General features: G+C 42.7%; 21 protein-coding genes and 2 non-coding genes across 36 annotated transcripts; 14 read left to right on the forward strand and 9 right to left on the reverse strand.

The window, feature by feature from the left end:
* Positions 1–47,404: 47,404 nt before the first annotated feature.
* Positions 47,405–48,578, forward strand: LOC117894164. Of its 2 annotated transcripts, XM_034801066.1 has the most exons (3): positions 47,406–47,713; positions 47,773–48,155; positions 48,219–48,578. In XM_034801066.1, the coding sequence occupies exons 1-3, from the start codon at positions 47,686–47,688 to the stop codon at positions 48,438–48,440; spliced, it is 633 nt and encodes a 210-aa protein (XP_034656957.1). In that variant the 5' UTR covers positions 47,406–47,685; the 3' UTR covers positions 48,441–48,578. The 2 variants fall into 2 exon arrangements, with proteins under 2 accessions (XP_034656956.1, XP_034656957.1); XM_034801065.1 differs by having other exon boundaries at positions 47,405–47,713; positions 47,773–48,578.
* A 445-nt stretch (positions 48,579–49,023) lies between these two features.
* LOC117894160 (probable helicase with zinc finger domain) lies at positions 49,024–60,175 on the forward strand. 5 transcript variants are annotated; one of them, XM_034801059.1, is made up of 7 exons: positions 49,025–49,156; positions 50,375–50,455; positions 50,511–50,945; positions 51,015–51,630; positions 53,706–58,309; positions 58,349–58,517; positions 58,928–60,175. In XM_034801059.1, the coding sequence occupies exons 3-7, from the start codon at positions 50,631–50,633 to the stop codon at positions 59,548–59,550; spliced, it is 6,327 nt and encodes a 2,108-aa protein (XP_034656950.1). In that variant the 5' UTR covers positions 49,025–49,156; positions 50,375–50,455; positions 50,511–50,630; the 3' UTR covers positions 59,551–60,175. The 5 variants fall into 5 exon arrangements, with proteins under 5 accessions (XP_034656948.1, XP_034656950.1, XP_034656951.1 ...); XM_034801060.1 differs by having other exon boundaries at positions 53,706–57,925; positions 58,343–58,517; XM_034801061.1 differs by having other exon boundaries at positions 53,706–57,308; positions 58,434–58,517.
* Positions 60,176–61,216: 1,041 nt separating this feature from the next.
* LOC117894166 (H/ACA ribonucleoprotein complex subunit 2-like protein) lies at positions 61,217–61,969 on the reverse strand. Its single transcript, XM_034801067.1, has 2 exons — positions 61,637–61,969; positions 61,217–61,562 (listed from the first exon to the last, which is right to left on the reverse strand). Exons 1-2 carry the CDS (start codon positions 61,885–61,887, stop codon positions 61,331–61,333), a joined length of 483 nt encoding a protein of 160 aa, XP_034656958.1. The 5' UTR covers positions 61,888–61,969; the 3' UTR covers positions 61,217–61,330.
* A 2,260-nt stretch (positions 61,970–64,229) lies between these two features.
* LOC117894162 (tudor domain-containing protein 3) lies at positions 64,230–67,106 on the reverse strand. Its single transcript, XM_034801063.1, has 4 exons — positions 66,946–67,106; positions 66,809–66,893; positions 64,654–66,750; positions 64,230–64,577 (listed from the first exon to the last, which is right to left on the reverse strand). Exons 1-4 carry the CDS (start codon positions 66,978–66,980, stop codon positions 64,302–64,304), a joined length of 2,493 nt encoding a protein of 830 aa, XP_034656954.1. The 5' UTR covers positions 66,981–67,106; the 3' UTR covers positions 64,230–64,301.
* Positions 67,107–69,378: 2,272 nt separating this feature from the next.
* On the forward strand, positions 69,379–82,474 carry LOC117894163 (1-acylglycerol-3-phosphate O-acyltransferase Pnpla3). Of its 2 annotated transcripts, none has more exons than XR_004648850.1 (8): positions 69,379–69,819; positions 79,910–80,592; positions 80,657–80,823; positions 80,896–81,004; positions 81,084–81,172; positions 81,237–81,505; positions 81,623–81,756; positions 81,908–82,030. XR_004648850.1 is itself a non-coding variant. In XM_034801064.1 (8 exons), exons 1-7 carry the CDS (start codon positions 69,660–69,662, stop codon positions 82,087–82,089), a joined length of 1,659 nt encoding a protein of 552 aa, XP_034656955.1. In that variant the 5' UTR covers positions 69,380–69,659; the 3' UTR covers positions 82,090–82,108; positions 82,139–82,474. The 2 variants fall into 2 exon arrangements, 1 of the variants encoding a protein (XP_034656955.1); XM_034801064.1 differs by lacking the exon at positions 81,623–81,756 and adding an exon at positions 82,139–82,474 and having other exon boundaries at positions 69,380–69,819; positions 81,908–82,108.
* Positions 82,475–84,125: 1,651 nt separating this feature from the next.
* On the forward strand, positions 84,126–90,778 carry LOC117894161 (tyrosine-protein phosphatase non-receptor type 23). Its single transcript, XM_034801062.1, has 10 exons — positions 84,126–84,291; positions 84,577–85,326; positions 85,386–88,160; positions 88,218–88,709; positions 88,766–89,302; positions 89,368–89,496; positions 89,565–89,743; positions 89,798–89,985; positions 90,046–90,165; positions 90,237–90,778. The coding sequence occupies exons 1-10, from the start codon at positions 84,208–84,210 to the stop codon at positions 90,347–90,349; spliced, it is 5,367 nt and encodes a 1,788-aa protein (XP_034656953.1). The 5' UTR covers positions 84,126–84,207; the 3' UTR covers positions 90,350–90,778.
* A 1,078-nt stretch (positions 90,779–91,856) lies between these two features.
* Positions 91,857–95,493, reverse strand: LOC117894025 (alpha-1,3-mannosyl-glycoprotein 4-beta-N-acetylglucosaminyltransferase A). 3 transcript variants are annotated; one of them, XM_034800864.1, is made up of 3 exons: positions 95,312–95,493; positions 94,871–94,931; positions 91,857–94,797 (listed from the first exon to the last, which is right to left on the reverse strand). In XM_034800864.1, the coding sequence occupies exon 3, from the start codon at positions 94,429–94,431 to the stop codon at positions 92,677–92,679; it is 1,755 nt and encodes a 584-aa protein (XP_034656755.1). In that variant the 5' UTR covers positions 94,432–94,797; positions 94,871–94,931; positions 95,312–95,493; the 3' UTR covers positions 91,857–92,676. The 3 variants fall into 3 exon arrangements, with proteins under 3 accessions (XP_034656755.1, XP_034656754.1, XP_034656753.1); XM_034800863.1 differs by having other exon boundaries at positions 95,295–95,493; XM_034800862.1 differs by having other exon boundaries at positions 95,174–95,493.
* Positions 95,494–96,619: 1,126 nt separating this feature from the next.
* LOC117895084 (tRNA-splicing endonuclease subunit Sen34) lies at positions 96,620–100,614 on the forward strand. 2 transcript variants are annotated; one of them, XM_034802480.1, is made up of 6 exons: positions 96,620–96,737; positions 96,797–96,883; positions 96,940–97,200; positions 97,259–97,366; positions 97,421–97,741; positions 100,530–100,614. In XM_034802480.1, exons 1-5 carry the CDS (start codon positions 96,689–96,691, stop codon positions 97,738–97,740), a joined length of 825 nt encoding a protein of 274 aa, XP_034658371.1. In that variant the 5' UTR covers positions 96,620–96,688; the 3' UTR covers position 97,741; positions 100,530–100,614. The 2 variants fall into 2 exon arrangements, with proteins under 2 accessions (XP_034658371.1, XP_034658372.1); XM_034802481.1 differs by lacking the exon at positions 100,530–100,614 and adding an exon at positions 97,853–98,308.
* Positions 100,615–100,686: 72 nt separating this feature from the next.
* LOC117895081 (transcription factor GAGA) lies at positions 100,687–107,315 on the forward strand. 4 transcript variants are annotated; one of them, XM_034802475.1, is made up of 6 exons: positions 100,687–100,913; positions 102,800–103,265; positions 103,326–103,670; positions 103,735–103,968; positions 105,341–105,867; positions 107,202–107,315. In XM_034802475.1, exons 1-6 carry the CDS (start codon positions 100,722–100,724, stop codon positions 107,262–107,264), a joined length of 1,827 nt encoding a protein of 608 aa, XP_034658366.1. In that variant the 5' UTR covers positions 100,687–100,721; the 3' UTR covers positions 107,265–107,315. The 4 variants fall into 4 exon arrangements, with proteins under 4 accessions (XP_034658366.1, XP_034658365.1, XP_034658367.1 ...); XM_034802474.1 differs by having other exon boundaries at positions 103,735–103,872; XM_034802476.1 differs by lacking the exon at positions 107,202–107,315 and having other exon boundaries at positions 105,341–106,141.
* Positions 107,256–108,266, forward strand: LOC117895083 (mucin-5AC). The gene has a single exon (XM_034802479.1). It carries the CDS (start codon positions 107,280–107,282, stop codon positions 108,165–108,167), a length of 888 nt encoding a protein of 295 aa, XP_034658370.1. The 5' UTR covers positions 107,256–107,279; the 3' UTR covers positions 108,168–108,266.
* A 1,831-nt stretch (positions 108,267–110,097) lies between these two features.
* LOC117895080 (venom dipeptidyl peptidase 4) lies at positions 110,098–156,612 on the reverse strand. 2 transcript variants are annotated; one of them, XM_034802470.1, is made up of 11 exons: positions 156,483–156,612; positions 122,996–123,104; positions 119,549–120,199; positions 112,731–112,985; positions 111,888–112,664; positions 111,350–111,803; positions 111,045–111,265; positions 110,808–110,977; positions 110,574–110,734; positions 110,304–110,509; positions 110,098–110,221 (listed from the first exon to the last, which is right to left on the reverse strand). In XM_034802470.1, exons 2-11 carry the CDS (start codon positions 123,041–123,043, stop codon positions 110,105–110,107), a joined length of 3,060 nt encoding a protein of 1,019 aa, XP_034658361.1. In that variant the 5' UTR covers positions 123,044–123,104; positions 156,483–156,612; the 3' UTR covers positions 110,098–110,104. The 2 variants fall into 2 exon arrangements, with proteins under 2 accessions (XP_034658361.1, XP_034658362.1); XM_034802471.1 differs by lacking the exon at positions 119,549–120,199 and having other exon boundaries at positions 156,483–156,608.
* LOC117895087 (thioredoxin-2) lies at positions 129,430–130,056 on the reverse strand. The gene has a single exon (XM_034802484.1). The coding sequence runs from the start codon at positions 129,952–129,954 to the stop codon at positions 129,478–129,480; it is 477 nt and encodes a 158-aa protein (XP_034658375.1). The 5' UTR covers positions 129,955–130,056; the 3' UTR covers positions 129,430–129,477.
* Positions 156,613–157,432: 820 nt separating the features above from the next.
* LOC117895086 lies at positions 157,433–157,977 on the reverse strand. Its single transcript, XM_034802483.1, has one exon. The coding sequence runs from the start codon at positions 157,946–157,948 to the stop codon at positions 157,448–157,450; it is 501 nt and encodes a 166-aa protein (XP_034658374.1). The 5' UTR covers positions 157,949–157,977; the 3' UTR covers positions 157,433–157,447.
* A 10,932-nt stretch (positions 157,978–168,909) lies between these two features.
* On the forward strand, positions 168,910–171,025 carry LOC117893192 (myosin heavy chain, muscle). Its single transcript, XM_034799701.1, has 2 exons — positions 168,910–168,975; positions 169,055–171,025. Exons 1-2 carry the CDS (start codon positions 168,964–168,966, stop codon positions 171,023–171,025), a joined length of 1,983 nt encoding a protein of 660 aa, XP_034655592.1. The 5' UTR covers positions 168,910–168,963.
* Positions 171,026–171,115: 90 nt separating this feature from the next.
* Positions 171,116–176,124, forward strand: LOC117895088. The gene is made up of 2 exons (XM_034802485.1): positions 171,116–171,611; positions 176,106–176,124. The coding sequence occupies exon 1, from the start codon at positions 171,140–171,142 to the stop codon at positions 171,608–171,610; it is 471 nt and encodes a 156-aa protein (XP_034658376.1). The 5' UTR covers positions 171,116–171,139; the 3' UTR covers position 171,611; positions 176,106–176,124.
* A 6,351-nt stretch (positions 176,125–182,475) lies between these two features.
* LOC117895085 (protein PIH1D3) lies at positions 182,476–197,275 on the reverse strand. The gene is made up of 5 exons (XM_034802482.1): positions 197,269–197,275; positions 195,881–195,885; positions 183,139–183,271; positions 182,825–183,075; positions 182,476–182,760 (listed from the first exon to the last, which is right to left on the reverse strand). Exons 3-5 carry the CDS (start codon positions 183,266–183,268, stop codon positions 182,497–182,499), a joined length of 645 nt encoding a protein of 214 aa, XP_034658373.1. The 5' UTR covers positions 183,269–183,271; positions 195,881–195,885; positions 197,269–197,275; the 3' UTR covers positions 182,476–182,496.
* Positions 190,560–193,959, forward strand: LOC117895082 (venom protease). Its single transcript, XM_034802477.1, has 2 exons — positions 190,560–191,371; positions 193,062–193,959. The coding sequence occupies exons 1-2, from the start codon at positions 191,040–191,042 to the stop codon at positions 193,831–193,833; spliced, it is 1,104 nt and encodes a 367-aa protein (XP_034658368.1). The 5' UTR covers positions 190,560–191,039; the 3' UTR covers positions 193,834–193,959.
* Trnam-cau lies at positions 195,201–195,272 on the reverse strand. Its single transcript has one exon. It is a non-coding gene; the product is annotated as a tRNA-Met (tRNA).
* Trnam-cau lies at positions 195,572–195,643 on the forward strand. The gene has a single exon. It is a non-coding gene; the product is annotated as a tRNA-Met (tRNA).
* Positions 196,724–197,289, forward strand: LOC117895089. Its single transcript, XM_034802486.1, has 2 exons — positions 196,724–196,979; positions 197,034–197,289. The coding sequence occupies exons 1-2, from the start codon at positions 196,777–196,779 to the stop codon at positions 197,137–197,139; spliced, it is 309 nt and encodes a 102-aa protein (XP_034658377.1). The 5' UTR covers positions 196,724–196,776; the 3' UTR covers positions 197,140–197,289.
* Positions 197,290–199,521: 2,232 nt separating this feature from the next.
* LOC117893896 (glypican-6) lies at positions 199,522–241,920 on the reverse strand. Its single transcript, XM_034800673.1, has 8 exons — positions 241,067–241,920; positions 205,794–205,958; positions 205,054–205,288; positions 203,111–203,267; positions 202,779–203,045; positions 200,976–201,544; positions 200,740–200,909; positions 199,522–200,672 (listed from the first exon to the last, which is right to left on the reverse strand). Exons 1-8 carry the CDS (start codon positions 241,554–241,556, stop codon positions 200,233–200,235), a joined length of 2,493 nt encoding a protein of 830 aa, XP_034656564.1. The 5' UTR covers positions 241,557–241,920; the 3' UTR covers positions 199,522–200,232.
* Positions 241,921–251,351: 9,431 nt separating this feature from the next.
* On the forward strand, positions 251,352–251,954 carry LOC117893193 (putative uncharacterized transmembrane protein DDB_G0290641). Its single transcript, XM_034799702.1, has one exon. The coding sequence runs from the start codon at positions 251,352–251,354 to the stop codon at positions 251,952–251,954; it is 603 nt and encodes a 200-aa protein (XP_034655593.1).
* Positions 251,955–259,134: 7,180 nt separating this feature from the next.
* On the forward strand, positions 259,135–259,974 carry LOC117893194 (homeotic protein female sterile-like). Its single transcript, XM_034799703.1, has one exon. The coding sequence runs from the start codon at positions 259,135–259,137 to the stop codon at positions 259,972–259,974; it is 840 nt and encodes a 279-aa protein (XP_034655594.1).
* The last annotated feature ends 660 nt before the right edge of the window (positions 259,975–260,634 follow it).

The raw sequence follows: 260,634 nt of genomic DNA on the forward strand, positions 1-260,634 counted from the left end.
TTGTTTGTCGGCTAGTTCTCAGAGACTATAAGAGCTAGCGCCACCGAATATTGCCTCCAGACTGCTGTGATATTTCACAGCTTTTACAGTCTCCGATTCTAATTCATCCCAAAGAACGCTGCCCAAAATGTGGTAAGTAAGCCTTAAACGATACCCTGAGAAAACTCTCAAACAAAAACGAAAACTCTTCAAATAGGACTCGGATCATTCAAACAAAAGTTATCCATAGTTCACATAAAATCCTAAATTGGGAAAGGCGGGGGTATCTATATCTGCTTCTTGCTGCACATTATCTATCCACGTCCCCTGGCCGCAACCGCAAGAAACTTTCAATTGCCAACGCGGCGAAAAGTTAAAAAGCGGCGCTGAAATTTTCTTTATTTTTTTTTGTTTTTTTTTTGTGGATTTTCCTGCAATTTATCAACAACAGCAAACTGCTAAACTGTAAAGTACCCAAGCTCCAAACAACTTTATCCACAGTCCCACTCCTACTCTCAAAGCCACTCTTAGCTTTCCCCCACTCACAGCTGAGAAGCTACTTCCAATGGCAGCAGCCATTAAATGAAACTTAATTAGCCCTAAATAAGCAACAGAGCCAATGAGTAAAATGTGGCTCAAATGGCGGGGAAGTTTGGGTTAAGGGGGAAACAAAAAGTGCGGACGGGTAGAGGACAGGGATTTTGCATTTTAATGCAAAAGAGGAAAAATCATTGATTACTTTAGATGCCGATGGGGTTGCTGTTGGAGTTGCGTTCGGCGAGGGGAATGGACGGTAGCTGGGGGGAAAACTACTAAAAAAAAACGCTTTGTGCATTTAACGCGATAAGTTGATTAAATTGCATAGAACTGGGACGAACTCGAACAACAGAGCTCGGGAGTGGTTTGTGAGAGAGTGTTCTGGTGGTGGGTGCCTCTACAAAGTGGGCATCATAAAACGCATTAGACGACGGTTGAGTGGGCGGGCCGAACTATGTAGATTGAGATTGAGTGCCGCTAATTTGAATTCGTAATTTCGCTGAAACGCCTTCTCTTCTATCATGCCGCAGCTCCCGTAAAACCGTAAAACGGCTTAGAACATGTTTACAATTTTGTTGCAACTTTCCAACAGTCAGTTTACGTCCGTATTATATGCTCCTTGAAGGTTCCTCTCTGCCAGTTTTTCATCTAGTTGTACTTCATCGAGTGGAGGCGGCACAGAAAATGTTGCAACTTTTACGATGCAGCCCCAGACTCGTAACTGTCGAACGAGCACCCGAGTACAGTTATGCCCGGTGGAGTAACACACCGGACTTCACTGAGCAAATTTTTAAAAATCAACAAACAGAACAGATCAGTGAAAATTGTATTGTTTGTTTGAAAGATTGTTTATCTGAAGTTTTCAGAAACGTTTTTCCATGACGCAGACATGGAAAGCCCACTTCATCGAAGACTATTAAAACAGTTTGTGATTCCCATACAAAATTAATTCCTTTGGGCATTTTTCCCCAGTGCACTATAGCTAGCTGTTAACTAACTAGACAGATGGAGTGGATGAACCTTCCCTGCAACTAACGCGGCTCGCAATGCGCTCTGTCAGAGGTCTTCGCCAGGATGCGGTGGGACATGCTTGTGTTAGTGGCTTGGAGCCTGGAACTCAACCCCAATAAATGTAGTTCAAAGTCATCGTAAATCCATCGTCTAACTATAAAAAACCGTCTTACTGTAATTCGTATCTCTTTTGCCAGGGAAAGAATGATTTCGAGGGTTAAGGGCTTTGGTGTTTGCGTTTGCATTTGTTTCTGCCTGGCTTTGGCTTTGGTCTTTTGCTCGGTTGCTCAACCCGTGAGCACTTTTTAATCCGATTTGGTTGCATTTTTTACCATGTTCGCTATGTGTCTGTCTGCATCTCTCTGTGTGTTGCATGGCGATTACGCTAGATATGGCCGGTTCCTGCTGCTCTTCGCGCACTTCCACCTACATTGTCCGTATTTTTGTTGTGATTATTTTAGTTGCATTTACCCCGTCCGTCCTCTCAGATCACGTTCTTGCACTTTTAGTTTAATATATGCGGCGTTCCCTCTTCTTCTCACACTCCCTCAACCTATCTGCTGTTGAGGCCCCTGTTTTTGTTTAGCCTTGTTTGACTATTTTAAGTCTTAAAGCCCTTAACCGTGGCTTAGCCATGCAGGCCATAAGTTCACCCCGAATGAGAGTGCACAGTGAGAAATGGGAATACGGACTTGACACTCTTACACTCTGACAGGGCTTCAAGCTGTTGAACTACACTTTAGACATGATAGAATTGCCCTGACACGAAAACTCTTTAATGAGCCATTTTCTTTGATGATGTTTAAGTTTTATACTTATTTGAGAACTCAGCATATTCAATAATGAATATCTCACTTCAAATTTCTAGGGTATAACAATATATTAATTTTCATTCATATCTTTGTTTGGGTTAATGGTAAGTAATGGTTTGCTAACATTTATAATATTTTCTGTCAGTGCCTGAAGCGATATTTTGACATTTTTTGTATTTTTTTACTTTCCCCAAAGAATCCCTCATTAGGGGGCAATGCCAACCATTCTGGGAATACCTGATTCGTTTGATAATCCTTTCGGCTGAAAACTGCTTATGTACACAGGACCAGCCCAGATTGCCTACCAGTCCTGGACGGATACATGTGGTTTAGGGTGGCGGGGTCTGGCATTAGGTGAAGTGGATAAGTCCGATTCTAAGTCAGAGCCGGGTTGGGACTAGGGCTGAGTCAGAGCTCGGTTGCAATGGTGCCTCAGGCTCTTATTTTCTCGTTACCTTGGCATTCGGTTTTTGTGTGTATTTTGGCCTATTTGCATTATGAATTATTTATTTTGTTTATTTCTTCTCTGCCACCAAAACACAGAGAGAGCGAGTGCTGGCGCGGCAAGGAGCAGACGCAAAAGAAAACCGAACCAAACCCGAAAAATGTTGCAAAAAATGGAATACTTGACGCTGTCCCAGTGATAAACGGGCAGAAATAAGAGAAAGAACGAAACCAAGAATAGCCAAATAGAAAGCCCACGAAATACGCGAAAAGTGTTTGTTCGGATTAAATTTATGAATATTATATTCAGGCAAAAGTTCGGCCACCCAATCCCCGCCTTACGCTGTAGTTGCATAATTTTGTCTATAAAATATAGCCCACATTGACTTTACGGACTATCAGCCCAAAAAAAAAACGAGAAGGGACGTGTGAGACGCTTCTTACGCGTCACAACTTTTATACCCGGTACTCAGTACTACATATGTATGTATGTACATATGTACCTTAGCGGTTTTTTGTCAAATTTTACCTTTCTCTTCATCTGTCATCTACATCTACAACACTTCTCACGCCATCACGCTCTTTTAGCTTGCCACCCTCCCCTAGGGCCACACACTGCAGAGTCACGGCAGAGGCAGAGGACGCTCACTACAGACGCAGAGTGTGAATGAGAGAATGTCCAAAAATCAAATATACATATGCTGCGGGACGGGGTGGGTTTAGCCAATGGAAATTAATGTCTTTATTCTGTCTATAATAATGATCCAATTCGGTGATCTGATAGATCATGGCGCTTTTACGGAATGGCGCTTTTAGTTTATCTTCAAAATTGTAGCTTTGGGTGGTTTTCGCCCAGAAGTCTGGATGCAAAATTTGGTGGCTCTAGCTTTTATGGTCTCTGAGATCCAGGCGCTCAACAAGACGGACGGACAGAGGACAGAGGACAGACAGACATGGCTTTCTAGACTCGTCTATTGATGCTGATCAAGAATATATATACTTTATGGGGTCGGAAACGTATTTGTATTTGTAGGGAATAACGGATGTATGTAACTCACAGAAGGAAACGTTTCCGACCCCATAAAGTATATATATTCTTGATCAGCATCAATAGCCGAGTCGATTGAACCATGTCTGTCTGTCCGACCGTCTGTCCGTCCTGATGAGCGCCAAGTACTCAGAGACTATAAGAGCTAGAGCCACCAAATTTTGCATCCAGACTTCTGTATGCTCACACTGTTACAAGTGTATTTCAAAAATGAGCCACGCCCCTTCCGCCCAAGCAAAAGGGCGAAAACCTCCCAAATCTACAATTTTTAAGATAAAAGAAAACTAAAAGCCATTCCGTAGGGAATGACCATATCTATCAGATCACCAAATTGGGATCCGATTTGATCATTATTATGGCCACAATGAAGAAATTAATTTTCAGTGGCCAAACCCACCCCGTCCCGCAGCATTCACACTCTGCATCGCGCTGTTTATGGCCTCTGCCCCTACACGTCTCTGCCGCTGCCTCTGCCGCGACTCTGCCCTGACTCTGCAAAGTGTGTCTCTAGGGGAGGGTGGCGAGCCAAAGGAGCGTGTTGGCGTGAGTAGTGTTGTTGATGTAGATGACAGATGAAGAAAAAATGTAAAATTTGACAAATAACCGCTAAGGTGCAGATGTCGTACTGAGTGCCGGGTATAAAAGTTGTGACGCGTAAGAAGCGTCTCACACGTCCCTTCTCGTTTTATTTGTTTTTAAGGTTGGTTAAACATTTTTGCTCATCCATCTTTCCATAGATTTTGACGAGTAATACATATGTATGTACATACATACATACAAGAATAGTGGACACAGGAATCACAATCACAAAAATCAACATTTTTGCATTAAAAATCTGAATATTTATCAAACGGTATGCTAAAACCATACAGTGTTTGGGTTAGGTGCCTTTATCAGCTTTATAGAATGGCTAAGTTCACTACTTACAACCCTATTTAAGATACTTAAATTATGTGAAAAGTGTTCCCCTCTAAAAAAAATACCAGACTTTAAAAGTTCTTTAAAAAAAGGTCTGCAAAAAAAAAAAAAATTTTTCTCTAAAAAGTTTTAAAGCTCTCAGTCTATCAGAAAGAGTTTGGTTGTAAGCGGAACAACAAGGTCGATTTTGTCGAGTATTAAAATAAATTGCTTCTAATAGAAACACATTTTTATATATTGCTTGTGTTTTTAATTGTATATAATTATATTAAAGTATATTCACAAATGGGTATAATCTTATCTACATATATAAATATTTAATGCTTTATATTTAATTTGCTATTAAATAAATGGTGGCTTTGAACACCCTTAGCGAAATTGTAACACATATGTATGTATAAAGAACAAGCTATTGTAATTTTAATCTTAATATTTTTCTCAATTCTAAAACTTTCTCAGGAAAATCTGAGACATGTCCATAGCATTTTCTCACCCCTACCCCCCAATTATCTAGGCCGAGATGCTCACAGTGTATACGCCTTTTGTTCATAAAGGAAATTAACTTCTTTCATGGCAGGAACGGTCGAATAGTGTTTGCAAATTTGTGATAGCATTCAAAATGTTATAAATTTTCAGGTAAACGTTTCAGATGGAGCTAAGCGCAAAGAACTCTACCCTTAGACCTCTTAGTAGCAGGCGATGTCCAATTCTCAGTCAACTGCAGGACAGGCCTTAACAGACAGAGGAGGAAGTGATTGTACCTCCTTTGGAAGCATTGGAGGAGGAGGTGTGTGGGGCAGGTTGGTTTTGTGGGTGGGTATAAGTGCGATGAATTTGGAATGAATGCAATCTTGCTTAAATATGCAAGGAACGCACGCTGAGAGATAAAGACACACCCAATTCTATTTTCACGCCCACCTCCACAGACACACACACAGCGTAGCCATTAAACATTGAAGCGACAAACGAAATGAAAAACGGCTGTGCAAATTAATTTTGCGTAGTACAAACAACAACAACAGAAACAGTAGCAACAAAAGAAAGTGCGACTGTGACTGTGACTACAGCAGAACCTCCCCAGCAGCGACGATGAATAACAGACAGCAACAGCAACAACAACAGCAACTATGCAAGGCACGCCCATAACTCCAACATCTACATGGCCTTAGTGGGGCAGGAGAATCCACCCCAACCCTACCTCCCAGCAAGGAGAAGGATGACTTTCAAATAGCTAGACAAACATTTAAAGGATTACCAGCAGGCTGCTACCCCATTTCACATCTCCAGGATCAACGCATAACTCCCACTCACCCACACTTTATTTCGCTTTAATTGCCACGAACTCAGAAGAGGTAGCTAAGGGGAAGTTTAAGGAGTTAACGGTATTTGTGTAGTAATTCAAGGACTCAGTAGAAAACGGTGCACGGCCGCACGCTGTCTGTTTTGGGGAAAGGCACGAAAATAGTATTTATTACGGGTGGCAATGATCGCAGGTGTGGCTGTGCTTTTATTATGAAGGAAGCACTCAATAAATCTCAAACTCAAATAAATCAGCAGCTAAGCTCGTGCATCTTTGTTTTAAATAAAAGACACTTTCTAAAAATTAAAAAATATTAAAAAACTAAAAACTTAAATTAAAACCCCCACAAAATGTGCGCGATAGCAAGCAACTTCCTCCAGAGTCAGCATTCCCTGTACAGTGTAGACAAATTGCTTGAAACCCCCATTAGGGTCAACAGGAATATCCAACTGACCAACACAGTTGAAACAAAAGGAGCAGAGTCCTAGCAAAACTATTTTACAATTAAGCATTTAAGGCCATAGTTAAACATTGTCTCGGTGATAGCCGCCAGGACACCTGCACAGCAGTCAGAAGTTAGCTTTTTATTTAACCCATCACTCTGGCATTCAGTCCTCAGTCCTCAGACTGTGCGCTGCAGTTAAAAAGTGCCGGCACTAAAATATTGCCAAACCGGTGCTAACAAAGCTACCACGTCTTCCATAGAAACGCGGCATCGCTGCAGCGCAGTAATAAATAAATTCTCCAACTCCAACTCCCAGCATCCCATCCAGTCAGCAAGAGTAGTATAAACTCGAGACCAACTTTGACTTTAACCACAACACAGTCTTTGGATAGAAGTGGATACGGTACGGATACTAAACCAACTTATCCCATCTATTTACCCGGTATTCGAGGAGTAAATGTAGTACCTTTCTTTATTATTTGTGCTCGAAATTGGATGTATGTAACGCAAAAGGTGTAAAGTAGTGGCATCCGCGTACGGCGCTGTAATTATCTTCTCTGGGAAAGCCTTTAGGTAACAGTGTGATATCTCTACCAACTCATTGCAAAATTTGGTGGCTCTAGATTTTATAGTCTTTGATATCCAGGCGCTCATCAAGTCAAACGGACGGACAGACATACACGCCTATATCTACTCGGCTTTTGATTCTGATCAAGAATATATATAATTTATGTAGTCCTCATGTGCGTTACATACATTCACTTTTCACCACAAATACAATATACCCTAATACTCTTTGAGTACCGGATATAAAAAGTACGAATCATTCTTTTGTAAATCTATAGTCATTTTAATGAGACATTCATGGACCAGGCTTACCAGAAATTTGCATTAATGTATGGCATATGCTTTTGCTGAAATCTGAAATCTGCTGAATATTTCGCCGCGAAAACCACTTACATACGTATGTATATGTCCCGTGCTGGTTTTTCTTTTTAATCTTTTTTGTATATGGCAGAACTTTTATTTAACATTAAGCCAAAGAAACTGGTATTTTTTGATAATCCTTTTTTCAGAGGTAGCGGTTCGTTTTGTAAATACATAAAGTTAGTATCTTACATTAAGTTGTAAAGAACATTTTCAATCTGAAAAGCTATTTGATGCAGCTAAAAATTAGTCAAGCTCGTGGTTGTTATACCCGGTACTCGAAGAGTAAATACGGTGTATTGTAATTGTGCACAAAGGGGATGTATGTAACGCACAGAAGGATACACACATAAAGTATATATATTCTTGATCAGCATCAATAGCCGATTCGATATAGCCATAACTATCTGTCCTTCTGTCCTTCTGTCCGTCCGTTTTGTTGAGCGCCTAGATCTCAGAGACTATAAAAGGTAGAGCAAAATTTTGCATCCAGATGGCTGTATGCTCACACTTTTACAAGTGTATATCTAAATTTCGCCACGCCCCCTCTACGCAAGCAAAAGGGCGAAAACCTCCCAAATCTACAATTAAAAAAAAAAAAAAAACTAAAAACGCCATTCCGCACTATTTCAAAGTTAAAACCACAAAGTGTTTGGGTACACTGTATAGATGCATTTATCAGTTCTTTGGAATGGCAACCAGATGTAAAATACTTAAGATATGTACCAAAAAAGAAGAGCTACTTCTAAGAAAAAGCCTTACAAAACAAATAACAGTTTTTAAAAATTGTCATCAGACCGGTTTTAAGCTTTTTTCAGAAAAACTTGGCTTGGTTCCTTGAGTCAAAATCGTGTCGGGTAGTGTTATCAATGCAAAGGAATAAAATCTTTAAATATGAAATGTAATAAGTCAGATAGAAATCTCCAATTAAATGTACATTTTATTTAACTTTATTAAACTTGCAATGCAGCTGAGAATCTATTAAGGTTCTTTAGGAGCAACCACAACCCTCGAGTTTTTAATTAACCCGAACTCTTGGCTGATTGAATTTCCACATCTTCGCTTTTTTTGTAGTGGCGCAACTTGGTCGTGGCAGAAAATCGGTTCCGGTCCCCATTTCTTATCCTTAAATTTCACTTTTATGCAGACAGACTACTCGAACTCCTCGTACGGGTAGTTAAGCCGCACCACACACACGCACTGGAGCACAGGCAGACAGACAGACGAGAAAGATTATTTTCGTACTTTTTATCTCCATGCGTCCAGGGTGCGCACTTGGCGCTTAAAAAGGTCAACGGAGCAAACTAGGAAGGCAGCCTGCCAATTTGTGACTGTATTCTTCCAACCCTACCCCTATCTCCCACTTCCGATCCTACCATATTCTTCATCTCGTCTTGGCTATGGCTCATGCTCTGGGTATGTCTCCATCTCCGGGTCGTGGTCGGGGAGGGCTGTGGCTGTACCAAAGCGCGACGGTGCAAAGCTGACAGCTGCTTAAATAATTTCCAGTCATGTGCGCCGCCCACAAAACACAACTAAAGCTAACGTACAGAATGGCGAAAAAAGAAAAGCAGAAAAGAAAAGCCAAAGCCAAAGTTGCCTTCTTATGCCTTGTCTTTCCTCCACTTCCTCTGACATCCGGCTGGATTTTGGGGTGGAGTTCTCGTGTAGCCTAAGTCGACTTTACGTCGTCGTCTGCGTATCAATATGGAGGTCAGTATTTATCTGGAATGAGGGAGGATCCGCAAGAAGGCTTTTTTGTACCGTATACATTTTATCTATTTATTTATATTTCATTATAAATTAAAGTGTAAGGACTCATCAATAAAATCTCTAAGGAAACTATATTTAAGAATTAACTGGATATGTAATCCCCTCACGAAGTGTAAAGATTCAGCAATAAAATCTCTAAAGAAACTATATATACAGAATAACTGGAATGTACACTCCTGAAGTGTAAAGATTCATCAATAAAATCTCAAAAGAAACTATATGTAAGAATTAACTGGATAGGTAATCCCCTCGATACATCAGGCCAACTTTTTTAGAGTATCTTTTCTGCGTCTATCGCAAATTTCCAATGCATTTTTCACTAGAGTATAAGAAAGCATTTGTGCCGAGGGAAATATATGTATGTATGTGTCTGCTACATGCTTAATTGTTGCTGCGTGAAGATGTTAATCTATTTTCAGCAGCAGCTAAACAAAATCGCTTGTCCTACAACTACGGCTGACAGGGAACATTGTACTATGGCTGTCTCAAAGGAAGAGATGGATAGACGGAAAGATAAATATACAGAGGGAGAGAGAGCAGAGAGGGAGAAGGAGAAGGAGGGCACAGCTGAAAGCGTTCTGTGGGAAACTAATTCAGGCTACTTCTCTAAAAGCTTACTTTGGCAGGGCAGGGCGATGTGCAAGCATCGGATCGCGGAAATGACGAGGAAATTGTGTAAATTGATTATAGATAGCCCGGTTGCTATACCAGGGTGGACTCTCCTCCCTTAACCCCCGCAAGCGTCTTCTACTCAGTGGAAAAGTCAATCATAGCTATATAAATTTAACAATTTTTCCTCGTCGCGTTACATCTCTGTTATGTTGTCTGGGCAAGGACAAAATGCCTAAAAAAAAAAAAAAAGAATTTATTGAAAATTAATTAAGTTAAAAGTACTGCGAAAAATGTTCGCCCAATATTTTAAGCTTTCTCCGTTTTATTTCTGTGTCTACCTTTTATTTTACCAAAATATTAATATAAAAGTTTTCGCTTGAGCTACTGTAGTAATTAGTAAAGCGGATGACAGACAGACAGAGAGAGAGAAAGCGAGAGAGAAAATAATGGAAGAGAATGAAATTCTTATGTAAATAAAAATATTCTTTATGGTGTGGTTACACTACTCGACACGATTTAGATGAGAATTTTTTTTTTCTATGGCAGAACGTTTTGTCAAAGAATTTTTAAGTCTGATATTTTTTTTTAAAGCGGACGGATGAGCTAAAACCCTAAAAACATAAAAAAACCAGTTTTCCCCGTTAAACACCGATATGGATTGAGAATTTTTTTAATCTTAGTATTTTTTCAGTATTTTTCGTCCATATTTTCAGGTACATATTTTGGATTTTTTCATCTTTTTAGGGTTGGTTGAACAATTTAGCTCATCCGTCTCTCCATAGAACTTGACGAATTATACCTTAAACGACGCCCAAATAATGCACCTCGTCATTAAAAAATAGTGGACACATGATTATTTTTTTTCCACTTTTTCCGAGTTTTTGAAGTCAAAATTTCGTAAGAAATACCTCACAAAAATCAACGTTTTTGCATTTTAAAGCTTAATATTTTTCAAAAGGTAAGCTAAAACCACACTACACTTTTTAGACGCATTCATCAGCTTTATAGAATGGCTAATGGAAAAAAGTTTGATTTTGTCGAGTAGTTTTATTTTTGTATAAAAAAAACTGTTTAGACATGTGCGAGTATGGTTAGGCAAATAAATATATCATATAAAAATGATGTACTCGCAAAATATTAAATTCACGTATTTAAAAAGATTCACTAATTAACCGTCCACTTACATTTTCATATTTCGCATAATGTAACACATTCAAGCCACTTGAAGAGAAGCTTTATAATCTTTTATCTGCTCCGTACACATGCGGCTAGAGTCAGACGGGGCCAGGGGATGGTGCAGGGACAGACTCAGCGCCAGAGACCGGAATAGAAAGGGAGTCACTTAGAGAACAGGCGTACAGTATAAATGCGCCATAAATATGGATCTTATTAACCTGTTGACATCAATTTCCACGCACATTACGATTACCACACAAGTGTGGGTGGATACGCCCTCCCCTCTCCACCAGCTTTTGCCATCACAAAAAAAGCAAATGCTCGAAATGCCATCGACATGTAATTTAATGGGTATCCCCACCATTTCTGGCTGTCGCCTGCCATGCCTAAAGAGGGATCCAAGGGAATTAAAGGGCGCATTCGCAGGACTCACAGAGACGAAGCAGCTTCAACGACAGTCGTCCTTGTAGTCGCTGATAAGCTTTGATTTCCTGTAACAGGCAGCGATGGCGTCGACAAAAACGTCTCTTCAGACCCTGCACTATGGTCCCAATGACCACTTTTCTTGTCCTTAATTAATAATCAAGATTTTTGGATTTAGTCTTTTGATATTAGTTAAGAATAGGAAGAGGAAAGGTTTTTTTGAAAAAAGGATGGGAATATGTTTAGCAGATCAAGATTCTATAAAAAAAAAGTCGTAGCACGAATTAAAACGAGAAGGGACGTGTGAGACGCTTCTTACGCGTCAAAACTTTTATACCCGGCACTCAGTACTACATCTGCAACATAGCGGTTATTTGTCAAATTTTACATTTTTTCTTCATCTGCCATCTATGTACATCAACAACACTACTCACGCCAACACGCTCCTTTAGCTCGCCACCCTCCCCTAGAGCAGAAGCAGAGACGTGTCAGGGGCAGAGGCCATAAACTGCGCGAAGTAGAGTGTGAATGAGAGAATGTGTAAAAAACAAGCAGCGGGACGGGGTGGGTTTGGCCACTACAAATTAATTTCTTCATTGTGGCTATAATAATGATCCAATCGTATCCCAATTTGGTGATAGATGTGTTCATCCCTACGGAATGGCGTTTTTAGTTTTCTTTTATCTTCAAAATTGTAGCTTAGGAGGTTTTCGCCCTTTTGCGGGGGCAGAAGAGGGCGTGGCTCATTTTTGAAATACACTTGTAACAGTGTGAGCATACAGAAGTCTGGATGCAATATTTGGTGGCTCCAGCTTTTATGGTCTCTCAGTACTAGGCGCTCATCAGGACGGACGGACGGACGGACGGACGGACAGACAGACTTGGCTCTATCGACTCGTCTATTGATGCTGATCAAGAATATATATACTTTATGGGGTCGGAAATGTTTCCTTCTGTGCGTTACATACAACCGTTATTCGCACAAATTCAATATACCCTATTTACTCTTCGAGTACCTGGTATAACAACTTAATAATCTAAGTAATCTAAATCTAAATAATCTAGTTAATGGCACACTTTCTCCCACAGAGCATGCTCTTCAGCAGTTTCCATTATAAAACAATATTACACTGGCTACACTCAAGCCCTCCAAAATAGCTAGTGACTAATACTGTGGGTGGTAAATGCAATGCAAAATGGTACCCTACTTCACAATTTTCTTCTTTATTGTGTTCCAAACGGCAAAAAACATTGATATTTCTCATTTGAGTTTATGATCTATAAATGCAAATTTTAAGAGTTGTGGTCAAATGTGGCTTTTCTGACTATAGACATTTTAACAACCATTTAATGGTCTACTACACACAATAGGTTTCAAGGTAGGACTAGGTGGCACTCTATTAAAAGAAATGTTTCAAAATTAGTTTTTACTACGAACTGATACATATTGTAGGCCTCACTTTAACATACAATTACGAAGACATCGCCAACTACTAGATACCGTTCACATTACAAAACACGTAGTAAAAAGCGTACTGAATAAAATGCATAAAAAAAAAGTATTGTATTTTTCAATTTAAGATATATTTAAAACAGCAATAAAATTGATACTTTTTCACTGCACATGCTGTTCAATAATGACCGCTAGGTTTCACAGCAGATTTTTCGAAGGTGGCGCCATCTATTAAAATTTCTGGTTCGCGGCTTTGATGGTCAATCTTTTTCTAATACAGAGCGCCAAAAACCGCGTCTTGGTTTTAACTTTTAAAAATTAGCTTTTGGCCACCAAAAGTGGTCATTGGGACCATAGTGCACTGGCACATACACACACACACAGACTCACAATGAGCAACGAGCGAAAGTGGGCGGAATCCTCTTAGACTCTCTACATTTTTAATACCCAATAGAACTCTCTGGAGGGGAATGTACATAACCAGCAAGCAGCGGCGGCCTTAAGCGGGAGGCTAGGTTAGGTTAGGTTGAGGCGGCTGTCGGGGATTGTCAGAGACCCGACACACTTAGGCCGGTTTCGGCCCATTGTGATACCGCATGTTTCGCTCCCTTCTCTCCCGTGAGACCCTATTTTATCCATTATCCCATCCGGATGCCCTTATGAAGCCTGCGATCCGTCTGGGACTTATTGTAGACATGTCCGAAATGTCATTTAGAAAAGGAGCGCCCAAGTATTGGAGTCTCCTTCTACTGAGAGCCGGGCAGGAGCAGAAAAGGTGTTCCACAGTCTCCTCCTCGTCCTCATCTCTACAGCTTCGACAGAAATCGTTATAAGGGGCTCCCAGCCTGTTTGCATGTGTGCCTATTAGCCAGTGTCCCGTAAGGGAGCGTATGACTGAGCTGCACCTACTCCTACTGAGTTTGCAGAGCTCATCGGTGCGCTTCCTATTTATGTTAGGCCATGTTTGCCGAGTTATGCGACATAGTGGCACAGTTTGCCATCTGTCATTTGTAAGTTTCTTAAAATGTTCTTTTATTCTGAGCTTGCAGGTGGCCATTGGCATACGAATATCCTCCTTATCATTGAGAAGGGGGATTGTTGTTCCAGCTCTGGCCAGCTCATCTGCTATACAGTTGCCTTCAATGTCCTGGTGGCCCGGGACCCATATTAGGCTGATGACGAACTGATAAGCCATCTCGTGAAGAGATTTGCGACAGTTCGCAACTGTGGCCGAGCTTGTCGTTATCGCATTCAATGATTTGATTGCAGCTTGGCTATCACTGTAGATGTTTATGTGAGTCGCTTCAGGGGTTAGTTCCTGAAGACAGCTCAGAGCTTCCTTGATCGCTATGACCTCCGCTTGGAAGACACTGCAGTGATCCGGGAGCCTGAAGGAGTAGCTTATGTTCAGCAGTTCGGAGTATATTCCTCCTCCGACCTTGTTGTCCAGCTTTGAGCCATCAGTAAAAATTTGAATGGCTTCCTTTGGACCAGGTGGTCCCTCAAGCCAGTCGTTTCTGTGAGGGATGATTGTCTCAAAGGGGGTATCTGTATACTCCCTCGGAACGCAGTAGTCCGTTTTTGCAGGGACGATGTTGTTTCGGGAGGCTAACTGAAGCTTAATATATAAAACTGTCAGTTGTTGTCGTATTCTACACCACTTTAGAACGAATCTATACAGCCAAAACTATCTTTCAAAACTCGCACAGATGATTTAATCTACCGCGTTTACCTTTTCACTATTATAGATTAACTTGGCATTGAAAATCGGTTCGTTGTGAGCACTGGGTTCTATTCTTCACTTAATAAATATTTCATTTTTCTTTGTGCTGATTCTCTATCTAAGGATTAAGGTCTGATAACAATTTTTTTTCTATTACAGACACTTTTTTTAAGAATTTTTAAATTTGGAATTTCTTTAAAGCTTTTTCTATAGGTAGAGGTTTGTTTTTTCACATAACTTAAGTATCTTAGATCTGACTGTAAAGCAGATAAAAAGTGGACTCACACATTTTGTGGGTTTAGAGTTCCGTCTGGGAAACATTAAGATTTGAAATGCAAAAATGTGGATTTTTGTGCGGTATTTTTTAAAAAAAGTTGACTTTTGAAAACTCGGGAAAAGTCGAAAAAAATATTAAGTACTCTATTTTTATGTATGTATGTACAGGTGCATTAATTGGGCGTCCTAAAAGCAATTGCTCATAAAAATCTTTAGAGAGACGGCTGAGCTTCATTTTCTGTTATATATATATTTTTATTTTTTTTTTATATTTAATCGCTACAGCGAAATTGGTTGGTCGCAAAGATGAGTCCGCATTGACCAGGTACGTTAGTTTTGTGTTGAATATTATAAAAAGTTACTGAACATTTTTAACTCAAAAAGGAGTTGTTTGCCGAACGAACACTAGAAATAGAATGTGTTATATATTTATATTTTAGGCATATAGGAATTTAAGGAATTTGTTGAATTTCAGTATTTTTTTCAGTATTTTTCGAGTACTGATACTAGAAATACTGAGCGCGCAACCCTCCTAATCGTACTTTTTTTATACCCGGTACTCGAAGAGTAAATAGGGTATATTGTATTTGTGCACATAACGGTTGTATGTAACGCACAGAAGGAAACGTTTCCGACCCCATAAAGTATATATATTCTTGATCAGCATCAATAGCCGAGTCGATTGAGCCATGTCTGTCTGTCCGTCTGTCAGTCCGTCCGTCCGTCTGTCCGTCCGTCTTGTTGAGCGCCTGGATCTCAGAGACCATAAAAGCTAGAGCCACCAAATTTTGCATCCATACTTCTGTGTGCTCACACTGTTACAAGTGTATTTCAAAAAAAAGAGCCACGCCCCCTTCCGCCTCCGCAAAAGGGCGAAAACCTCCCAAATCTACAATTTTGAAGAAAGCAGAAAACTAAAAACGCCATTCCGTAGCGTCTCACACGTCCCTTCTCGTTTTAGTTTTGGGTAACCACCGATATCTATGAGAACGAGAAGGGACGTGTGTGACTCTTCTTACGCGTCACAACTTTTATACCCGGCACTCAGTACTACATCTGCACCTTAGCGGTTATTTGTCAAATTTTACATTTTTTCTTCATCTGTCATCTACATAAACAACACTACTCACTCCAACACGCTCCTTTAGCTCGCCACCCTCCCCTAGAGCCTCCCACTGCAGAGGCAGAGGCAGAGACGTGTCAGAGGCAGACGCCGCTCACTGCGCGAAGCAGAGTGTGAATGAGAGAATGTGCAAAAAACAAATATAAGTTACATACAACCGTTATTCGCACAAATACAATATACCCTATTTAAGGAAGGATTTGAGGAAAAAAATTCGATTTTGTCGAGTATTGTAATAGTACATGCGAGTCCCACAATTATAGTTTAATGAGTTGCGCGATCTGCTTAGAAGAGTTGCCAGAAACAATCATAGCGGAACGGCAATTTCTTTGAGTTCAAAGCACATTTAGTAAGTAATTCCATGTCGAAGACCTGTTAAAAGAGTCTTTATCTTTATTTTTGTTTTTTGCCATGTCTGAAGTTTTATTTTCTTTTCGCTGCGTTATGATTATTTTTGTGTCTTTGTCGTAATATATTTTCAATTTGGTTGTTTTATTTTTGCTAACGACGTTATTGACTTTTACAGGTTTGTAAGTGAATGGTAGTGCGTGTGCCATTCTGTGGGATTTCTTGTAATTTAATAGGAATCTAGTACTTTTTTCCGTCTACTCGCTTTTTGCTGGTGCTCTTTATTGGAGGCGACACGAAGCGTGCGATGCGGTGCGTAAAAAGCGTGAAGGAGACAACCGCAGGCGTTTGCCGGATTGCTGGATTGCCATGCCAGCGGAAACGGAAATCACAACACAACGCGCGGACTAAACATGACAGCCAAAAGCTGTCATGTCCCAGAGCTGAGTATGGCCGTGTGTGTGTGTCTGCATAAGCGACGCCATTGGGAAAAATTGTCATGAAAGGGAGAAGAAAGAAAGATAACCTCAACTGAAATGAAATGAAATTGCAAGCCGCCCCAACTGCAGACTTAATACGATTGTGGTCTAATGAATTAAAGGCTGAACCGGCTCCCACTCACGGGCCAAGGCAAATCAACGCAGAAAAATCTGTCAGGAACGGATATTCAAACAAAAAGAGCACTGGAGAATACTGTGCCACACCATGACCAAAACCCCGTCGGAAATGAAAAAAAGGGGGCTGTAATGGAGAGTGCCAGAATCCCAGGCTAAAGCCAAAGCCAAACAAGTGTAAAATTGTAAAAACAAAAGTGAGACGATGCCGTCAGATAGGAGCAGGAAGTAAAAGATTGAATTTGTATCTATATATGTCCATGTATCTCTTGCTCTCTTTCGTATGTGTGGCTTCTGTATGGGTCAACTGATTGTGTGTGCCTGCCAACAGCGGCAGCATGGATAGCAGGAAGGCTGCAATCTGAGACCAATGTGGACATTGGGCGTTTAACCACGTAATAGTCTCAGCGGCTATGCGGATTTACGGTTACAGAGGACTAAGCACAGTGGGGCAAAGCCGCACAGCAAAGGGTAGCCATATAATTGTGGAATACAGCGATCCAAAGTCATTGTATCCTGCCTCTCACAGCCAGGATTTCACCCCAACTTTAACAAACCACATCTCCCCACCTCCTTCAGATATTCATTTGGTTATCGTTCTATCTGGGGGTTCTCCGGTTTTCATTTCATCTTCCAGATTTCAGTGAATATCCCTTCAGGTGCACACTGCCTTGACACAGCTTTCCATGTCCTGTTTCATCTGACTTCCTGTTCCTGTCCTTGTCCCTATCTCCTACTCTCCGATACATTTCCATCTTCCTTTTTAATAGCAAGGAGTAGGAACGGGAGACGCTTCGCACGCGTTACAACTTTTATACCCGGTACTCATTCAGTATACACATACATATCTATGTATTTATATTTATATGTATGTACGTATTTAACATAGTGTTCGAGCGAGAAAGAATGATAACAACAAGCAAGCATAAACAAGGTTGTCGAAAGGCGTATGAAGCCACTGAAAATAATTTTTTTCATTCTGGCTATAATAATGATCTGAGCCGATCTAAATACAAGGATATAACAGATATGGCAATTCACTACGGAATTGCGTTATTAGTTTGCTCCTCTCTTCAACATTGTGGATATGAGATATTTTCACCCTTTATGGTGGCGGAAGGGGACGGAGCGAAATAATCTTGAATTAGTGTGATATTACATGAGTCTTCACAAAAAATTTGGTGACTAGCTGTGCTAGTCTCTGAGAACGAGGCGTCAAACAAGACGGACAGACGGACAGACAGACAGACAGATACAGACTCGGCTATTGATGCTGATCAAGAATATACATATATACTTTGTAGGGTGGGAAACGTTTCCTTCACACAAATACAATATACCCTGTTTACCCTTCGTTGCCGGGTATAAAAACACTTCCCCAGCTAGTCTAGCTCTCTCCCAGTCTATCCGTGTTTGGCCAGCTTTGTTTTCGCATGTGAAAGTATTTAATTCAATTTGCTCTTAATTGAGATGGGCTGACTGTACTCACCAATCCATCCAATCTCCCATCCAATCGCACACACCCCGACCAGTAGGCAGCTGTCAAGGCAACCCAAACGAAGCGTAGCGCTACACAGCAGCCCACCCCCACGCCACAGCCCTAGTCGTAGCCGCAATCGACCCCCACTCTCCCACTCATTTCATAAAGCATCAAAAGAAATGTACAGCCAAGTGTTGTTTCGTTCGTTGTCTTAACAATTTATAAATTAATTATGTATGCACTGTGTATGAGCTGTAAGCCAAAAGCAGAAGCAGAAACAGCAACACGACTACGATATGTTTGCATATAGACTCCAGCATATCGTAGAGATACTTATACAGTTACGTACTTAGCCAGACACCATATGCGTATGCATACATTTTAAATATAAGCGCGTTAAGTGTTTCAATGCCACTTGTTATACCCCATCCATTCCTTACGCACCCCTCCGCAGACAGTTCCATTTGTCGTATAGAGATGGACGTGAAACTGATTTTTTTTGTATTTGGCCCTGTCGTCCACAGAATACTGAGTATTTTGCCTAATAATTCATTACATTTGTTCCGTTGCACTATGGGGAATTTTAACAATTTTTCAGGCCAAAGCTCAATTTTTAAAAGTCGATAAATTAATATCATAATCGATATATGTATGTACGTAATAATAACACCAGTCTTTGAAGTTACGTACCCAAAAAACTGTGAGCACCACTGTGAAGACAGCAGATGTTAAAGTAAGCTGTTTAAAAATAACGGAGCAAGATTTTTTTTAAATCAAGTTAAAAGTGCAAAAAAGTGGTAAATTGTGTTTGTGAGTTGGAAATGAAAAAATTGAACTCATAATATGTTTAATTGCTAGTTTTTAAAAAACTCTATATATGTATCCTTTGAAGATGCTTACAAAGTGTCTAATAGCCATCGTAAGCATTCAACTGAATGGATATTGTAGAGTACTAAATTCTTGATCAAATGTATGTCATCTTTTTAATCGCATCTGTGCGTCTTCGCAGATTTTTAAATATTCGTAAACTTACCTTAGGTTTGAAAATTCTGAGTAGCTTGCAAGGTGAAACGCAATGACCAAGTTAATTGCAAAAGAGGATTCCAATTTGCATTGCAATTGAGCGGTAATACCTGTCACTAGTTTTGAGAACGATAAGAGTTATTTAAACACCCTTTCAAGAAATTTGTTTAACAGTTTTTCGTTTAAAGCGAACAATTGCACTGAAAACTTTAAACAAATCGAAAGAAAATGTGCAGATTGGGTAAATTCGTGTACAATCGTACAATTATAATAAAGTTGAGACTTTTCCAGGGTCTCTTCGCTGACGTGCAGTGCTATTGTGTCCAACATTTCAAAAACTCAAAGAAAATAAGCTGCTTGCAGTATACAAAGAAGTCAATGTAAAAATCCATTTAACTTATAATTATAATTTTTTTGGAAATCCGGGCATGGCTTTTTTAATATAATATGGCATTGCTTAACATATTTACATCATTTTTTGTTTGATACAATTTAAAAATAAAACAAAAATTCGATTTTACACTAAAGAAAAGGTGTTTTCCATTTTTTTGGTTAACCTTCCTCCTATTAACATAAACTCACATAAAACGAGAAGGGACGTGTGAGACGCTTCTTACGCGTCACAACTTTTATACCCGGCACTCAGTACTACATCTGTACATTAGCGGTTATTTGTCAAATTTTACATTTTTTCTTCATCTGTCATCTACATCTACAACACTACTCACGCCAACGCCTCTTTAGCTCGCCACACTCCCCTAGAGCAACACACTGCAGACTCACGGCAGAGGCAGAGCCAGCGGCCGGCGGTCAGTGTGCGGCCACTGCGCGAAGCAGAGTATGAATGGGAGAATATGCAAAAAACAAATATAAGCTGCGGAACGGGGTGGGTTTGGCCACTGCTAATTAATTTCTTCGTTGTGGCTATACTAATGATCCATTCGGATCCCAATTTGGTGATCTGATAGATATGGTCATTCCCTACGGAATGGCGTTTTTACGTCTCCGACCCCATAAAGTATATATATTCTTGATCAGCATCAATAGCCGAGTCGATTGAGCCATGTCTGTCTGTCCGTCCGTCCGTCTGTCCGTCTTGTTGGTCGGCTAGTTCTCAGAGACTATAAGAGCTGGAGCCACCAAATTTTGGCTCCAGACTGCTGTATGCTCAAAAGGTATGTATGCTCAAAAGTGCGAAAACCTCCCAAATCTACAATTTTAAAGATAAAAGAAATTATGGCCACAATGAAGAAATTTGCAGAGGCTAAACCCACCCCGTCCCGCAGCTTATATTTGTTTCTTGCACATTCTCTAATTCACACTCTGCTTCGCGAAGTGGCAGAGGCCTCCGCCTCTGACACGTCTCTGCCTCTGCCACGACTCTGCAGTGTGTGTCTTTAGGGAAGGGTGGCGAGCTAAAGGAGCGTGTTGGCGTGAGCAGTGTTGTTAATGTAGATGACAGATGAAGAAAAATGTAAAATTTGACAAATAGCCGCTAGAGTGCAGATGTAGTACTGAGTGCCGGGTATAAAAATTGTGACGCGTAGGAAGCGTCTCACACGTCCCTTCTCGTTATTTTTATATATGTAAAAAAAATTTAAAAAAATAACCAGATTTTAAAAATTATTTAAAAAAATTTCTGCCATAGAAAACATTATTATCAGACCATTTCTAAGATAAAATATTTTTCACAAAAAGTTGCTTTGGTTCCTTGAGGTAAAATCGTGTCGGGTAGTGTTATTTAAACTAGCCTTCCCACATCTATTTGCTTAATTTATATTTCATTTATAGTTCTATTCATTTTGTTGTTTGAATCATTTGAATCTAATCATACACGTGCTCTCAATATTTGAAAAAAGTGAAATCTGTCTTTTGACATTATAAATCTCATTCCGTTATCATACCCGTAGTTCCATCCATCCATATATGTACATACATACATGTAATTTGCTGAAATCCCATTAAAAATGATCATTTTGGTGTACGGAGCCAGCCTGCCTGCCACGTGTGTAGCACGGTACACATCCCGACTTAAGTCACCAAACCCCCAGCTGGTGGATGAACTTTCCGTTGGGTCTCGCATTTCAAAAACTGTGTCGCATTACACACTTTTGGCACATTATACTGCTCATTCCTCATTCGAAATTGTTTTGCTTTGCCCCTGCTGTTGTCTCACTAATTGTCACCAAATATGGCTTCAGCTAATTCCAGTTTCCAGTTTAGCAGCTTACGAAGAGATGCACAAGGGACAATAAAAGCTACAACTACAGTGTAGTCAGCTCGTCATTTGATAAGGCGTCCGTAAGTCCGTCAGTTAGTCATAGAGGCGTTCAAGCCTCTCTTATTTTTTAGCACCTTTGTCAGCTTCTACAGCTCGTGTCAATTTCGATTGTTCGCTCGTCGGGTGTGCGAGACACATTGCAATACTCTCTCTATCGCTGTCTGACAGGTTGAGAACGCCTTTGGGGCCGGAACCATACGAAATAGTTTTGAACTTTTGCCCAGACTGTTCTTGTCGCGCATTTAACCGCCCTTCTATGGTCTTCAACTGCTCTATTCCTGTCACTCTTGCAGAACAGCCGATTAGAGCCTTATAACTTTCGAAACCATGATGTTTGAGCATCGAATGAACTTGAGATTCGAGTCCGCCTCCCAACAATAAGTTTGTAAGCGATTTGGCTTACACATGTTGGAACCATAACGAGAAGGAAAGTGTGAGACGCTTCTTACGCGTTCCAACTTTTATACCCGGTACTCAGTAGTGCATCCGGGACCTTAGTGGTTTTTTTTTCAAATTTTACATTTGACCATATTTTCTACATATGTTATCTACATGTACATTACTTCTCACGCCAACACGTGAGTTGAAGTGGAAGGGTGGTGGTGGAAGGTGTAACTTGTAACTGTGTGAGCATACAGAAGTCTGGATGCAAAATTTGGTTGATCTATCTCTTATGGTATCTGAGTCCTAGGCGCTCATAAGGACGGACAGCAAACACACGGACGGACGGACGGCCTGACAGACATGGCTCAATCGACTCGGCTATTGATGCAGATCAAGAGTATATATACTTTATGGGGTCGAAAACGTTTTCTTCTGTGCGTTACATACAACCACTTCTCCCCACAAATACAATATACCCTATTTACTCTTCGAGTACCGTGTATAAAAAAACCACTAAGTTACATACATACATATGTATATACATACTGACTGAGTACCGGGTATAAAAGTTGTGACGCGTACGAAGCGTCTAACACATTCCTACTCGTTGATATAATTGTTTATGTTATTTTCAACGCTGTGAATTCAATACGATAGATATACTCATGACCTTGAGGGACATCACCCAGCGATGCAAGTTTTTTTTCGTTTCGTTTGCGGTTTACTCTTTTTTGCTGTTGCTTTACGCGCTCGTGCTTCTCTGCTCTTCGCAGATAACTATGTATCTTCATCATCTTTGCCTACTTCTCTCCTCCCCTATATCCTACCGCTTGTTCCAGTTGTGCCTGAGAATATTACTACTTATTGTACATATGTAATCACGGGAAGCAGCAACCAGCAGCGATTTAAATTATTGATCTTGGGCTTAGTTGGTTTTGAGTTTTGCTGTTTGTTACAATCATTGCGAGATTTGTTCGACTTTCATTAGACTCATGCTTGGATATCTGTGAATTCTGTTCGCTTTGGAAGGTGGCTTGAGTGGGGGCTGGGAACGGGCCCAACCCACATGGTCACATCTATAACTGGCTGGGAGTCAACCGATTGTGTGCATTTGAAAAAGGGTACAGAATATGCCCGATATGATGACCCTCTTGAACTTGGTTCTAGACTCCTTACATTCCATACCTAAAACCCTCATTTGCATTATTCTCAGGGCTCGGCATAGCCAGTTCGCACTGTGGTTGCATGTGCCTGCCCCGACCGCTTAACCACTCAACTGCCGCAGCTTCATCATAAGCATCACTCAAAGCAATCGCCGGTGCTACTTTGCTTATTTGCATCAAGTCGAGTGGGTTTCTGTTTCTTCTTTTTATACCCGGTACTCGAAGAGTAAATAGGGTATACTGTATTTGTGCACAAAGTAAATGTATGTAACGCACAGAAGGAAACGTCTCCGACTCCATAAAGTATATATGCATGTATATTCTTGATCAGCATCAATAGCCGAGTCGATTGAGCCATGTCTGTCTGTCCGTGTGTCCGTCCGTCTGTCCGTGATGATGAGCGCAAAGTACTCAGAGACTATAAAAGCTAGAGCCACCAAATTGCATCCAGACTTCTGTATACTCACACTGTTACAAGTGTATTTCAAAAATGAGCCACGCCCCCTTCCGCCTCCGCAAAAGGGCGAAATCCACCCCGTCCCGCAGCATATGTATATTTGTTTTTTGCACATTCTCTCATTCACACTCTGCTTCGCGTAGTGTTTGCGGCCGCTGGCCGCAGGTGGCGAGCTAAAGGAGCGTGTTGGCGTGAGTAGTGTTGTTGATGTAGATGACAGATGAAGAACAAATCTAAAATTTGACAAATAACCGCTAAGAGTGCCGGGTATAAACGTTGTGACGCGTAAGAAGCGTCTCACACGTCCCTTCTCGTTTTTTTAATGATTTCTGTTGGAATTATAAGCAGTCGTCGGAGCAGCAAAAAAAAATAAGAGAACAAAAATGCTAAAATACAAAATAATTGTTATAAGTTTGTTTAAATCAAGGTCAGGCAAAGCTCTCTCTTCTCATGTAACTTTGGCTGCCCTCTCCCACGGCTGGGGGAAACCTAGTTCCGTTCTCCCATTTTTTTATATTATGTTTTTTGTTTTAAATGCTAGTTGCTGTCTTCATTAAAGTACTTCGTATTGGTATACATATATACATTTGTATGTATGTATGTATGAATATGCGACATCTGTAGTGTTGGTGAATAGTTTGTGCATGAAATATTGAATTTTTGTTTAAGTACAGCCAGGCCCAAGTGGTCCAAGAGCATTGAAGTATGAAGTATGTATGCGAGGATACATATACATGAATATTTGATGCAAGTATAAAGCACGGGTATAAAACCCGGTGCTCGAAGATTAAATAGGGTATATAGTACTTGTGTACGACCCTACAAAGTATATATATGCTCCATCAGCATCAATAGGCTAGTCGATATAGCCATGACTGTCTGTGCGGCATCCGTTCGTCCGAGACTATAAGATCTAGGGCCTTCGAATTTTGCCTCCTGTCTGCTGTGACTGCTGCTGATACAAGTTATTTGCAGAATATGAATTCGCACTTTTGTTTAAAGCAGATTCTACTTTTTGTAAATTTAAATATAAAATAAATACATTTGTTGCATTGACAAAAAATATAGTCAAATATGTTTGTTTTCTTTTAATAGTTGGTCTTGGCTCACTGATGAAGAATAAATATAACTATTGCATTTATCACGTAAGAATAAATCAAAATTGAAAATTGAGTTTTATTTTTGAGCAAAACAAATAATGATTATGCGTTGAGGTTTATTTTTTTTTCTCAAAAATAAAACTCAACGCACAATCATTATTTCTTGAGTTTTATATTTTTGCTTAACAATAATAATTATTGATCAATCGTATCATTTTTTTAATTAAACTTATAATGATTACCGTCCCTGCATCAAACAACGTTCTCGATTTGTTTTTTTTTTTTGTTAGTCGTTTTCTTGGCACAATTAGAATTGTTGCCAGATTTTATCTCCGGCTGACAGTTTTATGATGAAAATCTATTATTTGATTTTCGGTTTTCAAATCGTCGTGGATATGGCTTCTTGGAGTTGGTTTTGAAATTTTTCTTGCTTGTATCGTTAATATTTGGGAAAAAAACAAAATGTGCATAAAAACATTAATTTTTCTATATATTTCCACTAGATCCCCAAAAGTAACTAATGAACCAAAATAGCACCAAAAGTATTTTTAAAAGACTTAAGATTAGCTAAATATCAAGAATGCAGCCATTAAATAAAGGAGCCATAAAAACGAGCCCATTATACGTACCTGAACTATTTAACATAGTTACATACATTAGTATGTACAATCATTAGTAAGCTACCATAAATTATCCAATTAATTAAACATCCCGAGCAAGGTGCCGCACCCAACTATAGCCTGTTGAAAATATAACTTTTATTATGCTGAACCCTTAAATTTCTGAAAATATTCCAGATAGATATTCTAAAAACTACCATGGAGGGAGCAATAAATATTTAGTGCTATTAAATATCTACAATTTAATGGATTGATCGCTTTTCTAGTAGCCCTTGATAGAGTTTAATTAGCACTAAAACAAAAATAGAAAAGAGCAGACCAATTTACCTAACGAAAAAACACACCCAGCTATAGACGAACCAACCCCAAAATAGTCTTGATGAAGAAATTATAAAAATGTTTTCCACTTGCGCGAGCCGAGCCGAAAGCCAATTTAAGTATAATTTCCTTTAAGTAATTAAATTTGATTCAAAAATCTATAGGCAAACGAACGACAAAGCGGAAGACAAAATGCTTTTGCTGTTGTTTGGACAGCACTTGGAGCCCGTAACCAGCTTATTAATATTTCTTTGCATGGGAGAGGCTCTTCGAGCCGTCTCGCCTTGCAAAGGGTTGATTGGGTTGTGGGGCTGTGCGTGTCTGTGTAATTAAGACAAAAGGTCATTGCGAAGTCCAAAGTGTTGAGGGGGGCCCCAAAGTCGTCAACCACCTGTGGTGGTTACAAAACTTACACCTATGTAAATACAAAACCCAACAAGCGTGTTTGGCATTAGAGAAATACACATAACTGAAATCTGAATGAGTTAAATTTATTTATCATTGTCTGAAACAATGAAAACCATGAAGTCTGAAAAGAAAATTAGTGAGCAAACAAAACGGGTTTCTATACTTTGGAACGGGATATTTGTTTTATAAATACTTTTAAAATATTAGTATGAGTGGGAGTCTCTAAAATCTACAAATAGGAGAACACGACAGCGATTTTAAAAAGGAAGCCAGATCGAATACTGAATACTTATATATATTATATACGAATATTACCATACTTTAATAATTCGCAATGAAAAAACTCCACGAGCAATCCTAGTGAAATAATGTACAGCTTTTTCCTTTTCTGTTTCCAAATATTAAACATACTCCCAACTAGCTAGCTGCTTTAATGGGTCTGGTCTATGAAGTGGTTACAATCGTAGATCCCTGTTCACTGACAATTTATATTTATTTTATGAACTTATATGGCTGACGAAGACACACTTCCCTCCCTCCAAATCGATTAAATTCAGTTAACAATTTACATAAATTCAAACAAAATATAAAACGAAAATAATAAATGTATTTGCAAGTGATAGATGGAGAATAATCTCTACAAGCACCGAGTATCCGAATGCAATACAAAGCCAAACCTTTTGATCACGTTCTCAGAATTTTTAGAGCTCAAGCACGGCAAAAGGAGGAAAAACGAACGTTTGTGTGAAGTTTCGTACGTGTCGCAACATCTACATGACTCGTAGTTAAATCCTTAAAATTTGGGCTTGAAGGACTTGCGATGCATTACATGAATGGTATTCGCTCAAGGATCAAGAATATGCATACATTCATTATAACACTCCAAGTTCAAACGATATTAAATTTAATTGCAATTTTTACTTAAAAACTTATAACAATTACGCTCTCTGATTTAAATACAGTTTAGTGTAAAAAGTTGTGTTTTTTTATTAATTTATTTTTATTTCTTATCTGCTGTAATCGTAAAGTTTATGGGTTTAAGACATTCTTTCAAAAAAAATGTCCCTCTTTATTTCGTATATTAAATTACTCATTTTAATCCGACTCTTGGGAACCAGCGCCAACATGTCTTTAACAGTACAGGGTATGGAAAAGCCGATATCCTTGTGGAGCGTGCGACCAATCCGAACTAAAGATGCAGAGAGCATCTTGTGCTGCATTATGGAAATGGTCGCGTCTTACGCGCGTATTCGCTGTCATTAAAAATGCTAGATGATGGTGTCTGGGATGGAGCTTGTAGGGGAAAGTAGTAGTCCAACTGCAGTGCTGAAGCTTCAAGTGGATTCTTTGCCACCACCGCTACCATCGCCACCGCTACCTCCTCGTTCACCATCGGCTTCTTCCAAGCACGTGGTGTGAATGACAAATTACACACGGCAACCAGCAGGCAGCACAAGGACAGCAGTAGCAGCAGGGGATAAAAGTGGCGAGAGCAGCAGCAACTTTTCCTTCTTTTTTATGTGTAAACGATTTATGCAACAAAAGGCCATAAAGACAAACAATGGCCACAAGTGTAATGGCTGCTCGGACGGACTCACACATTCCGACTGCACAAAAGGCCAAAATTGCAGCATTTAAATAGTTGACAATAAGCTGGCCAACGCCATAGCGGCAACGATCTCGGGTTTTCGACGCGTAGGTGGATTGTACATACAATCTTGTATGTATGTAAATACACATGTACTTTCGCGCTCTTTTTGCTAGTCACCAGTAGTTTTTTGCCGAGAACATGGCCAAAAAAAAGGTGAAGGCTACTTAAGCGGAGCTCCCAATTGACTTGAAGGGGGACTGCTCATGCGGAGGTCGACAATTGTGGATTTACAATGCGAAAATTACTAGCGACATGCTATTCTTTGTCTTCACTACATGATATATTGACATTCCAATGCGGTTCTTAACTGGTATGATCCATAATCAACTAATAATAATAAATTGCAAGAAATTTAAAATCATGTTTTCCAAATATTTCAGACTGACGTGGCTATATCGACTCGGCGATTGATGCAGACCAAGAATAAGTATACAAATAGAAAATTCTTTTCCCCACAAATACGATATACCCTATTTACTCTTCGAGTACAGGGTATAACAACCCCACAACACAAAACCAGCATCAATCCTAACCCGTATCGTAGGGGCAACGTCCACTATGCATATTAAAATTAAAAATATTCCACAACGAGAAACATAAAAAATGTATTAAGACTTCGCTGCAGTTTAACATGGATGTCATACGGAAGCCAACAACTTCCACAGACTTCCAGTATCCCCTTTGAGTGCCCCAAAATGTGCCACTTCTCCCACTGAAGGAATGAGTGGGTGAGGGAGCGAGAGCACTGTTAGCATTTTCATGCATACTACATGCTGTTTGTTTTGGCAAGTTTTCTTTTGTATTTTTGTTTATTAAGTACATTCGGATATTCATATTTTAGCCGTACTCCATTCCTTCCGCACTCACTGCCCGGGTACTTTCAACCGGGTGCTGTCAACCGCGTGCTGTCTAAGCAAGATCTGGCTCTGGCTCTCACTTACTCCGGACACGACTCGTTGCCGCTCATTTCTCATTCAGCTTTGGGGGCACAATTACGCAAATTGCAATTATGTTGTATTCCTCGGCTTTTCCCCAAATTGTTCCCTTCTTCAACCCTACACCGTCAGTCTCGTCTCTTTATTTCTTTTCCTCACATTTTCCGCTGTTTTTTTGATGAAGGGAGAGCGGCGAAGTTTTACGGAATAGAACCTTAGTTGCCTTGATGTCAACGACGTGACCACAGGACAAGAACAAAATTAAAAGGTACATACATAAGGCACTGCGCACAAAATTATTAGTTATGTGTGAACAACAGTTTTGCCTTCTGAAATTCTCTAAATTTATTTGCTATTCATTAAATAAAATTGAACTCAACCTATTATACCCGGTACTCGAAGATTAAATAGGGTATATTGTATTTGTGCTCGATAGTGGTTGAATGCAACGCACAGAAGGACACATTTCCAACCCCGCGAAGTTTCAATAGCTGAGTCGATATACATATGTATGTACATAGGCATGACTGTCTGTCATAGAGAATGGCCATATCTATCAGATCCCTGAATTAAGATCTGGTCATATCATTATTATAGCCAGAATGAATACATTTTTTTCCAGCGACTTCCCCCACCCCTTTCCAGCTTGACATTCTTTCTCGCCCGAACACTCTGCCTCATGCAGTGTGTGGTTTCGGGGAAGGGTGGCGATCTGAAAGGGCGTCTTGGTGTGAGAAGTGATGTAGAACAAGATGAAATTTGTAGATAAAGATTTAAAATTCAAAATATTTCAGGTTACATACAGGTTACAACCGAAATGTTAATTAACTTACATTCGCGACTCGTACAGGTAACCATCATATACGTATTTCCCTTCTGTCTGTTTCAGCCGTTGCAACCAACGCGTTGGTTAATAATATCCAAACACAAACACCCACGTATGTATGGGGTAAAAAATTTACCAGTAGAGAGGGTATTTCGTTGAAATAAAAGGTACCTTCGCCCAGCTTTGGATTTCGTTAGCTTTGAAGTTTTTGTTTCGTTTGTCCAATAACGGACCCACAGAGCCTCACAGCCAAATCCCTTTATAGAGGATTCCGGTTCGGCTATCAACTTATAACCATAAACAAGTCAAAGAGTGTGCCACAAAAGAAGCCACACCAACCAGCACAAACAGAAACACGGACAAGCACACTAAGAAAATGATATGAAAGGGGAGGGGGTTTGCAGGGAAGCAGTACCGTTAGAAGCGGTTATTTTGTGATGAAGCCGTTGCAATACGCCGCTCTGCCGTTGCGCCTAAGCGCAAGATAAACTTTGCGTCTTGAAGCGAAACGAAACGAACAGCGGCAGCGGCAGCTAAACCAAGACGTCGTCCTCGGCCACCGCGAAAAGTTCAAAATCTTCAATCCCGTACCGCACACACACACACACACTCTATCCTGCACAGCACCCCCTTTGGTCCTAACGTTCCTCGCCATTTTGCACTTCAATATTCTGGGGAACTGTCGCCATTTTCCCCCTACGTACATATGTATATATTTATGTACATATGTACATACATACATAAGTAAGTATGTATTTTTGAGGGTGTGTATGAATGTAGGCTTTGTGTTTTTTTTCACTGGGGCATTTTTGCATGTTTGTCTCGGAAATTATGCGCTGCGCACAAACAAAAGAGGAAACGACGTCGTAGTCGCAATCGCAGTGCTATGTACGGGACTTTTTTGTTGCTGTCCGGAATGCAGCTGAGGATAACCGACAGAGAAACCCTTTCGCCCCTGAGAGAGTCGCGTGATGCACGTCAATGTAAGCACGATCAGAGGAAGAATGGATTCTTGTACGAATGCGAATTTACATACGCCGAAAGGACTACCAAAACCTTGAAAAATATTTTAAATACTTGCATTTTTTATAATAATTACCAATAATTTTCGCAGAGTTTGGAAAAAGTTTGCCCTTGCCTTTACTATTATACTGAGAAAATGTCACACCACCGCATGTCCTACTCTGAGTGTTTAGTTAAGATCCGGTAATAGCGGTATCACAGACAAAAGCACGTGATGCACACAAATGCAAGAAGATTCTTCGGGCCTGTGCTGTTTGAGCGCGTGATAAAGATGAACATAAGCTTTCCATGCGAATGACGTGAATGACGTGAGTTAATAGTCGGGCTGAGTATCCTTCCTCACGCTCTCATTTCTAGCACGCTTAGAGGTTGACCAACACTGCGGCCGCGAGAAAGTGTGTGTCTGTTAGCAGGCCTCATTTTTTCACAGACCACACCTCCTCCTGTGTGCTGCTTCCTGCTCATTGCATATCCAACTTTATGTTGCTTCCAGCCGGAAATAATAATTGCTCCATGGCGGCTCTGGATCTGGATCCCCAGTGTACCAAATGCCGCTTCTGCCTGCAGCCTGCAACAGCGAGCATTAGCAAATTTCTACAGTGGCAACACCAGAAAATAGTGTCACTTCTGTCACACAAGGCACTCGCTCCCCAGCTTCAGTTGCAGCAGTGCGCACTTCCCCACCCACTGCCGCCCGTTACTTTTTGCCGTTTCGGTAGAATTTTTTGCTCATTTCTCCAGCAGCGAGCAAGGAAAAAGCATTCTTCGCGTATATGTACATACATATGTAGCTAAAACAAAAAATACATACTCGTACATATGTATGTATGTATGTACATACATTTGTTGTTCACTTGTTTAAGATTTTATTATGTCTATATGGATGAAAACAAGGTCTTGTGATTTCTTTTTCTATTTAATGTGAAAGTGTGTTTGATGAGACTTTTTCTAAATTTTTAAAGCCAACAATTTGTTAAAAATACCTCACAAAAATCAACATTTTACATTTACATTTTACAATTCCTTGCTACATCTGTCATCTACATCACTTCTCACATATGTACATATACATACAACGTTAGAAAGCTGTCGTTGAGTTGCTGGAGGATAGCCAGGAGGTGGCATAGCCACTGAAATAGCCACAAACTTGATTCAGTGTGATATCACAGCAGCCTGGACTCAAAATGTAGTTTCTCCAGATCTATAGTCTCTGAGAACTAGGCGTCAAACAAGACTGACATGCGAAAAGACATGGCCATATCGACTCGGCTATTGATGCTTATCAATAACATATATACTTTATAGGGTCTATAACATTTCCTTCTGTGCGTTACGCACATTGCGTCAACCACAAATCTAATATACCCCATTAACTCTTCGAGTACCGTGTGTAAAAATATCCAAGCACTCACCCTCGATGGCAGTGAAAAACGTAACAAACGAGCACATGAAAGTAACGATTGACGGGGTAATACTTACGAACGAACTCTGTCTACAGACAGTCGTCTGTTGGCTGGGCTCCCCGCTATCAGTCACTAGACACAAGTACATATTAGCCTGATATCTGTATAGGGTAAATGTACGTGTACGCATACGTAAGTATGGATGTATGTACATATGTATGTATGTACATATACTTATGTATGTCTGGCATATAAACAGTTCTAAGCTGTCAGACCAACAGACGTACCGTACAAAAAGGAAGAAAACACGACAAAAAAAACTCCGCAAACAATAGAGAATTTGCGAGCAACACAACGCGTTCCGAGTTAATACAAGTTCATAATAAAAAAGCGACAAGAACATCAGTCGCTGTGACAGCGGCAGCGGCATCACTACGATCTGACATTTCTCAGTCCCTGTCCCCTGTCAGGCCGCATCTTTTAGCCAGTCAGCCAGCCGTATTTCCTTTAGTTTTTCCGTTTCGGGAATGTATTTCGTACGCTTAAACTATGTATATTTCGACGACTTCAACTTCTTCCTAGGCTGGTGGTTATTTCCCTTCCATCACAGCCAAAATACGTCACTCTGGTGGAGTGAGCCTCATTATAGTCTCAGTCCGTCTCAATTATTGTTTCTACTTTTACTGATACTGTAACAGTTATTTTGGGACCACTTATACTCTTTTATAGAATGCTCCCACATGTATTGTTGTTTACCAGCTCGAGCAGACTCTAACGCAGACATTTGTTAACTGATTTTAAGAGTAAATAGCACAGTAAGTGGTATACTAACGTCGTTTAACAAGTACCCCAACTGCCCAAAATGTACTTCCCAGCCAATCAACCAAAAAAAAACTCTCGATAGTTTCGATGTATCCCTTTTTGTTTTAATCACGGAGTCAAGTAGTATAAGTATCCAGTAGTATTTATTTCGATCAAATACGTGATGATATTTTGATTAAAGCCCAGTACTCAGACGCGAAAAATGTTCTTGCGACAGAAAGTGCCATATAGTATTTACATATGTGTGTATATGCAATATATTTTAGGGATCTTAATATAAAGGATGATATTCCCATACGAACGATACAAAATCTACCCTGTTTTTTCTCGCCAAAATTTTTAACGGATTTTATTTTGTAAACACTTTTGTCATTCTGGGCACTGAGCGAAAGATGAATTTTCTGTGACAATACAATTTTACGAGTTTGAGTACAGGGCTTTATCATAAGCATGCTAATTCAATCATGAGATAAAAAAATAAAAACAAACAAAAATATATAAGAAATGTTTAAAAAATAAAAAAAAATTTTAAAAAATTAACTTCTGTTGATCATTTAAATGATTCACTTTGTCTTTACAATATTGAAAACCAATTCGCATCGAAAAAAAAAAATCATCGATAGCATCAACTCGATTCTAGCATTAACATTCTCCTGCCGGTTTCAGTTTCTCTATTCGATTTAGTGGGCACAAGTTATAAGGGCTAAGGCGCTTCGTTTAATAGCACCAGATGAGGCGATTCACTTGCTTGATGGGTTCTTAATCTTAAAATTAAAGAAATTTGTAATAAAGGACGAGAGTAAAAATTTGTTAACAATTTCGAAATTTCAACTCGAAAGAGGAATTCCAAGCTCAAAGGCACAAAGAAATGTTCGAGACGACCTCGTCCTAGCCCCTTGAATGTTAGCTCTAAGGCAAACAAGAGCAAGGTTTTCTCCAACACAACTGCCACCAGGAAAGAGAAACTCGGAACTCAAAGCTCACTTCCAGGGCGAAATCCAATTGACAGACATGCAAGCGGGGCATCGATAAATGAAAGCCCACAAGAAAAACGCTTGGACCTGAGCACAGGACGTCCGGACCGAACCGGACCGGACCGGGACAAAGTCACGACCTAATGCTCAACTTCAGTTCAATTTTCGATTGCAGATGTACAGTGGTAGAGGAGAAGATGAGGTGAGATGCAGATGGAATTTGAAAAATCAGACTTCGAATCGAGCTACACAATCAGGCAGGCGGAAAGAGGTTAACAATTTCTTGCATCCCTAAATCCTTAAAATTTCCTGCATCTGCATGAAAATTTATTGCTTTCCGCAAAACGATTGCCGATTGCAACAGACTTAAATTAGTCAAAGTAACCAGGGCAAAGGCAATCGGAAGAACTTGCAAAAAATAACTTCCCCCAAAAATGTCCAAATTAAAATCAATTTCTTCTTTGACCTAACCTCACATCCAAGTAAATGACATTCTGTTGCGCTATTCGAACCAGGTACCCAAGCACCCAAAGACCAAATCACCAAGGAGGTTCAACTGCTTCCCAACATTGCAGCTCCTTTTGGCTCCATTGGCTTGTCTTTCCGTGCCGGGAATTTATTGCAGCCTCAGTTGTTTGCCATCGTCATCTGCTTCTTGCTCGACTTTCACCACTTCGGTTCCAGTTCTTTTTATTTTGTCTTAGACGTTCGTATGCTGCCATCTAAGACGTCATTTTAGAAAATGACGCCCATTGCAATAGCGTCGAGATTTGATCAGTTGTTTGCCTTGCTTTATATTTTACTGTTTTAAAAGTGCACTCATGTGACTTTGGCTCAGTTCAACTCTCGACCCCACTCCTGTCCCATGACTTCTGTCCTGTCTGTTATACAATGGGTATACGTTGAGATGGAAGGTTTCAAAAGGAATATAATCCATGCTGCACACTTGCAGATACGCAGTGCCCTTTAATGAGTTACATTCCCTAGATACATTATATTTTTTAGTACAATTCTATTCTAAAGGTCCTCTTGTCTATTCTCAGAGAATGAACAGGAAACTTTGATTATAATATTAATATTGATATTGAAATGGATATTAATAAAACGTTCTTATATTTTGCTTATCTCTGAAGATTTTAGTCTTTGATCATAAAATATTAAACTTGCGAAGTTTTATAGTTATTATTCACTTTAGGGTATTTTGAAAAGCTTAAGTCGCCAGTATTCAAGTTTTAAAAACAAATCTTGAACAGGGCCCATGGTGACTGTAGTTCTTTAGCTATTTTTTTCAACATCTGCTCGTTTGTATCTGTATTTGTATGGGTTTTATCCCTGCTTTTTTGTTAGTCCTTTCTGGCTGCTCTGCTCTATTTTAAAGCGTCAACAGAATATATTTTGGTTGAACAATTTTTGTGTTCTTCGTTTTTTTTTTGTTTGTAGGTTTGTTTGGTAACTTCCCAATGCTGGCGACTCAAGTTACCAAAATACGCGATGCACATTTATATTCGTTCTCGTTCTCAGAGTGGAAACATATCCTTGGGGAGTTAATGGAGCGAAACGGATATCTTGATACGAGCATGTATGTACATACATACATACATATAACAATACACACATTTCTGCCCCTTTTTGTTTGATTTAAATGTTCTTATTGCGACAATTATTATACATTTGTTTGTCATCAGAACTCTGCCGTGTTAAGAGGATAATTATGCCCGGTACTCGAAGAGTTAATAGGGTATATGGTATTTGTGCTCGAGAGTGGATGACATACTATATTAACTATTTTAAGTTTAATATTAAAAACGAGAAGGGACGTGTGAGACGCTTCTTACGCGTCACAACTTTTATACCCGGCACTCAGTACTACATCTGCACCTTATCGGTTATTTGTCAAATTTTAAATTTTTTCTTCATCTGTCATCAACAACACTACTCTACAATGAGAGAATGTGCAAAAAACAAATATAAGCTGCGGGACGAGGTGGGTTTAGCCACTGCAAATTAATTTCTTCATTGTGGCCATAATAATGATCTGATAGATATGGTCATTCCCTACGGAATGTCGTTTTTAGTTTTCTTTTATCTTCAAAGTTGTAGGATTGGGAGGTTTTCGCCTTTTTTCGGGGGCGGAAGGGGGCGGGGCTAATTTTTTAAATACACTGGTTTCAGTGTGAGCATACAGCAGTCTGGATACAAAATGTGGTGGCTCTAGCTCTTATAGTGTCTGAGAACTAGCAAAACGCTATTTTAAAATTTTTTTTGGTTCATTTTCCTTATACAACTTTCCTCCGTTCTGTTGAATTTTTCAAAAATATATTCAAAAACAAATTTGTGTGTTCTAGACTTACAATTTTATAATGTACTTGTATTTTGTTAAATGGGGTTAAGACTTCGAAAAAAACAAGACGGACAGACGAACAGACAGGCATGGCTCTATCGACCTATATATGTATATACTTTATGGGGTCGGAAACGTTTCCTTCTGTACGTTACATACAACCGTTATTCGCACAAAAACAATATACCCTATTTACTCTTCGAATACCGGGTATGGGAATGGCATTTTTAGTTTTCTCTTATCTTTAAAAGTGTGGCTGTTGGAGATTTTCGACCTTTTAGGTGGCGGAGGGGGGCGGTGCGAAAGTTTGAAATACACTTGTAACAGTGTGAACATACAGCCATCTGAATGCAAAATTTGGTGGCTCTAGCTTTTATAGCCTTTGAGATCCAGGCGCTCAACAAGACGGGCGGACAGACGGACAGACAGACAGACATAGCTAAATTGACTCGGCTATTGATGCTGATCGAAAATATATATACTTTGTGGTGTCGAAATAAAAATTTGTTTATATTAACTTCTTCTGGATGAAATGGGATATCTTTTAAATGGCCATAATTATGTGGAGGTGTGAATATCTGAAGAACTTTAAAAAACTCACACAATCTTCTACTTTTAACAACACTTTCACACAGATAAAAGGTTTGGTTTCACTTTATGTTTTAGAGGAATAGATACATAGAGGAAAAGAGAGTTTATTTTAAAATTTTTTTTGGTTCATTTTCCTTATACAACTTTCCTCCGTTCTGTTGAATTTTTCAAAAATATATTCAAAAACAAATTTGTGTGTTCTAGACTTACAATTTTATAATGTACTTGTATTTTGTTAAATGGGGTTAAGACTTCGAAAAAAAGTTGGCTGATTTAATTTCGGTTCGGTTCATTTTCAGTTTTTTCATGGCACTTGTTCTAGCTGGTAGTTATAGTCTGTGTTTCCATTGTACATCGTTTGAGCGAGGAGCAACAACAACAAACCACTTTGCAGTGGGTGCCTATGATTGTTTGGCTCTCTTTTTGTTGTTCAATTAAATATACGAGTATTCCAGTGCAGCGTACCCTGGCCCCTGTCCCCCCCCGGCACACTTCTCTTTTACTTTTGTTATTATTAAAAAAGTTTTTTGAGTTTTTATTTGAATTTCAAAGCGCAGCGCACAAAGTAAAAGTAAAACCAACAAAAAGAACGTGTACGAGCGAAGGAGTTAATATTCCGACTATAGAATACCCGATACACAACAGAATTCTCGTTTATAAAAAACAATAAATAATCATCTGATCGGACTGACGGACATATGTAAATATATAAGTAGTACTTTTGTATATTTTTCTTAAAACTAATAGAATTCTTACAAATTAAGGGTGGTGTTAGGGAATAGCTAATATAGCCTTCCAACTCTGGTACTTCTAAAGGGTATGGCAATGTGGTATTCATACTCCTCTTACAGTGGGATCCAAACCGGTGCAGAACTGCCATCAGCTCTGCCAATAACTGACCGATTGTAAAAATTGTGTAATAATTGCCAATACCGAAGAAACGAAACGCAAAAAATGTATAACAAAGCGAATTGCAATCCGCTCCCCTCAACTCTTTAAAGGCATGAGGTAATCCAATCGCAAAGAAATAAAGAATTAAGCTTGGCCAAACAAAAAATACGATTTTTGTGTGTGTTCGTTTAATTGCCTAATTAAATTTGCATGGAATACAACAACAGAAGAAACTGCGGAGCAAAAGCAAAGCTCCAAGAAAAAACAAACATACCCAAAGTTCTTTTGTTGAGCAGTGCAGCACCGACGAAGGCAGCGCAGCGGTAGCAAACACTTGGAAAAAACTGTTTCGTTTTGCAAGTTACCGTTCCGTTGTTGTAGGTTTTGTTATGATTTTTTTAACACTCTGTTGGCCACTTTTGCATGTCTCAAAAACACTGGACTGGCCAAATGGTATATCAATTGAGGGAGGATTTTTGTTGCTTATTGATTGCAATTTCGGTCGGATTTATTGCTTATTTTTAATCTAGGCAACACTTGCTTGCTGCTTCTATGCCATACGACTATTCTCTCCACAACATCACAACACAACGAAGCGCAGGTTGTATTTTATTTTACAGAGCAAGTGCTTGGGACCTGTGCGAAATTTTTATTTGTTTTTTGTTTTGTTTTTTACTTTGACTGTGGCAACAATTTTCGACAATGCTTTCAGCGGCTAGCACCAGAACTTTTCTCGCGCTCAGCTTGGGTTCAACTCTGTTAGACGACTCAAGCCCCAAGCAGCAAAGTGGGGCTTTTTATATGGTTCTCCAGCGGCGAGCTGGAGCTCGCTTCGGCAGCGGCTTCGTTTCTGGTGTGATGGATGGTCGTGCAGCGGGGAGCGGAGGCGCGGACCATTGGCTGACGGTGCGCAGACGTGAAAAAAATATAAACACAAAGCAGCTGGTTCGCTGTGCCAACGATTGTGGTGGATGAGTGGGGGGGGTGGCAGGTCTCAGCTGTTTTCGATAAAAAGCCGGCAACAACAAACAAGCCTCACATGTGAATAGGAGACAGTCGGCAGGAACGCAGAGAGTGGGAAACAGGGAACGGAAGCTTACCGAATTTCGAATGGCGAAGCGAAAGCGCAAAGCGCAATGGCAAACAAAATAAAAGCTATAGGATAAAACAGAAGCAGCAAACAACAAAAGGTGTCGTATCTATTCTTAACAGGTGGCAGTAGTGCGAGGGTTTTTGTGCGCTGCTTCGGCGGCTGTCATGATTTCACGGCAAACTTACCATGATACTGGTACTAAGAGAATAAGACCCACACAAATTGTGCATTTTCATCATACATTTTGATGAAATAAATTGATTTTTATACCCGGTACTCGAAGAGTAAATAGGGTATATTGTATTTGTGCGGAAAAAATGTAAGACACAGAAGGAAGCGTTTCCGACCCCACAGAGTATATACATACATTCATACATACATATATTCTTAATAAGCATCAATAGCCGAGTCGAAATAGAAATGCCTGGATATCAGAGACTGCAACCAAATTGCAATTTTGCTCTGATATGACACTGTTACAAGCATATTTCAAAATTTCGCCACACCCCCCACAAAAGGGCGAAAATCTTCTGTATCCACAACTTTGAAGATAAGAGAAAACTAAAAATGCCATTCCGTGGGCAATGGCCACATCTTTGAGATCACCGAATTGGGATTAGAATGGATCATTACACTACTCGACAAAATCGAACTTTTTTTTCGCTTGGAAGAAACCTAACTTTTTCTGATAGACTGAGACTTAAAATTTGTTAAAGAACTATGTCTTTTTTTCTATGGCAGAACTTTTTCTTGAAGAATTTTAAAAGTCTGGTATTTTTTTGTAATGGTTTTTTGAGAGGTAGAACTTTCTTTTTTCCCATAATTTAAGTATCTTACATCTGGTTGTAGTGAACTTAGAAATTCTATAAAGCTGATAAATACATCAAAAATGTATACCCAATCACGTTGGACTGAACAATTTTAGCTCAGCCGTCGCTCCACATATTTTGACGAGCAATACCTTAAACGGTTAATGCACCTATTCAGTCGCAGTGGACACAGTTTTTTATTTTTTTTCCCCAATGTTTTTGAAGTTAACATTTTGTAAAAAATACCTCATAAAAATCACGTTTTTGTTTCATTTCAAAGCTTAAAGCTCTTTAACGTCAAGCTAAAATCACAATCTGTTTAGGTAATCTTTATAGATGCATTTATTAGCTTTAAAAAATGACTAAATTTATTACACCCAGATGTAAGATACTTGAGATGTGTACGAAAAAAAAGCACTACCTCTAAAAAAAAGCGTTAAAAAAATACCAGATTTTAAAAATACTTTTAAAAATGTTCTGGCATAGAAAAAAACCTATTATTATCAAACCATTTCTAAGCCCCATATCTGTCATAAAAAGTAGGTCTGGATCGAAGCGGCAAAATCGTGTCGAGTAGTGTTAATATAGATATATATATATTAATATATTATATTTTGCAGTGGTTACCCCAGCAGCTTTACTTATTTTTTGCACATTATCTTATTCCACACTCTTTCGTGAAGTGTGCGGATCTTGGATAGTAAAATGTAAAATTTGAAGAAGAAAAAACGTGTAGGGACGTGTGAGACGCTTCTTACGCGTCACAACTTTTATAGCCCTCCTTCCGAATGCGTGTGTGGCTCTGGGGAAGGGTGGCGAGCTAAAAGGGCGTGCTGGTGTGAGAAGTAATGTAGATGTAGGTGACAGATGTAGAGAAAACGTGCAATGAAAAATGTAAAAGTCGATCAAAAACATAAGGTTACATACAAATTTACATATTTATCACACTTACGTTATACTTATATTCTTCTTATACTTATATATTCTGACTGATTAATGGGTAATCCGCGTACGAAGCGTCTCACACGTCCCTTCACGTTTTATATCATTTTATTTTAATTTCAGGTTTGTTTTCGTTTTGAAATTGTTTTTTTTTTATAGATTCACTTTATTTGTTGTTCTCAAAAATTTCGTCGCAAAAATCGAGTCACGGTGCAGGGTTAAAACAACAATAACAACTGTAACGAGTGTGGGACGTGTGAGACGCTTCGTGCGCATCACAACTTTTATACCCGGTACTCAGTCAGTATATCTGTACCGTAGGGGTTCTAATTCGAGTTTTACATTTTACATTTTTTCTACATCTGTCATTTACATCTACATACACTCTCCTACCAACCCGCCTTTTTAGCACGCCACCTCCCACAGAGCCGCACACTGCATGGGGCAGAGGGAGAAAGAATAAGCAACAAAAAACAATAACAAGCAAAGCTGCTGGACGGGGTGGAGTAACTACTGCAAATTAATTCTTTCATTCTAACTATAATAATTATCCAATCTAATCCCAATACGGTGATCTGAAAGATATAGCCATTCCCTACGGAATGGCATTTTTAGTTTTCTCTTATTTTCAAAACTGTGGATACAGAAGATTTTCGCCCTTTGTGTTGCCGGGAGCAGGCGGGGCTAGTTTTTTAAATACACTTGCATCAGCGTGATATCACAGCAGAATGGAGGGACAAAATTCGGTGGCTCCAGCTTCTATAGTCCCTGAGATCCAGGCGCTCAACAAAACGGACGGACGGACAGACAGACAGATATAGACTCGGCTATTGATGGTGATCATTTCCTTCTGTGCGTTACATATGTACATCCACTTACGCGCACAAATACAATATACCCTATTTACTCTTCGAGTACCGGGTATAAAACTGGCCAAACACGCTTTAATTAGAAGCCAAATAAAATAATGTCAAGATATATACGAGTATAATGGAACTTAGACATGTTAAATGCTAAATACTGTGGCGCCTTTTGTGCCTTGAACTTTTATTATTGATTCCGACTAAACCAATTTGAAATGTTTCGAAAACCAAATTTAAATTCCCGTGGGCGTAAAATTATTTGAAATCCTAATTTGGAATATTTTCTGGATTAGTTGGTACTGCAAGGTTATACATCACTGGCGATTGCCATAACTGCATATGGGCGATTCTCTGACATAAACAGAACCTTTGCAAGCGTGAGAAATAATTTTTCCGCTATGATACACCTTTGGACGAACCCTATAACTAAGAGAAACTAACTAAGAACTAACTCTGCTAATGTCGATTATGGGCAACTGTTCGTTTTCGAGATTTAAAACGAGTAGGAACGTGTGAAACGCCTCTAACGCGTCACAACTTTTATACCCGGTACTCAGTTAGTATATCTGTACCTTATTGTTTTTTTTCTTAGAATTTTACATTATTGCTACATACATATGTCATTTACATCTAATCGTTACACGAAGCAGAGCGTGGAATGAGAAAATTTAAGAAAGGGAAATACGAGGAAGGACGTGTGAAGGTACTTAGGCAGTATATCTGTACCTTATTGTTTTTTATACCCGGTACTCGAAGAGTAAATAGGGTATATTGTATTTGTGCACAAAGTGGATGTATGTAACGCAGACAATGAAACGGTTCCAACCATAAAAAGTATATATATTATTGATCAACATCAATACCCGAGTCGATACAGCCATGTCTGTCTGTCCGTCCGTCCGTCTTGTTGAGCGCCTGGATCTCAGAGACTATAAAAGCTAGAGCCACCAAATTTTGCATCCAGATGGCTGTATACTCACACTGTTACAGGTGTATTTCAAAAATGAAGGTATTTCAATACCTTCTGCCCACACAAAGAGCGAAAATCTCCCATAGCCACAATTTTGAAGACGGAGAAAACTAAAAACGCCATTTTGTAGGGAAGGATCATATCTATCAGATCACCGAATTGGGATCAGACTGGATCATTATTTTAGCCAGAATAAAGAAATCAATTTGCAGTGGCTAAACAGTCCAGCAGTTTTTTTTATTTTTTTACATTCTCTCTCACTCTGCTTCGTATAGTGTGCGGCTCTAGGCGATAGAACAAATGTAAAATTTGAAAAAAACTACAAGGTACAGATGTCCTACTGAGTACCGGGTATAAAAGTTGTGATGCGTAAGAAGCGTCTCACACGTCCCTTCTCGTTTTTTAAGAATTTTTAAAAACGGTTTTAACGCTTTTTTCAGAGTTAGCGGTTTTGTTTTTGTTTTTATACCCGGTACTTGAAGAGTAAATAGGGTATATTGTATTTCTGCCTTCCGGCAGTTAATACACGCAACACTCCAAAGCGGTTTTTTTTCGACTTTTCCCAAATTTTTTTTAAGTCAAAATGTCGTCAAAAATACCTTACGAACATCAACATTTTAGACTTTCCATATTTCCCAGTCGCGAAGCTTAAACCACAAAGGATTTGAGTACACTTTTTGGATTCATAATCTGCTTTTCTGATAAACTAAGTTTTAATAACTATCTAAGATACTTAAGTTATTTAAAAACACAAGCCGCTGCCTCTGAAAAAACCTAACAAATTATATGCAAAAAAAATTCTAACATAGAAAAAAAAGTATTTCTAAGCCCCATATCTTTCATAAAAAGTGGGTTTGGTTCCTTGACGAAAAATCGTGTCGGGTAGTGTTATCTATCTAGAAAATGCTAATATATATTTGAAAAATAAAACCATTATTTATTCTCATTGAAAAGTACTAACTGCAAAGCCGTTTGTCCTAGCATGGAGGCACAAGGCAAGTGTTGGTTAAGCATTTTCCGGGCAGTCATTTTCCTTAAGATCGCGGCGCAAAAGGCATTGGTTGGCACCTTTTTAGTTAAAACCAATTTAACAAACGTAACTAAAACACCCGAAACAGTTAGACTACTATATAATAGTAGTTCAAATCAGTAGTACTATATACATATGTTTAGTTTTAAAAGGGTTCTGATGGAATCTCCAAAATGAATTAAGATTCTACCTAAATTTCCTTGTATATGTACATATGTACATATGTACATATATACTAGCTGACCCGGCGAACTTCGCACCGCCTAACAGTCAATGAAAGTCGTGTTACTTTTTAGCTGAACTAATTTAGGCTTTGATGAACGTTAAACAATGATACAAAATAATATGTTTATATAGATAGAAACAAAAAAGTACCAACTTGATAGCGCGCGATTTCATCGTTGGTATTGGATGTTTGGATACCAAAAACCGACATGTCGCTCCCTTTCGTGACATATTTGCAAATGTATTTAATTGACTTGACCGAATTGCAATCACTTGGCATGCACTCTAAAGCAGTCTTGAACAGCCTGACCAATGCATGATGTTCATGAAGCATTTGCTGCAGATCTTGGAGAATTGCTCTCTTCGTAGCTGTGTTGATCCCTTGACGCCTGTCAAGTTGTTCTTCCATATTGCCCATGAAGTATATTTGCAAGAATTTATGCTGTGCATCTTCTATAGGTTGCAATGATCCAATGCGATGGTAATAGGATTTTCATTCAAGCACTTTGTAATAAACGACATTCTTTGTTTTTTGGTCAGGCGCAAGAACAAATAAAGCGGATGGCGGATGTCGGATTATATCTGTGTTCTTCGATAATTTCCGCCCCAAATGAGGTCATTTGGAAACAGACATTGTATTTTTGAGTGTTCGCTAGAAAAGGTCGTGATTCTCGCCATAAAGCAGGGAGCACAATGGCTCTGGTGGCGGGACCAATAATGGCAATTTCCCTTTACCACTAAGGCAGCACAAACCAGGCGTTTCACCAGCAAACTTCAATGCTCCACAATGCTGGCAAACAACGTCCATTGGACCAATGCAAGCTAAACGATGCAAGCTGTAGTCAATGGTGCAATCATACAGAAACGCTGCTCGATTCAAATCAATACTTGAACCATTTCTTCTTGCACTTCGAAGCTTATTCCTCTGTTCTTCTGTACGATAAGCTCGACGATTTCTCTCTCTTTGCTCTTGTGTTTGAGAAGCACGAATTAAGGCCCTTCTTTGCTCCATATTAACGCTGCGCTGTTCTCGTGCAATTTCAGATAATTGACTCGCGATATTCCGTTGCCTAATTGCATTACGGCTTCGCTGGGAAAGATTAGATCTTCTAGGACGCGGCATTGTTATTAAAATGATTAATACAAAATAAACAAATAAATAAAACAAATATTAAATATGATTAAACAAATACAAATGAACAACAAATGAACAAATGAACTTTTTAGACAAAGTTCTGAACACACACATGATGTCTTCAGAAAAAAATAAAGTTTTGGCTTTAAGGCCGCAACAAACAGGCCATAAGTTGTTTTTAAGATGTATTCTGTTACTCGCGACGGAAGCAAATCCAACAAATCAAAAACCATGGCAATCGGTCCAGCCGTTCTCGAGTTATAAGTGTTGCACAAAAAACGACTTTCTTTTATATATATAGATTGAACTAGAATAGTGTTCAGTATTCACTTTTCGAATAGCAACATGAATGTGAGCACACTGAGGACGATCTTCCTTGATCTGGACATCAACCAGACGTTCAATCAGGTTAACCGGCCATCGCAAAAACGGGAATAGGAGCGAGGCAAAATCAAACGATTTGGAGACCTAGAGGAATACAGGCAGCCGTTTTTTTATCATTCACGAGTACCACTTCCCCTCAATTGGCAGAGAGGATCAGCTCAGCGTGTAGAAGGCGGTGGCAATAGCTCTATGCCAGAGATATCCCGTGCTGTACGACCTTCATCATTTCAGGGGCAGAATGTGGGAAAAATATCGCCAATTAGGACCTCCCAACCATTGAGGAGGTCTATCCACCGGCCAATGTGCATTCGGTCCACGTTCAGTAGCTGACGGAAATTCAGGCTGTGGTCGCCCTGGATGGAAACCCATTCAGCCTGAGACATATGTATGTATACATAAATAGTGGAAGGCTGGAAGTGTTCGGACAATCCCTTCGTATAAATATTCTGGAGGTATTCCGGATAATTAATAGAAATCATCCTGACATATTGTCAAACACGTTGGCCTCCATTCAAACTTTCAGCTGGGTGCTGAGCATGATGGTGAGCTTGACGGACCCCAGGGACTAGCACCTAATAAACATTAGCATTTAAGTTAAGTTAGTGGTTTCTTCCTATTCACATTCCTGTACTTTGAAATAAATACTCAAAAATAAATCCTTTTAATACTTTTTCGGACTTTTTACGCGTTTTCAACTTTCAACCTTGACAACAAATGTATCTTGACAATATCAATGTACTGTACGAATTTTTTGCTCGAATGCATGTGTACAAGTATGTTCAATCACATTCTATTTCTAGTGTTCGTTCGGCAAACAACTCTTTTTTGAGTTCAAAATTTTCAGTAACTTTTTTATAATATTCAACACAAAACTGAAGTACCTGGTCAATGCGGACTCATCTCTGCGACCAACCAATTTCGCAGTAGCGATTAAATATAAAAAAAAAAAAAAAAAGTATGTTCAATGAAATAGTAGTTTCAATTTTCAAAAACAAAAGTACCACCATATTCAAACATTTCTTTCATAAAAATATTCACTAAGCAAATTAAGCTTACATTTGGTGACATGATGGTGACATTTTTGAATTGATTTGATTTGTTTTTAATATTTTTGTTTTAATAATTGCACCTAGAACTACTATTTCATTTAAGTAATGAAAAACTAGAAGATGTTTCAGGAGTACTTCTGCCTTATAATGTGTACATTTCAGGCTTTTTAAACAGGTATTACTTGTTCAATTCGGAAAAATTTTGAGGCGCGGAACTACTATTTCATTGAACACAACTGTGTGTGTATTCTAGATCTGCTTTGCACGTACATGTGTATATGTTTTTTTTACAAGTGCTGTCGAAACATTATGGTCTATGCACTTTCGGAAGACGTCAATACTAGAAACCCCCTTATTAAGTATATCCTTGATATGAATGTAGTAAATATACGTAAAACATTTAATTTGACTGAGAGGAAATGCATTAGGGTATTCAGGTCTGTCATATTGTTGTTGTTGAAGCCATCATGATGTTGATGACCACTTATTCACCACGCACAAAAAGACAAGATCTCAAAGTTCCGCAGCAACAAAATACGACACACTACGGCTTGCAAACTTACTCAAAAGCGCAGAGACTCCAAAAAAATGTCAGGACATCAAAAATGCCAGGAAGTTTGTTTGACAAACACTCGCCTAGTGCCTCTATGCAAGGACAAACGGCTGTGCAGCTTGTACTATTCAATAACAGATAACTAAATACAATTCAAAAATTCAAATCAGTATCGATTATTTTCCCTCTCAATTTTATTGGTAGAAATCAAGTTCGTACATTGCCATTTGCCTTGAAGATCTTAATATTAAGATTCCTATTTACTTCCTATTTTATTCCATTCCCGCCAAGTACTTTGAAATTCTATATCAATTTTCAATATTTTCAACTTTCAATCAATGAAAAACGTCGAGATTGTTCGAAAAACTACATCATGCCCTATTTTTTTCGAAGAAAAGGTGAGCACAGAAATCCCAAAGAATTATACCACAAGTAATATACTATATACTATACTTATACTATACGATTTTGATATTACTAGCTAAACAAGCTTACTAGCTTACAAGCTAAAGTCCTCTCCCATTTTCATTTCTGAGAGAAAAGAGAAAGTACTCAGTGAGTTCTCGAGCGCGAGAGAAATTCAATTTCGACGTCAAAATATACCGAAACGTATAAAATATACCGTAAATGGTCACCAAATAGGTGGCGTTTTACTACATGTATCAGTATTTTTTCGATAGACTTTTTTGCGGAGGACCACTAACCAAAAGGGACAAAAGGGTGCCATAAAGCGCGTTTTTTTAAATACCGGAAATATGAAAACAGTCAAAACTAATAATATAATTATTTCGAAATACAAGGTTGTGACCTAAACAAGGTCGTAGTAAAAGTGGATTTTGTAAATTAGAAGGGATACTTCGATCAATAACACGGGCACACTGTGGTTCGCCAAAAACTGTAAATTACAGTTAGGCCGCTTTTTCATGTGTAAAAAGTAGAATTTGCGTCAGTGTTTGTTCCGATTTAAAATTGTTCTTAAATATCAAAGGCGGCCCCACGATGGAACGATACAATCGCGCCTGGAGAGGTAATTGTCAAAATGGTTAGGAAACCAACCAGCCTATTGCTATTGATACTTTTCCGCAGATCCCGGATCTCCGCTGACGCCATTGACTCCGCTGTCCACACAGATCTTTAAATTTGAGACCACTGACCACTCCAGCGATGAAACCACGGGCAAGAACACTTATCGCAGCCTGAAGCCGAGTCACCTAAGTGTCCCACGAAGACACACATCTCGTCATTCGAGTCATGGGCCAACACGTTTCTCGCAATCATTTTTGAACACGCGATCTGTTTTCTCGCCCAATACCCAGAGCACAACAAATGGCAGCTCTTTGGAGGATGGAGTAAAAACTGGTAGTCTCAGTACCAGCAAGAGGAGTCGTTCCTCGGCTTCGTGCAACCCAACTATTAAGGTGAAGCGAGAACCCGGCTTGAGTGACAGCACCTATTCGCGGTTTAAGCACGGATCCCCAGTTGAATATTCCACGCTGAGTCAGCGTGACAGCACCTTTTCGCGATTTAAGCATGGCTCCCCGGTGGAGCATCCCACTCTGAGCCCGCGGGTGCGTTCGCTTCTGAACCGCACTGGCAACGAGCACCTTACGGAGATGTTCACTCGCCAGGAAATCGACATAGAAGTTCTGATCCAAATGACACTGGAAGATCTTGAGGCTCTCGGCGTCCGAGGCGCACGGGAACTGAAATTAGCTATGGAGGTCATCAAGTTCGCCAAGAAATTCTTTCGTTAACGTTTCTAGTGAAGATAATTCAGTCCATTTTTTTTCGTGTTTTGCGTCAATTTTACTTGCATCATAACTGTAATTTTACGTAAATTTTACTTGCATCATAACTGTGTAATTTTAATAAATGTTCAATGTACAATGATATTAAGGTCTCAACTGTAATAAAGGATAATTGAATTGCTCTCTCAAGGGCTAAGCATTTACTGGGCAAACATTAATATCCTTGCACTTGTCAACACTGCTGCAACATTTTGCGAATTTTCGATCAGCTCACATCAGTGCTGTCATAATTTAGAAGAAGCTAGACTCGGCAGAAATATATAAAATATTTTACTCCATGATTTACTTTAGTATTTTTATTTTTGCATTCTTTCTTTCATTACTGTATGTTTCGCTTACGAAACGCAATTTAGATAGATTGATGGTAATTCGTCAACGTATTGGCTTTACGTTTCCGTATTATCTAGCCAAACAACACATTTCATCGTATTAAGCAGTATATGTAACAATCTCTATTTTTCACGCATCATTTATAATATTTTTTAACTTGGTCAGTGGTGCCATAAAAAAGCTAAAATGGCAGCACTGCCTCACACACATACATAACTTATTTTTAACAATTTTCGAAGTGATGTGCATTTTCTCTTATAGTTTTGTGCTTAACCATGTAAAATAACATATAATTAGGAAGTAGTGAATAATCTTTGAGAATAAGTGCAAAGGTAACGAAAATGTCTGGAAAACCATCAGGAAAACGAACACAAATTATGTTCCTTTGCAATGTGACAGCTGGCTTCTGACTTGCGTTATTTGCCTTGAGACTTTGCATGGCAAGGGCTGTGTGCTGCCCACGCGTAATGATTAATGTGCAATACAAATAACCGACTAATCAGATAAAAGTGAATTGCATCGCCGTGCATTATGCATGTGTAGTGCACATATAAGTTGCAGTTTTTTATGACAGTATCATGGTGTTGTTTTGTCACCATTGGCCTGCAGTGTTGTAAAATGCGGCGAGATATCACAATTATCTTGTAAAAATATTGCAACAAATTTTAAAAGTCGTCCAAACTAATGATACAATTATTCATTTGTTACAAATTAATTGAAATGAATTAACTAATAATTTATACCCAAACCAACTTTTTTTGCCACATGCGATACTTTCATGGGGTACTTCGGGCGCTTGGCAACACTTGCGTCTGTCTGCTGTGCCCAGCACGGCAAAATGGTAAAATCCGCTAAATTCACCGCTTTTGCGCAAAATAACAACTAAATAAATTATGGTTTCACGCTAGTACATAAACTAGTAAAAACTTCAAATATAAGAACCGAAATGCGGGAAAAACACCTGCTGGCAGCTGAGAAGGCGACAGCCAACGAAGAAAAAACATGTACACACACTCGACATGCACACGTACCTGTGTATATAAAGCAGCAAAAACAACATTAAATAATACTACAGTCGGATATCTTGTACATATTTGTGGACTCAATAATAAGCATTCGCAGACGGCCGCCATTTACTACCAAAAAAAAAAGCCGAAAATCGAACATCATCAAAATACACACACGCACAGAGCCTTCTCAAAAGCAGGAAATAGGAAAATTTAAATTACTTTAAATTATGCTTGAAAATGTTTTTTGAGTGCTTTACTATACGTGTGCCTGGCCCTGGGTCTCCGCTGTCGCAGAGTGGCCGCCGGTGAGAGTGAAAATGGCGTTTAAGAAATTTTGCGTAACTGAAAAATACGAATGAAAATTGTGCAAGTGAAAAATATAAATAAGAACGAGTTGGATTTTTTAATGTGCTCTGGTTTCTGGTGCAGCCACTTCTGTAGGATCACAGATGTGCTCTGGGGCCGTAAACAATTTGATCAGCCGCTTACAAAATCTCCACAGCACACTCGAATATTAATTGATCTCTGCTTCCTTTGCAGTAAACATAATGCCCAAAAAGTATATAAAACCCTGATGTATAAGCCAAGAATCGATTTCTTAATCGATTTGGATTAACTTATGTAAGTAGTCATGGAAGAGGTCCAGTCTGAAGCAGCTCCTAAATTTCACCATCAGAATCATTATAGGACTTAGACGAGCAATCAAGACAAGGATCAGACGCAGGACCCGACACATGCATGAATAACCAATCGAAGAGAAGTGAAAGCCCCAACGAGTAAACGATTCCCACAATCGATGGCTGCTGAAAAGGAGATGCTGGCCCACGACATGGTCCGAAGACGGAACTGGGCCCGAGCTGCGGCACTCTACGATCAGCTGATTTCCGCAGCTCCAGGATCAGCACAGTCGACGCGGGTGCAGAAGGATCAGCAGATTGCCTGCCTCTTAGGCCGCTGCGAGTGTCTGCTGGAGCTGGGCAAATACGAGGGCTGCCTGGCCGATGCCTACAAGGTGCTCACCCTGTTGGCCGAGCAGACAGAGTGCCTGGCCAGTGTCTCGCGTGCGCGTCGCTGGCTCGTCCATGCTTTGTTCAAGATGCACAAGTATGGGGTAAGTTCAGTGTGGATTCAGCCCACCCTCACCTAAATATTATTTCTGATGACTTTGGTTTTCCTGTAGGATGCCGAGATCTTTTTGAGCAAGTGGATTAACGAGCTGAGCGGCCAGCAAATATTCTCGGACATATCCAAGACCCTGGAGCGCTACAAGTCCATCATCCAGATGATTATGAATGGTCAGCACAAGGCCCAGGCGCAGAAGATACCGCATGCCCGACTGGAGGATGAAATGGCCATACTGGACACCAAACTGGACCACTGGGCCACCAACAACCTGCCCCTGGACAAGTACAGCAAGCTGCTCAGCAACAAGGGTCTCAAGAAGCGCGAACAGCAGCAGCAGCAACAACATCAGCAGCAGCAAAATGGAACGGGCAGTGGCAGCGGCAGCTATGCGAGCAGCAGTAGCAACAGCAGCACTGGCAGCAGCAGCACCATTTCTAGTTCCAACTCAAATCTGCACAAGACCAACGACCTGTTGGCGGCCATGAAGCTCACGGCTGGCAAGCACCAGCCGGCGTCGGCTGATGGACCCAGCCTTGATGCGGCATCCGGCGGGGATCAGGCGGCGCCCTCGACCACTTGCAGCTACTGCGCCATAAATTTCCTGACGAGAAATGAGCTGCGGCAGCACTGCCAGACCGAGGCCCATCAAAAGGTGATCATGAGCGATGAGGGTAAGTGTTCAATGCGGAATACAACAAGAAATTCAGTGCCTCCTAAGGGCCGTGCTACGTTCGAGTTTAAGACTTGTTTGATAATCAAAACGAGTCAACAGAAAGATAAGTTTAATTCGAAACCCACCTGTGAGGCTTCCTAAAGCGACAGTAAACAGTCCGGTATTTGTCAGAGTCAGGAATCATCAGTTGCCCAAGCCTTTACGGGACACAGGCACATAGATTGGCAGCACGCCTCCAGGCTGTCAATTTCTCCCAATGTGCTCTGCAAAAGCTATTAGGACGAGGAGGAGGAAAAAATTATTTCCTCCGTCACTGTCCGGTACTTGTTTAGCGACATTATAGACCTGTCCGAAAAGAGACCTCTGTTGCTAGTTACTGTAAAATTACATAGCCATGGACGGCCCGTAGCCGTACCAAGGGACGCGCCGCGGCATAAGCAGCATAAAACACAAGTGTCCTATAAAAGCACAATTGAGCTGGGAGAAATTTCTTCAACCTCCAGCGACCGCCTAAACCTATCGTAACCGGCAGGACGGCAGTTCTACTGTCACATTTCCAATTTCATAATATTTCGATGTGATTTCAAAATGTCAAACATTAAATCTGGGTTTTAAACAGACGCAGGATAGTGTTTCGATTTTTATCTATAGTTTTGTCACTAAACCATTTAGGGACCACAAAAATTTTAGGAACACCATAATTATCCGCGGCCTCTACTCAAGATGTTTCACTCTTTAACATCTGTTTTTTTGCGTGGTCCATAGAATGATTTGATCCAGAAGAAAGCATATACTATTAAAATCGAATAATTGCACAAAAATTGTTGTTGCTATATCTTTGGTATTTGTGCAGGTAAACATTTTTCTTTGGTTCCCCTGGCACACACATCAGAATTGGTTGGCCATTGCACTATGTAAGAAGCCTGATTTTTTGGAATTAATCCCAAAAATAAAGCTAGACCTCTACAAATTGGCACGAATGCTCTTTAGACTAAAGGAGAATTCGGAAACAAAAATTGGTCATTTGGACCTCGCCTACCATACGAGCTGGAACCCATTTACGTCGTTTTTATTATAAAACGAGAAGGGACGTGTGAGACGCATCTTACGCGTCACAACTTTTATACCCGGTACTCAGTCAGTGCACCTGTACCATATTGTTTTTTTTTTATACCCGGCACTCGAAGAGTAAATAGGGTATATTGTATTTGCGCGAATAACGGTGGTATGTAACGCACAGAAGGAAACGTTTCCGTCCCCATAAAGGATATATATTCTTGATCAGCATCAATAGCCGAGTCGATAGAGCCATGTCTGTCTGTCCGTCCTTCCGTCCGTCCTTATGAGCGCCTGGATCTCAGAGACCTTAAAAGCTAGAGCCACCAAATTTTGCATCCAGACTTCTGTATGCTCACACTGTTACAAGTGTATTTCAAAAATGAGCTCCGTCCCCGCAAAAGGGCGAAAACCTCCCAAACCTACAATTGAGTGCCTACAAACCTTGAGAATCCGAAAACTTAAGTCGCATTCAAATATATTACCCATTACGGGGTTTTTCCCATAGTGCATTGGCTAAACCATGATTAAATGGTCCGGGGAAAATGGATTTGTATTCGAGTTAATTAGCTCCGGTAGCAAACGAGTCGTGTAAAACAGTATAGAGCATGCAGTTGCAACCGATGATCGTGGTTTTGTAGGTAAATGTAGAACTCCATGCACCATTTCCCAGGAGTTTAATCGTAGTCCAGGACCTTATCCAATTATCTAATCCTATCATTTTGGTTTTTATCATTTGAAGATTTATTGATAGTAAAATTGCAATTTCCTCCATGATCATTTGATATGTGACTCGGACAATCATACCGTTCTCGGTTCCATCATCATTGAGAAGAAAGTAGAGAAAGTAGATTGCTCTAAGAAGGGTTGCTCTCAAGTTGCTTTCAATCTCTCAGATTGATCAGTCTGACCTGTGACTTCAAATACATATATGTACATTTCTCTATATATACGTATTTATTTTCTATTCAAACATGAATTTGCCATCACTGATTTCGCATTTGGTTCCACGGATAGGACGAGACTGGAAATGGCGGCCGCCACCTCGTGGCTACACCCTGGACACGTACAGCCTCTGCGAGACGTTTAGCGATGCGCACACCTGCCACTACGGGGCACAGTGTGTGGAGGCGCACGGCCAGGACGAGCTGAATGAGTGGAAGGAGCGCTTCGAGTACCGCCGTATGCGGGTGCAAAAGGCCTGCGAGAAGGAGCTCTACGGCAAGTCGTACACGGAGCAGGTGTTGGAGCGGTGGATCCAGGCGACGGCGCCGGAGAGAGTGATGTGCGAGCGAGTGCCGGAGATAGATGCCAAGTGCGAGCAGCAGCTAGTGACCAGCATCAGCTCGAAGACCTCCAAGCGCGAGTGGCTTTTCCAGCTGGAGACGAAGCAGCCGCTCAAGGCGGTGGCATTGCTGCAGGATGCCCATCGTAATCACTTTGCGCTCAAGTCGATCAAGCTGGGCACGACCGAGGCCTCAGCCTCGGCTCAAGTGGAGCTCAAGTCTGACCAGGAGTGGGTGGCAGCAGCAGCAGCCGCGGCCACCGCCATCGAAACACAGCCGACGGAAGGAGAAGAGGAGTCTCCACAGCCTGCTACACTGAACTACGAGGTAACCGTTGAATTTCGTACGGAAATCTACGGAACGTTTAGGCAGGCCATCTGCTTCGATGTGGGTCAGGAGCCGCTGCTGGTGAGGCACTTGTGCGTGGACGTGCTGCCTGTGAACGATGCGGAGAAGATCGAGGAGATCAAGCGTGATATAATAAACAGCTCGGCCACCCGCTGGGACGTGGCCAACACCCAGCTGACGCGCTTCGAGACCACCATCGGTACCCACCTGAAAACCGAGGCGTATCTAAGCGATCTTGACCACGAGCGGGAGCTGCTCGAGCGCTATCCTTGTCCCCTGGCGGCCACCTTTACCCTCACCCAATCCACGATCGTTGAGAAGCGTCTGACTCAGAACAACTATCGGTCCCGCATCCACGAGCTGCTCTACGTAGAGGAGATTGCCCGCTACGAGCAGATAGCTCGCTACAATGTCCGCACGCGGCTAACAGTGGCCTCCAACTACATTCTGACTCCCGCGGGTATGGCCACAAGCACGGCCAAGTACTCGCTAGCTGGGGAACTGTTTGCCCTGATGCGGCTGGGCAAGGATATATCGGAGGACACTTCGCCGGGACGCCTGATCCTCTCCAACTGCAGCAGCGTGTACATCTCGGCTCCGGAGGATGCCGGAAGAAGACCTTCGACTTCCTCCGTCTCCGCCTCTGCCTCTGCCTCCGCCTTTGATCAGACGCGACCCGTGTACGAGGCCCTCATCGAGGACAAAGGCAAGAACGTGATCTACTTAAAGCTGTCGGCCAAGTGCGTAGAGGCCATGGCCTTGCAGGCTGACACAGAGCTGGACGTGGATATCCAGTTCCAGCTTAACCGCATGCCCTACTGTGAGTGGCACAACGCCGTCGACAAGATCACCGACTTCCGCCTGATCTTCCCTGCCACGGAGCTGGAGCCTAACATCCCATGGACTCCCAAGAAACAGTGGGCCGATGCGTGCGAGCCCAAGCTGAATGCCAAGCAGCGGGAGGCCGTCAATGCCATCACCACGGCGCTGAGCATCAAGCTGCCGCCGATCCTGCTGATCGGACCCTTTGGCACGGGCAAAACCTACACGCTGGCGCAGGCCATCAAGCAGCTGCTGGCCCAGCCGGAGGCCAAGATACTCATCTGCACGCACTCCAACTCAGCGGCGGATCTGTACATTAAGGAGTACCTGCACCCGTGGATTGAGGAGGGTCTCGAGGAGGCCACACCGCTGCGAGTCTACTACCACAAGCGCTGGTCCGCGACAGTTAATGGCGTTGTCCAGAAGTACTGCATCACGGACGGCGTCGGGAACTTCAAGCGTCCCACGCTAGAGGACATCATGCGGCATCGCATTGTGGTCGTGACGCTCAGCATCAGTATGGAGCTGGCTACGCTGGGGCTCCCCAAGGGCCTGTTCACACACATCTTCCTGGACGAGGCGGCCCAGGCCATGGAGTGCGAAGCCATTATGCCGCTGGCCCTGGCCAACGACTCCACGCGCATCGTCCTGGCCGGAGACCACATGCAGATGAGCCCCGAGCTGTTCTCAGCCTTCGCCAAGGAGCGTAAGCTCCACATCTCACTGCTGGAGCGACTCTACGACCACTACCCATCGAATTTCCCCTGCAAGATCCTGTTATGCGAGAACTACCGCGCCCACGAGGCCATCATCCGCTTCACCTCGGAGCTCTTCTATGAGCAGAAGCTGGTGGCGTCCGGCAAACAGCCGCGCCATGAGCGCTTCTACCCGCTCACCTTCTTCACCACGCGGGGCGAGGATGTGCAGGACAAGAATTCGACGGCCTTCTACAACAATGCCGAGGTATACGAGGTCGTCGAGCGGGTCTCCGAGCTACGGAAGCGCTGGCCTAGCGCCTGGGGCAAACTCAACGACACCAGCATCGGCATTATGACTCCCTATGCAGACCAAGTGTTTCGCATCCGCTCGGAGTTGCGCAAGCGTCGCATGGGCGGCATCTCTGTGGAGCGCGTGCTCAATGTCCAGGGAAAACAGTTCCGTGCCGTCTTCCTGTCTACGGTGCGGACTAGGCGCACCTGCATGCCGCAGGGAAGCGGACCTGGAGTTGCCTGTGCCGCCACCATCGGAGACGCCGACACGGACTACGGTTTCCTGAGCAACTCAAAGCTGCTGAACACGGCCATCACCCGCGCCCAGTCGCTCGTGGCGGTCGTGGGCGACCCCGTGGCCCTCTGCTCGATCGGACGCTGCCGCAAGGTCTGGGAGCGCTTCATCGAGATCTGTGACGAGCACAAGTCTCTGTTTGGTCTGACCTGGTCGAACCTGCGCTCCCAGCTAGACGGGGTGGAGCTGAAGCGCGGCTACGTGCTAAATCCCTTGGCTCCGGAGTTCGTTCCACGCGCCCTGCAGCCAGAGGCCTATTTGCGGGACCAGGCGGCCCTCTATCTAAACGGACCGCAGCACGGACACGGAAGCCACGCGCCTCCGGGTCCCCCGGCCCACTATGCTAACGCAGCAGGAATGCTCGGACCTGGGCCAGCGGCTGCTCATCAGATGAACCAGATGGCCGCTGCTATGGCTGCCAACCAGCAGCTCTCGCACATGTACTCCACCCACATGGCAGCCATGATGGCCGCGGCAGCCGCCGTGAGCGGGGGAAAATCTGCCAACGGCCCAGTCCCGGGTCCACCTCCTCACTACGGTGGTGGGGGACACATGGGAATGCGAGGACCTCCACCCAATGGGGCGCCACAACCGCCCCATCTGCGGGGAATGCCCGGTCCCGGACCGCCGGGACCTCCTCCGCCAGGTGGACCTCCACCGCCACCCTATGGTCAGTATGCAGCAATGCAGCACTGGCGTCCACCCATTGCACCGCAACAGCAGCCGGGCGTGCAGGGGCAAGGACAAGGGCAGCCCCAGAATCCCAATGCCAGTCTCTGGGGTCCGCCGCCGCAGACGAATCCTTGGAGCGTGCTGCCTCCGAACAAGCAGCAGCAGCAACCGCCATCGGTAGCTGCTCCTGGACGAGGACCAGGACCAGGTCCGGGATCCCTACAACCGCCCCCACCCAATGCGAATTCCACGCTGCCGTTGCGGGGCGGAAGCGTACCGCCACCGCCACCCAATGCTCCGCCCGCTGCCCAGCTGCTACGCAACCCCAGCGAACTGGGATATTTGGCCAAAAAGACACTCTACAACCATGGCCAGGCGCCCCTCCCGCCTCCGCCCCACCACCTGTACGGTCCACCGCAACAGCAGCAAGCGCCGCCACCAATTCAGGGCATGCAAAGGGGTAGCAGCGTACCCAACGGGCCAATGAGTCCCATGGAGAACGGACCGCCGCTGCCATATCTGAGGCACAATGGCAGCGGATACAACAGCTACGACAAACCGTTGGCTCCGCCCCAGCAGCAGCAGCAGCAGCAACAGCAGCAACCGCCGTTCATGTATGGAGCAAAGCAGCCATCTCCGAGTTCTTTGCGCTTTGGCCCTCCCTCGCACGACCTGCTGCCGCCGAATGTAAGCATCTATGAGATGGCCTTTAACCCCAAGGAGGAGCAGTACAAGTGGTACCTCAAGCTACTCGAGACTGTCGGGCAGGAGGGGGCCAACAAGTTCGCGGACATGCTGCGTCAGGTGATGGCTACCCTTCAGCAGCAGCAGGGACATCAGCATCAACTTAAACAGCCCCCCCATCAGCAAATGGTGAACAATCCGATGCTCAACAATCCCCATGTAATGGGTGGTGGCGGCGGGGGAGGTCAGGGTCAGCGGCCGCAGTATCCCATGATGTATCCCCAAAACCAGGCGCCACAGCCACTTCAGCAACAATCAGTGGAGGCGTCGCCACCGCTGGAGAACTTTAATCACCAAATCGATTTGGTCTTCAACTCGATCATGAACGGAGCCAACGATATTGCCCAGCCCATACTGAGAGATGTGCTGGGCATGGTGGCCGGCACGGCAAGTGCTCCTGGCGCGGGACCTTCTCTATCCAATGGATTAAATGCTCTAGAGCTCCAACAGCAACAGCAGCAACAGAGTCGTCTCTTTGCCATGATGCAGCAGCAACAACAGCAACAGCAGCAGCAGGCGAAGATACCACCTGGTCCAGGACCGGGTCTGTATGCGGGTCATCTAGCTGGCGGGCCGCCACAGGCAGGAGGACCAGGCCCTGGACCTGGAGCACATCAGCCTCCGCCCAATAGTAGCGCCAACAACTTAGGAGGCGTCACTTCGAACTTTATGGGTAAGGACGTGCGGATGCCGGATGGAATCACTATTCTTATCACTGTGCAAAGCATGAATGATATGTTCGATTTATAATTTGATGCTAATAATAGGATTATTTTATTTACATATTTAAAATGGGGAAAATGTTCAATACTGCAAAAAGTTGTACAGACGATGATGACACATATGGGATGATCATCATAAGAAATCATAAAAATCAACGAATGCTGTCTGATTGATAGAGGTGGTAGATTCTTATTGTAAGCACAGGTCCAACGGCTGGCATCCCGGTATCATAAGCTTAAAGAGACTGGGGATTAAACGTAGCAACTCACTGCTGATGAGAGATAGAGGCTTCGCATTTATTTATTTAAGATTGTACTTATTCATTGCGTTCCTAATCATTCGCCTTCTGTTATTCACCAGCTGGCAATCCTCTGCTAAATGACAAGCCATACAACAACCTGAACATGCATATTAACGTGGGATCGAACAACGCTGGAGTTGCCGGCACCAATGGACTGTTGAGCAATGGAAACTCAGTTCCGCTTTACCGACGTCAGGCCCTGACCGGGAATGGCACTGGCATTGGAAACAGCTGCAACAACATGCCCGGACTGGACACGAGTACCAATCTAATTGAGGCCCTGTTCCACGCAAACAACGCTGTGGCGGATCACTCCGTGAAGTCTTCCGACCATGTGCAAGGCTTGCTGTACAACAATTTTAATGCGCTAAAAGGCGGGCACGAAATGGACCTGTTCCAGTCCATGCCGCTGCCAGTGCCACACTCGGAGGCCAACAACCATCATCACCAGCAGCAGCAGGCCTCTTCCGCAGCCACCACCTATGCGGCGGTGTTGAGTCAGGGCCCACAGGCGGCATCGGCGTCTAGTGGAGTGGGAGTAGGGCAGACGCAGTCGCAGGCGCAGGCCGCTCCTACGGCTAAATCTTCGCAGGCGGGCATCGAGCTGCTGGAGAAGGATCCCTTCGCCGCCATACGGGAGCTGGGCCAGGCCACAACTGGATTCTACAACTATTTTCAGTGAGGCACGGGGAACGATCGAACTCCTGTTGTGGCATCAAAGGGTCTTAAACTAAAACAAACAAAACAATAAAATAACAAAAAAAAAAGAAAACTAACAAAGAAAAAATTGAAAAACTTCTTAGCTGAGAAAAAAAAAGTAAACAATCACCCAAAAAAAAGGGAAACGGAAAATGAAAATGAAGGAAGGAAAGAAATGAGAAAAAATATAAAAAAGAACTGCTTGTTAGTTATAGTTGCCCCCTATCCTTATTTTGCTTTCATTTTAATTGCAAAATTATTTTTATTACAATAGCCTTAAGATGAACGTGTGAATTATTATGGTTAATTAATAATATAAAAACCTATTTAGTTAATGTTTAGTGGTTACTAAAGCTCGTCCCAAATGCCGCAGCAGGATGTTGTTCGAATCGATTCCGGTCCAGTCCGATCCTCAACCGTATCCTGATCCATATTTATATTGCCCCCCAAGTACGCCACAGGCGTCATTTATCGGCTCTCAGCATCCAAGGGGTTGCTCTGAGCAGCCTTAAAACCACACATAAAAAATCAACACAAAAATACCGTATCGATTAGACTCTTGAAACGAAAAACTATACAAAAAAAAAACAAATAAACGAAAAAAACAACAAAAAAATCATTATGTAATAACTATTAAATGCATGATGAATACGAGTAGTTAGCTTTAGATCTAAGGTAATCCAAGAAAACTGTATTGTAAATTTCTTTCTATTTTTTAGTCCGTAGTCCATATGCTACGTAAAACTTTGGTCTTTCTCTACAGTATACCCCTAGTTCTCGGTTATAAAATGTAAAGCTTTCAATTTTGTACAGCAGTTGACTATTCAAAAACATTAACTAAAAAAAATTAAATTTTTTCATGCACTCAAACACAACTTATTATTCTTAATTGTACTTCACAATATACTACATGCATATAAGTATATATATATGAAGTGGCTAAAAGGTGTACTAAACATCTGCATGTATACATAGATACATAAATTACGTATTGTACGAATTATTTGTTCCTTGCTCAGTCAAATTTGTCTGATGGGTGTTTTAATTACCGTTACAGTCCCTACTGCTTTGTGTAATCAGCTGGTCACACACATCCATCCCGTTCATCTTGTTCCGTTTTTGTGAATGTTACTCAATTCAATTTCGATACAAGTATTTAATCTATCCTTGATTTTTTATACTAATTGGCTAGAGACTTGATAGCAAACATACCTATATATGCAAGCATACTTATTAGATTAGATGTTTACATACATACATACATATAAACTACAATTATTTAATCATTGTACTTTAAATTATCCAAACAACAACACACACTCACGTCATTTGTTAAACGGAGATTCTAGGTAATAAATACATTGCACACGAATACGAATAAACACGACATTTAGTGTTAAATTTTACGTAAAATTAAAAAAAAAAATCGAACTAAACACCCAAAAACTCATTTAGCACGAAGCCCTCTTGCATACAAGGATAACATGAGACATTATTAACAAAATCCCCGCCCCGCCCCTCAATTGTATTGAAAATGTACACACAAATTTATATGAATTCAGCTCCGCTGAAAATACTTTTGAACAAAATTACAAAATCAAAAATACAAAAAAAGATCCCCAAGGGACAGAAAAAAAGAAAAGGCCGAATGCTTGGATTCTTTTGGCGGCAGCGAAAGCTACCATTGGGAAGATTACAGACCTTTATTAGTTCGATAAGCTTAACTAGATTCTAAAGTGGATACGAAACTTAATTCTAATGGTTTAGATGGGGACATTCAGGCCGGACAACTCCTCTTTGACCTCGTCGTACAGATCCTTGTAGTCATCGTTCTGCCGGATGAGCAGCGCAACTGTCCCCCGCTTGACGCCCATGGCGGCACCTAGGTCTGCACGACTCGGGGTGTACGCATAGGGAATGCCCTTTTCTTCACAGACGGCAGGCAGATGACACATGATGTCCACAGGTGTCACATCGCCAGCAAAGATGCAAATGCTGTTAAGGGAGGAAAAAGATGGGGTCCTCAGCTTTGGCTCTTCCCATGCAGATTGCAGATAACTCATACTAACCCTGTTTCCCCCTTGCGCAAACGTGTCTGCACATCCTTAAGTCCATTCCGCAGATACGTCTTGTGTTTCATGGCCTTTTTTACCAGTTTATAACACTTCTTGGCGAGTTTCTTGCCCGCCATTGGCTTGGCTATCGCATTCACAAACAAAAGTTTGTCGTCATAGGTCTCCTCCTCCTTAATGGTCACGTCTCCACTGATCTGGACGGACTCGTTGGCATCACCAGGGCGCTCTACTTTTACCTTCATCATATTCTAAAGAATATAGATTTTTAAAATATTTTTTTTTATTCAAGACGACCGAAACACGTGTTGGTGCAGTGTGACCGCGAACTAGGGTTGTTAGAAATATATCAAAATATCAATACATCGATATTTTTTCAATAATATATTTATATCGTGATATTTTTATGCCAAAATCCCAGCACCACTAGCCATACAGCTTATAGATAGGTCATTCTGAGGAGGCTAAACGTAACCCCGCTGTGTGCGTGAAGCGTACCCCGAGCGTGTAGAAAAATCAGCCAATGATGCACATGTATTGCTTGGTATTTTTTAGCGCTTGAAGCCTGTTTTGTCTTGATTCACATGGACACCGCATGTAACGTATGTGTTGGTGCGTTGACTTACTAAACTGCAATTGAACGAAAATTCGTTTTGATGTATTAATTTTGTTTTCCGGGGTTTAGCGTGTGACATGTGCAGAATGTGGGGTGGGGGTTGGTGCCAGGACCCTTGGGGGTTGCCAAGAAATAAATATAGAAATAAAAGCTGTTATTGTAGTTGTAAGCTGTAATTGTTTTATATGCAGATACTATACTGCTTTATTTTAAATTTGATGCATATTATATAATCACTAAGCAAACAACTGGTAGAGGCTGCAAATCGACTTCAAACTGGCTGCCTAATCAGTTTACTGGATTGGCTCCCAGAGAGAGAGAGAGAGCTTGGCATTGGCTCTCTTGAGCATTGAACGCAAAGCTACTCTCGCAAAAAGAAAGTTTTGTTTCCTTTTCAAGTCTGCTTCGTAATTTCATGTGTGCGGTGACACCTATGTACATACCTACATGATGGCAATGCGTGTATCCATTCTCGACTTCAATTTTTAGCGCTTGAGACGTTTGGCATTTTTCAGTTGCTTCCGAGATCACATACCATTCCAAATTAATACCCTCAAGACTTTATGAAGAAGCTTGCCCCACAATATCAAAATAAATATATTTTGTGTGACCTTTATATGCTTTATTTAATTTAGGATGAAAGGGGTAACGGATATAAACATCTAAATAGGTTTACAAACGAGAAGAGACGTGTGAGACGCTTCTTACGCGTCACAACTTTTATTCCCGGCACTCAGTACTTCATCTGTACATTAGCGGCTATTTGTCAAATTTTAAATTTTTTCTTCATTTGTCATCTACATCTACAACACTTCTCACAAATTTAGTGATTTGATAGATATGGTCATGGCGTCCATAGACATATGGACATAGAGTTATAAGTGGAGACATGGCAGCTGTGCGGAAAAAGAATTTATTTGTTTTTTCTTTTCAAGTCGCTTTCGTAGTCTCGTGTGTGTCTCTCTATGTTTATTCACACAGTGTACGCTGAATACTCTAATGGAAAATATTTGCATCGCCAATTTGCAATTGCCGTTATTCATTATTTGTAAACATATTTAGATGTTTTTATCCGTTACCCCTTTCATCCTAAATTAAATAAAGCATATAAAGGTCACACAAAATATATTTATTTTGATATTGTGGGGCAAGCTTCTTCATAAAGTCTTGAGGGTATTCATTTGGAATGGTATGTGATCTCAGAAGCAACAGAAAAATGCCAAACGTCTCAAGCGCTAAAAATTGAAGTCGAGAATGGATACACGCATTGCCATCATGTTAGTATGTACATAGGTGTCACCGCACACATGAAATTACGAAGCAGACTTGAAAAGGAAACAACATTTTTTTTTTGCGAGAGTAGGTTTGCGTTTAATGCTCAAGAGAGCCAACGCCAAGCTCTCTCTCTCTCTCTCTGGGAGCCAATCCACTAAACCGTATTAGGCAGCCAGTTTGAAGTCGATTTGCAGCCTCTACCAGTTGTTTGCTTAGTGATATAATCGTGTCGCTTCACGACTTCGTTGCTGCCGTATTATTAACATTGTTACCAAATTCATTTCTTACAGAGAAATCTTTTCAGATAAATGTATGTACGTATGTACATACAACTTTCTAATTGCTGTTCTCGTCGTCGCCTCTGTTCTCGACTTCATATGAGCTTTAATTTTGAGGGCTTGAAACATTTGCAATCTTTTGTTGCTTCTGAGCTCACATCCCCTTCAAACTTAAGACTACCCTCATGCCGATGCCGATGCCGAAAGCATCGCCAACATGAGCCGAAGGCCCTGGGTCCCTATCCCCTATACTCTTTATGCAGCAAGTTTTTTAGCTTTTTGAAGTTTCTATGTGTTGTTATGTGCGTAGTGATTGTATTCAATTCGCTCGTCGATGAGAACGTAGAGAGGAACACTTACGACAATCATCGCGTAACCATCGAATCTGCGTACAGGAAAATCTTGATGGGAGCGACGGTAATAATTTGAATACACTGTAAAGTTATTTATTCGAAAAATTTCAATGGATTTATAAGTGTATTCAAAGACTTTTTCAATGTTCTCTTTTATGCGGTGGCACATATACCTGCTGCTGCTGGGCCTGGCGATCGCTGCGGTAACGCGAGTGCTGCTGCTGCAACTGATGCTGGGGCTGGTTCTGCTCCTGCAGCGGCTGCGGTGCCCCATGCTGCACATTACTCAGGGGCCTATTCTGGGCATCTGTTATGGGCAGAATGTCGCCCTTGAGGACCTCCTCATGATTTCCGTAGCCCATAAAGAAGACCACACAAGTTTTATCCGAGACTCCCGTTATCTCAGCCTCATAATACTGTCGGAATTGAGGATAAGAAGGTGGTCAAATTAGTGGGGGTCACTGTCGAGAAATGGAATTGTTTGAAACTTACGCGCCCATCATCCCAGTATTTGGCCATGCACAAGTCGCCCTTCTCCCACATCCATCCATCGCAGGGCAACATTCCAAATTGCTGGGGTGCCGCTGCAGGAGTCACCGCCCGTGGCTGAGGATTGATGCCGGCAAAAAGCGACGGCGGAGACGGCTGACTTGCTACTTGCAGAACTTCTTGGACTGCCTTCGACTCCGCTGGAGCAGCCGAGGCACCCGTGCCCTGACTCTTCAGCAGGCTCATTGCGAACTCGTTTGTCTCCTTGCTCTGGAAACCCATTATCTTGCTGGGATCATATGTATACCCGTTGGGCAATTGACTGTAGTTGGCAATTGATTGCTTGAATGGATTATAATGGGGTTGATGGTTCTGATGCTGCTGCCTCGGTGTCTGCGGGGCCCTTTCGGGCTTCTGGTAAGGCTGTGAACCCTGTGCAGTTTGCGGAGACTCCGTTCGCTGACGGTTCGGCTGTCCTTGGCCTCGCTGACGGCGTGGTTGACTCTCTCGCTTCGGTGCACTCACTTTAAGATTTGCAGTGTCTTCGGTGACTTTGTTCAGGCGCGAATTGAAGTCCTCACCCGAATAGTTCTGCTGCTTAGGCTCTGGCTTAGCTGCTGCAACTCCAGCTCCTGCTCCCGAATTAATTCCCTGCTGCGGCCGTCGTCTGTTGCCAGTTCCATTCTCAACACGCAATGAGCCGCCTCCCCGACGCTCACTCCCACGACGGTTAGCAGCTTGGTCCTTGGAATTCGGAGCCTCCGGCTCAGATTTGACCTCTGGATTGCTTTTTATTGGTGGATTTTCTGGGCCATTGCGATTGGAATTTTTTATTGGTGCCTGCTCTGGCTTGTTGCGTCCACTGCCCCGGTCATTTAATGCACCCCCGCGATCCCTCGGTTGACGATCATCTCTAGGTGGCCGCTCCTCCCGACGGGGGCGATCATCTCGTGCCGGTCGCTCCTCTCTGGGCGGACGTTCATCTCGCGCACCGCCTCTGTTACGCGCCCCGCCACGACCTGGGCCAGAGTAACCGCCACGATTAGCGGCAAAGCTGCTCGAGACATTGTTCTCGAAGCGAGAACGGTCTGAAAATTTGTTAGCCGTTGAAGATTCCCCGAACCGGGAGCCAAATTGCTTAAATACTGAGCTGTTGGCAGTGTATGCGACAGCGGAGGATTCGGTGGCGGTGACGCTTGTGCCTGCCTCCGTTGCGGGCAGTTTAGTTGTGAGAAAATCGAAGAGAGTGGCATTGGCTGCTGGTTTGGCTGCCTCGGCTTCATCTTTGCTGCTGGCGCCTCGTTTGCCATCTCTGCCGTGCCTTTCACTGCGACCAAGACGCACGTCCATTTCGACGGGCCCACTGCCGGAATCTTTGCGGCGCTTGAGGTTGAACAGAGCCCTCTCCAAATTGTTGCGGGTGACGTGCAGGGCGCTTCTGGCCTCCTCCTCGGAGAAACCCTTGTCGAGAATCTTCTTGATGTTGTGGTCTACGATGTTTTGGCCACCGCCACCAAAGACCTTCTTGCCACCGGCTTTGGTGGCCACTGCAATGGCCTCACTGCGCATAGCATTGAATTCGTCGTTCTCTCTGGCCGGCTTGTCCTTATCGCTTAAGGCGTGGCTCCTAAAATTGCGGTCGGTCGTCGAGTCGAATTTCTTGCCAAAGGCCACCCAGGGCGGCGGCACGGACGTTCCGTTCAACGGACGCCCGCTTCGAGCATATTTGAGCATGGTGCGGGCCAGATCCCACTTCTCGTACATTGCGTCGACGCGACCACCCAGCAGTTGCAGTTCATTGGGACGCAGCAGGAGGAATCCCTGCATTAGCTGCAGCTTCTCCGCCTTGAAGTAGATCTTTGAGCCGGGCGCCACGTTCAGATTGAGCGCCGGAACAGATTCCAGCTCCAGACCCTGTATGCAATTCTGGCCATCGGTCAAGTCCAGTTGTAAGAGGCGTGGCGCCGTCTTTGACTCTTCGTTGCACTTGGGAGCCGCAATATTACGGACCCGCTGAACCTGCAGTACAATGCAGCCGGAAATAGGGGCATCGTCGCGCTTAACAGGTAGAGCTCCACCGCCAATGTCGCGGATATCGCGCTAAAATCAATAAGAACAGCTTTTAGACGCCTGCCAGCCGGTCCGCCTACTAACTCACGTTTAGTGCCTCATCAATAATTTTGCGAGTGTCCTCGCCCCCCACAGCGGCGGTGAGAGTCTTGATGCCGTCGTCCGTTAGGTGCCTGTGTGAGCGGTTAGTGGCTATCGATTTCGAGATGTTAATGGCTCACTTACCATCCGCTTTCACGCAATTTTCTGGCTAGTTCCATTTTTTCATGAGAACGTATTTTTGCAAGCTTCACAGCGAATTCGTATAGCGATGGAAAATTTGTTAGATGTATACTCACTAGAGATGCGCGTAGCAAACCCCCACTATCGCGATTTCGGTATGGCAGCATCGGAAATTGCCAGAAATCCAAGTACCAATTGCCGAGTAAATAAATAAAGAATGAAAGAAGATCATGAATCAAGAATATATCTACGTATGAATGTCAATGCGCACAGCATATCGGAAATAGTTCGTAGTGTAATTTGAAAATGTACCACAAAAGCGATATGTTTTGGCGATAGTACCACGACATGGCGCCACATGGTGCTAGCTGTTTGAATATTTCAGTCAATGAGTTTATGACTGAGTTAGAAACAGCTATACCTCGTTTCTTCTGCCTGCCCTTGTCGATATATCATCTATCGACATGAGTCAAAAGCAACTGTTTTCACGATCCATTTCCGAAAATCCGATTCCATGAATTCCCTCATCAAAAACACTGATCAAGTACATACTACATATGTATGTACATACATATTAGAGTTGGGTAAATATTAGTCAACAAGCTCAGGTGCTCACTTTTAAAGAGGGTTCAGTTGTTCACTTGCTTTCTCTGAACTGTGTGGCAACTTACCTTATAGCGTGGCGTCTGTTTTATTTCTGCAAATTAATAGAATATAATAAACATAAGAATACCAACTTAATGTACAAGTGAACAACTGAGTGAACAAGTGAGCAACTTAACAACTGAAAAAAGATTACACTACCCGGCACGATTTTTCCTCAAGGAACCAAACCCACTTTTTATGAAGGATATGGGGCTTAGATATGTTGATGACAATAATTTGTTTTCTATGGCCAACCTTTTTTTTGTAGAACTTTTAAAGTCGGGAATTTTTTCAAGCTTTTTTCAGAGTCAGCGGTTTGTTTATTTACATAACTGAAGTATCTTAGACCTGGTTGTAAAAAACTTCGTTTTGCTGAACAAGCACCCAGATCGAAAAAAAAACTTGCTAGCAAAATTTGCAATATACATATTTTGCTAGCAGCAGAATGTGATCAGAGGTGAAAAGCGCATTCCGTACGGTTACACTTCTCATGCAGCTGTTTTGTTGTGTTTACCTTTTTGAAAATGTGTGAAAATTAAACACAATGTTAATAAAACAATGAATGCAAAATGGATCCATGCAGGAGATTATTTTAGTGAAACTGGCGGCTCTTGCATGATCGGAGGAGGAGGAAAATCAAAGAAATAAGCGACGACAACTTTGATTAAACCCATATCTTCAGGAAAGAAACCAGGACGGTCGTTGTCAATACATTTGAGTATTATAAATCATATAAATATGTGTTCACTTATGGAAACCCATGAAACGATACCCTTTGCATATTCCGCAGTTTGAAATTATGACAGAGAATTTGAATATGGCTGGGAATAACATCTGCAGACTTCTTTGATTGGTGGAGCAGCTAGGCCGTGCCAAGGAATATGTGCGCCCGTGGCAAAGTTTTAAATCGGCGCCTCCAAGCACCCTTCCTTTTCAAAATTGGATAGTTTCGAGCCCAGATTGTCACCATCGCCCCTTGGCACGACCCTGTATAGTAGCACTTGGTCCCAAAAGGAAAACAACTTAAAACATTTTGTTAACAGCCCAGCCGGGTCTGTGTCTTGGCAACATGAAGATACTGGCGTTCAAATAAGTCAAACAAATTTAAAATGCAAATAAATTCAATATAATCTCATTAATCTATAATAATTGTTTCCTTTTTTGCCGTTTGATGGCCTTAAGCTCGTTTAGAAGCACGGTGGTCATTTATCTTTCAACTTCAGCTGCATTGTTGGCTCCATTTGATTGAGACTTTACTCTGTGTTTGCTAGGTACCCTCTCGGAATATAAAACAAATCTTTATTTTTCGAGCTGCTAGCAACATACCAACGAATACCACACAAATACTATTAATACCACACAAATACCATCGATACCACAAAATACTATCGTCTGACTTTCTAGATTATTTCGGCCTGTTTTTTTGTCGATCTGAGTACTGCCTGGCGTACAGCCGCTAGAAAGTAAATTGTGCGCACAAAAATTTCTTATCGGTTCCATACGAATATTATCCCTGATTTTTTTAGCAGCCCCTTATTTTCGATCTGAGTACTAGGCTTAAAGCCTAGTAATTTTAAATGGAATATCATAAGTGAGTATCCCGTTTTGTGCTGGATTTGGTTATTTACGGTATATTTAAAAAATGAGAAGGTTTATTTTGGTATGTTTTTGAGGGTCAGACGGTATATTTAATCGATACATCCGTGGTCAGCTGGAAACGACAACACAAATAACGGGAAGACACACAGAAACATCAGAAGTGCGGGCCAGAAATAATTTTATTATTGAAGTGAAAACATCCAATTTCGCTGTAGCGATTAAATACAAAAAAAAAAGAAAAGTGATAACAAAACATATAACGAATAACACAACGAGAGCTATTACACATTCGGAAATTTTCATCGCAAACGATCTGCGCAGGAAAATTGTAAACAAGACAAAGACAAAAAAGAAACATTTCATTGGAAAGTGCGAGAAGAAAGGGCAAGACAAGAACGAAGAAACTTGCAAAAGAAAAAAACGTCAACTTGTTCTCAGTCGAAATACATACACACATACATAGTATTCAAAGCATGAATCTATCATTTGCTGGTTGCGGATTCTTGGGTATCTACCACGTTGGAGTCGCCGTCTGCTTCAAGAAGTATGCTCCACACCTATTGCTAGAGAAAATTGGTGGAGCTTCGGCGGGTTCCCTGGCAGCATGCTGCTTGCTCTGTGATTTGCCATTAGGTGAGTTTTGTGTTTTGATTTTTGCCGCATGCACTTATGTATGAATGTACATAAATGCAAATATGTGTACATATGTACATATGTATGTACAAAGAACAGCTGACTCCAGTTCAGTGACTCGTCATTTGATTGACTGTTTCGTGTTTGTGGGTCACAAGGAAGTTCGTTCGGGAACCTACTATTGTGTGTGAGTGCTCCAAATTGTCGAGGGGGCTCGTCTCTGCCATGAAAACTACGACGCAGCTGAAATCAACACGAAAACATGTTTCATGGGCAGGGACAACGCATTTTTGTAAAGCGACAACAACGAAACAAATAAAGGGGCGGGTTACACAAAACAAGCGCATATATGTACATATGTATTCACATGGAATCTACATTCGTACGCTGTGTGGCATATATGTGTGAACATACATACATACATACATGCTGAAGGTCGAGCTGTTTGTTTTGCTTGAGAGGCGCGTTCAACGGAACTTATTTAGGAATGTGTTGTTATTGTAAAAGTCTATGTATATACTACTGTGGGATGGGATATTTATAAGTCTTGATATTGCTTTTGATATTTAAATGTGTTTGTGGGTATTCGTGTATTTGTGTAACGCTCCGTTTGTATAATGGGTATAAACTTTATAACATACAAATTTCAATCAAAAGGAGACAAACTAGTGGAAAGAGATCGAAACAAATGTCGGAGTATAAATCATGGTTTTTGTGCAATATGTAAATACATATGTAAGTTTGTATGTGTGTATGAATGGAATACGGCCTTATCATTTGACCAAGGGAGCACTGGCACGCGGTCGCCATTTATAACACTACACGACAAAATCGATCTTTTTTTTCTTCAAGGAAGTGTATTACAAGTGTATTTCAAAAATTCGCCCCACTCCCTTCCTCCTCCACAAAGGTCGAAAATCTGCTATATCCACAATGTGTAAGAGAAAACTAAAAATACCATTCCGTAGGGAATGACCATATCTATCAGATCATCGAATTGGGATTAGATTGGATCATTATTATAGCCAGAATGTCCAGCAGCTTCTTTTTTTGCACATTCTCTCATTCCGCACTCTGATTCGTGCAGTGTGTGGCCCTAGGGGCGAGCTAAATGGTCGTGATGTAGATGTACATACATCGATTACACATTCTGCAAAGCTTTTTGATGCAGCTAAAAATTGGCCTAAAACACTTAGTTGTTAATTTTTGTTTCGACTTTTCCTGGGGTTTTAAAGCAAAATTTACTTTAAAAAAACGAGAAGGGACGTGTGAGACGCTTCTTACGCGTCACAACTTTTATACCCGGCACTCAGTATTACATCTGCTCTTTGGCGGTTATTTATCAAATTTTACATTTTTTCTTCATCTGTCATCTACATCAACAACACTGCTCACGCCAACACGCTTCTTTAGCTCGCCACCCTCCCCTATAGACACACACTGCAGAGTCGCGGCAGAGGCAGAGGCATAGGCAGAGACGTGTCAGGGGTAGAGGCCATAAACAGCGCGAAGCAGAGTGTGAATGCTGCGGGACGGGGTGGGTTTGGCCACTGCAAATTAATTTCTTTATTGTGGCTATAATAATGATCCAATCGTATCCCAATGGCGTTTTTAGTTTTCTGCTATCTTCAAAATTTGAGATTTGGGAGGCCTTTTGCGGAGGCGGAAGGGGGCGTGGCTCATTTTTGAAATACACTTGCAACAGTGTGAGCACACAGAAGTATGGATGCAAAATTTGGTGGCTCTAGCTTTTATGGTCTCTGAGATCCAGGCGCTCAACAAGACGGACGGACGGACAGACAGACAGACATAGACTCGGCTATTGATGCTGATCAAGAATATATATACTTTATGGGGTCGGAAACGTTTCCTTCTGTGCGTTACATACAACCGTTATTCGCACAAATACAATATACCCTATTTACTCTTCGAGTACCGGGTATAAATACCGCATAAAGCTTAATAATCCCCTGACAGTTAACTAAAACCACTAAGTGTTTGGGTACACTTTATAGATGCATTTAGAATATAAATTTTAGATCATTACAACCAGATGCTAGATACTTAAGTTATGGGAAAAAAATAAGAGCTACTCTCAAGAAATGGCTTAAATAAAAATAGCAGTTTTTAAAAATTGTTTGAAAAAAAAGTTTTGGCATAGAACAAAAAATATATCATCAGACCATTTATAAGCCCCATATCTCTCAGAAAAAGTAGGTTTGGTTTCTTGAGGAAAAATCGTGTCGGCCAATGTAATCGGCGGGGAATAACGTCAGCAGCGTTCGATCGTTAAAATAATCAATCGTCTTGAGTGTTCTTGTCGATGCCGTTGGATGATCATCACCCTCCGCTGTCGATGGTGCATCACTCTGAATTATTCCCTTTTGCACATTTGGATCTCCTCTCAATGCACTCTCATTGCACATTTCCTCCTCCTACCTGATATTATTGATGCTTATTTCTGAAACCACTTTTGTCTCGCCTATCAAGAAAGTACGACAGCCTGTGCATCTAACAGGTGAAATTTAACAGGTAAAGCAATGCATTAGACACACGCACAGGTCAGTGGGATCTTTAATTTTAAAAGCCACTTTAATTGCCGCAGTTACCTGGAGATACCAGTCAAGGTTGCTTTAGCAAATGATCAACATACAAAACTGCGCTCTTGTTTATCAACCGTTTGCTGCTTAAAACACTGGAAAGTGCGGCAAAGTGCCGGAGCACTTGGCTCGCGAAGAAGTCATTCGTGTACCCTTTGTGTAGAGATAATCTAATTTCGTTGTTCCATTTTCCCATTGCAATAGTTTATTTGCCTTGCATTGACACTGCCAAGGACCTGGGCCTATTCCACGAGGAGTTATCAGTCGGTGTAAATCGCCTTGTTTTGATGGATATTCTTTGGGGTTCAAGAGCAAAGACTGTCTGGGGAGCTGGGGTGACTTCTGTAGCGGGACTTATAAACACAAATATCTACATATGTATGTATATGTACATATTGTATTGATATTTAGTTAATAAGAGCCAATGGCCGACCTTCAAGCTTCCTACTCTCCTGCTATCAGAAATTTTAGAATTATTAACTGCAATTCATCATCGGTACATTGAAATGTACATATTGAATACGAATTCGTATTTGAAGCTTCATGGCTTATCTACAGAAATTACCTTTACTTGTCTCTTATCATGTGGGAGTCATATTTATTATGTGCTGCCATTGTTGTCCCCTGATAGCCGTCGCCCAAAGTCCAAGTTTAGGGTGTATCAGATATACTCATACAAGTGCATTCATACCTATGTACATATGTACATATACTATTGACTGATTCGATGTTGTTACATTTTGCAATATGAGTCAAGTGCAGTTGTTAATTCAAGTCGCGCAATAAGTTCTTTGTTTCGGCTTAGATTGATCTTTGTATGTATATGTACTCATACTCGTACATATGTATATCAATATATGTATATAAATATGTACATACAGCAAAATGAAAACATCCCTGCCCCGCACTTGACGTCAATTGATATGGGCTTAGTTCCCTATGTCCAACACATTGGAGCACAAAGCAAATAATTACACATACATACATATATATTGTATGTACGTTTGTATGTTAATTTGCAGCTGGCTTTTATAATATACATATGTACATATATTTGGCCTCTTATCAGTTAACTTCAATAAGGCTTTGTGGGGTCCTCTATGAGTAGCGTATCTTTCGCTGATCTCGCACACAATCATTTTCCAATGTACATATGTATGTATGTATGTATGTACATATTTACATATATATGGGATTTTGAAGTAACATGCATGTAGAATCATTGTTGATTGACACACTTTCCTTCTGCGGCAAAAAAAAAACTAATCGGCATATCGTGGAGATAGCGTTACACAAGCTGGTTATGGGTCTCATTCGCGTGAATTCAGCTGAAGGGCAGATGTAAAAGTCTCTTCCTCTCTAGGAAACCACCCTGCACACCAGAAGAAGGAAGTAGAAGCATTTTAGAAGGCCGGTCCAAAATATGTTGCCAAGATTGGACTGTATGTTTGAAAACAGGAAACTTGTACAGTCTGAACAAGAAGTCCATTATTCTAGTGCATACCTTTCATATCTTTCAGAGAGCACAGCTTTTATACATACATATTTCCTTCTTTATAAATAAATGTGCCTAAATGTTTGCTTAATTTTTGTTCGTACTGTATGCACCACATTTCGTTGAGCGGAAGAAGCAGAAATTCTTGTCCAATACAACCGCAATATCACGTGATGAGGCGTTCTTCTTTTGCCTTCACAAGTGAGAGAGGAAATGTGGGGTGCGGAGTCGGAACGGAGCAGAAGAGCGCAGCTTCTTGTCGGGCTATAAACATATGTATGTACATACAGTATGTTATACCAGAAAAACGGGGATATGTGCCGCTCCAGCTGGCGGAGCAGAGGGGCTCTTCCGCCTTGCTCTGCTCTTTTGTTGAAAGTTTTCTGCATTCAGCGTTCAATGGAAAGCAGCATAAAATGCATGCATGCGTTTGTACATATGTATGTACATATATACGTACAGATGTACATATATCTGTTCCGCTCGCGCTCAGCAGACAAGGCGTGTGATAACAAGGCACTCAGTACTACATCTGTACATTAGCGGTTATATGTCAAAATTTAAATTTTTTCTTCATCTGTCATCTACATCTACAAAACTTCTCACACCAACACGCTCCTTTAGCTCGCCCCCCTTCCCTAGACCCACACACTGCAGACTCACGGCAGAGTCAGAGCCAGCGGCCAATCGGATCCCAATTTGATATGGTCATTCCCTACGGCGTTTTTATACCCGGTACTCGAAGAGTAAATAGGGTATATTGTATTTGTGGGGTATAACGGTTGTATGTATCGCACAGAAGGAAACGTTTCCGACCCCATAAAGTATGTATAATCTTGATCAGCATCAATATCCGAGTCGATTGAGCCATGTCTGTCTGTCCGTCCGTCCTTATGAGCGCCTGGATCTCAGAGACCATAAAAGCTAGAGCCACCAAATTTTGCATCTAGACTTCTGTATGCTCACCCTGTTACAAGTGTATTTCAAAAATGAGCCCCGCCCCCGCAAAAAGGCGAAAGCCTCCCAAACCTACAATTTTGAAGATAAAAGAAAACTAAAAAGGCGAGGGGGGCGAGCTAAAATTTGATCTTTGTTACTGTGAATTTGGATTTTTATACCCGGTACTCGAAGAGTACATAGGGTATATTGTATTTGTGGGGAATAACGGTTGTATGTAACGCACAGAAGGAAACGTCTCCGACCCCATAAAGTATATATATTCTTGATCAGCATCAATAGCCGAGTCGATTGAGCCATGTCTGTCTGTCCGTCCGTCCGTCCGTCCGTCTTGTTGAGCGCCTGGATCTCAAAGACCATAAAAGCTAGAGCCACCAAATTTTGCATCCAGACTTCCGTATGCTCACACTGTTACAAGTGTATTTCAAAAATTAGCCCCACCCCCTTCCGCACCCGCAAAAGGGCGACAACCTCCAAAAGATACAGTTTTCAAGATAAAAAAAAAAGAGGGGTGGACTCAGGGGACTGTGAGACTGTGAGGGGTGCGAGCTAAAGGAGCGTGTTGGCGTGAGAAGTGATGTAGATGTTGATGAAATATGTAGATAAAATGTAAAATATAAAAACGGTTAAGGTACAGATGTTCTACTGAGTACCGGGTATAAAAGTTGTGACGCTTAAGAAGCGTCTCACACGACGCTTTTCATTTTAATATGTATGTAAGCGAGCGTTAACTACATTTTGTATTTTTCCCGCAAAACAACAACTGAAATCTAGACGTAATGCGATAGCGTTGTTTATTTGCAATCACCTCCCTAGTTTATTGTTGTTGACAATGGAAAGCAGAATATCGATCATTCTAATTTGATATTTTGGAATGGGTGTGGTGTAAAGGGTGAAGGCTGGGTGATTTTTTGGTGGGTGGTGGGGGAGGGGGGGTGTGTAGCACTAGGACTGGAAATTTATTGCGATCTTTTGGACACGCGCCTCTCTTCGGCACCATTCCAAACTCCACTTGATAGTTCAATGTCATAAGTGCTTTTATAATCAATGATAAGACGCATTATATCATATAATCAGTAACTAACTATGGTTAGTTTCCCCTAGTCAAGTCCCAATGCACATAGGCTTACAATTATGTATATGCATATGTATATGTACATATATGTATGTACATATTTACATACAGATGCTAATATATAGGGCTCGATCAGGTCAAAGTGCTTTTCGACCGACTAGACTAGCGTTTTGTATTGTCTGAAGGATTTTAATTCGCTTTACGACAATTTCTGGAATAAATGGAATACCTCGAAGATCTTCACTGACATCATCTCTACATATGTATGTACATACATGTACATACAGTTGTGTTCAATGAAAAAGTAGTGCCGAGCCACACAATTTTCACAACTTTTTTTGAGACCCTTCCATTCTTTCGAATTGAACAAGTGATACCTTTTTGGAAAGCCTGAAAGGTTCACATTAGAACCCAGAAAGAATCCTGACACATTTGTTTTCCACCTTCTTGTTTTACATGACTTTAGAAAAATACCCATGAAAAATGCTGTTCAATAAAATAGTATTTTTGTACCCGGTACTCGAAGAGTAAATAGGGTATATTGTATTTGTGCGGATAACGGTTGTATGTAACGCACAGAAGGAAACGTTACCGACCCCATAAAGTATATATATATTCTTGATCAGCATCAATAGCCGATTCGACTGAGCCATGTCTGTCCGTCTGTCCGTCCGTCTGTCCGTCTTGTTTGTCGGCTAGTTCTCAGAGACTATAAGAGCTAGAGCCACCAAATTTTGGAACCAGACTGCTGTATGCTCACACTGAAACCAGTGTATTTCAAAAATGAGCCCCGCCCCCTTCCGCCCCCGCAAAAGGGCGAAAACCTCCCAAATCTACAATTTTCAAGATAACAGAAAACTAAAAACGCCATTCCGTAGGGAATGACCATATCTATCAGATCATCAAATTGGTGATTATTATAGCCACAAAGAAATTAATTTTCAGTGGCCAAACCCACCCCGTCCCGCAGCTTATAGTCCCGCACTCTGCTTCGCGCAGTTTATGGCCTCTGCCCCTCACGTCTCTGCCGCTGCCTCTGCCTCTGCCGCGACTCTGCCCTGACTCTGCAAAGTGTGTCTCTAGGGGAGGGTGGCGAGCTAAAGGAGCGTGTTGGCGTGAGTAGTGTTGTTGATGTAGATGACAGATGAAGAAAAAATGTAAAATTTGACAAATAACCGCTAAGTTGCAGATGTAGTACTGAGTGCCGGGTATAAAAGTTGTGACGCGTAAGAAGCGTCTCACACGTCCCTTCTCGTTTTTATATTGTTGTGATTGAAAATTGCTTTTCCCAATTGAAATTCCTTTCGTTACCTCATTGACGGTTTTTCTCCATCCCATCTGCATTTGTTATCAGGGTTTCCCATATTTTGCGTCCACTTCAATTGTTATACAACCGAAAGATTGAGATTGTACAATTGAGTCTCATTTCCAAGAGATTTCTTTCTGCCAACCCCCAAAATACAAACAAAACAAATACAAAAAAATACAACTTTTTTTTAGAAAATTAAAAAAAAAAAACCACGAAACTGGAATTAATGCATGTGTATGCATTAATGTATGTATGCAAAGCTTAAATAGGATCTGAGACTAAATTCTTAAACACCTTGGCAAAACTGTGCTCTGCTTGACAGAATTACAATCGTAATAACACATTTCACATTCCACAATAAGATTTCGTTGGGATTTTGGTCTAGAGACTGAGCTAGACATGGAAAAGGGTCGACCTTTTCGGATGGAGTTCCATTCCTAGTTGAAAGATGAGAAGCATTTTTCATAAGTAATATTACTGTATTGTATTAAAAAGTAAGCTTGCACAGACCACTTTATGAAATGCGTCAGTACCAGGCTAGGAAGTAACAGTTTATATGGGCTCTAGTTCATAAGGGTCAATTCAACATTCCCAATGTTGTTTTTTTTCAAGAATTCAAGAATTTTCCAAACATATTCTTTTGAGGCTTCCTTACCATATAAATCAACTTTACACTCATCTGTCAAAAGTATTTTTCGGACTGTGACACGGCCCAGTCCACATGCCTCATGTCCTCATTTTTCAAAACATGTGTCGTGTACCCATGTGCTTTTATTCTCAAACGCGTAGCTTCCGGGGATCTCTTGCAATAATTTTTGAGGACATTTAAGAGCTTGGTCTTGCTCAACCATCTTCGACCATCTACTAAAAGACTATTTTTTTCGCATAAAAACTCATTTTTAAGGGTGCTTTTTTAAATTTAATCAATTAAACATAACAGCAAAAGCACATTCAAATTAGTTTTGAATTCCATTATACCTCCTGATTTTAGTTTTTAGTCTAATTTTAAAGTCTCTAATATTGGACCGTTCAGTGAATACTTCTACGCTTCAAAAACAAAAGTTCCGCTATATTCAAACAATTCTTTTATCAATATATTGAATATATAAATTAAGCTTACTGATGGCAACTTTTTTGAATTGATTTGATTTGTTTTTTAATACTTGCACCCAGCACTACTACTTTATTGAACAGCAGTTTTTGTGGGTATTTTTCTAAAGTCAAGGATGGATGGCAGGCAAACCAGGATTCTTTCTGGGTTCTTGATCAATTCGAAAGACTGGAAGGGTCTCAAAAATAGTGGTGAAAATTGTGTGGCTCGGCACTACTATTTCATTGAACACAACTGTACATATGCACATAGGCATTTCTACTCGAATCTAATCAAAATATTTATAAAGTGCTGGGCATGGGAAGTAGTTTTCTTATCGGCATTGGAACATGGCACATGCCAACCGCGAAACTTATTATTATACCCAGTACTCGAAGAGCTTATAGGGGATATTGAATTTGTGGTTTCCAACACTAAGAAGTATATATTCTTGATCAGCATCAATAGCGGAGTCTAGTCTGTCTGTCTGTCCGTCTGACCGTCTTGTTTGAGCCACGCCCCCACAAAGGACGAAAATCTCCTATATCCACTATTGGAAAGATAAGAGTACTAAAAACTCAATTCCGGAGAGAATTGGATCATTATTAGAACCAGAATGACGAAATGCATGTCCAGTGGCTAACCCCTAGCCCTTCCAGTAGCTTTTTATACCCGGTACTCGAAGAGTAAATAGGGTATATTGTATTTGTGCACAAAAGTGGATGTACATCTGTAACGCACAGAAGGAAGCTTATTCTTGATCAGCATCAATAGCCGAGTCAAAATAGCCTTTCCAAATAGCAGTCCTTCTGTCCGTCCGTCCATCTTTCTTGTTGAGCGCCTGGATCTCAGAGACTATAACGGCTAGAGCCACCGAATTTTGCCTTCAGACTGTTACGATATCACACTGATACAAGTGTATTTGAAAAATGAGCTCCGCCCTCTTCCACCCCCACAAAGCGCGAAATTCTGCTGTATCCACAATTTTGAAGATAAAAGAAAACAAAAATGCCATTCCATAGGGAAGGACCTTATCTATCAGATCTCCGAATGGGGATCAGATTGAATCATTATTATAGCCAGAATGAAGAAATTAATTTGCAGAGGCTAAACCCACCCCGTCCAGCAGTTTTTTTATGTACAAACATATGTACATACATACATACATACATACTTATATGAACGATATGGAGGTTGCGTTGCTTATCAGCGAACGCGTTTATTAATTGCTGCGTGCCTTGGGGGTCGAACAAAAACAAACACTTCCAAACCACTCAAGGCTTGCGCGTCACTTCCTATCATAACCGAGTGGACCACCCAACAGCAATAATAGCAGCAAAGCTAGAACACTATGTTGTGACCTTTTCGATGACACAATGACGCAAAACCCCAGAGCATCATCAGACATAGGCACGGAACAGATCTCCTGATAGCCCTGATTAAGCCCATCCAAGAGCAAATATTATACAAGGCTGATTAGCGAAACTATCAAAATACGACGTGTATTTTTATATTTGTATGTATTTTATTCTAATCAAAGCGTCTTCTTCCCGTTCTAATGCAGGCAGCATGACATCGGATTTCTTTCGGGTGGTGAACGAGGCTCGTCGCTACTCACTGGGTCCCTTCAGTCCTTCCTTCAATATACAAACCTGCCTGCTGGAGGGCCTGCAGAAGCATCTGCCCGACGATGCCCACAAGCGCGTTAACGGTCGGCTGCACATCTCCCTGACCCGCGTGTACGATGGCAAGAATGTGATCATCTCTGAGTTCGAGTCTCGGGAAGAAGTGCTACAGGCCCTGCTCTGTGCTTGCTTCATACCGGGCTTCTCGGGAATTCTTCCGCCACGTTTCCGTGGCGTTCGCTACATGGACGGTGCCTTCTCCGATAATCTGCCCATTCTAGATGAGAATACCATTACGGTCAGTCCCTTCTGCGGGGAGAGCGACATCTGCCCGCGGGACCAGAGCTCCCAGCTCTTCCACCTGAACTGGGCAAACACCAGCATCGAGATCTCAAGGCAGAACATCAATCGATTTGTAAGGATTCTGTTCCCTCCGCGGCCGGAGTTTCTCAGCAAGTTTTGTCAGCAGGGATTCGACGACGCCTTACAATTCCTGCATCGCAACAATCTAATTAACTGCCGTCGCTGTGTGGCGGTACAGTCCACGTTTGTCGTCTCTGAGACAGTGGCCCAGCCGCAGGAGTTCGATCCAGAGTGCAGGGAGTGCAAAAAGCATAGAAAGGTACGTGACTCTATACTAATTTTGCATAAGCAGAGCTCTTCTAACAATATATGACCATTTGCAGGACGCATTGAGCTCAAACATGCCACAAACGGTTTTGGATGTGATACAGGACTACATCGAGCAGGCGAACAAAGGCCTTGCCAACTGGATCTTCAAGCATCGGGGCATCAAACTGCTCTCGCTGCCAGCGACTGTGCCTATGGACTTCTTCCTGGCCACCATATCCAAGTAGGTTTACTTGCATACACAAACTGTTGAATTGTTCTTAAAGTACTCACATAATTATCAAACTTTTCTCAGAATATCGACACTGACCCCAAAACTTACCAAGCAAGCCCGACAAATGGTGGAAGAGTTGATTAATCAATTGAATAACGCCATGCAACTCCGCCTGCTTAATAAATTCACGGTAAGTGAGCTCTAGATAAGCCATTTCACTTGGGGAACAAATAAAGAAAACAACAATCGATGCCTTTATTATTTTGCAGCTGTATGATCAGCCGCACTTTGATGCCACTGGATTGCTGCATTCGAACCGGCTATATGGACCCAGAGTCTCCATTCTTGTGGATGAGTGGTAATTAGATGGAGAACAACCTTCCGTTGATCAGTTAGTTGCAAATGACGATTGAAAATTTTAGCGGTGCCACTCCACTGGAGGACGATGTCGATAACTTTGAGCATGTTCTCAAGATGACAACGCACAACGATGCTCTCTACGCCTACTACTACACCGACAACAACACGAACAAGGTGAAGGTAACCGAGATATTTGACTTTGACGATATGACGGAGCACGATGAGCTGGCCACAGACCTACAGATCTACGAGGGCTCAGTCGAGGATCATCCGAATCCCCACCAGCACAGCCACAACACGGTCGTCAGCGAGTGGAATGGCGTCGAATCAGGTTGGTTGAACTTTCATTGCTTGGAGGGAATGGCCCCTATTTTATAGCGCACAATGTCATCCAATCATCCGGGATTCATCATTTGTAAATTTAACACAAACCAAAACTTTCTTGCAGTACAAATCATGCCCACGACTCCCGAACTGCACGACGTAGCCTTTTAAAGCACTCCATCGCACTAGTCATCGCACTTTTCATGCACCTAGTATATATTTAGCATTCTTAGAGTACCAATTGTCTATCTGTGGCAGGTAACTGATTAAAATTGTATGTCTATACATGTTGATTCTCATCCCGAAAAAAATTTTAAAAAAAATGATCCCACACCACACACATATACATATGCATGTCCATATCTTAAGTGATTTTAGGTAATTTGTATGTTTTACGCCATCTTCGCAGACTTCTTCATCGATGCTCAGACGCCAAATGTGGATGTGGATGCCCCGAAACCACACACGTCACACTTTCCCCAAGCGGATTTTGAGGCCGAGTCAGACGCTAGTGTTCTCAGTGATCCCGAGGCGGATCAAAGTTTTAGACCCTCCACGCAAAGCAACGACATGTACATAGAAATTGAATGAGAGTTGAGCGATGAGCGAATGAGTCAGCGGACGTAGCTTTAGTATCCCTCGTCTTATGAACTGTAACGAAACATCTCCAAAGCGGCTTGTAGCAAAGCGAAAGGCCTTAGTAGCGTTTCCATTATATTGTAAAACTAGCTTTAGTACGACCAACGTATGTACCTAACTTAACATAGCGTATGCTGCCATTGTATCCCCCCTCCCGTCAACCTGTTAGCGGCAATTAAGAAGTAATTGCATTCTTGTTAATAGGCTTAGAAACCTAAGCTATTAAATGGAGGCGGAACTCACCCTCCGACGACTTGTAATACATGTAAATCCCAATTCTCTTAGATGTTAACTAGTAGAGTATAAAACATATTAAATATTTCGCGAGCAAAGCAAACAATTTGCCTTTTCCCATAATTTGCACTTAAACAGTTTCCTGTTGAAATGTAAATGGCAATAACGACCAATAACACTACCCGGTACCATTTTCCGCTTGAAACCAAACAAACTTTTTATACCCGGTACTCGAAGACTAAATAGAAGAGTCTCTGACAGACAGACAGGTATAGACTCGGCCATTGATACTGATCAAGAATATGGGGTCGAAAACGTTTCCTTCTGTGCGTTACATATGTATGTACATCCACTTTTGTGCACAAATACTCCTTTACTCCTCCTTTACTCTTCGAGTACCAGGTATAACTAGAATTCCTTTCGAAAAATTTAAAGTTGCAAGTCTATTAATCATTCTACTTTTGGTGTCCGTTCGACAAACAACTCTTTAAGTCAAAATTTTCAGTAAAATATTTGTTTTTCGAATATTCTCCCAACATAAACTGAAGTACCTGGTCAATGCAGACTCATCGTCGTGCGACCATTCAAATTCGCTGTAGCGATTAAATACCAAAAAAAAATAATCAGAAAAATTCGGCTTGGTTTGTAATTAGCTGGAAACGTTTTTGAACCCATATATGTAAATATGTATTGAAACGAACTGCAGGCATATGAAACCTTTGGCCTTTGGTCAAAGTCTCATGAGATGGTCTGCTTGCCAGTGGCCAGGGTTTAAGTCATTGCAGGTTCTGCATCGTAGAATTGACAACATGGCTTTCCTCTGAAAACCGTGATCCCAGACGAGAGTCTGCGGTCATTTGGTCAGTTTACATATATTGGTATCGGGATCTGTATAAACAGAAAACAAATCAAAGATTTGTGAGGAATATCTTTAGTTCCTTACACGCATTGGGCATTGTTGGTTAAGGTCTGTTTGGTCTGTTTATCCACTGCGTGGATGAAAGTCCCGAGTGGCTAGGCGGCGTCGGCCACGGCAGCTCGTCGACTACCCAATAAAAGGAGACCCGCGGCAGTGGCTCAAGGCATTCGAAGAGGCAACCCATGTGCAAGTCCATCTAGACCACTTGTCTGCATGAGTTGAAAGGTCGAGCACGATCGAAGCAAGCGCCCGAGATCGGCAAGGAAGCTATGTCGGAACCTATAGTAGACCAAAGATTAGTATAAAATAGCCCTAAGTCTAAGCCAATAAAACTCGTGTAAGAAAAATCCACCTAAGCCTTTTATTTGTCGCACAGGCAACACATAAATATTGTTGCGACGATCCCATTTCATGGAAATATGATTAGATAAATAGGGTACAAAAATGTCCATACTATAATACCGGTTGATAGGGGAAAAAAAAATTAAAATTTCATAACATTCCGAGAACTCTTACGTTTCGTTACTGGATTGGGTTTTGTTCTTTTTTTTATACCCGGTACGTACTCGAAGTTTAAATAGGGTATATTGTATTTGTGGGGAATAACGGATGTTTGTAACGCACAGAAGGAAACCAATCTAATCCCAATATGGTGATGGGATTGGATTGGGACTAGAATGATCATTATTATAGCCAGAAGAAATTAATTTTCAGTGGCTATTTCGGAACCTATAGTAGATTCCTGTATACTTACGGTATATTTTTAAAATGAGAAGGTATATTTTTGAGGGTCTGACGGTATATTTTGTCGATATCTCCGCGGTCACACTGAGTTTGAGGTTGTTTTAAATTTTAATTGTTTGCAAATTGCAATTGATTAAAATTATATATTGAGTAGGCAACAAGTCGGACGCACCATGGAAGCTGTGCCACGTCTGCATATGCTGTGGTTTGCCCTAAAATCCAGCCCGGAGGGCACCTCCTTTGCAGCTCTGAAGAAGGTAATAAACCCATAAGCGATAGTCGAAAATGGAGAAAGCAGCAACAAAAGACTCCCTCAAAAATTGAGAGAACCTTTCGTGAACCAAACCAACTGCGTTGCAGCTGGAAAAAAGTCAGCAGACAGTGGCAGACAGCCCCTGCCCTGCCTGTGCATTAGCTGCCTTTGTTATGTGCGGAGCTGAGTCATCGGCTGATTAGCCCACCCAGTTGTTTTGGCAGAGGGGGCTGGAAAAGCGTGAGCCATAACAAATAAATGTGTACTCTGTCCTCTTATTGCCCCACAGTATATAGCCGAGTTCTATCATGAGGATCCCGAGGCCTTTTCCAAGGAAGTGCACGCCCTGGAGTCGCTGCGAAATCAGGCCATGCGCACCACCAAGGATGGAGCAGCCGTGATGAAGCGCTACTACTGCCAGCTACACGCCCTGCAAAATCGCTTCCCCCAGCTGGCCGACAAGGGTATCTTCACCTTTACCTGGAAGGATCTCTACCACAGTGCCGTTCACGAGGTCACCGATATACGCTTCGAGCGGGCAGCAGTCCTCTTCAATATCGCTGCCTCCCACACCCAGTCGGGAGCTTCGGTGACGCGCGGCGATGTCGATGGCATGAAAATGGCGTGCACCCACTTTCAGGCCGCAGCCTGGGCCTACAACGAGCTGAGGGAACGCTATGCGAATGTGAACAGTGGCGGCGACTTCATGACCACCGAGCTGCTGGTCTACCAGCAGCAGGTGTGCCTGGCTCAGGCGCAGGAGTGCATTCTGGAGAAGTCGTTGATCGACAATCGCAAGCCGCATATTGTGGCCAAGGTAACGGCCCAGATCGTGGTCTACTACGGAGCCGCACTGGCAGCTCTTCTCACAGGAGAAGACGATGGTCCGGTGGCCCAGGTCATCGACGCTTCTGTGTACAAGCTGTGGAAGAAATATGTGCGCTTCAAGATCAACTATCTGAATTGCATCCTCTACCTCTACCAGGGGCAGAACGCGGAGGAGAAGCGCCACATGGGCGAGCGAGTAACACTTTACCAGGTCAGTTCATAGACCTAGCGGGATTTCCCTGAATATATCACATTTGCTTACCATTCCAGGCCAGCTGGGATAAGCTGGAGGAGGCCCGTAAGGAGTCCAAGGGGTTGCCCGATCAAAAGGAGATTAATGAGTCCCTAAGCTTTACTGCTGACGTGGTGGAGGCCAAGCGGAAAAATGCCAAGAACGAGAACGAGTTTATTTACCACGAGGCAGTGCCAGAGCTGTCCACCATTGCCGCTGTGCAGGGGGCCAACCTGGTGAATGGCATAGGCTTCCAGGTCACCGATGAGGAGTACGCAGGAGCGGACATCTTTGCCCGCCTAGTGCCCATGAAGGCGCACGAGGCCAGTTCCCTGTACAGCGAGGAGAAGGCCAAGCTGCTGCGAAAGTACGGGGCCCTGCTGGAGGAGAAGGACGGCCAGCTGGAGGGCTACATGAGCTCCCTCACCCTCGAAAATCTGAACATCAACGAGGAGCAGGCCAACAAGCTGCCCCAGGGCATCGTGGACCGCTGCGCAGCCTTGCATGCCAATAAGACGGCGATCAGCGACCTAATCGAGGCCATGTCGCAATTGGCCGAGATTACTACTGACGTGGAGACGAATCTCGGCGAGCTGTCGCACATGCTCGAGGAAGAGGCCAAGGCGGAGCGTGAGTTCCAGGCGGCTAGCGGGGTGCAGCGTACACCCAATGCCCACATCACCGAGCTGACGCGGGAGTTCCAGAAGTACAGCGAAGCGCATGCCCGAGCCGGAGAGTCCAACAACACCCTGCGGAAGGCCATGAGCCTGCATGTGAACAACCTAAAGATCCTGTCCCGTCCCCTCCAGGAAATCCAGCAGCTGATGCCCAAGCTTAGCTCGGAGCTAAACACCGCGGAGATATTCAAGGATGTAAAGCTGGTCCTCAACAAGGTCAACGAAATGAAGGCTCAGCGCGCCCAGTTCCATGCGGACCTGCGCATTGCCATCAACGAGGATGACATCACGGGTAAAGTCATTGCTCACGGTGGTCAGGAAGGACTGCAGGCCCTGTTCGTTGCGGAGATGGCCAAGCACGACAGGATTACGCAGCTGCTGGACCAGAACCTGCTGGCACAGCAGAACATACTCCACGCGCTCACTGAAAACTATGCCAAGGCCGCACCCGTGCTCAAGACCCTCCAGGACGTCAAGCAGAAGCGGGAGCACTTCTACAGCTCGCTGGCAGCCTCCTACGATGTGTACGAGGATCTGCTGGCCAAGTCCGCTAAGGGACTGGAGTTCTACAAAAAGCTGGCGGGCAATATTCAAAAACTGCTCAGCCGCTTCAAGTCCGCCCGCGATGTGCAGTCGGAGGAGCGGCAGCAGAGAATGCAGAGTGTCATGGCCGCTTCCAGCAAAACCGCAGCCGAAATGCAGCCATCAGCCATCATTGTTGGAGGAGGAGCAGGAGCAGGAGGAGGAGAAGCAGGTACACCAAAGCTGCGGGACTATCTTAAGGCCAAAGGAGCCTCTGCGGCTATCATTGCCGCCGGCTTAGTGCCCACTCCGGATGCCACTACTCCAGCAGGACCTTCGTCCTATGTGCACACAGTGCGCCCAGTGCCTGTGGGATCAGAGAATCCCACGCAGGCGGCGTGCTCTGCCTATGCCACGGCTCCGCCCAACGAGCCACCGCCGCCGTACAGCCTCCAGCAGCAGCAGTACTACGATCCCAGCGCGGCGGGCTACACGAATCCCATGTACCATCAGCAGCAGCAGAACATCGCTCCGCCGGCCTACAAGGCACAACCCTCGCCCAACTCCCAAACGCTCCACGGAGCCGTGGGACAGCTCAGTATCCAGCAATCGCAGGACGGCTGTCAGGTAGGATCGGCCTACAACTACAACAATCCGAATGCTGCAGTGCCTTCATCGCAGCCCTATGCAGCTGCAGGGTCGAATGCGCAGGGATTCAACTACCAGCAGCCTCTGTATGTGGCCACATCATCGAATGCGAATCCTGGCGAGATACCAGCCTCGTTACAGATCCCGTATGTGGTCAATCCCCCTCCTTCGGCAGGCTATCAAACAGGAGGAGTCTACCCGCAGGCCGCCCACCCTGAGTCGATATATCCGCCTCAAACGTCAGAGGCTTATCCCCAGCAATCGTCGGTGAATAATTCCGCTCAGGCGCCTCAGCAGCCCAGAATTTATGCCTCTCCTCATCAGTCCACGGGATATTCGCCAGCACATATGCCACAGCAACTGCCTAATGTTGGGTATCCTCATTCCCAGACGCCTCAGCAGCAGCCCCCAGGATATCCCCAGTCCCAGACGCCTCAACAGCCCATGGCATATTCTCAGCCACCCTCCGGATATCTTACGCAACAGCCATCCATGGGCTATGGGTCTCATCCACCCTCGCTATATCCATCACAGGCTGTCCAGGCATCCCCCCGAACCACGCGTGGAATCCAATCCTCTCCAGGTCATTCGATGCCAGTGAATCGGGTCCCATCCCCATCACAGCCGCGCTCCCAGCAATACGGAGATCTCCAAGCGGTAGTATTTCCCGCGACTGCTGGGGCTCCAGTTTCATCTCCTGCTGCCACTTCCAATTCTGCGATAGCATCCAGTCCAGCTCCCACTAACGCTTCCACGTACTTCAGCTATTCCAATCATCCTGGCTACAGCTACAATCCGCAGACAGGCGCCTACGACTACAGCAGTGGATATCAACAGGAGAACCTCTCAAATCTGCACGGCTCGCTGGGCTATCAGTTCAGCCAGAGTGGAAAGCAGCTGGCGGCCGTGGTCGGGACCACGGACTCGGAGAATGCTAATCGCAGTAGTCCAGCCACAGGATTCGATGTGAGTAGTGCTTTTTGAGTACAGTTCCTTCATCAAACATATGCATTATCCGCACAGTCGCCCGTTGTGTCTCACACCAAGGCGGGAACTGGCAAAGGCACAGCCACAGGCCCAGACAGAGCCGAAACTGCTAATGAAACAGCTCCTCAGCAGCCGGGAGGAGGTAAAGACACATCCAATTACTATACGCCACCCTACGGCCATCATTACACGACCGAGCACGTTGAAGGAGCCCCTAAACCGCAGCAGCAACCCACCCCGAAGCCCTCGCCACATCCATCTGGTTCCATTTACATGCAGAGCGGAGCCACCAGCATTGCCAACACTCAGACGACCACCAGCAGTGCGCCCTACGCCTTCTCGGCCGCGACCAAGCAGGCTGCAGCGCTCGCTCCTAGCAATGTAGACCTGTTGAGCGACCTGGATATAGATAGCTCTGTTGCTGTGCCTCCTCCAATGTTGCCACAGCCCCTGCTACAGCCTCAGTTGGTGGCTACTCCGTCAGGCAGCCAGTTTTTAACACCTATCCAAACAGAGAGCACTGCGGAGGTGAGTATAAAATGGAATCTCTTAAAAAGTGTGAAGTTCCGCATTATCTATTTTAGCCTGTTTCACCTCCTGATACATCCCCTGAGATAACACCTCGAGCATCAGCAGCGGCAGCAGCAGCAGCAAACTCAACCGCAATAGCTCCGCCGGAAAGGACACCAAGCCTGGACAATATCTCCAACTGCTCTGATCTGAGTTCCCTGGAAAACTTTGATTGGGACTCGGTCTCCCTCACACATTCCGTTAGCGAGAAACAGCCCAAGTGTGCCAATGGATATGCCAATAACTTTGCATTCCAAGCCGAAAACTTCACCAATGAGAAGACGACGAAATATTTCCAGAAGGAGGTGGAGAGCTACGAAAAGCTGTTGGAGAATCTGCACATTAAGATGCTCAACGGCAAGACCCAGCTGGGGGCCAAGTGGCAGGAGTTGCAGAACCTGCTAAACAAGGAGAGCAGTGGCAAGCGATCCACGACCATTGCCAAACTGTTCCCAGAAAAGAATCGCTCTTTGGACTGTCTACCCTTCGATCATGCGCGTGTCAAGCTAGACAAACAGACAGATGACTACATCAATGCGGCCTACATGAAGGTGTGTTACTCACGTTTGCATTCCATTTAAGAATCTATTTAAGATCAAGTTAATATCCCTACCAGAACTTGAGTGCCAGATGTCCCACCTTCATCATTGCTCAGACGCCCCAGGCCAATACGATTAACGATTTCTGGTCCATGATCTGGTCGGAGAAGTCACGCACAGTGGTTTGTCTGCATACTACAAATGAGGTGGGGTTTTTCTACCAAATGCGGTTCCTCTTTAACTATACATATATCCATATTCTCTGTCCTCTTAGCTCTTCGATCCCTTTTGGCCACAGGCTTTGGATCAGACGACTCACTACGATGACTACACGGTGACATGTGTAAAGCTGAACCAGCTCAGCCACTGCTCAGAGTATCATCTGAGGCTGTCCATGCATGGGGCAGATGTCCTGGATTTGTCGCTGCTACAACTGAAGCAGTGGACCAAGGGGTAAGTACTACAATAACACCCCCTTAGTGGCATTTATAAATGATTTGTGTTTAGTTCATGCTCTCAGCTGCTGGGTGTATCCCAAAACTCGTTGGACACACATCGACAGCGCTGTCAGGCAGCTAATGCACCAAGTTCGCCACTTGTAATGAGCTGTTTAACGGGCTCAGAGCGCTCCGAGATGGTGGTCATTGGCGTGTGCGCCCTGATAGCCACTCAAAGCAAACAACCAACTCTGATAAGTGAGTGTGAGGAAAAATAATAAACTGTAGACTGTAGATAACGCTTTCTCCCCACCCCAGATGTGGTTGATGTTTGGTCTCGAATTTGTGCGCAGCGTCAAAATTCACTGCGGGACTCGGCCAACCTGGAGCAAGCCATGCAAATTGTGCTCTGCAATGCACACAATGTGCTCAACCAGCGTAAGTGCCTGCCGACATTCGATGTTAGCAAATTCAATTCAACCAGAGAGCTAATTGTTTGTATACTAAAGGTGGCATCATGACCTCATATCAAATGAAAATGGCACCGCAGGTCAACGCCAAGGAACAGCAAGAGACCAAGGATCCGCTCAACGAATTGGATGCACTCTGGAAACTTAAATAAATGACTGAAGCAGAACCGAACCAATTAAGCAGCTGAGTGGCAGAATATGCCATTTGGAATACAAACAACTACCCCCCATACTGTAATCAACTCGAGTATATACATACATACACAACTATGCGAACACACACACACATGCGATTATATGGTAATTCGTCATTGTTGCAAACAATGCTAGGAAAGAGCAAAGTATTTGAGTAATACCGAAATCATTTTGGAATGTGTATTGTACTTCACCCTGTATTTTACTGTTATGTAGAATCTGTATTTCAAAACAAAATTATTGGTGCCGTGATCGTGATGTTTACGGATTATTGTCAAGCGTTTCAAACCACTGTCTATATATGTACATATGTATATGTCTATATTATATTATATGTATTAATGATATTGTCAAGAATTAATATCAATCAATAAAACTTATTCGAACGAAAATCATACAAGGGATCCATAATTAGGCCAAAATAATAATACAAAGGCAAACAGGCGAATCATTGTTTAGGTTCGTTGTCGTTTCGGATCGACAAATATCCTTTAATTTGGGGAATGTATAAGCCCATTTGAAGTTCTACTTAGTGAGATTCCACGTCATGTTAGTTTTGGGTTGAATGTAGAAGTAAGATCTGGCTTAATGAACATAGTCTATTCGATGCAAACGACCACAACACATTTGCTTGGATCAGGATGTTGAACATCATCCAAACAATTGCTTTTTCGTAATCATAAACTCTACAAAAACAAGTATTTTATTAATTACATAAAATAGTTTTATGCAATTACATATATCAGCTTTATAACTCGCAAAGCCCTTCATTAGGTGATGTACATACAATATGTACATTTGTATGTAGATGTAGACGACAGAGTTGTGACGCGTAAGAAGCGTCTCACACGTTCCTACTCGTTAAATCTCTGCCCGTAATAAAACAGAGTTAATTCCTTTCTGAAATAATTTATTTATTTGTTAAGCTTATACACAAATTTACGCATATTTTGTTCATCTTTTGTTCGAAAAAAACTGTTAAAATGTGTTTTTTAGTTGATTTCAACGGCTTGGGTTTCGCGATTTTCTGTGTGTGTGAGTTCGTGGAAGTGGGATTGAGATTTGGCAAAACGAATTGTTCGAGAATATGATAAGCGTAAGTGCTGTAAATTATTATCGAAAGCAGTCTAACTGATTTGTTATGTGTATCGTATTCGAATTAGATTTGAGGAAATGTGGTTACATATATATTTCGAAAATAGACAATGTCATGGCGTGAGTCGGCACCCGAACAAAGTGTTTAACATAGGTATCTTTGCCGTAATATACATATTAAAATTCTTGTTACTCAACAGGAACTAAGTTGAAATATTTGTCATTCTTATTATTTCTTTCATTTTTTATATTCTATAAAAAAATTTGGCATTTCCAATTTGATTAAACCAATTTCGATTGTATGTTTTCGCTTCTTAATCATTTTTGGAATTTTTACTATTACAATTACTAATCAGCGCATTTTAAATGGTAATTTGTGTATACGTATATATTTATATGTAGTATTTTTTAATATGCATGCAAAAATTATTAACAAATCACAGTAATAAAGCAACAATGCTTGAAAATCGTTTCATTGTGTTTTTAGGACTATGCATACATACATAAATATGTAGATGTATATTTATATGTGGTTAGTATGGCGGTCTTCAGATGAAAGAGGCGTTCCTAATGAAGTTCTTGAAAGCCAGAAATTATAGTTTTAACAATAAATACTCAATTTGATCGATGCCAGCAATAATAAAATACTTTTAAGATTCAATTGCATCTTTTGCATCTGCTAATAAAGTAAAGAAAACACTTACAACTAAAACAGAATAAACTAATAACATCGGAATTGAGGGGAGCCGCTTCAGTTATGAGTATGAACGAGTATGAACACTTGAAGCATATAGAATACATTTTGGATATATAATGCTGGAATACAATGAGAGAATTATGTTGGTGGGGACGGGGACTTATTGCAAGACTGCAAGCTCGGGACATTGCTGGTACATACACAAATTGGTTTTGGGCATGCTGGAGATATCAGGAGAGACCATGACAAGAGCCTGCAGGCCGTCACAAGTCCCGCCCATCCGTTGACTGCTTACAGCTTAGGGAGAGAGCGTTAAATTCTTGGAGAATATTTACACATTGAGATACTCGAGGGTAAAAGCATCATTCGAAAAATATACACGCAGACATACAAATATAGACAATTATGGAGGGGGACTAGGGATATAGGCAGGATCAAGAGCAGAAGCTGTCAATCCTCCACTTCCTGACGCTGCCTGTGGCGATGCAGCAATCAGCTGCCTGCCACGAATCGCGGCTTGGCCAAATTCGCCTCCGACCTGCCATCATTGGTCAGCTCCTGAAGCTCAATTTCGCTAAGTAGGGCCCAGTTCTCACTGTCGGAGTGGACATGTAGACGCAGCTCTTTGATGGAACCGATCTTGGGGTCCAGCAAGCCCTCGGCAACGCCCAAGTGATCAAAGGATCCCACTATCAAGTAGCCATCGGTGGTTGTGTTGTAGTTGCTCCATACGGACGAGTTTTCGCTTAGAGTGTCCGCCGGCAACAGCTCCACTGTGGTGTTGTAGAACCGGTCCGAGGGGTGCTCGGAATTGCCGCTGCGAAAGAGGTAACGTCGCAGGAGTGTGGGCTGCTCAAAGACAAACTGCACGAGGTCGCCAGGCTGCGGCAGCAGACCCCAGAAGTAGGATTCCCCGCGATATGCACGCTTTAACAGATAGTTCTTGTACGGCGCAATGTTGGACTTTACTAGCGCCGGAGGGTTGTGGGTGTGGGCATAGTACTGGGGCACTTTGCTGCCAAACTGCTTGTCCTTCAACTTCTGAACCTTTCCTTTTAGAGAGGAGCTGGTGCCGATGTGCTGAAACAACGACTTACGAAAGTGCTGCCAGTACTTGGCCTTCTCCTGGTTGCAGTGCTTCTGGTCCTTGTCGGTGCGACAGACCTTCGACTCAATGAAGTATGTGAGTAGCCAGTCGACGGGCTTGTCGTTGTAGAACATCTGGAAGTAGGTGATCAGGTAGGGTAGCTCGGCGCTCTTGAACATCTTGCCAATGAAGCCGAGCTGGCAAAAGTCCAGGACAAACCAGGCAGGCTGATCCGGCTTGGTCAGGGCACTCTTGATTAGGGCGAACTTTTTCATGGTGGTAATGAACTGGCGCTTGGTTAGGATGTCATCTTCCAGCTGCACATAGAAAGTGCCCTTCGAATGGGCATAGGCCATCAGGTAGGCAAAGTCCAGGTTTTGTTTGCTGCGCCACTTCACACGCTCCAGCGGATCATTCAGCGTGATGCGCAGCCGCTCAAAGTTTGGATAATAGCTGGAAGCTGGCGCAATGATATCGATCAGTCCGCTCTCCACCTGCTGTTCGAAGCTGGTCTCGATCTGCCGGGCTATTAGCTGCACTGCGTCAAGATCCGCCTCACCGATGTACACAATGATGAGCGTCTCGTTCTGTTCCTCATCATTCATGTTCTCTATCAGGTTGTGCAGGGTTCCGAGAAGATAGGACTGCTTCTCCCGGTGCACTGTGGGGACCCCTAGAACGATGCTAACATCAGTGCGGCCTTTGCTCTGCAGGTAGGCTGGACGGAGAGACCCCGCATCGTCCAGGAGATGAGGGAGAAAGTGGTAGGCGTTGGGCAACCGTATATTCTGGCCCCTGGCCATCGTACCATTCCATCCTCCACCTTTCGCTGCGTGCGAGGCATTCCTCAGCAGCTGTCTCGCCTCGGGACTGAGTCCGACAAGCAGATTGGCCACTGGCAGTGGCGGCGGGGGACTCGCCGCGCTCCCGTTTCCCGACTGCAGCTGACCCAAGTACTGGGAGAGCAGGGCCACGTCCTCCTGTCTGGCCCTGTACATGGACTCCAGGTACTGCAGACGCATATGGCACTCGGCCAGTCGCTGCGTCAACGACTGTTCGGTGGATAGTTCTGGTGCCATCACCATCAGTATAACAATGCAGGGCGCCAGAACGAGGGCCGTCACAATCAGCATACAATTCCTCTGCCTAATCTTGAACATTTTGTCTAGTAGATACCCTTTTTTCTGCCGTTGGCTCTGAATGTTATATTAATTAGCCAACTGTTTGTTTGATGGCTGCTTTGCTTCCGCATGGGGTTCGTTGTGCCGCTTTTCCCTTGGGCCGGCTGTCATCCTCCTCGTCCCCCGATGACTAAGGCAGACACTGCAGCAAAAACAGCTTTAGATGGGTAGGGCTCTATGGTTATGGAAAGAGTCTGGGTTGTGGGTTGTGTACGAAGGTCGCAACGTTTAACAGCCTTCTGTTGCTGCTTCTGTGCTCGTTTCTGCTTCCTTGCTTCTGCCTTACCCCAGCCGCTGGATTAAATATAGCGATGGCGGCAGCTGCTGCAATTCTCGCCACATGGCCTGGCCGATAGGAGGGAAAATAAAATAACAATATTTAGTTATATAATACGCAAGACGAAGACAATCGACTTACATGGCCAAGAGCCCTAAGTGTAAAGGCGATATCCTTGTTGCAGGAATTCGATGTGGGAGTGCTGGAAGGAAGATGGAGGGCGGTTTGAGGCTTGTTTTTGTACACATGCAGAGTCTACACCAGATTAGAAGGGCCATCAGGGGGTGGGAGTGTTTATAGTATATTTCAGTGTATCGGGCAGTCGTGCCCCACCTTTTGCGAAAAGGTGTGAACATTAGCATTGCCCCGATCATCAAGTTCGCACTAGTTTTGGCATTTTAGGAAGTTAGCCAAATACCCAAGCACGCACACCCACTCACTCACATTTAACTGCTGAGCAAACGAGTAAACATTAAATAGGAGAAGATTGAGCGTAATATTGTTTTTTTTGTACGATGGGTGTAGTTCCCTCTCCTCTTTGAACTCTCTGACCCTTCTTCATTACATTGTTTCTCGCCATACGTTTTCGCCTATGTTTGCCTATGCGGCGCTTTCGGATCGCGTTGGCTGTAAATATGCAAATTGTTGCCACACGCACGATTGTTGCATCGTTATTAACACAGCGGGGAATATGTTAAAAACGCACAGCACAAAATAAAATATTAAGAGCGCAAAAACAACAGGCGGGTCCGAGCAGCTGCTTTAGCAGAGCTGCCAACCTTTCATCAGACAAAAAAAAATGTATTCGACTTGAAGGTGATGGTAAAAAAACTTACATTTCAGAAAAGAGCCATAACAAGAGTAATGGTAATATTTAATATATTTTTTATGTATTTCCATTACATAACCTCAACTAGCTCTGCGGGATTGCAAGCCGAAACAACTTTCTCTAATAGTTTTGGAGCTTGTTTTTCTATGATTTCTTTATAAGAAGAAATATTGATGATCTTAAAACTTGTTCATACTTTTTATGAAATCAGTGGCAGAATAAAAAAGAAGTGAAATAAAGAAAACCACATATCTAAAAATTGGCATTAAAAAAGCCAGATATGCTAGAAAAAGTAAATTGGCAGCCCTGTGCTCGAGTGAACCAGCGACGTGACAGCTCTGCCATGCTAGATTGATTTAAAATTTCCTCGGCTTTGAAAATCCGGTTCATATTACCAACTAACTCGAATACTCAGCACTTAAAATATAGTTTTATCAGATTGAAAAATCAATTTTCAACAAAATTTGATAATATTACATTGAATCGGTTATAAAATATGGTTTACCTAAAATGGACAAAAATGTCCACCCATACATTGTTACTACACGGAAACTACACATATCCTACATACCAAGTACACTTGTATAATTATTGACAGGAGACCCCTGGTCCATGGTGAATAACTAAGTTTTTTAGTTATTAGTTATTATCTTAGCTATTTCACCATGGCCTGATAAACAACAATATTCATGTCGATATGTGGGTCTATCCTTAGTAACTGAAACGATTCCTTCCGTGCTTTTCGACCACAAAACTAATATATATGTACCACGTGCTCCAGCGGCAATGGAAATTTTAAAATTTTAATGGTTTAAGTCCAGTACCGTTAACTATACAGTTTAAACTGAGAATAAGAGTGCCAGAACTCATATGCGCAAAATTGTATTGCTACAGAAAGTGCCATATATTTCTCTCTGTACACTGTTTCGTTTCTTTAAAAAATGAAATCCGTTAAAGATTCAAATTTTGGATGAGAGCAGGATGTATGTGTTATTTCAGAGTGGCCAAGTTAAGTTAAGTTTGTCCTCGGTATAGGTATGAGGGTCAGGCGGTATATTTTATTGATAAATTTGTGGTCCGACTGACAACAACATAAAGCAAATAACAAAGTCGACATAAAAGGAAACCAAATGTATTTAACTCTCTTAAACGGAACTGGCTATGTATTTAGTGTGGACGGTACGCAGAAAAGTCGCTTTTGCTCAATGGAAACTCACTTAGATCCCGAAATTTCTTAGATTACATGGAGCTGCGAAGTAAACATCGGCTAATGGGTGCTCTCGTAGGCACGGCCAACACCAAAGGCTGGAGCATCAATCAGTCCAGTGGGTATAGATCCGTACAGTAACAATTGCATTTAAACAGACACTCTTCTTCCCAGCTCTTCCCGTAGAACTGACGAAATTCGAGACACAGTTGATCCTGGACGAGGGCTTAGCTTTGCTAGTCAACAAATCAAAAGCACTTGGTGCATCTCCTATGCCAAAGGAGCTGGAGGAATATAGATCCGAACTTGACAAGCGTTTGGAGGGTCAGGCGAATGCCCTGAAGTCAGAGAAACTGCGAGAGACTGAGCGTTATATGGACAAGATTCTGCTTGGAAAGCGCAACAAGTTGTTGAAGCAGGGTCTAGCTACAAAAGGTAGTGGTATACACTCTTAAAAATATGTTTGTATTCCATCCAAAATTCTGCCACTCAGCTGGTGCCTTAGTCAGCGAGGATGTGCTCAAGGAAGTGGCAGACAACTTTGAGTTTGATCTACAGAACGCGCTGGTGGAAGTTCCCTGCAAACACCTGATCAAGCACAGTATGTTTTGTCTAAAGATCGAAATTCCTGTAACTATTTATTCGTTACCAACAGCTGCGCAAATCGTTCCTGAACCACTTGTGGACACCAGTTGCGCCAGATACCGAATATTTCGCGACCTCTGGCTACGGGGAAAGTTTGTAACATCCGGCGAAGCATTTGGCGCAGATTTTCTAGTCTATCCCGGCGATCCTCTCATCTACCATGCCTCGCACATCGTGATTGTACAGAGTACCTCACTGATAAGGCCCTTGGACTTGATTGCCAAGGTCCGTCTATCGGTGATTGTAAACAAGAGCTGCGTGTTTGCCCATGAGAAAAGAGGTAAAGGAATCACCTATCAAACGGTGGCCTGGTGCAATCCCAGCAAATAAAGCGAGTGGCGAGTAAATCCAAACTATTGAGGTAAACTGGATAGAACAACAGATAGCCTCTCGCAATCTCGCTCTCCAACCACTCCTCTCCTCATTTCTTTGTCTTGCTCAGAGCAGAAAAGAGCAGGAACATTGCCGTTTCTGATGTCTCTGGTTTAAGAGTGTGTTGCAGTGCACAAGTTAAATTCATTTACGGCATGCAGGGTGATGTGAAGGGTTCTGTTCCGTGCGGAGCTCCAGTGGGAAAGAAGGCAAACACTATAGTTTTGCTTAATTAATTAGTGATGCATTCGTTGGTCTGGCAAATGTGATTATAATTTAATGACCCCAAATTAAAGCCTATCCACACCCAGATAGGCAGATAGGCCACCCATATTTGATAGGCATTTGTTTTCTAAAAAATTGTGTGCTGAATTCATTGTGTTTCTTTCGTTATTTCTTGGTTTTTTTTTAACATGTACATGTGTATAAGCAATACCATCGATAAGCGGTCGGACCGGGCGTGGCGTGGCATGTGGGGAAGGCCAGCCAAGTCGTTCCGTTCGAATTTCAGTCGTACAGTGTCACTCTGGTGCTTTGAATCACATTATATAGATATCTCCCCAAGCACAGAGGAGAATGTTTATTTTGAGGCAAATTCAAATCAAAGGTGGCCCACTGTCATCTGCACACGCTCATTCTATAGTATATCCCTCTCCATGCCGTTTTGTTTGCCGAACACGAGAAATCACCAATACCAACTAGTGCCTCACTCTCCACTATGCTCTTCGTCTCGGGAAACATAGCATTGCCAGCTGTAAAATACGCTCACTTTAAATGCTGATAGAAACGTTAAAGGCCTTTTGAACAGCGTACAGGCAAAATGTGAATTTTGTTGTGTAAAATAGGTTTAAAGTTGTCCCTTGTAAACCAGCAAACTTTAATTATGCGCCAATAACAAGGGATGCCTTCCAAATAAAACTGTAAATAGGCATTGTGCCCACAGTCCACAGTGAAGCATTTCTCGTTCTCTCATGGTCCCCGCCACAAACAGCATCAAAAGAGAAAAAGTTTAATCTTGAATACGCGCCGTGCTGCAACTGGGTTTTTTCGGGTGGGTGCTCACTTATTCTACTGCTTCTCAGCGCTCAGCGCACTCAGAGACAAACAAAACAAAACCCTGGCCTCTGAGAGGTGGACAACATGGATAGAACTCTCCCTGGTACTGGATGTTACTCTACTCAACTCTCCTCTCCTTGTGTCTCCAAGTCTGTCTGTTGGAGAAAAGCAAAACAACGGAAAGCGGTCTCTGCTCTTAAGCGGGACTTGATCTGCATATAAAAATAGGGTCAGAGCTATCTCTGAGATATGTCAAAAGTAACAGGTGACTGGGAAGGAGAAAAAGAGAATGCAGATAGCGTAAGAGCGAAAGAGCCGGCTTTTCTCTCGGATAGTCGTTATTATTGTTTACAGGATCTGTTGATATTTAGCGTTCTGGCATCTATCCAATATTAAAAAGTCGGATTCCTATTTGAAATGTGAACAACTGTTTATAGATTTAATTTTGTGATTTTAAATGTCATCACTATTTCTTATATTCTCCAAGAAATTGTCATCGCACAGATGTTTCCAAGCGTCTTCTTAATGTGTGCTGCAGGGAAACAGTATTTCCATTATTTAATATTTACCACCTTTTATAGTTTTGTTTACTATCTTGCTCCGCTCAATGACTAAAAATACTCTTCTCTATGAACGTTTCACTTAAGTCCGCTCGCATCTGGCAATGCCGTTTGTCAACTGTACTTCAAGAGCGTTGCCAGCCAGCGCTCACACAGATGCACTGCCGAGGAATGACTAAGCAAGGTTTGACCCTCCCGCTCTTCAGCTGGCCAAAGTGGTTTTCCACCCTCGCTGCCCTGACACATCACAAACAAACTCCCTGAAATCACCAAAACCGCTTCCTGAGTCGGCCACACCTTACGAACAAATATAACATGGAACCCACCACCACCAAAGCGACGCGTGTGCATGTATTGAGCGCATGACCAGAAAATATTTTCTCCCCCGTATAGAGACAGAAAAGTCGCCGCGCTGGCAGCAACAGAGCAGAAAACGTAATTCGATCGAAGCGATTTACTCAGCAGAGCTCATTGCGAGTTTTTCAGTTGGCGAGTGGACAGTTAAAAAGAACAGAAAGAAATAAAAATCAAGAGTCAGGAGAAGTGAGAAGTGAACGAGAGGGGAAAGCACCAACTGCAGACGGGCAGATTTTCTTTGCGCTCCGGTGAGAAGATAATTTCAGCAATAAAGTGTGCGCTCCGGGAGCGGGAAAAAAAACATAAATAAGACCAAGAGACACTAGCAATGAAACGAACGTTTGTTATAAAACATTTAAAACGGAGAGTGGATGGCGAGAAAAACGAAATGCGTGGCTCAGGGCTTGACTGTACAATTGTGGATATACATATGTGTTTGAGTTTGAGTGTGAGTGTGTGTGCTGCGCGAGTGTCTGTGCCGTTTTCAATGGGTATTTTCGTGTGTTGGCGCGCTATTTTTGTGTGATTTTCCCAACAACAATATTTGAAACAATTTTTCTCCCCACGTCGAAAAAGTCATGCTTTATGGCGGTGGGGTCGTACGGATAGTTGGTTGTTGGTTGGTTGGGGGGCGCCCAGAAACAAATTCTTGTGAGCGCTCACACATGAGTTGTCTCGCTCTCACGGGGGCTACAACTCTCGCGAGAGAGCGAGAGCACACGAGTCGGGTCTGTAAGTTACACTAACATCTGGTTACTCTTTACATTTTTTCAGTTTCGTGAATGTGCCGTCAAGAGGGATAGGGATTTTAGGATTCGCGAATCCTGAACTAAATATTTTTTCTTCGTCCCCACTTTTCCTCCCATTGCTGAGTGAACAGCCGTCGTGTTGGAGACACACAGCAGTGAATACAACCACAACGCTGGAGAGGAACAACAATTGTTGGACTTGGACACGACAGCCCTGATGTCGTTGCCAATGAATTCGCTGTATTCGCTCACTTGGGGCGATTACGGCACGAGCCTGGTATCGGCCATACAATTGTTGCGCTGCCATGGCGACCTTGTCGATTGCACTCTGGCCGCCGGGGGACGCAGTTTTCCGGCCCACAAAATAGTTCTCTGTGCCGCCTCGCCGTTTCTCCTGGATTTGTTAAAGGTAAGTGAGAGTAGTGTGTGCGGAGAGAGAGAGAGTTGCGTGGATTCGTGGCGACATAACCTCAAACGCGGCCAGTCTGAGATTTTGACTCGCGTACAGTTTGTAAACAGAGAAACCCCTCGCAAAAATAGGTTAATGTTTGGAGCGCGGCTCCCTCAAAAAGCATTCAGAGAAACTTACTCACACACAAACAAACACATGCACACACTTACAGATGGCAGAGCATTCGCTCTTCCCTGCGCTGCTCTTCTCTGCTCCAAAAATACAATTCTCCGCCTCATACTTTCTGTTCAGAGAATTCGGTACAAGTTTTCCACTGTCAATTGAGTTGAATGAGTTGCGCACTCTGCGCCGCCACCGTCGCCGACGTTCCCAATGCATGCCCCTTCTGGCCCACTCACAGCTCTTATTTCTGAACTGCTTATCAACTTTTCTGTTTTTTTGTTTAGTTTTTTTTGTATGTACTGTTATTACATTTGAGAGAGTGAGAGAGCGAGAGAACGGGAGGACAGTGAGAGGCAGAGTGATGGAGAGTGTGAGAGAGCGAGAGAACCAGTCCGTCAAAGCAGAAAAAGCTGCTGCGCCAACTTTCTGTTCGAATGTGTTAGAGCGAGCGCAAACGAGAGCGCCAAAAGCATCGAATCGAAGCAACAAGACGACTGCTGCCAGTGTGTTGCTGTAGTTGGTGGAGCTTTTGCTTTTGCTGTTGTTGGGTGCACACGAGCGCGACCTCTTTTCTGCTGCTGCTGGCTGAATGTACAGTTGAACCTGTCGATGGGGGGGGTTTGTTAAACAGTGAGTCCAAGTTTTATAAATGTGTAACACATTCATAACCATGTGTTTAGATTTTGTATAGATTTTCCTCAGGCTGCTTTATCGAAAATGACATTAACGTGTACCCTGGATACCCGCGATTCAGTCGATTCCATGTAACCATTGCGACCCATGGTTAGGAGCCCTCTGTTATCATACGGATGACCAATTCAGAGCGCTGCGGCCAAACACCTGACGCCGGCATCACTGAAAAAAGTAAACAGAGCGTAATTTTTAAAAACGGCGCTCAGAGTAAACGGCGGGGAAATGTCAAAATGCTGCTCTTATTGTTGCTGTGAACTCTGCAAGAGTCCAAAATCCGTCGGCCGACGACGAGATGTGCGACGTACTGATCTCGTTACACTCACACACGCGGGTAGAACACATAGAGGTTTCTCTTTGTTGCTCCCGCTCCCTCGCAGCGAAATGCAACTGAGAAAAATCGATGAGCATGTGAAATGGAATGGTGGTGGGTAACGTAGCATGGAGAGGAGAGGCATCGACCACAGAGCAGCAGCAGAAGTAGTGTAGAGTTCAAAGAGCGCATCATGGAGTGGGAGCGGGACAGGGAGCAGTAAATGACATTTAAAGAGATGGCATTGGTTTTGCTTTGCAAGGCACGACTTTGAGCAGCGCTTGCTAATTAAACGTGTCGTGCGGGCGAGTGAGAAGCGGCAGAGGTGTGTGCTCTTTTGAGCTCAGTTTTCTTTCGTCAGCATCTCCTCGTTCCATCTCCTACAATCCTGCTGCAGAGTTTGAAGAGCGGGAAAATTAATAGCCGGCTGGTTTTGTTATGTTTCAGTAAGTAGAGAGAGAGAGTGGCTGTCTCTTCTTGAGTTTCTGCGAGAGGATGAGTTGTTGTCTGTTTTTGTTTCGATTTGGCATGCCTATTTCAACGCACTGACGCGCTCATACCCTTCAAACGCAACAGTTTTGTTGGCATTGATTTAACAAGATGTTAATTTTCTTTTATACAGGGTTGAGACCATTTTATCCATCACAGTTATTTGTAGCGACCACTTCTATAATTATAATTATAATTTTGTAATAATGCTATCTTTCATATTTCATAGAACACACCATGCAAACACCCTGTGGTAATGCTAGCAGGCGTCAATGCCAACGATTTGGAGGCACTGCTTGAGTTCGTCTACCGTGGCGAAGTAAGCGTCGATCATGCCCAGCTGCCCTCTCTACTTCAGGCTGCCCAGTGCCTGAATATCCAGGGACTGGCCCCTCAAACTGTCACCAAGGACGACTACACCACTCACTCGATCCAGCTGCAGCACATGATACCCCAGCATCACGACCAGGAACAGTTGATAGCGACAATTGCAACGGCCCCCCAGCAGACGGTGCATGCGCAGGTTGTCGAGGACATTCACCACCAAGGACAGATCCTTCAGGCGACCACCCAGACCAATGCAGCGGGACAACAGCAAACGATTGTGACCACGGATGCAGCTAAGCACGACCAGGCGGTAATTCAGGCCTTTTTGCCGGCACGTAAACGGAAACCCAGGGTCAAGAAAATGTCACGTAAGTGTAATCAGAGACCCCCAGTGAAATAGATTTCCTCACAAAATCCTTCCACTTTAGCTACGGCACCGAAAATCAGCAAAGTTGAAGGAATGGATACGATTATGGGCACACCGACATCATCCCACGGCGGCGGTGGAGTAGTCCAACAGCAGCAAGTTCTCGGCGAGAACGGATCTGAGGGCCAGCTTCTCACATCCACTCCCATCATCAAAAGCGAAGGGCAAAAGGTGGAGACGATTGTAACAATGGATCCGAACAACATGATACCGGTTACGTCGGCAAATGCGACCACAGGCGAAATCACGACGGCAGCAGGCACCACGGGCTCGTCCGGAGGTAATACAAGCGGCACGCCATCCACGACAAAGGCCAAGCGAACCAAACATCCGCCCGGGACAGAAAGTGAGTTAGAGAATTCAGCCAGAAAGGGATTCCTTATTCTTATGCCATTATTTTCGATTCAAAGAACCACGCTCTCGCTCTCAATCGGAACAACCGGCTACATGCCCCATTTGCTATGCCGTCATACGTCAGTCGCGGAACCTGCGGCGCCATCTCGAGCTGCGGCACTTCGCCAAGCCCGGGGTGAGGAAGGAGAAGAAAAGTAAGTCCGGTAATGATACGACACTAGACACCAGCGCCGAGCTGAACACTACAACAGAGGGCGACACAACCGTGGGAGAAGAATCAGCAGAATCGGGCATGACTCCAACGAGAGTGATATCGAATGCGTCTGTCTCTGGATCGGCCACCATCTTGGCGCAAAGTGTGCTTCCCCCGCAACAGCAACAGCAGCAACAAATGCAGCAACAGCACCATCAAACAGCGCAGCAGCACATGTCCACGTCAACAATGGCGGGTGGAGGCCAGACACACATTATGGGCGTCAATATCAAGCACGAGGGTGGCAGTGGGGCCGGCGGGGCGCAGCAGGGCATGCAGAACGTCATACACATTGTTGGCGATCAGGTGTTCATGCCGCAGCAGCAGCAGCAGCAGCAGCAGCAGCAGCAGTAGCAGCATCCAGATTACTGCCACCTGCCGCCTGTCGCGCCTTTCGTCATTCCACCCATCAACACACAAACACAGCACACTCATCCACATGTACACTCGCACACGCATACACAAACGATTTGTAAATAACACCAAAAGCAAAAATCCCCGTGATCTGATCCGATTTGTCTTCATATCCCGTTTAATTTTGTTGTAGCTTTTTCAAATTCCATTCTTCAGCCGAAAAATAGTATGCACTATTTTCTTGCAAATTTCCATGGAAAGATAAAGAGGAGAATTTCAAAAAATACTCGATTTAATTTACTTAAATAATTGTAATTAGTGTCGAAAAAATATATTTGTTGTAAAAATCCATGTACAACTACAATCGCAGATCGAAATCATTTTAAGCTGCTCTTTTTAACTATTATATAATCGATTGTTTAATTAATAAAATATTATATATTTTTTTATATAACAGACAAAATTAATCACTGCCTGTGGCACGTTCATTTTTTGTGTGCCATGAAACGTTTTTTCCATTGGCTTTTGTTCTTTGAGCAAGAAAATATTGTTTTCTATGAATCCTAACAATTATTATCCTAACCCTAACTTAAACAAATTTTAAATAATTATTCATGCTCTGTGCTCGCTTGATGTTTTGTCATCTTTAAAATTAGTTTTTTTCTCTTTGGTTTAATTAAAATGTACATTGTGATCCCGCCATGTAAAAGTTTCAATCCCAAATGTTTCCATTTCGAATTTACATTTCTGCATCTTTTTAACTAACCTTTTTTTGTTTTGCCAATTAACCGTGATTGTGTGTTAGTCTATTGCCACAATCGATCTGATCCAAGATTCCTAACACTAATCCCACACACATCCATGTCTTCATCTACACAAACATACGTACATTCATACTTGTGAACCTTTCGCCTACTTGTTGTAGCTCTCGAAGGTCGCGCTGTTGTAGGTCGTCCCCATGTCTGTAGCCTTATCTTTTCAATTCGCCTTTTAGTAGCTACAGGCAAATGCAAATTCAATCTTTTCAACTTTTCTTCCTCCTGCCTTCCTTTCAGCATCCAGTGGCAAGAAGTCGGGTAGCGGCACATCTGGCTCGGGTTCGGGGTCGGGCTCTGGTTCAGGCGGGAGTGCAGCTCTAAACTCGAGTGGAGGAGGAGTGCCCCAGGTACAGACGGTTCAGTCCCTTCACACGCTGCAAGGTGTGCAGGTGAAGAAAGATCCCGATGCCCAACAACAGCAGCAGCAACAACAACAGCAGCAGCAACAGCAACAACAACAACAGCAGCAGCAACAACAGACAATGACAGTAACAACCACCTCGTCGGGAGGACAAGTGCAGCAACAGCAACAGCAACAACAGGTTCAGGTGCAACAGCAGCTGCAACATCATCAGATTATAGATTCGTCTGGCAATATAACAACGGCAACGACGAGTGCCCAGGCGGCGGCTGTGCAGCAACAGGCGGCGGGCCAGCAGCAGCTGGTGGCCCAGGCGGCGGATGGCAGCGAGAGTGGGGCGCCCATGTCGATTGCCCAGGTGCAGACACTGCAAGGTCATCAGATCATAGGCAACTTGAATCAGGTGAATATGACTGATTTCCAACAGCAGCAGCAGCCACCACAACAGCAAACACAACCCCAACAGACACTCTGATGATCGGACCGGACCGAAACGTAGAAACTATTATAATATTTGCGTGGTTTGCGTAGTTCAATTCTAAACAAAGGAAAATCATTACTGGCTCTTGATGGATGGCCGGGTTCGAATCTGTCTCCGTGCCATCCACTGGTAGCCTCTAGTTATTACCATTTTGTTGTACAATTCTATTGCCTTAAATGTTGATTTTGCTCTACATAAACATATCTATTTAGTTTTGTTGCTAGATTTATGTTTAATTGCGCTATGGTTATCGGATATGGTTATCTTTATATTGCTATATTAATTCTGGTTGGATTGACTCATGTCCCAATGCTAAAGGTACGCTAGTCAGACTCTGAATACTTCTGAAACCGCCCTTGAGATCAAGAAAACTTGCAATATTGTTGTGTGTCTCTCATAAGGCCTCAGTGCTAGGTCTGCCTGTCATTGAGCTTAAAACAATTTAGTTAAATATTCGTACTGATCTTTCAAAGAGAGCATAAAGATCCCAAATAAATCATCTGTAGAGAGAATATCCGTGTATAAGAGGTTGCTCAATTTGGTGCCTCATTCGTGTCTGTGTATATGTTTGCCCACCATCAAAAGTCAATCAACCATTCAATATTCTTTGGCTCTATTACGATCTATGCGCTCTAATTATAATCTTGAATCCAACAATTTTTTAACTTTCCTAACCTTAGTAATGATTATTTTTCTTGAACCTTAGACCCCACCACGGAGCTCGTTCAGATAGATGGAGTGTCTCCTGAAATTATGATTTAATTGTGTAAATTTGAGCGCCACGAGAATGATCCATCTATCTGACTATTGTAAACCTATATATTTTAAGTCTTTTTAAATACTTAAATAAAATTTAATTTTATTTAAACAAGAAAGAAACACCAGAAAATAAACCAAAAACTGTTTAAGCAAACACAAGATTTTCAAAAAAGTAGATTTTCTATTTTGAGCACTTTATTTTTTCTTAATTTATAATATTGGGCATGTGTACAAAATTAAATGATTGCATTTTGCACGCTAAGTAAAGTACTGTATAAACAGGATTCTCGTAATCATATTAGACTACTTATTGGTGACTAACTTTACTAAAGAAGGCACTCACTACAGCTCCTCATAACACATAACCAGATCATTAACGAATCGTTTTATCTTGTCTTCTTCTCTTTCTCTCGCTGGCTCGTTAATAACTCACAATCTAACCAAACCAAATCGTTCCATCCAATCCATCAACAAATCAATCAAACAATCCTCGACAGGGCAACAATAAGAACATTTTGGTAAAGAAAGTTTTCATTTTGAAAGGCGGTAACAATACGTAATGATGATCCAACGATATGACCAGCGGCCCTGGAGGAGGCGGAGGGAGTGGGCAGCCGGCGCACAGTAGTGCAGCGGCAACAACAGTGAGCAGCAACAGCAGATGCAACACACCATCGACAGCAGCAGCAACATCTTCAACGGCAACAGCATCCTCCGGAGGAGGAGCATTGCAGCGTCGCATACTGCGCGGTCATGCAGCGCAGACAACCAGCGGCGAACGTGTTCTGCTCATCAACTACGTGCCCCAGTCGGGATCCCAAACGGGATCGGGAGCAGCATCCACATCGGCTGGCTCAAACCAAAGCACGTCCCAATTGCCCACTCGTAAAGTTCTCCAGGCCAGAGCCACGGCAGGAACAGCAGCGGCAGCATCAGCTGGGGGAGGAGTAAGTGCATCCCCCTCGACTGTTTCTGGAACATCCACATCCACGCCAGCTGTCTCTTTTGCCGGTTTGGGCTCTGAGGTGACGGTTACGTTGACGCGAACCAACCAGCGCGCCAGCGTCACCAGTGTCACCGCCGCTGGTCATATTGTACGGAACCAACAATCAGCTTATCACCACACAACGACCACCGCCACATCATCGACATCGACCAGCACGACAGCCATGCACGAGCCGATCCAGCACATAGCAACGCCAACGACGCCACCACCACTCGTTTTCACTCATCATCCGCATCACATCCACTACCATCAGGAGGATCAGCTGGTGGATCATCATCAGCTGGAACAGGAGCAGATGAATATCGATCACAATCAGCAGACGGAGGCTGATCAGTTGATCGAGTACGATGGTGGGGGAATCGAAGATCAGCATCATCAGTTGCAATTGCAGGACGATCTCCACGATCCGCAGCAACAGCAGCAACATGAAGTTGTCCAAGAGGTTTATCTCCAGTAAATTACATAATAATTACAAATTACATATAATATGCATACATATAGAATATATAAGTCTATAATTATATAATAAAGTTTTAGCCATTGTGAACTCTTAAAATGTGTTGCCAAGAGATGGTTTTAACGTTGTTCATAGCTTTATTTTGGTCATTTTTTGAAAAAAAGAAATTTTCCAACACAAAGAAGGTTATTCTGTTTTAAGACTTACCAAAATCGTACATTTATAATTTTGTTGATTCACATTTTTCTCGACGGAGAAACCTACTCCATGTAAGCGGAAGATTTTGGGAAAGGCCAATTTATGTACTGTACATACACATATTTAATATTAAATATATCTGTACTAAATCTGATCAAATATAGAACATAGAATGTAATGAATACAATTTTTAGACTTGTATATGTACATACATATATAAACATATATTAGATATATGAAGAATGTAGAAAAGAAAAGTATTTACAATTGAAAATATTAAATTCAAATTTGAAGAACGAGATGGAAATTATTCAATTAACTAGTTTATAAAATAGACAGATTATTTTTGTACCATACGAATATGTACCGATTAATATAAAAACTAGTTTACGAACTGGCCATCTGCACATTGTAAATAACCAGTTAAGGTGATTTATTTATGGTCTAGTTGCAGATCAACAGCAGAACGTACATATAGAAACCAAATAAATTTTACTATGCAATATCAACTTCACTATAGAAAAAAACCGGAAAATCTCACACATATTGAATGCGGTTTTTTAAACTTAGCTTAAAAGTTTAGGATTGCAAGTGTAAAATCCCGACGCATGTGCATCTTATATGCAAACAAGCAAAAATATTGATGAAACCCGGCTTTTGGGGCTAAGGAAATAAAGCGACCCGGTGTACTAAAAATTAAATGTCATTGAATTTGTGTAATTTCGCGCAACTTTATTTGTGGTATGGCGGTATACTAGAGTTTTAATGAAACCAATAAAACCTATACTTACCTATCGTTTGAATTGGTTTCTAATTTCGTATGTCTTTCTGACCTTTTGTGGAATCCAAAGGTATCCAAGAAAGGTATCTTCCGGTTTTTCGGTAATATATTAGTTGTTATTTTCAATACATTAAGCCCTTCCAGAAATGCCAAATAATGACACATTAAAAAATCCAATTAAATATATTTATTTATTATTATTGTTTTGTTGCATTTTTAACTATTGCCTATGTTTCCTTCTAATTTACAAAAAGCCTTTAAACAACTATTTATTTAAATATATACAAGTTCTTTAACTTTTTTTTATACAGGTAGCAAATTAAAAAACTATAAAATGTTACAAACTACTTCTATTTCTCGTTTTCAATGTACAGGAATAGTTTCATCCATCGAATTTTGACCTACTTAGAATCGTTAAGCTTTAAAAGAAGCGTAGCGTCTGCAAAGTTTCGTTGAATGCACGTTTAATTTATGATTACATTTTCAATATCTACATTAAATATTTAGGTATTATTGTTTTTAAGAATTATAATCAGGCACTAGCTAGAAAATGCATTTCGCTCTAAACTATACCCACTACATTTATATGTTTGTATATGTAGCAAAAATCTGCTTTGTATCAGGTTTAAAATTTCATAAAATTCAATTTCGAAATGTCAATATTATTGTTCCAAGTTATCTTATAACACTTTTGGACCTGAATTAAGTTTTTTTTTCAACACATTGAACACTATTAGTTATTTATTTTGTTTAATGTTGCTTTGTTTTATTTATTTTGTATATTCAAGCAGAAATCTAATAACTCTTAAGTACCAATTTGTGGCTTGGTTTATCATTCGCTAGCATTGGATTAGGTTTTAATTTGTTGTGGGCATAGCTAATCACGATTTGAAATTTATAACCACGTATTTATTCTCTATTACGAGTATTTGTCCTTTGTTTTATAATCTCGCATTTTTTATTTTGCACTTTTCATAAGGCGACTGCTGGCAAAGCACTCGCCAAAGAAGCGATCCAATGAATGATACAAATGCGGGCGCACATTAGACAGACCATGATCCTCATCAGCATAGCTCTGCAAGATATATTCAGTATTCATAAATATTTAACGAGATCTGCTATATGTACATATATGGTATAGATAGAAGGCCACTCACAATCTGCTTGAAGAGTATATCGTGACGCTCCAGGTTCTTTGCCAGAATCATGGCCTGTTGGTAGTGCACATTGTCATCGAGTGTGCCATGGACGAGCAGATATTTCTTGCCCCTCAACTTTTGGGCACGCGTGCTCAGCCTGGAGTTGGCATAGCCCACCTCGTTGGTATTGGGCAAGGCCATATAACGCTCCGTATAAATGGAATCTACCAAAAAAGAGGGTTTTATTTTAGATAGTCTCACTAAGATGGAGGGTTTACGTTCACCCACCGTAGTAGGCCCAATCTGTGACCGGAGCTATGGAAGCTGCACACTTGAACACTTCAGTACCATCATTGGCCAAAGCCATGGCCGCCGCATAGCCACCATATGACCATCCCCAAATGCCAATATGCTCGGGGTCAATGTAGTTGTATAGTTCGGTGAGGTTTCTGCAATTTGGGGTATTTGTGAGCCATGAGCCAGGGAGAGAGACACCTGAGGGTTAATTGCGGCCACACTTACTGAGTAACCGTGATCTGATCACTGATCTCCACAGTGCCCAACTGTAGGTAGATGGCATGCAGCAGACTTTCGCCACGCAGTCCCGAGCCACGCCCATCAATTTTGGCATAGATCACCGACTGGTTCGAAGTTAGATAAGTGCCCCAGTCCAGCATCCATTTGTTGGTTACCTAAACAGCACATCTCAGAGTGTTACTTACGATTATTTACGAGTAGCCCCCCGCCACTTAAACTTACGGAATACGAGTCGGGTCCCCCATAGACATCCACCAACATTGGATATTTGGTTTTGCCGCTGGTATCTAAGTTGGGAGGCAGCTGTAGGAGAACCTTGGCCTGGAAGCCGCCATCAATGTTTACCGTCAGAATCTTGTGGGAGGGCAGGGCCACACCCTTCAGCTTGGTCCGTAGTGCCTCATTAGTTTCCCAATCGAGCATATTCGTGATGACAACCTGAGCTGTAGGTGGTATATAAAATTCGAAAATTAAAAAGGATCTTATTCCAGAACGGGAGTGCCAGTAGCAAGTCTGTATGTACTTACAGTCTACATATTTCCACTCATATAGGTGGGCGGTGGGGATGCCAGGTCCCAACGAGGTAAGTACCAGATAGTTATTGTCATTGAACGTCGCCGAGAAGTATGTCTGTTCCACATCCCCCGATTTGATCAGTTTGCAGGTCAAGCACTTGGCGTTCTGCTTTGCCTGGGCTCTAATGGCATACAGATGCAACTGCTCTGGGTGCTCCTCAGTGTTGGCTGTGTAGAAGATCACATCGTTGGTGGCGTCCCAGTGAAGAATACTGTCCACCACGTACTTTCCCTCGGTCAGCGGCTCGAGCTGCTGCTGCTCCGTGCTGCCCACACTTGAGCTGAGCAGCTGCAGATGCTTGTAGTTGTTGTGGGGCAGGACGACGGCCAGGCGGGATCCGTTGCGGTTTCGGAAGGGGGCCGTGTAAAGATCTACCCAACCAGTTTTTGATTCTGTGCTATATATCTACGAGGGAAAATAACATAAAATAGCTCTAAAAGTTATGTCGAGCCCTAATCTCTCCGACGCACGATCCATCCGATCACTCACCACTTTCCGATTAAGTCCATCGAAGGTTACCACGTAAGCGGCATTTTGAATGCGATTCATCCAGATGGAGAGGACGTGTGCATCGTCCACCCAACTGACGACTGTGACAATGTAATCCGTTTCCGTGTTGAGAGCAGGTGGGACGGGCATAACAGTGATGAAGTCCCCACCGGAGGCCGCACGCACTAGATCGACCATGACCAACTCAACGCGAGGATTTGAGGAACCCGCCTTGGGATAGGCAATCACCTGATGCAGGGGGTACTGGTAGCGAAGATCGCCTGCCTCGCCGTAGTAGGGGAAATTGATGAGATGCGTAGACGAGTCATCGAACTTAATGAAGGCCAGCTGAGTGCCTGAAGGGTTGAACCAGGTAGCCACATTGGAGCTGAAGACCTCCTCCTCATACACCCAATCCGGAATGCCGTTAAGGATGCCGGCCTGCTCGTCGCTGGTTATAGCTATCTCCGGCTCCAGGGCGCTCTTCTTGTAGTACAGATTGCGATCGTAGTTGATGATGAGAGCATTGCCTACCGGCGCCCACTGTACCATGCTCAGATATAGCTGCTGGTTCTGAATGGTCAGAGGCAAAATCTTGTTCGTGCTGAAGTTGTATATATCGTACTCGGCCAGGAAGCTGTACCGGAAGTTCTTCTTGTAGTTCTTGGCCAGGAGCAGAAGATCCCCATCCGCGGACTTCTCGTACAGCACGTAATGCGCCGCATTGTGGAGCAACGGCGTGCGAACTCCTGTCTTGACGTCGTACTCCATGATGGACTGGGATTTGGTTAGAATAATCAATGTGGATTATTTGAAATTGCTTTTGTTGTTATTCGCACTTACCGCATTATCCTTATAGAGCACAGTGTTACCATTGCTCCAGCTGCCATTAAAGCGCTTAGCATATAATTGACCGCTCAGCACATCCTCCAGATCTATCCCATTGCTTCCAGAGTTGTCGGAGCTGCTGCCATTGTCCTTATCCGTTTTGAGGATAAACACGAGGGCGGTGGCCAACAGAGCAACGGCAATGACAGCCGTTACAATGCTGAGAATGATCCGCACTCGTCGCTTTTTTTCCTTGGAATACATGAGGTTCTTTTTTTGGGGTGGCGTGAAGGAGCACACAAAGATTAGTATGTGACACAAAATAGTGAAATCTTAAGCTTAAAAGAACGATAGGGCGGTAAGAATTCTCCCACTTGTGTTTTACTTTCAGTTCTGAAAGTGGCTATCCTAAATATCCCTTAATATATTCCACCTAATTCACAGAGGAACAGCTTTTATTTGAAAGACCATTCCACACTGCAACGATCTTCGATGGAGTTCATTAACCTCTTCTTCGACTGTATGCAGGGAAATCGGCTTTCGTTTAGATTTTATTTCCGCCATTTCCTTAGTTAGCCGACTTCTCAGCCAACCAAATAAGTGCAAGTTGGCAGGGGGAAATGAAGCCACCAGAGACAAATTGCGCATTTGGCCAATTTGGATACAATCTTTCTGGCTAATCAGAGACCCTACTCACGTCCAAACGAATGTAGGAGTGTGTGAGCTTTTATGGAAAGTACGGTTGCGCATGCGCAATGACTTTTTCTTTCCCATCCCCATCTTTGAGCTCCACTCAAAGCCGAAAACCCAGTAAAGTGCACAATACTAGCAGACAAAGAGAGGAAAGGCAGCAGCTAGTAGCAAATGAGCCCCGAAAGTTCAGAAAACAGAGAGCGAAAATGAAAGTAGTTTTGTGGTTAACCAACTCCAGACTGGGTCGCCGCAAACTGGTTTATGCTCTGGACAGTATACATAGAGTGAGAGAGGTGCAGACAGTCGACTCGACCGGACTGCCCTGGTCGGGTAACTGCCGCATGACGTAAGCAAATAAAATCAGAATTGGTGTTTTACATATCGAGTAACTTCAACTTGTCTCTGGGGACTGCCAAGTTTGCATTTTCTTTTACATAATTTTAAATTGCGTAAGCTACAAATTTCAACTGGCCGCGACCCAAAGAGACAAAGAAACGAGAAGGGACGTGTGAGACTCAGGCACTATATCTGTACCTTATTGTTTTTTATCCGAATTTTACATTTGACATTTTACAATCTTGCTACATCTATCATCTACATCTAAATAACTTCTCACGCCAACACGCTCTTTTAGAACGCCCCCCTTCCCTACAGCCGCAAAAAAGCTCCTGAACGGGGTGGGTTTAGCCACTGCCAATTAGTTTCATCATTCTGGCTATAATAATGATAATGCCTGAGTACCGGGCATAACAGTTGTGACGCGTAAGAAGCGTCCCACACGTCCCTTCTCGTTTTTAATTTTTCATTGAATTGAAATAACGAATAATTGCTGAAAGTTGCCATTAAATGGAATTCTTGCCTTTTATTCGCTTTGCTACATATGTATGTATGTATGTACATACAGTGCACTGTACACATACATACATGTATATTTATTTGCTGGTCATTTTCTGTTCGATCGTGATCGTTTTGGTTGACCACCTAACAGGATTCGGTGTTAGATTCCACAAACACATTTTTATAAATAAATTGAATAGAATTCGTGTTCTCGTGCTCGCAATATTCATTTCAATGGGCAAGTCTACGTATATTGCCTTTGCTTGATTTACCCTTTGTACACATGCAATATACATACATATGTAAGTCTCTTGCTGCTAAAACCTTTCTTGAAAAACCAGTTTCAATTAACTTTTGGCAGACAGTGCATATTATATACCGCCATGGAGGCGCAACTCACAATGTGGAAGACGAGCAACTTTTGATATTTGCTCTTTAACATGAATAGTGTCACTACTTTAACACTCTTACTTTATCGGAGACTCCCTGTAGAGTGCGATAGAAAAAAAACACAAGGAAAGGTCAGACAAGTCAGGGGAGCTAGCCAAAAAGGCAATAAGTATTTTTTCCAGAACTGCCAAAGAATGGCACCTAAAACCCAACGACACGTGTTTGAAAAATCCCCATTGAACATGGACGTAGGCCCTAACTCCACCCAGTCTCTTTTGGCAGACAGTCATAAAATATAGCTCCGTGGAGGCGCAACTTGCAATGTTGAAGACGTGCAAGTTACAACATTTGTATGTACATGTGTGTAAATATGTATGTACATGTGTACATACGATTAATGGCACCTTTAGGGTTTCGGTTAAGGACAACTGAGGCTAGTGCGATACATTCAAAATGGAAATTATTTTTTGATTTACCATTCCTTAATTTTTTAACTCTCTTTCGATGACAACTTTTGGCGACTACGAGTGCGAAGAAAGAAAAATGCACTATAACCTAACCAGGTAACCACGTTTCACTCACAAGTCTAAAGAACGATTTATGATTAAGAGACGCCAATGAAAAAGTCTTTGTCTTTGAGCAGAGTTTTGTATAATCTTTGTATGTTAACTTTCCCATTTCGTGTTACGCTTGACCGAAGCCCATCATATCGATGTAAAGTCTTCTATTCATACTTCTGGGAGTTACGAGTACCATTCAATTCGTTGCACAATATGGCGTAATTAGTAAGCTCAGCTGTGCGCACATGTTCGAAAACCCCCGTCCTCTTCTGCTATTCCACAAACAATTTTTGATTCATTTAATAATAATAAAACTGAAAGGTTTGTGAGAGCAGAGAGTTTGATACAGAGCCCCGAACGCTACCGGAATCTTTTTCTGTGCTTCCGGCAATTATTTGAAGTTTTTCACGCTCCTAAAGTTCATTTTCTGTTTGCCTACAGATTGCCATAAGCTTCTCGTTTTTCCGTTTTTATACCCGGTACTCGAAGAGTAAATAGGGTATATGGTATTTGTGCACAAAGAGAATGTATGTAACGCATAGAAGGAAACGTCTCCGACCCCATAAAGTATATATATTCTTGATCAGCAACAATAGCCGAGTCGATTGAGCCATGTCTGTCTGTCCGTCCGTCCGTCCGTCTGTCCGTCTGTCCGTCTTGTTTGTCGGCTAGTTTCTCAGACTATAAGAGCTAAAGCCACCAAATTTTGACACCAGACTGCTGTATGCTCACACTGAAACCAGTGTATTTAAAAAATGAGCCCCGACCCCTTTCGCCCCCGCAAAAAGGCGAAAACCTCCCAAATCTACAATTTTACAGATAATTGAAAACTAAAAACGCCATTCCGTAGGGAATGACCATATCTATCAGATCATCAATTGGGATCCAATTGGATCATTATTATAGCCACAACGGAGAAATTAATTTGAAGTGGCCAAACCCACCCCGTCCCGCAGCTTATATTTGTTTTTTACACATTCTCTCATTCACATTCTGCTTCGCGCAGTTTATGGCCTCTGCCCCTGACACGTCTCTGCCCCTGCCTCTGCCGCGACTCTGCCCTGACTCTGCAGTGTGTGTTTCTAGGGGAGGGTGGCGAGCTAAAGGAGCGTGTTGGCGTGAGTAGTGTTGTTGATGTATATGACAGATGAAGAAAAAATGTAAAATTTGACAAATAACCGCTAAGGTGCAGATGTAGTACTGAGTACCGGGTATAAAAGTTGTGACGCGTAAGAAGCGTCTCACACGTCCCTTCTTGTTTCGTATCCTTTTGTTGTCGCTCGGACATAATCGCCGTGATGTGAGGGGCTTTAAAACTATTTGTGGCTCTTGACCGATATCCTGTGGTAACCCATTCCAAATAGTTGTTTATTTTTCCTGGCCTTGGCTCGTATTGTCGCTATCCTCACTTCACAAGCATTTTTTGGGGATTGTTTTATTTTGGTGTTTTTTGGTGTGTTTTAGCTTTTGGGTTCGCCCTGCTGACCGGCCTATTTTTCTTACCAAATGAGAGCACACTTTAACGTGTTGAGCAAATTAGGTACATAAACATGTCGCGCCCAGGGGGTGAAAATATTTAGCTTGGGTCTGGGGAATGGAGTTTTCATCAGGATTAATTTAGGCAGAGCAGGAAGATGGGGCACCTACTCAATGTACATTGCGGCATGTGCCACAAGTCTGCTACTTGTGGATTGTCAAATTGTCTCAAATGTCGTAGCTGTTGTACTTATCTTGAGCTTATCTAGTTGACATGTTCGGACGATCAGATGAGGCACTTATTGACATACCAATTTAATTAAATAACAGCCAAGAACTATCAAGACTATTTACATTTAAATTTGAAGAAGTTGGTTCTCCTTCTTCTCTTACCCGTTACGTTAATGCTCAATGCTGTAGGAACTACCTACCTAAACATTTTACAGCCTCCTAAAAAGTAAGCGTAGAAAGTCCGCACACACATCCCTGCTATCATTTCTAAATACGTCATTTCTTTTCCTCCATCTGGATGGAATCTTGTTTACTTCCTATCTATAAGAAAGGTACCAAATCCAACGTAAGAAAATATAAAGGTATGTCTAAGTTATCCGCTATTTCTGAAATGTTTGAGAAAATTTTAACTCCGCAACTTGCAACATCTTTGCGAATCCCATATCTCCAGCTAACTAATCTTTTAGAGTTCACCTCCGTTGTCCTTAAAGGCTTCCTATGTAACTTGCAGACGGATGTTATTTACACTGATTTCAGTAAGCCATTCGATTCCGTAAACCACTCACTTCTTGCACAAAAGCTTGACCTTGTAGGGTTTTCGCCTAATCTTTTGAGATAGATGTGTAGCAGCTTTTGTTCGAGGTCCTCCTTCAAAACTCCTTCTCTTTACCTGTTATGGTCACTTCTGGAGTACCACATGGTAGCCATGGAGGCACCCGACCTTTCACACTCTTTATTAATGACCTTCCTTCTGTATTATCAAACTTTCGAGTGTCCAGTATAAGGACCCTTAACCTCTTATTGGCTCCTTACACCTTCTGCGGTAGTTCGCTCGAGAGAATTACATTGGTTGATGATCTTGTTGTTAAACTAGACAGTTTTCTGAACACATTTCTACCATGGTAAGTGAAGCCATGAGCGTGCTTGGGTTGATAAATAGGTGGTCAAATGAATTTGATGATCCCTATATAACGAAGACTCTCTCTATATCTCGCTTGTTCGTCAGATTTTAAAATACGGCTCATGTGTATGGTGCCCACAGTAAAACAATATCTCAGGACCGTATTGAATCAGTGCAAAATAACTTTGTACTTTTGGTCCTAGACTACTTTTTAAAAACCTTCCATCCTTAGATAGTTGTAGAAAAAGGATTGGCTTAATTTTTATGCACAACTTGATCAAGGGGGACGTAGATAGCCCTGACTTTTTGAGCCGCATAAACATTACGATTGCAGATCAAGTCGTTTAGGGTCCTGGGCGTGTTGGCGTGAAAAGTGATGTAGATGTAGATGACATATGTAGAAAAAATGTAAAATTTGAAGAAAAAAAAAGCAAAAAGGTACAGATGTTGTACTGAGCACCCGGTTTAAAAGTTGTGACGCGTAAGAAGCGTCTCACACGTAATACCCGGTACTCCGACCCCATAAAGTATATATATTTTGATCAGCATCAATAGCCGAGTCGATTGAGCCATGTCTGTCTGTCCTTCTGTCCGTCCGTCCGTCTGTCCGTCTTTTTTGTCGGCTAGTTCTCAGAGACTATAAGAGCTAGAGCCACCAAATTTTGGCTCCAGACTGCTGTATGCTCACACTGAAACCCGCCCCCTTCCGCCCCCGCAAAAGGGCGAAAACCTCCCGAATACAATTTTGAAGATAAAAGAAAACTAAAAACGCCGTTCTGTAGGGAATGAGCATATCTATCAAATCACCAAATTGGGAACCAATTGGATTATTATTATAGCCACAATGAAGAAATTAATTTGCAGTGGCTAAACCCACCCCGTGCCGCAGCTTATAGCAGCACACTCTGCTTCGCGCAGTTTATGGCCTCTGCCCCTGAAACGTCTCTGCCGCTGCCTCTGCCGCGACTCTGCCCTGACTCTGCAGTATGTGTTTCTAGGGGAGGGTGGCGAGCTAAAGGAGCGTGTTGGCGTGAGTAGTGTTGTTGATGTAGATGACAGATGAAGAAAAAATGTAAAATTTGACAAATAACCGCTAAGGTGCAGATGTAGTACTGAGTACCGGGTATAAAAGTTGTGACGCGTAAGAAGCGTCTCACACGTCCCTTCTCGTTTTTTTTTCACATTCTCTCATTCACAATCTGCTTCGCGCTGTTTATGGCCTCTGCCCCTGACACGTCTCTGCTTCTGCCGACACTCTGCCGCTGCCTCAGCAGCGACTCTGCCGCGACTCTGTAGGTGTGTCTATAGGGGAGGGTGGCGAGCTAAAGGAGCGTGTTGGCGTGAGTAGTGTTGTTGATGTAGATGACAGATGAAGAAAAAATGTAAAATTTGACAAATAACCGCTAAGTTGCAGATGTAGTACTGAGTGCCGGGTATACAAGTTGTGACGCGTAAGAAGCGTCTCACACGTCCCTTCTCGTTTTATTTTTATTTGGGTAAGTTTGCATGTTTAGCTCTTTTTTTTTTGTTGTGTTTAGCTCTAATTTTCCTCGTATATTAGTCTTTTTTTATCTTTCCTGCATGGTCGGTTGGGCGGGAGGAGCAGTGCCAGTCGGTTCCTGCCGGGTTCCGCTCGTAACAGGCTTCGGCTTGGTGTCGCATGGGCCACTTGACGACAGTGTCATAGCATATTAACCTCCAAACAACAGCCAAGGCCCAGCAAATGTGTTCGTGTCCCGGCTTACCTTAAACCGCGACATGCCATTTCCAATGCTGGCCAAATCGTCATCATCCAGACTACTGCCTCCGACCAGCATGGACTCGTGAAGCTTGCCACTGTGTCTCCGGGCGCTGGTTCCTGCCTTGTAGTAGTAGGGCGGATGCTGGTGGCGGTGCATGGTTACATTGGCCGAGGTGTTGGTGGCGGTGGTACTGGCTATCACGGCCTCCTCGCAGTCCATCAGCTCGATGTTGGGATGCTCACATTTGCAGCGGTGCGGAGGTGTTCGGTGTGCCGGCGTTGTCAATGGTCCATGCTGGTGCTGATGGGCACGTGGATGAGAATGGTGCTGCCTACTCTTGTTGCCATTGTGATGACTGTTGCCGCTCTGTTGGGGCGGATGGGGCGGCGGCGGAATGTCTGCAGGTGTTATATAGATTTTCCCTCCTCCACCTGTGGTGCCACCTTGCTGCGGCTGCTTGATGGGCCAATGGAACTCGTCAAACTCGCTGGAGCTGTTTGCCAGTTGGGATTGAAGCTGTTGCTCCCACTGTAATTGTCTTTGTTGCTGTCGCACGCAGCTCTGTTGCAGCTGCTGCTGTTGCTGGTTCTGTTGCTTCTGGTAGCGATAATATTGATGATGTGCAGCAGCATTGGCAGTGGGTGGCACATGATACTTTTTTTGTAGGAGAGAGGGAACACATATAAAATTGGTTTGTGGGTAGCAGGAGCAGATACAATCTTGGGATGATCCCCCAAGAGGCTCCGGTATGCATACATATGTCCTTTTTGGTAGAAAGTAAGGGCAGAGGGAGAGCGTATGGCAAACACAAATCGAAGAAGCAACAAAGGGACAGGCAGTAACTACAAGACGGAACACGACTGAAAGCTAAAGCAATAAATTTTGAGATAAATCGTATTTCAACCTCCTTAGAGGCTGGGTTGGATTTTTAAAGATATTAGAAAAAGATTCACTCATTAAAAGCATGCAATAATAGCCGATTTAAACAAAGGTTCAACCACAATTTTAGTTGCCGTTGAATAAATTTGGGTTTAGGAATATAAAAACAAGTTTCAGTGTGATTTAGGCATTCAAAATTCTAGCCAAATAGTTTGCAACAAAATACAGAAGCACATTTCCAACTTAGTACAGTTCGCAATAGATTAAGATCTACTCTTATCGTAAATTGGTTCCCAAATCAAAAAAGGTAATTCTGGACTTAAATGTAATTAATAGCCAAATTACTGTTGAGCACAGGAAGTCTTTCCTTAGCTTCACCACAGCTAATCACGAGTGTCCACAATATCCAGAGAATTACATTAAAGTCTCCAACTTCTTGGAGTCCCAGTGAACCGAAAAAGTTATGAAATTAAATAAAGTCTCCGGACAAAAGCTAGATAAAGTAAATGTCGAAATCAAACTAAAAAAGAGCCAAAAACTATGTTGGAACAAAAATTAAAAAGGAGAAAAACCAAAATAAGAGAAGGAAAACCCCAAGTGAGATTTGCACAAAATACATTAGCTCGATATGGTCGGCGAGTGGTGCTCACCGCAATTATTTAATTACACTCTGACTATGCAACGCTCTGCATTGGGCTGTGCGCCTTCCACCCCCCGTGGTACGCGCCTCACTCCACTCCACTCCACTCCCGACGGATTTTGGGTTTAATCAAAGAGCCAACCAAGTCAAGCACAACAACACACAAAGGGGAGAGAGCCAGCGAGAAACCGAAACTTTTTGTTCCAACTTTCGATGCAGCCAAGCAAAGCGGACCCGGACATCATTGGTTGCCCTAAGCATTGGTGGTATAAAGGTGGTCGGGTGGGGTGGGGTGGAGTGGTGTGTGTTGAGGAAGTATAGAGGGGCAATGAAGCAATGAAGGGGCGCCCACATACAGACAACCCTACAATACTTACGTAGATATCACGGACCTACGAGCCGACCTCCCCAATTCGTATCGCTAATGATGATCAAATAACGACCAAATGTCGACCGACTCACACACAGAGCCACACAGATGGGCCATATGTATACTCGTGCTTGTGCTCGTACAGACAAAGGGGACACAAAATCGTTAGCCCAGTTGGCAGGGCACCAGCAAAATTTGTGCACTCTCGCCCTTTAACTGTGTCACGGTTTGGTCGAGCCAGCAGCTTATTCTCCAGTCTCGGTCTTGCTCTCAGTCCCGGTCTCAGCCAGAGCTCAGCGTCAGCCTGAAACGCAGCCACTATCCTCACAGTGCCCTTGCATTGCCCCTTTTCCGTGCTCCTTCCTCTGGCGTAATGAGCAGTCTTTTCCTTTTTTTTTTTTTAGAGAAAGAGAGGGAAAAGGTGGTTTTGGTATTCCAAATGATATGCAAATACCAAACAATTTGCAATGAACTGACTGCCGCTTTGAGGTCCTTTTTGATTAGAGCTTGATCAGTGAGCAATAGAGCACTCACTTATTGAGGATAAACTGCTACTGCACATACAGATGAATATATGTACATATGGATGTATGTATGTATATTCAAATATACGGATTCAAAATTAGTTTTCTAGTAGCAGGAAATATTTCATAGCTATTCAACTGAGGTTTAAGGAAACCCAAAAAATGCCCATATATTTTCTTCCCATAAATATGCAATCGAGTAATCTAGTTTCATATACATATGTATGTATTAATAAATGTACCATTAGTAATGCTGACTCTGTAATTGTTCTGTAAAACTTGTTCAACTTGCACCTGTGTAAATCAATATATACACATCTCCTTTCCACTATTTGGCACCTAAACCATATGGCAACGTTTTCCCCTTTGGCCTAGAAATAACATTTCATTTGAACGAAAACACAAAAATGAAGATGTGTAGCCAGAATAATAAATTATATTTCCGAAACAGTTCTGAACATACATACATATGTACATATGTATGTACCTCCACACATACTTACACACATGCACAACAAAATAGCCAGATGCATAAATATTTTTAGGATCCACGTGAATAACCGCTCTAAAAAAGCCTTAAATAGGAGTAACCTATAATTTATGACAACAGAAAAAAATATAGAAATGAATATGCAAACATGCCCTTCATCACTCAGTCGTCGGTTTTATAGTGCAACTATAAAATATGCAACACAAACAATTGTTTTCGTAAATATGCGGATCAAAACTCAACCGAAAATATGTCTGCGAAAATCAATGCAAATACTCATGTAGTAGTGTATGCATCATGCCAGCAATCAGAGAGTGAGCAGTTAAATAAACGTTTAAACTTAAGTTGCGTGGGATCAAGGGATACGTATCACAGATGCTAGTATTATTTATTTGTAGTAGCTATGGGCATGCAGTAGTTTTGTGGGTCAACGGAACTGCTTGAGAGGAAGGAAATGGAAATGTATTCCTTGATGTTGAGTTTGGACTTATTTCCCAATCTTATGGTAAGGATTCTAGACGATTTTTTCGTTGAGGTTTTAGCTTACCTGATCGCTTTGTGCTGTCTCAGTCACCGAAACATCATTACCAGACATTTTTTCTGAACTTAATTATTTGAATCTCTGCGTTTTATTGTGCATCAAGATTACTTTACAGCTGTACTGGAAAAAATGCATTTAAGATGCAATGAAAAACAATTATTTTATACAATTTTTTGAGTTTAGTTTCACGTTCTGCAATTCTCATTTGACATTTTTCCGTTTCCGTATTTGTTCCGACATCCTGGTCTGGCTTTATTTATTGCACAAAATTGTGAATTGCATATGCACCTTGCACATGCATATGTACAGATGTATGTACATATGTACATACATATGTACTTTCCAAAAATTGCATGTGTTTCAAAATGATTTTATATTTTTGTATTTCAATATTCTAGCTGATTCAAGAATTCAATTGAATTACTTTTTGGTCATATTGTTTTGGTTTATTAGGCAATAAAATGTTTTTCGTTCATGCCTTCTTTTGCACAACCGTTACAGCTGTTTTTTAATTAAATTTTTTAGAAATACATTTCACATTCCTTTGATTCGAATTCGGGCATCCAAAATGTATAAGAAAAAAATACCTCCCACCCTGCCTGTCCCATAATGCAAATTGAACAATTTAAACGAGCAAACAAACAAAGCATGAAAATCCAATTGGGACTGAAATGAAGACGAACCCTGGAGGAGAAGATAGTAGGATATTTTAGGGCCACACAGACTGTCAGAATGCGCTTCGTTTCGCTTCGCTTCGTTTGTTCTCCGGCGCATTGCACATATGTATGTATATAACTCGTAGCTCATACGCCACTTTGAGCGGCGCTGAGAATGGCCACGTTTATACTCGTAAATGTTTGTTTGCTTATTTGTTTGTTCGGTTGCCTGCCCGGCTGACTGTCTGGCTGCCTGTCCTCCCGGAGGCTTGGCTGCGGTTTTCAATTGTCAGTGCCAACCGCCAACAAACAACAAAGCGATGAGAACGGGCCGGGAACCCAAGAACCCAAAAAGGAAAAGGTAAATTAAATAAGAAATGCCAAATAAATTGAATTGCGTAGCAGCGTATTAAGAGACAGCCGGCGTAGGTGAATGGGGCAAAGCGAACTGGAAAGAGAGATACGAGAACAGGAGAAGATGCTCCAAGGGGAGTGGAACTAAGTAAAGAAAGAACAAATGTGATAAATGGTATAAATTGTCAAAGAAAAAATGGTAGGAGAGGACAGTCCCAGTACTCTCGAGGCCACCGGAAGAGTTCTAACGTTAAAACAGACAAAAATGGGATTGTACTTCCATTGAACAAAGGCGTTAAAAACTGCCACATCTGCAATCGCCTTAAAAGTATTTAGTATTGGCTTTAGACCAACAAAAATGTTCAGCAACGGAAAATTTACTAGTACAAAATGATTTTATAAGCCCCGAATAAATCTGAGACTTTGTCCATTAAGCAACTTTCAAGCTGACCAAACGAAATTTGTTTGTTTCCCAAACCCAAACAGGAACCATTTAAGTTCATTAACTTGCGGTTTGCCAGGAATTTGGTTGCTCATCGTGTTGGTACCAGATGTGGTGCTATTTGGATGCATTAAATATTAATGAGTTTAAAAGCGGAAAGTAATTTGTTGTCTCGGAACGAGGAATTACAACAATTTGTGTATAAGTCGCTCTCAACTTTTAAATCGCCCAGCCACTGCTAGTCCAGCATTTCCAATGTGCTCGCTGAGAGACTGTTTGTTTTTATACCCGGTACTCGAAGAGTAAATAGGGTTTATTGTATTTGCGCGAATAACGGTTGTATGTAACGCACAGAAGAAAACGTTTCCGACCCCATAAAGGATATACATACGTATGTATATTCTTGATCAGCATCAATAGCCGAGTCGATAGAGCCATGTTTGTCTGTCCGTCCGTCCGTCTGTCCGTCTTGTTTGTCGGCTAGTTCTCAGAGACCATAAGAGCTAGAGCCACCAAATTTTGGCACCAGACTGCTGTATGCTCACACTGAAACCAGTGTATCTAAAAAAATTAGCCCGCCCCGCAAAAGGCCGAAAACTTCCCAAACCTACAATTTTGAAGATAAAAACGCCATTCCGTAGGGAATGACCATATCTATCAGATCACCAAATTGGATCCGATTGGAGCATTATTATGGCCACAATGAAGAAATTAATTTGCAGTGGCAAAACCCACCCCGTCCCGCACCTTATATTTGTTTTTTGCACAATCTCTCATTCACACTCTGCTTCGCGCAGTTTGTGGCTTTTGCCTTTGACACGTCTCTGCCTCTGTCTCTGCCGCGTCTCTGCCCTGACTCTGCAGTGTGTTGCTCTAGGGGAGGGTGGCGAGCTTAAGGAGCGTGTTGGCGCGAGTAGTGTTGTTGATGTAGATGACAGATGAAGAAAAAATGTAAAATTTGACAAATAACCGCTAAGGTACAGATGTAGTACTGAGTGCCGGGTATAAAAGTTGTGACGCGTAAGAAGCACCTCACACGTCCCTTCTCGTTTAATTTGTGCATTTGTCAAGTGCGAGAACAAGACATTGCAAGTGGCAACCGAGAGGATGCTGCTGGGCAAACAATTAGAAATCGAAGGAGCATGGACCAAGGGATACGGCAATGGAACAAAAAGGATGCGAAGCACTGGCAGCTAGTTGTGGTCGATGATTTTAAAAGGGTTGCAAATAAATGAAATTGCAAACCGGTTTGCTGGCAAATCTTTATTTATTTAAATATGCAAACAATTTATCTGTACCATTTCGGTTGTCTGGAATATGGGTAGCACTATATGATATTGTAGATATATGTATAACCAGATCAGTCCCTACATCTATCGAGCACCCTCGTAACTATACATTTTTATTTACATGACGTATTGAAAGTCTAACAAAATTCCATTTTAAAAGTCGGCCAAATTCAGAAATCTGCATAAGTACTTAGTAGCTCTTTCAAAAGAATTATGTCCGAAAACAACACGCAGTACACCTCAGAGGAGACAATAGGCATACCGATGGCCCTCAGCCCCGTGCTGAATTACACTGGCACAGATTCAAGATCCGTGGCAGCCTCGCCGTCACCGTCTACTGCTTCCGTGGCTGCCAGCGGAGGAGCGAGCTCGGAGACCAGCTCAGTGCTTGAGTTGCGACAGGCTTTCTCCAGCCTCAATGAGAGAGATAGGCTCAGGGCAGAGAGCGGCAGGACCAGTTCGGAGACATCGGACGATGCGAGTTTGCAACCATCCAGGCCGCGCAGACCGACCTTTATGAGCCGCTCGACCTCTCTTTCGAGCCTGCAGACACTTTCGTCCTCATCGATATCGCGGCAGGGTCGCCTTCCAATCGATAGCGACGGTTATTCGGGCTTGAGACGGCACATGTCCGAACTGAGGCTAAGCCTCGACCGATCTTTGACTCAATCCCAACGACGTCGCCTACAGCGTCACCGCCGTCTGGACGAGTGGGTTGGCCGATTACACCAATCGGCACCAGTACGTGTCCCCACGCGCGGCAATAGCATCAGCGACTGTAGTCAGTGCAGCAGCGATACGAAAGAGAAGGACAGCCTGAAGATGGTGACTCCAAATCATCAGGAACTTGACGGATGGCTCTATTCGCTTGAGGTTTAAAGAGGGACCTCCAGAGCTGAAATGCTGCAATGCTCTGCTGCACTCTTTGATAATTAGTTTTCAGGTCTCAGGGAAATAAAGTCTTGTTTTTGGCACATATTTCGCTTTGTGATAATAATGTTGATTTTCCTGGGTTAGTATCCACTAATTGTAGGATCTTTGTTATACCCGGTGCTCGAAGAGTAAATAGGGTATATTGTATTTGTGCACAAAGTATATACATATATTCTTGATCAGCATCAATAGCCGAGTCGATTGAGCCGTGTCTGTCTGTCCGTCCGTCTATCTGTCTGTCAGTCCGAAAACCTCCCAAATCTACAATTTTGAAGATAACAGAAAACTAAAATTCCGTAGGGAATGACCATATCTATGAGATCACCAAATTGGGATCCGATTGGATCATTATTATAGCCACAATGAAGAAATTAATTTGCAGTGGCCAAACCCACCCCGTCCCGTAGCTTATATTTGTTTTGTTGCACATTCTCTCATTCACACTCTGCTTCGCGCAGTTTGTAGCCTCTGCCTTTGACACGTCTCTGCCTCTGCCTCTGCCGCGTCTTTGCCCTGACTCTACAGTGTGTTGCTCTAGGGGAGGGTGGCGAGCTAAAGGAGCGCGTTGGCGTGAGTAGTGTTGTTGATGTACAATGTACATAGATGACAGATGAAGAAAAAACGTAAAATTTGACAAATAACCGCTAAGGTGCAGATGTAGTACTGAGTGCCGGGTATAAAAGTTGTGACGCGTAAGAAGCGTCTCACACGTCCCTTCTCGTTTTATAATTAGTAACTACATAGCTCCAACCTACGACGCCAAACCTGACATACACGTTTTTCGTAGCCAAGTTGGGTGTCAGGAGCAGGATCTTCGGACCGAAGTGGTTGGCTGTCTGAAGAGTTCTTCACTCTGTTCGATATTGACTTCTCCTTTGTTTTCCATCCTAAGCATCACCTCATATGTCTGCAAGAGTTTATAAAGTGCAGAGTTCGACGGGGAAAGGATTCGGAGTCTGTCGAGGAAAAATTAATGCATTCGCGGCATGCCACACAACACTTGCTGCCGCCCGCAACATGCGCCAGACTATCAGCAGTAGATGCACATGCTTCAGCACAAGCTGGAGTCCAGTCCCAATTCACCTCCCACTTTTTCTACTCCACTCACTATATGTATGTATACACTACAATGTGGCATATGTATGTGTGTCGCCTCTTGGATCCCTTGAAAAATGCACTGACATGTGTCACAGCTGCAGCTGCTTACCCACGCCCGCTCCTTCCCCACCGAGCAAATGTACATTGGCGTGGGCGGCTTCTGGTCTCCTGAAGGGGGCGTGTTGATGTGCTGAACAATAGCCATAAAAAGGATTAACTTGCATAACAAAAGAGATACGGCGGAGTGGGAGGGCCATGGAGCTTGGACAAGGCAGCGCTTAGGATACGTATAAATTTTCCCGAGTCTCGGTATTGGTCGAGTACCAAATATATAGCTCACACTGTGGCATATATGTAGTTAGAGATGGTTTTCCTTTGTTTTCTGAATAAGAGAGACTCAACTATTTAAATTTTAAGAGTGTTATGGAAATTTGCGGCAAATTATGGCTCTAAAGAGGAAGAGCAACTATCGCAGGTAATCGGAAGAACACACTATTGGAATATTTCATAAATTCGTTCACACTTTTACAACAGATATTCCACAGGAAAGATGACTCTGCCGAAATGGAACTGAATCTAAGGTTTCGATAATAAGGAGATCTTTTATAGAAGTTACCCTTAGCTTCCGCGCATCCCACCCATCACCCATTTGGTTGGAGGCATCCTTCTGGCGACATGAGGATGAGCCAGAGAGCATTTCAGCCAACTGCAACTGCTGCAGTTTTTCATTTTAATAAAAATGCAAATTTCTCTGTCTGAAGAAAGTCAAGGAAGCATCACAATCTTTCTCCTAGCTCTCCACTCTATGCCCTACACCCTAATCTTTCTCCTTTCCGCTCTACACTCTCGCTATATCCATATTAAATGCAGCGAAGCTTTTCGATTTGACGCTAAAACGAAAACACCAGCAAAAGCATACAAACACAAACGCAAACAACTACAAAAACAAGAAAGAGCGCAATGAGAGGCGAATGGGAAAAAGTGAGAGATACAAATAAGTTTTCAATAAGGCCCTTAAGAATGTTAAAAGGGATGAAAGTTGGGGGGGACTGAGCAGTCGTTGCATCACTCAGCTGGAGGTTAAGTGAAACAATGTGTCAGTTTACAGCTTTCAATGCCCGAGGGACATAAGCTGTCTTCGTCTCTCTGTCACTGTGTATACATACATATGTACTTATGTATATGTATATTTGTTTCTCTTTTGCTCAGCGATTCGCCGATTCGCACAAAAGTAGAGGCCGCCAGATGCCGCTCCCGTTAGCATTGTCCTCTTGGCTTTGACTTAATTAATCTAATTGAAATACCCGTAATGCAAGCGACAGATGAGACGAGAGTCACACATATGGCCGGCTTACAGAAACAACAATGGATGGAGACAATGATGCTGGGGGATAAAATATATCGAAGGTTTCTCCAGAATGTGGCAGGTAGACAGGTGATTGAGGAGTCTTTCAATGAAAAAGCATCTTCAGAGGAGGCACCAAGAGAGACTTAACTCAAATGCGATTCTTAGGTTTTTATATACATATGTTTAACTATGGTTGCAATTGCAGTAAGAAAACATATGTATTAGAACTCATGTCATCAGGTGAATGCAGAAGATACTTGAACATAATTCAGACTAAATGCGCACTTAAGTCTCCCGCCAAAAGCGGTTAATACTCAATAGACTGTTACATTTTTAATTTAGAGCATTCGTCGAAATTTTTCAAGACCTCACTTCTTATCCATGGTTGGCTTCTTCATGAACCTTTTCTCTGCTCCACCCGTTGCCAAGGCATTCTTGGCGGACTCGGCCACGGCGCTCGAGGTTCCAGCACCCTCGGGTATGTCAGTCTTAATTCCTTCCGGCTTGCCGACAAACTTCTCCACAGTGCTTTCGACCTTCTCTGCGTTGCTACCGACAAACTGGGCTAGGGTCACCTTGTTTTTGATGATTAGGAAGGTAGGCATGCTGGTGACCTCGTACTCGATGGCCAGCTCCTCGTGGTCGTCGACATCGATCTTGAGGATGAGCATGCGCCCGGCATACTCGTTGGCCATCTGCTCGAGTCGCGGCCCGATGAGGGCACAGGGACCGCACCAGGTGGCATAGAACTCCACCAGAATATGCTTGTTGCCCGCCTCGCCGATGATGCTGTCGAAATTGGTTTTCGACTCGACCACGATTACCTTCTTGGGAGCGCCAGCCATGGATCTGTTTTTCGAAATTTATTTTGGGACTAAATTGAAATGATGTTTGTTCAAAAGTTTGAATTTTTCTGTCTGATCTAACGTCCATTTGCTGTGGCAATGAGCTCTTGGCTGTGTAAGTTCGAGACTTATCTGTGCAATACTTATTTATTTTTGTTGTTGTTTGCCTTTGGGAATGTTTCTCATTCACTGGATGCACTTTTTGTTAAGGGCCAGCACTTTACACTCTGTTTTTTTTTGTCGGTTAGATTTATTTTCCTTTCACCAAGCCTTGTCTGAACTTTTCCAACTTACCAACTTCGTTTGTATTTTGTATACTCTAACAATGGGTAACAAGGTTACCAAATTTAAGTAATCTTTACAAAAACCTTTGGAAAACCTCAATGGATAATGGATAATAAGGATTCAGCTTAAACCTTATCATGTTTTGCTTAAAATTCAGAAAATGGAAGGCAAGTTTCGTTGAATAATTCAGCATGTAAAATCTGACTTTGCAATATCTTAGAAGGTATTATGTTAGAATTTCTTAGTGAGAACATTTTCGATGCGACTTCTAATGTCTTGTACTAGCATTGTTCTTGGTGTTGTCTGCTTATTTGCCCTGTCATGCATTTGTCACAAATTAAGACAAATGCACCGCAACATCTTGAGTGGTTCCCAGAGGCTCACCGCAGCCTCTATAATACTACTTACATGTTGTGGCATGTGTTTGCTCGCCACAATGCGGGTGTCTGCTATCTTGTGAGTGTGTTTGCTCAAATCCTTTTCTTGCTTGGTTTCTTGTGTATTCTTGCGTGGTATTAGGATCTGCTTTCTGGTGTCGTTCTAATCCTATTTCAAGTGTATATTTTTGTTAAATTTAGCGTGTTTTGCTAGTGGCGTTTAAGCTCTCAGTACTTGACATTGAGATTTTCATTAATAATCCTCTGATTCTGTCTGTCACTGTCAACCTCTGTCATTGAATCTCTCTATATTTTCCTCTTGCATAACCTAATGAGTACGTACGGTCCGCCAGCGCTTAGCCGCCAGAAGCGACGGAACGAAATGGACTGGAACGGAAATCGCAGTGACATGTTGTGCAATCAGTTTTACATCCGCTTTGTGAGTGGGATTTTTTGTTCTGCCAACGAAAGTGCTGACCTCGCATGAAGCCGAACCTTGACACACAAGCCAGGAGGAATCCTACCAAATGGCGGGAACATAACAGCAAAAGGAATAACCATCTAGCGAAAATATTAGTATTGAAGTATAGACAAAAGGCGAGTGAAACAAGTCACGTATCTGGCAAGACAAATTGCTTCAAGTGTACTTTCACTCAGTCATTCAGTCACTCTTCGTCCTCAGTCCTCAGTCCTCTTTTGTCTCTCCTCTTGGGCTAGTCAGTTATTCAGTTATTTTTATTGCGCATACGCCATGTGGCCTGCATGTGGAATACAGATATGAATGCCTTTTGCGGTCAGCTACAAAATGGGGTCTGCAATGGGGCCTGCCTAGATTATTGTCACACTTGTCGCCTTCGGGTGCGTGCCACAAATCAAATTTGGCCAGCACTTTTTGTGGCTCAGGATCAGAATTCTAAATTAAGTTTGAGTGGTTTTCGTAGGTGATCCGATGTAAGAGGTTAATGTTGATGGTAACATGTGAGAAATGCTATTCCTGCCTTTGTCCCTGCTTTAGAACATAAAATTGTCTGCGTTAGTGTGGACCAAATCCATGATCTGATAAAGGGTCATGTACCAACGAAGTTTCCAGGTTTTAGTTCCCCCTTCAGTATGGGTGTGACATAAAGCTTTTCTTCAGCTTTGTTGGCAGGTTAACAGATGTTGCTGGATGCCATGCCACATATTCATAATTGGCTTTTGTTTGTCGGCCATTCGGAGGAGGAACAACATTAGCAGCATTATGGAGACACGTTTAAGCATGTCAATGCCAGATGTTGGCTGACAAAATGATGAACAATACAAACGCAAAAGACAAACCCAAATACCAACATGCTACACCAGCACCATCACCAACACCAACACCATACAGCAATTTCATTTAACAAGTTTATGAGCTCTTCCAGGCGACAATGAAAGTCTCATGCATTTAGATTTTGAGTGCGTCGCAGTGCTGCTTCCCACAGTCTGGATACCGCCACCGACACCGCCTGGCCTCCATTATACACTCATCTCCCTGCGAGTGCGCGGGACTTTAATGGTGCTGCTTTCTCCATCCCCGACTTTGTGTGCCTCTTGTCAACGTGCGAAAATCTCTCTAAAACACAAGCAAATTTTATTTGCTGCCAAAAATGTAGATGCTGGAAACGAAGCTGGAGATTTTCCCTATTTTGTGACAGTGCCAGTCTCCTGGCATGCCGCTGTCTCACCCCTAACCACATGACATTTGGCATTTGGTGGGCCTGCGTCCTGTAATGATGTTGGGCGTGCTGGCAGCAGAGGACCTAGAGGTTAAGCAGGACTATAGGAGGCATTGGCGCATAAACAGGACTACGAACACGGCTCTTCCGAGCATTTACAGTTTTTACAAGCTGCTAATGTGGGCATGGCTGTTGTGGTTCTGCTCCGATTATATGGAATGGGATTTGCATTCGGTTTGTGGATTTGGCAGGAGCCTGAAGCCCAATTTTGTTTGGGCTTTGCAAACATCGACTCCACATATTTTATCGACTCTATGGAAGACGAAAACACCAAGCGAGTACTCTTTCAGTGTTTCAGAAGTTGTGCGTATTTAATCACCTAGCTATTTCACTGGTTTTTGTAAGAATAATACCTCTTAAAGCCATTATATGCCTATTACATCTCATCTATGACGATAAACTGTAGCGGTGACTGTATTTTTCCACATCGTTTCTTTTCCGTGTAGAGTTCGCATTTAATTAATCACTTTAAAATGCAAATATTTAGACCTAAGGTTTTAACAGACCCGCAAAAAAAAAATGTTAATATTTAACGTTCTAAGGTTTAACAGCCATAAAAAACCAGCTAAGTTTTTTTTTAGCCCAAGCAGCTTACAGCCGTACCGTGCCCAACTTTAAGCAAGTTTCAATCAATCAAGTTCCACGATAGAAATCATCTGCAGCTAGCATTAAACGACAAGAAAAAGGGATAAAGGAAGCTTTTGAGTACCACATGTGCTCTTACGTTTTGTGCTCCAGCTGGCAGAGGGAGTGGTAGCTCCCTTCTCCGCCTTTAGTGGGTCTGCCAAACAAGCTGCATCAACAAACTAAACCACTTTGAAATTAACACATTACATTGACATTGACAGCTTTATGAGTGGCATGCCAAATGTCGCGGTAAGTGAAACTGGATCTAGAGCCGACACTGAGAAGCAGTCAGACCCAGATCCAGATCCACATCCAGCACTGAGGCTGGATGGGACCATGGCAATCTGTCACATAATGATGAGTATCTTTTGATGCTGCGTGCAGAAATCGCACAAAACCGGAAGAAGCACAAAAAAGCCAATTTCCGTTATGAAGTCTAAGCAACCGAGTATATGGCAAACGGTTATGGCACTGGGGTGGAACGCGTTGCCTTTCACCATGGCACTGAAATTACCAATTCAAGTGTCAGGCTATGGCAAAACACTTCAAGCGGAATTAAATTCAGTGTTGATTGGTCTCCCGACTAACGAGAGACTCGCGTGGCTGCTGCTGTTCCTTGGATTTGAATCTGTTTCTAAGTTGCCTCAACCCATTAGTTAACCGGCAAGGTGAAGGAAAAGGAAATTTGCCAGCCCATTTAATCACGTTCCGACATTTGCCTGTGCCAGACTGTTTCTTGCTTCTTCAAAGCAATTTTTCATCTTACTCGGGTTTTCCGTTATTTTTGTGTATTTTTAAAATAATATTTGTACGAGCATAAGCGACCCTACTGAATTTATGTTTGGGTTTATTAGTTAGAGGCTTGGGGCACGGAAAGTGCAAGCACATCAAAAGCAAACATTGCGGAAATATTTAAGGACGGACTGGTTTATTGGTATCTACAATTGAAGGCGTCGCAACGTGTCGCTCATAAAGAACAGACGATCTAAATGGTTCGTAGGTGCTGTGTTTTTGATTGGCCTTATCATTCATACAATCTTTATAGTTTTCCCGAAAGCTTTTCTTATCATTTGAATGCGCACCTTTAAGTTTATACTCGTATGTAGCTAGTCAAACTTTTTGGTTATGAAATCATTTTTAAATTCTTGACCAAGACGGAGTATTGGACGGATCTTTTCGAAGAGTGTCCAAAGGGATATTCATCAATTTGATTGCCATTTGATTCTGATTCTTATTCTGTCCTCTTGGCAATTTTCCCCGGTGAAGAACTATCCCAACAAAAGATTGTATGTGTCAGCAACTTGTTTATATGCAATAAGCTAATAGCAAATCAGCGATAATGCATTTTATTCACGACCAACTTCTTATTATACCCGGTACTCGAAGAGTAAATAGGGTATATTCTATTTGTGCGAATAACGGTTGTATGTAACTCACAGAAGGAAACGTTTCCGACCCCATAAAGTATATATATTCTTGATCAGCATCAATAGCCGAGTCTATGTCTGTCTGTCTGTCTGTCCGTCTGTCCGTCTTGTTTGTCGGCTAGTTCTCAGAGACTATAAGAGCTAGAGCCACCAAATTTTGGCACCAGACTGCTGTATGCTCACACTGAAACCAGTGTATTTCAAAAATGAGCCCTGCCCTTCCGCCCCCGCGAAAGGGCGAAAACCTCCCAAATCTACAATTTTGAAGATAGCAGAAAACGCCATTCCGTAGGTAATGACCATATCTATCAGATCACCAAATTGGATCCGATTGGAGCATTATTATGGCCACAATGAAGAAATTAATTTGCAGTGGCAAAACCCACCCCGTCCCGCAGCTTATATTTGTTTTTTGCACATTCTCTCATTCACACTCTGCTTCGCGCAGTGGCAGAGGCCTCCGCCTCTGACACGTCTCTGCTTCTGCCTCTGCCGCGTCTCTGCCCTGACTCTGCAGTATGTTGCTCTAGGGGAGGGTAGCGAGCTAAAGGAGCGTGTTGGCGTGAGTAGTGTTGTTGATGTAGATGACAGATGAAGAAAAAATGTAAAATTTGACAAATAACCGCAAAGGTGCAGATGTAGTACTGAGTGCCGGGTATAAAAGTTGTGACGCGTAAGAAGCGTCTCACACGTCCCTTCTCGTTTTATTTTTTGTTTGTTTTTTTTATCATTTTTATGTCATTAATTTGTGGAGTGTTTGGAAAAAGGGGTTCCAATTAACATCATTTTTAGTAAATAAATTAAAAAGACAACAAAGCTATCCAGAACATCAATTTATTGTGACACACCCATTTCGAATACGATTATTTTACCCTTTATTGGGTTTCGTTTAAATTTCTTTAAATTGTAGTTCCCAAAAGATTGGGGTGCATTAGCACTTTCTTATCTCCTCCACTGCAATGCGACGAATAATTTTTATAAAAATGTCAAAAGCCTAGCAATGAGCATTGGAATTAGTTTGACAACGTAACATCCTCCTCTGAAGAAGAAGAGGTCTTTGCATGCCTGGAAAGAGTTTCAAATGCTTGCCATCCCATTGCAGTTTTAGCCCTGAGCCTCCCTTTCTAAGAGAGAGATAGAAACAGAGTAAAGGGGTACCAACTAAACATATAAAACAGAAGCTGCAAAGAAAATTAAGTAATTGGTCGCCCGGCGCTGGAACACGTGACATGAAATGGGGCCTTCAGAGTTTTTGGGTTCTGTAAATGAAGTCATAGCCAAAGTTAGTCGGACAAGTTACGCACCGGGAAAAAACATAACAATTTGATTCCTTTTACACCATTGGAAATAAGTAGCGAACGGCTGGATGAAAACGGTTCGCATATGAGCAGCGGCTTAGGTCTGATGGAAAAAGCGAGAACAAAGGGCTGCAGTAAACAGCGGCAGACGCGAAACGATTAGTGGAACAAACTGGAAGCCAACTACAGGCTCCACAAGCTTTCACGCTCCGCGTATCTCTCTGTCTCTTTTAACAATTCTGTACTACTCTCAAGTACGCACTTCAATTAACTGTTTTACCAGCGCCAGTGTGTCCCTGACCAGAGGAAAATACAGAAAATACTTTAAAATATTTACAAAGAAATGGGAGAATAAAAGTTTATTGAATATCGTAAATATTTACGATATACAAGAAATCACTCTGTATTATTTCGATTCAAGTACAGTCCCGACACTTTAAATGCGACTGCTTCCTCTCTCCTTTGCTTCATCTCGGGAGCCACCACTGTCTCTGCGGTTCCTGTGGGCTTGACGCTGCCTCTAGGCGACGCACTTTGAGATTTATATAACAATTAAATGGCTTAATTAGGATTCACTTCGGCATTTGCGGAATTGAGGTATTCATACATATGTACATACATATGTATATATGTATACATTTATGTGCGTGTGTGTGTGTGCGTTGGCGGTTGGAAAAGGGGTTAAACGAAACGGTAGCGATGGTGAGAGTGTGAAATCTAATTAACTTTGAAGGTGTACCCGGGGTATGTGAAGCGAAATTATAACAAAGTGGCTCAGTCTCAGTATTTCGGATCTACTTTAGAACTTACAATTTACTGCGTTTTACAATCTATTGCAATCTATACACGTCCTACACAGCCTTCAGACCCAAAAACTCGGTCAATTGCTAATTCCTTTGCTTTTATTGCCATTAGACTCAATAATGCAATTTTGAGCTAGGTGGCTGTCCATACATTTTGATATCAAAGGGTTGCCACAGGGAGTGCCAGTGCCCTCAATCATTTCGTTTCTAAACGGTAACTCAACGAAACAATTTATGTTCAGCACAACTTTCCTGCATGTGCCTACTCCTCGGGATCCTTTCTTCACGTAACCTTTCAGAAAACTCACCAAAGTACGAATGGCCGCACCTCGTTTTATATTCTCTCTCTTTTTCTCTTTAGTTATTGTTTCCATTCTCTCGCTTTGTCCTTGCCTCTCGCTTCTTTTCTATGGTTTGTCGTCACAGCTGGCGCTGCTCCTTCTCCGTTTGCCTTCCCCCTCGTTGGGTTCAAGTTTTATTTGTTGCAAAAATATTTTATTGATGCAAGTTCATAAATAAGCATATATGTAGGTATGTACATTTAATCCAATGTAAGGAAAGTGACTATAAGCCTAAATGCCCAAGCACTAAAAGTGTTCACATGCACACCCGAATACAAACACAGAAGTTAAAGGAGGCAGCATTTAATAACCAACCCGAACCCGAACCGAAAGAAATAAAAACGCAGACACTTTCGCTTATTTTAGGTGAAGAAAATGACAAAATAAATCCACCCACCCTCTGGACTGGCAGTAAAAATAGTTTTAATAATAGCGAAAAAGTTGCGAGAGCCTGATAAAGTACCACTTAAAGCATAATGTTGTGCCTCAGCCAATAGAGAAACAAAGAGACGAACTTTGTGTGGAAAAAATCCTTTGGCTGAACCCTCCCTGAGGGTGCAGGCTGGGCAATGGCCAATGTATTATCCCGAACAGTGTAATGTATTGCCACTTGCTTAGATCGAGGTAATGCAGTGTCTAGCGAAGGCATGGGCATTGTCTTCCCGATCTTAAATCGAGGGAACCGAACTAGAGGTGCCTGGAGGGTAGGCATAAAACGCTAGCGGGTGGCCCCCCCCGATAAATATTAGCCACAGATATCTTCGGGCCAATTATGGAGCGAAAGTACAAGGAAATTCGAGTTGGGATGTCAATCCAAACGTCGGTGGAATGGCGGCAATCACTGGCTTGCACGGGGAGGGGCAATCCTCTCTGCGGGTCGCCAGCGGTCACACCTCGCGGGAGCAGGTCGTGTCTGTTGTATAGCGACTAACCAACTCACTCTAGGCTGATCCGCATAGATGCCGTCGTCGCTACAGACTCGGATCTGGATAGTGTACTATCCATCAGCCACACGGAGGAAGAAAGACTTTTTTGCTCGCCGGAACCAGACACAAGCTCCCTGCATAGGGAAGGGTCGAAGCGTTCCAGGGAGGGGATAAAGGCTAAAGCGCAATACAAGGCGGCCCTCAAGATACAGAGCCGGCTTCGAGGCAAGGCGGATTTCTCTCAGGAGGAGAAGGCCAAGCTAACCTGGGCCGAGCAAAGGATAGAGGAAGGATGCCTGCAATACGCAAGGATGCCCCAAATGAGGACGTCCACAGGCGCACACGCCACTAAGAGGCAACGCTCTACCGAGAGTGCCGTTAAGAACACTCCGGCGAGCAAGGGCGCAGTCCCTCCACCAAAGACGAAAAGGCCCCTGTGAAAGGTCAGTGAGGTGTCCAAACGACATTTGAACGTGGCGCTCATTGTGCGGAGCGACGAAAACGGGAAAATGACAGAGACGGTGTGGAAAGTGGTGCACATGCGGCACGAATGGAGGAAGACCCCACAGCCCAAAGGGGTCCAATGGGGAGCCAAATGGCTCAATGGCGTCAAAATCCTCAGGCGCAACGACGATCCAACTCGAAGGTGTCTGACGCGCACGGTCTGTCAACTGGAGGCGTTGTGAGAGGGGGCGAAACTGAAGGTGGTGGACAGCAAGCTAATCCAGTCCATACCAAAGGCGCAGGTACTCTTCTTCATCGCAATCCAAGGGGATCGGGCGTTGAAGCTACTTCAACGTCAGAACCCAGAGATTGCAACCGCTGACTGGAGGAATCTGCACGTTGGGAGCAACCCAAGGAGGGGGGTCAATGTGCGATCCTACAGATAAACAAAGAGGCGTAGGACCTCCTATACTCGATATTCGGATATATCTGCGCCTCAGATACGCCATCCCAACGGCAAAGACGCACACACCCTGCAGGTAAGCGAGGTGGAGAAGGACCCTGGCATTGAACGACTCCTCAAAGGACGAAGAGGACGGAGTCTGACGATAGTGGTCAACCCGTCCATTGTAGTTGAGCCAGCCACCCATGAAGATGAGGGTGCTGCAGCTCAATCTACATAAAAGCAAAGTTACGTCGGCGGAGCTCCTCTTTGCAAAGGAGCAAGGGCCCGCGGACTTAGATAGAAACCAGAAATTCAGTGGCTGTACTAAAGTCCTCAGTCTATTACGTTTTCTACGCTTATCTTATGTCTCATTACAGCACGAATGACCTGACAGTGGTGATGCTAGAGAGCGAGAAGAAGCGCCTCATGGTAGCTTCCTCCTATATTGCACACGACAGGCCCGCTCAACCTGAAGAACTAAGGAGCCTGGTGGCAGAAGCCGATTCCAAAGATCAGCGTGTTCTCAGTGGTATGGACGCCAATGGGAATCCGCGACATCAAAGACAGAGGTGAGTCACTCCTAGCCCCAACGACTACAGACCGATAAGCCTAACCTCTTTTCCACCGAAAACATCAGAAAAGCTGCTGGATATACACATCAAGAATGAGGTAGGGGGACTGATGTCAAAAAACCAGCATGCTTAAACCAAAAGGGAAATCGGTGAAATGGCACTTCACTCGTTAGTAGCTGCCATCGAGAAAGCCCTTCACAACAAAAAATATATACGAGAGGAGTGTTCGTGGATATATCCGGTGCATTCAATAAAGTGGCCCCAAGTGCGATTATGGAACTCCTAGAAGCGACCAACAACCACCAAGCAATCAACCCATGGATTAAGAACCTCCTAAGTTGTAGACGGGTTCAATTAGAGTGGGCACCGATTCCATGGTAAAGGGGGCACACAGAGGTCTCCCCTCCTATGAAATGTGGTGGTCAGGGAGATATGTGAGTGGGCGGAAGAAGTAGGACTCAGTATCAACGGAGTCCAATGAGGCGGAACTCATCCTCTTCACCAAGAGGTACAAGATGGATCCCCCGAAAATCGGCCAAACCAGGCTTGCACCAAAAGGTCAAATACCTCGTGACTCTACTGGACAGCAAACTGGCCTGGAGACCCAATGATTTGGAAAGGGTGAAGAAGACCAACACTGAGTTTTATGCATCCAAGAAGATGCTCAGTAGCATGTGGATCTACATCTCGGTGGTGCGACCAACTCTGTTGTACGGAGTCCTAGTGTGGTGGCAAGCTACGGAAAAATGACGTACCATAAGCTTATGGAGATAACTCAGAGACTCGAAATTCTACTCGGAATAAACACGCTGAAATGCACGCACGGCAGATCGCAGGAAAGGAAGCACAGCGCCTAATTGCATCGCGAAGCCTGACGACACAACGCTACGGGCATAGTTCAATTGGCAAGGAAGTTTTACTGATTATGTGACCCTCCAAACTTGCCTATTACAACAACCTCACTTATGGGACTCGAAGACTGGAAAATGGGACGGGACCAGATTCAAAACCTTTATATATGCATACATATATACACAACGGCTCCAAGAGGACGGAAGAGTAGTACTCGAGAGCGTGCCGGTCTCTCTTAGAGCGTTACAAAGCGACCTAAAAAAGCTGGCCGGACTTCGGCCTACTGCACCTACCACGTTAGGACTGCAGACTACTAGTGGGAATCCTAACAGGCCAGTGTCTGGCTGCGGCGCATGCAACCAAACTAGACATCACCAGCCGAGATAGCCGAGATAAGCCCGCTTAAACGCGCCCGCAACTTACATGAATCGTTTTGGGTCTTATGTTCGGATTGTCATTCCCTCTACCACAATTTTGAAGATAAGAGGAATCTAAAAACGCCATTACGTGGGAATGACCATATCAATTAGATCACCGAATTGTTAACAGATTGGATCATTCGATCCATCATCGATGCGGCTGTTGTGTTGATCAACATTTGCGTTGCACATATTTCTTCGACCACAACTCTTTAAATTTTCGACTATCTGTTGACATAAGAAACCAAGAAATGAAATTATCCACAATAAAATCCAGTATTTACTAAACTTATTAAAATGTGCCTGTGTCTCTGCTGATATAGGAAATAAACGAAACGGAACACAAAAGCCCGGTTGAATGTTTGGAGTCTTTCGGGAAATGGTTGGGGATTGAGCAGAAGACTACAACATTTAAGTGAGCACTGGGAAGAACGCAAGTTACAGGATATAAATTTGGCAATTTAATGAAAATTAAATAAATAATGCTGAAAATTCAAATAAAAGTGGGGGAACAATATTTTCCTAAAAGTGTAGTGCATTTTTTGTATGACTGTGGGTATATTGCTTAATACTATTGTTATTTTGTCTTACATAATTCTGTAATAAATAGCTTTTAATCAACCCACAATTCATGGCGGCAAAATTTGATTTATAATAGACGGCTTAAATGTTATTTTCTAATCAGCCACTGGGCCAATTTATGGCTTTCTCCCATTTTCCTAAATAAATGAAGTTTCTCAAGGCCTGTCAACAAATTTCCATTGAAAGAAAAGCAAAAGTTTATCTTCTCCATCCCCAGACAGAAAGTCCAGTGAGCTGATGAGCTGATTCTTATAATAACATGAAAATGAAGAACAAGAAAGGTTCACCGAACATCACACACAAAACTTTAATGAAATATGGCAGAGTCCCTGACTCGGTAACCCCCAATTGGCCTGATGCGAACTCAAAACTTCAGTACTTTTGAGTCCATTTTTTTGTTCCCTAAAAAACTTTATCAAAAAATTGACTGAGTTCGTTTTGGCATTTAGTAAACAAGTACGCTATTCCGGGTTCGAGTCGCAAAACTTGAGTTAAACTTGGATGGTTATAAGCATGGGCTTTAGGATTATACAATTTCAAAATTTTGATTATATTAAATTTAAAGGTGCACAAACACCTTAGTAAACGTGGAAAAGGGAAACTGCCTGCGTGTAGTTTTTGTTTCCGGCTAATCAAGGGATAAAAGCCCGAAGCGCATTACAAAGAAATTGCCATGGTCTACCCAAAACACTATAAATTATTAAGGAAAGAGACACAAAGACAAAACGAACTCAAAATAAACCATAGGAGAATCAAAGCAACAACAAATTAGCAACAGTCGTTTCCGTCTGTCCCACTCTTCCATTGTTTTTTTAGCGTCTCTCTCGCTCTATAAACTGTTACAAGGTTTTGGCCACAAAGTTCCTTTTGTTCCAAGCAAAACACAAACACACATATTCATGATAGGCGCTGAGAGGCAGAAGCAGACCCCATCCAATCTATCTCTATGTGTTTTTACCATGAAAGTCTCCCCAAATAGTTGAAAAATTGAAATATTGATTTTGCCCCCGCTCTCTTCTTCAGCTCAATTCGAGCTGGAGAGAAAGAAACTAAGAAATGGGCTTCTTGGGGAGCTGCATATAATTCGGAGTCCTAGTCCTAGTTTTTGGGCAAAGGCAAACACGTTTACGTCACAGAATGAAAGTCACATTTAACTTTAATATCTGCTACATTATAGGACGGGTACATGATAAGATAATCCTGGCACAAGTACCCCTTTAGCAACCGCAAAACGGTTCCTGATAATCAAAACGTTGACGGGCTCTATATGGTATTCCTGCTATCGATGACTGCTTAAGCGGGCAGACATGTGATTTATGTGATATTTGATAAACCAAAAACTGCTGTCTAACTTTGGTCATTGCATTTGCTATTTCATTTGCAGTCCAAAACAATCCGCATTATTCAAATTAAAAGTCCAAGTATTTTGGTATGGGGTGGAAAACGAGTGCTGCTGTGGGCTGGTAAGTAGAGAGGGAGGAATGAGATAATTAGTTTTAAAGTTCTATGGAGAAGGCAGGCGAATTATTATGTAGCTGCCAACTCGACCGGCATAGCTGCTTAATCACTGTAGATGGAAGTAGACGGACAGCAGTGTTACACAATTATATTGTGCAGTCTAGTGTTAAATAATGGCAAAGAGACTGAGAACTATAGAATCACATTGTTGATTGGTGGAAGCCTAAAAATCTACCCAAAGCATTCTAATAAGAAATTATTTTCTAAATTTTAATACCCGGTACTCGAAGAGTAAATAGGGTATATTGTATTTGTGCGAATAACGGTTGTATGTAACGCACAGAAGGAAACGTTTCCGACCCCATAAAGTATATATATTCTTGATCAGCATCAATAGACGAGTCGATAGAGCCATGTCTGTCTGTCCGTCCGTCCGTCCGTCCGTCCTGATGAGCGCCTAGTACTCAGAGACCATAAAAGCTAGAGCCACCAATTTTGCATCCAGACTTCTGTACGCTCACACTGTTACAAGTGTATTTCAAAAATGAGCCACGCCCCCTTCCGCCCCCGCAAAAGGGCGAAAACCTCCCAAATCTACAATTTTGAAGATAAAAAAAAACGCCACTCCGTAGGGAATGAGCATATCTATCAGATCACCAAATTGGGATACGATTGGATCATTATTATAGCCACAATGAAGAAATTAATTTGCAGAGGCCAAACCCATCCCATCCCGCAGCTTATATTTGTTTTTTACACATTCTCTCATTCTGCCCCTGACACGTCCCTGCCGCTGCCTCTGCCGCGATTCTACCTTGACTCTGCAGTGTGTTGCTCTAGGGGAGGGTGGCGAGCTAAAGGAGCGTGTTGGCGTGAGCAGTGTTGTTGATGTAGATGACAGATGAAGAAAAAATGTAAAATTTGACAAATAACCGCTAAGTTGCAGATGTAGTACTGAGTGCCGGGCATAAAAGTTGTGACGCGTAAGAAGCGTCTCACACGTCCCTTCTCGTTCGTTTTCAGTTCCTGTTTTTTTTATTCCCAGTCAGAAATAAGCGTATCACTTATCGCCAGTTTCTAAATTATGAGCTGCACACTTCTGCTAACAACATCGATTAGATTTCTCCGTTCTTAGCCATAAACTTGGCAATCCGATTAGACTAGCGCTAACGAGCATTCCCTCCCAGAATAAAACTTTAAATTAGACAAAGGCTTCATGTGCTCTCTGCAACTTAAGTTATTTACAGAAAATAAGTGGGAACAAAAGTTTGAGATTTTGTGAGGGTAATCAAATAAATTAGGCCAGTACGTGCAAGTGCAAGTGAGTAATGTTGAGCACATTAAGTGATGATTTTGTTTTTGTTCCCCAAGCATACTGACGGACCGAATGGGCGAATGAGCGAATGGGTAATGAGGGCTAGCTGGTGGGATGCTTGCCGGATGGAGCACTCTCCAAAAACTAGACTGAATGAATCAACTCGCCGCGTTACAATAGCCACTGACGCTGGGCCCAGCATTAAGACAATCATTTTAATTGGAGTGCCACTTGCGCGCACAGTACAAGCTATCCAAAAAAGAAAATTGCAACGAGAATGGACTTCTGTCTGGCTCTCTCTCTTTCTCTCTCTCTCTCTCTCTGTCTGGTTCATTATCTGTCTCTGTTACTCAATGAATGTCGGATATGTCACTAAACGCTTAATAAAATGTGTTTGGCATCTATCGCTTCAGACGTTCGTTTTAGTTTTATTTTTTCTGGTATTTACTATGGAGTTTAGGCGTCTAACATAATCCAACACTGTGATGTCAAGGAAACAAATTTCTGCTGTGTGGCATATTAGTTAAAGAGAATGTGAGTGAAGTGTATACAATTGAAGCATTGGAGTATGAAATGATAAGTACAATTGACTATCAAAACGAGTAGGAACGTGTGAAATACCCGGTACCATATTGTCTGGACGTTGTCTGGACGTTGATATGCAATGACTGCACCATCAAGTGGCCCATGCGACACCAAGCCAAAGCCTGTTACGCGCGGAACCCAGCAGAACGCAGCCCTCCTCTCGCCCAACCGACCGAGGGGCGCTGCCGCATGACGCGCGGCGCGATTAACCGAACCGGTCGCGAGCATGCAGGAAAGATAGATGTTAGGCTAATATTCGAGGAAAATTAGAACTAAACACAACTAAACTAGAGCAACTATAGCTAAGCAAGCAAAATTATCAAAGTCAAAAATTAAATTAACTACGGGAGAGGTAGGCTAGTATAAGAGATTTAAGAAGAGGAAGGGAGTGAGTCGAGGATATAATGTGATAGAGAGAATTATAATCCGAACATAACACTCTAAAGGGCTCGTGCAAGGCATAATTCGATCTACACATTGGAAGGAACAAAGGAATATAGTTTCTAGTGGGTCTAATGGGAATCGTAAAGTTTACGCGGCTCAACAAGTCAGGGCTGTCTACATCCCCCTTGATCAAGTTGTGCATAAAAATTACACCAAGCATTTTTCTACGACTAACTAAGGATGGAAGATTTATTAAAAGAAGTCTACTACGGTAGGATGGCAGTCTCACAGTTGCATCCCAGTTGAGGCCCCGTAGGGCAAATAATAAGAAGTTTTTCTGTACTGATTCAATACGGTCCTGATGTATGTTGTACTGAGGGCACCATACACATGAGCCGTATTCTAAAAATCGGACGAACAAGCGAGATATAGAGAGTCTTCGTTATGTAGGGGTCATCAAATTCCTTTGACCACCTCTTTATAAACCCAAAGCACACCCATGGCTTTATTTACCATGGTAGAAATGTGTTCAGAAAACTTTAACTTGGGGTCTAGTTTAACACCAAGATCATCAACTAATGTAATTCTCTCAAGAGAACTACCGCAGAGGGTGTAAGGTGCCAGTAAGGGGCTGGAGCGATGAAAAGTCATTACTTTGCACTTCGAGGCATTAAGGTGTAACATATTTGCGCAACACCATGACTGAAAGCTATTGAGATCAGATTGCAAGCGAGAGTGAAATGAGATGTCCTTATACTGGACACAGAGCTTAACATCATCCGCATACATAAGTATTCGAGAATTTGTTAAGACAGAAGGCAGGTCATTAATAAAGAGTGTGAAAAGTAAGGGGGCCTAAATGGCTACCCTGTGGTACTCCAGAAGTAACCATGACAGGTAAAGATAAGGAGTTTTTGAAACGGACCTTTTGAGACCTAGAACACAGGTAGCTAGAAATCCATCTCAACAGATTGGGCGGAAACCCTAGAAGGTCGAGCTTTTGTGCAAGAAGAGAGTGGTTTACAGAATCGAATGCCTTACTGAAGTCAGTGTAAATAACATCCGTCTGCAAGTTACCTTGGAATCCTTTAATGACAAAGGAGGTGAACTCTAAAAGATTAGTGGTTGTTGATCGTCGCCGTATAAATCCGTGCTGAGCTGGAGATATAAGTGATTTGCAAAGATGTTGCAAGTGCGGAGTTAAAATTTTCTCGAACATTTTAGGAATAGCGGATAACTTAGATATACCTCTATAGTTTTTGGCGTCAGACTTGCTACCTTTCTTATGGAGAGGAATTATAAAGGATTCCTTCCAGATGGGGAGAAAGCTAGAAGAATGGATGGAAAGATTGAATAATTTAAGCAAAGGTCCGCACAGAGACTCGGCACAGTACCTGAGTACACAGCCGGGAACTCCGTCAGGGCCCGGTGAAAATACCGGCTTAACTAATTTAAGTTCATGAAGTAAGGAGCCTTCATTTAACATAGGGCAGAAAATGCCATTCGACCTTGGTAAACTATATGGATACATAGTGCCTGGGTAGCTTTCCTGGGAATAGGTGGTTTGGAAAAATTGTGCAAAAAGATCGGCGATTGCCTGCTCATTGTTTGCCGACATATTCAAAAATGATAGCATGGATGGATGTGCGGACGTTCTACGCTTACTGTTTACAAAGCTGTAGAACTGTTTAGGGTCCTGTGAAAAACGTATCCTGCATCGAAGTAGGTAGTTCCTATAGCATTGAGCATTAAGAACAGTGAAATTTGACCGAGCTATTAAGTAATTAGAAAGAGAAGAGGGAGAACCAACTTCTTGAGATTTTTTTAAATAGTCTTGATTTTAGGTTCTTTAGACTGGATAACTCTTTGGTGAACCAAGGAGGTTTCGCAGATCTAGTCGGACATGAGAGTGGGACACACGTGTCAAAAATTGTGTCAAGTACATTGTAAAAAATGTTTGTGCCTTCAATGACGTCAGTGCACGAGTACAGAGCGGACCAATCAAAATCCCTAATTAAGTTATTGAGCTTCGTAAACTCGGCTTTACGAAAGCAGCGGACGCGTTCAGATAGCCTACCCGCACGATCCGATACAGTAGGTCCAATATCTACCGACACTTCGAAAGTAGGATGATAGCAGTCTTCAGGAATAGTGAGCGGGAGTGCTCGTGTTAACAACGATAAGGTCGGATCCGAGACAAAGCACAGATCAAATAATCGACCCAAGGAGTTTTTCACATGGTTGACTTGAGACAGGGATAGGTCTAATAAGCCATCAATAAAATCATGTCGTGACATGGGCACAAGGTTATTTGACTCGTTAACCGAAGACCAAACAGTACCTGGCAGGTTGAAATCCCCAAGAACTATTAAATGGTCTTTGTCAGATAGCGAGGAAGATACAGTTTTTAAGGCGGACAAGTGCTGCTCGTATATTAATACATCCGAAGTCGGTGGAATATACGAGCAAGTGACATAAATAGACTGGCCGGGAAGAATCAGTGTAACACAGAGGAATTCCAAGTCTTGTGAAACCTGGACTATGAAAAGTTCCGACGTGAAGTAAGAGTTTACTGCAATCAGAACGCCTCCTCCACGCCGAGACGAACGATCATTCCTATAAATTGTGTACCTATCTGCCAAAACTTCGGAACTAAGAATGTCCGGCTTTAACCAGGTTTCGGTAAACACAATAACATGGGATGAAAATGTGAAACTATCCATAAAAAGTGTGCTCAGCTTACTACGTAAGCCGCGAGAATTTTGATAGGCTACAACGAGGGAAATTAGTTTTTTGACTGCGAGGAGTGGGAAGTGGTGGGCAGAGCAGAGGAGGAATAAGCAGAAGAGGAAAGAGTAGAGGAGGAAGGAGCACTGGCCTCACTACTAGGAAGAGTTATGGGGGGCCTATTTTTCTTCTTAGCCTTAAACTCTTTCACAACCAGGTGCTCTGGCCAAAATTTGGATGAGCAAATGGTCTCGAAATGAGTTGGAGACACGCTAATCTTGAAAGAGGATATCTCCCTGGCATAAGAGAAATTAAACTTCTCCACCTTTAGGCATCGGTTTTTATTTTGCTTTGTATAAAAGCAGTTACATCATTAGATGTGAGGTCAGGGGCAAGCCGAGAGACAAAAACTTGCCGCTTTGGTGTGACTCCCACCAGAGGTTTTGGCACCACAGGTCTGATACCTGTGACGGCAATATCCGGTGGTCCGGGACGTTTATTCTGGTGGGATCGAAATAGATGGGATGGGCTTTGGAACGGACTCGACAGACACGGACGCTACAGTGCTAACTGGCTGCATGTTCTCCGAGATGATCGATTCGGTAGCCGAAACTAGATCACCAGCAGCTGTCGTTGCCATTGGAGTGGCAAACGAAATTAGCTGCTGCACTATCGGAGTGGACGGAGACAGTTGATCAGCAGCGAGCGATCGAGGGACAGGCACTTGCAGATCACGAGGAGTGACTTTTTTGCGCCTAGGAAACTCATTCAGCAGTTTAAAACCGCTGAACTGAGACTCCATGGCTAGAAGCCGATCGTACTGCTTCTTAAAGCCCACGGTCAGCTCCTTAAAGCCCTTTCGCGTCTATTATAGGAACATATGTAGTAGTAGGTATGTATTTATCTTAGTTCTGGTACCATAAAGAATCTGACAGTTCGGCGGCATTCCGAATTCATTATTTATAATAGAACTTGAAGCCAGGATACGGCCCACATTACATATAGAATATTAACTCCAGAATAAAATTGTATTTGTATGTATTTACATAATTACCATCTAATCAAATGAGTTTGTTACGACACAATTTAATTGTCCAGCATAAATACCGCAAATATGTAAATGTTATTAGCTGTGTACTATAATCAATCCGGTAAACTTTCAGCAAAAGGTTAATAGACAATGGCTCGACCACAGCCCGCAAAGCCGCAATTGGAAATGCCTCATTGGACTGCCACAGTTGCAGCAATATAATAACTATAACCATTTCGTTTATACATTAAAAATGTAAAAAAGTAGGTACCTTCGCTCTCTCGATTTCACTCGACACTTTCAGTTAACACTAAAGTACGTTTGTCCTTTAATCAGCCACTAAGCTTGCCGCTCACACGAAGGACGGGAATCTTTTCCATTTTCATCTATGTAGATATGAAAATGGGTCTGTGTTTATGTTTGTGTGTGACGTTAGCATGAAAAGCCATTGAGAAAGAGTGTTCAAGTATTAGAGGGCTAACACGCACACGCACACCCACACCCACACCCACTCCCATACCCATACGCCTCCTGTTGCCACACATGTTTGCAAATTTCTCATTTGACGCACTCGTTGGGCTTTCAATGTTAACTATACTCGTTGGACACACCCCTTCGCCGCACCCGTTCAATGCCACTCATTATGCAGTTCATATGGGATCCATGGAGCATATAAACCATATAAAAGTGAGCATGCATTCAACATATTTTTCACCCTCATCCTTACACACGCGCCACGCCATTCGCTTGTAAGCCATTTTGAGTGGGCCGTTCTGATTTTCTTTTCAGCTCCCTACTTCTCGTTTTCTTTGCGTGTCCAACATTTTATCATTTTATTAGAAATATGAAAATTAATCACTCAGCCTAGACGGGAGCCTGGGGAAGTGCAGAACCGGAACCCAAACCCAAGCCCGGAGCCAGAGTCGGAGCCAGAGTCAGGTTTTGGTCTGTGAAAATGTGTTATTATGTTATTATTATGTGTTAATTAGCTTGTTTCAGGCTTAATGTGACGGTTGGTAACCGTTCAGATACCCTTTTTATAACACTTGCAATATTTTCCTTTAGTTTACTAAAATATTAGAATGGATCGCGTATTCTCTACATCGAATTAAAGTAATAGCTTCAGCTTCGTATACAATTTATGCCACTTTTCCCATAGCACACCCTTTTCTTCAATGTAAATTCGTGTGACGAAAACCAACCGAAAGAAATCAATGTGTCTGTGTCCCTTACCATGCCTTGTTTATTTGCTTTTTAATAGGGCTGTGTTTCAGGCGGCGTGTCTTTTTTATTTCACGCCGGAAACAAGCGACGCATACGCAATTTTTCCGCCTCAAATGAGGCGATGGAAACTATGCCAGTCAAGCAGGGATCAGAAAACCAATGCAGTACTTTTGTCAAATCAGCCGGGGCAACCAGCGCAGACGGAAACGGGGCCAATCTCCGTCAGTCTCAAACGAACTCAATTGGGCATGGCGATAGGCAAGTTCTCGTTTTATTTTCATTTTCATTTGCCAAAGGGGGCCACTTGAATGCGCAATGAAGCTGCCAGAGCCATTCGCTGGAGCTGGAGCCAGTGGTCACCAAAAATAGTAAGTTTAGTAAGTTACTCAAAGAGTAAATACGGTCTATTGTATGTTTGGGCAAAATTGGATGTATGTTACGCACAGAAGGAAACGTTTCCGACCCCATAAAGTATATATATTCTAGATCATCATCAATAACCGAGTCGATATAGCCATGTCTGTCTGTCCGTACGTCTTGAGGTGCGCCTGGTTATCAGAGACTATAAAAGCAAGAGCCACCAAATTTTGCATCCAGATGGCTGGGATGTCACACTGTAACAAGTGTATTTTAAAATTTCGCCCCGCCCCATCCGCTCACACTAAGGGGGAAAATGTGCTGTATCACTATTTTGAAGATAAGATAAATCTAAAAATGCTATTCCGTAGGGAATGACCATATCCATCAGATGACCGAATTGGGATTAAATTGGATCATTATCCCTTCTAGCAGCTTTTCTTGTGATTGTTTTTTGTTGCTCATTCTTTCTCGCTCGCACATGAGGGAGAGCACACTGGGGGAGGATGTTGAGCTAAACGGGCGTGTTGGCGGGAGTAGTGAGGTAGATGTAGAAACAATTTAAAATTCGAAAAAACCTCTAGGGTATACTGACTGAGTACCGGGAATAAAAGTTGTGGCGCGTATGAAGCGTTTCTTTCACAAGATTCCTACTCGTTGAACATTTAAGTCATATCTTTTATTATCGCTGTATACTATTTTGGCAATCCGATGCTCAAAATGCTTAAACCTAAGGAGAACTTCCCAAAGAGTGGCCTGGGAGGGAATGAAAGTGTAACAGCCTCACTCGAGCTCAAGCGCCGCCAGGCGTATCTGCTAAAACCATCCACCCCCCGAAAATTCCTATCCCAGCCAAGATTCTATTGTTAATTAAGCTTACAGAACGAGGACCAGAAAAGGCATAAATCTCTTAAGTTTCCGTCCTGCCCTGTGCCAGTCTGTTGTTGTTTTAGCTGGCGACCGCCTAATTCTTTTTAAATGAATTTGTTGCTAAAATTGGATTGATTTTCCTTCAAAGTGTTGAGCCGATGAACCGGGACTTAGTTTTGGTTTTTGTAACACTGCACACATCCCATATTTGAACATACTCATATGTACATATATGTATTTACATACATACATATGTACATACTTATGAGTGAATTTAGGTAAATATTGTCAAGGAAATTATACGTTAGCTTCAAATAGCTTCGCCCCATTAATTATTTTGTTTTATTGCCGATAAATACATATGTAGATATAAAATATAATTGTAGCCCCATGACTTTGATTCATTTTTCCAAACGATTTTTTTAGACTTTTTTCAATAAAAAACTTTTAAAACCTCGCTTTAATTCAATTATATGTATTTAATTTCAATAGTTTTTGCCAGCTAAACCCAAAACACGAGAGCGCAAACAAATGAATGCAAAAATTAAAATAATAAAACTAGTTTTGATAAGATTTTAATGGAGCTCCACCGGTTCATATATTGTATATGTGTTTGCAGTCGGCTTTTTGTTGATTCGGTTGTCTTTTGTATGATTCCCCTTTTGTTGTTCCCTAGTGGGATTTTTTGATCAAGCGCATATTACACTACCCGACACGATTTTTACTTAAGGAACCAAACCCACTTTTTATAAAACTTTTTTCTTTTTATACCCGGTACTCGAAGAGTAAATAGGGTATATTGTATTTGTGCGGATAACGGTTGTATGTAACGCACAGAAGGAAACGTTTCCGACCCCATAAAGTATATATATTCTTGATCAGCATCAATAGCCGAGTCGATTGAGCCATGTCTGTCTGTCCGTCTGTCCGTCCGTCCGTCTGTCCGTCTGTCCGTCTTGTTTGTCGGCTAGTTCTCAGAGACTATAAGAGCTAGAGCCACCAAATTTTGGCACCAGACTGCTGTATGCTCACACTGAAACCAGTGTATTTCAAAAATGAGCCCCGCCCCCTTCCGCCCCCGCAAAAGGGCGAAAACCTCCCAAATCTATCAGATCACCAAATTGGGATCCGATTGGATCATTATTATAGCCACAATGAAGAAATTAGTTTGCAGTGGCCAAACCCACCCCGTCCCGCAGCATTCACAATCTGCTTCGCGCTGTTTATGGCCTGGCCCCTGACACGTCACTGCCTCTGCCTCTGCCGCTGCCTCTGCCGCTGACTCTGCCGCGACTCTGCAGTGTGTGTTTCTAGGGGAGGGTGTCGAGCTAAAGGAGCGTGTTGGTGTGAGTAGTGTTGTTGATGTAGATGACAGATGAAGAAAAAATGTAAAACTGGACAAATAACCGCTAAAGTGCAGATGTAGTACTTAGTGCCGGGTATAAAAGTTGTGACGCGTAAGAAGCGTCTCACACGTCCCTTCTCGTTTTTTTTTTGAGCCGTTTTCAATTTTATTTATGATCTGTCCTTTGCAGACAATTATTAAATTTCCTCTCTTTTTGGGTACTTGGCAATCTTATTTCAGTTATCTTTTATCGGTTGTTGAGTCCGAAAATCCTAAGCAGGCTGCTGGATATGCTGTTATGTAATTATCTGGTGATAAAGAACTTATCTGAAAAGCTGATTGATGCAGTTAAAAAGTAGACCCAAACACTTTTTATACCCGGTACTCGAAGAGTAAATAGGGTATATTGTATTTGTGCACAAAGTGAATGTATGTAACGCACAGAAGGAAACGTCTCCGACCCCATAAAGTATATATATTCTTGATCAGCATCAATAGCCGAGTCGATTGAGCCATGTCTGTCTGTCCGTCTTGTTTGTCGGCTAGTTCTCAGAGACTATAAGAGCTAAAGCCACCAAATTTTGGCTCCAGACTGCTGTATGCTCACACTGAAACCAGTGTATTTAAAAAATGAGCCACGTTCCTTTCCGTCTCCGAAAAAGGGCGAAAACATCCCAAATCTACAATTTTGAAGATAACAGAAAACTAAAAACGCCATTCCGTAGGGAATGACCATATCTATCAGATCACCAAATTGGATCCGATTGTATCATTATTATAGCCACAATGGAGAAATAATTTTCAGTGGCCAAACCCACCCCGTTCCACAGCTTATATTTGCTTCGCGCAGTGTGTGGCGTCTGCCCCTGCCGTTCCTCCGCCTCTGCCATAGCCTTGGCTAAACCCACCCCGTCCCGCAGCTTATATTTGATTTTTGCACATTCTCTCATTCATACTCTGCTTCGCGCAGTGGCCGCACACTGGCCTCTGCCGCTGGCTCTGCCTCTGCCATGAGTTTGCAGTGTGTTGGTCTAGGGAAGGGGGGCGAGCTAAAGGAGCGTGTTGGTGTGAGAAGTGTTTTAGATGTAGATGACAGATAAAGAAAAAATGTAAAATTTGACAAATAACCGCTAAGTTGCAGATGTAGTACTGAGTGCCGGGCATAAAAGTTGTGACGCGTAAGAAGCGTCTCACACGTCCCTTCTCGTTAGTTTTAGTTTTTTTACCTGGGAAATATTAAACTTTGAAATTTGGACTTTAAAAGCTCGGGAAAAGTCAAAAACGAGAAGGGACGTGTGAGACGCTTCTTACGCGTCACAACTTTTATACCCGGCACTCAGTACTACATCTGCACTTTAGCGGTTATTTGTCAAATTTTACATTTTTCTTCATCTGTCATCTACATCAACAACACTGCTCACGCCAACACGCTCCTTTAGCTCGCCACCATCCCCTATAGGCACACACTGCAGAGTCGCGGCAGAGTCAGCGGCAGAGGCAGCGGCAGAGGCAGAGGCAGTGACGTGTCAGGGGCCAGGCCATAAACAGCGCGAAGCAGAGTGTGAATGCTGCGGGACGGGGTGGGTTTGGCTACTGCAAATTAATTTCTTCATTGTGGCTATAATAATTATCCAATCGGATCCCAATTTGGTGATCTGATAGATATGGTCATTCCCTACGGAATGGCGCTTTTAGTTTTCTGCTATCTTCAAAATTTTAGATTTGGGAGGTTTTCGCCCTTTTGCGGAGGCGGAAGGGGGCGGGGCTCATTTTTGAAATACACTGGTTTCAGTGTGAGCATACAGCAGTCTGGATGCAAAATTTGGTGGCTCTAGCTCTTATAGTCTCTGAGAACTAGCCGACAAACAAGACGGACAGACGGACAGACGGACGGACGGACGGACGGACAGACGGACAGACAGACATGGCTCAATCGACTCGGCTATTGATGCTGATCAAGAATATATATACTTTATGGGGTCGGAGACGTTTCCTTCTGTGCGTTACATACATTCACTTTGTGCACAAAGCCCAGGGTATACTTTTTTCCGACTTTTCCTTTGTTTTTAAAGTCGACATATTGTTTAAAATACGTCACAAAAATTAATATTTTTGAATTTCAAAGCCTAATATTTCCCAGACAGTAAGCTAAAACCACACAGTGTTTGGTTCTCCTTTTTAGCTGCATCAATCCGATTTTCAGATAAATACAGTTCTTTACAACCAGATCTAAGAAACTTAAGTAACATATGTAAAAAAGCAAACCACTACCTCTGAAAAAACCTTAAAAAAAATACCAGACTTTAAAAATTCTTTAAAAAAAAGTGCTGGCATAGAAAAAACCATAATTCATTAAACAATTTTAATGCCCGATATTGTCATTGTCGATTTTGTCGAGTAGTGTTATCTGCCGAATGATGTAGAAACTCTGAATTCCGCACAGTGCGGCTAACGTTTTCTTCTCAAAATGTGGCCATAAATTCAATGCTGAGTTTTTATCAATCAGTTTTTGGAATATTACTCACACGCCAAGCAGTTTGTATCTATGGAACACAGTGCTAAAAATAGTTTGTGAATGTGTGTATAAGTTGGGTGTGCATATAGAGAGCAATTAAAACGGCCTAGATTTCGTGAACAGCTGGTTGAATGCTCGCTCGCTACCGCGTTCACATAAATACTCGAATTTGCATGCTGAAAGCATCACGGAATTCTATTTTTCAATTATTTTGAAAATTGAAGGGCTCCCTTCCTTATTTAACACAGGTATTCCTCAGAAGTAATTTTAACAACTTATAAGTGACCTTATCTCTCCTCCTGATTCGCACTCAGATTGCTTGGTTTCGACCTCTCTTTTTTCTTTTCTTGTCCAGCCAAAAATTCTTTGAACGATGAGAAATGTATTTCTTTCTAATTTTTTTGTAATATTTGTAAATATTAAAAATTTTGCCGTAACGTTATGGATGAATTAACATGCACCATTTCATAAAAGAATTTCATGGAAAATAAGTTGCGTGTCAACTGACATACATTCTTGTTATATTTTTGTAATTAGCTTTTGAATAATAGAAAATTTCTGTATTTGAAAATACATGAAAACATAATTGGTTATTATTCACTTTTATTTTCATATCATTTAGTCAATTATAGGTCTCGATTTTCAGATTTATTTAGTGATTTATTTATAAAGTCTTTAAAGCCTAAAGGCATACCGTTTTCCAGAAAATATAGTATTCAGAGTAATTTTTCAATATAAATATATTTTGTATTTTTTTTGAATAGCTTTTCTTTAGGCTCTCACTATGGTATTATTTTGTGGAATTGTTTTATTCCGTTGATCACTTCTTAAAGGCTCGTTGTGACTCTGGCTAGCAGAACCGCAGAGCTTTTCCAATTAGTTTAATGCCTCATTTTGTGATTTCGGCAGGAAGCCAAGGAAATGCTCTTTTATGTACATATGTAAATATGTATGTATGTATACTATGTACATACATATGTGTTTGCTTTGTGCTAAATAAGTATATATGTACATACATATGTACTACGTTTTCTTTAGACAGGCACAACCCAAGTTTCTGACCACTTCATAACACTCGGCAGCAAATGTCTTCGCTTGCATTCGTACTTTTTTGCTTTTTCTGTCGCTGATGTTGTTTCTATATAAACAAGAAATGCGGCTACAACAAAATATATTACTGCTTGATGTTGTTGATGCTGTTTCGTTTTTGGCTCTTTAGTTGGCTTTACTCTTCCTATTTTTGTTCTGTAGACACAACGGCGGCGAGCACGTCTTCCGGTTGAGAACGGAATCGGAATTATAACTAGGCGAAACTTGATTACGGTGGATGTCGGAGAGTCGAAATGGGGATTGCAGAACTTGTTAGTTTGAATGGAAACGAGAGAAAACACAGGCACAAATATGGGAACTGAATCAGACACCCAGAGAGATAGATAGATAGCTCGATGATTGTATGGCGGCAATTGCAGAGGAATGCCTCTCAAAATTCCAATAGATCGAGTCGATGCAATTACTATCCGTCCCGTATCTGAGGCTGGTTGAGACAAGCGAGGGCGAACTTACAGATACTCCCACACTCACACGGAGGCACAAACTACACGAAACTGACTTCCGCGGAGGAGATTTTCTCGAAGCGAATCCAAGTCCGAACCGAAACCGAACCGAAACGTTCGACAGTCAAGCGGCAACTGAATATTTAGCCCCAGCTGGAGAACGGCAGAGCATTTAGCCAGAGCTGGCGGAGCCGAACGGAATCGGCTCAGAGCGAAACCTGACGTTAGTGGAAAGCCGGCGAAAGAGCATAGCAAAACAGAACAGCTAACGACCAGAGATAGTGAGAGAGAGGCAGAGAGAGCGAAAGAGAGGGAGAGAGAGAGTGAGAGAGTGAGAGCTGGTGGACTGGGCGTGCAACAGGTTGCTTTTCTGGTAATTTTTCGTCGTTAAGAGTGCGCGACCATACTCCTCTTAGGGTCACACTCTGCGTATGGGCGATGTGCAGATATACAATGTATGTATGTACGTATAAGTGTCAGTGTGCTGGAGTGTGTGTATGCGAGTGGGAAAATCAACGACAAATCGTTCGGATAGTCCACACAACTCGGAGTACGAAATGGGCTTGTCTTAGCCCCCAGCTCCCAGCTCTTGGTCGTCTCGTCCAGTTGTTACAATACTTTTATGATGGAGATACCAGCGCAGAGCTGTACATATAGTTACGTTATGTGTAGTTTGATGTCCCGGCTGTTTAATAATCTAAATGGGTATTAAGTGTATTTGTCTAAGGACTTGTTTGTGATACAAATCTGGAAATCAAGACATTTGGGCAGAAATTAAGGATAATTTTAGAATAATATTTTCTACTTCTACTTAATATTAGTTTCTGGTAGGACAGCTTTGGACGAGCTCAAGTCCAGGTTTTAATTCAAATAAAAACGAAATAAATAACACAAATTTGAATTCACTGTATTCATAGAATTGTCAGCAAATCAGGTTGGAATTTCCCCTGTCACTGTAGCGTTTCTAAATGTCTTTCAGTCCTGAAATTCAGCAGAAGACTCTGCAGTAGACTGAGGGTCCGAGTCTGAATCGGGAACTCTCTCCGGAACTGGATCATTGTCCAATGTGATGATCGCGCCATCGTATGATTCAATGGTTTTTGAGTCAGGGACCGTGTGCAGACAGTGGGTGACCGATTCGAACACTGAGTTTGATAGTAAAGCAGCCACATTATCTGCTAATACATTGTATATATCGCGGACTACATATTTCACATCGGCTGGCTCTGGCTGACTGATTGAGGCCAATGCATTGTGAACAGTAACCTTTATCTCCTGTAGCTGGTGGTTCATGTTTTCGATTCGTCGGAGACTCTCGCGGGAAGTCTGCAGGGCAATTCTGATGCGGTCGCATAGTGCCTGATGTTCAATCCGCATGTTGGCGGCATTCTCCCGAAGACATTCCAGTATCATGCAGCGGTAGCTGGTATTCATAGACATCATGTGTACTTGCGTATATAATATTTTCATATACATGTACGAGAATATTTTAGTCCGTACGAGCTGGGGCTAGTACTGATGGAGACAGGGTGAAACTGTAGCCTGCTGTGTTTGTTCCTCAATTATTTGATTGTCATCAATTACAATAATTAACTGAGTAAGCCGATTATGCATTAAACATTATGACAGTTTCGCACGGGCACCCACCTCCACTTCTCCTTTCCGTGTCGTCATGGTCGTCATTAGCCTATGCTACTCAAGAGGCCGAGGGACCGTACCCCACAGGAAGGACATTTTTATGACAGAACAGTTGCTTTCGGCTTCTGCTTGGTGGTGCATTTATAATTAAACGTTCTGTGGGCACCAGCGTGTCCTTTAGTATGGGTTAAGAGTTTAAGCAAAATGACGACCAACCATCGGGATTACCGAGCCACATTCCCACATTCCCTTAATCTCTCCATCTGAATTATTTTTTTCAATGTGCTTTTCAATGGGGGAAAAAAGCCTTGTTAATTGGTCAGAGCTCTTGAAGCACACCGCCGACACTCCCACTACACTCAAATCGAGGAGGAACGTTATGGGACGCTGGAACGCGTTACAAATTGTATACCCGGTACTCAGTCAGTATATTTATGTGTACATATTTTTGCATGTAACCTTAACGTGATACATATGCATGTATGCATGCACATACATAATGTAATCTTATGATTTTTTCGAATTTTTAAATTTTTCTACATCTGTCATCTACATAATCAATAACATCCCTTCTCTCACCAACACGCCCTTTCAGCTCGCCCCTCCCCCTGAGCCAAACACTTCACGAGGCAGAGTGTGCGACCAAAAATAAACAAAGCTGCTGGAAGGGGTGGGGGGTAGGCACTGGACATTAATTTCGTTTTTCAGGGATCTATCGTCCCTGGCCATTCTCTACGGAACTGCGTTTTTAGCTTGGTCCTATCTTTAAAATTGTGGATGTAGCTGATTTTCACCCCTTCTCGATGCAAAATTTGGTGGCTCTGGTTCTTATACAAACAAAACGGACGGGCAGACGGACATAGACTCGAAACGTGTTACATATGTACATCCATCACCACAAATAAAGTATTCTCTGTGTTAAGGAATAGTACCGGGTATAACAAAAATAAATATGAACATGCTTTTGTCATCATTAATTTGGCTGCCATTTTGTTGTGCTTTCCATATATTACTCCCTCCTTGCAACGCATTCGTTCAGCAGCCATAAACTAAATGGTACATTTTATAAATTTTCCATTCCATCATTCTTCGTTTACGGCGCTTCTAAGCCGACTTTGCAAATTTAAGTCAAGAGGCATTAAGTCGAATCCCGAAACTAAAATGCTACTCGATGGCACAATTGTCATGGCTTTATCGGCTTATTCCTATGCATGAGTGCAGACACACACACACACATACCCATGAGCTGTTATCGTAAAGTAAAAAAGTTTGGGAGTTTTCCACAGTTTTCTCTCCTTTTTCTAGGTTGTGTCGAACATATGTATGTACATGCATATAACAGATAAACCATATTTTTTGGAAATATATGTTTTTAGTTTGATAGTAATAAACTTTAACCGACATAAAGCTAAAATGTCTAAGATATTTTCGACTGGTTGGCATGAAATTAGTATGTATATATGTACATATGTATGTATGTCTGGACGATGATATGCAATGACTGCACCATCAAGTGGCCCATGCGACACCAAGCCAAAGCATGTTACGCGCGGAACCCAGCAGAACGCAGCCCTCCTCCCGCCCAACCGACCGAGGGGCGCTGCCGCATGACGCGCAGCGCGATTAACCGAACCGGTCGCGAGCATGCAGGAAAGATAGATGTTAGGCTAATATTCTAGGAAAATTAGAGCTGAATACAACTAAACTAGAGCAACTATAGCTAAGCAAGCAAAGATTACCAAAATCAGAAACAAGACAAAACTAAAATGAAACTAACTACGGGAGAGGTAGGCTAGTATAAGAGACTTAAGAAGAGGAAGGGAGTTAGTTGAGGATATAATGTGGTAGAGGAAATTATAATCCGAAAAACCCTAAAGGGTTCGTGTGAGGCATAATTCGATCTACATAGTGGAAGGAACAAAGGAATAAAGTTTCTAGTGGGTCAAATGGGAATCGTAAAGTTTTTGCGGCTCAGCAAGTAAGGGCTGTCTACATCCCCCCGATCAAGTTGTGCATAAAAATTACACCATGCATTTTTCTAAGATTAACTAAGGATGCAAGGTTTATTAGAAGGAGTCTACTACGGTAGGATGGCAGTCTCACAGTTGCATCCCAGTTGAGGCCCCGTAGGGCAAATAATAAGAAGTTTTTCTGTACTGATTCAATACGGTCCTGATGTATGTTGTACTGAGGGCACCATACACATGAGCCGTATTCTAAAATCGGACGAACAAGCGAGATATAGAAAGACTTCGTTATATAGGGGTCATCAAATTCCTTTGACCACCTCTTTATAAACCCAAGCACACCCAAGGCTTTATTCACCATGGTAGAAATGTGTTCAGAAAACTTTAACTTGGGGTCTAGTTTAACACCTAGATCATCAACCAATGTAATTCTTTCAAGAGAACTACCGCAGAGGGTGTAAGGAGCCAGGAAGGGGCTGGAGCGATAAGAAGTCATAAATCCGTGCTGAGCTGGAGATATAAGTGATTTGCAAAGATGTTGCAAGTGCGGAGTTAAAATTTTCTCGAACATTTTAGGATTAGCGGATAACTTAGATATACCTCTAGAGTTTTTAGCGTCAGACTTGCTACCTTTCTTATGGAGAGGAATTATAAAGGATTCCTTCCAGATGGGGGGAAAGCTAGAAGAATGGATGGATAGATTGAATAATTTAAGCACAGGTCCGCACAGAGACTCGGAACTGTACCTGAGTACACAGCCGGGAACTCCGTCAGTGCCCGGTGAAAATAGAGTCTTAACTAATTGGAGTTAATGAAGTAAGGAGCTTTCATTTAACAAAGGGCAGAAAATGCCATTCGACCTTGGAAAACTATATGGATACACATGACCTGGGTAGCTTTCCTGGGAATAGGTTGCTTGAAAAAATGTTGCAAAAAGATCGGCGATTGCCTGATCATTGTTTGCCGACATATTCAAAAATGATAGCGAGGATGGATGTGCGGACGTTCTACGCTTACTGTTTACAAAGCTGTAGAACTGTTTGAGGTCCTGTGAAAAACGTATCCTGCATCGAAGGAGGTAGTTCCTATAGCATTGAGCATTAAGAACAGTGAAATTTGACCGAGCTATTAAGTAATTAGAAAGAGAATAGGAAGAACCAATTTCTTGAGATTTCTTAGTCTTGATTTTAGGTTTTTTAGATTGGTTAACTCTTTGGTGAACCAAGGAGGCTTCGCAGATCTAGTCGAACATGAGAGTGGGACACACGAGTCAAAAATTGTGTCAAGTACATTGAACAAAATGGTTGTGCCTTCAATAACGTCAGTGCACGAGTACAGAGCGGACCAATCAAATCCCAAATTGAGTTATTGAGCTTTGTAAACTTTACGGCTTTACGAAAGCAACGGACGCGTTCAGAAAGCCAACATTCACGATCCGATACAGTAGGTCCAATATCTACCGACACTTCGAAAGTAGGATGATAGCAGTCTTCAGGTATAGAAGGCGGAAGTGCTCGTGTTAACAACGCTACGGTCGGATCCGAGACAAAGCACAGATCAAGCAATCGACCCAAGGAGTTTTTTACATGGTTGACTTGAGACAGGGACAGGTCTAATAAGCCATCAATAAAATCATGTCGTGACATGGGCACAAGGTTATTAGACTCGTTAACCGAAGACCAAACAGTACCTGGCAGTTTGAAATCCCCAAGAACTATTAAATGGTTTTTATCAGATAGCGAGGAGAAACAGTTTTTGCTCGTATATTAATACATCCGAAGTAGGTGGAATATACGAGCAAGTGACATAAATAGACTACCCGGGAAGAATCAGTCTGACACAGAGGAATTCCAGGTCTTGTGAAACCTGGACTATGAAAAGTTCCGACGTGAAGTAAGAGTCTACTGCAATCAGAACCCCTCCTCCACGTCGAGACGAACGATCGTTCCTATAAATTGTGTACCGATCTGCCAAAACTTCGGAACTAATAATATCCGGCTTTAACCAGGTTTCGGTAAACACAATAACATGGGATGAAAATGTAAAACTGTCCATAAAAAGAGTGCTCAGCTTACTAAGTAAGCCGCGAGCATTTTGATAGGCTACAAAGAGGGAAATTAGTTTTTTGATTGCGAGGAATTGCAGTGGGATGAGGTGGATGGAGCAGAGGAGGAAGGAGCACTGGTCTCACTACTAGGAAGATTTATGGGGGGCCTATTTTTCTTCTTAGCCTTAAACTCTTTCACCACCAGGTGCTCTGGCCAAAATTTGGAAGAGCAAATGGTCTCGAATTGAGTTGGAGATACGCTAATCTTGAAAGAAGCTATCTCCCTGGCATGAGAGAAATTAAACTTCTCCACCTTTAAGCCATCGGCTTTTATTTTGCTTCGTATAAAAGCAGTTACATCATTAGATGTGAGGTCAGGGGCAAGCCGAGAGACAAAAACTTGCCGCTTTGGTGGGACTCCCACCAGAGGTTTTGGCACCACAGATCTGGTACCTGTGACGGCAGTGGTCCGGTGGTCCGAGACGTTTATTAACTGGTGGGATCGAAATAGATGGGATATGATGTGGCTTTGGAACGGACTCGACAGACACGTACGCTACAGTACTAACTGGCTGCATGTTCTCCGAGATGATCGATTCGGTAGCCGAAACTTGATCACCAGCAGCTGTCGTTGCCATTGGAGTGGCAAACGAAATTAGCTGCTGCACTATCGGAGTGGACGGAGACAGTTGATCAGCAGCGAGCGATCGAGGGACAGGCACTTGCAGATTACGAGGAGTGACTTTTTTGCGCCTAGGAGACTCATTCAGCAGTTTAAAACCGCTGAATTGAGACTCCATGGCTAGAAGCCGGCTTCTTATAGCCCACGGTCAGCTCCTTAAAACCCTTTCGCGTCTGCCTCATAAACGTGACCATGTCATTCTCGACAGATAGACATGCCTCGCAACTGTAATGCAGACCATTACGCTTTGAAATTGCGTCACCCACAAGGCCTGAAAACCCAATACATTTTGCGTGCTCTACGTTATCGCAGGGCCAGCATGGGATGTTCGGCTGGACGTGGCTGCTTCTTGCAAGTCTTAGCGGAACACACAACCACGTATTCCATTATTTTTATTATTTATATTAAATATATAAATAAAAAAAAAATAAAAATTATTTTCTCAAAACAAAAAGCAGTGGGACCAGTGCGCCGACAAGAGGGATCGAGAAACAGTTAAGCGGAGAGAGGACAGAAGAACAAGTGCAGCGACAGCTAAGCAGAGACCGTGCGCTGCTGCACAGAAACTTTAGAGAGCGAGAGAGGAAGAACAGTTAACTCGAGCGAGAACTACGCAACTACAAGAGAGAGCGGCTAATAGTGAGAGCGTACTTACAAAAAGAAAAAGCACAAACACGCGACTAAACGATGCACAAAATAAAGAGATTAACTTTATATTTTTACACAAATAACAGGCATGCACTCGCGTATCAGGACAGGTTAAAGTTATAAGGCATTCAGTATGCAAATTTAGAAATTAATTTTGAAATGAACACCGGTCGTTTATCCAAAGTATTATCCATTATTATATTATCCAAAAACACGTCTGGTCACTACAAAAGAGAACTAACGATTAGGACAGAACATTTTTAGGTTTGAGTAGACAGGGTTTGTATTATGCTCATCAATTCAAACTGTAAATATGGTGGAAAAGTCCACATACTGTTGCAAAATTTTCTACTCTTACTGTCATCTAATATTTGTTCTTTCCATTAATTGTTTTTGGTTGGCAGAAAATGTAAATGACCTACACCTTTTAACATCTTCAAGCTTTTAATTGACAAATGTCGTCCATTCGGTGTAAATACCCTGTACACGTTTTCTCTTTAAGCAAAACGTAAAGCGTAATTTAAACCAGGCTAAAATTGGCTCTAAACATGCTGAATGCTAGAACAAAACCATTCTCTCTTCCAACCACCCTGGCAGCCCAGTTTGAAATTGATGTGCGGCTAAAGGGTGATTTATTGCGATCAATGAAGGAACGGAAAGGAAAGGATATTCTCCCTCTCTCTGTCTGTCTGGTTTTGTATTTGCTTAACAAGTTTCGGGTAGGTTTTCGTTATGATTTATTTAATTTTTGTATTCAACCAAGATAGCTTTTTTCAGCATATCAATATGAGTCCTGCCAACAATTTTAAGAAGTTAAACGATTACATAATTGCATCAGACAGGCCTGTAGCGAGCTTTAATTGAACCCTTTGAAATCCCTTTTATTTTAATGTCCTGAAGGACATTACCAAGCAATTCCAAAAAAGTTTTCCACAAAAATGATTAATTAAGCTCCAAACATCATAAAAAAAATATATATTACAAAGCTTTTAAAAGATTTTGCCTAAAATTCATCATTGAGTCTATTCGGTGATCGTTTAAACTGGCCTTATTTTTAGGTACTTACACAAAATAATTCATAACGAGAAGGGACGTGTGAGACGCTTCTTACGCGTCACAACTTTTATACCCGGCACTCAGTACTACATCTGCACTTTAGCGGTTATTTGTCAAATTTTACATTTTTTCTTCATCTGTCATCTACATCAACAACACTACTCACGCCAACACGCTCCTTTAGCTCGCCACCCTCCCCTAGAAACACACACTGCAGAGTCGCGGCAGAGGCAGCGGCAGAGGCAGCGGCAGAGGCAGAGGCAGTGACGTGTCAGGGGCCAGGCCATAAACAGCGCGAAGCAGAGTGTAAATGCTGCGGGACGGGGTGGGTTTGGCCACTGAAAATTAATTTCTCCATTGTGGCTATAATAATGATCCAATCGGATCCCAATTTGGTGATCTGATAGATATGGTCATTCCCTACGGAATGGCGCTTTTAGTTTTCTGTTATCTTTAAAATTGTAGATTTGGGAGGTTTTCGCACTTTTGCGGGGGCGGAAGGGGGCGGGGCTCATTTTTTAAATACACTGGTTTCAGTGTGAGCATACAGCAGTCTGGATGCAAAATTTGGTGGCTCTAGCTCTTATAGTCTCTGAGAACTAGCCGACAAACAAGACGGACAGACGGACAGACGGACGGACGGACAGACGGACAGACAGACATGGCTCAATCGACTCGGCTATTGATGCTGATCAAGAATATATATACTTTATGGGGTCGGAAACGTTTCCTTCTGTGCGTTACATACAACCGTTATCCGCACAAATACAATATACCCTATTTACTCTTCGAGTACCGGGTATAAAAAAAGCTAAAAGGGCGCGATGGGGTGAGAAGTGATGTAGATGTAGATAACATACATATGTAGAAAAAATTTAAAATTTGAAAAACCACCAAGGTACAGATGTCCTCCTGAATACCGGGTATAAAAGTTGTGACGCGTAAGAAGCGTCTCACACGTCCCTTCCCGTTTTTTTCGAATTTTAAATTGTACATTATACATTTTTTCTACACATGTCATCTACATCTACAATTACGCCACTTCTCGCGACAACCTGATCTTTTAGCTCGCCCCCCCTAGACCAGAGCCGCACACCGCCCAAAGCAGAGTGAAAGAGAATGTGCAAAAATAACGAGAAGGGACGTGTGATACGCTTCTTACGCGTCACAACTTTTATACCAGGCACTCAGTACTACATCTGTACATTAGCGGTTATTTGTCAAATTTTAAATTTTTTCTTCATCTGTCATCTACATCTAAAACACTTCTCACACCAACACGCTCCTTTAGCTCGCCCCCCTTCCCTAGACCCACACACTGCAGACTCATGGCAGAGGCAGAGCCAGCGGCAGAGGCAGAGCCAGCGGCAGAGGCCAGTGTGCGGCCACTGCGCGAAGCAGAGTGTGAATGAGAGAATGTGCAAAAAACAAATATAAGCTGCGGGACGGGGTGGGCTTAGCCAAGGCTATGGCAGAGGCGGAGGAACGGCAGGGGCAGACGCCACACACTGCGCGAAGCAAATATAAGCTGCGGAACGGGGTGGGTTTGGCCACTGCTAATTAATTTCTTCATTGTGGCTATAATAAAGCTCCAATAATGCCCCAATTTGGTGATCTGATAGATATGGTCATTCCCTACGGAATGGCGTTTTCTGCTATCTTCAAAATTGTAGATTTGGGAGGTTTTCGCCCTTTTTCGGAGGCGGAAAGGGTCGAGGCTCATTTTTGAAATACACTTGTAACAGTGTGAGCATACAGAAGTCTGGATGCAAAATTTGGTGGCTCTAGCTCTTATAGTCTCTGAGAACTAGCCGACAAACAAGACGGACAGACGGACGGACGGACAGACAGACAAGGCTCAATCGACTCGGCTATTGATGCTGATCAAGAATATATATACTTTATGGGGTCGGAGACGTTTCCTTCTGTGCGTTACATTCTTCGAGTACCGGGTATAAAAATAAACTGCTGGGCGGGGTGGGTTATGCCACTGCAAATTAATATCTTCACACTGGCCATAAAAACGATCCAATCTGCACCCAATTCAGTTATCTGATATACATATGTATATTGTCATTCCCGACGGAATGGCTCTAGCTTTTATAGTCTCTGAGAACCAAGTGCCCAACAACGACAGACAGACTTCGCTAATTCGACTCGGCTATTGATGCTGATCAAGAATATTCATACTTTATGGGGTCGGAAATGTTTCCTTCTGAGCGTTACATACATCAACTTTGTGCGCAATTACAATATACCCTATTTACTCTTCGAGTACCGGGTATGAAAATAAGGTACAGAAAGTTGTGTCTCACTAACGTTCCTACTCTTTTTATACCCGGTACTCGAAGAGTAAATAGGGTATATTGTACTTGTGCGAATAACGGTTGTATGTAACGCACAGAAGGAAACGTTTCCGACCCCATAAAGTATATATATTCTTGATCAGCATCAATAGCCGAGTCTATGTCTGTCTGTCTGTCTGTCCGTCTGTCCGTCCGTCTTGTTGAGCGCCTGGATCTCAGAGACTATAAAAGCTAGAGCCACCAAATTTTGCATCCACACTTCTGTATGCTCACACTGTTACAAGTGTATTTCAAAAATGAGCCACGCCCCCTTCCGCATCCGCAAAAGAGCGAAAACCTCCCAAATCTACAATTTTGAAGATAGCAGAAAACGCCATTCCGTAGGGAATGACCATATCTATCAGATCACCAAATTGGGATACGATTGGATCATTATTATAGCCACAATGAAGAAAATAATGTGCAGTGGCCAAACCCACCCCGTCCCGCAGCATTCACACTCTGCTTCGCGCTGTTTATGGCCTCTCCCCCTGACACGTCTCTGCCTCTGCCTCTGCCTCTGCCGCGACTCTGCAGTGTGTGTCTATAGGGGAGGGTGGCGAGCTAAAGGAGCGTGTTGGCGTGAGCAGTGTTGTTGATGTAGATGACAGATGAAGAAAAAATGTAAAATTTGACAAATAACCGCTAAAGTGCAGATGTAGTACTGAGTGCCGGGTAGTTGTGACGCGTAAGAAGCGTCTCACACGTCCCTTCTCGTTTTATGAACATTTTACGCTCGAGTGAGTATTTTCAATTAATTTTTCGGGACCAGAGTAGATTGTGGACGATTGAAGACGTGGAAAAACGTTTTCCTTAAAGCTGCTTGGAGGAATAAACCTTGGCTGGTATTCCGGAATTTTCCTTGAACTTTAATCATTATCTCGACAACGAGTATTAACTGCTCTTCTACAGGCATGCCAATATTCGCTAGTAGGAACTCGACACAATTAAGCCAACTACTTGCAAAAGTTTCCCTTGGCTTTCCCAAGGCATAGCACCTACCATTTGCATCTGTCTCTGCTGTCTCCCGGAAACTTCCTTCTGGTTGTCGCAGGCATATCCGTGCCCATTTCAGTGTCACTTCGCAGCCATCGCAGGTCAAGCACGAAAAGTTCGATTGGTTTTTTGGTGGTTTTGCAGGTTTCCGCCTCTTCACTTCTGCGGCACGTGTCTGTGCAATGACGCATACCGCATACACCACGTTGCGCGAATCGTCTACTAATTAAACTAATCTCTCTGCCTGCCTCGATGGCTGAGCAAACACCTTGAGCAAAAATCATTTCGGATTGCCTCCCCTGCTGTGGTATTCGTGCTCGTATGTTTCTCAGACCGCAGCGCAAAAGTATATTTCACTTTTATTTCCAACTTTTGCTGTGATTTCAGTTTCGCTTTCCCCACATTGCAGGGGTTTTCCCGCTTTGCAATTTAATTTTTGTACTTCTCTTTTTCGGTTTATTCGCCATGTTTGCGTAGCTGAAATTGTTTTCTATTTCCTCGCCCTCGGGGACAGAGCAGAGTCGGGATGCCAGAAGGAGACACAAGAGATATATGTATGTATGTAGGTCTGGGGACGATTTAGAGTTTGAGTTTGGGGCTCCATCATGGGTATCTGTTTCAAGAGGCACAGGACCCAAACCCTGTTCGATGATAACGAGTAAATGCTGCTCTGGGCATTGGGAAATGCATTGGGTTGGCCACTTAATCTATCCTTCAATTTTCTAACGCTTATTATAGTCTTGAGTAAGATTCGCGAGGATCTTAGCAGGGTCTTGAGTTTTGAGTTGGGTTCTTCCGAAGAGTTTCCGACCCTATTACGTGTGTAGACATGTTCTCGTCAACTGCTCTTCCTGTTTAATTGACTTTCGGGTGTCTGGATTAGGCTGTTTTGGTTCCTAATGTTTCTTGGATAAATTCTAATGATAGACACTTCTCCCTCTTGTGGTGCAATTGTTCAACCTCCCCTTTCTTTGTCAATAAGCGCACCATGAAAATCGATTGGGGGGCTCCACTCCAAGAGAACTCAGGCTTTTTGCTGTGGATGCGTGGCTGTTAGTTCAACTTGGCAGACCGGTGGCACAGCAGCGTGGACCGCAACAAACGTGACAGAAATGAAATCAAAGGTGAGTTGAATCGGGCAGGTGTCTAGGTGGACAGAGAGAGGGCGAGAAGCTCATTAAAAACTGCCAATGTCATGCACAGATTTCGTGGCTGCTGCTTCTCCTATCAGCAATGGCGGAGGCGAGCTCTGGCGAACACCAAAGCATTAATGAGAGAGGAATATTCTCTGGCTATGCCAACAGTTCCAGCTGGATGCAGGGAATCACTAACAGAACGGTGGAAAAGGAGTGCCATGATTTTAGCCAGATAGCAAGGTGGATTAATCACCATGTGGTGGTGACCGGGAAACTAACGCGGTTCAATCAGCATCTGGGCCAACTGCTCCTCGCTCTGAATGACACCGCCCCGATCGAGCGCTGCTGCTTCTACGAAAAAGCTACAATGGACAAGGTTATGGAGTATTTAAACGGCATAGCCAAACACAAAGGTATTTCGGAGAAGGTGCAGGTGCAGGGCAGTCCCTTTAAGTCAAGCGGTGAGCTGGGACAGGACCTGGACAACATTCTGAACCAGATGGGAAAGCTCATACGCCGGAACTTAAAGAGCTGTTGTGATCAGCTGGATGAGGACCTCGAGAAACAGGAAGCGGACCTACAGAAAAAATTGGAGGAGCTACGAAAGAAGCTGGAAAAATCGAATGGCGAGCAAGGCAAGACGTTGGGGGAGCTGCACAAAAAGCATGCAGTCCTAGAAAAGCAACTGGCGGATTTACGGGCACAACTGGAAAAGTTTAAAGAGCAGTTGAGGAAGAGTGGAGAGAGTTTTATCGCCAAATGTTGTGAAAGACTCGATAAGAAATTCCAGGATTTAGAGAGACAAGCGACGACAGTCAAGAATGAGGGAATCGACAAGGCCAAGGAACTGGAAAAAAAGTTAGACGATCTGAAAAATGGACAAAAAGATCACGAAGTCAAACTGAATGACATCAAGAGAACAATTAGCAAAAGATCGGGGAACATATCAAACGCGATTGACATGTGCGCAGAGAAGTGCGGCAGTAGATCGAATGGAGAATCAAACCCAGGCACATCCGATTTAGAAAACAGAATTGAAGCCTTAAATAAAACAGTCAAGGATCTTTCCAAAAGGATTGCTGATCTGATCCCTTCGGAAGGGATCGTGAAAGAGAATATAAAATCTTGTCAAGATATTAGGAAACTTTTGGTTAAAATAGAAACTCTGCTTCAGCAGGCTGTGAAAGAAGAGAATCCATCCGGGAAAAAATCAGAGGAAAGCAGTAAGAATGAGATCTCATCTCATCTGACTGATGATAAGCTTAAAGAACGCGTTGAGGATCTCAAAAAGCAAGTGAAAAAGCTGCACATACAGGTAGGAAGGTCCAGGCACTGCTGTAAATTCCTCGATGGTATCGGAAATGATGCCAATGAACTAAAACTGAATGTCGACAAAATAAATGTAACCTTCACCGATCACATTAGCGATTTGGAAAAGAAAGCGGAGCTTCTAAGAAAAAGTATGGACGAAGCCCTTGAAAAAATAAAGAAGCTTGGCCCTCACAAAGGCTCTGTCAATGGCAGTGGAAGTGGCGACCTGCAAATGGACATTGACAGACTTCAAAAGAATCTGGACAACTCTACGAGAGACATAGAGAGTCTTCAAACTCAGCTGGATAAAATAATGGGTCACATTTCGGTGCTATCGAAAACTATCAAGGATAAGTTCGCCATGACAGAGGATCTCAAGTTCCGCCTGCATCGCTTGGAGAAAGTTTGCGAGGACCTGAAAAATGATGTTGAAAAGGCCATGAAGCTAGTCAAGCGCATAGATGACCTGGAGAAACGCCTTCATAATGCGTTAGAAAAACAGAAGACGCTGGAGATCCAGGTTAAAAGTTGCCTTACCAAGTGCAGCGCCATGAACTCGATCGATGATCTCATTGATCGCATTGAAGATCTGGAGAAGGTGGTCAAACTTACAGCCACAACTACACGGCCAACAACACGCAAGAGAAAAAAGCCCGGGACTACCACAACGGAGATAGTGGCTTGGGTAGGCGGAATTGATATGGTGACCCCATTCGTTCAAGAATAAATATTCGTATCAAAACTTTAAAAGCTATCTGGGGTTTTGACACTATTAGAAATCAAAATTTAAGCCCACGTTGAGTTATTCCTTGACTTATTCATCAGATATTTTACAACTACAATGTTCAAATTGAAAACATTGCGAAGTGAGGAGGCAGGGCTCGAGTCTGGCTTGAAAGTCTGCAAGAAGTTGGAGGACGACCTGGGGGACTGTCTGGATGTCGTTGATCGTCTAAGCCGGAAAATCAATGATTCAGTAGAGGGTCCCCCTCCCGTAAACAGCTTGGGCTTATTCTCTACACTAGAGTCAAGTAGCTGCTCTGACCTGAGTAGCAATTCCTTGTTGCGGCAGGAATCGGAGGTGGGAGAGATGGGCACACCAGTGGAAGCCAGAAGCGGCCAACAGCTGAATAGTTCCTATGTGGATATGCACACGAAATGCATTAAAATTAAGCGCGAACTGGAAGGCACGTTGTTGCTCACCAAACAGATAAACGAGTTGTCATATCGCCAACGGAATAAATACTATAACATTCCAGATCAGATCACTGTCTACCTGGAGAATATGACGAAGAAGTCTTCAAGACAATAGAGGATAGGGAGGCATTGAGAAAGGCTGTTGCTTTTATTATATTTTCTCGACACTTGGCAGCTTTTATTAAAAATTACTGTCAGTATAGGACGAGACAGAGAAGTTGAGAAACTTTCAAAACTCATTTGGCTTGACATGAAAATAAGGCAAAGTTTTTCACTGTTTTTATACCTGGTAATCGTAGAGTACAGGGGTATATTGTATTCTTGAAATGTTTGAAATAGACAAGAGGAGGCACCAGTGATTCTTCCTTTCGTTTCATTCCCAATAATCTAGAAACAGATTCCCAAGATGTGTATCGATTGTTCCATTTTCTGCTGTTGATTCCAGGCAGGTAATTGTTGCAGTGCTTTCATATGTTGTGAAAACATTAATAGTGGGTATTTTACAGATGGAATGTCGAATCTTGCTGCTATCCTTTTTCACAACACATACTCGAATTTGGCTGGGCCCAGCGACGCAGCGGACGTTGATGGAACTGGAACAAGTTAGTTGCATGTTTATGTGCACGACAATGGGTAAATACAAATACTTGGGACAGGCGAAAGAATATGGGAAAATGTGAGAAATTTCCAGCGCAAAACTTGAGATAATGTAATGCAAAAGTGTCCCTAGACCACGGCCAGGACAGACGTAGGTTTTTCGCAACGCTCTTCCAACTTTGTGTTTTTCCTCTGCCCTTCAGGGTATGTGTGTATATGAAAGAAAATATTTGTGCGCGCCAAAGTTGAACATTATATTTTGTGTTGCCTGTAACTTTGACTCGAAAGGGGGATCCCCGCACTTCGTTAGAGGAACAAGTAGCCCTGAGCCGGGAGCCGGCCAGCTGGACAACTGGATAGGGAAAGGACACAACTGTGAAGTTTTGCATATTTAAAGTAATATCAAGGGGGAAAGCGAAACTTTTCTTTTCATTATTGTTCTTGTTGTCTGTTATTTTTTCGTTATTACCCCAAGGGGTAGAAATGGGCAGTGAGATGGTCCAAAGTTGGGTTCTAAAGGTGTTCATTGAGCGACTGTTGCGTCCAGAGTACCCAGGATTAGAGGGGACTTTCAGATAAGAAGAGCCAGAAACCTGCTCTTCTGGCTCTACTGCGTTGAGCTTTGAATGAAGAAACAGTTAAGTTTTCTTCAAGCTTTAAATAGAGCTCATATTGTGCATTTCCAATTCTTCATTTACCTCAATTGGATCATCATTCTGATGGCATGGCAATGCATTTTCTGCACTAGTTGTAAGCCCATAAAATTGAAAACTTTATGGGATCTACGTTCTTTCACCCATAAATGTTAGTATGACCTGCTGTAGCTTCCGTTTTTATACCCGGTACTCGAAGAGTAAATAGGGTATACTAATTTTATTTGTGCACGAAAGTGGATACGAAAGTGGCACATATATATTCGACCCCACTAAGTATATAAATACATATATATACATATGTACTTGATCAGCATCAATAGACGAGTCAGAGAGACAGATCTCTGTCTGGATATCAAAGACTAAGATATAAGATAAGAGAAAAGTAAAAACGTAATTCCGTAGAGAAGAAATTTATTTGCAGTCTCTTCCCCCACCACGTCTAGCAGCTTTGCTTATTTTTTGCACATTCTCTAATTTCACACTGCTTCGTGCAGTGTGCGGCTCTAGGGGAGGGGGGCTAGCTAAAAGAGCGTGTTGGCATCAGAAGTTTTGTAAATGTAGATGACAGTTGTAGAAAAAATTTAAAATGTATAATACGAAAAACACTAAGGCACAGATACATACATACATACATATGTATACTGTCTGGGTACCGGATATAGTTTTGACGCGTACGAAGCGTCTCACACGTCCCTCCTCGTTATTTACATAGTTTTTCGTTCTTTCTGGTTCCCCAATATAGCGGAGCAGCAGCTAACATTGCCATTACCACTTATGGGGTCTGCGTCTTTGCTCGGCCATCGATTGATATGAGTCAGTTCTTTGCCTCATGCGATTCAGAGAGCAAACCCAAAAGTGTTGGAAGCAGCCACACCACTGATTTGTTGGGCTACAACTGCTTCCTTCGGCCCAGATCTGTTTTGTTCTGACCAAGCTAAAGTAAAAATACAAGCCAAAAATCAAAGTCAAACATTCCCAAATCGTTGTTCACGTTTCCCTACAAGCCGGACTCCACTTTGGATATCCTATCCAGCTAAGTGTATCCGGAACTGGTTCAATAGAAACGGGAACCGCAGCAAACAAGTTAGATTAATTAAGATTTCCTGCGGGTCAGTTGATAGACTTTAGGTGCCGGCAACTAACTAAGCCGGCAGAGCCGCAATACAAAAAGAACGAGGATGTCTGGCGAAATCCCATCTACAAACAATGAAAGAATGAGGGCAAGATGCTGCCGGAAGGAACCTTTCAGGATGAATACACGAATATTTGCTCAATTAACTACAGAGGTAATGTCAATGCTTTGAGCTTGCTGAGAGTTCATTCTTTAGATTTCCATCATTTTCATTACTTTTACTATTGGCTTATATGTATGTATGTACATATGTGGAACTATTTAGATAATATATCGTTTTATTCGAATGTTTATGAAGTTTAACTATTCATTCAAACGTGCAGCTAAATTATCGGCTCAGCCAGGGGGTAAATAATGAAAATAGAGAGGCAGAAAAAACTGAACAATTTCCTTGAGACGACCACAGCTCATAAATATGTATGTATGTATGTATGTATGTATGTACATATGTACATATCTATGAATCCACAAAGGGGAAGAAGCAAACGCGCTAAGCACTTCCGTATGAATAAATATTTAATCAATCAATTTCGACCATTTTCCTATTTCGAGGCTCGTCAAATGCATAAACTGAAAGGATACATTATTATCTACCCGTAATGATGATGATGACGATGATATAAATGATGCGGTTGATGAGATTGAGAATGGAGATGGGAATGGGATGACGATGTCGTTGAGGCATAAAACAAGTCAAACACATAAAAGAAGATTTGATTGAAATTCTAATTTCCGAAGATTATATCCAAGAGTTTTCACTCAGCAAAAGAACTCGTGTCCTTGGTAGATGGACAGCCATTGTGCGGGTCTCCATTTGGGCTTAGTCATCATCATCATCATCAGGAGCAGCAAAAGCTTCAAAGCCATGGAATGAAGGGACACTTCTCAGTCGAGGCCTGTCAGCCGAAGTCCTGTTAGCTTCAGTTTCAAATTTGTTTTTATTTTCAATGCGATTGATTTTCCACGATTGCTCATTTCCGAATGCTGTTTTCACAGCAGCGGGTATCGAATTGTTATTAGTTTGTCCGCTGCCTGTGATAGGTTACATTGAGCTTGGGAATTTAATTGCGATGGTTCTGGCTTTGCCTCAGTCACTTATTCAACGTGGGTCCGATATTTTAACTGTTTTTGAGAGAGGTAATTCGTAATGTTCGTAGCCCTGTGTGCTTTGCAAACGAGAAAGAATTTTAATCAACCATTTTAGATGTATTTTTTCTTGAAGTTACGGACTGATTTTTATAATTATAAGATGGATAACGCTCTTAACATTGGATTGGCATGCTACAAGCTAAATTTGGACAAACGAAAATCCATGAAACGCACAAGCCAAGTAGACGATTTTTGAGACGAATATATTTTCATGAAACAAAATTTGTCGTATTCGTCTTTAATTTTTTGTGTAATAAGTATTACTTGAAATATTAAATTATCACCTGCTTTCGCAAAAGTATATTATTCCCCCTGCCCTAATTTCTGTAAATATATTTCAGGTAGATCAGAAATGTTGACAAAATCGTTTGCTGTGCACGCTTAATACCCTAATCATTAGGGCCTAATGCATTCACTCGCGAATGAAGTCATTTATGAAATATTTTACGTATATTAACAAACGTACAAATTAGAATATTAGCAAGAAAATTCCACAATTGGCTACGTAACTAAACTATCCGGGGAACAAGTAACTACCATAAATGATAGAAACTCTATTTACCCAGAACGAGAACATAAAACCATGTTATTGTTTCCCAATCAAGCCCTACTATCTCAATCTTCAGAGCCAATTCTTATATCGAATGTATTGTATAATACAAACAAATAGCATTCATTAGGGTATGTTTCGACAGCACTGTAAAAAAACATATCCATGCAAGCAGAATATGTATGTATGTGTGTACACATGCATTTTCCGAGACTGGACCAAGCGCTTGAGCCAGGCAGAAAAATTCGTGTGAAAACAAATTCGTATCGTTCCACTCTCACTAACTCATCCCGGTGAATTGGCCTCATTCAAGGTGGATATCACCCGCAAAGAAGAGAAGTTGTTGCAAAAAAAACGACTGTGAACGAGTTTAGGACTCTGGGACTACCCATTCTAGCTGCATTACTAGCTCGACTATGAAAATGCTGTCAGGCGGACAACAGTTCCAGTCGCCGGGGAGGAAGCAGATGGAACGTGCCAAGTTGCAGCAGTTGAAGTGATAAACGCGCTGCGCAATTGTTGTCGTGGCTGTTGCTGTTGCTTTTGCTGTCGAGATTTGCAATCTGACAAAATGTTTTTGACATTTTCGCAAGTTAACAATCAAAAAATGTCATATAATTTAACGCTGCTGTGTCAACAATTTATGGCAAATTATCTTCAGCTTTGACTCCGGGCTGGGCCCTGCCCTGCCAATTTTTGGGCCAGACGCTGAGAATGCTCTCTCATATTTATTGCTTTTAGCATATTTGTTTGGGCTCCCGGCAATCTGTCTTTGTATTGGACAAAATGCAAATTCTTGGCCTCAAATTTTCCTGCTCTGGTTTTCATTTGAGGTTTGGAAAAGTTTTTGGGAAAACAAAAAGCCCTTGACAAAGTCAATGAAAAGTTTATTTGCAGTCGAAAGAACAAAGCCAGAACTTGAGCAGGATTTTAGAGGATTGTCGGTGGAAAGAAAGTATCAAATAAATTGGGAATGTCAGGGAAAGTGGCACCAATTACTGTGGATGGGTTGAAATTAAGGATATTTAGATTTGGAAACAGATTGAGTGGGAGAATCTCCCAAGTTTTGGTCATATTTTCAGATCATCAGAATTGAAATCATTTACGCAGGGATCAAATATTTTTGAGGAGCATGGGGGCTAGGCTACTGTCCTGGGTGAGTTTCTTCAAATACATTAGGGCCCACACAGAAAGGGAAACCATTTATTTGTTTTTATTTTTATTCTGGAATTATTAACTCAATATTTATGATTATTTTGCATTTTTGCGATTGATTTAAAAGTATGTAACTTTCTTGGGAATTATTGAATTGAAATTCACTGGTCCGTTATAGTTTTCCCCTCTTTAGTTTCTTCCCCCTTTCCTGCAAAGATCTCTTCAGTTATTTGGGCTTGAGCCACATAGATTTTCAGTCATCTTTTCCTGGGAAGCCATTTCGATATCGACCTTAGCCTCATCTGTGTTCATCCTGATGGGGAGCTGAGCCTTCAGATCCCGGTGTAACTGGTTAATCAGTGTACAGCTCGAATTCACGCGTGCCATAACCCGCGACATACGCTCCTGAATTCCAATCAAAATCTGATCGAACTCACTGGGTTCTTCTGTATCTTCTTCGGTATCCGTAGCTCCCAAGGCCAAGTCGGTATGGTCGCTGCTGTTGGCACTGTCGGAATTCTCCACAAGTTGCTTATCTTCGAGAAGGACCTTGCCCAGAAAATCATCTGATGGTTTGTCGGGCATTTAAAAAAAAAATATTTTACAAAATATTAAAAATTTAATTCAAAGTGAATTGGGATGAAACGAGGAAATGTCACAGAGAGTTATACATCCAATCGTCGCCTCCTTAAAGCTAAGTCAAGTGTAAAATGTGTCCAGCTGAGATTTAAAAGCTGAAATCAATTAAAGCCATTTTGGAGAAAAGTTAGCAAAGGATATGGATGTCGACTGCCATTGCGACGTTGCCAGGGCATCAGGCAAATAAATCTCGGAAACAACTTGGCGAAGGGTGGGTCGGTTGCGGATAAAAGTTGCGCCACAGTTGAACGGAGGGAACGAAATCGAAGTCTATAACTTAACGACTGCAATGAGAGTGATGCTGATGACAATGTCCTCGAGGTTCACACACACTCAGCTCGAACCCAACTGAAACCCAAACGACAAAAAAAGAAGACAAAGCCCAAAAGACGGAAATGCAGCATTCATTCTCTCGCCTGGCTGGGGGACTGGGACGGTTGCTTCTTCCCTCGCTGCCATTACTCTTTCAGTCTGTTTTCGGCTTTATGTGTGTAATATTGGCCAACCATTTCTTCATACTCTTCCTGGGTGGGTCTTTTCGCCAAACAGGGATCTCCTCATTCGATATTCTTCCTCAGCGTATAAATCTGCCGGAGCATTTATAGCAATGGTTTGTCATTGGCTTTTTAAAATAAAGTTCTGTATGCATAAAAACACTTACACTATCAACCATCAATGGCTTTTCTCTGGTCAGTCGTGAACGATTTCGGACTTTCTGACATTGAAAGTATGTAGAAAACAGTATTTCAATCAGAAATCAAGCTTTTAAAGGTCCATGATGTTTCACAAAACATGAATTCGCTCTATTTGAAAAAATTCCTTAATTCCTTTCATACTTTTCCAAGCATGTTTATTGATATAACCCATTAAATTATCATTTCTCACCATCGAGCAGCTGTTGGCTTATCTGTTGCCCGAATCACATGACAAGATGCGGCTTCCTCACGGACACAACTATTTAATGATTTAATTGAATGTCGTACAACCATTTCTCATTCTTTGTATCCATATTCCTGCACCATCTGTCGAATCCATAGGATAAGGAGTGTTTCCAACATTAAAATCCCATCATGCTTGAGATTAATGTGAAAAGGTCACGCCCAGCCCCTTCTTAAGGAAGGAAAAGCCATTCACTTTAGCTAGACTTTGACATTGGCCTTCGCCTTTTATTTGTTTTTGTTGGCTCTTTACCTCTATCCTTTCTTGTCGAGACACGTGACAATGTCGGGGAAACATACTCGTAAATGTAAATGTTAACAGCCAGGTTGCTGAGAAGTAATGTGAAAATGTGTTTTTATCAACTTTTGGTGGTCTTTGATGGATTTTGTTGTAGTTTTTACATATCTCTTAATTAGGGGTTGAGGGGAATAGAAGCCACTTGAGAAAGTGTGCTGGAAGAGCCATCGGCTGCCGCTAGCACTTCAGGAATGACTTGCCTGACTTTCCCATTGCCAACCTCTGTGGACCAACACGTGTGCGACTTAATGGCAAGACTTTCGCATCCTTACGGCTCTCGTATGCCGCTCATGTCTGCCTGTAATTTATATGGCTGCTTGAGTGGCAGTCCCACCCAGCCCACGCTCCCACTTATTTTCGCTTGCTCCTTCTAGTTGAATTTGTTACTACGTTGAATTATACTGGAAAAATGTGTTAAAGCGGTCGTTCTGCGCTGCCCTAAACCAACTGCGACTCCGACCAAGCAACTAACTAAATTCCACAATGATTTTGTTATTTCGCCATGCAGCAACATTTAAGCTTTTCCAGCTGCAGATGTAGCTACAATTACAAGAGACGACAAAACAGACCTTTAAACATGTCGTATGTGTGATATTTAAAAGTCGCCTTCGCCCTTGCATGTTCTTCCTTATGGTGGCTTTGTGTCTGCTTTTAACCTTTCTCGGTTTTCGGTCCAATTTGTTAGTACTAATGAGCTGTGGAAAGTATTTCAACGAAAATGGTAGATTTGGTAAATTGCGAATGTCAAAGAAACTGCGTGAGAAAATTGCTATGTAAATACAGTGCTTGTGTGTTTTGGGATGTCTAGTCTGAATAATGGGGAATTTTTAGAGAGTTTTTATGATATTTTCTTTAAATATAACTCTGTAAATATGTGTGTACAATTCAGTAAAAAGGGAATCCAATATATTTTATAAATTATCGCCAGATGCTTTTCAATGAGTTCTCAACTTTTCTTTTCGTTTCCCAGGTTTTTGCAAGACTTTAAGGACCTTAAGCCAAAAAATGTACGTTTTTATTTATTGTTCCTGTTATTTTTGAAATATATTCGTAATTTTCCTCTGTGCTGTGGCGACCTGGAAATGGTTTTACAGGCCATTAAAAAAAACCTCAGGATTTATGAGGAAGCAAATGAAGCAAATGAGGAATCAAAAAAAAGTTAAAAAAGATAAAAGTTTCTAGTGACCTACACGCTAGAGACCTACATGCAATGGCTAACAGATTCCAGGAAAGTTGCAAAACGGAATTTAAGCTGTAATTCCAGTTAACTTTAATCTGAGGGCAATTAGCACAGAAGGCCGAAACCCAGTGCTGAAGGGCAACAGATGTATCCAAGAGAAAATTAAAAAGTTAAAAGGAAAAATCATGGACCATCGAAAGATGTTCTCTGGCTTTAAATTCCAATCAACAGCTTCTACAAATACTGAAACGCTACAGATTTCCACCTGGCTAACCACTCGTAAATACTCAGCGGAACTGACTGGCACTGAGGTATTCGTTTATTACATTTTTCAAGTGTGGCAGACTGCAACAATTATTTATTAAAAAGCAGAAACACAGCCAAGGACATGCCTCCATTCAAGGATTACTGCATGCACACAACTTTTATTACAATTCAAATTGCTATTTTTCTGTGCTGGACTACCTAGAATTCCACGTGTAAAGTGTCACATTGGAAAAGTGGGCACAATTTGCATTTTAATTCTGTGTTCTGAATTTCAATTTGAAGTTCTATATGTATTTTCGTTGATGGACAATTTCGTTAATGTTGACAAAAATGGTGCGACTCTGCCCGAATGTTAGTCACATTGATGCTGGAACGTTCGTTTGTTTAAATTAGCCGAAACAATTTTTTGTATACCTGGTATTCGAAGAGTAAATAGGATATATTGTATTTGTGTGGAAAAGTGGATGTACATATGTAACGCACAGAAAGAAACGTTTCCGGCCCCATAAAGTACATACATACATACCTACATTCTTGATCAGCATCAATAGCCGAAACGATATAGCCACGTCTGTCTGTCCGTCCGTCCGTCCGTCTTGTTGATCGACTGAATCTCAGAGACTGTAAAAGCTAGAGCCACCAAATTTTGCATCCAGACGGCTCTATGCTCACACTGTTACAAGTGTATATGTACCGCCACCACAAAAGGTGAAAAAAGGCGAAGAAAACTGAAAACGTTTCTCGTTTGTCATTTGGTTTCTGTAAGTTTTGTGTATTTTTCTGCTTTTTGGGTAGTTTTCCATTTGTTTGCTTGCTGAAATGTAGCATCAAGAACGGAACGGAAGGAACTCCAAAGCAGTTAGTGAAGTCTCCGGTCGGTCGGTCTTCATCGGCAAATGCTGGTGACATTTCAAATCAATTACCTTAACGATAACTTTTCCAGTATCGCTTTAGGAACCGTTTTGACAATGAGGACGAAATATGAAACAAGCCTTATCAGCATTTTTGAACTAATGTAATATTCGGATACATTCGAAAATATATGTATGTACACCCACACCCAGACTCAAGACCGTGTCATTTAACTTAAATGGAAAGTTCTACGTTGACACGAGTACAGGAAAATAAGAATGAAGAAGTGAAGGTCAAAGGTCCCTCCATCCTCTGGCCCTGTCCCGCACTTCCATTGTCCGAAAACTTGTGAATTTTGTTTTTTAACTAGTGTAAACTTTTTATACCCGGTACACGAAGAGTAAATAGGGTATATTGTATTTGTGCTCGAAAGTGGATGTATGTCACGCACAGAAGAAAACGTTTCCGACCCGATAAAGAATATATATTCTTGATCAGCATCAAAAGACGAGTTGATATAGCCGTCTGTCGGTCCGTCCGTCTGTTCGTCCGTTCTATTTTTGGTGTCCGTTCGGCAAACAACTCTTGTTTGAGTTAAAGCGGTTAAAGCGGACTCATCGTCGTGCAACCATCCAATTTCGCTGTAGTGATTAAAAAAAAAAAAAAAGTTTGAATGACTACCGGGTATAAAAGTTGTGACGCTTACGAAGCGTCTCACAAACGTTGTTTGTTTTATTTGTCTTGGAAAAAGGGAGGCTAGCGCTAGTCGACACTTTATCATATCTCCGAGGTCGAAGGGAGATTGGGGGCTCAGCTTGCCCGGAGCGCACAAATTGAAACGTGCCAGCGTCAGTTAGAGTAAATGAGGCAAGACGCAGGCTACAGACCCAGCGGAAAGTAATTGTGGGACCAAAACCAAATTTCTGCCTGGCAAAGTCATTGCCGAGGTATGTATAATGGATTTCCATTTTCTACTTTTCGTTTTTCTTTGCTTACTTTTTTGTATTTGACTTTTTTATGGCGCTGGCTGCCTGTGCATGACAAATATTTACCCAAAGTGATTTTTGACAGCGTCATAAAGGATCGGAGAAACCGGAGAGGCCGGGGAACACTTCATGCCCCGTTTGAGCGCTTTTTGGGATTTGACCAAACTGCACGACCCATGAGGCGTATGCGCTACTCGAGAAAAGAGAGCGAGGCTAAAGCACCGCTTATTAAATTTCAAATGCGAGAAATTCCCTACCGTCACGATATTTGCTTGAGATCTGCGGAAAATGTTGCCAAGGCCAGCGAATTGCATAATATGACGAGCAACTGCAACATGCAATTGCAGTGGTGCAACAGTCATTTTTTTATTCACATTTATAACTTGAGTTTTAAGATTGCTCCACGAGTACATCAAATTTGTCCACTGATTTGTTTAGTTCTAAGTCTAAGTTTTGTACCTACTGGAGAGGGGAGAAGAGAGAGACTACCAGGAAAGATAATGTTGGGAGAGTCGAGCTAAAGGTCGTTTCTGTGGTGTGTCGTCTGTCGCATGATATGTGTTGTGTATCGTGTGTATCAAGAGCGCCAGTTGCTTCTCTATTCAAAAGTTGACATAATCTAGCTCCCGACGTAATCGGAGCGTTAGGCGTAACATCCTGAGTTCCGTGCTGTATTTGGCTTGGCAGCGATCCACCTCTACGGGATGGGGCAGAGGCATTCGAAGGCGATAGAGAACGGTGGCCAGATCCAAATCCCTTTCCTGCAGAGTCAATTTCATCTTGTCTGCTGTCGTCTCCTCATCTGGAAGATGAATATCGAGAATAAGATTTTCGCAGCTGGCTGATGAGCCCGTGCGGTTTCCCATCTAAAATGCATTCGTGGAGTTACTAAACGATCTTGGGCAAGCGGACAAAGTTTGTTGGGGCAACCTGCAGGAAGACATCTTCAGTACCCACGGCCTGGCTGTAGGTCATAGTATATTCTGGGCACTTTCTGGTCTCCAGAATATCAGTGTCCTCTCGTTCCTGCTGCTCTTGCCACTCCTCAAGGGTATCAGGCTGCTTCTTTTGCTCCTCCACCAAGGGAGTGGCCAAGGGATTGGGCTTTTTCTTTTTCTTGGTCTTGGCATTAGCAGACGATGCTGATGCCGCGTCTGTCTGAGGACCAATGCTGCCGGGTGCTGAACCAGGAAGATATCTCCTTAATACAGACTTTTGCCATGGTCCTGTCGGCGCATACTCACTTAGCGTGTGCCTCACCACGGACTCATCCTCATCCTCGCTGCTGCTGTTGTCGATACCGGGACGCGTCTGCCTGGGATTTAGAAGGTTTTGCAGCTTACGCAGTTGGTCGGGATTGTCGAATACCGACATTGTGAAATATGTCGAATGCTTCTTTCTCCCTCCTTTTACTTATTCTTTTGTTACTTATTCTTGCAACACTTTGTTGACTTTTTAACATGTAAAATACGACTCGATAAATCAATGGAGGTTGGTTTTTAGTTTTCAGTTGGCTTCAAATGAGTGAAATCGCTTGATTCCTTAAATTCAACATATAGAGAACATGTATATATTTCCATGGCCAACTCGATATTATTCATTCCTGGTTAAATAATTGTTTATTTTGATGTGATAAATAGACAGGTTACTATGCCAACACGAAAATCGTAGTACCCAGTTCCCTTTGAAAACACATTGCCTCCCTTCCAACGACAAATCCCTCTCAACGTGAAGCCGCAACTGGAACATAGGCCCTCCTTGGGGGTGGCCATTTCAATTATAAACTTGGGCTCCTTTTTTTAGGGGACTTTTTTTCGCCAACTGCACTCTGACAAAGTATTTCACTTGTCAAAAACAATTGTTTTGCGACTTATAAATTGTGTAATTAATGCTCTAGGTTTGACCTTGCTGTGGCCACGCAGAAACAAAAATTTTGCATTTTTCACGCGCCCCATACTGGGTCAACGCTAATTTGACTTTCAGGCGGCCGGAGTGGGAAAAGTGAGCAGCATGAAAACGTGACCCCGTTAACGACATGGCTGAGATACAATAGCCACAGCCACAGCCATAGCCCAGTGGGGTCTGAATTAAACATCTGACAAAAAAAGATTTTCAGTTCGCGTTGTTGTTGTCCTGTTGCCAGCAACGTGTTAAATTTGTTTAACACGAAATGTCGGCGAAAGTGTCCGGCCCTAAACAAGAAAAAACGAAAGGGATTCTTGCTCCTGCTCAATGGCCCACTTGACAACGCTTACTTGGCGACAATCGACATGACCACTGCAAGGGTCTGTCCTATGCAGTTGACAGACACTATCGTGTCTCAGCATTTTAAAGATTGCAGACGTATTTGTTAACTTCAACTGTACCACAGCTGAGTTAAAATGATGGATATATTTAATTTTTTGTTAGTACTATTTGTCATACTAAATATTTTTCTGGAAAAGCTCTGAGTTATAAAGTACTTCGATGTATTTTTAGGTGAGGTAAATTGATTCCTCTACTAGTAGTCTTACTACATGGACTTGCTTCCCTAAACAGATTTGAGCCCTAAGTTTTGACCCTTTTCGCCTTCGACCGGGAAGTTAAAAGCATCTCCAGAAAGCCTTCTGTTTTTGCACAGGGCCCAATCAAAAACCTCTTTTTTCAATCTGCTCTTCAACAGCACTCAAGCATCATATATCTGCATTTTAGCGTTATTCCGCACACACATCCAACCTTTCTATCCCAAGAACTATCGACTGTCAGCACAGGGTATCCTGTCGAATGCGCGTCAGTATCGGCACATCAGAAGAGACCCTAAGTCCCCCAGATGCCCAGATGCTGCAACGCGAAGCATCCATAAAATGAACATGAATCCATGGAGTAATTGTATTTTGGTTGGCGCACAGATTTCATTGAACTGCAGAAAGACAAAGACCTGTAAAATTTGTGTTGACTTAATACACATGACCTTCTGTTCCTGCTAACCCATTATATGGACCCCTCTGAAACCCTCAATTTTTCAGAACCCACAAAGCCATTGCCAAATAGACTTTTTTGCACAAGATGGAACACTGGAAGTACTGGGCGACAGCGGCTACAGCTAGTAGGCTGAAAGTGAAAGCGGTCTCCGCATTGTGTTGTCAGATGGGGCGTGACGTGTTCCTCCCGGCCAAGGATTTGCGATTTTTGTGTTCTCAACATCTACAACTTCCATCCCTTTGAATTCTTGTCTGCTGTTTTCAAAAAGATATTATTTTTGGTTTTTACATAAAATGTAATTAAGAAGTCATTAAGTAGCGTGCATAAATCATGGAAAGCAGCCCAACAGGCACATGTGGGTGCCTCGAGGCGTACCCGACAGTTACGTGATATTTGTTCCTGCTGAGCCGAAAGAGAGAAGGCGGATAAAATACCTAGTATACGCTGGGGTTTTTTTCTTCGGTGCCACACTGGCGCACAATTTTTCGACTGTTTACTTATAAATTCGTGTATTCTTTTTTTTCGTGAACTTTTATGCACTCTAAAATTATATGTTCTAAAATACACTATACGACAGGATTTTGGACTTAGAAATGGTTTGATAATAATTATACCCGGTACTCGAAGAGTTAATAGGGTGTATTGTATTTGTGCACAAACTGGATGTATGTAACACACAGAAGGAAGCGTTTCCGACCCCACAAAGTATAAATATTCTTGATCAGCATTAAAAGCCGAGTCGATATAGCCATGTCCGTCTGTCCGTCTGTGTTGAAAAGTTTGAAAATACAAGAAAACTAACGAGAAGGGACGTGTGAGACGCTTCTTACGCGTCACAACTTTTATACCCGGTACTCAGTATTACATCTGTACCTTAGTGGTTAATTTTTCAAATTTTACATTTTTCCTTTTACATTTTATATTTTGTACCTCCCCTAGAGCCGCACACTGCAAGAAGCAGAGTGTGGAACGAGAGAATGTACAAAAAATAACCAAAGCTGCTGGACAGGGTGGGTTTAGCCACTGCAAATTAATTTCTTCATTCTGTCTACAATAATTATCTAATCTGATCCCAATTCGGTGATCTGATAGATATGGGCATTCCCTACGGAATGGCGTTTTTAGTTTTCTTTTTTCTTCAAAATTGGGACTTGGGAGATTTTCGCCCTTTGCGGGGCGGAAGGGTCGGGGCGAAATACACTTGTAACAGTGTGAGCATACAGCAATCTGGATGCAAAATTTGGTGGGTCTAGCTTTTATAGTCTCTAAGATCAAGACAGACGGACAGACGGACGGACAGACAGACGGACAGACAGAGATGGCTAAATCGACTCGGCTATTGATGCTGATCAAGAATATTTATACTCTGTAGGGTCGGAAACGCTTCCTTCTGTGTGCAACACTTTTTCCGCACAAATACAATATACCCTATTTACTCTTCGAGTACCGGGTATAAATATGTACTATTTATATTACAAACATTTTTCTCTGGAAGGAGTGGGCAATTGTGACTCTAAAATCACTCGTGCACTGACTCACTGAAATCACTGACTCGTTGAAATCATTCAAATGAATTAAACTAAATTCATATGAACTAAATGCTTCTACAATAACCCGCCAACAGAAAACCAAAATAAAACTCATACCCCTGAAACAGAGCATAGAGTCCACTAGCCCCATTACCAAATTATACCTCATTACACGCTATCCACATCATTCTGATCATGACAATCATTTAATAGAGTAATGGAAATAAATAAAATTAAATGCAAATTGAATGAGTCGGTGAACGAAAGTGAAACTGAGAGTGAACCGATTGTATATTCCCCTCTATTTATAAAAGCGGTCACGTATGAACATATATTTAACTGAAATTGAAAGATATATCTGGGGCGATGTATGTAACTAGTTGGCTCAATCAGATATCAAAATGGAAAGTGGCTAAGCAAGAGCTTTAGCTGGGAAGACAGTGAGCGTGACACTAACCTTTTTGCGGCCTGCTCCTCTGCGCCGCTGCTCAGCAGACTGGCGTCGCCATTGGCGGTGCTCCGTCTCGCTGGTAAAGAGATCCTCCACGCTGCTACTGCTGCTAGGCTCCTGCTCCCTCTCCACACCAGAGCTGCCACTGGATTGAAAATGATCACTCCACACTTGGCCGGCCTCTGCATCGCGCTGTCTCAACTTGCGATAGTCCCCTGAATCGTCGCTGCTCAGGAAGCGCTCTCGAAATGCCTTGTAGATCCCGGCACTTACGCTTCCTATACTGCCGCGCCCTTGGACGGCGGTGCGTCGGGCAAAGCTGATTCGTCGCTTGTTTCTGGAATTGGGTCCTTCGTCGGTAGATGCTGCTTTTTTAGCCCCCTCCATATCCATCTTGCTTGGCTAGTCTTCCTAATCTGCTGCAATCTCTTTTTCTCAGAACCCCGTGATGCAATGTTTTCCTCGCATTTCAGCGAATCGCATTCTGCTCCCCTGGGTTTCTAAACTTTTGCTTACAGATGCAGCGCGTCTCACTTGGTTTCTCCACAATTAACCATTAAGTGTGCTGAAAAATATGTAAAAATGTATAAAAGCTAGTTGGGGGAAAATTTGAATGCATGCTTTCAATTAATAAGGAACCTATTGAAATCTCTTTTTTCTTATTTTCGGCATGGACTGTTGAGTTTTCCATAAGCGAACTGGAAAGTGGATGGTGAATGCCCTGGGCTTACAAGTAAATTCAGCTAATAGCAATTGCAAATGGCGAAGAACATGCTAAAGAAACCTGGGAATAAGGAAGTAAGAAAACAAATTATTGCAGGATAGATAAGTACATATTAACTAAATTTTAAAATATGGATAATTTTTCAATTGAAACTGCAATACTTTTAATGGAACTTTATCATAAAATATAAAACAAAAGAAAAACACGGAGACAAATCAGAGACAATAGGACAAAACAATAAACTTGATTATTTCCCTGGAGACATACATACATACATACATACATATACATATGTACATATTTAGTTCTTAAGCTTGAGGATCTTTGATGTCAATTGTGAGCCCCTGTACCACTGTACTGAATATAAATAATGATCTTGTTTCAATTACACTACTTGACACGATTTTGCCGCTTCGATCCAGACAAACTTTTCTGAAAGAAATGGGGCTTAGAAATGATCTAAAGACAATTTTTTATACCCGGTACTCGAAGAGTAAATACTGTATATTGTAATTGTGCACAAAGTGAATGTATGTAACGCACAGAAGGAAACCTTTCCGACCCCATAAAGTATATATGTATATTTTTGATCAGCATCAATAGCCAAGTCGATATAGCCATGTCTTTCTGTCCGTCCGTCTGTCCGTCCGACCGTGCGTCCGTCCGTCCGTCTTGTTTATCGGCTAGTTCTCAGAGACTATAAAAGGTAGAGCCACCAAATTTTGTTCCAGACTGCTGTACGCTCACACTGAAAACTGTGTATTTAAACAATTTGCCGCACCCCCTTCAGCACCCACAAAGGACGAAAATCTCCCACAGCCACAATTTTGAAGATAGAAGAAAACTAAATCTATCAGATCGCCGAATTGGGATCATACTGGATTAGTTTGCAGTGGCTAAACCCACCCGGCCTGCAGCTTTTTTTTGTTTTTTGCACATTCTCTCATCCACACTCTGCTTCGTGTAATGTGCTGATCTAGGGGGGCGAGCGCGTTGGCGTGAGAAGTGATGTAGATGTGGATGACAGATGAAGAATTATGTAAAATTTAAAAAAACCCCTAAGGTACTGATGTACTTTGAGTACCGAGTATAAAAGTTGTGACGCGTAAGAAGCTTCTCACACGTCCCTTCTCGTTCTGATAGATATCGGGCATTCCAATTTTTTAATGAATTATGGTTTTTATCAATGGCAGAACTTTTTTTAAGAATTTTCAAAGTCTGGTATTTTTTTGTAACGGTTTTTTTTAGAGGTACGCATAACTTAAGTATCTTACATTTGGTTGTAAAGAACTTTGTTTATCTGAAAAGCTGATTTATGCAGCTAAAAATTCAACACAAACACTTTGTGGTTTTAGCGTACCGTCTGGGAAATATTAATTTTAAAAATGCAAAAATATTAATTTTTGTCAGGAATATTTTACGAATTTTTAACTCGGGAAAGGTCAAAAAATCATATAATTAATTTATATAATTAAATAATTATATATTGTGTTCTCCATTCTTTTATTGACAAGTGCATTAATTGGGCGTCGTTTAAGGTATTGCTTATCAAAATGTATGGAGGGACGCATGAGCTAAAATTGGTTAGCCAACTAAAAAGAAATGAAAAATGCAAAAAAAGTACGATTGGGAGGGTAGCGCGCCCAACTGCCAGAATATTTATGGCTTCAGTACTCAAAACATACTAAAATAAAAAAAAATTCCTAAAATATGTCTGTATATAAAGGAAAAATACGTGTTATTTAGGTTTTTTGAATTGATCGAGAATTTTTAGCTCTCTCACGCTACCTCTGAAAAAAGATTAAAAAAATACGAGATATAAAAAAATTCTTTAAAAAAGAAGTTAAAAATAAGGAAGGAGCCCACAAAGAAGTTGCATCCATACTTCCAAATACCATATTTACTCCTCGAGTACCAAGTATAAAAACAGTCGGACTTCCCAATCTCTCTCTTTCCCTTGCTCCCTGTTCCTGAACAAGTGAAAAGGTGTCGGAAAAGATGACAGGTGAATTACCAAAAAGTTCAATGAAATACCGCAGAATGTTCCCTGCTATGTGTGTGGTAAAAGACCCAGATCGTGTGCCATATGTGTCATTTCGTAGTAGTGGTTTTAGTAGTTTTAAGTAGTTGGTTTTAGACTGAAACCTCTCTTCCTCGGGCATTCCTGAATCAAAAAATGTAGTCTATGTTTCTTGGGTGAACAAAAAAAAAAAAGGAATGGAACCACGGCTGTTCACCCCAGGGACCATTAAATAAACTTACATACATATTGCATAATTACATACATACATACATGCATACTGTACATACATATGTACATATTTGCCTAACTTAAAGGATGGTTGGTTTAGAAATGGAGTTTTTTTTCCATATTCACTTTTAAAGTACTAATGCGCCATTAGAAAATATGAATTGCATGCCTTTACACTGAGAAAACTGATTGATTAGATTATATGTATTTGTGTATTTACCTGTTGTATTGGATGATTAAAATGAATGGTTTTAAACTGTATGTTTGTACATATATTACTCATAAATATAAAAATCTATTCAGCTATTATTTCAAATATGCATGGTGTATGGACGCTTCGTGCATAATAAGTAAACGTTAAACAGACGATCTTGGCAGCAGGGCCCAAACCCAGACCCAAAGACATGGAACGACCCAGAGCTAGAGACAGACCGGGACCGACAAGAATCAAGAACACACACACACACTGCTAGCAAAACTGTCATATTAGCATATTGAGAACACAACGAACTCCAACTGTGTCTTGCTCTCTCTCACTCCCACTCTCTCTCTCGCTCTCGCCTTTACCGTCTCGCTCTCTGTGTTCTTCTGCCTGTGCTTCCTCTGCTCGATTCCCAGCGCCGACGCATCCCCTGCGCATGCGCAACTTTCTTTGCTGCAGAGTCAGCTTCAGCGTCGACTGCGCTGTTTGGAGGGGCCTTGGGGTCTGGAGCAGGCGCGGTCATTGGGATCAAATCAGTCAGTTTGCAGACTTTCGCGTGTGCGGTGCGGTGGTAACAAAAAAAAAAACATAAAACGCGGAAAAAGACAGCGCCAGAGAAACAGTGAAAAAGAGAACATCCATTTTACATATGTATGTATGTACATACATTTGTAAGTAAAGAATGAAGATTCTCGGATCAGGGCGAGTTGTTGACATTTTGAATTATGTGCAAAACGAGTGAGAAATAGTTCAATTATTTTCGAGAACAAGTCGCAGCAGAAACTGTAGCTGTAGTAGAATGAGCTGTGTTTGATTTACATAATCAACAAGCGGAGTGCAACGAAAATTCCAAAAAGATTCCCATAAAGCAAGTAGAACTAGAATCGAAATATTCGTAACGGAATTCGAATTTCCGGGTGCGAGAGGAGCGTAACGCGTTTCAAGCAGAGGCTCATTAGTCTTATTTGCATTAAATTGCATAACCCAGCAACAGTAACAGCTGAAGAAGAATCAGAACCAGTATACGATGATGCTCCACTTACGTCACTGGTCATTAATGCTGGCCATCGCTTCCTGCATTGGCCCGGCCCCGGCCTCAACAACACACACAACGACATCATCTTTATCCTCCATACCAGGAAAATACCAGGCCTTGGGTGCAGCAGCTCAACAGCAGCCCAAGAAGCTTAAAATAGGAGCTGAAGTTGGGGCGACAATCAACGCATCCTCATTGGGGGCAGTCGGCGGCGGCCATAAACCTGTATTCCGACAAAATCCGATCAAGAATTGGCTTGGTTCCTTCAATCGTAATAATTCGCCTGCAGCTCAGAACCAAACATCTCCGACATGTTCCTGCAGGTGAGCCACAAAAGCTGTCATGGTCATGATGACAACTTCCAGTTAGACAACAACAACAACGCCAACAGCAAATTGACAAACAACTTTGGGGCTGTCATTGTCTCGGCATACAAATGGCACAAACAGTTAAAGTCGCTGAAGCATTTGAGTGCCTGCGAGGAGGAGATCACGCAATGATGTCGGTGTTCTTTCAAAGATTTAATCGGTTCGCTCCTTAAATCCAATCGCTTGAATTCGATTTTTTAAGCACACATCTACATATAAACAGAATGTGACTGAGGCTTTCCTTTGATCCCCCTACATTTTCTAATCAAAACTTCAGTATTGCTTAAAGCGATATATTTTTTATTTTGTAAACCATATTATAGATACATATGTACATACATATGTACACATTAAAACTTATGCTACGAGTATTTGAGTGTAACTTCACTAAATCCTAGTGTTTCCGCAACAAACCTCTAGTAGAAGCTTCTCTTCGTATCTGCTAAACGATTTAAATGCCAAGAATTTTCTTGATCCCCATGAAATGTATTTGGAACGCACTCTTCCAGAGACTATCAAACAATTGGGAATTTTAACTTTGGCTTTTGGTACCCGAGGGTACTTAAAAAGTCAGTAGAAGGCACTAGATGGGCAGGAAACTTATTCCTCAGGGAGGAGCTGTTGAGCCAAAAATAGCTGAACATTTGTCAACAAAATCGAAAAAGGCTATGCAGCTCAGGTTCGATCAGGTATGATAAAACGAATCCCAAGGAATCATAGTAGACGTCAGCTCGCCAATATTATTGATCGTCAATTGAATTAAAATTCTGGAGATGTGACATTATTTTGCACATATTTTTCGGAAATTTCCCCCTCAGCCCTAATGGCAATCAATAAGTTTAACTTAAATCCATTCTTAAAAGACTAAAACCTGTTTTATATCATTTGTGTACATACATATGTGAATACATATGTATGTGTGTACGATTTTGTATGTATCTCATATGTACACATGTATTCTCTTAATATATCTTTGTTTTTGCGTTTAAAAGAATACAACATTCTAATTTGCATACGATTTGATAAAAGGCTCTGTTTGGGCTTTAAGAACGAATGTTTGAACCTACTGACCACAAATACATGAATACTTGTAATTTATACAGGCCTGGCTCTATAAGGCGTAAGCCCAATTCCAATGCGTCTCATTATTGTTTGCGAGGGAGGTGGTACGGGGAATGCCGCGTCTTCGTCTTGGTCGTCTCCTAAGTGGGTCGTTGTCGCACATTTTACTTCTTTGTTTCGGGACGCCGGGGACACCATTTTGGGGCAATGACACGATTAAGCAGACACACACACTGGGGATCGCATTTCGATTGATTGTGTGGCCAAAAAATACTAAGAACATGAGAACGATCTTGTGCGCTTCATTGGCGTGGTTTCTTACATTTTTCTGAATGCAGTTTCTTCTCTCCGATTTTGTTCATGGTTTTGGCACTTTAAAACCAGTTTAATGGAACGTGGAATCGTGTTTCCAAAGATGACAGCAATTAAGTCTGCAAAGATCGCTCATTTGTTTTATGGCCGGTAATAAAGACAGTTTGACACTTTCTTTATGGCGAGGTTGGTGAACTCTGAACCCATAGCCCATTTAAACTGGTTTTCAGCACCCAATCGATCTGATCGTTATCTCGACCTCTCTTTCCAGATGTGGCGAGCGGAACGATGAGTCAAGGATCGTGGGAGGCACCACGGCTGGGGTCAGCGAGTACCCCTGGATGGCTCGGCTGAGTTACTTCAACAGGTTCTATTGTGGGGGGACATTGATTAACGATCGCTACGTGCTGACAGCGGCGCACTGCGTCAAGGGCTTTATGTGGTTCATGATCAAGGTGACCTTCGGAGAGCATGATCGCTGCAACGACAAGGAGCGGCCCGAAACGCGCTTCGTACTGCGCGCCTTCAGCCAGAAATTCAGCTTCTCCAACTTCGATAACGACATTGCCTTGCTCCGACTGAACGACAGGGTGCCCATCACCAGCTTCATACGCCCTATCTGCCTGCCACGCGTGGCGCAGCGCAACGAACTGTTCGTGGGTACCCGTGCTACCGCAACTGGCTGGGGAACCCTCAAGGAGGATGGGAAGCCCTCCTGCCTGTTGCAGGAGGTTGAGGTGCCGGTTCTGGACAACGAGGAGTGTGTGGCCCAAACCAACTACACCCAGAAGATGATCACCAAGAACATGATGTGTTCCGGCTATCCAGGAGTGGGAGGACGCGACAGCTGTCAGGGCGACTCCGGCGGGCCTTTGGTTCGAATGCGCCCAGACGACAAACGCTTCGAGCAAATCGGTATCGTCTCCTGGGGAAATGGATGTGCGCGGCCCAACTATCCGGGGGTCTACACTCGAGTGACCAAGTATCTAGACTGGATTGTGGAGAACTCGCGGGATGGCTGCTTCTGCGACGAGGATTACTGACTGTTAGTTACGGCAGTGAACCATTCATCGCACTAGTTGTAGTTTCTCTTTTAGTTGCGTAGTCCATATTTAATATTCTTGTATTAAAAAAACGGAATAAAGTTAAACAATGCAGTAGGTAAGATATCCAAGTACGCAATAATGCTTATAAATAATTTAAAAACGAGAAGGGACGTGTGAGACGCTTCTTACGCGTCACAACTTTTATACCCGGCACTCAGTACTACATCTGTACATTAGCAGTTATTTGTCAAATTTTAAATTTTTTCTTCATCTGTCATCTACATCTACAACACTTCTCACACCAACGCCTCTTTAGCTCGCCACCCTACCCTAGAGTAGGGCTCGGCACCCATACAATTAACGAGACGTTAACGCACGCAAAACGGAACATTTCACTATATTGGTATTGGTACGAATCACTGTAGTACGCGTGTACGTGAGGGCAGCGCAGCAGCAGCGCATTTTTCTGCACCCCAGGGATAGGGCCGTGCCGAGCCCTGCCCTAGAGCAACACACTGCAGACTCACGGCAGAGGCAGAGCAAGCGGCCGGCGGTCAGTGTGCGGCCACTGCGCGAAGCAGAGTGTGAATGAGAGAATATGCAAAAAATAAATATGAGCTGCGGGACGGGGTGGGTTTGGCCACTGCAAATTAATTTCTTCATTGTGGCTATAATAATGATCCAATCGTATCCCAATTTGGTGATCTGATAGATATGGTCATTCCCTAAGGAATGTTTTTCTTTTATCTTCAAAATTGTAGATTTGGGAGGTTTTCGCCCTTTTGCAGAGGCGGAAGGGGGGCTTGGCTCATTTTTGAAATACACTGGTTTCAGTGTGAGCATACAGCAGTCTGGAGCCAAAATTTGGTGGCTCTAGCTCTTATAGTCTCTGAGAACTAGCCGACAAACAAGACGGACGGACGGACATACAGACATTCACTTTGTGCACAAATACAATATACCCTATTTACTCTTCGAGTTCCGGGTATAACAACGAGCAGGAACGTTTGTGTGACTCTTCGTACGCGTCACAACTTTTATACCCGGTACTCAGTCAGTAAATGTTTAACTAAGTGGTTTTTTTTTTGATTTTAACATTTAACTTATTAAATTTTGCATTTTTTTAGGGGGCAGATATAACAACAGTCTAGAGTCTAGAGCCAAAATAAGGTGGCTCTAGCTCTTATGAGAACTAGCCGACAGACAGACATGGCTATATCGACACGGCTATTGATGCTGATCAAGAATATATACATTTTATGGGGTCGGAAACGAAGCAAATAATATAGACCCTATTTACTCTTCAAGTACCGGGTATAAAAAGATGAAAAAAAAGAAACGCTACAAAAAGCCAGGTACAACATTAGCAGAGCAAGGTTTCGATCCTCGGACCTCTGGGTTATGGGCCCAGCACGCTTCCACTGCGCCACTCTGCTTGTTGTATGCTTTGTGTCTAAAGCGCTATACAAGACAGCTGGCAAGCAGTGCACAATTATTATTTGTTTTACATCTACATATTTTGTACTTGACTTGTGATTTATTTGACTTAATTTTATTTAAAATGAATACAAGTATTCTTGGCTAATTAATGGATTTATCGTATCTGCTGATATAGAAAATTAAATTTGAAATAATAAGTAACTTTAACAATTCCTCCCCTTTTGTCTTGGCACTGCAGGGTGGAACGTTGTTCATCCGACAGCTATAACTAGTTTCTGGCAACGTTCTCGGAATAAGCAGAGTGGCGCAGTGGAAGCGTGCTGGGCCCATAACCCAGAGGTCCGAGGATCGAAACCTTGCTCTGCTAAATAGGTAATTTCGCTGTCGCGTTTCTTTTTTCGTTTTTTTATATTTTATTATGTTTTTCCAGATTAAAAACATAAAAATATGAATAATACCACAACAAATTACAGTTGCTTTAATAGGCGCAAAGAACAAAGCTGGAAAGTGTAAGAACCTTCAACCGCTTGCTGCAGCTCGAAACCGAATTTCAGGCAGGTTAATTTCAACGTCTGATGCCCAAAAAGTAAATATCGTCAGAAGCACTGACTATAGCTTGCTAGCAAACTGGTTTCTATCAACCAGCTGTAAATACAAGGGGGCAAATAAGAGATGAACGGCTCCCAGACGACGGCGATGAGTGAAAAAGTCAAACGTTCATACATATGAAACTTAAATACATTGCCTAATGAAACTTACGGAGAACTGGTGTTGAAACTTCTGTTGTTCCAGACGAAGCTGCGAATAACGATAGCTGCGATAGACGAATATTGTATCTGCTTTGCACTTGAATACACAACACATTAAAATGTTCAAAGAGATACTATGCAGATGCTATGTATGTACATACATATGTACATAGGAGCATTGTTTTGAACTTCCACTTTCGCTTTTGCCCACTTTTCATTTTCAGACATTAGTCTTCCTGCACTCACGTGTCTGCGACTTGCGTAATTATTCAAATGGAAATTTTGCACTGGATCGCAAGTTGCGCATCTCACTGACACATTTTCGAGGGCTTTGAGTTTTCTCCTCAATCTAATGTTTTTACCTTGTTTTGTCGCGGTCCCGCGGCTACTGCCTCGACAGCTGTTGTTTACCGTTCGCCGCTCGCTCGCTCACTAAAAGCTCCAAGAGATAAAAAGATACAAGTTCTCCGCACCCAAAGATATGAATGTGTACGTGTGCATGTACCGGACACCCATGCCGATGGAGGTGCGCGTCGTCGGAGATCGAGATTCGTTTGCGTATCGAGTGGTGGTATGGAGTTTAACGCTCTCTTAGCTGGCTGTTCTGAATGAATCTTTATTTGGGACATATGTGGGAGACCTTAGCAAACCGAGACATATGTGTGTACATTCATCTTTCAAATTCATCTACAGTTCAACAAAAGTTTGACAAATTTCCTCAGAAAATCGAAAAAATATTTTCGGAACTGAGATGTCTTCGACGAACGCTAGTGAGAAACCTTGCAGCAGCTCTGGCATGCGGAAAGTAAAGGCAAAAGGTGCAGCCTACCCTACTTCTAGCTCTCAGGCACTGGAAGCAATGGACAAACGCTTGGATCTTCTCCTGGCTCGGGTCGCTAACCTGGAGAATTCGTTAAACGAATTGACCACATCTTTTTGTAACAAGGATACGGAAGAGAACGAAGCAGTTGACGAAGATTGGAAATTTATCGACTTGAAACCGTTAGCAGAGGACGCGGACCTGAAGGATGAGGAAGTATCTGATGACGATACCCTAGTTGATTTGGCTAAAATAACGTCCGAGATTGAAGATTTAGCTCTCGACAGTAGATAAACAAAAAAATGGTAACTTCACATTGCAAGTTACAAAAACACTTGTATCACACTTTTAATCGGACAAAAACACTATTGGGTCAAACTAGCGACATTCTCATCTTAACATTACTATTATTCAGACCAAAACAGTAGATTTTATTGTGAAGTAGGAGCATTGTAACTATTGTACTAATTTAAAAAAAAAAAATAAAAACTTTGTAAGTAGTTTTGAATTTTGTAAGTTTGAAGCACAGATTCAGACTGTGGTTTACACGCAAGGTTTAAGCCAAAGTGTCATAATTGACTAGATATTGGCGTTTTTTAATGATGACTACTGGCTGTTAGCCAGTCCTTAGCCAGCTGTACTTAGAAGATATAAAATTAACATTATATGAAGATGGAGCGTGCTAGCAGAAACTTTCTTAGCATAAACGGGAAGGGACGTGTGAGACGCTTCTTACGCGTCACAACTTTTATACCCGGAACTCAGTACTAAGTACATCTGCAACTTAGCGGTTATTTGTCAAATTTTACATTTTTTCTTCATCTGTCATCTACATCAACAACACTACTCACGCCAACACGCTCCTTTAGCTCGCCACCCTCCCCAGAGTCAGGGCAGAGTCGCGGCAGAGGCAGCGGCAGAGACGTGTCAGGGGCAGAGGCCATAAACTGCGCGAAGCAGAGTGTGAATGAGAGAATGTGTAAAAAACAAATATAAGCTGCGGGACGGGGTGGGTTTGGTGATCTGATAGATATGGTCATTACCTACGGACTGGCGTTTTTAGTTTTCTGTTATCTTCAAAATTGTAAATTTGGGAGGTTTTCGCCCTTTTGCATGGGCGGAAGGGGGCGGGGCTCATTTTTGAAATACACTGGTTTCAGTGTGAGCATACAGCAGTCTGGTGCCAAAATTTGGTGGCTCTAGCTCTTATAGTCTCTGAGAACTAGCCGACAAACAAAACGGACAGACGGACAGACGGACAGACAGACAGACAGACATAGACTCGGCTATTGATGCTGATCAAGAATATATATAGTTTATGGGGTCGGAAACGTTTCCTTCTGTGCGTTACATACAACCGTTATTCGCACAAATACCATATACCCTATTTACTCTTCGAGTACCGGGTATAAAAAAACAAAATACATACATATGTACATGTGTACATACATATGTACATATGTACATGTGTACATACATATGTACATATGTACATGTGTACATACATATGTACATATGTACATACATACATATGTACATGTGTATTTTAAATTTTAAATTTTAAAACCTTTTTTTGTAACGGTTTCTTTGATAGTAAAAAAAAATTATCATCAAACCATTTCTAAGCCCCATATCTTGCAGAAAAAGTATGTCTGTTTTATCTTTGATGGTACTTTGGGCAGTGTTTGAATTTACCGCGATTGACAAGTTTTTGTTTATGAATTCTCTGGAACCACTGAACAAAGCTGAACCGAACTATGTTATTGCACTGTTAAGTGCAGCTGTTTTCGCGCATTACAGTACAAAACCAAAGATTTCAACGTGTAGTTAAGATGTAGCAGAACTCAATTGTAAAAATCCAATACCGTTTGCTTTCAATTCAGAAAATGTGGGTTTTTAGTCGAAAAAAACAACTGAATAAATATTTTTAATGTAATTTTATGCGAAAAATTGTGGTATCCTTGATCCTGATCAAGAAAATATATAGCGACAAGAATCTAATCTATCCCGACTTTTTCTAAGATTTTAAAGTCAAGTAAAATTAAAAAGCTCAAACGATTTTTCTACAAATATAATTGATAATTATCTAAGAATGGAAGGTTTATTAGGCGCAGTCTATTAGGATAAGACCAGTACAAGTTCAGGATAACAAGTATTTCACTAAGGCGCTCAAGAGCGGTCCTGACCACCTCTTTATAAACGATGGTATGTGCTTGTAATGGCGTTCAGAAACATTGGTTGGCGTCTAAAATATAAGCAACATCATCTTCCTGGGCAATGTTCTGCTGCTAAAATTTAATTACATTACCGTTGAGCGAAACTAACGAGAGATTAATGCTATTTAGACTGGACCACTCGTGGGGTTTCCCAGATCCAATCGGATAGGAACAATTTAAAAAAATGTGTCAATTACCTTGAATATATTATATAAATATGAATATATATAAATATTGCTTTGCGTCTTATAACGGCAAATAAAAAAATGGTGGACTAATCCAAATCCTGAGATTGAATGCGTTTTTTGATAATAGGGAACTCAGTCGTCCTTCCCAATCATGGCTACAATGTCTTTTCCTCTGCTGGAACAATTCATATTTGATTTAAAAATGTACACTTTCCATTTTACATAAAAACTGCTTGGATTTTCATTGTTGCTTTTTGTATTTTTCTCTTCTCTTTCTTTATAATAGTCGAATTCAGAAATAAGAATAAATATTCAGGCTTACGAAGTGTGTTTAGTTGAAATGAGTCTTTTGTCTGACAGAAGTGTCTCTGAAAGACACAAATGAGAGGACGGACCTTTTTCTAAGGCCGCACGATATGTCAGGGTTAACCAGGTTGGGGGTCATTAGTTATTGCCTTTATTGTTCGGATTAATTGATTTCATTCTGAGACAGAGGTGTGTGCTGTTCCCTATTTATATAGATATAATACATATTATAAATGTAAGTGTATGTTAACCGCTTAGGTCTCTAGGGGCTACAGAGTTTACATTTAATTTTTGCTAAACGATCACATTAAACAGGCACCCACTCGCACTCGCATTCATTCATTTTCACATACTCCACTCTCTCCTTTCACTTAGAAATTAAAATTTCGCACTTAGACCTAGGCAGGGGTCCTTACTGAACTATATGATGGGGGATCGTTACGTATTCTTTCGTATTCTTTCTCCTCCTCTTAATTCCTATCCTCTTAAGCTTACACCTACTATATTCCTATCCCGATTGATTGCATATTGAGTGCTTTATCAAAAGTTTTTATAAAATTTTGGACTCGCAGTTCGTATATAAAGTGTAGTTCTCCTAATTTCTTTTATTCACGGATGAATGACTGAGAGGTGTGGGGGCGGGAGGCGGTAGCTGTGCGAGGTCGCACATTGAATAATCACAGCAAATCGGCGCAGACGCCACCGAACCACGCCATATAAAGAGGCAGCAAGTAGACAACCAGAGCGCGACGTAGCGTCATCTTCTCCGGTGCACTTGACGAGCGAGTGGCATCGCCATCGGCATTGGAATCACCATCACCATGGCGTTCCTCCAGCTCGTCATCGTTATCTCCATGCTGATCATCATCAATATCGTTATGGTCGAAGTGCGTGGGGTGGACCAAGGGGTTTTTGTCGTCCACACTCGGCCGGGATGTGTGTGTGGGAATCTGAGGATGGCCATCCTCGTCGTCATCGTTGTCGGCATCCACCGAGGGTCGATCAGCATCAGGTTTGTGGCTTGGTTCGAAAGGACCCAGGCCAGAGCCTTCGTCGTCGTCCTCGTCATCCTCTGAGCCCGATCCCGATCCAGCTCCACTGCCCAGATACGGCTCTTCTGCAAAACAGAAAAAGAATGGAGTTAGTAGATGTGACTGGACATATACAGCTTTTAGTTGACCTACCCTGTTCACTCCACTCCACATCCTGACCGTTGTAGGCATTGCGCAGGTGGCTGACGGCGTTCTTCAGATGGAACAGCTGCGAGGACATCTGAGCCGTTTGGCGGGTGTTGGCTGGGTTTCCAATGAACTCCGGGTTGGAGCCGTGCTCCGTAGTGATCGAATGCATGTATCTACAGGGGAAATGAAGTTGAATAAAGATTTAGTTATACTCTTACTGCACTTTTTTGTTGTCGCACCTGTCGATGGTGTGTCCATTCCAGCACAGAACATCCACATCGGAGCTGGCGGCTATGTCCTCATTGCTGCATATGGACTGCGGCAGATTCGACCAGAACTTCTTATATTCCTTCACCCGTTGCCGTATGTCCCGAACTATCCTGTCCAGAATCGGTTCGCGTCCACCGCCTCCATTCTCGTTCTCATCTCCGTCGTTGTCGTTGCGGTTGTTCTGCTGCTTGCGTCGCTGCTGCTGTTGCTGCTTGCGTCGCTGTTTTTGGCGACGATTGTTGCCGCTACCGCCTCCTCCATCTCCACCATTGTTTCCTCCATTATTGGCCGCGCCCTGCTCCCGGGACTGTGGTGGGACGGAGCTTTCCTGTGAGCCTGGCTCTGCAGCTCTTCGCTCTCTCAGCACAATCGCCTCATCTAGCGTGGCGTCTATGTCCAGGGTATCCGGCTCGGCGGGGCCATTCACATTGATTTCTTGTACTGGCTGGAGCTTGGGGTGAACGGAACGCTTGGCTCGCCTTAGGGTGGGTCTGCCGCAACCCTGAAACACGCGGTTGGTGATGTCTTGGCCAGAGTCCTGCGGCAAAAAGATCAAGATTCGATTTCAGTATTAAATTCCTAATGTACTGGTAAAAAAACAAACACATTTCAAATCAATTCCATTCCATTCACAATCCAAAGAATATAAAGTCTTAATGGCTATTATTGGCCATCCCACAGATAAGAATTGATTTCCACCAGCTACTCATTAAGAGCCACTCGAGCGAGTCTTTGCCTGTCCGACTGATTTGTCACGAACTTCACCTCTCTTTCTCTTACTAGTGTACGAAACTTATCCATCAAACTTATCTTTACAGCTGATTTAGGTACATATGTACATTGTACATATGTACAAATGTATGTGCCCGCAATGGAAGAGGTTGTTGGCCGTTCTTCTTAGACTTAAACAAATCATAACTGTAGAAAGGCCAGCGAAGCCAAGGTAAGACGAGCGAGATTGCAATCATCAAAAGCGGCTTTAGCTAAGTTCAAATTGGGATACCGCCGGGGTCGAGGCAGCATTAGAAAACGAATAGGATTGGAATTAAAATTGTATTTTGTCAAAACAGCCTTTTACATATATTTGTATGTACGGTATATGTATGTTGGTGTGTATGCATGTACATATGTGAAATTCTTCCAAAAGTAAACACATTTACCACAAAATGCCGAAAAACAACAATAATATTGTAGACCCAAAGAACACAAGGCAGCGAAAAAAGTAGAAACAGAAGAAGAAATATAAATTAATTTCATATGCGAGCCAAGTGTTGCCCAAATAAATCGTTCAAATGGCACACACAACAAGAACATCATCTGGGTAGAGAGGACGAACGGACTGGAGGGAGGGCTAAAATACAGTAGCCAAATTTCAATAAGTTATGGCCTCGCATCTGTGAATTATTTCCTCTTCTTTCTCTTTAAATGCCATGCATACTTGAATCATTTGTGTTTTACTTTCAAATGCAGCCAGAAGGAACAGTTACCGTTGTAGGTTGATCGAGGTTGATCCCACGGGTTTCCCCAAGAATCAATTCATCCATTGGGTTGGGGTCTGGCTTAAGATGCGCGCCCAGCCCATACACCTATCCGTTTTATGCGAGAATAATTTCAAATCCCACTCCGAAGAGTCTTAAAACCTACCGACTGCTGCTTTTGCCAAAAACGAGTTGCAAATAGCCATTCATTGGCTTATGCAAATGCTAATGATTGCGAGACAACTCTGATGTATGTATGTATGTTAGTGTGTATATGCATTTAGCAAAACCAACCTGGAAGTTCATGATGGCCTCGGATATCTTGATGTTTAGGGGCTCCACGACCATGACAATGTTAAAGGAGCCCAGGAGACGCTCGGCGACCTTGTCCATGGCCAGTGCGAAGTTCTCCCACTCGCCTTCGAACTCGTGCTGGTAGTGGAGGCAGCCTTTTATCACGTTCACGCAGTAGTTGGTGCAGGGCTTCTCCGTATATCCCTTGCAGGCACCGCAGTGTTGCATCTTCGTTAGGGCGCCCGTGCAGTCGGCATTGAGGCGGATCTATGGCACCAAAGAGATTGGGTTAGATTGAATGGACACTTTCGCTGAGCATACAGGATACTCACATTGAGCACTTTTTTGGCCACATCGGCAGCCGTGGCCAGGGCCTGTCCGTAGGTGCGAGTAGCCACAAATGATCTCTTGATCTGAACGGAAAGCTTGTCCGGCACATCCCCAAACGGCTTCAGCTCCTTCATATGCTCGCTGACGCACCGCATGTATCTACGGAGGAAAAATGAGGAGGAATTAAAGGAAAAATATTTACATTGCTTGTTAGCGGAAATCTGCCCTTGTAAATAGCATGGCTCACCGCCTCCGGCTGCTCCATGACCCCACGCATTCCTCTCTACGCACACCACACAAAGTTTTATGTGAAATAGTTGCTCGCCATGTGTTGTTGCTGTTCTGGCCTCATCATGGAGTGGTGCACCTAGGACCGGATACGAATGTGCTGTGGGCCTAGTCCTACCGTTCGGTCATCAGGCAATACACAGTCAATGCACTTGTAGGGCTGCCTCCTGCACTCGGCACTGACTGCCGATGTCCGATGCTGTTGCTGTCCCTGCCCTGTTACCATGGTCAAGAAGAGACTACGAAGCAGCAGCGTGCTTTTACTCAGGCTAAACACTTTAGAAATTACTGCCAGCTGCATTTACAATGGTATCTGTCACCAGTCAAGCAGCAGCCGCGGCAGCTGGGCCCCCATAATGGTAGGGCAGGTCTAAGAGTTTTCTTGATAGCAAGAAGCTAGCTCCTGCAGAGTGGAAGTAATTTCCTAAACAGCAACGTTATGTTGGGTAGGTCTTTTTTCACGATCAATTCATTTTCATGGTCATATGGAAATCATTGTGTGTCTTGTCTACTCTGCCCCTTCTTTCCCCATTTCCAACTGCCACACTTCCACACATTCCATTTCCACAACCAACTGCTGAGGTTACCCCCTAATTAAGTGTTTTTGCCTCCTCTCCAGCGGGATCTCGGGTGTGCGCCCTTGCTCCGTTCTGAGGGCGATCTATAGACCAACCGCACATACCAGAGCAAACAGAAACCACAGCACCAAAAAAATGACAAGAAGCAGCCCTAGGGCTGGGCAGCCAGCCCAGCCGCAGTGCGTTGAGGAGCGGGGATTGCTGGCAGTCAGGCAAGTGCCGGCAATCACGCGACATCGCTATTCCTGTGGTTGTCGTCCAATGGCAGTAAACGAACGATGTGCCAAAGTACGACAAACTAAAACGATGACAATAAATGCGAATCGCCAACAATGTGAGAGGCAGAGAGTCGCTGGGAATTAGAGTCGGCATGTTAAATCGCGTGGGTAACACGAGCCTTGCCTGCGACTGGAGCTGGAGCTGGAGCAGAAGGCGGGAGCACCAAAAGTCGTAAGGCCAGGCGCGCGGAACATTGCAAGCCAAGTCGTTGGTCACCGGAGTAGCCTTACCCGTTCCAGGGCAATGAGCCAAGAGGGCGCAATGTTGTTTTTTTTTTAGGATCTGGAAATGCGAGCAACTTTGGAACAGGAACTGGCATAAAGTGCGGTAACATTTGGAATGGGGATGGGGCTCTGGGTATGTCTGGGTATTGGAATCGGGGGGTGTGGGATGCGCCGCGATGATTGGGTTGAGTAGTGGGTTTGGGCAGACTATCTATCTATCTTTACGCCTCCTAGTGGGATGTACTGTAGGTAGAGGAGATCTTTGATGCGTGTAGGACGCATGAGTATGTATCATGTATGTATGTAGGTAATGACAATACTCATTCGCATTCAGTATATCCCCCATTCGTTTTGGACTCGTTTCCTCTAACCTTTAAGCGTAGGGTGCAAAAGTATATTGAATCGTCAACTGAAATTGCACACCAGGCAGGAGGCAATGTCAAAGTTCCGTCGTCGTCGTCGTCGTCGCCGGTTGACAGCCCGAGACACTGCGGTTTCACACGTTTGTCTTTGTCTCAAAATGTTGGTTTCGATTACCCCCACTAAGGAGAGATGGTTGGATGGATGGCAACTCACTTCTCGTCAAAGGCGTACTGGGTATTCAGCACGGTGAACATCTTCTGGTAGAGCGTGTTGAAGAACTTGTCCATGACATCCATCAGATCGACTCGACCGCGGGCAAAGTAATTCTCCAGCTCCTTGAAAAGATCCGAGAAGACGTACGAATTTTGCTGGTAGATCACTCCATAGGTACGCATGAACATCGTGTGGAACTGGGCCTTTGATTCCACCAGCAGTTCGCTGAAAATATCTGCAACACAAAGAGACAGACAGTGAGAGAGAGAGAGACAGAAGAGAGAGAGAGAGAGAGAGAGAGAGAGAGAGAGAGAGAGAGAGAGAGAGAGGAAACTCAAATTAAAGAAAAATGCTCAGACCACAGACCGCAAGAACATTTTGAGTTGGGGAAAATAACGCACATCCGCCCAACTAAATGTTTCGAATTCGATTTTATATTTATTTCTGGCCTCTTCCCCAACCAAGTTGCATGCTGCATCCGTTGAGATTGAGATCCGAACAACATCCGCATTGTCGTCTGCCACTTGACATTGTGTGTAACTCGAGGCCAGCCCGATTTTCTAAATATCACCATGCACCACTTGACACTTGGCACCACTTGACACCCGCAAACGCGAATCACGAATCTCGAATCGGTGGCTCCTTCTTGTTATCCCTCATCAATGCGTTCCAGCGATCGGGGACTGTGTCAGATTCAAGTGGCTTGTTGAGCGAAACGGGAGTAGCCCCCGATTACTTACCATTGAACTTGACGGCCTTGCTGCCCAGGATACCCGACATTCGCGTGATTTGCTCCTTAGTGTGGCCCTCGAGCTGTTGGCGCGACTGCATCGCCATGCGGGTCTCCATGTTGTAGGTGCAGCAGGTGCCCACTGACGGGGATTCACAGTAGCGTAGGACGCGTTCTAACAGGAAGATAAGGGATCGAATTCAATTAGACAGTGAATCAAGCAGAATAAAGTCTCAAAAACGATCCACTATAGTGGATCTACAAAGGATATAATATTCTCACAAGTTCCAGAGTAAAGAAAATTGAAACATATTTTACAGAGATCTCACCTTATATGTACGCATTCTTCACACATCGTTGGCTTCTGTTTTCTCCGTACAATCTGTAATACGGTTTTCCCCACACACCTGCACTTTGCTTGCATGAGCGTTAGGTCGAACCCGAGCCGAGACGATACGTATTCGAGTTGGCTTCAGCTGCAGTTCTATCGGTTGCAACCACGAATGAAGGTACATCAACATTCCTGGAACGCTTGGGTTGTCTGAGGTTCAGTGGTAGGGTAACCTGCCACTTGACTTGGTAACCAAATACCAAATACCGAAAACCAAAGCCTGACCGGCTAACAGCGTTTCCCAGGAAAAGCGGAAAAAACAAACGAAGCATTGCTACCAGCGAATGCTAGTAACACGAACCCCAACCCGAAGCAGAACCTGAACCCAAGAAAGAGGAAAGAGCTAAGACTCGGGAGAATACGGGCGCGGCTCTGGCGGTAGGAGATGTTGTTTGAAAATTCCTGTTCTCTGATTGTTTTATTTACGCAAACATTTAACACATTTTTGTGGAAAGAAATTTATACGAAAACATGCATTAGTTCCATGCCGGGATCTATTCATTTTCGAGACCATTTATGTACATATATACATACATATGTACATACATATGTGTTTCCCCCAACTATCGTCTGGGGCTGGGTTTTTTTATAGCTTCTGCTCGTTCGGTTCTTTGTTTATTTAGATGATTCTCCAGCGGGGGGGAAGGGCAGGGGAGTCCGAAAGCTGCACGATAATTGAAGGCAACAAGTTGGAAGTTGGTATTCCTCGGTTCACAATTTGAATTTTGTATTTACTCTAAACTGTAGTCATGAATTTCCAGTGCCCGCTTCCAGGTTCAATGCATCATCTGCAGGGCACAGCATGTGCGAGTATCTGCGGGAGTTTACATACACACATCGTATAGTGTATAGATTGTGCTTGTGGCCCCCATTCTGTTCTGTATTTCTCTCACAAATTTAGATACTTTAGTGCACTTTTTCTCTGCTTTTTCGACAGGAATGTAAACAACTTCAACTTCAACTCGATTTCGGCTCTATAATTTTCCCCACATCCTACCCGTTTGCTCTACTCGACTGACTGCCTCGTTTTATGGTCTTTACTAATTGTTATGTTGCACAAGATATGAATGGAGTGTGGCGCCCAGACAGCAAACAGTCAACACCCTGCCCTGGTGCGGTTGGTGCTGATGAGCTCTTTATATATCCTTGGGCTTATCTAAATTGGCTCACAGTTTGCGGTCCATACAGTTTGTGTGGCTGGGGTCCTTGGGATTTAATTTCTTTGGGGTAATTTAATCTGTGGTAGGATAGAAATGCTCGAGAGATGATGGCGAAACGTAATTGCCAGACATGTGGGAGCATAATTTAAATGAATAAGAAATAGTTAGAGAGCAGAGATATACAAATGAAATAAAACTAATCTTTGTTGCTCCAATAAGAATTCAGACTTAAAAAATTATCATATCCGAGCCTTGTCTTTTTATTCTCTGATGATTCCAAAATAATTTTTTATATCAGAAATTAAATTTTCAATTAGTCCCTAGTCAAGGTAAGGCTTTGTGCCCTAGCTGATCCTCTTTAATCTCCTGTGGTAAGTCCATTCAAATGGTGCCACACATCGCCATAGACCCAACCGCACAGCATCGGAATATACCTCAGCTCAACCATCCCCAGCTGCAATCGATAAGCCATGGCCAACACGCCACTGTTGCCAGCCAGCCAGTTTTATGAATTGATGCAAAATTTCGCCCAGCAGACAACAATGGAAGCAGCAAAACGGGAGGCGGGACGAGGGATGACAAATGTTGCCATGAGGCTGCAATGGCTAGGGAAATGTGGGTGAGGAAGGGGGTGGCTGGATGCCGAAATTGTGGGATGCCTGAAAGGTGTCATGAGCATAATAAATGACCTGAACTTACAGATATGTCAGTTTCCCTTTTTATTTTCATTCTAGCTGACGCTGTAAAAATCACCCTGCCCGTTGTCTAATAGAAAACTTACGCTTTGTCTGGCACAAGCAAAAAAGTAACCAAAACCCACCCAGCAATATCCACCCTCCCCAACACGAGCGACTGGAGAGAGAAATAGAGGGGATGGGAGATGGTCACATGTTTTCCATTTCCCTCGCGCAACCCACTTACCCGTAGTTTCCAGGCTGTGGGTGGTAATGGCAACGGAAACGGGAAAACTCTAACCAGGGCAACGGCAACGGCAGCCCTTGGAAATGGAAGTGGCAGTGAAATTTCATTTCAAATGATGTACTGTAACGATCAGCAAACCAAGGAAGCAACTGCCCCAGCGGCGTCCGTAAACAGACGAGTCGAGACGGGGCCTTAGGGCCCTTTAAAGGGTGCGAAAGTTTGGCAGACGTATCGCAGTCAATATCCAGTCCTGAAAAGGGAGAGCCGCCAGAAGGAAGGCTTGCCATGGGCGGTAGACGTTCTCCGGATGCGGCACGCTAAGGTTAACTTTCGGTATATCTCAGATGCAGAAGAAGAGCTCTTAGAGAATGCGAAAAGCTGCCCTAACTGGGAAGTTCCCAGCTACCCCGAAACTTACCCCCACTAAGTGAAAGCGGCTAAAACGTTGCTCCATGATGGTATTAGGCTGGGTTTCTTAAGTACGATTACATTACACTTAGGGCTGTAGGCGTATTCAAGGTGGTTTTCAGAATATCGATAATATAACTTATTCCTTAGCACTGATTGACTTTCCTGTTGACGCATTCTGGATGGATCCCGAATATATGTATGTATTTCCCCTGCACCACTCCGTCCGGATATGTCCCACTTATATTTTTCAGCTTGCCTATTCATGCAGTTCATACCTAACCACAAACCCACGACCCAATTGGGGATAAAGAGGCGCACAACAACAAACATTTCAAAGAGTTGGCGCTAGAGAAAAGCCCCTGAACCCGTACCGCCAAGTGGGGAAACAGCAACAAACAACAATTGCAGCGAGACAAAAGCAGGCGCCAAAAACTAAAACTCAAGCTTCCTTCGCTTCCATTCCCTTCCTCTCAAACCCTGAGGTTCTGTTCTCCAAAATCCTGAAAAGCCCCAACCCATACAAACGAACGGCAAACTTAACTTTTGAGTTGAGTTTCAATGGCCACTATACAACAGGGAGAGTGGGAGATAGAGAGGGCATGATGCAAGCATAGGGAGAGTGGGGGTGGAAGTGAGAGAAAATCTCACTCATCGCTTCGTCCTTTTTGGCCTGGCACACAAATGCGAGCCGGCACTGTAACAGGCGCACAGAAGTCAACAGCAGGACGATGGCAAAACTGTTGAGCACGTGGTCGAAAAGTTTTCGACGGGTAAAAGAACAACAGCAAACAGTGCAAAACGGAAATAAATAGGCAGACAAAACTGAGCGAGAGAGAGTGGGATGGATGCGATGGAATATATGGGGAGAGTGTCAAGCGAAAAGAGAGCTGGTGCCAAAAGGAGCAGAGAACGCGCGAGAGAGAGAGAGAGAGGGGGGATGAAGCGGAGCATACATATGAAAAAGGGGTCGTTGCACGCATGTGGCTTTCACTTTTACTATGCTACAGGGGTGACTGAAGCCAGAAAGAAACAGAAACAATGCAGAATTACATAGTACCCTCTGCCCTGTTTTATCACCATTTGCACAAGGTCATCAAATTCAATAATATTAATCATACATACATATGTACATACATACATATAATGGCATTCTTTTTAAATTCCCAATTAATATAATATCTATGAACTGATTGGTATAGCTGTTGCTAATCCTGAGATATACCGGCAGGAATATCCCCTGTTCGTCCCGTACGGGGTATAAAATCCAGAAAATGCCGCCGTCTGGCAAGGAAATTGCATTATTCAAAGAAAAGGTTAAACGACCCCATAGCTCCTGTCCAGTCCTGACCACACACTGTCCCTGTCTCTCTCTCTCTATCCCCATCTCTCTCTGCTTCATTTGCAAATTGATTTAAATTTTCCGCCTGCCATTTATCACCGTCTAATTCTAATATTTCTTGCCTCCTGCACTCTGCTTTTGATATGGTTTGGCATGGTGGAATTTGCTTGCTCAAGTTGTATGCTTATGGTAATGAGTTTTAATTAGGCGCCCAGGAAGCGAAAGCAAGCAGAGAGGGTGGGAGCCAGCACCCACTGAACACTCACTGAGATGGCTGTTTTTAATTCGCACGAAGATTGAAAATTATTTTTCCTACGAGCACTTTGCTTTAGCCGTTTGGCATTATTCAAATTCCAGCAGCAACATCTGCCATTGACGTGGAGCGGTTTAATGAGCAACTAGCGGAGAGAGGGGTGTTATTTATTAGGTCAACACAGCATGTTCTTCCAACCATTTTCTAGGTTGGAGCAAGAGCTCCGGCCCTTGCTTACTTTTCAGGTCAGAAAATGCAATTAAATCTCAATTGTTTTCAAAATTTGTTCACCTTTTTCTTTTTCTGGATTTTATTTAATGGTTATTTCCCCCCACTGCGTAATGCACTGGCGAGGAAAACGCGAGACCTCTTCGAATAGAAACAAACAAATGGTGAAACGAGCTCTGTCTACCCCTCAAACTTCACTGCAGTTGTTCAGGCCACCACTCCACTGGCCGCCACGGACGCTGGATGGTGGTCGGTTGTCGAAAGACGCCGGACCGTACGTGAAATACAGTTTCAACATATGACTCAATTGGCACCACCACCCGCCGCGAACCCGCACTGGAAGTGGAATGAAACAAATACAACAGGCAGAACAGAAATTTGAACAAATATTGGACCACTGCGATTGATATTACGATTACTACCTCTCGCACACCAGTATTCCGTTCCATTCCTAAACATTGCCTCGCACTTAATTAATTTTACAGATTTTCATCGAACGGGAACTGGGACTGGAACTCGGACCACCCTTCTGACCCCGGGGTGACCTGAAGTTTCAACCTTTTCGGTCAGAGGTTTAGTTGTTTATGTTATTCGAACTATGTACATACATACATATGTACATATGTATGTAGTTGCACGCTCGAATCACAAATGTTTGCGGCCTCTCAGCGATGGCTATCTTGTAAAGAAATCGGAGATACGAAAAGTTTGGATATTTATTTACTGTATCTTTAAGTTGTAAAAGAATTGTTGAAATAAGAGCGTGTTGAAAGGGATTTATTTACATATTCAGAGAGAGTAGTACAAATGATTACAGATAGCTCTCTAGGGTCATTCATTCTGGCATGGTTCTAGTTATTTTGATATTCCTATCCTTAAATTTCTCCATTTTTCCATTAACAGATGTTTCGCATTCAGCCAATATGGCCAATATTGGCACACAATTATTAATGTCAATGGAAAGGAAAATGTTTTTTATCCCCGGTACTCGAAGAGTAAATGGGGTATATTGTATTTGTGCACAAAAGTGGATGTACATACAAATGTAACGCACAGAAGGAAACGTTTCCGACACTACAAAGCATATGTACATATGTATGTATACATATGTATATTTTTGATCAGCATCAATAGCCGAGTCGATTGAGCCATGCCTGTCTGTCCGTCCGTCCGTCTGTCCGTCTGTCCGTCTTGTTTGTCGGCTAGTTCTAGGAGTCTATAAGAGTTAGAGCCACTAAATGTTGCCTGCAGACTGCTGTATGCTCACACTAATACAAATGTATTTAAAAAATTAAAAAATTCCGCCTCCACAAAAGGAAAAAATGTGAATCCAAAATTTGAAAAAAAGAGAAGGGACGTGTGAGACGCTTCTTACGCGTCACAACTTTTATACCCGGCACTCAATACTACATCTGCACCTTAGCGGTTATTTGTCAAATTTTACATTTTTTCTTCATCTGTCATCTACATCAACAACACTACTCACGCCAACACGCTCCTTTAGCTCGCCACCCTCCCCTAGAAACACTAACTGCAGAGTCAGGGCAGAGTCGCGGCAGAGGCAGGGGCAAAAACGTGTCATGGGCAGAGGCCATAAACAGAGCGAAGCAAAATGTGAATGATAGAATGTGTAAACAACAAATATAAGCTACGGGACGGGGTGGGTTTGGCCACTGCAAATTAATTTCTTCATTGTGGCTATAATAATGATCCAATCGGATCCCAATTTGGTGATCTGATAGATATGGTCATTCCCTACGGAATGGCGTTTTTAGTTTTCTGTTATCTTCAAATTGTAGATTTGGGAGGTTTTCGCCCTTTTGCATGGGCGGAAGGGGGCGGGGCTCATTTTTGAAATACACTGGTTTCAGTGTGAGCATACAAAATTTGGTGGCTCTACCTCTTATAGTCTCTGAGAACTAGCCGACAAACAAGACGGACAAACGGACGGACGGACAGACAGACATGGCTCAATCGACTCGGCTATTGATGCTGATCAAGAATATATATACTTTATGGGGACGGAGACGTTTCCTTCTGTGCGTTACATACATTCTCTTTGTGCACAAATACAATATACCCACTAAGGTACATTTGTCGTACTGAGTACCGGGTATAAAAGTCGTGACGCGTAAGAAGCGTCTCACACGTCCCTTCTCGTTTCGTCGGGTTCACCGCTCAGCTCTGCTCCCTTCCCACTATTTTATTTATGTTTGAAACATTTTCGCAAATTTTGCGCATTTCGAAATTGTCAGGGCAAGGGAGGAGAGTAATTGGTGTAGGGATTCTAAAACTTGCCGCAGACATCTTGGCAGTCGAACAAATGAGTGAAAAAAGCATGTGCAACATGCTCGGTGTCAGTGTCGACGTCGCCACTTCATCAGGCAGAAAGCATTTCGACTGAGACGAGACGACCTCCAACCTCCTCTCGGACCAGGAAGACTTTTTGAAAATTGCTTGGAACGTGTTTGCAGCAAATGCATTTACTGCATCCATACCATACCCTCTCCATTACACTCCACCTCGCTCCCCTCTGTAACGCTTGCAGTCGAGTAATTTTAATTACGCCTAAAAGAGCCGCCCGGTTCGTGGAGAAAAACAGAGAAAGAGACAGGGAGACGAGAAAGAGAAAAAAGAGCTCCCATGCAACATTTTAGCCCACGTTTGTATAATTATACGTAGTCAGAGGGTGATAGTGGGGAAGACCAAAGGAGGAGCATGGTAAATGTGGCATGCACCCGGAGGCAACATTAAATGCTAACAGCCAGCGAACGGCTTCACCGCCCAATTCGTTATTCATGCGAATGTTGTGAAAAGGAATGTTAGGACAGAAAGATTTCCACAGGAAATTATCTAAAAGGAGTTGTATATTTTTTTTTACAGCAGAAAGTAGAGAAAAGCTTACGATAACATTCAAATAATGTGTACACACTCATATTTACAACTAAGCTGACTCTTTTGTCAACTTGATAAATGTAGTTTTGTTGGCAGGTTTTGCTCTCCAAACACAGCAGGAAAGCAAGACTTACTGTTACGTTTCCGACTCCATAAAGTATATATATTCTTGATCGGCACCAATAGCCGAGTCTATATACAAATGTCTGTCTGTCCGTCCGTCCGTCTATCCGTCTTGTTTGTCGGCTAGTTCTCAGGGACTATAAGAGCTCAGAGACTATAAAAGCTAGAGCCACCAAATTTTGGCACCAGACTGCTGTATGCTCACACTGAAACCAGTGTATTTCAAAAATGAGCCTCGCCCCCTTCCTCCCCCGCAAAAGGGCGAAAACCGCCCAAATCTACAATTTTGAAGATTACAGAAAACTAAAAACGCCATTCCGTAGGGAATGACCATATCTATCTGATCACCAAATTCGGATACGAATTCGGATACGTCCCTTCTCGTTTTTAAATAAAGTACGAACTATTTTTCTGTATAACTAAAATTATTTAACGTTTTCCAAATTACATTTATCAGAAACTCGCATAAATACAGATATAAATAAATATAAATATATAAATATAATTAGAAGTCGTCAAGAGGTACATATGTACATATATCATAATGGTAAAATAATTTTGAAAATGCGTCTTATTTTGATAGTTCTGCAGGTTGCAATGCGTACGAGCGTACTGTTCGACGTCAGAGAATTGCAAAATAATGATTATAAAATTTTTTTTTGTTAAACTAAGCCAATAATTTTTGAAAGCTTTCTCAACACGAGTAGACACATTTGTTGGGAAATTTAAAAAGTTAGAGCACAATAGAACTAGAAACTTTGTCCACTGAATGGAAAATAGCCTGTTCGGCGTGAATGTTGTAAGTACGTAACATCCGCGAATATGCTGAACCTGCTAATGGAAAAACAGGCTTAATGTTTACATAGTGCGATTATTTTTAACTGAGTAGAAAGAAAAACTTAAGACAAATTGGGACCGAAATTTACACTTAATTTACGATGCTCTAATTACTGACGGCAAATGAAGCAAACTGTGCGAGACATTATCGGGCTCTGTGCAATGAGCAATGTGCTCATACGGACCAATGTCCAATTTTTGGGGGTCGTTTTTCTCTCCTCTCCACCACTCTCCTTAACCCTACAACTAAAACAGCAAAGAAAAATATGCGTAAGCTGTGAACAGGTTTAGCAGAGAGTTTCTTGGCTCCCCAACAATGTCATTATACCCGGTACTCGAAGAGTAAATAGGGTATATTGTATTTGTGCACATAACGGTTGTATGTAACGCACAGAAGGAAACGTTTCCGACCCCATAAAGTATATATATTCTTGATCAGCATCAATAGCCGAGTCTCTGTCTGTCTGTCTGTCTGTCCGTCTGTCCGTCTGTCCGTCTGTCCGTCTGTCCGTCCTGATGAGCGCCTAGTACTCAGAGACTATAAGAGCTAGAGCCACAAAATTTTGCATCCAGACTTCTGTATGCTCACACTGTTACAAGTGTATTTCAAAAAATGAGCCACGCCCCCTTCCGCCTCCGCAAAAGGGCGAAAACCTCCCAAATCTACAATTTTGAAGATTCCGTAGGGAATGACCATATCTATCAGATCACCAAATTGGGATACGATTGGATCATTATTATAGCCACAATGAAGAAATTAATTTGCAGTAGCCAAACCCACCCCGTCCCGCAGCATTCACAATCTGCTTCGCGCTGTTTATGGCCTGGCCCCTGACACGTCACTGCCTCTGCCTCTGCCGCTGCCTCTGCCGCTTCCTCTGCCGCTGACTCTGCAGTGTGTGTCTATAGGGGAGGGTGGCGAGCTAAAGGAGCGTGTTGGCGTGAGTAGTGTTGTTGATGTAGATGACAGATGAAGAAAAAATGTAAAATTGGACAAATAACCGCTAAAGTGCAGATGTAGTACTGAGTGCCGGGTATAAAAGTTGTGACGCGTAAGAAGCGTCTCACACGTCCCTTCTCGTTAATCAAATTTTATTGTTTAATTAATATCGCTTGAATGAACCGCAGACGGGGCCACAGCCTAACACAGGAGGGAAGGCGGTGGGTCAAAACAAACAAAATCAGCCAGAAATAGCTGAGAAAGGCGTTCGATTCGCCATCGATTCGATTTCAAAGCCAACCCACCTCACCATATCTCATATCTCATATCTCATATCTCACCATATTCACATCTTCATCTGAAACGTGTTCAACAATTCGGCCTCTGCTTACCTCTACAATTGACAATCATTATATTTTCGTTGCTCTGTTATCTATTTGCCATTTATTTATAGTTGTTTGTCATCCGTTGATTTGTCACGGGCTCTCAGATGAGTTAGGAGATCCCGATTAATCGGTTTATGCAATGGTATAAATTTAGAGATTGGATCCCATTAGGAGCCATTTGATTTGTTTGGGAATGAAAATATGAATAATAATAGTGGAGACTCTCCAGAATGTCCCTAAGGCAATTGGAATTTTCTTTTGGTAAAATCGTAAAACTAGAATACAATTCTCAAACATAAAAGGAACTTTTTCTACGATTTCGCTCAACATTTCTAATTTCCATTTTCCATTTGATTTTCACACCATCAAATAAATTGAATTAAAAGATGGAGAGAGGGTGAGGGGGAAGTGCTGCTCTGCTCAGAAGTGCTGTAGTACCCAATTCAGTCACAGTTGATGGCCGGGCTGATGTGTTGACTGGATTTAAGATTCGATTTTGGACACTAGATAAAAACACAACGACAGATACAAAGTGAGCGGATAGGAGATAGAGACAGAGGCAGAGATTTACTGAATGCAACCAATGTCTGGTACTGTGGACGTAGAAATGAGTATTCAAAGCACGTTTATGTGGTCGAGTGTTGTCCTACTTGGTTTTGTATTTTTCTACCCGGTACACGAAGAGTAAATAGGGTGTATTGTATTTGTGGGGAAAAGGTGATGTAGGTAACGCAGAGAAGGAAACGTTTCCGATCCCATAGAGTATATACAAATGAATATTTTAGCATCAATACCCAAGTCGATATTGCCATGTCTGTCTGTCCGTCCGTCTGTCCGTAAGTTCGTTCGTCCGTCTGTCCGTCTTGTTGAGCGCCTGGATCTCAGAGACTATAAAAGCTAGAGCCACCCAATGTTTCCTCCAGACTGCTCACACTGATACCAGTGTATTTCAAAATTTCGCCCTGCCCCCTTCCGCCCACACAAAAGTCGAACATCTGATGTAAACACAATTTTGAAGATATGAGGAATCTAAAAACGCCATTACGTGGGGAATGACCATATCTATTATATCACTGAAATGGGAACAGATTGGATCAATATTATATCCAGAATGAAGACATTTATTTCCAGTGGCTTTATTTCATCATGTCCAGCATCTTTGCTTTCAGTGTGCGTCACTGTGGGAGGGTGGCGAGCAAACCAGGGCGTGTTAGCGGGAGAAGTGATGCAGATGTAGATGACATATGTAGAAAAAATGTAAAATGTAAAATTCGAAAAACACCACTGAGGTACAGATATCCTGACTGAGTACCGGGTATAAATGTTGCGACGCGTACGAAGCTCACACGTCCCGCCTCGTTTTTTTTTTTTTTTTTTTTGCGAATCGACAAATGCTGAATGCATTGGCTACTACGTGTTGCTGTCAAACTCGAACCAAACTGTTCCAATTAAAAATGTGAACAGTGAGACGAGTCATCGAATCAATATGAAAACTTAGCTCAAGCCATAAAAGAGCATTTAAGACCGACTCATAAGCAATCAACCAAACCCCGCACCACACCATACATCATCCCCCCCCCCCGCCTCCTCCCACCACCCTAAGCTGCTCTCATCCATTTCGCAGACCGCAAAACATTCAACCACAAGTGCCATTAATGCTGAGCTGCGATTTCATCTTCTACGACTACCGCAGGGAGCCAAAGGTACTCGAAGTCGGACAAAAAAAAACGAGAAGGGACGTGTGAGACGCTTCTTACGCGTCACAACTTTTATATCAGGCACTCAGTACTACATCTGCACTTTAGCGGTTATTTGTCAAATTTGTTTCATTTTTTCTTCATCTGGCATCTACATCAACAACACTGCTCACGCCAAAACGCTGCAGAGTCGCGGCAGAGGCAGAGACGTGTCAGGGGCAGAGACCATAAACAGCGCGAAGCAGAGTGTGAATGAGAGAATGTGTAAAAAACAAATATAAGCTGCGGGACGGGTGGGTTTGGCCTCTGCAAATTAATTTCTTCATTGTGGCTATAATAATGATCGTATCGTTTTCTGCTATCTTCAAAATTGTAGATTTTGGAGGTTTTCGCCCTTTTGCGGAGGCGGAAGGGGGCGTGGCTCTTTTCAAAATACACTTGTAACAGTGTGAGCATACAGAAGTCTGGATGCAAAATTTGGTGGCTCTAGCTCTTATAGTCTCTGAGTACTAGGCGCTCATCAGGACGGACAGACGGACAGACAGACATAGACTCGGCTATTGATGCTGATCAAGAATATATATACTTTATGGGGTCGGAAACGTTTCCTTCTGTGCGTTACATACAACCGTTATTCGCTCAAATACAATATATGTACCCTATTTACTCTTCGAGTACCGGGTATAATAATAACCGAATCTTCTTTCTTTCTCTTGGCTAAAATAACTGTTAACCACAAAACAATTTAGTGGCCGGCCAACGACAGAAGCAGAAGCGGTGGTGCGGAAGGAAGGCGCATAAAATAAATTGACCAAACATTTTAAAGCTCATAAATGATTTAATTTTGTGGGACTTTCAAAGATTTGTTCGGGTTTCACCTTCTCACCACTCTTTGCCGCTCTCGAGCGTAAATGAATCTTGGAAAAAGTTGCAATCAATATATGTATAAAACCAGAGGCGAGCAATGGTAAAAGTCTTTCTGGCTTGCGGTTGAGTAAAAGATAGTGCATCTTAAGAGTGCATAGATGCAGAGATAATCGACTACTCTTCTGGAAATGAAGAAATATGCAAACTGAAGGATACATTTAAAGGCACCAAAAATATGCAACAGGTGTGCGCCTGAATTTCTTCTTAAATTTATCTATATATTTTTAATTGATTTACTCTTGAGAATACATTTGAGAGAGCCGTGTGGGGGGCATGGCAACAATCTAGTCATATTCAATACAAGAAAATCTCAAATTAAATGTTCGTGGTATTTATTATAGCAACAGCAAACATCAGGCATAGAGACAGAGAGGCAGAAAGACACACACAGAGCGTTGATAATTAATTAAATCAGTAATCGATGGCAGTTCCACGCATCACAGGGAGATACAGAAACAAATGCAGTTCCATATACAGATACATAATATATGTACATATGTAGGTAGAAAGAGCGGTAGGGGTTCACTATAGGCCATGTGGACATAATAGGGCATAAATATCCATAAATAGACAACAACAAAAAGACTTTCCGTGGAAAGAAAATCAACCTTTGAACTCACGCGGTGAAAGAGAAGAAACGGGAGACAGCAAATTAGGCCATGTCCATGTCCGAGCAGGTAGGAAGGAGAAGCAGAAGCAGAAGGATGGTAGATGGTAGATGGCATGGCATGAAAATGCTAATGTGGCATGCCAAATAATCCTGTTAGAGACGCGTGAGTGAAATGGCAGTAAGGTAGGAGCCTCTCTGTCTGTTTCGCATGTGACAACATAATTTGTGGGCTTGGCTCTTATTCGGACCTTTGCTCTGATGAATACGATTATTAATCAAACAAATTGCTGTTTGCTTTGTTTTTAGCCAGAGGCCTTTTTAATGAGATTCCAACGGCCAATAACCAGGCTTTTATTTGACAGTTTATGGCCATTTAATTTTGGCCCCCGAAAATATTAGCATAGGCAACAACTGGCAGGGAAAGACCACAGCAACATAATACTTATTGGCCAGAACGGAATTTAAATGTCCGCAGATCAGAGGCGAGCAGCTTTATGTCACTTGAAAAACCATCAAATAAAGAAAACACTCAAGTCCCACATTCTATAGAGATGCAACAGAAGAACCCACAAAGTGGTCTCTTTCTGTTTGCCCCAACTCCACCCCAATTACTTGTATATTTAGACATCGCCCACGCGTCTCCGTCTCTCTCTCTCTATCCCCCTCCTGTGGTAAGGCACTCTCCACAGCATTGCATACGACTGTAAATACATACATGTTTGTGCGTATGTATGTACATATATTCCCTGCTTCACGTCTGTCTGGCTGTCCGCCACCACTTATAAATTATCTTTAATGACATGTGCACTAAACTAAATAAATTGTGGCAGAAACTCTTCTCCGGGCCACAAGTCCACCAGTCCACAGATCCACTGGTGGGCGGGCTCGCCTCTTAACACGATTTATGACCGTTCCTCCCTCGTCCAGGGTTCGTGAGTGGGGAGATCTACTCTTGTGAATGGGGCTCTGATAGATCGCGACTCGTGGTGACAGCTCAACAAATTTGGTATTTTTTGGTGTCTACAGAGTTTCAGGTGCCCAGCAAGTCCATATTTTTTGTGATTCTCCAAGTATTTCCATCAATATGTCGTGAACCCAATCAGTTTTCCCATCATATATCCATTCATCAAATGTTATGGGGATTCAACGCATTCCAGTAACTCAAAAATTAACGAGAAACCTTTCCTGGCAAACCACAAATTAAGAAAAATGGCAAAAATGGTTGGGAGTCCCAAGACATTTGTTTAAATTGAAATGAAACAGAAGGGATGCAAATGATGTCTGCTTGCCGCCTTCAGAAAGAGCCACAAACTTTCCCAGCGCGGACAAGAGGAAGTCTTTGTGTGCGCGTAGACGCGAAGTTATTGCTGAAAATGTGTTGGCTTATTTATCAGCACTTAACAGCCAGCAGGCGGTGGGAGAGTGCATCGACAGCACTTCCAATTGAGGCATTACTACTCGTATTATAGAATTGCCCAGTGTTTGGCCGCAAAATGCAGCTGTTTAATTAGCGGCCAGACCCCAGCCCCAGCCCCAACCCCTGATCCCAGACCCCAGACACCTCAACAGTTGCAAGAAGACAGCTCCTTTTCCATCCACTTGGTGTGGTTTAAATGAATCAATGGCAATTGAGCGGAATTGAATGGTTTTGCACTAAATAACATCGAGACGAGTAGAGTGGAGTGAAGAGATTCATGCGCTGGATGGGGGTAAGAAATGAATATCTGTATGCCAAAGATACTGAGCTACTTTTGAATGGAAGTTTTGGAATTTTACTGAAGAAATTATATAAGCGGAATGCAAGAAAAGGTTTTTGGAGCTTCCTTTGGATTCATTTCAGGCCTTTGCTAATGTATCCAAAAAACACCCTGGAGAATCAGCTTTTGCTTCAGCACAAAAATCGAAAAGTCAAATATGGATTAATATATACGCTATATACCCTATGTACATACATATGTATGTACAATCTGCCCTTATCGAATGTTGCAATAGGAGCCAATATGAGCAATTCAAAAAAACGCAGACCATTGAAAATACGCTCGATAATCAATAGATAAGCATTCGTCCCACAACAGAAAGGGGCGTTATCCAGGGAGGAAAATAATTTACAATTTCGATCGGAAATCAAAGGAATGCAAAGAGCCTAAACAGAAGGCCAGCCTCCACTTGACGGAGATGTTGCATTTGGGGAGAGAAAGAGAGAAAGGGAGAGATAGATCGTCCAAATAAACAAGGAATCGGAGGAAACAAAGAAAACTAGATGATCTGGCTCATCTGGAGAGGGCTCTTGCTCTTCTCATACTAATTGAGTGAGCAAATAAATAAAAAGTTTTCAAGTTTCAATTGTTGGCGAATGGCCAGTGGCCCATTGGTGAATGGTGAGGGGCCACTCCTCTTGATCCCAAGCACTTTGATTAAATTTCCGCGAATGACAATTCCTCCTACGGCTGCCTCGACTCTTTTGCTAGAGTGGCCACAGGAAGTTGCCACTGCAACGCGCAACAGGCGACTCTCAGCATGCAGCACCAGTCGCCACGGGTAGCGGTATTCAACGAAAACTCGTTCTAGACAAAAGTAACCGAGAGAACAGAACTGAACGTAATCTGGCCCGAGCACATTCCAGAGTCCCAGTCAGTGCCCAGCCCAAATTACTTGGCGTCGCCGATCGCACAGTCACCAGGCAGATGAATATTCAGAATTTAGGAATCGTTTCTTAACTCCAGAATGATTCCCTGTCTGCTGGCTGGTTCTTGCATGTCTGTCCGTGTCTGGGGAGCGCAGGATCGGCGTTTCGGGGCGTTTACAACGCTTTTGGTATCTTGTATTTATTTAATTGACGTTTGTACGTGGTGGTACTATAACATGATCTAAGGAGTTGGCCAGGACCAGCCTAGCCGGCTCTTGGGGCCGCAATTATGACAGCATTTAGGGCGGTGCTGGACATCCATGTGGGGGCTGGAGATCGCCATCAGCATGCCGGTTCCTGTGTGTGTGTTTGTTTGTCTTGCTCCTCTACTTAGTGGCCGGATAATTAGCTTAGTCTTGTCTGTGCCCTGTGTGATGTCTGGGTGTTGGTTTATTAAGACTAAAGTGGGATTTTAATAGCCTGAAATATGCGAAGGACACTGATGTTTCCAGCGTAATGGACCCGAGATTCTAGAGGTTCCCGAATATACATTTCTATCCATCTCCGCCTCCTTCCTCACATTCTCAAAACTCATTCTCCACTCTCTCACGACTCGGAATTTCCACTCCCAGAACCCAAGTAGAACCCTAATAAACAAACAAACAAGGTACAGAGCATCAATTTAATGTCTGAATTGAAAAGCCATTAAGAACAGGTCGAGTCTGCAGGCTATCTACTACCTACCCCGAAGCGGAGTCCAAATCAGAATTAGAAGAAAGTACCGGACGTGATTGGATGATAGTTGCAACAGAGGAAAGAACAGATGGGAACCCAAAATTGAGTTGTAGCCAGCTCGAAGGCTCCTCTACACCTACTCGTGCTCCAGTGATACAATGATGCGGTGTGAAGTGCGGGGGGAGACGCTTTAGGATATGACTCTGCAACTTTGATCTATGAGATCCGATTAAGGCCATTAACACATTCCTCTGCGATCCCCCTTTTGAGGTGGGGAGAAGGGAAGAGGGGAGAACGCTTTTATCTCGACAATTAAAAAATTAAATCATATTTGTGGGCTCCGCTGTCCCAAAGATGATGAGCGCAAAGTAGCAGTGAGAGGCAATCCCAAGAGTTGGGTCGTACATTTCCCTCGGACAGGTAATTAATTCATTAGCACATTCCATACATATCATCGATAGTTTCAGGGCAATCTCTGCCCTGAAAAAATAAACAAATCGAATACCGTTTGGTGCTACTACCATGAAATCTCTCACAGCATATAGCATTTATACATTAATACGTATCGGGGCTGTCATCGCCTTCAACTTACATATGTATGTATGTATATCCAAGATCAGCGTACATTTTTTTGCACATCCATACGATCCATGTTTTCCATGGAATTTGTACTTTTAGAGATACTTTTGGCGGGTCATCTTATTCTCTTTATTCTAGGCCTTTTGTGCCTAGGCGTTTTAAAGTCTTGTTGGCTATCAATCCCCTGCCATTCTCATTGGCAAGAAATCTTTAACCCAAATCAAAATACTACTTGTAGAAGAAAGGCAGAATGTGTGTGTGATTTTGACTGATTTATGTGTATATAAAACTAATTGAGGATTTTTAATGTGAACCGGACCCCATCCCACCAAACTCCAATCCGACTTGGGTGCCACTTTCGTTCTGTGATCGATTTGTACAAACAGAATGCCAAAAGATAACGCCATAATATAACATATACCCGTATAATAATTGATTAAATGAGAAACGCATAAGAACTGAGAATGAATGCTCGTAATTCAATGGAATTTTGATGCAAGAGAGAGGGTCCAACGGCGGACCGCACACAGAGATTAGATTGCTGCAAATTGACACATTTTTCTGGACTCAGCTGTCAGTCAGAAGGCACTTAGAAGTCCAGCACTTGGGAAAGTGTTGCCTGGCTCCTATCTGTTCCCTCTTAGGGCCTGATTCGTTTCGATGCAATGATTGGTATTTTCCCAAAGGAAATGTGTGTGTGTGTGTGTGCTCGAAATAAGAGTTTTCATCGCTTACTTACCAAACCCCACCCTCTGTTCAGCTCCTAATGTGTATCCTGCGTTACGCATTATCCCTTTGAGGCCCGGCCCTTTGTTATGGCCGCAGTACCTCCTTTTCCTGGTAACCAAACACCCATTTCGCAGCTGACAACAGATTCGTAGAGAGCCCTGGATACACTCGTGCATAAATACATGTTGTGTGAGGGGCACAGAAATGATATTCCATTAGGACGATCGCATGATTAGCCGTAATAATCCGGAATCTGGGCTCCAGCGGAAATTAAAGCACAAATTAATATTTCTACCTTTTGGAATAGGACTGGAATGGAATGCTTTCAGGGTTTGCTCTTTAGGGTAAAGTATAATTAATGTGTCTTTGATTGAGGCAAGAATTCTGTGCCACAAAGGGCGAAATGGAAAAGGCTTTCCATTTTGATTTCTACCACCAAAATGTATAAAAGTACATACATACATACATTTATACATATGTACATATGTATGTATGTACATTGCTGTACATCTAGCCATGTGACTGCCGCCACAAGTCTGTAGGATGGGATTGCGCCATATCTGACTAATAGTAAAATACCCACTCGCTGGCAAAGTTTTTCCAGTGTTTCCTTATCAACAAGCCAGACCCAGACAGATGCAACTTCAACAATAATATATATTATGTGCGTCTCTCTACGTCTCTCTGTTTTTATGCAGAATAGGCGGCTGGGCAAAGTGCTTAAAAAGACATAAATTAAACACTCGGCTACCTGTCATCATCATCCACACATCATGTCGGCACCACAAAGCTTTGATTTCAACAGGCGTTCCCCTGTTCCAGCTGCTCATGCTCCTCTTGCATCTCCATTGTCGCCGAGTGTTGTGTCGTGTGTCCTACACACAACCTAACAATTAAGCCTCTCCACACTGGAGAGGTACACTGCGTGCTCTCGGGCTAAAAAGTTCACGACTTTGCAACAGATTTCGTTTGGGTTGGGAGCACAACTTTGTTTCACAGTGTAGCTGCTGCCTATGTCTGTCTGTAACTCTGTAGGTGTCTCCGTACGCTGTAGTGTTGTCTCTGGCCCATTGTCAAAGCCAAGCCTTGCATCTGCATCTGCCACTGCCACTGCTGCGTTGATGCTGCCACACACATCAAATAAAATGCGTTTTTAATTTGCAGATGCGCGTAAAAGCGAGGAGGGGAAAGGCACCTGGCGGCTGCCACAGAACGGGAGAAGGGAGCTTTGCATCTGCCCGACCCTGTCTCTCGAATGTCTCGCTTCGTTTTTATTGTCGCTGCCTGCTATGGAAATTATTCGCAAGTGGCAAAAAGTTATGCCATCAGACGGGGTGTGGCACTGTGTGCCATAGCGATGGAGACGAAACACGGAGATGATGAGACGAGGCAGCAACATTAGCGACCACCTGCCCCTGTAGCAGGTGCAGGCGAAGGACTTTCCTGTGCTGCGGAAGCAGCCACACTGAAGAGCGCTGATCCTAGATTCATGTACTTCAAATAGGATCTGTATCTCCATTCTCTTTTTTTAACTTTGGATTCATCATAATATCTAACATCTTTTATAGCATTCGATTATATTTTCCCATTGAAAAAAATGATTTCCACAATGATTACGTCGTGGCCATGACAACGGGGGACCATGACCATACTGTGTTGCATGTTTGTGGCCAGATAAGCGAGATGGAGGGGCGGCTAGAACGGGTGCTCCTCGAAGAATGCCTGAAATGTCGGCACAAAATGAGGAGGAAACATCGCAGCGAACAGGCAGCCCCGACTTCGACAACGACAGACTGTGGGTAATGAAATATTGCCATGTCGCCAGCGCCTGCGCCTACTGACTGACTGAACCCCCCCTGGCCAATCCTTCCTCAGGGCATAACCCCTTTGAATTGAAAATGTTTGCCGGCAACAGCTGCTGCTTCTGTAAAGAAGTGTGCTGTTGGTGTAGGTTGACAAACAAACATGCCAGCGCATAAAGCAAAAACATCCAACGGTAGCCACCGAAGAGGAAGAAGAGCGGGCACAAAGAGGCAGCAGAAGCAGAATCAGCAGGAGCAGCACAGAAAGGAGTCAAAGCCAAAGCACAGGAGGCACTCAACCTCGACTGCCTTTCTCGCCTCCATTTTGGTATGGCTTGCACTTGAAATGAAAAACCAACACAGCAGCTACTGCTTCTGCCTGCCTCACCTGCCACTCACCATCCTTCCCAGCCCACGAACCTTCTAAGAGTATTTGCCTCTTAAACATGAGTCGAGACTTACGAAGTTCGCATTCACGTTTTGGCTTTTTACCTTTGCGCCTATTTATCATCAAATGCAGCCAGAAGGGCAGGCAGGAAGCAGCCAAGAAAGTAGAGGGTGCAAGAAAAAAAGAGAGAAGGCAAGTAAGATAAGCTGGAATACCCTACTAAAATTGTACCTTATATCTTCTGTAGATATGTAGATGCCAAAAATACCACACACAATATTTCAATAGGTCTGCTCTACAAAAAAGCATCGTTGTCATGGGTAACCCTCCAGGCCTGGCAAATGATCAAAGCTATTTGAAACATTCGGCATACCGAGGTGAGAGCATCAATGGCATAGGCATAGGCACATGCACTTGAGTAGAAAAAGCAACGTCGCGACATCGACATGTGATACCATTTAAACCTGAAGACGAAGACTGGAGCCGAGACTAAGACTTAGAGTTAGACGGAAGCTTGGTATGCCGAATGGCAGCGAACGCAATCAGGCAGAGTTGTTGCCAACTGTATGCTCTGCATTCCAGAATTCAACTTCTCTGGACTTGGACTTGCATCGCATCTGAAAATAGCGTGAGAAAGCAAAATATTGATTCAGACACAAGGAACGCAGAAGGCCGTACAGGGCGATATGCAAATCGCGATTAAATTCCTGAGGATGGAGCCCGAAAAACCGGCTCCTGCGTGGAACTGAGCTGGGGCTGCGGCTGCTTGTTTCTGGGCCAGCATTCAAGTCAAAGGTGCTAAATGATGTTCTTAATTCAGTGCGAGTTGCAGGGAGAAAAAATGGGGGACACTGGGAACACAGTGGGAACAGGGAACTGCTTGGATTGGGATTCCAGAAGAGTAGGGAGGGCAAGTTTTATTGGCACATCGTTAGCTTTTGCGACAGATCCCCTTTATTGCATAATTTCTTAATGAGGAAGACGAGGAGGGACTTGGGGCGAGGGTGTGCCTGTGCCACGCTTCATGGCAGATGACAAATTAGCATCGAAATTGGTTAAAATGGAATTCGACTCCGAGTGCGATAAATGAAAATATAATACAGACATTTATTTAGACTTTCCTGAAAGTGTACCGACAACATTCGAAAAAAAATGAGAGGGGACGTGTGAGACGCTTCTTACGCGTCACAACTTTTATACCCGGTACCCGGTAAAATTGTTTCTTCATCTGTCATCTACATCAACAACACTGCTCACGCCAACACGCTCCTTTAGCTCGCCACCCTCCCCTATAGACACACACTGCAGAGTCGCGGCAGAGGCAGAGACGTGTCAGGGGCAGAGGCCATAAACAGCGCGAAGCAGAGTGTGAATGAGAGAATGTGTAAAAAACAAATATAAGCTGCGGGACTGGTGGGTTTGGCCTCTGCAAATTAATTTCTTCATTGTGGCTATAATAATGATCCAATCGTATCGTTTTCTGCTATCTTCAAAATTGTAGATTTGGGAGGTTTTCGCCCTTTTGCGGAGGCGGAAGAGGGCGTGGCTCATTTTTGAAATACACTTGTAACAGTGTGAGCATACAGAAGTCTGGATGCAAAATTTGGTGGCTCTAGCTCTTATAGTCTCTGAGTACTAGGCGCTCATCAGGACGGACAGACAGACATAGACTCGGCTATTGATGCCGATCAAGAATATATATAAACTTTATGGGGTCGGAAACGTTTCCTTCTCTGCGTTACATCCTTTCGAGAAGAAATACAATTTTCCCATTTACTCTTCGAGTACCGGGTATAAAAAGTTGGTTTGGGTTCTTGAGGGAAAAACGTGTTGGGTAGTGTTATTAGCTCAAATGCGTTGTATGTACGTATATGTACATACATACATACAAAAATATTTTTTTTAAGTACGTATTTCATCGAGTCGAGTTGATTCGAGTCGAGTTGAGTGTCTCTCAGTTGATTGAAAGATGTGCTTAATTGATAGCCGAGAGCACAAGTGGGGACGAGACTGCGACCGGGACCAGACATAATCAAGTGCGTGTCATTGTGTAATTTGGGCTTCATTATTATTAATTTGCAGACGCCGACAATGTTAAGGTTGAAACGGATCCGTGAGTGCTGAGTATTTCCACCCATTTGCGACTGTTAGGTCACAGGAAATGGCAGACTTACGCGTAATTCCCAGAGATTAGCTAGGAGGGCTTAAGTTTCGGAACTTACCTGTAAAGAAAGCAAAGGAAAATTTTATTAATTAACATTTGAAAGTTTAAGTGTGGGGGATCATGCAATGCTTTCATGTGCAGTTAGCACTTATTTTACATTTAATTGTATGGCATGTAATGTTCTTTAGACTTTAAATTACAATTATTTATTAATCTTAATCGGAGTCAATCGTTTGTAACATCTCACTTGCGGAACAGTGGCCGAACGAATAGTCTCTGCATTAGCAAGAAAATGTTGGACTCTTCACATATCAATGGCGAGGGAGAGTCCGTAAGGAAAGAAACTAGGAGAATCAAAGCAACAATGAAAGCGCCGGTTTTGCGTTTGTGATGCTGATCAAGAATATATATACTTTATGGGGTCGGAAACGTTTCCTTCTGTGCGTTACATACAACCGTTATTCGCACAAATACAATATACCCTATTTACTCTTCGGGTACCGGGTATAAAAAAAACCCTTTTTTCTTTATTTTTTAAATAAGTAAAAAAATCTTGATTAACGGAAAAATTAATTTGCTCCACTATCATTCGTTGTTGGATTTTTAGAAACTTTTTTCCTTTTTGAAAACTCGTGAGTCTATTCGTCTGATTCGGAGTGTATGTATTTTTATTGGTCCGAACATGATGAAACTATACAAGGTGGTCTCGAAGGAAAAGTGCTCTACTATCTAAACCTGATGATTAAACCTAGAATGGCATGGGGTTTAAAGTTGATCATTACAAGAAAAAGAGTATAAACTTTTTTGTTAAATTTGATTTCTCAATATAGTACTACTTTAAAGTAGTCGTTATTTTCGTTTTTAAGTAGATTTTTCTCAAAATAATTCAAATTTTCTTGCTACATATGTATGTATGTACATATATTGAATTATCATTTTCAGTGCAGGGGGTTCATAGGGTTAATATGTCGGAAAAAATTCTTCCGCCCACAACCTTTCGCATCAGTGAAACTTAATAGAGCCGAACAGACCGAACACCGACCGAGGAGACCACCTTGTATAGTTTCATCAAGGGTACGAATCACTGTATTACGCGTGTAAGTGATCGGCAGCGCGGCTGCCGCTATGCTCCTATGCACAATCGATAGGGCCGTGCCGAGCCCTGGTTTAGACTATTTCCACCAGCCTTCCCCTTCTTTCTTCCCCAGCTAAGCGGAAAACTTTCATCAGAAAACCTTCAGAGACAGATTTTAAATTTAACATCATAAACATTTTATGCTTCGCAAAAAAGCAGCCAAAAAATCTCAATCTTGGATAATTGAAGCCCTAAAGAGAAACGAGGCCACAACCGCAGCCACATCCAGCATTTAAGCAATATCCAAGGCGCAAAAGAAATCTAAAAGATACCGACAGAAGCACTGCAAAATTGAGAAACCAAAGAGGAGCCCAAATCATTACAGTGTAATGTTTCGTTTTCCGTTCTCCCCTCGTTTCCAAATCCCTTAATGGCAGTGAAACACGCGTCCCATAACGGTTTTAGTGAAACATATAAATTCAGGTTGAGTTCCTTTCGGACGCCTCTCGACCATGTTTCGGTCTCGTCTTGGGTGAGCTTCAACGGACATTCAGACGATATCTTTGACTCTCTTTTTCTCTGTCTCTCTCTTCCTCTCTTTTTCTCTCTCTCTCTTCCTCTCTTTTTCTCTCTTTCTCTCTTTTACTCGATAGCTGCCTCGTGAGCACGTGAGCAGTTTACTTAAAAATATATGTATGTATGTATTTACATATGTACATATTTCCGAATTGTTTTCATTCATTTTCGTTCAGTATCTTATTAAACGAAATTTTGCTGCTGGAATTGCAAAACAAAAATCAAAGCGATCCAAAGAGAGATTTAAGTAGATTCGAAAGGGTTGGGGGTTATACTACATACATGTGTGTGTATGTATGTATGTATGTATGTACAAAATATGTATATGTACATATGTATATGCATATGTATACAATACCTATACATATGTATGTATGTATGTATGTACGTATGTATATCCTTGTTAACTCCTGTGGACGGAGTCTTTCCCTACTTGCTAGTTGACCCAGTTCCTAGTTACTTATCCTAAGGAGGATTGATTCTTTTTGCACAATTTACAAGAACAAAATTAATAGAAGTTACAGCGATGGATGATGCCGACAAAAGATATGGCTCTGTTTCTGTATATCTTTCTGTCTCTGACTTGAAGCTGGCTGTGGAAATGTCTATGGCCATAAAGATTCCAACACTGGGGAAGGAAGGAAGGCCACTCAACTGCGAAACAGGTAACCCCTGGAGGACGGCGAACAGACTGCGGAGGACTGAAACCGGACATGATACACGGACACACGAGAGCAGACGTCCGTCGGTAAAACTACAAAAAAGAAGAATCGGAGTCGAGGTGAAAAAAGAGATTTTCTTTATCTCTCTGCCGCTTAATTTGCCACTCCGCCCTTTTTCTGCGTATCTCTTTCCGTCTCTGGTCTTTCATTCGATTTCAAAATGTTGCAACTGAAGCCCAGGGAACAGACAAAACAAATAGACGATGAACGAGTAAAAACGTTTGTGAGAGGCTTCGTACGCGTCACAACATTTATCCCCGGTACTTATTAGTCGGTTTTTAGCGGCGGTTTTTTTTTCAAATTTTACATTTTACATTTTTCCTACATCTGTCATCTACATCACTTCTCACGCCAACGCGCTCTGTTAGCTCGCAAGCCCCAAGAGCCGCACACTGCTCAAAGCAGAGTGTAGAATGAGAGAATGTGCAAAAAATATAAAAAAAACAGCTGGACGGTGTGGGCGTTGAAACTGAAAATTAATTTCTTCAATCTGGCTATGATAATGATACTAATGATAATGATCTAATCCCAATTCGGTGATCTGATAGATATGGTCATTCTCTACGGGATGACATTGTTTGTTTTCTTTTCTTCAAAGCTGTGGATACAGCAGATTTTCGACCTTTGCGGGGGGCGAAAGGGGTCGTGGCGATACAAGCTTAATTCAGTGTGATATCACATGAGTGTCCACACAAACTTTGATGACTCTAGCTCTTAAAGCCTGTGATAACGAAGCGTCAAACAAGAAGGACAGACAGACGGACGGACAGATATAGACTCTTGATGCGTATCAGGATGATACAACTGTGTTTATAATAATGGTAGTGCCGCACCTCACCACTTTCAATTCTTTTTATTAGACACTTCTAATCTTTCAAGTTAAACAAGTGATACCATTTAGAATAGAAATACAAATCAGAAGCAATTTTTCATGATATTTGTCACTCATGAAAACTGCTGTTCATAAAAAATAGTAGTTTTTTCATTAAATCGGAAAAAAAAGACGAAATTCAAATTGAAACCTAGGTTTCATGTTTTACATGTTTCGGATCCAATCCTTTGTAAGGATCCTTTTTAGAAGCCTTTTACAACTAGAACAAGAATGTTATATATTCTCAAGTGTAACTAAATAGTGTTCAATACTCAAACGATAGACAATCATGTGCTAGTTTAAAAGGGGTAGGGATCATAAGGCTCAACCACCCAGTGTGCTCTATGCTATTTATACCCGGTACTCGAAGCGTAAATAGCGTATATTGTATTTGTGCACAAAGTAGATGTATGTATGTAACGCAGAAAAGGAAACGTTTCCGACCCCACAAAGTATCTGTATATTGGTGAACAGCATCAATAGCCAAGTCGATATAGCCATTCTGTCTGTCCTTCCGTCCGCCCGTTTGTCCGTCCGTCTAAATGAGTGCTTGGATCTCAGAGACCAATTCGGTAGGGGAGGACCATATCTATCAGATCCCCGAATTGGGGTCTGATTGGATCATTATTATATCCAGAATGAATAAAAAAATGTGCAGTGGCTAAACCCACCCCGGGGAGGGGGTCGAGCTAAAAAAGCGTGTTGGCGTTAGAAGTGATGTAGATGTAGATGACAGATGAAGAAAAAATGTAAAATTTGACAAAAAAAAACCGCTAAGGTACAGATTTAGTACTGAGTACCGGGTATAAAAGTTGGGACGCGTAAAAATCGTCTCTCTAAAAAATACCTCACAAAAATCAACATTTTTGCATTTCAAAGCTTAATATTTTTCAAACGGTAAGCTAAAACCCCAACCTGATTGGGTATACATTATAGATGTATTTATCAGCTTTATAGAATTTCTAAGTTCACTAAATAGCAGACTTTAAACATTTTTCACAGAAAAGTTCTGCCTTAGAAAAAGATCCATAATTTTTTGTAAAATGTTAAAGCCCTCAGTCTATCCGAAAAAATCGGTTTGGTTCGAAGCGGAAAAAAAAAGTTCGACTTTGTCGAGTAGTTTTATGACCACAGCTGTATATGCACTTTGTGGGGTCGGAAAGGTTGCCTTCCGAGCGTTGCATACATATGTACATATGTACATATGTACATCAACTCATCACCACAAATACAATATACCCTTTCACTCTTCGAGTACCGTGTGTAAAAATGCAATTTATGTCTATGAGATACTGAGATACACTGCTCGCGACTTCGACCGAAATCAATAGGACAATGAGTACATTTTAACGCGGCCGTATTTTGTATCGATATTTGCTCTGTAATTGTAAACCATTATTTGTCAGCAACATTTCCCTCTCTCCCCTCTCTCTCTCGCTGTAACTCTCTGTCTATATTTTCGCTCTAATGGCGGAGACGTCTTTATTTGTCTTTCGTTTGTGTCGCTCTCTCTTATAGTATTGCTTGTTATACAATATGCGAGAGAGACCCTGTTTATTATTGACATAATCTCGATCTTCAGGATAATCATCAATAATTTCTCCTGGTAGCCAGCTACCGTATAACCATTTCAAAGATTTATCTTTCTGCAAACCCTCCTCTGAATTTCCGCATCTCCGCGCTGAAGTGCGTGGGCGAGCGAGCTTCTTCTTTTACCGAAACTCGTTTAGAGAGCAGCATCATCATTCCAAGGCATAAGTAAAATATCTGGTTATATTGCCAAACCAAGCGCATGGCTTGGACGGTATTTCAAAGTGTAGGTTGTTGTCTTTCAAATTTATCGACTTCTACGCATTTGTCTTTCGATTTGCTGTATTATTTGTTTGAATTGTTTCATTTTGGCCCGGCCTCTGTTGAAATTAGTTCCAACTTTACTATCAGCAGCTAATGGAGAGGGACAGAGAGCTAACAGGTTTCCGGTACAGATTTCCACAAATTGATTACCTCTAAACAGCTCGTATAAGCTTCGTTCATTATAAAATATGTTACACACGTGAATTCATTTTATCGAATCGAATATTTTTTGTTTTTTTTTTTTTTTTTTTTTTTTTTTTTTGTAATGAACATTTAATGTGTTTGTATAATAAAATTGTCAACAGATCTAATAGAATGCCTGTGCGGGTTTCTGTTAAGCAGCAGGAAGGGACTAGGGACAGGAGATTATGGAACCTTTTTTTGGATCTGCTTGAGCAATCTCTGAGCTGCACATTTATCTCCACTTGAGCACTTGAGCCAGAACAAACAGAATCCGCCACAGCAATAGCAACAAAACAGAAACTGGACCAAAACTAATTGAAAATCATTATTTTCCGAAGGATTAGGAGAGCGCACAGCAAATGGGAAAGGTTAGGCGGAGATTTGCATGGAAATGGAACTCTTAACGAAATGTAGGAAATTGAATCCGAAGCAGCCGAGGCAATTGCAGTTTATTGTAATTGCAAAACGAAGAAGAAAGATACTCGCCCTCGGATTTCCAACGACCCTTCGCCTGAGGTCTTGGCCTGCAATGGCCAGCGGTTTTCGTTCGAAAATGAACTTTAAGGCACGCACGTAGAGGCTCTGCATTAATTACAGACTTGAACCTCTTGAATCTTGATGTTGCCCAGACAGGCAAACATTCCACAGCGTATCATCCATTGGCTATCTGCAAAGTATATCAAAGTAGGTGGCGCAAATTAACAAATATTTCATGTGACCCAATTAAATCAGCTTGTACTCAGGGCAGAGCCCATCCGCAAGTCCGGGACAGAGCCAGAACGAGTCTCCGCTGTGATGTTGAGGTCCCAGCAATTTTGCATTCGTCATGCTTGCCAGCCAATAAAAATAACCGAGGGCACTCGCCGGCCTCTACATTTCCAGCCTGGCCATGGGAAACTGTGTCTGAAAATGATTTCTTGGAGGGAAGTGGCCCAAGGATTTGACTGCTGATCTGTGTGGCTGTAGCCTGCTGGATGACGATGAGGGAGTTACTGAATCGAAATGGCTAATGGGGACCACTACAGAAGACGGGGCATAATATGCTGGAAGGATGCATTCAATGGAAAGCTAATTATTAAACCTGGTACTCGAAGAGTAAATATGGTATATATGTATAAATATTGTATTGTATTTGTGGTCAAAATTGGATGTATGTAACGCAAAGAAGGAAACGTTACCATCTCCACAAAGTATATACATACATATACATACATACATACAAATGTATTCTTGATCAACATCAATAGCCCAGTCGATATAGCCATGTCTGTCAGTCCAAAGACAATATGAGAGTAAGATGGACAACGCCATATGATTTTATGGCACACGAATTTTTTTGCCTGGCTCAAGTGCTGTAGAAGGGAGAGTAGAGGATAATATTTTTTTATACCCGGTACTCGCAGAGTAACGAGAAGGGACGTGTGAGACGCTTCTTACGCGTCACAACTTTTATACCCGGCACTCAGTACTATATCTGCACTTTAGCGGTTATTTGTCAAATTTTACATTTTTTCTTCATCTGTCATCTACATCAACAACACTGCTCACGCCAACACGCTCCTTTAGCTCGCCACCCTCCCCTATAGACACACACTGCAGAGTCGCGGCAGAGGCAGAGCCGTGTCAGGGGCAGAGGCCATAAACAGCGCGAAGCAGAGTGTGAATGCTGCGGGACGGGGTGGGTTTGGCCACTGCAAATTAATTTCTTCATTGTGGCTATAATAATGATCCAATCGTATCCCAATTTGGTGATCTGATAGATATGGTCATTCCCTACGGAATGGCGTTTTTAGCGTCCGCTATCTTTAAAATTGTAGATTTGGGAGGTTTTCGCCTTTTTGCGGAGGCGGAAGGGGGCGTGGCTCATTTTGGAAATACACTTGTAACAGTGTGAGCATACAGAAGTCTGGATGCAAAATTTGGTGGCTCTAGCTCTTATAGTCTCTGAGTACTAGGCGCTCATCAGGACGGACAGACGGACAGACAGACAGACAGACAGACATAGACTCGGCTATTGATGGTGATCAGGAATATATATACTTAATGGGGTCGGAAACGTTTCCTTCTGTGCGTTACATACAACCGTTATTCGCACAAATACAATATACCCTATTTACTCTTCGAGTACCGGGTATAAAAACGCCATTCCGTAGGGAATGACCATATCTATCAGATCACCAAATTGGGATACGATTGGATCATTATTATAGCCACAATGAAGAAATTAATTTGCAGTGGCCAAACCCACCCCGTCCCGCAGCATTCACACTCTGCTTCGCGCTGTTTATGGCCTCTGCCCCTGACACGGCTCTGCCTCTGCCGCGACTCTGCAGTGTGTGTCTATAGGGGAGGGTGGCGAGCTAAAGGAGCGTGTTGGCGTGAGCAGTGTTGTTGATGTAGATGACAGATGAAGAAAAAAATGTAAAATTTGACAAATAACCGCTAAAGTGCAGATATAGTACTGAGTGCCGGGTATAAAAGTTGTGACGCGTAAGAAGCGTCTTACAAGTCCCTTCTCGTTGTTAGTGTACCCAATACAAAGTGAAAATGCTTTAAATCTGCCTCTTAAATCTTTTCGCTCCTCTTTAAGACCCTTTTGGCCTGTTTAATCAATTGCTAACTGTTTCTTGCGTGGCAGTTTCCCGAGTCGAACCGTAGGAGGGAAGAGAAGTCTGAGAGAAGTCTTAACCCAATGCTCACTATGTAAATGCTGCCAGACCCAATGCCATTCCCCCTCTCGGGCACTTTGCTTACTATTATTATATGGAGTCGGCATCTACTATAACTTTGTTTTGTTGCTGGTCTCAGAGTTTTGCCTTTTTGTTTGCACGATTTAATGCTTCATTTGCGCGAGATTCCAAAAGTGGGCCAGGAAGCAGGAGGAGAAGCACTGAACAAGGTAGAGGGTAGGGGACTCAGGTCTCGAGGCTCTTATGGAGCCGAGCCTCCACTACATCTTCATCTACGGCCCACTGGCTGGTCAAGTACTTCATTATCTTCTCTTTTTTTCTGGAGTGGGGATCTAATGGAACCGCCAAAGCCCAAGCCCTTTCCCACCCTTGTTGCTTTGTTGCTTATTAATAAACATATTGAATGTAATTGTTATTTGGAGCTGCCGTTTCGGAGGCGTGGCTAAGTGTTGTGCATGTGCTTTGGTTTATGTAATTACCATTTACGGCATGTACACAAACTACTCTGAAAAGCATAAGCGGAGCGTGAGAAAAGGCACAGTCTGTCCAGATCGCTTCTGGAATGTGTGGAAAGTCCTTTCCAGGCAGGAAGGTGTTAGGTTAGGGCAGCCATAGCCATAGCCTAAAACCACACAAAATTAACTAACAGCAAAATGCTAAAACTGTTTCTCCGCTTCTACTCGCGGCTCGACTCCCGAAAAGGCATTCCACCAGCTTTGTCCATATATGAAATTCATTCCTCTGACGCTGTTGCATTGGAATGGAAAATGGAATGCATGCACGCAAGAACTTGTTTAAGGAGTTGGTTGATGGACAGAGGGACAGAGAGAGGAACAGAGTGACGGAGATACGGGAAAGAGGCAGAGTTAAGACCACACAAGCATCTTCTCTCAATAAAGTGGCCACGTTTGACCCGCTGAGGCTCCTAGTAATGACTCTGGGAATGTTCCTGCGTCTTCGTCTGGGTCTAGGAAATTTCTTCGAGTTCTGCCTCTTTTTTTGGTATCCTTCGCCGACACTTGCCAGCAATTAATTTTTTGTCCAGAGAGAGAGACAGAGATCATCATTCTAGTTTCTTTTTCATTCATTTTATCCCTTACCTACTTACTCCATCCATCTAACCATCGAACCATGCTCGATCTAAGAGTATGCCTGTACATTTCTGTGTGTTTTCTTTCATGAGCATGAATCAGTCTTCGAAATTTTGCTGACGTTTTGACTTTTGTTGTCACAGCTCCATCGTTCCTTTTCAGGAATGCACACTCGTAACTCTACCCATTTCTGTTAGCTAATTGTGAGATTTTCAGAAGATCAGATCGCTGTTCTTCCAGAGTTTTAATGTCAGGCCTCCTGCCTCTCCGATCCAGAGCCAGAATTTGTAGGCGAAATACTTGAGAAGTTTTAGTAAATCAACTGATTAAATAATTGGGTTATTTGGGTTAGGAATTTATGGCTCATTAGGATCTAGAGATAAAATCCAAAACTACTTAAACTTTTGTTAATAAAATGGTGAACAAGGTACGTATCTATGTACATACATACATACATACATATGTATGTACATACATATATCAATTTCATGATGATAGTCGCCTCCTGCGCACACTAGCATGGAATCCGAAAATGCAAAAAAGGCATACCGAAAGAGGTGCAGAGGTACGAGTATCTCCCATTAGGTTTTGGGTTCTGGAAAATGATTAATAGTCATGCGGGACTGAATTGGCCACTCTGCCAACTTCCTCTCCAGTAACAGCAACCACTTCTCTGGGTCCTCTGAGAAAAGCCCAGCACCGCCGACAAAATGGAGCAGCCGCAATCGCAGTCACAGTCTCCGGATTTGGCTTAAGTTCAACTGCAAAATTTCTTTTGGCAAAGACAGAGGCAGGAACAGGCCAAGAAAGCAAGGGGAATGCTAAATCTTTCTCATGTGAGAACGAGATTGCTCTTGCTCCGTATCTTTCTTTTGTGCTGATATTATTTTAAACGATTTAATGTTTTGTGAACTTTTTAAATTGTGCAAACAATTTCAGCTAAGTACCTGCCTACCACTGATTTTGTTGAGGTTGACGGAGAGGGCGTAGGATAGGAAGAAGATGAGGATAAGGCAACTTGATGAGAAGAGAGCTTTTTCATATTCCACAGGAAGTGGAACTTTAATGTAGCGTTTAAATGGCAGATGTTGTGGCTTCCGTTGCATGGAAGGTGTTAGGCTCCGTTCTGCTCGGTTCCGTGAGAGTCAGAGAATGCGTCAAAAGAAAAAAAAAGTGGGGAAATGTTTCACATTCCTCTGAATAAAGACGTTCAGAGTAACCCCCACCCGACAGTCTAAAAACAATAAACGCTTACTAAATATATACTTATTTAGGTATGTTCAACAACTTCCCTCAGGCAATAGAGCGGCCCCAATAAGTCTGCGCTCAAGCAAAAGTTCGTATTGCTTCTTTTACTTATCGGAAATGGAAATATCGCTTTATTAGCCCCCCACCCCAATTACTACGCAAGCAGCTTCACAAGCAAAACTAACCTACATACCATTACAGTTGAGGCCTGGAATCGGGTCCAATTGGGAAGAGACTGTATCTAAATGCTGGCGCTTATCAGAAGAACGAGGATAAGGTGAGGAGAAGAGAAGCATTTGGTGGAGGAGACAGCCAGCGCTGTCCCATCTGTCGATGGTGAGATTTATGACTCACAGTAAAGAGTAAAAAGAGCAGAAGAGTAGAGGTAGTCTGGGTTAGTTATTGATATTGTGAATGAGAAAGGGAGAGAATGAGAGGGCGATAGACAGCCAAGGTTCACATAAGAATACCGACACTGAGCCCATACATACACAGTTACATACACATGTATGTACGTATGTACATATGTATGTAGGCAATTCAAAAATCACAAGCTGCATAATTTAAACGATTTCAATGACACCTTGATTAATATCAAAGACCAACACACAAAAAAGAACGCAAGAGAACACTGACCATCTCCCATAAAAACTCTTACACTTCTATACCTGAAGCGCTGCTTTCCCCCTCCGACATCAGAGCCTCTTCCCCTATGCATTTCCATGAAATTATGAACGAAAACGCAATGCAAACGCAAAGTAAGAAAGAAGGATACATACTAGCATTTCAGCTAACAGATACCCTCGAATAAGAATCCGAGGCGGAATATTCAAACAAAAATGACATGTACATACATATGTATGTATGTATGTACATACAACGTTGCGTAATAGTTTACAATTTCAATTCCAAATTCCGGTTGCAAAAATTATAGCAATGGAAATAGGTTTATGATCTCTTATGATATTTCACGAATATATCTATGCACATATGTATGTGTGTACATCTTTATGTACATTTAATACAATATACCCCTGCGAGTGAGTAGCCTCCGAGTACAGGGTATAAAACAAATCAAGAAATGCTGAAAACCAAAAATAAACAAAAGCAACACTCAGGTAAACGGACGGAGTGAGACAGTGACAGAAAGAGGGAGAGAGACAGAGGCTGCAACAGTTTACCTGGCCGCAAATCAAACAAGGCGATTGGGACAGAAAGGGGGAGTGGGGCCGGGAAGGAAAAAAAAAGCAGAATATCAGAGAAGTGCACACAAGAGCGGAAGAACGACAGAGCGAGAGTCGTTGGAATTAAGCGTGATTAATTCAGGATTTATACAAATTAAGTAAAAGCCACGGGCAGATCGAAACCATAAAAAGTGGGTCCATTCTCATACTAGGCCTAGGTCTCACCAAAGACAGTATAAGAGTAAGATGGTTAACACCATTCGATTTTTTTGCACACTCATTTTTTCGCCTGGCTCTACCTCTGGGTCCAGGCTCTCATGTTTAGGTTATTTTATAGTGCTGTCGAAATAAACCTCTCACGTTATTAGTCTATGCACTTTCGGAAGACGTTTGCCCACAAAACCAAAAAGTATAAGTATATACAATTTTCTCAAAATTTCTGATCTGCCTGAAATCTTTTTACAGAAATTAATAATATACATATTTCAAAAGGAGGAATAATATATTTTTGCGAAAGTAGTGGATAATATAATATTTCAAGTAATACATATTACGAAATAATTTTTCAAGAAAAATAAATTTCATGAAAATATTTTCGTCTCGAAAACTGCCTGCTTGGCAAGCGTATTCTATTTTTAGATTTATACGCACACATGCATTTGGTTGGTTTTTAGGCTTTTCCCCGCTTTTCCAAATCTTGCTTGCAGGCTGCCGATTCAATGTATGAGCGTTATCCATCTTATTATTATGTCTTTGATCTCACTCTTCTCTTCTCTTCTATTCGAGCAACAAGAACATCTTGTAAAAGCGGTGTGACAACCTCCTTGTTCTCGCACTCCCAAAAGAAAAGAGCCCTTTTCCTTTCAGGTGTGGAATATTTCTGGACCCTTGCGATGATTATACCCTTTCTTATTTAGCAAAGAAGATATGGAAGAAATCTTTAAATATAGAAATGCTATTGATCGGAAATCAAGGCCAATAGCAAAGATCGGTAACGTTATCAAACTGATTTACGATCCACGTGTCGTTACTCAAGGGTATCCGGAGGTTTCGGTTTCCTAAGCCGGTTTTCATTCTTGTTTTTCGATCGAAAAGGAATTTCTCGAGATTTTTCAGCTCTGCTTTGGACTGGTCTTGGAAACAGGAACCCTTTGCTGTGAAGAGTGAAGGAGAGGGGTGGGGGGAAGAAGAATGGGCAGTCACGCATGTTCCAACAGCCCCGCCGACTGGACACAGCGTTCTCCACCGGGGAGTTCTGCTCTGCTCTTCCTTCTCATCGCTCATCGCCTCCGGCTGTAAAGGTATTCGGAGAAGTCTCCTCTCCCTCTGTTGAATCTTTTTTGAGTTGATTTGAGTGGAATTTCATTTTCTCGGCCGGGAGGCGGAGTAAGGCTGCAGCCGCGACATGAATCATGGGATCGCCCAATTCGAAATTCTCTTTGTTCTTTGCTCTTTTCTGCCTTCGGGGCTTCTTTTCTTATCTTTCGCGGTTTAGCAATATTATGAAATGTTGAGCAACTCGTAAGAGTACATTTTTACAAATATTTTGATTAGAAATGGACTAAAATGTAACACATAAGAACCGCAATTTAGTATTTTCCAGTTTCCCCTTTTCCCATAAAGAAAGCACCTGCTCCCAAACACTTACCGTTACTGGGCTTTTGCGGTATCTCATTGGCGTCAATACCTCTGCCCTGGAAGATGTGCGTCACGGCGCTGCAGTTGGGGCTGAACTGATCGAGGATGGAAGGGGGGCCACCGGCAGCGGGACTCGGGGCTGCCAGAGCGGCCACCTGAGGTGAGACGGGTGCGATGCTCTCCTGGGCCCTCACTGGGTGGGTGGACAGGAGCAGGAGACAGCTGAGTATCACATGGGGGGCATTTGTTGCTGTTCTTATTTCGCCGGTCGAACAGTGATTCCGCTGTTGTTTTGTTTTTTGCATGGGGGCATACATGTTGATGCTTTTTTGCTTTAAACCCGGAAAAAGCTTATCACAAAAGTGCCGTGCGGCGGGGAGCAATTTGCACAGCGAAAGTAGAACCAATACAATGAAAAAGAGGTATCTTTTGCCGGTGTTTGCTGTTGTTTGAGCGGTAAATATTTTTGGGCAAACGCTGACACCCCCACACGCGCACATAAAACACACACTACTAATACATCGCGTTCACTTTGTTGCTGTTTACCGGCGACCTTCTCGCTGTTGTTGTAAGTATTTTTTTTGTGTGCCACCCCAAACAAATCTCGAAAGTGCAACAGATTATCGACAAATAGCTGACACCAACACCAACAGAATTGATCAAAAACCGATCGAAGGAAACCTCATCTCACTTTCTTTTATTTAAATTTCGATTTTATTATTTATGATTTTTTAGATTATCAATGGATTTTTTCGGGCCGCTTTGATGCTTCTTCAACTAAATCAACGGATTTTTCTGAATTCAGAAAAAAATTCGACGCTGTCCCGTTCTTTCATGTTTCGCGGTAAAATTTTTTTGTGAATTGTTGTGAGTTTTTGTGAATTTTAGGGCAGTGTGACCGCGGAATTGTCGATAATATATACCTCTCGACCCTCAAAAATATACCGAAATACTCGAAACAATCCGAAAAATTCCTATTAACATTACTTGCCTGCAAAGACTTTAAACACTCAAACAATTAGAAATGAAGAATCTTTCTAGCTTTTTTTTAATAGTCTTTTTTATTGGAGTGTATACACATTAGATTTTAAACAAAGAAGGTATAAAGAATTAAGTTTCATTTTGATTGATTGGAAAATTTCACAAACCGAGGTTTGGGAGGAGGTTTGTTGATTTTAACATCATCCTTCTTTTGCAAAGAAAGATCTAAAATTAAGGAGAGATCAATATCGTCGTCTAATCTAATTCAAGGTATTTTCTTTATTTTATATCTTTACAGCTATATACATGTACCATTTATTGTAGCTATCAAAATCAGCTTAGGTCAGCAAATTTATATTTGTTTTTTTTTTTTAATTTAATCGCTACAGCGAAATTGGTTTGTCGCAGACGATTAGTCCGCATTGACCAGGTACAAATGTTACTAAAAATTTTGAACTCAAAAAAGGGTTGTTTGCCGAACGGAAACTAGAAATAGAATTGCAAATTTCTTTCGTTCTCCCTCATTTTTACGTGTCAAATATGAGCACAGAAATACCCCAGAATTATACCAAAAACAATATTCGTTCACACTTCCAAAATTACCGAAAATCTTAAATCATATTCCTAGATTTTGATGTTCTATTTAATATAACTAGATAGTTAGGATTCTCAGCGCTAAAACCATAATTTCCATAGTTTCCATAATTTCCACAAAATTAGCTAGTTTTCAAAACAAGACTAAATTAAAAAAGGTCAATCGCAAAAAAAAAAATGGAATGGTATGGCAATTGACGGTCGTTAAACAACCGTGGTAGAGGATAGTTTTAGTATACACTCCCAATTAGGACTTTGGATTCTATTCCTTATTTAAAAATTAAGGAATTAGACTTCCAAGTAAAAAGGTTTTTTTTATGAATTATGATTTATGAACCCAAAAAATAGGGTCCGTTTTAGCGATCCCTCGAATGGGTTAAACTAAAATATTAGGCAAAATCTTTCAAAAGCTTTGCAATACATATTTTTTTCAATTTAGGTGAAAACTGTAGGCTTTAATCCACTTCTTTATCAATTTACCGTTATATTTCGAGCGACTATCCAGGTGAAACTAGCCGGTCCATGTGACAAAAATGTTGCTTAATCTCAGCAAAGGACTTTAAGAGTTTTCCTACTGATTCACTCATCTTCGACGAAACAAATCGGGTGTCAAGTGAGCCACAAGAAGAGATAGTACCCAACACCACTATTGTCCCCTCAGGAATATTGTAATATTAAATAATTCGATCTTCTTATAAAATTAAAACTTTTTTGTATAAAAAAAAACGGATATGTAAAATATGGGTTTCGGTGTCATGACACGGCAAAATCTAAAAGAGCAAGTATCCTTGCTCTGAGCGGTAAACTTTATTCTGATTTCAATATTACCACAGTGCTAATAACGTTTTTATCACATTGTATGCGAGGATACCACCAGGATAGTCGCACGAAGTATGTATACCAATTTAAAAAATATTAAGCCTTGAAATGCAAAAGTTTGTGATTGTGATTTTTGTGCGGTATTTTTTACGAAATCATGATTTTAAAAACTCAGGAAAAGTCGACAAAAATCCTGTGTCCTCTATTATTTTACGTATATTAATTGGGCGTCGTTTAAGGTATAGCTCATCGAAGAAACAAACAACATAAAATGAACATAAAATTGTTCAAACAAGACTAAAACAAAATTAAAATGCACAAATTGTGATTTTTGTGCGGTATTTCTTTCAAAATTTTGATTTAAAAAACTCTGGAAAAGTCTAAAAAATAAATTAAGTCCTGTGTCCTCTATTTTTTTAAATTCAGATGTATTAATTGGGCGTCGTTTAAGGTATTGCTCTTCGAAACGTGAGAGACGGATGAGCTAAAACTGTTCAACCAACACTAAAAAAATCAAAAAAGTACCTGTTGGAGGATTGCGCGCCCAACTGGCAGAGTATTTCTGGCTACAGACTCGAAAAGATCCATGTTCATTTTTAAAGGACACAGGACTTAGTTTGTTTTCGACTTTTCCTGAGTTTTTATAGTCAAAATTTCGTAAGAAATTAACATTTTTTCATGCTAAAGCTTAATATTTTTTTTCATTATATTTTTAGTGTTCGTTCGGCAAACAACTCTTTTTTGAGTTTAAAATTTTTAGTAAAATTTGTACCTGGTCAATGCAAACTCATCGTCTGCGACCAACCAATTTCGCTGTAGCGATTAAATTAAAAAAAAAGCTTAATATTTTTCAAACGGTAAGCTAAAACCACTAAGTGTTTGGGTATACATTATAGATGAGTTCATCAGCTTTATAGAATTGCTAAGTTCATTACAACTTAATGTAAGATACTTAAGTTACGTGAAAAAAGAAGCTCTACCTCTAAAAAAAACCGTTACAAAAAAATAAAACACTTGAACAATTCTTCTTCTTAAATGCCATAGAAAAAAACCATAATTCCTCAAAAGACTTTAAAGCCATCAGTCTATTAGAAAAAGTTTATTTGTTTCGAAGCGAAAAAAAACATTCGATTTGGTCGAATGTGTTAGCAAATCAGTAAACTAGCTCCTTATAGGCTCTGCACGCTGAGCCCATTCAAGGGGAACGTTGGGATTTTTAGAAAGAGGTGAAACGGCTGTTCACATTGGCACCATTCAGCACCAGCCAAAAACAGCTGGTTGTCATATTTTCGTGGGGAGGAAAATTTGTTTAATTCTTAATATTAAAGTGTATACTAATATTATAGCAATGGTTATGAGTGTTATTCAGCAGCAGAATATTTTCTTCCTTAAGCCTAGTACTCAGATCGAAAAAAAGGGGCCGCTAGAAAAATCAGGGATGATATTCGTATGGAACCGATAAGAAATTTTTGCGCGCACAAGTTACTTTCTAGCGGCTGTATGCCAGGCAGTACTCATAACGACAAAATAGGCAGGCCGATTAAATCTAGAATGTCAGACGATAGTATTTTGTGGTATGGATAGTATTTGTAGTGTATTCATAGTATTTGTGTGGTATTCGTTGGTATGTAGCTAGCGGCTCGACAAATATAGATCTGTTTTAATTTCCGAGAGGGTACCTAGCAAACAGAGAGTAAAGTCTCAATCAAATGGAGACAACAATGCCGCTGAAGTTGAAAGATAAATGACCACCGTGCTTCTAAACGAGCTTAAGGCCATCAAACGGCAAAAAAGGAAACAATTATTATAGACTAATGAGATTATATTGAATTTATTTGCATTTCTAATTTGTTTAACTTATTTGAACGCCAATATCTTCATGTTGCCAAGACACAGACCCGGCTGGGCTGTTAACAAAATGTTTTAAGTTGTTTTCCTTTTGGGACCAAGTGCTACTCCACAGGGTCGTGCCAAGGGGCGATGGCGACAATCTGTGCTCGAAACTATCCAATTTTGAATAGAAAGGGTGCTTGGAGGCGCCGATTTACAACTTTGCCACGAGCGCACATATTCCTTGGCACGGCCTAGCTGCTCCACCAATCAAATAAGTCTGCAGATGTTATTCCCAGACATATGCAAATTCTTTGTCATATTTTCAAACTGCGGAATATGCAAAGGGTATCGTTTCATGGGTTTCCATAAATGTACACATATTTATATGATTTACAATACTGTATAGACAAACGACCGTCCTGGTTTCTTTCCTGCAGATATGGGTTTAATCAAAGTTGTCGGCGCTTATTTCGTTGATTGTCCTCCTCCTCCGCTAATGCAAGAGCCGACAATGCGGTTTTCACCTCGGTCACACTCTGCTGCTAGCAAAATATATTGCACAGTTTGATAGCAAACGTGTTTTTCGATCTGAGTACTAGGCTTAAACAAACACAAAACAGTGTACCCAGAGAGCATGCACTTTGTCCTTTTTGGTCATACTACGCAAAGTATCAGTGGCACTTGTATCAGTATATTTTGACCACGAAATTGAGTTCATTCGTATATCGGTATATCGGTATAATCCGATGATCCTATTGGGCTTTGAGGTGGCTCAGAGGGGCCTAGCTGAGGCCACCGGACGGGTCGCAGGTTGCGGATAGCGAACGACCTACCCCAGTGGGTAGGTCAGCTGCGAATAGGCGGGCATCTTAAAGAGCATCAACTAAGTTGGCTCTGAGGGAGAGTACCGAAAAAAGCAGTCCCGGACAGCCAGCGGGTGTTCGCGACGCAGCAACACTGACGATGCGCTTGTGGTGCCGCCTCTCATTAAGTAGCTCACACAATCCCATCCCTACACAACACCTACCCACATCCTAGCCCCAACACTCACCTCACACCGGGCCGGACTAAGGTGTCACTCGACCCGTGCCAAGAGTCAGCCTGGCTGGGGGTCCGGTATAAAAACTAGCCCAGTCTTGAACGGAGAGCTCAGGGACTTGGCAGCCCCCTGTTCTAATTATGCCTTACCCGGGTAACGCAGAGCTCTGCCGGGGTGGACCGTTCCCCTTCTCTGCAGCTCGTGGGAACTTTATGGACAAATTCGAAAATATTAACAACAACAAAAACAAAGAGGCACTCCCCAAATGCCTGCAGGGAGAAATCCCAAGCGGGAGAAGGCAACGGCCCAAGGGTCTGGCCCGATCCGCTCAGACGCAGGAAAGACCTGCACGGTGAAGGACGCGGGTATGAATCCGGGTGGGTCCCATCGCAAACCTGGGATGGGTGGAAAGCCAACACCCAAAACTGATACCATGGTAGGGCAGCTAAGCAATATTGCGGCTGCTCAACCTTCCGGTGAAGCGGCGGGTGATGGCTTACCATCAACCAGCGTCCAAACCAAAAAATATAGCTATGCCGAAAAGAGGAGTTCTGGGCACATACTCCGTCGACAGAACGCCAGCCAGGAAGTCAGTCCAACAGCAGACTGGCTAAAGAAAGTGGAATGGGCCTCGGTGGTGTTGCCCATCTTCAGTGTAGAGCCACAGAAGGTGGCCGCACAACCGAAGAGGCAGCGCTCTCAAGAGACGCCCGGACCTGCCGCGAAGCGATCCAGGGTTAAACCAAATGTATCCTTCGCGCAGATTGCCAAGGAGAGGACGCTGATAGGCGTTCTCGACAAAGGCAGCGCGGAGGGGAAAATACCCAGAAGCCAATGGAAGTGGGTGGAAGCGGCACTGGCCGACCGCTGCTTCGAGCTTCTCGAGAAGGATCCAGGGCCACCCCCAGTCTGCAAAGACATGGGATGGTTCCAGGGAAGCATCAAAGTGGTAGCCTGCGAGGATGAGCGCTCCGTAAAACTATACAAAGCTGCGGTGGCGCAAATCGGTGAGGTCTACGCCGGGGCGAAGCTCGTCGCTGTGGACTGGAGCGAGGTGCCCAGTAGACCAAGGGCCCGTATATGGGTACCGGCCACTTTCAAGGAGCCCGAGCGGATCCTCACGATGTTTCAGAGATGCAACCCCACACTGCCAACCTCAGATTGGAAGGTGGTTAAAGTGGAGGCATCAAAGGGCCCCACAAATCAGGCGGTGGTTATCCTGAACAAGGAATCGCTAGCCCCGATCGAGGCAGCCAGGGGAGAGCTTAACTTCGGGTTCAGCTCGGTGACCATGAAGGTCTATAAGTCGGATGCAGCGGCCGAGGCGCGTTCTGTCAACAATCCAGTTGAGCAGGACGTTGCCTCGGAGATCGAGGCACCCGAAGTAGACCCGGAGCCGGCCCTGGAGAGCTACTCCTCGGTGACGGAGCTGATGCTCGATTTTGAGGCGCTGTGTCGGGACGAGATCCTCGACGACTCGGTGACTTTAATGAAGTCTCTGAGGCTTCTGCAGATAAATCTCCACCACTGTAAAGCAGCATCCGCTGCCCTGATACTCCGCTTAGTCGCGAGCGGACGGGACATAGTCCTAATCCAAGAGCCCTGGGTGGTAGGAGGCAGGGTCTGAGGATTAGCGACGAAGGACTACAAGCTGATTGTAGCCCAAACGGAAGGTAAAATTAGAACCTGCATATTAGCAAGAAAGCACCTAAATATCTTTCTGCTCCACAATTTTAGCAATGGCGACAACACGGCGGCTAGCCTAGAGCTACAAGGGACACGCCTGAACCTGGTGTCGTCCTACATGGCTCATGAGGAAAGCGATCCTCCCAGGGACCTCGTTCGGAAGATTGCCAGCGATAGCGAGAGGTCGGATACAAGCCTACTAATAGGCTGCGATGCCAACGCTCATCACACCCAATGGGGGAGCTCGGATACAAATGTAAGGGGTGAGTCACTTTTCAGCTTCATCCTAAACTCCAACCTAATTATTGGTAATCGGGGTAATGACCCCACTTTTATCATAAAAAACCGTCAAGAGGTTATTGACCTCACTCTATTGTCTCACAAACTGTCAGACATAATGAAAAGTTGGAGAGTCCTAGAGGACCACTCCTTCTCCGACCACAGGTACATCGAGACAATCCTATCGCTCGAAAGCACCATACCCACTAGCTATATAAATCCAAGAAAAGCCAACTGGGATACGTTTAGTGCAAAAATGGAGGAATTACTCCCCCCCTAGCCCCAAAATGCCCGGACACACAAGACGATCTTAATCGTCTTGTGGACAATTTCACGGAAGCTTGCAACAAGGCCTTCATGGCAGCTTGCCCCTCAACCAAACCAAGAGGGAAAATGAAACCCCCCTGGTGGTCTAAACATATAGATACCCTCCTGAAAGACTGCAGGGCTGTCTTTAACAGAGCCAAAAGCAGCAGCGAGGTAGCGCACTGGGAAAATTACAAAAGTAAGCTAACCCTATACAAAAAAGAAACAAGGAGAGCAAAAAGGGCCTCTTGGCAAAAATTTTGCTCCGAAATTGAGGACACGTCAGAAGCCGCAAGATCCTGTCAAAAACATCCCCCTCGGTGGGATATCTCTAGTGAGGACTCCCTACACATTCTACTCGACACTCATTTTCCTGGGTGTACGACCATCGAGCCGGCAGACACCCCAAGTGAAGGCCCGGAAACCTCGATGGGGCACATCCTCACAAAACGGAATATCAGCTGGGCAGTAAACAGCTTTAAATCCTACAAATCGCCTGGCCCGGACCAAGTCATTCCGGCTCAGCTACAAAAAGCCGGGGAGATGGCCATCAACTGGCTGCAAAGTATCTTCAGGAAGATACTGACAGTGGGAAAAATCCCCCGCGCTTGGCTAACGGTTAAAATAGTCTTTATCCCCAAAACAGGGAAACCCTCACACACAACCCCAAAAGACTTCAGACCAATAAGTCTATCGTCCTTCCTTCTCAAAACCTTTGAAAGACTAGTCGGGCTGCAGCTGAGGACAACCATAATCCTCAGTGGCTGTCAGGCGCTCAGCATGCCTACCTAAAAGGGAAATCCACGGAAACGGCACTCCATGAAGTAATCTCGGCGGTAGAGAAATCTCTACACGTCAAAGAATACTCCTTAATCGCTTTCCTAGACATTGAGGGAGCTTTTAACAACGTCATACCGGGAGCCATCACAGAGGCCCTGACTGACCTGGGAGTGGATCGTCACTTGGTGATGCTCATAGATACATTGCTCACATGCAGGACAGTGACATCATCAATGGGATCGTCCACTCAGTCAAGGTATGTCAACAGAGGCACCCCGCAAGGTGGTGTCCTGTCTCCCCTTCTATGGAACATAGCAGTCAATAAGATTCTGTGTGACCTGGAAGGGGAGGGCTGCAAGGTGGTAGCATACGCGGACGACGTTGCCATTATCTTCTCGGGAAAATTCCCTCAAACACTCTGCGATCTAATGACCGCGAAGCTCGCGCGACTGTCAGAATGGACAAAGTCGCGTGGACTGGGAGTTAATCCCTCTAAAACGGAACTTGTGTTGTTTACAACCAAATACAAAATCCCGTCCCTCAACCCCCCAATACTAAACGGATGCAGGCTCTCCTTCAGCGACAGTGCCAGTTACTTAGGGTTGGTAATTGATAAAAAGCTCAGCTGGAACCTGAGCATCAAAGACAGAGTGAAGAAGGCTACGATAGCCCTCTACACTTGCAAAGAAGGCCATTGGGCTAAAATGGGGCATGAACCCAAGAATAGTCCAATGGATCTACCTAGCAATAGTAAGACCAATACTGCTCTACGGAGTCGCAGCGTGGTGGACTGCCCTATCGAAGGGGACCATCACTAAACAATTAGGCAAGGTGCAGCGTACTGCAGCCCTAAGCATCAGCGGAGCTCTGAGCACAACACCAACGGATGCGCTAAATGCTATACTATGCCTACAGAGCCTTGACCTTGCAGGTAAGGAGCAGGCAGAAATGGCAGCAATCCGTCTTAGAGACTCTGACCAATGGGTGTCACATCACACCGGTCATGCGTCCATCCTAAATGGAAACAAAATCGTCCCCACAAAAACGGACTACTGCGTTCCGAGGGAGTATACAGATACCCCCTTTGAAACAATCATCCCTCACAGAAACATCTGGCTTGAGGGACCACCTGGTCCAAAGGGAGCCATTCGAATCTTTACTGATGGCTCAAAGCTGGACAACAAGGTCGGAGGAGGAATCTACTCCGAACAGCTGAACATAAGTTACTCCTTCAGGCTCCCGGATCACTGCAGTGTCTTCCAAGCGGAGGTCATAGCGATCAAGGAAGCTTTGAGCTGTCTTCAGGAACTAACCCTTGCGGCGACTCACATAAATTTCAATAGTGATAGCCAAGCTGCAATCAAATCGCTGAATGCGATAACAACAAGCTCGGCTACCGTGGCAAACTGTCGCAAATCTCTTAATGAGATGGCTTATCAGTTCGTCATCAGCCTAATATGGGTCCCGGGCCACCAGGACATTGAAGGCAACTGCATAGCAGACGAGCTGGCCAGAGCTGGAACAACAATCCCCCTTCTCAATGATAAGGAGGATATTCGTATGCCAATGACCTGCAAGCTCAAAATAAAAGAACATTTTAAGCAACTAATAAATGACAGATGGCAAACTGTGCCACTATGTCGCATAACTCGGCAAACATGGCATAACATGGCCTAGACTATTCATAGATATGTTTATTGCATTAGACTTCATTCCATTCCTCGAATTTTGTTTATGTTTGTACAATTGATCTCAATCATGGGCTTCTCATATGCTTTTGGGGGGTAAAAACAACTACATTTTCCCGACTAAGTTTGAATAGTGCCAGATACCGTAGAACCTTGATGACTGTTTGCGTACTGTAATCATTTACCCAATCATTCGGACTACTTTTAACATTCATCAAAGGTATAAAACCCCAGTAAAACGACTTAGAAAATACAGTTTCTGCTGCACTCAGCCAATCAATCTTCAAATCATGCGCTCCATAGCATTCGCAGTTGTAATATTTGTCGGCATCCTGGCCTACAGCAATGCAGCTCCTCAGATTAACCTCGGCAATCTTGCCTGGCTGGAGAACATTCTCAGAGGCTTAGGATCCCAGAACTCCACCATTCGATTCGGCAACAATACTCTGATCGTATCGGGAGTGTCCACAGCAAGTGCCAACGTCAACCCGTCTCAAGTAGAGCCCCATCGTCACAATCATCATACTCATCCATTGAGTAACTATCCTGGCTACGGCTACGGCTACGGTGGTTACTGGCGTATGGTTCCATCTGTGGATGGCAAAATTATTGGAGAACCAGAGAACAGCCAATCTTATGAATCGAATGATTTTGCCTTTGAAGATGAAACTGTTGAGGGCATCATCGAAGAAGATCAATCTGACGAGGATCATTCATTTAGCGATGCTAGTTCAGAGGCTGAGGATGAGCTCGGTGCAGAAGCCGATGAAGATCAGCTTGACCAGGAGGATTTAAATGAATCCATGGATGAAGAGGTCGATCCCGAAGAAGAAGCCGCGGACAAGGAATTAGATGATGCCGAAAGCGAATTGCCCGCCGAGAAAACCAACTAACTGCTGAGTCTGAGGTAGAAGTTGAATTTAATAAACTTTATTCCCATTTAATTAAAAAATCCTCTCCTGGCAGAATGCGAGAGTAAATTTCCCTTCGGAAATTCTCGCTCTCCGGAAGAGAGTGGCCGATCAAAAAAGAGGCATGTTGGCCGATCAAAAAAGAGGCAAGTTTTTAAATTTATTTCTGCGTGCGCGACTTTCTAGCGAGAGTGGGCGCGCAGGTCTCTATTTATTTTCGTTTTAAATTACACTTTTAGCGTAGTTGGAACAATATGTGGATGTTTTACAATATTGATCTTAATTGTAACATGTTGTGTTTTTATACCCGGTACTCGAAGAGTAAATAGGGTATATTGTATTTGTGCGGATAACGGTTGTATGTAACGCACAGAAGGAAACGTTTCCGACCCCATAGAGTATATATATTCTTGATCAGCATCAATAGCCGAGTCGATTGAGCCATGTCTGTCTGTCCGTCCGTCCGTCTGTCCGTCTTGTTTGTCGGCTAGTTCTAAGAGACTACTTATAAGAGCTAGAGCCACCAAATTTTGGCACCAGACTGCTGTATGCTCACACTGAAACCAGTGTATTTCAAAAATGAGCCCCGCCCCCTTCCGCCCACGCAAAAGGGCGAAAACCTCCCAAATCTACAATTTTGAAGATAACAGAAAACTAACGCCATTCCGTAGGGAATGACCATATCTATCAGATCACCAAATTGGGATCCGATTGGATCATTATTATAGCCACAATGAAGAAATTGATAATTTGCAGTGGCTAAACCCACCCTGTCCAGCTGCTTTTGTTGTTTTTTTCACATTCTCTCATTCACACTCTGCTTCTGCATTGTGCGGCCTCTGCCTCTGCCTGACCATGCTGCCTCTGCCTGACCATGCTGCCTCGAAACCGTCGTTGGTGAGTGGGGACTTCTCGACTATGGCTTTCGGGTCGCCACGGGTCTTAGTGGTGAGATGGCACAGCTTCTCTACTGGAGACAGCCTCGGAAAGCTTCCTCTGCGAAAACTTCAATATCACAGGGGGCAGCCGACAGCCGTCCTGGGACTTCTGAGCGGTCAATTTGGGCAATGAGGTCAGCTATGCATTGCTCATAGCCCTCATAGCACTCGGCGTACATATCTTGTAGTTGTTTTTGGTCTACCGGAGCCTCGCCCATCATTGCCACCGAACAGGCCTCAAACTCCGCATCCACCTTTGCCCACAAGTTCTGCAATTGGTCTCGGCGGACCATGGATGGTGTGCTGGTCCCGGGGTGGTGAGCCGTGCTTCCATGGTGGTCAGCCTATCGATGGCTTCGCATGGCTTCGAACTTCGCCCGTGCGGAGGTGACGGATGACTGGGCCATTGGAAAGGTGTGGCGAGGACTGTTCGAATTATAGTGCGGATGCGAATTCACCTAAAGCGTGATCGGCTAAGGGAACAAAACCGATTTGGTCCTCGCCGCAGTGGCAGAATAAAAGGAAATTATAATTCAGACACTTCTCTGGCTCCTCTCTGACACTCACTCTCTTGTCCGCACATCAGTTAGATCCTCTAAAGATCTAAAGATCAATCAGCAATCAGCGTTCCAATTCGTTCGTTGTTAATTTAAAAATGGAATTTAATAGAACAATGAACTCAATTTCGTGGTCAAAATATCCTGGAAAGTATATAATATACATTAAATGGTCGTGCCCGATCCATTGTGTGAAGGGATGGCTTTAGAGTAGTATAGTAGTATTTATTGGATATAATAAGTTGAAAAATATATGTAGAGTGAATTAATTGTGAAATAGGTTTTCTTCGACGCGTGCTGTCTTGATCGCTTCCACTTCAAAAGAGAACTATCGCCTCTGTTGATATCGATGTCTTTCGAGCTATCGTGCGTATAACAGTCCCCACAGAGTTAACAGCTCATGTTGACTAACAGCTCTTCACAGTCGGCCTTTCCTGAAAAATCACAGCGTCCTCGCGAGATTCGCCTTCCTTGTCGTCATCTTCATCTGGTTCATCAGGTGGGAGTTCGCACCAGCGTTTCATCCTGTCAGATGAATACACCGACTTATAGTGCCTCTGCTTTCGTTGGGCATAAGGGATATCTTCTACCAGATATCGGTCGTTTGGCAGCACTTTGTTGACAATAAATGGACCTTTATAGCGAGGCTCAATTTGCGTGACGTTCCCGTGCTAAACGGCTCATTCTCGACTAATACAAGATCACCAAGGGTATATACGGTTGGCTTGGAATGTCTGGCATCGTAACGTTTCTTCGCAGCAGCCCTATGATCGTTGACTGTAGTGGCAGCGTCTGCTCGTAGCTTCTCCAACTCGTCCTCTGTCATCATCTTCTGATCCGGGCCTTGGATCGCACTCGTCAATGTGTTCTTGAGGATATCTCGTGGCTCATACCCATACAATAGCTGAAATGGGGAACATTTAGTCGTACTATTTACCATGGTATTGATGCTCCACTGGATTGAGCGTATCTGTTCGTCCCATCGGTTTTCCTTTTCGTTTGAAGGCAATAGCATTGACAAAATAGTCCGGTTCGTTCGTTCTGCATGTCCGTTCGCTCTCGGTGTCTTCACAGCATTGAGGATGTGCTTTACATTATTCGACTTACAATACTTTTCAAAATCCTTTGAAGTAAAAGCGGTACCGCGATCGGTGACGATTCGATCTGGCATTCCTAAGTAGCTGGTCAACTCCTGCAGAATATCGATTACGTGTTTCGTGGCTGTACTTTTACAGCTCGCACTATGGAGAACTTAGTGAATGCGTCGACAATCACAATAATGTGCTCATTCCGTTTTGCACTCTTCGGAAAGGGTCCCAAGTGGTCCATATGTACGGTGGAAAAAGGGATCGGCCTTATGTCATCATAATGGTACTGTCCTTCCTGACGTCCACCTGGTATCTTATACAGCGCGCAGCCAACACATGACTTGATGTAGCTTTTAACGTAGTTGCGCATTCGGGGAAACCAAAACAAATTAAGAATCCGATTAATTGTTTTCTCTGTGCTCATGTGTCCGGCCTTATCGTGACATTCGTGTAGAATATGGAATCTTAGCTGCTTCGGCACTACCCATAGCAACTTGTTGTCATATTTGCGAAATAGGCGATCTTGCTCGATCACATACTCGTCGTTTTCAGATTTCGTATCGAGGTTCATCTCAGCGACAATTTTCTGGATCTTCTCATCTTGTAACTGTACGGCAAATAACCAATCAGCCTCATCGATGATGGTCTTCGAGATTTTCAGGGACGCTGTGTCCATCTCATGTGCATCCTCAAATGGAGCTCGACTCAGGGCGTCAACGTGATTCATCTGTGTTCCAGCTCGATGAACAATGTCTATGTCAAATTCTTGTATACGCAGCCACCATCTTGCCATTCGGGGTATAAGCTCTCGTTTCTCCATTGATGTTTTCAGGGCATTACAATCGGTAATGACTTTGATTCTCTTACCATAGATGTAATACTTGAATCGCTCCAACGACTCGACGACGGCAAGAGCTTCTAGCTCGTAACTGTGGTAGTTCTTCTCGGGTTTAGAAGTTGCTCGGCTATAGTAAGCAATTGGCTTCATCTGATCCTCATCCTTCTGCAGCAATACTCCGGCTAAACCAACGGCACTGGCATCTGTATGTAATTCATGCTCAGCATCGAAGCGGTAGCTGGTGACAACAGGCTTCGATATTAAGCGTCTCTTTAACTCTTCAAATGCATCCTGTTGTGGCTGTTCCCACTTGAACGTCTGGTCTTTGCGCAATAGAGCACGCAAAGGATCTGAAATAATGGCATATCCGGCAACAAATTTCCGGAAGTAACCGCTGAGACCCAAAAACTGCCGTACTTCGGTCACATTACTCGGCGGCGAGAACAACGCAATGGCATTCGTCTTAACCTCTCCAGGACTGATGCCGTCTGCGTGTATCTTATGACCTAGAAATGTAATTGATTGCTTATACAACTCACATTTATCCAGATTTAAAGTTAGTCCGCACTCTTGCAGTACTTGAAGGATTCTCTGAAGCTTTTCATACATCTCGTCAAACGTCTGACTACCAATTAATATGTCGTCCATGTAGTGTATCATGTCGCCTTTCTGCACTCGCTTCTGTAGTTCTGCCATGAGTCGATTGAAAACAGCAGGTGCAGTCTTTAGCCCAAACGGAAGTCGCTTGAACTCATATAGTCCATCCGTTGTGATGAACGCAGTATACTTTCTACTCTCCGGTGCTACTTCTATCTGATAATAACCGCTGTTGAGGTCCAGAGAAGAAAAATATTTAAATCGTTTCGCCTCCTGCAGACGCTCCTCGATGTTCGGTACTGGAAAATTTTCTTTCTTGATCAGCTTGTTGAGACGGCGGTAATCAACACAGAGTCGATCACTACCATTTGGTTTCTTGATGAGCACCACTGGGCTGGCGTACTCCGATGTGGATGGTATTATGATATCCTGTTGCAACAGCTCGTCGACCATTCTGCTTACAACTTCCTTCTTTGGCTCAGAAACTCGGTATGGCGCTTGAGAAACTACTTGGCCACTCTCAACGCTAATGTTGGCTTGAACGATGTTTGTCTTGCCGATGCCCTGCAATCCTGTGGAGAAAACATGGATAAACTTCCCCAACAAACCGCGCATTTGACTTCTTTCCTGATCGTTCTGTAAATTGACAAGAAGTTTGTTAGTTGAGTTGTCGCTTACAAAGGCTATCGGCTGATGAACTGCTCGTTTCACGTTAGTTTCGCCTGGCTCAAACTTAAGCGATAGATGAGCGCTAATGATGACGTCCTGCCCCAACAGAAAATCCTCTTGCAGCAGTTCATCGTCTGCTATGTATACTTTGGCAGTAATGATTTTTCCGTCGATGTCCATATCCACAATTATTGCTTCGGTCAGGATACAGGAACCTCCACAAATGCCTCGAATCTTCATGGAGCACTTTTTCCGCTCAGCGTTGATTTGCTTGGCAACTGATTGTCGAATGATACTAGGCTGACTTCCAGTATCAATGAAGGCGCTATAACTGCACGACTGTATGTAAATTTTCCTGGTGAATAGCTTGTCTTGATTCGATGCTCCCAAACGCATCATATTTGCCGGTTGGCACTTCTCATTGTTTGCATGAAACTTATTGCATTTGGCACAACGCGACTTCTTCTTCTCTTGTGGGCATGAATTAGCGAAGTGCCCCAATTCTCCACAATTGTAGCACTTTTTGAGCCTCCTTTGGCTTTGTTGTCTTTACATCGTAGTCCTGTTTTGGCTCCAAGTTGCTGCCTTTTGGTAAGAACTCCTTTTTGTTTATGACTGGCCGACTTCTATTTACAAAATACGACTCGGCTGCATCACGAAACTGCTTCATTGAAGAAAACTGAATTGCCGCAATACTATTTTGCAACTCTCGATGCTGTAGACCTGATCTCACATATCGTATAACAGCTGCTTCACTAAGCTTGTACCGCACGCCAAGGGCGGACATCCGGAAACAATACTCCTTCACTGTCTCCTTCGCTCGTCTGGTTGCATTAGCCATATTGAAGTGCACTTCAGCTTCGTCTGGGTTAGATCCGAACTCTTCTAGTATAGCTGTAGCGAAGTTGCTCCATGTGGTGTGTAGAACCGGCGACGAGTCGAGCCACATCTTAGCGGGACCCTTGAGCCGCGTATAAATTGCGAGTAAGAGAAATTTCTCGTCCCATTGGTACGCATCAACTACCTTGTTGACACGATCGATGAACTGGTCCACGGAGATGGCGTTATCGTCGCTGGGGTCATAGTCCGGTAAGGTATTCGCAATTTCCTTGACCGACGCTTGCCTTACGTTGTTGGTAGCCTGTCTACCCGGGTTAATGTCGTGGGACACACCTTCGATATTTTCTTCTCTGATCTGCTGCTGCTGTTTTGTTGTTGCTCCTAATGCTGTTGCTTCTGCGTTTTTCCTTTGCATGATGACCAACTGAACCATCATATTCTTCAGCTCTGTCATTTCATTCTGCATTTGTGAAATCGTCGCCGCTTGTGACGTCAGCGTCTCCTCCTCATATGGACTACTGATTCCAGCTGCTTGTGGCATCTCTACGTCTTCGGATTTCTCAAAATCAATTAGTCGTTGTACTAATTCGGCTCTAGAGCCCGACACTGCCAAGTTCCTCTCTCGTACCAGGAACCGTAACTGATCCACCTTAAGTTCTGCTATTTTGACCATTTTCGTTAATATGATCGTCTCTCCTTATCAATGATTTTGTCTGCTTTTAACCTGCACGCACAAGCAATCCTGTTAGCATGTGTGCAAGCGAGACAACTGATATGTTTGTATTTCACAACGTTGTGCAATTTCCCAACGACGCTACATATACACACAAGCCCTTTGTATGTATGACTGTATAATACCAGGCTCACACAGATTCCTGGCGCAATTTCTTGAGACTCTTTCTTTCCAGGTCCACTAAAGTTCCTGATCGCTGAACATTGAATCCGTCTGCCACGTAGAAAAGGAACACCTCCGTAATTTGCAATTTTCTTTGTCACATAGACCTTAGGGAACACATCCCATTGCAAACTTCCCACGCCGACGATTCTTGCTGCTTTTCTTGAGTTTCTCTTAAAATTTTACACTCTGCACATAACAACTCTACTAATCCCACTTCTGAACTGTGAAGGGATGGCTTTAGAGTAGTATAGTAGTATTGGGTGGGGATATAATGCTGCGCTGAAAAAATATGTATTACAGTGATTCGTACCAATACCAATGTTCCGTTTTGCGTGCGTCTTCAAATAAACGTTTTCGGCTCGTTAATTGTCTTGAGCCCTGCTTTAGAGTTCATAGTAACTATTTATTGGATATAATAAGTTGAAAAATATATGTATTAATTGTCTTTGTCTTGATCGCTTCCACTTCAAAAGATATCGCCTCTGTTGATATCGATGTCTTTCGAGCTATCGTGCGTATAACAGTCCCCACAGAGTTAACAGCTCATGTTGACTAACAGCTCTTTGTCAAAAAAAGCAACTGAATAAAAAAATTTAATTAAACTATCAGCGAGAAGAAAAGGCACTTTGGCTCATATCGGTCGCTGAATATCGACAGCCATTTGGGCATTGCTCAACACTGTCCAAAACAATGCGTAATTGAAATCTCATCCCTATTTTCTCAAAAAAAGACAATGGATGATAGGCGGCGTGAGGACATTCTACGAACAGCCTTATTCGTGGAACTTTGGCCGGTCCAAAATCAGAACCTCTATTCTCAGACAATGGATGATAGGCGGCGTGAGGACTTTGCGCCATTCGGTCGATAACCAGAACCCAAAGAGCCCCAGGTGTGCCCAGCCGGTAAATGGCATTGTGCAGCCCCAGGTGATGCCGCCACCCAATCGTAAGGGAAGGGTCACCAATTTCCTGTTAAAACTGAGAACCGCTGTGAATGCGTTGTCGCGCAACCCTTCCTCGCTGCACTTTCGCCGACCTGTCGATGCCGTGAAGCTGAACATCAGGGACTACTACGAAAAAATCGCAAACCCCATGGACTTGAACACAATCAAGAAAAGATTTGAGTACACATACTACTGGGGCGGTGCAGACGTCCTGGAGGACATTCTATTGATTTTCGAAAACTGCAGAACCTACAACAGTCCAGATTCGACCGTGTTTAAAGCTGCTGTCACCCTGTGCGAATGCTTTTGGCTGAGCATGGCGAAAATGCAGCAGGAATTGCACAAAGAGTGTAGGGCTGAGGCCAAGACCAGGCGTCCGCGGAAGGCATCCATTTCAAAAACTTCTCCATTGCCGAAGACCCCGCGCCAGGAAAAGGCTGTCATTCCGAAAAAGACTAATGTGGAAATCGAGGATTTAAATCAGCCAAAGGCAGACGATCCACTGCCCTCCTTTTGGGGCCGTTCCCAATCAACATCCGAATCGGCACCATTGCAAACAGTTCACGCCTGTGACACCGGCCCGTCGTGGTCGTGGCCGACCTCCGGGGCCACCATCTCAAAAAGCAGTTGTTGAGACAGAGCCCTATGAAGAGGATGATTCATTGCGGATAATCACAACAATTCTGGGCAAAACGCAGCTGATGCACTACCTTCAGCCACCCGATATAAGTATCCCAGCATATGTTGATACACATGGTGACTGCAGACAGTTGTGGGACAGCAACGTGGATGATTTGACATCGTATGAGCTACGCACTGTCATCCATATAGCATTGCAACATAATGTGCCAGTCACTACGAAAAACGGCAGAATGGAATTAAGCATAACGAAATTCTCCCCCAAAGTAATATCAATATTAAATGAGGCTATCCTTCAAAGTAGACGCCTCGATTCCGATTTGCTGCCATTTATGACAGCTGATGAACTGCAAGTTATGACGGAAGTGTTGGAAAACAGGTTGCTCAAACTCAACACCCTCTTGAACATATCAAATCGTTCGGGTACTTTAAGTAGACATGCCACTCCCAGTAACGGTCAGGATCTGGAACCCTCCGGTTTAGCAACAATGGCGAAAATGGCACGGTTATCTGATGATGAAGAGGAGGAGAAGGGAGGAGGAAAGCATGTTAAAAAAGGAGAGACCTAAAGGAAATCGTAAAGGATGGAAGAACAAGCGAAACATATGGAAAATTACTAGCAAGTTAACACATACATATACATATATGTGCATAT

This window comes from Drosophila subobscura, chromosome J (genome assembly GCF_008121235.1).
Source record: "Drosophila subobscura isolate 14011-0131.10 chromosome J, UCBerk_Dsub_1.0, whole genome shotgun sequence".
Classification (NCBI taxonomy): Eukaryota; Metazoa; Arthropoda; class Insecta; order Diptera; family Drosophilidae; genus Drosophila; species Drosophila subobscura.

Bases quoted from the DNA above. Each gene is read 5' to 3' on its own strand.
- LOC117894164 (XM_034801065.1), top strand. From the start codon at position 47,686: ATGGAACGATACAATCGCGCCTGGAGAG. The intron at 47,714-47,772 runs GTAATTGTCAAA...ACTTTTCCGCAG, and splicing joins ATACAATCGCGCCTGGAGAG to ATCCCGGATCTCCGCTGACG.
- LOC117894160 (XM_034801057.1), top strand. From the start codon at position 50,631: ATGGCTGCTGAAAAGGAGATGCTGGCCCACGACATGGTCCGAAGACGG. The intron at 51,631-53,705 runs GTAAGTGTTCAA...TTCCACGGATAG, and splicing joins GGTGATCATGAGCGATGAGG to GACGAGACTGGAAATGGCGG. The intron at 58,518-58,927 runs GTAAGGACGTGC...GTTATTCACCAG, and splicing joins CGTCACTTCGAACTTTATGG to CTGGCAATCCTCTGCTAAAT.
- LOC117894166 (XM_034801067.1), bottom strand. From the start codon at position 61,887: ATGATGAAGGTAAAAGTAGAGCGCCCTGGTGATGCCAACGAGTCCGTC. The intron at 61,563-61,636 runs GTTAGTATGAGT...CTCCCTTAACAG, and splicing joins TTGCGCAAGGGGGAAACAGG to CATTTGCATCTTTGCTGGCG.
- LOC117894162 (XM_034801063.1), bottom strand. From the start codon at position 66,980: ATGGAACTAGCCAGAAAATTGCGTGAAAGCGGATG. The intron at 66,894-66,945 runs GTAAGTGAGCCA...CCGCTCACACAG, and splicing joins AAATTGCGTGAAAGCGGATG to GCACCTAACGGACGACGGCA. The intron at 66,751-66,808 runs GTGAGTTAGTAG...TATTGATTTTAG, and splicing joins TTATTGATGAGGCACTAAAC to CGCGATATCCGCGACATTGG.
- LOC117894163 (XM_034801064.1), top strand. From the start codon at position 69,660: ATGAATCTATCATTTGCTGGTTGCGGATTCTTGGGTATCTACCACGTT. The intron at 80,824-80,895 runs GTAGGTTTACTT...AACTTTTCTCAG, and splicing joins TTCCTGGCCACCATATCCAA to AATATCGACACTGACCCCAA. The intron at 81,173-81,236 runs GTAATTAGATGG...TGAAAATTTTAG, and splicing joins TCCATTCTTGTGGATGAGTG to CGGTGCCACTCCACTGGAGG.
- LOC117894161 (XM_034801062.1), top strand. From the start codon at position 84,208: ATGGAAGCTGTGCCACGTCTGCATATGCTGTGGTTTGCCCTAAAATCC. The intron at 88,161-88,217 runs GTGAGTAGTGCT...TTATCCGCACAG, and splicing joins GTCCAGCCACAGGATTCGAT to TCGCCCGTTGTGTCTCACAC. The intron at 88,710-88,765 runs GTGAGTATAAAA...TATCTATTTTAG, and splicing joins AAACAGAGAGCACTGCGGAG to CCTGTTTCACCTCCTGATAC.
- LOC117894025 (XM_034800864.1), bottom strand. From the start codon at position 94,431: ATGTTCAAGATTAGGCAGAGGAATTGTATGCTGATTGTGACGGCCCTC.
- LOC117895084 (XM_034802480.1), top strand. From the start codon at position 96,689: ATGTATTTAACTCTCTTAAACGGAACTGGCTATGTATTTAGTGTGGAC. The intron at 96,884-96,939 runs GTGGGTATAGAT...TCTTCTTCCCAG, and splicing joins CTGGAGCATCAATCAGTCCA to CTCTTCCCGTAGAACTGACG. The intron at 97,201-97,258 runs GTAGTGGTATAC...TCTGCCACTCAG, and splicing joins GCAGGGTCTAGCTACAAAAG to CTGGTGCCTTAGTCAGCGAG.
- LOC117895081 (XM_034802476.1), top strand. From the start codon at position 100,722: ATGTCGTTGCCAATGAATTCGCTGTATTCGCTCACTTGGGGCGATTAC. The intron at 103,266-103,325 runs GTAAGTGTAATC...CTTCCACTTTAG, and splicing joins CAGGGTCAAGAAAATGTCAC to CTACGGCACCGAAAATCAGC. The intron at 103,671-103,734 runs GTGAGTTAGAGA...TTCGATTCAAAG, and splicing joins ACATCCGCCCGGGACAGAAA to AACCACGCTCTCGCTCTCAA.
- LOC117895083 (XM_034802479.1), top strand. From the start codon at position 107,280: ATGACCAGCGGCCCTGGAGGAGGCGGAGGGAGTGGGCAGCCGGCGCAC.
- LOC117895080 (XM_034802470.1), bottom strand. From the start codon at position 123,043: ATGTCTGGTAATGATGTTTCGGTGACTGAGACAGCACAAAGCGATCAG. The intron at 111,266-111,349 runs GTAAGTACATAC...TACCACCTACAG, and splicing joins TGAGTGGAAATATGTAGACT to CTCAGGTTGTCATCACGAAT. The intron at 110,978-111,044 runs GTAAGTTTAAGT...TGTGCTGTTTAG, and splicing joins GGGGACCCGACTCGTATTCC to GTAACCAACAAATGGATGCT.
- LOC117895087 (XM_034802484.1), bottom strand. From the start codon at position 129,954: ATGGCTGGCGCTCCCAAGAAGGTAATCGTGGTCGAGTCGAAAACCAAT.
- LOC117895086 (XM_034802483.1), bottom strand. From the start codon at position 157,948: ATGTATATGAAAATATTATATACGCAAGTACACATGATGTCTATGAAT.
- LOC117895088 (XM_034802485.1), top strand. From the start codon at position 171,140: ATGTTCAAATTGAAAACATTGCGAAGTGAGGAGGCAGGGCTCGAGTCT.
- LOC117895085 (XM_034802482.1), bottom strand. From the start codon at position 183,268: ATGTCGGTATTCGACAATCCCGACCAACTGCGTAAGCTGCAAAACCTT. The intron at 183,076-183,138 runs GTGAGTATGCGC...TTCCTGGTTCAG, and splicing joins CGTGGTGAGGCACACGCTAA to CACCCGGCAGCATTGGTCCT. The intron at 182,761-182,824 runs GTTGCCCCAACA...AATGCATTTTAG, and splicing joins CTGAAGATGTCTTCCTGCAG to ATGGGAAACCGCACGGGCTC.
- LOC117895082 (XM_034802477.1), top strand. From the start codon at position 191,040: ATGATGCTCCACTTACGTCACTGGTCATTAATGCTGGCCATCGCTTCC. The intron at 191,372-193,061 runs GTGAGCCACAAA...CTCTCTTTCCAG, and splicing joins TCTCCGACATGTTCCTGCAG to ATGTGGCGAGCGGAACGATG.
- LOC117895089 (XM_034802486.1), top strand. From the start codon at position 196,777: ATGTCTTCGACGAACGCTAGTGAGAAACCTTGCAGCAGCTCTGGCATG. The intron at 196,980-197,033 runs AGAGAACGAAGC...GAAACCGTTAGC, and splicing joins TTTTGTAACAAGGATACGGA to AGAGGACGCGGACCTGAAGG.
- LOC117893896 (XM_034800673.1), bottom strand. From the start codon at position 241,556: ATGTGCGCGTGTGGGGGTGTCAGCGTTTGCCCAAAAATATTTACCGCT. The intron at 203,046-203,110 runs GTGAGTATCCTG...TTGGTGCCATAG, and splicing joins TGGCCAAAAAAGTGCTCAAT to ATCCGCCTCAATGCCGACTG. The intron at 201,545-202,778 runs GTTGGTTTTGCT...TTTTTGCCGCAG, and splicing joins AGGCCATCATGAACTTCCAG to GACTCTGGCCAAGACATCAC.
- LOC117893193 (XM_034799702.1), top strand. From the start codon at position 251,352: ATGCGCTCCATAGCATTCGCAGTTGTAATATTTGTCGGCATCCTGGCC.
- LOC117893194 (XM_034799703.1), top strand. From the start codon at position 259,135: ATGATAGGCGGCGTGAGGACATTCTACGAACAGCCTTATTCGTGGAAC.